This window comes from Arvicola amphibius, chromosome 4, assembly GCF_903992535.2.
Source record: "Arvicola amphibius chromosome 4, mArvAmp1.2, whole genome shotgun sequence".
Classification (NCBI taxonomy): Eukaryota; Metazoa; Chordata; class Mammalia; order Rodentia; family Cricetidae; genus Arvicola; species Arvicola amphibius.
In genome coordinates this window covers 23,730,979-24,010,663 of record NC_052050.1, presented here as the reverse complement: position 1 = coordinate 24,010,663, position 279,685 = coordinate 23,730,979, and the positions used below count along the sequence as shown (strand labels likewise).

Genomic DNA, 279,685 nt, shown 5'->3' with positions numbered 1-279,685 from the left:
CAGGAGAGGGATAGGACAGACTGGCAGGCAGAAAAAATAAAGAGGAGAAAAAAATCTAGGCTCAAGAGAGGAGGAGGAAAGAATCAGGGAGAATGAAAAAGACACCCCCAGAGCCAGAAACCAGGCAGCTACCAGTCAACCAGACATGAGAAGCAGTGAAAGTAAAATATACAGAAGGAAAGAAAGGTAAAAAGCCCCAAGGCAAGACATAGATGAAGAGAAACAGGTTAAATTATAAGAGCTACAAGAAACAAGCCTAAGCTAAGGCTGAGTGCTATGGAATAATCCTCTGTACACTATAAAGATTTGTTACTCAAATTGGTTTAATAAAATGCTGATTAGCCAGTAGCCAGGCAAGAAATATAGGTGGGGCAACCAAACTAAGGATGATGGGAAGGAGAAGGGTGGAGTCAGGAGTCACCAGCCAGACACAGAGGGAGCAGAAGATGAGCATGTCATGATAATAAAGGTACCACCATGTGGCAGAGTGTAAATAAGGAATGTGGGTTAACTTAAAATGTAAGAGCTAAGGGGCTGGAGAGATGGCTCAGTGGTTAAGAGCACTGGACCTGGGTTCAATTCCCAGCACCCACATGACAGCTAACAACTGTCTGTAACTCCAGTTTCTGGGGATCTGATACCTTCATACCAATCCACATAAAATAAAGTTAACTAAATTTAAAAAAAAAATGTAAGGGCTAGTTAGTAATAAGTCAAAGCTATTGGCTGAACATTTGTAATTCACATTCAGTCTCTTGAGTCGGTTATTTGAGACTGAGCAGTTAGGACAAGAAATTTCCACTTAAACATAGTGTCTCACATTGGGCGCCAGATGAAGCATAAATCCAATTAATCTTATCAATAAAAACCAGGAGTCAGTTATGGGGTAAAGCCTGAAAGATTAGAGAAGCAGAGGAGCAGCCACCAGTGACCTTTTTCCTCTCCTGTTGCTCCAGTCCAAAAGGGCTGAGATCAGTCTCTGCCCTGCCTTATCACTGTCTCCACCCCATGTTGTCACTTCCTGTTTCGTCTCTGTACAGACCTCCAGACCTCTATGGTTAACTAGTGGCTAGCTTTGCCCTGTGATCTCCAGGCAAGCTTTATTTTTTAGAACGCAAACAAAATATGCAACAATCAAGCATCCATTCATAACTGATGATAAATCTCTGTGTCATGATTTGGGAACTGGTTGGTGGCCCAAAAGAAAGCCTGCTACAGTAACTTGTGGTCATCTGACCCTGCTCTAACACTGTGAAGTGAAGCCTAGCATCAGTACCCATAGTTGAGCTGAGCACAAAGATCCAGGCAGCTGAGACAAGAGGATCATCAATTTGTGGCTAGCTGAGGCTACATCACAAGACTCCATCTCAAAAAGAACAACCACAACAGCCAAAAACAAAGCTAGCTAGGCTTGGTGATGCATGCCTATAATCCCAGCTTTTAAGAAGTAGAGATGGGAACATGGGGAAATTCAAGGCCAGCCTGGGCTACTTAACAAGTTTGAGGTTTGAAGTTCTGAGCTATATGAAACCCTGTCTCAAACCAACAAGAAAACACCAAATATTTAGCCTATGTTTATACTTGATTCAAGCAGGAAGGGGAAAAATCTACCTGTTACTCATCTTGGACAGAAGCAATGCCGCCTGTTAATTTTAGAGAGTGAAAGCTTTCCTTCCTGTGGGATTTCCTCACTCGGCTGTGCTCCCCTCTCACCCTGTGTAACACTGGCAATCCATCCGCACCTTGATTGCTCATTGGTTCATTTGCTTGTTTTAGATCAGGGTCTCGGGTAGCCCAAGCTGGATTCCGACTCACTCAGTAGCTGAGGATGACCTTACACCTCTGAGCCTGTCTCCACCTCCCAAGTGCTGGGATGACAGGAGAATGGGGGAAGGCCTGGGTCCTCCCCAGTCCCCTCTTCTGAGAGCTACACTGCAGAGCAGAGCACCACACTGCTGCCGAGCACTGCTGCTGAGCATTGCTGCATACCCAGTGCAGTGTGCGCTCTGCAAACGCTCACAAGACTAGGAATCTCACCAGCCGTCTTCTCAGCTTCTCTCTGGGTGATTCTTACTTTTATCTCCTCCACAGCCTTCCTACTTAATTTTAACTTCCCATTCCTTCATTTGGTTTCATTTCTAGGAGGCTCTATGCTACTCCTTACAACTCTTTTTTTTTTTTTCCTGTTTTTTGAGACAGGGTTTTTCTGTAGTCCTGACTGTCCTAGAACTTGCTCTGTAGACCAGGCTGGCCTTGAACTCACAGAGATCCACCTGCCTCTGCCTCCGGAGAGCTGGGTTCAGGCGTTTGCCACGACTGCCCGATTAACAACTTCTTTGAACTGCACTCGATCCTCTAGGTCTAGTTCCGCTTGGTTTCCCATCATAGTTTTAGAGATATTTACTATTGACTTAGCCGTTATTCCTGTGTATGCACATTTTGAAATAAGGTCTGAAGTGTGTTTGCCATGGAACACACCATGTAGCCAAAAATGACCTTGAATTTCTTTTTTCCTTTTTAGGTTTTTTTTTTTTTTTTTTTTTTTTTTGGTTCGGTTTGTTTGATTTCTGGGTTGTTTTTTTTTTTTCCCACTATTGTTTTAGGATTTTGTTTGTTTGTTTGGTTTGGTTTTTGGTTTTTAGAAACAGAGTCTCTGTACACATAACCCTGGTTGTGCTGGAACTCACTATGTTGAACAGGCTGATCTCAAACTCACAGAGATCTGCCTACCTCTGCCCCCACGCCCCAGCACTGGGATTACAGGAGTGTTACCACACCCAGTTTTTGATTTATTTTTGCTTGCTTTGTTTCTCACTTTTCCTCCTCTGTCGTAGCTTCTCAGGCCTCACTTCTACACAGTGTCACCTGGAGGAAGGTGTGGCCAGCATCTCCAGCTGCATTGGGGTCCTCTGAGCATAGAAGCTGAGGTCATGATTTCTCTCAACAACTCCAGCCAATTACTGAGCACACCAGGGGACTTGGAATGGACACCTGTGCCCAGTGCGGACTCCTACTGTGGGCAGTCTCTGTGCTGAGACTCCTGGAGCCTCATCATAGCCTGGGATTCTTCTGGAAGGTGCCCTTTCCTTTTCCTCCTCTTTGGCAGGTGTCTGAAGACTGTTGACTCCTCACGCCTCTCCTTTTTATTCCCTCAAGCATTTTTCTCAACAAGTACAAGGCATTTCTGGCTCTTCCAACTCTGTGTGGTAGCTATATCCCTCCCCTGCTCCCGCCCCACTCCAAGGCGTGCTAGTTAGTTAGCTTCCTGTCGCTATAACAAACACCTGAGTAAATCCATTTAGGGAAGGGAAGGTTCACTTTGCCTTCAGTCCATGGTCCCAGCCTGGTAGCTGCCCCAGGCTGGTAGTGGCACAGCGTGGGAGAACATGGCGGGAGAACATGGCAGAGGAACTGTCCACCTCAGTGGAGGTGCCTGGAAAGCAGAGAGAGGGGAGGAGGGAAAAGAGCCCCAGTTCCCACCACCTCCACCCTGATCACGGCCACCTGTCCAGTGAGCTAACCTCCGTTCACCTCCTGAGCATCCTACCACTGCCCAACTCTATCAGAGACTGAGGACAGAGCCTTCCGGCCCTGGCCCTGGCGGACACATCTTAACCTGAGGACAGGTACTAATGAAGGATGGGGTGGTCCTTGGTTGTCTGCTTGAACGGCAGGGAAAGGCGTTGGAAGACTAGAGGTGTGGGCTGTAGGGCAGCACAGGTGTTCCGAAAGAGAAGCTGGCTCTCTCGTGACCGGGCGTCGGGCCAGCGGTGGTTTCGCAGAGAACGTGCAAGTGTTAGTATTTGCAATTGCTTCTTGGAAGCCTTTCAGTTCCTCCAGATAAGAAAACTTCAGTCTTCAGGCCTTTTTTTTTTTTTTTTTTTTTTTTGGACAGGGTTTCTCTGTGTAGCCTTGGCTGTCCTGAAACTGGCCCTGGAGACCAACTCAGAGATCTGCCTGCCTCTGTCTCTGGAGTGCTGGGATTAAAGAAAGCCCAGCAAAATAGTTCTGCCTTTCTTTCTTTTTTCCTCCTTGGGTACCGAGGCTTGAATCCAGGTTCTTGAACATGCTAGGCACATGCTCTCTGTACTGAGATACCTATGCCTTCAGTCCCCAGCCTTCTTGTCCAGGCAGCAATGGGAAATGGGTCAACTTCTCTCCAGCACCTGCCACACCTCTGCTCCCCTGGGCACCTCCAAATCCCTTCCGTCCTCCTTTACAGTGTTTTGTTTCCAGGCAGGGTCTTGGCTAGCCCAGGCTGGTTTGTAAAGCAATGCAATGGCCAAGGATGGCTTTGCAAAGCTTTGCAATGTTGTTCTTCCTGCTTCTGCCTCCCAGTGCTGGGTGTCCACCACCGCGCCTGTTTTCTGTTGTGCTGGGGATCAAACCCAGGGTTTTCTACATGCTCTACCAACTGATCTACATCCCCAAACCTGCCCCCTCCTTTTCGTTTTTGTTATTTTAACATGGGGGTTTGCCAGTGGCCACACACCAGTGAAACTCAGGAGGCCAGCCTGATCTGCAGAGTGAATTCCAGGACAGCAAGAACTACACAGAGAAACCCTATCTCAAAACCAACAAACAAACAAAGACTGGGTCTCACTATGTAGATCAGGCTAGCCTCCAACTCACAGAGTTGTTTTTGCTTTGCCAGGGGTTTTTTGTTTTGTTTTATTTTGTTTTTGAGAGAGACACCCAGGTTGACTCAAACCCCCAATCCTGTAGCTTTAGTCTTTCAAGTGCCAGAAGTACAAGCACAGGTCACTATGCCTGACCCCTTCCCTCCTCTTTGTCCCCCAACACCATCCTGGTCACTGAATCAGTGAGACTTGCTTTATCCCTTCCAACCATGCAGGACAACGCTGGAAATCTTTCTCCCCAGAGTTACCATTTCTCTACTACCTGGGCTGGTACCTACCTTGCTGACAGAGCATCCTAGGGAGCTCATAAAAGGAGGCAGGACAAAGGCAGATACAGTTCATCACTAAGTAGAACCGTTGCCCCGAGCCACAGTAGCATCAAAGGTCATTCGATGCTTTGTAGAGAATGATTGTGTAGAGACAGAAGCGGAAGGACAGAATCCACAACAGAGGATGCCCAGAGGTCTGGTCCAGTAGTCAAGAACCTTTGCTTCTCTTTGAGAGGACCAGAATTCTATCACCAGCATCCAAAGATAGTGCATGAAGCATCTGTAGCCCCAGTTTCAGGAGATCTGACCTCTGACCTCCAAGGGCACCTGCACTCGTGCACATATCCAAACGCATACACGAATACCTCCACATGGCTAAGATAACAAAAATTTAAACTTCGTTGTGGTTTCTTGTTTGTTTTTGACACAGGGTTTCTCTCTGTAGCTCTGACTGTCCTGGAACTCACTCTGTAGACCTGGTTGGCCTCTGTCTCCCAAGCACTGGTACCAGAGGCTTGTACCACTATGGCCGGCTAAACTTCTTTTTTTTTAAGTTAGGACACCACTGCCAGCAGAGGTGAGGGAGAGTAGTAGATAGTTATGGTGGTAGCAGGCTGGAGCTAAGGAGGTAACTCAAACCAGGCAGTTTGAGGCAGAAACAGAAGGGAGAATTCAAGGGAAGCCTAGACTACATAGCAAGATTGGGTCTCAAAAAAAATAAAATATATCTTTTGATCTAGCCTCATAGGAATTCTGTGTGGTCAAAAAGTCATAATCTCCATTTCACAGGTAACTACCAATACCCCAGTGTGAGGAGTGGCCACATCAAAAGCCAGGCTTTTGACCGTGAAGGAAGGTAGGCAGAACTTAATAGGCCCACTAGTCTTTTGAGCCTGACTGTATAAAACTTTACCGAGAGTTCAGCAAGCCAGTGATTCCCAGGTGAGCAGAAGTAGGGGTGGAGTCAGATGGTTGTCCCTAAGGAAGAGAGAAAGGTGAGACAGGCCAGGAGATCCATGGCTTTTGCCTTAAAAGGAGCAACATGCAAATCTTAGGCAAAGCGATATGCAAATGAGATGCAAATTGAGTTGGGAATGAGCATCTGTTATTTCTGAGTCAACAGCTCAAGCACTTTTGGGTGAGCCCTCCCCAGCTTTCTCCCAGGGTTGCCAGGGTCAGGAACCCCTGAACAGAAATCGGCATGCCTGCCTCAAGGATAGCCTGGCTCTGCATAGGAAGGGAAGCCCCGCCCGCTGTATGGAGATGAGTCATACATCCCTCCCCCACCCTCCCCCACCTTACCTCCCCACCCTGCACATTCAAAGGTCTAGGTGCATTCCTTTGCAGTGGGAGGTGGTGGCATAAACAATGAAGACTCTGGCATCTTCTAGAGTCTCAGCCAGGCTTTCCAAACCTCAGCCTTCTGGATATTTCCCATCTTTCTTTAGCATCATGCTGGGTTTGACCCACTAGATAAATGATAATAGCAACGTTTGCCCTGTGACAAATAAAAATGTCCCCAGACGTTGCCTAATATGGAATTAAACAGAAAAAGTACGCAGGTTGAAAACCACCATCCAGGGCTGGAGAGATGGCTCAGAGGTTAAGAGCATTGCCTGCTCTTCCAAAGGTCCTGAGTTCAATTCCCAGCAACCACATGGTGGCTCACAACCACCTGTAATGAGAACTGGTGCCCTCTTCTGGCCTGCAGGCATACACACAGACAGAATACTGTATACATAATAAATAAATAAATATTTGAAAAAAAAAAAAGAAAAAGAAGGGAAGAAAAAAGAAAGGAAGAAAGAGAGAGAAAAAGAAAGAAGGAGGAGTTACGTAAAAGGCCTGAAGCCACCTTGCTACATGAGACCTTGGACTGAAAACCACCAAAAAAAAAAAAAAAAAAAAAAAAAAAAAAAAAGCCCTTTGCCTAAGTCAGTTACTCCTTGAACTAAGGGTTTATAAGGACTTAGTTTTCCATATGTTTGATCTTTAGTATTGTAGAGAGCAGGCTTTCAAATTTCTCTTCTCGATAGACAGTGGTGGTACACATCTGTAATCCCAAAACTGGGAAGGCAGAGGCAGGGGGATTGCTCCACCCCTGAGACCATCTTGACTTATGTAATAAGTTGCAACCTAGCCAGGGTTACACAGAAAGACTGTCTAAACTTAAGAAAGAAATAAGCTGGGCAGTGACGGCACACACCTTTAATCTCAGCACTCAGAGGCAGGCAGATCTCTGAGTTTGAGGTCAGCCTGGTCTACACAGTGAGTCCAGGGCAGTCAGGGCTACACAGAGAAACCCTGTCTCAATAAAAAAAAAGAAAAGAAAAGAAAAAAGAAAAAAGAAAAAGAAGGGAAGAAAAAAGAAAGGAAGAAAGAGAGAGAAAAAGAAAGAAAGGAAAGAAAGAAGAAAAAGAGTTAGGTCATCTTTGGCTGGGGATAGAGCCCAGCTGGTGGAATGCATACGCGCACAAAGCTCTGGGTGCAGTCCCAGGTTCCACATAAATCAGGTGTGGTATTACGTGGTCTAAACTCTCAGTACTTTGGAGCTACAGGCAAATTCAAGGCCTTGACTACACGGAGGTCAGCCTGGGATTCACGAAACCCTGCCTCAAAAAACCCTTTTTCCCTCTTTCAATTTCTTTCCCAGAACCAACCCTGCCTTGATTGCTAGCTCACTCTCTGAGCACCTGTTGGGCCTTGGCCCAGCCAGCAGGTTCTGGAGGAGCAATCAGAGTCACCCTAAGAAATGCCTCTACAGCTCTTCAGTTTGCATGGCTGTTTGTGGGTGCTTTCCTCTGTCCTCCTGTCTGTCTTCCCGTTGGCATCAGTGGGTCTGTGGGCATCATGCCTTCCTCCATAGGTAGCTCCCAAGAGTTCAGAAAGTCAATTTTGCCAACCGATGTTTTCCCAGTGCTGCCCTGCCAAGCCCTGGGGTCTGGAGGGAACCATCGAAGCCTCCAGAGATAACAGGAGGTACTGGCAGGACTAGAGCCAGCTCAGCAGCTGGGCGCTTCTTGGTTTTCTCTCAACTTCTGTATCATGTCCTTTGGATAAAAAGTCCCACCAGGTGGACAAAAGTCCTGAAGGGCAGTTGCCAACCACACAGTCAGCTGGGGAAGAAAAAGCAAAAAATTTCCCTTTCTTTACTTCCTTCTCCTCACCCCCAGACAGGTTTCCAGTGTAGCCCTGGCTGTCCTAGGACTCACTCTGTAGTCCTAGTTTGAGGCTGGCCTCAAACTCGGAGATCCACCTATCTCTGCCTCCCGAGCACTAGGATTAAAGGTGCGCATCACCATACAAGGCAAGATTCCCCTTCTTAACTCATCTGTTCTGGAATGCATGGTTTGGTGGCTCTGGGGTGGCTGTCTCTCAGCTTCCTGCCCAGCTCCTGCCACTGGCAGGAACAGAAAGTACACTGTACCTAAAAGCCAAGGGCTTTATGTATGTGTATAAGAGACGGACAGGATGGGAAGAGCAAGCATCCAGACATGCCTGTCAGAACGTGATTCACATAACAGAAGTGAGGGTCTTTACCCTACTGCATCCCATGCAGAACGGAGACATCACACTCTGGCGACAGCAGGAAGAACTGCCTGGGATAGGAGGGGGGGCCCTCCATCAGAACTCAACCCCAGAATTCTTCCGGCAACTCAGTAAGGGGTAGAGCCACCATACCCACCCCACTGCCTGAGAACTCTCTTCTGTCTGAGCGTTGTGAGGAACAGTGGGATGTGTGGAGATCTTGTTCCCCAGGGGCTGGGGGATGGAACGGGCTTCCCCAAACACCGCGCCCTCTGGACCCAGGCACAATCAGTTAGTTCATGTCTCCAAAGGGTCAGAATGAAAGGCCAGTGTCTGTCTGCTCCCACCCCCTTCCATCTCCAGATTTTTCCATGTGCCCCTGGGCCACAGCCTCCCCTTCCTCACTCCTTTCCCCTCCAGACCCTGTGCCGTACACAGATTGCTGGAAACAGAGGGCCTGTCTTTAGTTCTCTGTGTGGCTGGCACTGTCTCTGCTCCCCAAATTGCCAGCGAGGAAGTTAGATGTTGATGGCCCTCCCTGTCAGCCACAGGAGCCGAGAGTTCAGGGACTCTGATGTTCCCCAGCTGTCACCAGACCCTCAAATCCAGCCCTCTACTTCCCACTGTGTTTGGTGCACTTAGGACCTTGGGCAATGGGTGAATTCCCCATGGAGTCGAAGGGCTTCTTCCAATTGGAGACTTCCCCAACCTGGACTTAATGGACCAAGACCTGATTGAGCGACTGAACCCAAGAAGCCACTTTCATCATTGTTTGTGTCCCAAAGAAGTGATATTCTCTCTGCCACCTGCAAAAACCCATATCCAATATGGTCTCCCCAATGCCACCTTGCCTTGGAACCACAATGCTGAAGCCACTGACAGCCAACCAGATGCTAACGTCACTATTCTCCAGATCCGCACGTTTGCCCCCACCCCCCAACCAGCAGCCATAAGCAAGCATCCCAAGGCCTGACATTCTGTCAGCTTCACACCACCTTCCAGAACACCCAGCCAGAAGTGCTTCCTGGATGAAACATTAAGCACGCAAATCTGAGAAGAGCCGTAACCAGCGACAGACTGCAGGACCGCAGCCCGGCGAAGGAGATGCACGCCGTCCGGGGGTGGGGAGGTATATATAGACACAGACTTTGGATCTTTCTCCCCAACGTGTGCGAGGCAGAGCAGTGCCTTTGGAAAAATACTGCAGCAGCCTCCAGCTGGGGTGGCCTGAGGTTGGAGGCAGAAGGGTGACAGAAGGGGGGTTAGGGAGAGCCCCAAAGCGGAGCTCAGGGTGGGGTGACAAAAGCCCTTTGTGCTTGTGTTCTATGCTATGCAGAAGGCCCATTCAGCCAGGGAACGGGAGTTTGATTGGAGGCAAGGCCTCATGATAAAGGCCAAAAAGCAACAGAGCAGAGGGGCGATCTGTTGCACGAATCTAATTGGTCTTAATAATGAAAACCCGTGGGGGCTGGGGAATTAGCTCAGTGATAGAGCGCAAGGCCCTGGGTTCAGTCCTGAGCCTTGAAAAAAAAATAACAAAAACCTGGAGTCAGGTATTAGGGGGTGAAAGGTGAAAGATGAGAGGAGCAGAGCAGCCAGCCACTAGTTCTTGCCTCTAGGAAATTCTCTGACCGAATGCAATGAGCTTCTGTCTCCCCCTGCCTTATATTCCTCTCTCCACCCAGCCATATCCCTTCCTGTCTCCACCTCCCTAGTGTTGGGATTAAAGGCCTGTGACTCCAAATACTGGGATTAAAGGTGTGAGCCACCACTGCCTGGCTCTGTTTCTCTTAGAGACTGTATCAATCTAATGTAGCTCAGGGTGGCCTTGAACTCACAAGAGTTCTCTGTCTCTGAAGTGCTGGGATTAAAGAGGCCAGACAGTGGTGGCCTCTATGACTAACTAGTGGCTAGCTCCGCACTCTGATCTTCAGGCAAGCTTTGTTAGATCACAAACAAAATGTCGCTATCGCCGCAGGGATCTAGGGTTGCAGGAAGCACACCTCAATTTCACTGTGCCGTGCCGCAGGGCCTCTAACATGGCACTGTCATGGCTAGGGTATCATGAAGCACATGGAGATGAGTCAGTAGAGCTCACGCCTGCATCTGGGCTAACATTAACTGACAGTGAACTGTATTGACGTAGCTGGCTCTGACCCAGAGGGATTGGGGGCTAAGCCTACATTTTCAGAAACTCTATTGGCGCCATGTAAAGTCCAACCCACCCAGGGCTGGGCATTCACCAGGTTCCAGAATCCCAGAGATCCACAGGAATCCAGGTTTTTTTGGTTTGTTTGTTTGTTTGGGGGACTACATCACTCTATATAACCCTGTCTGGCTTGAGACTCATTCTGTAGCCCAGGCTGACTTGCAATTCACAGAGATCCACCCACTTCTGCCTCCTAAGTCCTGGGTTCAAAGATGTGTGACATCACTCTGGGCACAAATCCAAGAGTCTTAAAACTCAACTGCGCTAACCTAAGGAGAGGACCCCAAATATGTGTGACCTTGTGTGTGGCATCTGTCCACAGTACCCAGCAGGCCAAGGACTATAGTGCCTATGTTTTCTCACAGTGACCTAAAAACCCAGGCCAAAGCTTCAGAGCACTCATGGGGCCAGCACTCAGAAGAGGTCACAGGTCCTGTAGTGACAAAAGTGTCCGTGTGGCTTCACGGTATCACAGACCCCATGCTGGATTTAGAAGCTAGTTCACTTAGTCTCAAAATTAGTTGACCACAAGAACCTGGGCTGATAAGATTCTATAAAAGACACCCATTTATGGGCTGGAAAGATGGCTCAGTGGTGAAGAGCATTTCCTGCCCTTCCAAAGGTCTTGAGTTCAATTCCCGGCAACCACATGGTGGCTCACAACCATCTGTAATGAGGTCTGGTGCCCTCTTCTGGCCTGCAGGCATATACACAGACAGAATATTGTATGCATAATAAATAAATAAATAAATAAATAAATAAATAAATAGCACTCTTAAAAAAAATAACACCCATTTAAACTGGGTGGTGGTAGCACTAACTTTTATTCCCAGAACTTGGGAGACAGAGGCAGGCGGATCTCTGTGAGTTCGAAGTTGGCCTGGTCTACAGAGTGTCCAGGACAGTCGGGCGGTGGTGGCGCATGCCTTTAATCCCAGCACTCGGGAGGCAGAGGCAGGCAGATCTCTGTGAGTTCAAGACCAGCCTGGTCTACAAGAGCTAGCTCCAGGACAGGCTCTAAAGCTGCAGAGAAACCCTGTCTCGAAAAACCAAAAAAAAAAAAAAGTAGTGTGTCCAGGACAGAAAAACCCTATCTGGACCCCCTCCCCCCAAAGAAAAAAACACCCATTTGACCCAGAGTGGCCTAGAACTGGCTAAGACTAATGACTAATGACATACTCAAAACCAAGCCCCTAACCCAGGAAGGGTCCCAGTGCAGGTGAGCCTGGGAAGAGGGGGGCTCTCCTCAGATCCCCAGGATGTGGAAGACAGGAAGGTGGGGCTGGAGGGGGCTGGAGAGAAGAGGATCAGGCACCAGGGAGTCTGCCAGCTCCAGGCTGCTGCAAGCTGCCTGCTGCCGTGGGCTGAGTGCAGCTTGGCTGTGCCCAGTTGGAAGGTGCTAAGAAGAGGTGCTGCCACAACTGTGCCAGCTCAGACTGAGGAGGAAGTGGGAAGCAGAGGCAGGGGTGGGCACCGGGCCCTGGCACAGGAAGAGCACACTCCCCCAGGAGGCCTGGCACCTGGACAACCCACTGCCAAGGCAGGAATTCAAACAGGAAGGAACTGAGAGGCAGGACCCCATCTTCACACTCCGATCCCCATTATGACCAGAGCATGGTGCCCAGCACTGGACAGACAGCAGGCATCTCCCTAGCTGGTGAGCTCTACTCCTAGGGGTAGGAGCCCGGTCCATGCTGCAGATGCCTGGGCAAGTGATCTGATTGTGTGTCCCCCACCCACGTGGGGGTGGGGCAATAGCTGGAGAGGGAGACACAACCTTGTCTTGCCTAACTCTAGACTCCTCGATCGGTCAGGTGCCAGCTGCTGGGTCCTCTTTCTCACCCCAGGTCTACCTACCGCTCTCCCCAGGAGCAAGTGAATATGGGGGAGACTGGGGTGGGCCTTGATGTAGGGCACCAGGCAGGAGGGATACCATTTTTCCAAGAAATAAGGGATTTTCTTTAAGATATATTTTTTATTTTTTATTTTACTTTAGTACATGCATGTTTGCTTCTCTCTCTCTCTCTCTCTCTCTCTGTGTGTGTGTGTGTGTGTGTGTGTGTGTGTGTGTGTGTGTGCATGCACATGCATATGGGTGCCCTTGGAGACCAGAAGTGTGTTACAGAATATTTTTTACACTGTATGAAGATGTGTCACTGTGGTTGGTTTAATAAAGAGCTGAATGGACCAGGCGGTGATAGCTCACTCCTTTAATCCCAGCAATTAGAGGCAGGCGGATTTCTGTGAGTTCAAGGCCAGCCTGGTCTACAGAGTGAGTTTAAGGACTTGAGAAAACCTGTCTCAAAAAACAAAACAAACAAACAAAGAGCTGAATGGCCAATAACTAGTCAGGAAGAGGTTTGGCAGGACTTCCAGGGAGAGAGAGGATTCTGGGAAGAAGAGAGGCAGAGAGAAGCCAGTAAGACTCTGAAGAAGTAAGACATACAATACAGAGCAGAGATAACCAAGTCACATGGCAGAACATAGATTTAAAATATGGGTTAACTAAGTTACAAAAGTTAGTTGGGGATAAGCCGAAGCCAAAAGCCAAACTTTCATAATTAATAATAAGACTCCACCTCATTGTTTAGGAGCTGGTGATCCAAAGATAGTCTGACAAGAAAAGTTGCCATAGAAGAAGGCATTGCATCCTCTGGACCTTGAGTTGTGAGACAGCTATGGGCCATCTGAAGTGGGCACTGAACTCCTGGCCTCTGCAACTTTGTAACCAGGGGGCCATCTCTCTAGCAACATTGGTGTTTTACATTGTTTAAAGTTTCTTTTTCTTTTCTTTTCTTTTTTTTCTGAGACAGGGTTTCCCTGTAGTTTCCAGAGCTTGTCCTGGAACTAGCTCTTGTAGACCAGGCTGGCCTCTAACTCAGAGATCCGACTGCCTCTGCCTCCCAGGTGCTGGGATTAAAGGCGTGCGCCACCACCGCCCGGCGGTTTCATTTTTATATATTTGTGTAAGGGGGGTTTCCCTCCAAGACCAGAAGGGAAAGTCAGGTCCCTTGGAACTGGAGTTACAGGTGGTTGTGAGGTGGCCCCACATGAATGCTGGGAACAGAACCAGGGTCCTCTGGGAAAGCAATGCATGCTTTTAACTGCTGAGCTGTTTCTCCAGTTCCACATTGGCTTGGTTTGGTTTTGAGACAGGGTCTTGCTATGTAGCCCACACTGATCTTGAACTCACTAGCCTAGGCTAGCCTCAAACTCACTTTGAGCCTCTTCCCGCCCCAGCCTCTCAAGTCCCGGGATTCCAGGCATCCACTACACTAGCGCTTCTGTCTAGAAAGGGACATGGCTTTGCAATCAGAGTTCCAAACAGCTGTTCTAGGCAGCAGCTGACCTACCCACTCTCCCCAGACCAGGACTAGTGTAGCGGGCCATCTTCCCTATACCCACAGTCCTGGTCCCTTTCTTTGGTCACATACCTTCCAAGGCAGGTATCAGGAAGAGGCTGCAGGCCCCCAGTCTAAGGGAACTGGTACCAATTCCTCCCCCCGCCCTGAAATCTTTGCTCTGCCTGTTACTGCTAGCGAGTTCCTCTCTAACTGTATCTGCACTGGCACATCACAGGCTGACCTCTGTGTGGAGGAGACATTTTACACACTCCCGGACACACTGTGCCCAACCAGAGGCACGCTTTCGTGCATGTGGGAGAGGTGACATAGAAGCTACCCCGTGCACCACTGAGCATGCTCAGCCTCAGACCTGTGTACAAACATGGCTCCTGAACAGGCCCACAGTCCCTCACTGTGTCACACACAAGGGTCTAGCTCACAGGACACACACACATACAGGATTTCCCACAAAAGTCTAGGAAAGAGAACTCTGAAGTACAGAGGGTCCTGTCAGGGAATAGATGGCAGGCATGTGTCACGCTCAGTTTAGATATTACTTTTTAAATTTTAAATCTGTATTTGTTTATCTATTTATTTGTTGGAGACAGGGTCTCACTATGTGGTCCTAGCTGTCCTGGAATTCACTATGGAGTCCTGGCTGTCCTAGAACTGGTCTGTAGACCAGACTGGCCTCAAACTCACAGAGATCCACCTACCTCTGGCTCCTAAGGGCTTGGATTAAAAGCGTGTGCTATCACACATCACCTTATTTTTATTTATGTGCATGCATATGTGCCTGTGTATCTGAGTGAGTGCATGTTACGTGTGTGTGAGTGCCTGTGGAGACCAGAAGGAGGCAGCAGATTCCCAAGAACTGGAGAAATGGCTCAGTGGTTAAGAGCACTTGCTTAGCCAGGTGGTGGTGGTGCATGCCTTTAATTCCAGCACTTAGGAGGCAAAGGCAGGCAGATCTCTGTGAGTTCAAGGCCAGCTTGGTGTACAAAGCAAGTTCTAGGACAGCCAGGGCAACACAGGAAAACCCTATCTCGAAAAGACACACACAGAAAGAAAGAAAGAAAGAAAGAAAGAAAGAAAGAAAGAAAGAAAGAAAGAAAGAAAGAAAGAGAAAAGAAAAAAGCCAATAGAGCACATCTATAATCCCAGTTCTCCTGAAGCTAAGGAAAGTCAGAGGCCAGCCTGGGCTACATAAAAAGACCTTATATCATAAAAACAAAACAAAATAAAAACCCCATAAAACAAGCAAACAAATAAAAGAAAAAATATTTCGAAAATTAAAAATGGCCAGGTGTGGTGGTCCACATCTTTAATTTCAGCACTCAGAGAGCAAAGGAAGGTGGATCTCTGTGAGTTCAAAACCATCCTAGCCTATACAGTAATTCTAGGACAGCCAGGACTACATAGAGAGCCCCTATTTCAAAACTCCAAACAAATAAATAAAAATTAAAAATGGCAGCTGGGCGTTGGTGGCGCACACCTTAAATCCCAACACTCGGGAGGCAGAGGCAGGCTGATCTCAGTGAGTTCGAGGCCAGCCTAGTCTATAGAACAAGTTCCAGGACAGCCAGGGCTACACAGAGAAACCCTATCTCAAAATAAAATAAAATAAAATAAACAATAAAACAACAAGAGATGTGCCTGGTTTTTCTGGCAGGAGTATGGCTGTCCTTCCTAAGTGGATGAGCTGGGGAATCCAGAGAAGACATTGGGCAGAAGGAAAGATGAAGTCACATGTGTTCTGCTACCTCTGGGAGTTCCTCCCACCTCTGGATCTTCACTTCCACCGTGCCTCTCTCACTTGTCTTCCTGGGTATGGTGCAGGAAGGTTGGACAGAGTCCTGGCAGTGGGCAGCCTTCTCTGACCCCCTCCCCTGTGCCTTCCTCTACACCCTCCACTTCTCTTCTCAGGACTGGATTCATAGTGGCACCCACAAGTACCTGGTCCTTGGCTTCAGTATCCTTCCATGTCCAACCCAAACTCTCTCCTTCTCTCAAGTTCCTTAGCACTCTATGCCTAAAATAGGAAGAAGTTTCCACCCTGGGTCTGCTGCATTCCTACTCTGAAAAGGAGCCCCAGGGGAAAGCCCAGGACCCAGGAAATGAGATCCCTCTTGAAGGGATTCTGGCCAGTCTGAGCTCAGTAAACACCCTCACCCTCTCTGCCTTGCTAAAAACAGATCACATTCCTAAAGCTAGCCCCCAAGGGCCATTCCCTTATTTGACCACTTCCTCCTCTGAGGCTGGCTACCAAGGTACAGTTATCAAAGCATTGAAGCCCAGCAATCAAAAGCCCCCTTTGGCTACCCTAATTAACACGCCCAGCCAAAACAGACCACGAATCCTAGCCCATTCTAACACACCTCCCCTTTTTCCTCTCAAAATCCCACCTGCAAGAGCAGTTGCTGCTGTTTTTCTTCCCGAGTCAGAAAAGCGGCCGCTTCCACTTTTCTTCCCATCTTAATCAAGGATCTCTCTGGGGTTTGGGTGTGGATTGGACCTAAACCGGGGTCTGGGAGGGAACCTGCACAGCAAGAGGGTCCCTTCACCCCTGCTCCCAGTTTCCGGTTCTTTCTGTGTTGTTAGTAGTTTCCTTCTCAATACTTCTTCCATGCTCCTCAACCCCTCCCTTCCCTGCCTCACCCCTCCTTCAACCTCAGCTGCCAACCTACATTTTGCCAGGCACATCTGATACTCAGTCCTGGGAGTGTGTGCATGTGTGCGTGTGTGCGTGTGTGTGTGCGTGTGTGTGTATGTGTGTGTGTAAGCAAGGAGGAAACTGTTGAGGACCACAAGCCCTTCCCTGTGTGTCCTCACTCCTCAGCCCCTCACCCGCCTCACCTCACTGTGAGGTGCTGGTTTCTGTGTTCCTTTCTAGACTCGTCCCCATCTCTGCCTTCCATACTTTTCAGTTCCACAGAAAAGATGTCTGCACTGCCTGTTTGCCTTCTCTCCTGCCACCAAAGAACTCACCAGCTCCTCCAATAGCAAAGCCTGTGGTCTCTTGCTCCAATCTTCATGTGCATTCATCTGACCGGTGGCTTGCTTTCTTCTCTGCTGCTCTTTTACCCCTCAGCTCGCTCTTCCGTGCTAGGGATGGGACCCAGGGCCTTGCACTTGCTCGGCAAGCGAGGCACCACTGCGCTGGGACCCCAGCCCTCCCTTGAGTCTGACACTACCTAGGGTAAGTTGAATTGTATCAGGCTAATTTTCTATTAATTGTGGGCATTTTTGGTTTTTGCTTTGGTTTTTTGAGATGGGGGTCTCACTATATAGTGCTAGCTGGCCTGGAAATCACTCTGTAGACCAGGCTAGCCTTGAACTCATAGAGATCCACCTGCCTTTGGTTCCCAAGTGCTGGGGTTAAAAGCATTCACTATCACACCCAGGGTGTTTCAATTTCCTCTTGTGCTCCTCCTCCCCTACCCCCCATGAGACAGGGTTTCTCTGTGTAATAGTCCTAGCTGTCCTGGAACTCGCTCTGTTGACCAGGCTGGCCTCAAACTCAGAGATTCACCTGCCTCTGCTCCCCAAGTGCTGGGATTAAAGGTGTGTGCCACCACTGCCAGGCTCAAGTTTCCCTTATACTAAGCTATTTTCCCCAATGCTGGGGACTGAAGAAAGGGTTAGTGCCTCAGCACTAAGCCGCACTTCCAGTTTCGATACCCCCACGGCAAGGTTAGTGGGGAGCACATGTTCCCAATGGTTTAAACACCCTATTATGAGGCTCATAAATCAAAAAGGAACCTATTTGTTGTTGTTTTAATTAAAAAAATAATAATTTTATTGTAAATGTACATCTATGCACCATGTGCATACCTGGTGCCCACTGAGGTCAGAAGAGGGTGTCAGATTCCCTAAAACTAGAGTTACAGTCATGAGCCACCATGTGGTGCTGGGAATAGAACCCGGGTCCTCTGGAAAAACAGCCTGTGCTCTTAACTGTGGGGCCATCACTCTAGGCTTCCTATTTGTGGTTTTTATATTTAAGACTTATGTGTATGTATATATAAATACACACACACTCCCATTCACAATACACACGCAGCTCTTCTCAGAAGCATCCGTTGGGCCCCTGGTACTAGAGTCACACACAGTTGTGAGCTGCCTGATAAAGGTTCTGGGAATTGAACTCCAGTTCTCTGCAAGAGCGGTGTCCTGGTCTGTTTTCTTCGTTAATTTAAAACAAGTTAGGGTCATCCAAGAAGGATGTCAATTGAGAAAATGCCTCCCCTGCTTGCCTACAGGGTGTTTCCTTAATCAATGATTGACTTAGAAGGGCTGAATTCACTGTGGGTGGTCCCGAATGGCAGAAGAAAGCAAACAGAGCAAGCCCTGGAGAACAGGTCCCTAAGCAGCTCGCTCCTCCACACCTCTGCTGCAGCTCCTGCCTCCAGGCTCCTCTCTGAGCTCCTACCTCGGCTTCCCTCAATGGTGGAAGGAGATCACGGAAACCAAACAAACCCTTTCCTCCGCCAGCTGCTTTCAGCTATGGAATTTGTCAGAGCCAACCAGGAGTAAAGCGTTCTAACTACTGAGTCACCGTACTAGGTCCCTTCTGTTCCTGCTTCCACACCTTTTGAGACACATGTCTAACGTGAAGCTCTGGTTGGCTTAGAACTTAGAATGTAGAGCAGATCGGTCTCAAAATTAGGACAGTCTTCTGCCTCTGCCTCTCAAAAGCTGGAATTATAGGTGTGTGGGTTTGTGCACGACATACCTGGCTAATTAGACAAATTTTGCTAATTAGATGAATTAGTTATAAAGTTGGATTATGCTAAACTGCATTCGCTTAATTAGGCCAAGTGGTATTAGTTAATTAAATTACTGTAACAGAAAACAATGGCTGGGGAGACCTTTTTGGTTTTTGTTTCTTTTTGAGATAGTGTTTCTCTGTGTATGGTCTGGCTGTCTTGGAACTGCTTTGTAGACCAGACTGGCCTTGAACTCACAGAGATCCTCCTGCCTCTGCCTCCAGAGTGCTGGGATTAAAGACGTGCACCATGCCCCCAACCCCACCACCCCCGCCTTCCAGTCCTTTTCCTAAATGCTTTTCTATCTCCTAATGCTGGAACTTAAATCTCTATTATAACTGTATTTTGGCCGGGCGATGGTGGCGCACGCCTTTAATCCCAGCACTCGGGAGGCAGAGGCAGGCGGATCTCTGTGAGTTCGAGACCAGCCTGGTCTACAGAGCTAGTTCCAGGACAGGCTCCAAAGCCACAGAGAAACCCTGTCTCGAAAAACCAAAAAACAAAACAAAAAAAAAAAAAAAAAAAAAAACTGTATTTTAGCCTGGCATGGTGGCGCACACCTTTGATCCCAGCACTCGGGAGGCAGAAGCAGGTGGATCTCTGCGAGTTCTAGGACAGCCAGAGCTTTTACAGAGAAACCCTGTCTTGAAAAACAAAAACAAACCAAACAAACAAAAAAACTGTATCTTAGACAGGCGTGTATAACCTCCTAGGATTGGGAATTCAAAGTCATATTTGGTTGCATCTAGAGCTTAAGTCAGCCTAGGCTATAGAAGACCCTGTCTCAGAACAAAGTAACAACTATGGCTTATAAAACAAGCAGGTCGTGGTGGCTAATGCCTGAATCTCAGTATGTGAAAGGCACATGGATGACCACGGCAAATTCAAGGCCAGGCTGGGCTTTATATACAGTTCTAACCAAGCCAGGGTTATATATAGGGAGACACTATTTAAAATACAAATAAATAAATAAATAAATAAATAAATAAATAAATAAATAAATATGCTTAAAGAACGTGAAGTTTCTACCTCCAGTTCCAAGTGGACACAGCCAGTTGCGGCTGCGTGGTCAGGGCCATTTAGAAACCCCAGCTCTTTCCCTGTGCCCCTGTACTGCCCTCTAGGGCACCCTCCTGGTCTCATGACCAACTTTGGGTGACTGCCATCCTGGTGTATGCAAGCCAGAAGGGAAAAAAAGGCATAGCCAGGCTGGGATGGCACACAGCACTGCCCCCTGCAGCCCACTGATGAGAATGCAGCCACACGACCACATCTGACTGCAAGGGAGGCTATGAAGGAGTGACCTGGATCAAAATTGGTGGACAATTAGCAGTGACCTCCAGGGCACCTTGCATTCCTGCCTGCTCCCTGAACCCCTGATGTCATCAGGGTTCTGTCCTTGGCCCCTCCTCTCTCCCTACACATTCCTGGGATATTCTTGGCCAGTCGTGTGTTGCTGTCTCTCTTCAGCAACATTACTTAGTGGCTGACCTACCTGGACACCTGGGATAGATCCTGGGTCACAGCAGGACTTCATCAACTCCCAATCCATCCCACATGCCAATACAGGAGCTAAAATGATGAGGTAATTGACTGGCAATGGGCCCTGGGGGATGCTGTGCACCTAGCTCTTATGTGGACCAGACAGTCAAGCCAGACATACTCAACTGTGCCTTTTCAGCCTTGGCTCCTCCCCCTCCCTCCCCATCCCCCACGCCTGCCACCCCTCCTCCCACCTCCACCCCTGGTGCTGAAGACAGAAACCAGGACCTCTAGCTGGCTAAGCAGGTGCTCTACACTAACCAGCAGCCTCGGTTCCTCTTTTGGTTCTGATTTGCGATAACTCATCAGGGGAGATAGTCTAGGTTCCTGTTTGTCACGGTGATAAGCACCAGGACCAAAAGCAGCTTGGGGAGGAAAGGGTTCATTTCATCTTACACGTTCAGGTCACACTCTATCATTAAAGGAAGTCAAAACAGGAAGGGAAGCAGAAACCATGGAGGAATGCACACCGGCTCATGCTCAGCCAGCTCTTATACAGCCCAAATCCATCTACCTAAGGATGGTGCTGCCCACAGTGGGCTGGGCCCTCCCCCCTCCCATGTCAATCATCAATCAAGAAAACCTCTTGGGGGCTGGAGAGATGGCTCAGAGGTTAAGAGTATTGCCTGCTCTTCCAAAGGTCCTGAGTTCAATTCCCAGCAACCACATGGTGGCTCACAGCCATCTGTAATGGGGTCTGGTGCTCTCTTCTGACCTGCAGGCATACACACAGAGAGAATATTGTATACATAATAAATAAATAAATAAATATTTAAAAAAAAAAAAAAAAGAAAAGAAAAAAGAAAACCTCTTGGGCTGGAGAGATGGCTCAGTGGTTAAGAGCACTGGCTGCTCTTCCATAGGTCCTGAGTTCAATTCCCAGCAACCACATGGTGGCTCACAACCATCTGTACTGAGATATGGCACCCTCCTCTGGCGTGTGGGCGTACATGGAGGCAGAATGTTGTATACATAATAAATAAATCTTAAAAAAAAAAAAAAGAAAGAAAACCTCTTATAGACAAAGCCACTGGTCAGTCTGACCTGGACATTTCCTTAACTGAGGTTCTCTCTTCCCAGGTGACTCTAGATTCTGTCAAGCTGGCAAAAACCAACCAACGCAGGTAACCAACCCACACATGCCACAAATTCCACTGGTGTTAGGAGGGAATGCAGAGAGTCAGAACTGACTAGCAGATCTAAAAGGTACCCACGTCTTAAAGAAGAGATCACATGACCTTTTTGATTGTTTGTTTGTTTTGTTTGTTTGTTTTTCCAGACAGGATTTTTCTGTGTAGCTTTAGAGCCTGTTTTGGAACTTGCTCTATAGACCAGGCTGGCCTCAAACTCACAGAGATCGGCCTGTCTCTGCCTCCTAAGTGCTGGGATTAAAGGCGTGCGCCATCTGCCTTTAAGCAATGACCTGCTTTTCTTGTGCTGCCACAGGCACAGACTGACTTCTTCCACATGTCTGGGCACCGTGGCATGCATCCATGTCCCCCACACACACAGAGAGAGAGAGAAGGGGGGAGAGAGAGAGACAGAGAGAGAGAGAGAAAAAAAAACACTTAAAATAAGCCAGGTGTAGTGGCACACACCTTTAATCCCAACTCTTGAGAGACAGAGGCAGGCAGATCTGTGAGTTCCAAACCAGCCTTGTCTAACTAGTGAGTTCCTAGTTAGCTAGGGATAAATCGTGAGATGCTGTCTCAAAAAAAAAAAAAACAAAACCACTTAGAACAATGCTTGGCTCCCTGCAAGTGCCATCAAAATACTGCTATGTGGGCGGTGGTGGCGCATGCCTTTAATCCCAGCACTCGGGAGGCAGAGGCAGGCGGATCTCTGAGTTCGAGGCCAGCCTGGTCTACAAGAGCTAGCTCCAGGACAGGCTTTAGAAACTACAGGGAAACCCTGTCTCGAAAAACCAAAAAAAAAAAAAAATACTGCTATGTGACAGCAGCTATCAGGAAAAAAAACAGGCCAACTAAGACTACTAAGAATAAACGCTCCTCCACAGGCTGTGTGACCTCAGGCAAGTCAATTAGCCTCTCTGAGTCATACTGTTTATTGTTGAGAAAGCAAAATAATGGACACCAGCCTCAAGTCCTTGGGAGCAGAGGCCAGGTAAGTCATCATTATCGCTCAGGCCCTAGCCTAGGGGCCAGCTTGGCAAGACGCTCAATTGCTTATGAAAACTAATCTCTTCTTTAGCCGCTTAAACCACAGCCGGTGTCTTGCTGGTACTAGCAGACAGTGGCATCTTGTGGGGAAACTGTGGAACTGCACCCTGGTAGAGCGCCGCTCCCGACTCTGTGGTGCCGTCCTTGGGATGCCCACTCAACATCAAACAAGCATTCACTAATTGCCTTCTGTGTTCAGGGTGCTGACTCCAAGCCCTAGCATAAACAAAGCAAGAGAGACGAAATGACTACACGGGAGAGTGAGGATTATAATCTTGTTATTAATGCCCAGCTTGAGAGGCAGAGAGAGGGAGAAAGAGACTGCGCGCATGCGTACTGGCACACGTGAACACGCTTTTGCACCGCGGCCGGTGTGTGGAGGTCAGAGAACAGCCTGCAGGCATTGCCCTTTCTTCCACCACGGGTCTCTAGATTGCACTCGGGTCCTTTGGGTTTGCAGCAAGCACGTTTACCCGCCGAGCCATCTTACTTCCCAGCCTTTATCTTTATCTTTCTGTTTGTTCAAGATATGGTTTCTCTCTGTAACAGCCTTGGCTGTCCTGGAACTCTCTGTAGACCTGGCTGGCCTGAAACTCACAGAGATTCACCTGCCTCTGCCTCCCGAGTTCTGGGATTAAAGATTTGTGCTGCCACTGCCGGGCTCCAACCCTTTATACTAAAGAAAATACAAGCATTCTGTAGGGGACTTGTCAAACTGGGCAGCTCAGCTACAGGAGTGATTCTGAGGTGATGTCCTGTGTCAGCGACTGTCAGTTCAACACCAGGAAATGAAAGGTTTCCCTAGGCGTTTTAGGGGCTGACACGGAAGCCCAGGGAGGATAATCCACTCGGGTGATTACCAGGTAGAACGGCACAGCAAGGCTGTCTATGAAGCAACCTTAAGGAGAGGATCAAGTTCTGTTTCTCATCCTACCGCAGGCATTGACTGCACTGTGGACTCCTGACCCAGGTCATCCACAGGGATGAGGAGGGACATTTGACCCCAAAGCCCTGTTTTCCTCAGTGCCTCCCAGGAAATGAAGACTGGAGAGTTCAGGAGCAGAGACACGGCTCCGCCTGGAAAAGCGCTTGCCATGCAAACCTGGCTATCTGAGTTTGATCTCTGCGACCCCTGGAAAGGAAGCTGGAGAGGACCAACCCTGCAAAGTCGTCCTCTGACCTCCACAAATACTCTATGACACACATCTACCCCCATATCACTCACTCTCTCTCTCTCTCTCTCTCTCTCTCTCTCTCTCTCACACACACACACACAAGCAAATCTAGGTGTGGCATAGGTCACATTCAACTGGAGAATCAAAGATTACATGGAAAGTATGTCGTTTTCAAATGGGCCTTGGAGAATGAGTATAAGGGAGTGGGGTATATAGGGAAGGAAGGATCTTCAGCGTGGTAGATCCCACAGTGTGTAAATGAAGTAAGGCTATACAGGGGAGCCAAGGACAAACAACCCAGGGCCCCAAAGGACAGGCTACAGAGGTTACACTGAATAAAACCAGGGAGCTCACTAAGAAGGAAGCCCTGACGGAAAGAGTCAGAGAAAATACAGGCGTCCAGAAACTGGGTCCAGACAGAGCTGCTGCAGCAGCGTAGGGTGCAGGGAGTGGGCACGGGAGCAGGCTGGAGAGAAGTGTGTGCAAGAGCTACAGGAGGCACAAGCAGCGGTGGCACACCCCTGTGATCCCGGGCTTAGGAGACTGAAGCAGGAAGATTCTGTCAGAGAAGAGAAGGAAAGAAAGAGAGGGTGCCAGGTGGTGGTGCATGCCTTTCATTCCAGCACTTGGGAGGCAGAGGCAGGCGGATCTCTGTGAGTTCAAGGCCAGCTTGGTCTACAAAGTGAGTTCAAGACTGCCAGGGCTACAGAGACCTTGTCTCAAATAACCAAAAAAAAAAAAAAGAAAAGAAAAGAAAAAAAAAGAAAAAAGAAAAAAGAAAAAGAAAGGAAGGAAAGAAGGAAGGAAGGAAATGAAGAAAGGAAAAAGAAGAGAGGGTGACATAGAGCTTGGGTGGCAAGGAGGTACAATCTGGAAACGGTTGGGAGAATTGTTCTCATGAAGCTGAGATGTCAGGTCTTCTGGAGGTGATGCAGAGAAACGGAAAACAGTAACCAAGGTAGAGACTTGACCAGGACTGATGTGGGCAGAAGGACAACAGCAAGAGGAGTTGCCAGTGCCCACCTGGAGATAGGGAACCCAAGCTCAGGAGAGGGGCTCAAGGGACGGAGAGCGTCCTGGTGAATAGTTTAGCTGCTGGAAGGTGCGGCTGCCCAGCAGGAGATACCCGAGAAAGTAAGAGGAAGATAGAGGAGGGACCTTGAGAGTGGACCGGGACAGTGTCAGAAATGTCCAGCAGTGTCAGAGGCCATAGGAGCCCAGAGGTTGAGAAAGGAAGTGGTTATTGGATGTGTCAGTATGGCTGTCACACTCTGACTCTCAGGAATGGAGCCTCAGGGACAGAAGTCAGGCTGTAAATAGGTTAAGGGGCAAGGGGAAAAGGCCTTGGAGGCAGCTGAGAGAACCAGGGAAAGGGGGAAGATGAGAGGAAAGGAGGATGGTCTGGAGCCCTGCAGAGATGGGGGGGGGTACCCTGAGGCTCAGTGTGGAAACCTTTGGAGACTCAAAAGCGGCCTTAAGAGACCCAGCTAAGGAGCAGGAAATTGCAGTACACCTCCCTCTGTAACCCCAGCATTCAGGAGACAGAGGCAGGAGGATGAGCATTTCGAGGCCTGCTCTGACTACAGAGCAAGTTCATCAGCCTGGGTTATTTATTGTCTCGATAAATAGTAAATAAATAGTATCTTGGTAAGATGTCAAGACCTAGCCAGGTGGTGGTGGTACACACTTTTAATCCCAGCTCTTGGAGGCAGAGGCAGGCAGATCTCTGAGTTCCCGGCCAGCCTGGTCTACAGAGGAATTCCAGAACAGCCAGGGCTACACAGAGAAACCCTGTCTTGAAAAACCAAACCAAAAAGGGAAAAGAAGCCAAGACCTGTGATCTTGTCAACCCTGCCAAACTGGAAAGGGGTGAGCAGAGAAGAAATGTCAGGGCTCACTTCCCTGTCCCTTTCTGGGGTTCCAATGCACTGCCTCAACACCATCCTGTGGAAAGCAGGGCCTTTTCCCTGTAAGGGGTGGTAGTCCTAGTTGAGGAGGATCTGTGTGTACCCCAAACCCAGCCCATGCTGCAATCATGTTTCCTCAGCCACTTTCCTTTCTCTGGGATGGTTCTGGAGTGGACCGAAGGATAGAATCCCCAAAGAATCGTCCTAACCTTCAAGAGCCTGTGATGCAGTTAGAAAAGGGGCTCTTGCAGGGCCAATGGTACACACTTGCAGACCCTGCACTTAAGATGCAGAGGCAGGAGGACCACAGCAAGTTTCAGCTCAGCCTAGTCTACATCACAAATCCCGGGCCGTGAAGGGCTACACTGTAAGATCCTGTCTCAAAACAGTGGGAAACAATGAGTTTGAATTAAAGACAAACATCCTTAGGAGAATAGAAGCTTCCAGAACAGGAGGTAGGTAATGCCTAGGGCTGTTAAAATCTGGACAGCAGGGACTCTCCCTTAGAGCCTCGGGGGGGAAAAGCAGAGCCCCTACGCAGTCATTTTGTCCCGTTCAAGCGTGAAAAAAAAAAAACTGCTTTAAAACTTCACCCCTGTGCTCATTTGCTGTGGTGGATCGAAAACCAGACCCTGCTCCCTACTCTGTAAAATGTCTAGAAGTTTCCAGGGACGCTAGGAGCTCTAAGAGTCTTCAAGTTAAACCTTGCCCGAGGGGAGTTCTAGGTCTGGCCAAAAGGCTCAGGTGGAGAACGAGCCCTTCCAGTGGGGGGAGGGGAGCCAAGCTCGCCGGTCCTTCCTGCCCCTCCCCTCAGAGAAGGCGCTCCTAGGGCTGCGCTCTCGGCCTCCAGATCCAGGCAGGTTAAAAGGCACAAAGCCCATTACACTGCTCCACAAATAGGGACCTGCCTCACCAGCTTCTCCCTGTAATCACCCTCTTTTCAGGGTGTCTCTGCCCGCTCCCCAAACTGGCCTTTTCCTTTCCCATTTTCATTCCGGGGGAAAAGGGGGGGCAGGAGCAGACAGATATTCTGGCGCCCCAGAGGGATGGAAGGCACACTCCTACCTCTCCCCAGGCCACAGCTGGAGGGGGGAGGGGAGGTCAGCAGGGTTCATAAAGGCCAGATGTTAAAGAAAAAGGGAGGCAAAGTGTCCACCCACCCCATCCCTCCCCTCCCCACCCCCAGGGAAAGGGGACAGCTCTAAGAACACTTCTGAGGTCCAAAAGAGTTTTTCTTAAGGATTTGCACGATGCAAACCATAAACTTTCTACAGGGCGTCTTCACAGAAAAGGAGAGTGTCCTTCCCAGTGTCACATGGGAACGGTTCTTCCTTGCCCAATTTTGGGGATGAGGGGTGTTACTTGCGTAGACACAAGGGCCACTAGGACCCTCAATAACGGGCAGATCTCAAAGTCCTTCCACCCTGTGTATATCAACACAGGGTGGAGAAAGTCACTCCACTCTTCCGACTCAAGGAGCCCTCCTAACTGGGGCGGGGTCCAGGCCTAGCTCCTCTCTGCAAAACAGAACCTCTGACCCCAAACCTAATCCCCAGGCCCTGCCCCCTTCTGATCCATCAGATCCCTGACAACTCCCAAAATGCCTGAGGCTAAAAAAAAAAAACCACCATTTAAGGTAGCCCGCCCAGCCCAGGTTCCCTCCAAGCCCTCAGGCCAAGAGGCCTTCCATTTGCCTTTCAGTAACCAGTCTTACCCCACCTCGTTAAAGGGCTGAGTCAGGATGGATTCAGAGTAGCCTTCTACTCCAACCCACCCCATCCATAAACTGGGGGAGAGTACCTCGAAAGACAACTTGTTTGGTCTGATTTTATTGATTTCTTCCACCTTCCATTATCTTCCCAGGGAATTTTTGGCCAGTTCCCCAGGAAAAACCAGCCTTGGGCCACACAACTAGGCCCTCTGCCCTCCTCTTTAAGGAAGGAGGGAAGTGGGGCTGGAGGACTCTTCCAACCATCAAACCTTATGGCAAGGGAAACCCCAAGAACTGGACAAAAGGGTAAAGTTGCTCAACACTGCTGGCTGAGACTAAGGCGCTCATCAACGGGAGAATCACCTGAACTTGGGGAGAGGAAGGACTAGGAATAGAAAAGGGGGTGTAAAGGGTTAAAGGTCTGAGCCGTGGGGGGTAGAGGATGCCCCCAGGGAGCTGTCAATCATTTTCCCACCCCACTGCAACCCCACGTCCCTATACTGGCCCTCAAACGCGGAAACAACCGGTTTGTCCATCACCAAGGTCCTTCCCTCTGTCCCTTTCTTTTGGTCTCTGGGCAGTCGCCGCCTTGCTCCCCTGGGGTAAAGACCCTGGTCGCCCGCTGAGAGGGCAGGGATGAGCTGGTCACGCAGCCTTCTACAGTTAAGGCTTTTCCGGAAGCCATCCCTGGGTTCATTGGCCGAGATGAGGGACTATCACTCCGACCCCTCAGGTGCTTGAAGATCACTGTCATTTGCGGTCCCTCGGCACACAGTCCATAAAACGCAAAAAGACAGGCAAATCTGAGAATCAAGGCTCCCTCCTGGAGTCCTCAGTCTGCCCGGGGCCCCAACCCGGAGAAGAGGTCGAAAGCTCAGGGTTCTTCCAAGTTGACCCACCAGGATTTGAGGCCCGGGGGCTCAGGGACAGCGGGTCCTCCCATCTGCCACCTCCAAAGCGGGTGGGCAGGCGGAGGCTTTGCGTCTCCCTGGAGGCGAAGCGAGGAAGCCGGCCCTAAGTCTCCGTCCTCCTCCACCACCAGAGCTGGGGGACAGGGAAAGCAGTCGAGGAGGCTAAAGGTGCTCGAGGTGGGGAGCGTCGGGGCGGGCCGGCGGGGCTGCACTCCGCGCGGAGGCGGCGCTGGCCGGCGGCGTTTCTTGGCTGCTCCCCGGGCTTTGGCTGCCGGCCGCTCGGGCCCTCGGCGCAAACTTGGAGTGTCCAGGGCGAAGCCCTTCGCATAACACCAAAGTTTCGAGCGGCGGATCAGGCGATTGAAATGTTCCTGGCGGAGATCACTGGGCGCGTCCGGCGCTGCGTCTGCCGTCGAAGGGCTGAGCGCGGGTGCCTCGGGCGCGGCCGGGGCAGGGTCTCCACCCGATGCAGCCGCCGAGGCCGGCATAGGCTGCTCCGGAGACGCAGGTTCCGGGGAGAGGCCCGCAGGTGGCGGAGGAGGCTGGGAGCTGGGCTCATGAGGCGGACTGCTAGCTGCATCAGGCTGGAACTGCAGACTCGGGGCTGGCCTGGGCGGGGACCAGGCGGAGCTGGTCGGAGAATCCCGAGGACGCCGGGGAGCAGGGCAGCAACCGGGAGGTGCGCAGGAACCAGAACCGAAGTGCGGGAAGCCGCCTCCGCCCTCTTCCTCCTCTCCGCCGCCTAGGCACACCGCGATGCCTGCATCCTCGCGGGCCGCGGAGCTCACGTCGCTCGGTCGCCCGGCCTGTCCCCCGAGGTGCTTCAGGCTGTCCACGGCCTTGCCGCCGGTGCATGGCGAGGCCAGGGGTCCCAGCAGCACCGGGGTCCGCGGCGCCAGCTCTCCAGGCCCCAGGCCCAGGGCAGACGGCCGGGGTTTGGCAAGGGCGCAGAAGGCGAGGGCACGCAGGCACAGCGGGGAGAACTCCGGGGTCCCTCGACGCGGTTTCCGGGGCGTGGGCGAGCAGGGAGACCCCCGCGGGGACGCGGGCACTGCCAGGCGGGGAGGAGGACACAGAGTCTCCATGGAGCGGCCTTGGGGGTCGCCCACTGCGGGGGCCCTGGTCCCAACGGCGGGATGCCCCGGCGGCCCGAAGAGCCCGCGGGCCAGGGGAACATCGCCCCCCGTCGACGGGGAGGTCTGTGCTCACAGGCACCCCGGGCCTGCCACCGGGAGCCCGCGGCGGTGCTCCGGTTCCCTCCGCGGTCTCGTCACGCGGCCCTCGCGGCGGCCGGACTCCTGGGTCCCCGCGCGTCCCCGGCGCAATCGGTCGCGCTTCCTGCCGCCGCGTTCCTGGCGCGCCCCCCACAACGCTGAGGCCGGGGCAAACAAAGCGGCCGGCACTCACAGCCGGCGGGAAGGACCCCGGCCCGGCGCCCGGTGCCCGGGCCCAGCAGCGGGGAGGGCGCCTTCCGCCCTCTCGGCTTCTTTCTTCCCCGCTGGCTCCGGAGACCGCGTTATAGAGAACTGCCCCCTCGCTGCCCCAATACCAGCGCCGCGGCTGCGAGCCCGCCTCTGATTGGTCGCTGCCGTTGTGACGTCACGCAGACCCCACCCCTCGGGCGGCACGGCCCCCGTCCCCATTCCGCACACAGACACACACACGTGGACCCTGAGCTGCTGGACTGGAAGGCAGGGATCCGGGGCGCGTGGGTCTGGGCGCGCGCGGGTGGAAGTGCGAGGGGCCAGACGCAGAGCTCCTGGTGCCCTGCTGGCATCCTGGAATTTTACCTGGTCGCAGATCCGGCCACTCGGTAGCAGACTCGGGTTTTCCGTATCTGTAAAATGGAAAGTTTGTTTTTGCCCTTTGGCAGCTTGATGGAACTCCGTGAATTCACAGCGACAAGCTCAAAAGCAAGGTGGAAGGAAAGGATGAAACCAAGCGTCGATGGCTTACGAGCTTGGCGCAGCAAGGGATCGCCCTTAAGGGTGTCCTGTGAGCTTTGCTCTGGGCTGTGGGGGCCCCTAGAATAGGGCCTGGCATCCATTGAACTCAAACAAAAACCACTTGTAGAGTGACTGGTTAGGAATTCGCTACGTATATGCAAGATGTGTAAAGGAAAAAATTAAATTTGGAGGAGGGGAGTCTCATCAGACCCACGGAAGACATTTAATTGGCTTTCTCGGTGCCTGTTTTCTTATCTCGGTGAAGTATGGAAATATCGCCCCTCTTAACGGAATTCCAACGCGTTGGCACAGTCAAGAGCTCAATCGCAGGATTCGACCGACCCTCTGCATCCTGAGCTGCCCGAATGAGTAGAAAGGGCCAAATGAGACGCATAGACTCTTACTTTCCACCCACAAGAGAAAAGTGAATTCCCACGACATACCCTGATAATGCATACACCTCTCACCTCTCTCCTTCAGCTCCTACACAGCCTACTCAGTCTGTGGAAGAGGCTTGTTCCTTCATGCTGATCTCTCCTCAGAGTCTAGAATGAGCTAGTATCCTATCTGCACAGAAGGAGCCCAGCAGCCGGTGGAATTCAGTTTTGATCCCTGTTATATTACCACTGCCCAAACCGCACAATAAAGGCTTGTGAATAAATGGGTGTATGCAGGAGTCCTTGGGCTGTAACACCGGGTTGTTACAGTTGCTTCTCATCTACAAGAGACTGATGTAGGAGTCTGGGACAGAATGAGATTGAGGGTTACAGTATCGCTTCCTGGCCAGGGCAAAGGAATGTTCTCCTTCCCTCCCTCCTTCCCTCCCTCCCTCCCTGATAGGGTCTCACCACGTAGCCTATGCTAGCTTTCTGAGCGCATGCACAATCGGTTTTCCTGTGATAGAACAGCCAACGCAGCTTGCATCCTCATCCTCCCAGGGACAATAGGGACACTGTTTTTGTAAATCACATCTAATAACACCTGGGAGGAAAGGACTAAGGATGGATTCCCACACACACATACACACACCCTGCCCTTGGCGGAGGCCCAAGGTAAAGCCCAAAGTGGGACTTGTGGAAAGAGAGGGTTCGATGTTCTGATCCCCAACTCCCCAATCCCAAGTGTCCTCTATGAGACAGAGCCCTAGCTCTGGGACAGCTGTCATGAAGGGGGTAGGTCCCTGGGGTCCTGCCAGGTCACCTGGTTGAACTGGATCTAACCTCCAAGGTTCCTTTGCCCCTAGAGCGCTGGCCCCACCTTAAATACACACAGGCACACAGGCACACGCTGGAGGAAGGGAACGGAAGGCAAGTGATCTGCACTAGAGAGAGGGTGGGAAGCCTCAGCAGGGCTTTTCAGCCTGGTGGGAGAAGCACCTAGTTCCCTGCTCTCCTCTGGTTGCTGTGACAAACACCTGAGAGGGCCTCGGCCCACTGCGGAAGTCTGGCCTGGGAGGCTCCTTCCTTTTTCTCTGGAGTCTCTGGAATTTGCAGCCCGGCACCCAGCATGGTGTGAATCTCTGTGTGAATAAATCAGCGACTATTATGTAACAATGCAATTCACAGGCCTCCTCCATCTCTCCCACTCCAAAAACTGCCAGCTCCCCAAACCTGAGTTTCGGGCATTAATGAAAGGGGTCAGTGTAGTTAATGAGTCCTGCCCTGGAGGAGAAATCCCTTCCACCTTCCCTCCCGGAAGACATGGAAGCAGTTTAAAAAAACAAAAACAAAAACACCACACTGGAATAATGTCACAGCCCGAAAAAATCGCGTCAAGGCGCCATCTTTTTTCAGAAAGACTCGGGGCCAGTAGGCAGCTATACAGCATGAGCCAAGTATTGCCTAGATACTCTCTGTTTCACTGTCCCTCTCAGTAAAATGGGGTCAACTGTGGTTTTCTCCGAGCATCAGCAGCGAGATCTCAACACCAAGTGACCATCACCAATTCCTACGTCGGCCGCCCGGTGCTGCAACTTCCCAGAGTGAACAGTAGAGGGCACTCGACTCACCCTCCGCCTTCTATGGGAGGGGTGGCTGCTTCCCCCCGCACAGAGACAAAACTGGGTTCTGGTCCTATTTTACACCTCTCCAGAGAAGGACAAAAACAAAAAATAAGAAGAGCCCCCGGGGGCTAACCCAGAAGGCTTTCCTTCTTGGCTACCCATCTAGCTTTCTTTTTTTGAATAGTTAACTCATTTTTGTTTGGTTGTCTATGGGTGTTAACGCGCATGTGTGTTTGTGTACTACACGTATGCCTGGCGCCTTGGAGGCTAGAAGAGGAAGTTGGATCCCCTGAAACTGGAATTACACTTGATTGTGAGCCACAATACTAATGTTGGGAACAGAACCCAAGATCTTTGAAAGAGGGACAAGTACTCTTAACCTCTGAGCCATCTCTCCATCCCCCAGCCCATCCCGTTCTTCACCAAGGCAAGAAGGAGCCCTGTTAAGGTTTTGAAGGGAAGGCGTCCATGGCAAAACTATTCCTGAGAGGGAGGACATGGAGTGCCTTCCAGCCCACAGAACTTCCCAGCGTTTTGTGTTTCCTAATCTCTAAGAATTCTGCCATTTATTGCCCATAACTACCTTCTAGTTTAGATATGATTAGATGGGATTATAGATGCCCATGCTGACTATGAACTCCAGATCCTCCTGGCCTGAGCCTCCAAAATAGACAGGATTATAGTTGTCTGCCAGCAGGTACACTCTATTTTTTTTTTTAAATTGTTTTGCTGGGCGGTGGTGGTGCACACCTTTAATCCCAGTACTCTGGAGGCAGAGGCAGGTGAATCCGTGTGAGTTTGAGGCCAGCCTGGTCTACAAGAGCTAGTTCCAGGACAGGTATCAAAGCTACAGAGAAACTTTGTCTTGAAAAAACAAAAATTTTGTTTTACTTTTTGTTTGTTTTTGTTTTTTTGAGACAAGGTTTCTCTGTGTAGTTTTGGAGCCTGTAGTGGTACTCACTCTGTAGCCCAGGCTGGCCTCGAACACTCATAGAGACCTCCTACCTCTGCTCCTGAGTGCTGGGATTAAAGGCATGCACCATCACTACCTGGCTGTTGTTTTTTTGAGACAGGATTTCTCTGTGTAGCCTTGGCTGTCCTGAAACTCACTTTTTTAAAATTTTTTTTTGGTTTTTCGAGACAGGGTTTCTCTGCAGCTTTAGAGCCTGTCCTGGAGCTAGCTCTGTAGACCAGTCTGGTCTCGAACTCACAGAGATCCACCTGCCTCTGCCCTCCCAATGCTGGAATTAAAGGCATGATGCCACCATCACCGACCCTCTTACCACATTTATTTTTTGCTGTGTATGTATGGAGTGCACCTGTTCCTATATACACAAATACACTTGAATGTGTATGCAACATATTAAAGTTGGAGGTCAGCCTTCAGCATTGTTCCTCAGGCGAGGATAACTGGACAGTGAGGCCCTGAGTCAAGCCTGGTCTTTTACCTCTCTACGCAAGGAAGGCTTATAAACCCAAGCTATCATGCTCGCTCTTTACATTTTTATTTTTTATTTTTGTTGTTTTTTGGTGTTTTTTTTTTTTCTTTTCTGGTTTTTCTGAAACTGGGTCCCCTTATAAACAGTCCTAGCTGTCTGGAACTCGCCTCAGACTCAGAGATCCACCTGCCTCTGCCTCCCGAGTGCTAGAATTAAAGGCATGTGCCACTACCACCCGACTAGTCTTTATTCTTACATATTATTATTGTGTCCGTATGTGCATGCATGGCAACAGGTGCATGCGCTGAAGGCAGAGAAGAACTTTGCAGAGCTCCTCTCTGCATTGACCTTATGCGTCCCAGGAATCAACATTGGGCCCTCAGGCTTGACTGGAAAGCACTTAGCTAGCTCAACCATCTCTCCGAGCAGGTAAGATATGAGGTTTCTAATGTATAAGCCCATACTTAACCCAGCGTCTAACTGAACATTTTTTAAAAATTTTGTTTTGTTTGTTTGAAACAGGATCTCATATATAATCCTGGCTGACTTGGAACTTCCTTGTAGACCAGGTGGCCTTGAAACTCTTGGAGATCTGCCTACCTCTACCTCCTTCCTCAGTGCTGGTTTTTTAAAGGCGTTTGTTGACATACATGCTGAGCTTAATTAACACATTTTTAAAGTAAAAATTTTACATCTTCACGATCTAATTCTATGCTGAGAAGTGCTTGCCTAGCATGCAAGAGGCCCTGGGTTTGGATTCCTAGGACTTCATCAAACAAGGCACGGGGCCAGTTGAGATGTCTCGACCCCTTAGGCAAAGGCATCACCACCAAGCCCACCCCTGAGCTCAGTCCCCAGGACCCACATGAAGAAAGGAGAAAACCAGCTGCTTCACATCATTTCTATCACCCTGCAAAATAAATATCATTTTTAAAATAAAAACAAGCCAATCTGCCAAGGTGGGCCACTCCTGTAATCCTAGCACTCAGGAAGTGAGACAGGAGACTCAGAAACTCGGGGTCTCCTCAGCTTTGGGCATAGTGCAGGCCAACCTGGGCTACATGGGACCGTCTCTGGAACAAAATCCAATTTTATTAATAGGACATCACTTCTGAGAATCCTTCTCCCCACTCACAGTAACTCCATTCCCGTCCCCAAGCCTCGGAACAATCTACTCTCCAGCCGTATAGCGCCCCCTTCTGGACACTTAGAAATGGAATGGTGTGATCTTTGGCCTCTGGCTTCTTTCACTGGAGTTTAGTGTTTTTTTTTTCTTTTTTCTTTTTTTTTTCTTTTTTTTTTTTTTTGGTTTTTCAAGACAGGGTTTCTCTGCAGCTTTTGAGTTTAGTGTTTTTGAGGCTTTATCTGTACCCAGGTGTTTGGTGACAGATTAGTAGTTTATGCCTTTTAACTACTGCGTGGTATCTTCTCGGTGTGTGGGTGGGTAGACCATGCTTTGTTTATTCAACTCCATTAAGGTGGTTTTTACTTTTTTGGTTATAAATAATACAACCATGAACACTTGCTTTTAACTTTCTATCTGCATACCTCCGTGGCAGAACATTTTATTTTATTTAGCATATCCGATGGCTGGATTTCATCCCTAGTAGCACACACACCACAGTTCTGCTGAGATAGACTGCCTTGAATTCTTCATCCTCCTGCCTCTACCTCCAAAGTACGGGGATTAAAGAAATATTTTAGGTGCCAGGAGGTGGTGGCACACAACTTGAATTCTAGCGCTCAGGAGGCAGAGACAGGTGGGTCTGTGAGTATTCAAGGCCAGCATGGTTACAGAACAAGTCCAAGCACAGCCTAAAGCTAACAGAGAAACCCTGTCTTGAAAAACAAAAACAAAAATTATATATACCTATATTTGAGGGGGCTAGGGATGTAGCTCAGCATGTAAAGAAGTACTAACTGGGGCTGGAGAGATGGCTCAGAGGTTAAGAGCACTGGCTGATCTTCTGGAGGTCCTGAGTTCAATTCCCAGCAACCACATGGTGGCTCACAACCATCTGTAATGAGAACTGGTGCCCTCTTCTGGCCTGCAGGCATACAAGGAGGCTGATCACTGTGTACACAACAAATAAATAAATCTAAAAAAAAGAAGTATTAACTGTGAATGGGGGCTGAGTTTGGATTCCTAACACTCATGCACAAAGTTCGGCAAGATAGCAAGAGCCTGTAGCCCAGAGCTGCAAGCAGGGACCAGAGACAGGACCTTTGGCACCCTCTAACCAGCTAGTCTAGGCATTCCGTGAGCTCTAGGGTCAATCTCAAACAATATGAAATATCTGCAGAAGAAGATACCGACCTTGACCTCTAGACTCCAGAGGCACACGTGTGCACGCGTACTCACACACACCTGCACACGTAAGTTCTCATGCCCACCGTGTGGGGGAGGAAACACATACTCACACTCCCATGAGTCATTACACAGCTCGGAGCAGTGGTACATTTCTTTAATTCCAATGAGCCCGGGAGAATAGGAGGTCAAGGTTATCATCCCGGACCACACAACGCTTTGAAGCCAACCTGAGACATCAGAGACCCTACCACAAAATACAAACGCTGGATGTGGTGGCCCAGAACGAATTCCAGCACTCTGGAGGTACCGTCAGGAGCACAACTAAAAAAAAAAAGCCAGGCACGCCTTTAATCCCTGCAGCTGGAAGGCGAAGGCAGGTGGATCTCTGTGATTCTGAAGACAGCCTGGTAAAAGAAATACAAATTAGCAACGACAGTGCAGGCTTATTTCTCTCACACATCTAGTTCAGAGTGGAATTGCCAGATGATTAAGTGGGACATTTCCGTTCATATATTTTGGGTTTTCTAGACAAGAAACTTGCTCTGTAGACCAGGCTAGCTTCAAAATCAAAGCAGTCCACCTGCCTCTGCCGCAGAGTACAGGGATTAAAGGCTGCGCCACCACTGCCCACAGCCTTAAATTATTTATTCTAATGCTGGGATTACCCCTGAGCCCTGTATGCTAGGAAGTGTTTCACCCCTGAGCACACCACGCCAGGCTAGGTTTAACTTTGTACTTATTTATTTATTTATTTATTTATTTATTTATTTATTAAGATTTATTTATTTATTAAGCATACAATGTACTGCTGCAAAGGAAGACACCAGGTCTCATTACAGATGGCTGTGAGCCACCATGTGGTTGCTGGGAATTGAACTCGGGACCTGGAAGAACGCCAGTGCTCTTACCCTCCTGGAGCCATCTCTCCAGCCCCCTTTGTACTTATTTATTTGTGAGTGTGTGTGTGTGTGTGTGAGAGAGAGAGAGAGAGAGAGAGAGAGAGAGAGAGAGAGAGAGAGAGAGAAGAGCGCTAGCTAGCTTGAGTTCCTTGGTGTGCAAATGGAAGTCAGAGAAAACTCCCATGAGTTGCTTCTCTGCTTCTTCTACTATGTTTATCCCTCTATAGGCACTGAACTCAGATGGTCAGGCTTAGTGACTAGCAACTTTACCTACTGAGCCATTTTGCCAGCCCTGCTTTGGTTGAGACAGAGACTTATGCTGAACCAAAGGGACCAGGAACTCATGGCAATCCTCTGCCTCTGCTTCACAAATGCTGAGATTACAAGCATGAGCCACTACATCTGGTCACTAAACTGCTTTCAAACTGCCTGTCATTGTGCATTCTTTTTTCTTTTCCTTTCCTTTTCCTTTTCTTTTTTTCTTTTTCTTTTTTTTTTTTGGGGGGGGGGGTTTGAGACAGGGTTTCTCTGTAGCTTTGGAGCCTGTCCTGACCAGGAGCTCGCTCTTGTAGACCAGGATGGCCTCGAGCTCAGAGATCCACCTACCTCTGCCTCTGAGTTTAAAAGTTTAAAAATAACTGTCCGTTTTCTTTGTCATTTTTAAAGATAGGATTTCTCCTATCTTGAAAGCTTTGAAGCCTTTTCTGGAACTTGTTCTGTGCTGTAGCCAGCGCAGCTAGATGCTGAGACCTGGTGGGAAAGGGATGGGTGCTGGGATTGAGGCTTCTTTTCTTTTCTTTTCTTTTTTTTTTTTTTTTAAATATTTATTATATTTATTTATTTATTATGTATACAATATTGTGTCTGTGTGTATGTCTGAAGGCCAGAAGAGGGCACCTCATACAGAATGGTTGTGAGCCACATGTGGTGCTGGGAATTGAACTCAGGACCTTTGGAAGAGCAGGCAATGCTCTTAACCACTGAGCCATCTCTCCAGCCCCTTGAGGCTTCTTTTCATGTGGGAGAACAGCAACCTTTATTTTGCCCAGAGTGAAAGCCTTTTATACCTCTACTGTTTCTGTAGAGACCCACTGGCCAGAAAGAACACAACCTTGTCAATTACAGACCTCAAGGAAGTTTCGCTGTTGGTCAAGGGAAGTGAGGGCAGTTGGATCACAACAGCTCTGTAGACAAGGCTAGCCTCAAACTCAGAGCTCCACCTGCCTCTGCCTCCCGAATGTGTGTGCCTGGCCTCTCTTTGAGTTTTTTTGAGGCAGGTCTCATGTAATTCAGGCTCACCTTCAGCTCCCTATATAACCAAGAATGACCTTGAATTTCTCATCCTCCTGTCTTCATCATCCAAATACTGGGATTTACAAATGAAGTCCCACCATGCCTAGCAAAACACATTTATATGAGACAAATTGTCAGTGGCTGTTCTGTAATTCAGATTTAACTGTGGGTGAGTGTGGTAGCCACACCTTTAATCCCAGCACACAAGATCTGTAGGCAGAGGCAGGCCGATCTCTAGATTTAAGACCAATGGTCTACCCATCAAATTCCAGGACAGCCAGGACTACATAATAAGAGCATGTCTCAAAACAAAGAAAAAACCCACAAAAAACTTGTCATCAAACCTATGTTTTATGTCGCACTCTACCTGTGAGTATTGTTATAATATCAGAGGTACAAACAGCATACAGACAAGTTCTACCGCAGGGAGTCTCTAGTCTTGGAGACTAGGGGTCACACATGAGTGACTTTAGTGAGAAGCCCCATTTACTTAGCACCTGGCTTTCAGAAGCTCTTAATAAGAAAAAATAATTCAAATCTTTTGTAGATTTATTTATGTGTACAGATGTGTTTGCCTACATGTATGTCTATTATGTCTGTACACCGCATGTATATGTATGTATGTCTGGTGCATGCAGAGATCAGAGGAGGAAGTCGGAACCCCTGGAACTGGAGTTACTGTGAGTTACTGTGAGTGTCTGTGTGGGTGCTGGAAACAGAACCCAGATTCTCTGCAAGAGCAGGAAGTGCTCTTACCCACTGAACCTTCTCTCCAGCCCGTTACTCTTCAAATATTCATTTGTGTGTGTGTTTGTGTGTGTGTGTGCTCGCGCATGTGTATGTTTGTGTGTCTGTCTGTCTGTGGATATGTACAAGTGAGTACAGCTGGCCTATGAAGTCAGAGGCATTGGCTCCCCCTGGAGCTGGAGTTACATGTAGTTGTGAGAGGTCTCTTGTGGATGCTGAGAACTGAATTTGGGTCCTCTGCAGGAACAGTACATGCTCTTAGCCACTGAGCCATCTCTCCATTTATTTAGACAAGGTGTCAGGTAACCCAGACTAGGCTTTTTGTTTGTTTGGTTTTGGATTTTTTTGTTTTTGTTTTTGATTTTTAAGACAGAGTTTCACGCTTTAGCACTGGCTGACCTGGAACTCACTCTGTAGACCAGGCTGGCTGGCCTCAAACTCAAATCCTCCTGCTTCTGCCTCCTGAGCACTCTGACTAAAGGCATGTATTACCCATCAGGCTCCAGGCTGGTCTTGAACTCCTCAACCTCCTGCTTTTGCCTGAGTGCTGGGATTACCTCTTTGTGCAAAGCTGCCCCCCCCCCTCCACTAGCATGTCTGTCCTATTCAGAGGTCAAACCTGGAGCTGCAGCTCAGCGTTAGAGCTTGCCTGGCATAGTCAAGGCTTGGACTAAGCCCCAGCACCAAAAAGGAAAAAAGCCAACCAAATCTCCTGACCTGAAGTCTGTTCTCCCTTCCCTTCTCCTTTCACAGCCAAACTTCCCCAAGCCTGTCTGTGCGGGCTGTCTTCCTTTTTTTCTCACTTCCCACTTACTCCTCAACCCACTTCCATCTGCTTCCTCCCCCACCTGTCCCCGAAATAGCTCTTGTTGCGGTCCTAGTGGCCTCTGTCTCATCCGATCTCCATCCCATCGAAACCAGCAGGCCCTCTCCAGCCCTGCTGCCCTCTCTGCTGCAGCCAGGGCCTGGGCTTCTTCCTCTCTCTAGTAACTCCAGGCCCCACCTCCGTTCCAGCTCTCGGTTCTCCTCCTGCCTCTGAAGTCTCCATGGCAGGCGCCTCTCCTCTCTTCAGCACCAAACGCTGGTGGCTCCTGGGCCTCCAGAGAGAACTCTGGCCCTCCAGACGTGAGTCTTTGTCCATTTTGCAATCCACCATCTAGAGCCAGAACTCTCCTCTCGGATCTGACCTGCATGTCCAGCTAGCTGCCTTAGAGCCTCCTCCTGGAGCATGTCAGAAGCCAATCTGGTCAAACCTGAGCAAAACCCTCAGCGTCCACCTCTTCCCGCTGCTAAGAGCGCCACTGTGATTCCACGATCCAGTTCTACAACAGGAAATGTTGGTGACCTCCTGACCTCTGCAGTCAGTCCTGCAGCCGGACAAACCACAGATTGGATTGTGTCCACAGGCACCAACTGGATTGTGATACACCCTTCCCAGGGCAATTTTCTGTCTGGATTTTTTTTTTTTTCTAGCTAGTGTCTCATATAGCACAGGCTGGTCTCAAACTTGCTGTGTAGCTGACAGTGACCTTGAACTGATATTACTGCCTCCGCCTCCCAAGTGCTGAGGCCACAGGTGGAGACTTACCAGGGCAGGTGATGCAGTGCTGGAGACCCTGCCCACGACCTCTTGCTTGCTACACAATCACTCTAGCAACTGAGCCATAGCCTCACTCCTTACTTTCCGTTGGTTTGAGATTGCAGTTGGTTTGCAGATTAAACCCAGGGCCTCTGCCATGCTAGGCAAGCGCTCTACTGCGGCTACACCGCAACCACATCATTTCATTTACATCTATGTGTAGTCTGTTTGCCTGTATGTATGTATGTATGTATGTGCACAACATGTCATCTTGTTATCTTCTGGAAGTGGAGTTACAGATTGATGGAGGAGGGTCATCTATGTGTTAGTTTCATTAGTTAATAAAGAAACTGCTGGGCTGGAGAGATGGCTCAACGGTTAAGAGCATTGCCTGCTCTTCCAAAGGTCCTGAGTTCAATTCCCAGCGACCACATGGTGGCTCACAAGGTTCATCTATAATGAGGTCTGGTGCCCTCTTCTGGCCTTCAGGCATACACAAAGACAGAATATTGTATACATAATAAATAAATAAATGTAAAAAAAAAAGAAACTGCCTTAGCCCTTTAATAGGACAGAAAATTAGGTAGGCGGAGTAGACAGAACAGAATTGTGGGAGAAAGAAAGCAGAGTCAGGCAGACGCTTCTGGCAGTCGCCATGACTCTCCTCTCTGAGACAGATGCAGGTTAGGATCTTCCTGGTAAGCTACCACTACGTGGTGCTACACACATTAATAGAAATGGGTTAAGCAAGATGTGAGAATGAGCCAATAAGAGACTGAAACTAATGGGCCAGGCAGTGTTTAAATGAATACAGTTTCCGTGTAATTATTCTGGGGCTAAGCTAGCTGTGCAGGAGCCGGGTGGGAACGGAGCCCGCCACTCCTTCTACAACAGATGGCTGTGAGGTGCCATGTGGGTGCTGGGAATCAGACCCAGGTCCTCTGGAAGAGCATCCAGTATAAATGAAGGTTTCTCTGTTCTGTCCTGTCCCACAACCACTTCTTTTTTTTTTTTTTTTTTTTTTGGTTTTTTTCGAGACAGGGTTTCCCTGTAGTTTCTAGAGTCTGTCCTGGAACTAGCTCTTGTAGACCAGGCTGGCCTCGAACTCAGAGATTCACCTGCCTCTGCCTCCCGAGTGCTGGGATTAAAGGCGTGCGCCACCACTGCCCGGCTCCCACAACCACTTCTAAATAATTACTTAGAGGTTTCATATTAATTACAAACTGTTTGACCTATAGCTAAGGCTTATTGCTAACTAGTTCTTTTTTTTTAATTTATTTATTTATTTATTATGTATACAATACTCTGTTTGTGTCTGCAGACCAGAAGAGGGCAGCAGACCTCATTACAGATGGTTGTGAGCCACCATGTGGTTGCTGAGAATTGAACTCATGACCTTTGGAAGAGCAGGCAATGCTCTTAACCCCTGAGCCATCTCTCCAGCCCTGCTAACTAGTTCTTACATTTAAATTAACCCATTTCTATCAATCTATGTATCACCATGTGGCCATGGCGTTATTGGTCTGCTGGCATCATCTCCCCCAGACTCTGCCCTTCTCCTCTTTGTATTTTCAGCGTGGCTTTCCCTCCGAGCCTGATTCTGCCCTACTATAGGCCAAAGCAGCTTCTTTATTAACCAATGAGAGGAATACGTATTCATGGCATACAGAAGGGTTATCCCACAACAACCAGTGCTCTTAACTGCTGAGCCATCTCTCCAGCCCCAGTCATATTCTTCTGTGTCCCACTGTGTGCAGCCTGAGCATGACACTCTTACACAGAGGTCCTGCTGGAAAGAGAGGGCAGATTCTCCTTCCTCCTGCCCTGTATTGTTCTCTTTCCACTCCCAGCTCTCAGTGCCCTTGGGTGTCTAAAGCAACAGTTTCCTCCTCCACTTCCTCAACCCCATTTCTCCTGCTCTCTTCTGGGCAATGCCTATTCCTCCAAGTGTTCTAGAATCATCCATTCCTCGGGGGAAAACTGCTCCACACCTCTCCAGCATGGGTGACTTTCAACTGTGATGGCCTTTTCCATTGTGCACGATTATATGAGCACCTGGGAAGCTGAGAGAGAAGGACTGGGAGTTCTAAGCTAGCCTGGGTTACACAGTGAAACCCTGTCTCAAAACAAAAGGGCAGCCGGGCGGTGGTGGCGCACGCCTTTAATCCCAGCACTCGGGAGGCAGAGGCAGGCGGATCTCTGTGAGTTTGAGGCCAGCCTGGTCTACAAGAGCTAGTTCCAGGACAGGCTCTAAAAAAGCTGCAGAGAAACCCTGTCTCGAAAAACCAAAAAAAAAAAAAAAAAAAAAAAAAAAAAAAAAAAAAAAAGGGCAGACCAGGGTGGGTGGCACTCATCTGTAATCCCAGCCCTGCAGATGTAAAAGAAGAGGGGCACCGGCTGGAGAGATGGCTCAGTGGTTAAGAGCATTGCCTGCTCTTCCAAAGGTCCTGAGTTCAATTCCCGACAACCACATGGTGGCTCACAACCATCTGTAATGAGGTCTGGTGCCCTCTTCTGGCCTGCAGACATATACACAGACAGAATATTGTATACATAATAAACAAACAAACAAAAGAAGAAGAGAGGCAGGATCATTCTGTGCTACATAGTGAGTTTGAGGCCAGGGTGGGCTACAAGAGCCCTACCTCAAAAAACAAAGAGGTGTAGCATGGTGATTGGTGCTCTCCTTTAATCCCAGCACTCCATGGAAACAAATGTCTGAGAATTTCTCGGTGAAGTCAAGGTCCGCCTGGTCTTCTTAGCAAATTTTAGGACAGCCTGGGTTATAGAGTGGGAGCCAGTCTCAAAAAACAAAACAAAATAAAACAAACAAACAAACACATAAGGGCTCGAGAGATGGCTCAGCAGTTAAGAGCACTGGCTGCTCTTCCAGAGGTCTTAAATTCAATTTCCAGCAACCATGTAGTAGTAGCTCATGAGCGTCTATGGTGGGATCTGATGCCCTCTTCTGGCAAAAAGGTGTATATGCAGGTAGAGCACTTACATAAAATAAATAAAACAAAACAAAACACAAACAAACACATAGCCCAGTATGGTGATGCACATCTTCAATCCCAATGCTTGGAAGGCAGAGTCAGGCTGATCTCTGAATTTGGGGCTAGCCTGTTCCACAGAGTGAGTTTCAAGACATCCAGGTCTACAAAGAGAAATCCTGAGGCTGGAGGCTTATCAATTTAGGCCAACCTTGATACAGAATGAAACCTTGTCTCAAAATAAATCAATAAATCAACTTTCCTGTTTTCTAATGTTATCTTGGACCTAATTGTTTGTTTGTTCGTTTGTTTGTTTTTAAGACAGGCTTTCTCTTTAGCTTTAGGAGCCTGTCCTGGAACTCGCTCTGTAGACTAGTCTGGCCTCAAACTCACAGAGATTAGTCAATCTCTGCCTCCTGATTGCTGGAATTAAAGATGTGCACCACCACTTCCTAGTTTGAGATTTATCTTTAATTATATGTTATGCGTGATAGTCTGTCCCTGTAAATTCAAGAGCCTAGAGAGGCCACAAGAGGGCAGCAGATCCTCTGCAGACAGTGGTGCAGGAGTTTGTGAGACACCTTTTGAGTGCTAGGAACTATATTCATGGCCTCTGCAAGGGCAGCAAGTGCCCTTAACCACTAAGCAGGGTCTCCAACCCTTCCTTGTGCTTTCTGCACTCGTAGCTTCCAGGCTGTGGCAATAATCTGCAGGCCAGAATTTAACAAAGGCCTTATCAAATCAAAATGATTGTATCTAGGAGCTGGCTGCCTTGTAACGGGAGGGCTGTTAAGCATTTGAAGTTCCTCCATCCTCCCTCTCCCATGCAATCAAAACTGAAGTATGCCCATGGGGTAAGCACAAAGAACACGCAGTCACCTCAAACCAGAGAAGTCGGTATCAGTGGTCACCTGCCAATGTCATGCCACATGCCGAGGAAGTTTATATGTGTGTATGGGAACATGCAAAAAGGAATAGCCAGGATGCCAACAAATCAACAGGAAATGAAAAACAAACAAGCAAACAAGAAACAAGAAATGTCAAGCAGAGGGGCTGGAGAAATGGCTCAGTGGTTAAGAGCATTGCCTGCTCTTCCAAAGGTCCTGAGTTCAATTCCCAGCAACCACATGGTGGCTCACAACCATCTGTAATCAGGTCTGGTGCCCTGTTCTGGTCTTCAGGCAGAGAGAATATTGTATACATAATAAATAAATAAATATATTTAAAAAAAAAAAAAAAAAAAAAAAAAAAAAAAAAAAAAAATGTCAAGCAGAAACCTTGGGGACCCAGGAGGTTCCTGATAGACATTACACACCTTAGTCCTCTCATTTATGAGTGGGAATTAACTAAACATGCTGAACAGAGAGTAAGTCAACCAATCAAAGGACTGTGGCTGCCTGAAGAGTGTTCTGCACTCAGGATGGTGGGGTAATTCCCATAGAAATCACGGTTAACCTGCTCAGAAATGATCATTTTAAACAAAAAACTTTCCTGCAACCCACACTGATGAGCTTCTTAGGTGGGAAGGGATGGCCTCAGATGTTAAGTTAGTAAGGAAGGCACTTTTTTTAAAAAAAAAATTTATGTATTTATTATGTAATTATGTATACAATATTCTGTCTGTGTGTATGCCTGCAGGCCAGAAGAGGGCACCAGACCCCATTACAGATGGTTGTGAGCCACCATGTGGCTGCTGGGAATTGAACTCAGGACCTTTGGAAGAGCAGGCAATGCTCTTAACCTCTGAGCCATCTCTCCAGCCCAGGAAGGCACTTTTTTTTTGTTTGTTTGTTTGTTTTTTTGTTTTTCGAGACAGGGTTTCTCTGTAGCTTTGGAGCCTGTCCTGGAACTAGCTCTTGTAGACCAGGCTGGCCTCGAACTCACAGAGATCCGCCTGCCTCTGCCTCCCGAGTGCTGGGATTAAAGGCGTGCGCCACCACCGCCCGGCTCCAGGAAGGCACTTTTAAGACTCCTTTTAAAAGGTTATTTATTATTTTATGTGCTTGCCTGAATGTGTCTACATGTACCATGTGTGTGCAGATGCACATGGAGGCCAGAAGAGGGCACTGGCTCCCTGGAACTGGATTTACAGAGGGTTGTGAGTCACTGTGTGGGTATTGGGAACCAAATCCAGGTCCTCTGGAAAAGCAGCAAATACTCTTAGCCATTGGTTCATCTCTCCAGCCACCCACCTCCCTGTTTGAGACAAGGTCCTGGCTTGTCTTTAGTTTTGGCTAGCCTAGAACTCATTATATAGCCCAGGCTGGTCTTGTACTCACAGAGTTCCACCCATCTCTGCCTCCTAAGTGCTGGGATTAAAGGTGTTTACTACCACACCAGGCATAAAAAAGTTTAAAAACAGGGGCTGGAGAGATGGTTCAGTGGTTAAGAGCATTGACTGCTCTTTCAGAGGTCCTGAGTTCAAGTCCCAGCAACCACATGATGGCTCACAACCATCTATGAGATCTGGTTCCCTCTTCTGGCCTGCAGGTGTACATGCAGGCAGAACACTGTATACATAATAAATAAAATCTTTTTTTTTTAAAAAGTGATCACATTCCTAATCCTTAAAAACATGTAAGAACTAGCCAATAAGAAGCTAAAGCTAACAGGGCTAAGCAGATTTAAATAATATAGTTTCTGAGTGATTATTTCGGGGCTGAGCAGCTGGGAATCAACAAGCAGCCTCTCCTACAACACTCATGTGTTATAAAGAAACAGACAAAACACCCATATACATAAATAGATATTTATAAAAAAATATGTCTTATGTCTTATGCTTGGCATGGTAATGCTTGTCACCTCAACACTTGAAACCGGAAGGGCAAGCAATCCAGGATTAGTCTAGTATATGGGGGGGGAGCTTGAGTACCAACTTTAGCACCCCCTAAGGGCTCAGAATTAAATGTCTGTGGCGGGCGAGGATCTGAGGGTAAAAAAAATTAACTCAAGGGCTGGAGAGATGGCTCAGAGGTTAAGAGCATTGCCTGCTCTTCCAAAGGTCCTGAGTTCAATTCCCAGCAACCACATGGTGGCTCACAACCATCTGTAATGGGGTCTGGTGTCCTCTTCTGGCCTGCAGGCATACACGCAGACAGAATATTGTATACAAAATAAATAAATATTTTTTAAAAATAACTCAAGTACATTACCTCTGCATGTTCTTTATTTTTCGTGCGTGGGGAGTAAGTGAAGAGAAAGGGTGTGCGGAAGAAGAACAAGGGGAAGAATAAGGAGAGGAAAGGAGGAGGAAAGGGGAAGGAGCAGAAAAAGTAGCGAGGACAAGAGGAAGGGCTGATCTCCACAAGGTTTCTAGTTTTTACAGATGTAGTTGGAAAATTCCATAGACAAGGACAATGATAATATGTCTATCCAAATCACAAAAGAGGGCAGGTAGAACCACAGGTGACCCTGCCCAGGAAAGAGCCAGCATTCAAGGGGAAGTACCTGACTTTCCAAACCATTAGATAAAGTTACTAAACCTCCCTGAATCCTGGATTCAGCCATTCTCCCCCGAATCTCTTTTGTGATAACCAGCTTTGGGGGCGCCCAGATCTATTTAGCAAAGGTGGGGCATGCTGCCTTCCTGCTCAGAGCCTGTCTTCTATAGCAATTTCTCTGTGGTCGGTCAGCAGGTAATTCTGTGGGATTGACTCTAAGTAACAATGAGTGAATGTTATCTCTCTAAGGCCTCCTGGTGTGGGAAACAGGAACAAGGTCACTCTGTTGCCCCTGAAGAAGTCACACTGCTGGGGGCGGGAGAGAAGGCTCAGAGGTTAAGAACATTGCCTATTCTTCCAAAGGTCCTGAGTTCAATTCCCAGCAACCACATGATGGCTCACAACCATCTGTAATGAAATCTGGTGCCCTCTTCTGGCCTGCAGGCATACACACAGACAGAATATTGTACACATAATAAATAAATAAATATAAAAAAAGAAGTCACTCTGCTGAGGTGTTTTGGGAATGAATCCCATTTTGAAGGGAAGAATCATGGCTTCCCAAGGTTCCCACAGATATGACAGTGACTTTTCCAAAAGACAAGTGTCCCCGCAGCTCTGCAAAACGGGGTTGCCCCATAAGTGTACACTTGTGGGCCTGTCTTTATGAATCTGTCAGCTGTACGTTTACTGTATAATCTTGTGGGCTCCAACATTGCTATGTACCAAGAATGAGTCCAGCCTAGTCTACATGAGAGACTATCTCAAAAAATAAATATCACCTGGGCAGTGGTGGTGCATATCTTTAATCCCAGCACTCAAGAGGTAGAGATAGGCAAATCTCTGTAAATTTGAGGCTGGTCTGGTTTACAAAGCAAGTCCCAAGACAGGTTCCAAAGCTACACAGAGAATTCCTGTACTGAAAATACACACACACACACACACACACACACACATACACATACATACATATATACATACACATACATACATGCATGCATACATACATACCAACAAGGGGCTGGTGGATTAAGAGCTTTTCCAGAGGACCTGAGTTTGGTTTCAGTTCTTGACCCCAGACCCAACATTGGCTCGACACCAACTCCAGGGGCAGGCAACAACTCTGGCATTCTTGGGCATCTGCACTCACAGGCATAGAAACAAGCACTTAAGAATAATTTATTTATTTTTCCAGACAGGGTTTCTCTCTGTAGTCCTGGCTGTCCTGGCACTTGCTCTGTAGATCAGGCTGGCCTCGAACTCATAGAGATCTGCTTGCCTCTGCCTCCCAATTTTTTTTAAATATTTATTTATTTATTATGTATACAATATTCTGTCTGTGTGTATGCCTGAAGGCCAGAAGAGGGCACCAGACCTCATTGCAGATGGTTGTGAGCCACCATGTGGTTGCTGGGAATTGAACTCAGGACCTTTGGAAGAGCAGGCAATGCTCTTAACCACTGAGCCATCTCTCCAGCCCCCTGCCTCCCAAATTTTAAATATCTTTTTTTTGTTTGTTTGTTTGGTTTTTTTTTTTTTTTTTTTTTTTTTTTTTTTTTTTTTGGTTTTTCGAGACAGGGTTTCTCTGAAGCTTTAGAGCCTGTCCTGGAGCTAGCTCTTGTAGACCAGGTTGGTCTCGAACTCACAGAGATCTGCCTACCTCTGCCTCTGCTGGGATTAAAGGCGTGTGCCACCACCGCCCGGCCCAAATTTTAAATATCTTTAAGGGTTTTGGAGATGACTCAGAAACTAAGGATACTGGCTGCTTTTCCAGAGGACCCTGGTACAATTCCCAGCATCCACACAACAGTTAGCAGCAATCTGTAACTCCAGCAATCCCCTTTTCAGGTCGTACGTACACATGGAATGGAGGCATACACACGGGCAAAACACTCAGAGAGATAAAAACAAAAAATAAATCTTCGTTTTTTTTTTTCCCCCAAATTATTCCTGAGTAGCCCTGGCTGTCCTCCTAAAACTTGCTTGGCCATCATGCCTAGCTTAAAAAATCATTTTATTTGTTTGTTTATTTATTATTTTTTTGAGACAGGGTTTCTCTGGGTAACAGCCCTGGCTGTCCTGGAACTTGCTCTGTAGACCAGGCTGGCCTCAAACTCAGAGATCTGCCTGACACTGCCTCCTGACTGCTGGGCTTAAAGGTGTGTGTCATCATTACCCATTTTTATTTATTGATTTAATTTGCATTGGTGTTTTGTCTCTATTTATGCCTACTTAAAAGTGTTGGAGCCGGGCGGTGGTGGCGCACGCCTTTAATCCCAGCACTCGGGAGGCAGAGGCAGGCGGATCTCTGTGAGTTCGAGAGCAGCCTGGTCTACAAGAGCTAGTTCCAGGACAGGCTCTAAAGCTACAGAGAAACCCTGTCTCGAAAAACCAAAAAAAAAAAAAAAGTGTTGGGTCCTCTGAAACTGGAGTTACAGATAGTTGTGAGCTGCCATGTGGGTGCTGGGAATTGAACCTGGGTCCTCTGGAAGAGCAGCAGCATGTGCTCTTAACTGAGCTATCTTTCCAGCCAACTCCCCAAATTCTTGTGTTTATTTTTGAAGCCAGAAAGTAGCAGATAAAATGGACCTATTTATATTTATCACCTAGTTTTACTGTAATGGTTTAAATAAAATGCTACAGATCCCTGAGTGGCTGCAGTGGGCAGCAGGTCCCCAGAGCAGCCAGTCCTACGCAGGGATGGTGCAGTTCCCTGAATGGCTGCAACTGGCCATGAGTTTCAGGCAGGGAGCCACATGGTAGGTGAGAGATCTTGATGAGGAAAAACAGACAGATGGGCATGCCACGAGACCATGCCGCAGATCTCCAAAGGTGGCTGGTCCCAGGCAGGGAGTCACTTCACAGCAGGCAAGAGGCAGGTGAGAGACAGAGACATGGATAGGCACGCCATGCAGAGTGAAGTTAGATATTTATTTAGTGGGTTATGGAGGGAGAAGGGGAGAAGAGCGGAGGGAGAGATAGATGGAGAGAGAGAGAGAGAGAGAGAGAGAGAGAGAGAGAGAAGGGGGAAGGGGAAAAGAGAGACAGAAACTGCCTCTTCGAGAGGGAGATGGAAAAGAAAGGACTCAGGCTGGAAGCTGAAGATCAGCTTGCCTCAGTGGACGCGGTGGGGGTGGGTGAGAATGGCGTGGCTTGTCTCTTAAAGGGAAAGAGCAGACCATTACATTTAATTAATATAACCTTTTCTTTTCTTCTTGAGAGAGGGTCTCACTATGTAGCCCCAATGTATGTAGATTAGGCTGGTTCCAAACTCAGTGACCCCCTTGCCTCTGCCTCCCCTGGGGACTACTGGGATATATGCTCCCATGTCTAACATATTTATTATTTCTGATGAAATATTCAAGTGATTTATAATTTGTGTGGCAATTCAAAAAATTACACTTGAGGAAGTTTTCCTACTATAACACTAGGATCACACCTCACAGTCCTAACAATAATCCCTCCGTATCATATCATCTCATGTCCTACCTGTCTTCAAATTCATCTACTTTTCTCTACTGCAATGGTCTGCTCTGACCCTTTAAGAGACAAGCCACACCCACTCCCTCTCCCTTCTGCTCAGGCAAGCTGATCTTCAGCTTCTCAACTGAGTCCTTTCTTTTTTCTATCTCCCCCTTGAAGAGGCAGCTTCTGTTTCTCCCTTCTCCCCACTTCTCCCCACTTCTCCCCTTACACCCTTCTGTTTCTCTCTCTCTCTTTGCCTCTCTCTCTCTCTCTCTCTCTCTGCTCTTCTCCCCTTCCCCTCCATAACCTGCTAAATAAATATCCAACCTCACTCTGCATGGCCTTCCTATCTCTGTCTCTTGCCCGCCACATGACTCTCTGCCCTGGACCAGCTGCCTTTAGAGACCTGCAGTGTGGTCTCGTGGCATGCCCATCTGTCTGTCTCTCCTCGTGGGACTGGCTGCCCCATTGAGGTCTCTCATCAACCACGTGGCTCCTTGCCTGGGACTTGTGGCCCGCTGCAGCCACTCAGGGAACTGCACCATCCCTGCCTGGGACTGGCTGCTCTCAGGACCTGCTGCCCGCTGCCATTTTGGGGACCTGTGGCTTGGTCTCACAGCCAACTGCCCACTGCAGCCACTCAGGGATCTGCAGCATTTTACCTAATCCATTATACCTACAACATTTTTGCATTGAGTTTGCTCTAAACAAGGGTCTAAATAAGGGATGCATAAAACATTTGGGTGTTTCAGAAGCCTCATTTAAATCTAGAGCAACTTCCCCTACCATTTCACTTGTTGAGATGCTAAAACATTTTAAATAAATTACAGACATCATGCCCCCTTCCAGATTTCTCCAGTTGCATCTTCGTGGTGATGGTGTTTATCCTGTGAGCTGGAAATTTGCTTTATGGATTAGGCTTGATTAGATTCAGGTTGACTATACCCATAGAAACAACTCATGGTGACACGTCCCACTAGGTACTGTTCTGTGCCCAGGTGTCCTTGATGGTCCTGTTCTCCTGTGGGTGATGCAGTGCTGGTCACTGGCTTGGCTGAGGACTGTCTTCTAGGACCAGCGAATAACCTATGCAATCCTCTTGCTTCCCAAATTCTGGGCTTACAGGGTTGAGAAAGCAAGCCCGGCTAGGTGTGACTTTAAGAAATTTGGACCGTGCTCTCTGGATATGGCAGCACATACATGTAATCTTAGCACTTTTCAGGTAGAGGCAGGTGGATCTCTGTGAGTCTGAGGCCAGCCTGGTACTTCTTACAGGACAAGAACTGTTTTCTTTTTCTTTTTTCGAGACAGGGTTGTTTCTCTGTGTATCCCTGGCTATCCTGGAACCCACTGTGTAGACCATGCTGGCCTCAGGCTCACAGAGATCCACTTGCCTCTGCCTCCCAAGTGCTGGGATTAAAAGTATGCACCACCACCACCTGGCAGAGAATTTTGGAAAGTGTAGAGGCTGCAAGTCAGACTTGGAAGTGGTGGGGTGCAGGGACTTGTGCCATACAGGATAGCTTTAAAAGGGACCACGACTGATTTGCCCGTTGACCAGTTGAATCCTGCCCCATGTGGTGGTTTGGCAGGAGCCATCCAAATTACTTCTCCATCAGCTTTATTTTATAGATGAGAAAATTGGAGGCTCGGACTTGTTCAGTCACTCTGCTAAGTCCTGAGGGCAGTCGGGTGAGCATCAGAGGGGACTCCGTTTGACGGGAGGTCCAGTAGCTAGGAAGGAGGAGCCAGGCTGAGACAGAGCCCAGGTCCCCCACGTCTTGGGTGGGAGGAAGAGACAAAGCTGGTTGGAAGAGAAAATAATGAGTTTGTTCCCTTGCCGCTGCCCAGATGTCCCCAAGCTGCTCTCTTGAGAAATGGTGTTTCTGACAGGACAATGTCTGTAATTTGGCTTCCGGCATGTTTGGACAATTAGTTTAAGTCATCCTTCCCTGGTGTCTCATTCAGAGCAAGGACATTCTCCCATTCGTTCTAAGGAGTCCTCTGTGAGAGCCACAGAAAGGGACCCTGTGAACCTGGCGCTGTTGTTGTCTCCCCTCTCAGTGGTGGAAGTTGGTGGGAGAAAGAGGTTAGGGGCAAGGTGAGTGATCTGTCTGCCTGGCAGCTGAAGTCAGTTGGGGAGGGGAGGATGTTGGGGTGTGATTTCTCCTCAGAAGGCTGCTGCCTTGAAGAGGCTCAACATACACAGTCAATACAGGACCTTGAATAAGGATGGCCCTCCACTGGGCAGTGAATCTCTGTGAGTTTGAAGGCAGCCTGGTCTACAGAGCTAGTTCCAGGACAGCCAAAGCTACGCAGAGGAAACCTTTCATCCCAGCACTTGGGAGGCAGAGGCAGGTGGATCTCTGTGAGTTCAAGGCCAGCCTGGTCTACAAAGTGAGTTCCAGGCTGTGACACACAGAGAAACCCTGACCAGAAAACAAAACAAAAACAACAAAATACAAACAAAAAGAATGGCCCCATAAGCTTATGTATTCGAAGGCTTAGGTGAACTATTTGAAATGATTATAAGGATTACCAGGTGTGGCCTTGTTGGAGGAAGTGTGTCATTGGGGATGGGCTTTGAGGTTTCAGAAGCCCACGCCAGGTCCAATCTGTGTCTGACTGTCTGCTGTGTCTGTCTGTCTGTCTATGGACCAGGATGTAGTTCCCCAGTGCCCGCCTACACGTTGCCGTGCTCTCCACCATGCTGATAACAGACTAAAACCTCTGAAAGTGTAAGCAAACTCCCAGCTGAACGCTTTCTTTTGTAAGAGTTGCTTTGGTCATGGTGTCTCTTCACAGCCATGAACAGTGACTTAGATAGTCAGGGTTCAGAACCGTGACCCAGAGGGTCTGTCTCAAAAAATACAGGAGACAGAGACCTAGGGAAGGAAGCAGTAGGAACAAGCACTCTCACACTGAGTGAGGGGGGCACGCAGGAGAAAAAGGGACCCTTCTGCATCCAGACAGCACCTACAGGGAAGATTCTGTGGGGCCTGGTGGGCTGGTACAGAGAGAGGAAGATGGAGAGTTGGGGATGACTCCCAGAGCTCTGTCTAGGGAGGCTGGGAACCGAGGTAGGACCTGTAGGTAGGTGTCTGTGTGTAGCTCTGCTTGCTGCTGGGAGGGGGAGTCTGAAGAGGAAGGAGGCTAAAGCACAGGAGGAAATGCCACTCACTGACAGCTGGCATAAGGGCACCTCCATGGAGGACTGATCCTGACCAGTGATGCTTAGCAGGCTTTGAAAGAAGGGTTTCAGTGGGAGAGAAAGGGGTGAGAGGAGAATGGGGGAGAAGAATGATTCATGATTTACATGTGTGAAATTGTCAGAGAATAACACAACAAACGAAACAAACAGGCTGGAGAGATGGCTCACAGTCAAGAGCACTATCTGGTCTTGCAGAGGACAGGGGTTCGGTACCCAGCACCCATATGACAGCTCACAACCCTTCTGTAACTGGGATTCCTGGGGATTTGATATCTTCTGGCCTCTGCAGGCACCAGGCAAACACACAGAGCATTTAGATATATGTGTGCAAAATACTCATCCACATAAAATAAAGTCTTTAAAGAGGAAAGGGGGAGTTAAAAGTTATTGAAGGGCTGGAGAGATGGCTCAGCGGTTAAGAGCACTGCCTGCTCTTCCAAAGGTCCTGCTACCCAGCAACCACATGGTGGCTCATAGCCATCTGTAATGAGATCTGGTGCCCTCTTCTGGCCTGCAGGCATACATGTACACAGGCTATTATATACATAATAAATAAATAAATAAATATTTTTTTAAAAAGTTATTGAAGACAGGTTTCTAAGCACAGGGAATTGAGTTTCGTGGAACCAGAGCTTGGGGACCAGGAAGCCTACGGCACACTGGGGTCTCAGCAGGAATAGGGAAAGGATATCAGCTGCTGAATGGAGCTATCAGAAAAGCCATGGAGAAACAGCCACCTGAACACAAGAGGAAGGCATTCAAACCTCGACAGCTTGGGCCACATGTTCACCTCCAAGCTGCTCAGGGCATGAAGACAGAGGTTGAGAATTCCATCTTCCAGTCCTCTCTAAAACATTTACTGAGAATCTAGTACTTGTCAGGCAGTCTAGGCTTGCTGACACAGCCATACAATCTCCCAGGATCCTCTCTTCCTGGCACTCATCCTGGGAAAGGATGGGAATAGTCATAAATACATGAGCAATGAAGGTTAGGGAAAATAGTGCACAGGAGTGTGGTACAGTTTTTGTAGTTTTTATGGGCGGAGGATGTAGTTCAGTAGGTACAGGGCTTACCCAGCATACAGGAAGTCCTGGGTTCAATACCCAGCACTGCATAAAACCAAGCATGGTAGTGCATGATGATAATGACCACACCGAGGAGGAGGAGGAGGCTGGAGGATCAGAAGAAATCCAAAGTCATGCTTAGACACAGAGGGAATTCAAAACCAGCCTTGGTGACATGGGAGCCCATCTCAAACAAAAACAAAACCTAACAGAGAGGATTTCACACTATAGCCCAGGCTGGTCGGAAGCTATCAATTCTCCTGTCTCAGCCTCCCAAGTGCTAGGATTACAGGCGTCACCATATAGACTTGGGTAAATGTTAACTAGAGTCCAGGAAGGTCTCTGGAGGCAGGGGCATGTTTAGAAGTCCAGGGAAGATGAAGCAGAAGGACTAAGGTCTTCTGATTGTGACAGGGATTTTATGTTCCTATCACATATGGCAAACATTCACACAAACATACAGAAAAATCAATATTGGGGATTGGACCCCTGGAACTGGCATTAAAGATGGTCGTGATCCACGATGTGGGTGCTGGGAACCAAACACAGGTCCTCTGCAATAGCAGTACGCACACTTAACCACTGAACCATCTCTCCAGCCCATTTCATTTTTATTACATTTACTAATTTATGTATATGTGCACATGCACTTGATGGTCAGAAGATAACTTGTGGCAGTTGGTTCTATTGTTTTATCATGTGGGTTCTGGAGATTAAACTCGGGTCCTCAGGCTTGTAGCAAGAGCCTTTCCCCACCAAGCCATCTAACCAGCTCCTTTTGTGGCTAGTTTTCTTTTCTTTTGGGGCAGAATCTTATGCAGCCTGGAACTTCTGATCCTCCTGCTTCTACCTCCCAAATGATGGATTACAAAAATGTACCGGCAAGCATTTTTTTTAAAGATCTATTTATTTATTATGTATACAACATTCTGCCTTGATGTATGCCCGCACGCCAGAGGAGGGCACCAGATCTCAGTACAGATGGTTGTGAGCCACCATGTAGTTGCTGGAATTGAACTCAGGACCTCGGGAAGGCCAGTCAGTGCTCTTAACCTCTGAGCCATCTCTCTAGCCCAACCAGCAAGCCGTTTTAAGACAAGATCTCACTCCGTATTCCTGGCTGACCTAGTATTCACTGTGAAGCCCATACTGGCCTTTTCTGCTCCCTTTCTCAGCGAAAGTACTAGAACTATATCTGGCTGTTTTGTTGTTGGGTTTTTGTTTTGTTTTTTCAAGATAGGGTTTCTCTGCTTTGGAGCCTGTTTTGGCACTTGCTCGGTTGGCCAGGTTGGCCTCAAACTCACAAAAGATCCACTTGCCTCTGCCTCCCAAGTGCTGGGGTTAAAGGCTTGAGCCAACAGTACCCAGGTGATTTTTTTTTCTAGCATCCTCTTGCTGAGTAGCTTTGGATGGCCATGAATTTATGCGTTCTTTTGTTTCTGCATCCTGGATTCTGTAATTACAAGCCTACATCACCACGTCCAATACCCGCACTGCTCGAAGTGTATTGTGTATCCATTTCTGGAACATGGGAAGTGTGCTCAGTGGTAGAGCTCCTGACTAGTGTGTCAGGACCTCGGGTTCAGTCTTCAGCAGGACACAAATAAATAGATAGTTTAAATCAGTGAATTTCAGGGGAGTGAGGATATGGTTCAGTGGAAGAAAACCCATCTATTTAATGCAAGAGGCCCTGGCTTTGGTCCCTACCACTGCAAAATAAATCAAGTATGTTATAGTATATGTAAATTATGCCATACTAAATTTGATTTATTATTTATTTTTATGTTTTTATTTTATTTTATTTATATTATGTATACAACATTCTGCCTCCATGTGTGCCCACATGCCAGAAGAGGGCACCAGATCTTATTACAGATGGTTATGAGCCACCATGTGGTTGCTGGGAATTGAACTCAGGACCTCTGGAAGAGCATCCAGTGCTCTTAACCACTGAGCCATCTTTCCAGCCCCCATAAATTTGATTTTTTTAACTCAGGAAAATTGTAATTTTTACTTATTTATTTTTTGAGACAGGATTTCTCTGTAGTTTTTTTTTAAAGATTTATTTATTTATTATGTATATAACATTCTGTCTCCATGTATGCCCGCACACCAGAAGAGGGCACCAGATCTCATTATAGATGGTTGTGAGCCACCATATGATTGCTGGGAATTGAACTTAGGACTTTGGGAAGAACAGCCAGTGCTTTTTTTTTTTTTTTTTTTTTTTTTTGGTTTTTTCGAGACAGGGTTTCTCTGTGGCTTTGGAGCCTGTCCTGGAACTAGCTCTTGTAGACCAGGCTGGTCTCGAACTCACAGAGATCCGCCTGCCTCTGCCTCCCGAGTGCTGGGATTAAAGGCGTGCGCCACCACCGCCCGGCACAGCCAGTGCTTTTAACCATTGAGCCATTTTCCCCAACCCCCTTCTCTGTAATTTTGGAGCTTGTGCTGGAACTAGCTCTTGTAGACCAGGCTGGCCTTGAACTCACAGAGATCTGACTGCCTCTGCCTCCCAAATGCTGGGATTAAAGGTGTGCGCCACCACCACTCGGCATAATTTTTATTTTTATACTTATACCTAAATTTGATTTTAACAAGTGGAGAGCTTGAAGGACGATGGTGGCGCACGCCTTTAATCCCAGCACACAGGAGGCAGAGGCAGGGGATCTCTGAATTCGAGGCCAGCCTGGTCTACAGAGTTCTAGGACAGCCAGGGCCGCAAAGAGAAACCCTATCTCAAAACAAACAAAATAAGAAGTGTTGATGTACTTTAAGACAATTCTGAAGCCATTTCTGACAATTCTGAATCCTCTCAGCCTCTGTGCCATAGTGCTTCCCCTCCTCCCCTGGGAACCAAGGACCTAACAGCTACACATGCACGTACTCAGTTCCTGAACAACTACCCATATACGTATGTTTTGATTCAGTCCCCTGGGAAATGGGGTCAAAATGACCTCTTACCTCATCTGATCTGGCAACAGCTCTCCAGCCAAATATTGGTAATAGCCCTTTTAAATAAGCCAATCATAATAGTCAAAGAGCAACCCCCCTTGCTTCTATGGCCTTCTCCTTTAAAAGTAGCCTGTACTAGCTATTCGAGGTCTCTCGGCTTCCCGAATGAAGGACCCTGTAATGACAGAATTAATAAAATCCTCATGCTTTTGCATCAGCTATGGTGTGAGGGGTGGTCTCTGGGGGCGACTCCTCCTTGGTGTTTGGAGTCCAACAGAGAGTTAGGCACAGCCATGGCCACCTACAAGTCCAGACAGAATTCAGGAGGAGGCAGGAAGATGGTAGCAAGTTCTAGGCAGCGTGATCTACATAAGGAGCCACAAGCTAGGCAGGTCTCAAAAAAGCAGACAACTGGGCTGTAGAGATGGCTCAGTAAGAGCATTGCCTGCTCTTCCAAAGGTCCTGAGTTCAATTCCCAGCAACTACACGGTAGCTCACAACCATCTGTAATGAGATCTGGTGCCCTCTTCTGGCGTGTGGACATACACGCAGACAGGATATTGTATACATAATAAATAAATATTTTTTAAAAAAGGAGACAACTTTATAAGAGAATGTTTGTGCTGAGGAGAGAGTTGATGAAGTGCATGCCAGCCAGAGTTTGATATGATCCCCAGAACCCATAGTTAAAAAACAAACAAATAAAAACGACAACAAACCAGGGAGGGGCTGGAGAGATGGTTCAGAGTACTGGGTGCTCTTCCAAAGGACCAGTTTAATTCCTGGTACCCACATCAGAGGCACTCAAACACACATGCACACCCCCCCACACACACACACAGTTAGTTAAAAAAATAAATTTTTAAACAACAAAGCTGGATCTGGAGGGCAGGCACTTGTACCTCTAGGGCTGGGGAGACTAAGACAGGTGATCCCTGGGGCTCTCTGGCTGGATGGCTAGCCTAGGTGGTGAGTGTCAGCGTGCCAGTCTAACTACCTGAGTTTGAGTCCTAGAACCCACATGGTAGGAGAACGCTGACTCCTTCCACTGTTCTTTGCCCCCTACATGCTTGCCCTATGGCATTCTTGTGCGCACACGCATACTAAAATAAGTCATACACACATGCCCTTGTCTGGTGGACTGCTCCTGAGGAAAGACACTTGAGGTTGACTTTTGGCCTCTATATTTACATACACACACACAGGTACACACACACACACACACACACACACACACGATATGCTACTAAGTCAAAAATTCTTTCATTCCCCTATTTGTCTTCCCTTTTGAGAAGCTGAGCTCTCCACCCAAGCTTGCAACTACACTTCCTCTGCGTTTCATCCCCAATCTCCCTCCAGGTCACACATTACCCTGTGAAGGCTTGTCTGCTTCCCTCAGGTATGGTGACTGTGCCACACTGCAAACAACGGTGCTGCGTACTGGGTCCCCGGAACCCACTTCCTCTGGGGTCCTTCCTCCTCTCTGGTATGCCTCACGCTCCCCTCCATCTGCCCCTCGTAAATGCCATGAGCATTTGGCCTGTGCTCCTTTCTACACCATCATGACTGCGCCCCCTCCGTCTATTCCCCAAAGGCATCCATGAAGATTGTTTTTAGACCATCGAGGGTAGTGAGAGGAGGTAGACAGTTGAGATGCCTTGGAACCTTTCAACAATTTCAGTTAAACATGCAAGAAGATCCTCTTCTGGACAGTGCACTAGGCCTCAAAGTCAGCAAGTGTCAACCGGAACTATCAACCCTATCAATTCTGTCCCTCTGTTACTCCTTCTTTAGGTGGAAACCTGGGAGTCACCCCCGACTCTAGGTTCACCAACTGTTAATCATCTCCTTCCTTCCTTTCTTCCTTCCTTCCTTCCTTCCTTCCTTCCTTCCTTCCTTCCTTCCTTCCTTCCTTCCTTCCCAGGGTTTCCTTGTGTGTGTGGCCCTGTCTTGGAACTAGCTCTGTGGAGCAGGCTGGCCTTGAACTCACACAGAACCAAGTAGAATATTGACTATCTCCTTTCAATTCAACTGCCAAAGCCTGACTTGGTGGCGCATGCCTTTAGTCCCAGCACTTGGGAAGCAGAGGCAGGCTCTGTGAGTTCAAGGGCCAGCCTGGTTTACAAAAGCTAGTTCCATGGGCTGGAGAGATAGCTCAGAAGTTAAGCACACTGGCTGTTCTTCCAGAGGTCCTGAGTTCAATACCCATGGTGGCTCACAACCATCTGTACTGAGATCTGGCGCCCTCCTCTGGCATGCGGGCATACATCAAGGCAGAATGTTGTATACATAATAAATCTCTTTTTTTAAAAAAGGGCTAGTTCCAGAAGAGCACAGGGCTACAGGGCTGCAGGGCTACAGGGCTACAGTTCAATTCCCAGCAACCACATGGTGGCTCACAACCATCTGTAATGAGATCTGTGCCCTCTTCTGGCTTGCAGGCAGAGTACTGATAATATTGTATTCATAATAAATAAATCTTTAAAAAAAGAAAGAAAACGGAGGCAAGAGGATTGCTGCAAGTTTGAAACCCTGTCTCAGAAAACTAAAAAAAAAATAACTTTTGGGGGGGTTTATTCAAGACAGGGTTTCTCTGTCTAGTTTTGGAGCCTGTCCTGGAACTCGCTCTGTAGTCCAGGCTAGCCTCAAATTCACAAAAATCCCCCTGCCTCCCAAGTGCTGGGAATAAAGGTGTGTGCCACCACTGCCCAGATAAAAGAAAAAAAATAAAGATTTATTTTTCATGTGCATTGTTGTTTTGCTTGTATGTCTGTCTGCATGAGGATGTCGGATCCCCTGCAACTGGAGTTACAGTTATGAACTGCCACGTGGATACCGGGAATTGAACCTGGTCCTTCAGAAGAGGATACAGTGCTCTTACCCGCTGAGCCATCTCTCCAGCCCTAAAATAAAATTTTAAAAAAATTAAAAACCTGCATTTGAGGGACTGGAGAGATGGTTCAGTGGTTAAGGGTACTTACTGGCTGCTCTTTCAGAAATCTCGAGTTCAATTCCCAGCAACCACATGGTGGCTCACAACCATCTGTAATGAGATCTGGTGCCCTCTTCTGTCACTCACTCAGAAGTATACATAAAATACGTAAATATTTACAAAACTTTACATTTGAGGCTGGACAGTGGTGGTATATGTCTTTAACCCCAGCACTTGGGAGGCAGAGGCAGGAGGATCTGTGAGTTCGAGGCCAATCTGGTTTACAGAGTGAGTTCCAGGACAGCCAAGGCTACAGAGAAACCCTGTATTTTTGGTTTTTGAAAAAAACATTAAAAAAAATCTGCATTTAAATAAAAAAAAAAAACCCGGGAGTTCACATGGAGTCTAAGATTGAGAATGCTGTTACAGCTACCTCCCAACTTCTAGCCTCCACCCAACCCTGAGCTACTGCTTAGATACTATCTCAGCACACATGGCCAACAATATCTCATCTAAAAGGGCCAGCTCTGGGTTGGATTCCTGGATTGCACTATTACAAGGGTGACCTAATTACCTGCATTTACCGTTTTGCAAACCAAAACTATTTGCATGTATTTCCTTAAGAAACCCCAAGTGCTGTCCTTATCCCCTAGGCTTAAACCCAGACATTCTGAATAGACATTGAAGGCCCCATCATGTTTGCTGTTGCCAACTCCTCCCATCCTCTCTCCAGCTACACTCGCAAAGATGCGGGTACCACAAAACACAACTTCAGCACACCAGTTTGGGGGCTCCTGTCTCTGTAACTCTGAGCGTGCTGGGTTCTTGCCTGGAATCTCTTCAGCCTCCATCTGCCTATGAACCCTTGCTCACCCACTGGGGCCCAGCTCGGGCCTTCCCTGACCTCATAAACACTGCAGTCCATTCCCATTGCTCGACCAGGAAGGCGTGACTTCTCTATATTGCTGTCAGTCCCACCAGCCCAGGTGTTATCAATGTAGTTCCCTCTGCCAGCCCAGGATTCACTGAAATTATCTGCTGAGCTTTATCAGCTCCGTCCTGTCGGTAACTATAAGATGATGAACAGAGAATTCAGAAAGGACTGGGGTAGCACAGAGAAGCCTGCCAGGCTTCTCATGAGTCACCCCCAGGCTGCAAAGTTCCCGGGGAACAGTCACCAACCCACAGTGTTAACGCCAAGGGGACTTCCAAGATGAAACCACCCAACCACTTGTCAATCGGTAAATGCTGTGCACAAGGCTATTATAGGGATAAGAAGGGAGGCTGGGTCTAGCTTCCAAGAAGCTCTTTAGCTGATGACTCTTACCCCCCCCCCCTTCTCCCCTTCCTACCCATCTTAACTCCCTAGAGGAAGTCGCTGCTGCCCTGGTGTGGCCACGGTCCTACTGAGGCTCACCGGGTTCTTAAAGCACCTGCTAGGATCGCAGGCTGGAGAAGGGGGTTTAATTCGCTCCACCCCACAGTTTGGCCAACTAAAGCTATTTGCATCTAATTGCTTATGAACCTTCAGGGCTGTGTCTTCCTGCAAAAATGTGTGAAAAGCACACGTTCTGGGCCACTGCAACAGCGAAGACTCTGAACAGCCCAAGACCTGGGAAAACCCCCGACTCCCACGGTTCCTCTTGAGATGGGCCTCTGAGCATCTAGCACACTTGCGATTTAGGAAGGAACTTGCTGGCTCATCTCCCTTCCCCCACTAGCTAGGTCACGGACAGTCATATAACCTTTGATGGGAAATCACCCTTCCTTGCACCCTCATAAGCAATAGGCAACTTGTCCCTTTCAACCCTTGGGCGAGTACAGCCTATTTTGGAGAAGCTGAAGGTCCCAGTTATGGTGTTCTAACCAGTCACAGCCAGTAAATGGCTGGGCTGGAGGAGGCATCTGACACCAACTGGAAGGCACCCTTCTCCTAGCCCGCCTTCTCTCTACCTCATGCCAGCTTGGTCTACCCGATCATGGGCAACCTCTTCTTCACTGGCTGGGTTACCTCCAGAAAGGCACTTAACCTCTCCAAACGCGCCCCAAGGTCAGCAGCTTTGCTTTGAGGGCTGAAAACAGTTCGCAAAGAAGGCGTAAAGGAAAAGCCCGCCCGCCCGTGGGCACCCGCGCAGTCCGTTCTTCCAGCCCATGTCTGTCTACTAGCCCAGAGGAAAGGTCGCAACCTCGGCCCCGGGGACCCACGAAAGCAAACGTAGGGCAAAAACCGAAACCGCCACTCTTCTGCCTCCCCCGCTCCGTTCCGGGAACCAGCGAGCCAGACTTCGCGGAAGCGCGCCCCGCGGCAGGCGCCTGGGCCCAAGACCGCCCCGACCGCAGCCCGCAGCCTGAGCCGGGAGGTGCGGGGGCCGGCGCGGTCGGGCCCGAGCAGCAGTACGGCGCGCGCTTCCGCCCCGCTCGGCTCCGGCGGCGGCCAAGGCGGCCCCACAATCCCCTTCTGGCTCCGGGGACGGGCGGGGCGGGGCGGGGCGGGGCGGGCCGAGAGGGCGGAAATAATTTTCTGTTTCGCCCTCTCTGCCCCAGTCCCTTTGAGGCGGGACGTGCAAGGCGGGCGGAGATGCGGGAGTGGGACGCGCCGCCTGCACTGTCGCGCTTCGCCGGCGGTTGTAGAGAGAGGAAGGGCAGGGATTGAGCGCCTACTGTGTGTATTTGGTCTTCACGAAGGTATTCCCGGTCCACGCCTCAGGGTAACGCCCCACTTATGGAGGGACCTGCTGAGCCCAAGAGTTGAAAGTTGTGCGCCCAGAATATGCGTGACACCTTAAATCAGTGATAAGTCATACTACGGAGAGCACTATGAACTTGAACCACTTGTTGGTAACGAGACCTGCTCCTGTTTGCTTTTTGTGGATATGCACAAAGTGGAAGCTCAGGAAAAGGTTGGAAGTTGGAGAACGAGCCTGACAGCTCCGCGAACCCAGCCCAGCCTGCAGAGGGTTCCCCAGGACCCTTACAATAGAGCGCGTGGGGGCAAGGCGAGCAGCTCCACTCCCCACAGGCTGGAGTCACCGTAGCAGAGCCCTAGTCTTACCATTAGACAAGACTCTGTTCAAACCTTGGCTCTAGCTTTCGAGCTATGTGCCTTTGAGCAAGTTATTTAGCCCGTCGCAGTCATTCCATCCGTAAAACGGAGGACGTTTCCACCCACTTTACATTAAATAAGTTGGGGAGAATTAAACCAAACTATACCTAAAACGCTAAATGTGCGTCAAACGTTCATCCTGAAAGCTTTGGGGACATGTTGGACACGAGCCTAACTCAAGACAGGCATTCTGTTCCCTGTCCTCAAGTCACCAATTTCTGGGTAGAGGGACCAAGGGGTCGTAAAGTGACCCTCGTGTGGCGAAACCCATAACTGTGAGCATTTGACAGTAAGGGTTCCAGAGATAAATACTCCGATATTTTGGAACTGTTGCAAAGGTAGGGCAGACATTTTAGCGGTTTTCCTGCAGTTCTGTTCTTAGTAGAAATAGCTGGCTAGACACTTCAAGTAAAGTCTTAACTTTTCGCATGAGCGAAGTTCACAATCTGAGTAAAAACAGGCGAGATCTCAGCCCTCGACGTGTGCTGATTCAGAAGCCACAAAATGGACAACCTCAGATTCACCTCTCTTATTTAAGAGACTATTTAGTCTTTTAGTCCGGGCAGCATTCGGGGTTCACAGGGTCCAAGAGTGAGCCGCGTTGGGGTTCCAGCCCAGAACTCTCGCCTCACCAGGATTAAGGGAGTAAATCCCTGACGCCACAGGCCAGGTCAAGGACAAGTTTCTCCCCCGCCCTGCTCCCCCCTCCTGGGCGGGGATTCACCCCCCCCTTCCGGGATGAAAGGTACTAAAGAGACGCGGAGGGGGGAGCTGCGGGCCCTGGCCCCTTGATGTTCCGGTTGAACAGGTGCTAGTGAAAAGGAGGCGGACCCGGCGGAAGAGTCGGCCAGGGGGGCAGTGCGATGAAGGGGGAGCGGCCCCCTCCACCCTCAATCCCCCAGCCCGCCTCCTCCTCTCCGATCCTTCTGCCCCTCCCCCCCAGGAAGCGTCTCCGGCCTAGAGGTCTTTGAAGTGTGGATGAAGCCCCCAGGGCTGCCGTCTCCCCTCGGCCACCCAATCTCCCGCTGAGGGGGTATTTGACCTTTGGTCCCAGTGAGAGTGCCGTCTCCTCCTTGTCAAGAAAAAAAAGGGATCAGATCTTGTCTTTGGGCCTATATTAGTATGGAGGGGGTGAGTCTTGGGTTGCCCTCCTCCAAACCCCAGACCCAATTTCGGGGACTTTAATCCTCCGTCTAGTGGTTGTGAGCGCTATTGTGTTTGTGTGAGCGCCCAGAAGTCAGGCGTAATTCTGTTTGCTGGGGCCTCCAAGGTAGCGATTTCTTCACTCGCCTTAGATCTTTGCGCTCGCCTTGAGGCTGGAGGTGGAGTTAGTCTTTGAAAAATTAGGTGATGGGGCCAGGAAGAAGCTGTGGAACCTCGGCGTACCCCAAAAGTGTCTAGAGACCTAGAAAGTAATGACTCCAAAGAGAAGCTCCCGGAGGGCAGGAATATCTACTCTGGCGGCCAAGCGACGCCTGAGTTCAACAAATATCTCTGCGGGCGTGGCGGTTCACGCTTTTACACCAGAGCCCAGCTGGTTGAGGCGAACGAGTTCAAGGTCATCCTTTTCTACGCGGTGAGTTCGAGGCCGGCCAGAGCTACTAGAGACCGTCTCAAGAGGACAAAACCATTATTTGAAGAGCAAGTAAAAGTTTGCAGGTGACATTGTTTACCCTCCTGAGCGGCCTCCAGGGACAGCGCCCATGAATGCCATCCAAAAAAACTCCCCCGCCCCTCCAAGAACAAGCACCCAAGCACAGGCAAATGGTTCAAATCGCCCAATTTCTTTTAGAGCCCCCCCTTTTTAAGTGCCCCCTTAATTTTTCTAGGGTTGAAAAACACACTCAAGCGGGGCTGGGGGCGGGTGGTCGGAGACCCAAAGTGTGACACCGACAGCATGCATAGGGGAGGACTCGGGAACTACCCACCTAGAGTGATAAAAGGGAAAAGAAAAAACGGGAAAGCTGCACGGAGCGCACGAGCGAAAAGCTCCCTACCAAGCCAGGCTTTGTTCCCTGAACCTAAGACTTTACCCGGCGGCGGGCGGGCCGGGAGCGAGCGAGCAAGCGGAGGCGCGCGGCCATGGCTGCCGCGGCCGGGCAGGGGGGCCGGGGGGGCGGCGCGTGAGCGGGCGGCGCGGGGCGGGCGAGCGCCCGCGATGTGCCACTCCGCGCCTCCCCCGCCGGGCCCGGGTTGCACGGTGGCCGGGCGGCCCTGGTAGCCGGCGAACGGCGCGGAAGAGGAGCGCGGCGCGCGAGTCTCATTGTTGGGGGGGGGGGCCCGTCGGGGCATGAGGGCGAGAGCACGGCGGGGGGGGGCGGCCAGACAGAGCGAGCGAGGAGGAGGACGCCGAGGAGGAGGAAGGAGGAGGCAAAGAAAAGAAGCGGCGGCGGCGGCGGAGGAGGGGGCGAGGAGGCGCGCGGCCCCCGCTCCCTCCCTCCCCCCCTGACCCCCGACCCCCGCCGGCCGGCCCCCAGCCCCAGCCCCGGAGGGAGCTCATGGGAGTATGAAGGAGATGGTAGGAGGCTGCTGCGTATGTTCGGACGAGAGGGGCTGGGCCGAAAACCCGCTGGTCTACTGCGATGGGCACGCGTGCAGCGTGGCCGTCCACCAAGGTAAGGCGGAGGGGGGGGCGGCCGGCGGGGGGCTGCGGGACCCCGGGGGCGGCGCGCGCACCGGGTGCCCTCGGCCGCGCCCTCCGGAGCCCTCCTGGGGCGCGTGCCCCTCCCCCACCCACCTGAAGCGAAGAGCGGCGTGGGCTTCCCCCCCAGCCTGGTCCTCCACGACCGGGTCAGGCATTGTTTTCTTGCCTATTGTTCCAGTCCCGCGCCCCCCACCCCAAGTTGAAGGAGTTTTGGGGAGAGTCCAGGGAGCAAGGAGTGAACTCCCTGATACCCGCACCGCCGGTGTCGGGGCTGTCCCGAGAATGTTTACCTGCGAGGTATCCCCCCCCCCCGCCCGGTTTATTTTGGTTCCCGCTCCGGGAGGAAGAGGTCAAGGGGGGGTCATCCTCCTTTGCTTCCGGATGCTGGGAGAAGCGGAATTGGGAAGGGAGGAGAAGGGTCCCACGGGAGAAGGGACTCCTGAAATCCTCCGGGGAAGAGCTGAGGCTGGGAGAGCGGTGGTACAGAGGGCCGGAATGGAGGAGAGGGAGGTTTGGAGTTTTCCCCCAGCAGCACATGGATCGGGAGTTAACTCCTTAAGGAATCTTGCCGAGGGCGCAGGCTGGCATCTCTGCCTGTCTGGCACAGGCAACCAGCCCCCCCCTTCCTGAGACAGCCCTTAATGCGGTGACTGCGGGCTCTTCCCGCCAGTCTCCCCTGGTTACCTGCACCGTACCTGCTCAGCCTTGACTTTTGACCTGTACCTGTGATAGAGACAGAAAATGAGGTTCTTGGACCCCCCGACTTCCTTGCCTCATCCCTTACTGGCCCTTTAAGAAGTGCCCCCCCCCCCCATAACAACAAAACGTGTTACAATCATGACTATTTCTTGTTCTGATGTCTGGTCAGGGCAGAGGATGGAAAACAGGTCCAGGAAAAAAAAGGGGTGGTGGGGGGGATGAAGATGGAGGAGAATCTTCGGAAGTTTAAGGTCAAGGACTGTCAGTCTTGCCCCTGTTCGGAATGCTTGGTCGTGTGATTGAAGGCTGGCTCTATGCTGTTGGACATTACTTGTGGTTCTGTTTCAGAGTGACCCGGAGTCTGGGGAGCAGCCCCACCTACTGGGCTGGTTTTAGTCCACTGAGTCTCTCCCCGCCCCCAGTTATTCGGGAGGTAGGGGAAACCAGTGGCTGAGGGCTTTGCTCAGTGACTCTCCTCCCCCACTCTTAGCTTGCTATGGCATCGTCCAGGTGCCAACGGGACCCTGGTTCTGCAGGAAATGTGAATCTCAGGAGCGAGCAGCCAGGGTGGTGAGTTCATATTCTGTTCTTTTTTTTTTTTTTTCTCCTCTCCCCGTATCACAGCATCTTCTACAGGTTGAGCTAGGGCACCCTGAGGCTGGGGCAGGACGAGGCTTTGCCACTCAGGATATCCTGTTTCCTGACCCCCATCTCCAGGCCCAGCCCTCTGCTCATCACTTGCTCTGCCCCACCTCCAGCATGGGGGCTTTGATTTGTGTGTGTTTGTGGGTTTTTTTTTTTTTTTTTTTTGGTAAATGAACCTCAGGTCCTCCTTACCGGTCTTCAGCAGTTATGAGCTCTTGGCCAAGCCTCTTTCCTGCACACCCTTACCCAGATCTTATGTCATCTTGGGTCCTTTTGGATGAGTTCAGGGAGGGTCCGGATCAGCAGATCCCCCCCCAACACCTGTGCTTCTTGCATTGGCAGAGGTGTGAGCTGTGCCCACACAAAGATGGGGCGTTGAAGAGGACTGACAATGGAGGTGAGGGGACCCTGAGCCGCTGCTGAGGTCAGCCAGGCCCCCTGAGCGGGTGGGGGGGTGGGGGCTGGGGGCTGCTCTGGTTGTGGAAGCAGGGGACAGTCTACAGCTTGGTGCTGGGAGGGGTGGGGTCTTGTGCTTGCCGGCCTGCTGAGGCTGATCCCCACACTGTCCCAGGCTGGGCCCACGTGGTGTGTGCCCTCTACATCCCGGAGGTGCAGTTTGCCAACGTGCTCACCATGGAGCCCATTGTGCTGCAGTACGTCCCTCATGACCGCTTCAACAAGGTCAGTGGCCCCTCGCTAGTCCCCTTCTTGGCCTGCTGTCCCGGGGTGCCACTGTTATGCTCTCTAGCTCTCTGGGAAACTCAGGAGATGGATGCTTACTGCTGGACTACCTTCTGTGCACAGACAGGTGTATGCCTGTGCTCTGTGACTCTGGCAGATAGTAAGCCCCCCCAAAGTAGCACAGCCAGAGAACAGCTTTTAGTTAGTAGTGTGTTCTTGAGTTTTTAATAAGTGAGAGAGGTGGTGCAGCAGGCACCCAGTGCTTGCTATTAAGACAGATGGATGAACAGGCATTGAGGTAAAGGACACCCAGTGAGGCTTGCTTGGGTATAAGGTGGTTAAGTTTAGGCTGCGACTTAGGGCGTGACCAAGAACTGACTTTGAGGATGCTGGTCCCAGGTTCCATGAAAAGATACAGCGTATGCAGAGGTCCAGCAAGTGGAGCAGTGGGCATATCAAGGAGCTAGGCTAACATAGATGCCAGCCTCTCGAGCCTTACCAAGGACTGTGCATTGAAAATTGAATACTCGGGCTGGAGAGAGGGCTTGGTAGATAAAGCACTTGCTGCTTTTGCACAGAACCAGGTTCAGTACCTGGTACTCACATGAAAGCCTGCAACCATGTTTACCTCCAGTTCCAGGGAATCAATCCAGTGCGCTCGTCTGGCCTCTGAGGGCACCAGACACACAATGTGGTACACATACAGACACACTCATATATGTAAAAATAAACTCTTAAAATTTTCAGAATTCATTTCCCCAGGCATACCAGCTGCATTGATGACCTTGTGACTAGCTTTTGTTGACTTGCATTGTATAGGTTACAGACCATTTCTGTTCCTGTAGGAAATTCTGTTGGCTAGCACTGATCTGGGGTGGTGGAGGGCAGGATGGAATTGAGGGAAGGCCAGAGACTCCCCCAGCAGGCAAGGTGGGGTTCCCTGGAGGAGGGGTCCATTGTGCTGTGCCCTGCAGACCTGTTACATCTGTGAGGAACAGGGCCGGGAGAGCAAAGCCGCATCAGGAGCCTGCATGACCTGTAACCGCCACGGCTGTCGACAGGCTTTTCATGTCACCTGGTGAGATTCCCATTCCCCGCTGCTTTGGGCTTTGTGGTGGCTGTTGAGTGCTATTATCTTTTTGTTTGCTTGTTTGTTTTTTGTTTTTCTGAGACAGGGTTTTTCTGTAACCTTGAAACCTGTCCTAGAACTGGTTCTGTAAACCAGGCTGGCCTCAAACTCACAGAGATCCACTTGTCTCTGCCTCCTGAGTGCTGGGATTAAAGGCATATGCCACCACTGCCCATCTTTTTATAGATTTTTTTTGAGGGGAGGGGAGTGGGGACTCTCTTGTGAGAGCTGGTGGCAATGCCATGCTTAGAACTTGGGTTCAGGAGGAAGGAGGTGGAGGCAGCTGTGGTCTGTGGCTACACCCTGCTGACCTGCCTCTCCTCAGTGCCCAGATGGCAGGCCTGCTGTGTGAGGAAGAGGTGCTGGAGGTGGACAATGTCAAGTACTGTGGCTACTGCAAATACCACTTCAGCAAGATGGTGAGTCCTGCCTGCTAGAGGGCACATACGCTCTGGGACATGCCTGTGCCTGCTGCTGGAAGGTGGAAAGACACCCCCACCCCCCCGTTCCCCCTATTCCCTGCTTAGGAGCTCTGCCTGTGACAGGGAATGAACTGCAGCCTGCGGGGTGCAAATCAGAACTAGCTCAAGTGAGTAGTCAAGGCTAGGAGACAGAACCCTCCCCCTTGCACCTGTCAACCTGGGAAACTAAGCTAGATAGAGCTAGGAGGACAAGTAGGATAACACTGTGCTGGGACAGGGTCTTTGCTGCATTCATGAAGGCTCTTGTTGACCGTGTGTGATCCTCCCATGGCCCAAATGTGCTGCCTGTGCCCCATTTCACAGATAGGCAAATTAAGCGTCCCTGATGTTACAGCTTGTCTCCCAGCTGGTGGGTGGGAGGCAGAGCAAACAATTCCATCAGAAAGGCCCTCAGGAACCAGCCATGCCAGGGGTAGATAGAGCCCTAAGGTGAGGGGGAACCTGTGCTGGGGCCGGAGGGAAGGGTGTTTGACGGGACCAGACAGGTAGTGAGCTTGAGGGAGGAGATGAGGCTGTCATGGCTGAAGAGACAAGGAGCTTCCCCAGGCTGGGATGTATCTGCAGAAGTAGGCTGCAGCCAGGACTCTGTGCCCCAGGCCACAGCCTGGAGAGCTCCTGAGAAGCCAGAGAGTAATATGATCAGATTTGTGTTATAGGCAGATTACCCTGGCAGCAACCATGAAGCTGGGTCAGAGACAGCTGCAATAAGAGGGGCGAGTGACAGGGGCAGGGCTGGATGCTGGAGTCCCCATAGGTGGGCTTGTCTAAACATGAGAGTGGTCAAGAAGCAAGAAGGTGAATGTGAAGTAAGAGGCAGGCTGTAGCCAACCACTGGGTGGGGAGAGGCGGGTACCTGGGGGTGTTAGGAAGGGGGCAGCTGGCCTCTCGGAGTCCACACCTTGGTCCACCCAGACCATCTTGTTTTGGGCCTGTTCCCCCGTCTGATGATTAATAGATCCCCTTCTCTTTTCAGCGGTGTCCTGGTTTGCTCCTAATTACATAGTCTGGAGTTTGATGGCCACTTAGGGCAAGGTCAGGAGTTTTGATGCATTTGCAGGTGGTACTAGGTAGACACGATCGGATTTGGTGGGGGTCCCCAGGCAGGGTGGCAAGGGCAGGCAGAGGTTACAAGCCTGAAGCTGCCTCTGTGGGTGTCCAGAATAGACTGGGTCCAGATGTGAAAGAGACTTGGGAGAAAAGATCTGGAACTTGATGAAGTAGGAGCAGAGCCCAAGCTGGCGAGGCCTGAAATTAATCCTAGGCTTTGGCAACTGGGGAGTCGTTGGTGATCATAGGGAGCAGCTGCGAGCCTGGGATGGGTAAAGCTGTCAGACTAGGCACAAGGAGGGCAATCCCAGGGAGGTAGGTTGGTGTTCATTGCCAGCAGCCCCCGGCTCAGGGCAGCAGATCTTCTGTATGGACCTAGACTGCTGGGCAGAGAGGAAAAGCAGGACCAAGGAGGAGGATATCAGGGCTTGAGAGAAATGAGTTCTCAGGGAACCAGGGCTCCCGGACTGTCTGCATACCCTTTTTCTAAGGGAAGGAGGTGGCCATGGGCTGTGGTTCAGGCTGCCTGAGATGCCAGGAGAACACTGGAATATAGGAAGGCAGCAAGAGGCCTGAGTCCTGGGTCCAGGTCCACGCCCAACGCACTGTACCTCTTTGGAGGCTAAGGCTGGTCCGTGCCTCTTTCTGACCTCTGTGGTCGAATCTGTACATTGTTAAGACAGTGGCACACGCCTTTAATTCCAGCACTTGGGAGGCAGAGACTGCTGCATCTCTCTGAGTTTGAGGCCAGCCTGGTCTACAGAGTGAGTTCCAGGACAGCCAGGGCTACACAGAGAAACCCTGTCTCATAAAACAAAACAAAACAAAACAAAACAAAAGACAGCTGGGGAAGCGCTAGGATTTCTGGGTTGACCAGTGTATCACAGAAGGCAGGGGTAACCTGCAGGGGCAGAGGGACTGGCTCTGGGATCCTGCGACCTTCAGAAACCTTCCTTAAGCTAATGAAAAGAAAGGTTCGGCAGTTCCTCTCAATTTCTACCTTCAGAAGACATCCCGGCACTCCAGCGGGGGAGGAGGAGGAACAGGAGGAGGAGGCGGTGGAGGAGGTGGCAGCAGTGGTACCAGCAGTGGTGGAGGTGGTTCAGGGGGAGGCGGCGGCGGCGGCAGCGGCAGCAGCAGCAACAGCTTCCTTACTGGCAGGAGAAGCCGGTCGGCCTCACCATCCACGCAGCAGGAGAAGCACCCTACCCACCATGAGAAGGGCCAGAAGAAGGTGAAGGCCTGCTCTGTCTCACATGACTCTTTTTAGAGACTCCCACCAGGTGCCTAGGTTTCCCCCAGGAGGCCATTGAGGTTGAAGAGGTAGCTAAGGAGGTACACCTTGAGGCTCGGAGGTTGGGACCTGGCTTCTGCGTCTGCCTAATTCTCTGTTTTCCTCATGACGTGACAGTGTCCCCAACCTATGATCTTGTGATCCTACATGTTTGCACACATCTCTAGCCTATCCCCTTGTGCCCCATGCCAAGAAGTGTATGTGTGTTCCAGGGGTACACCCTTGTGAGTGCCTGCTCATGTGTGGTGCTCTGTCACTGGCACGATAATGGGACAGGCTATTTTTAGCAGGAGGGAAGATGGGGGGAGGGGCTCTTGGCTCTCAGAGGATCTTGCCTGAGCCACTCCTGTCCAGCTGGAGTCTTCCATCGCTCTGCGGAGGGAGAGGACTCACTGAGCCCCCCCCATACTCACGTGTCATGGTTAACCTCCTTCAAACTCCCCTTCCATCAATATCTGGTCCCCTTCTCCTTCCCAGAGTCGAAAGGATAAGGAACGCCTTAAACAGAAGCACAAGAAGCGGCCTGAGTCCCCCCCCAGCATCCTCACCCCGCCTGTGGTCCCCACTGCTGATAAGGTATTACTGCTTATTCTCAGGATGCCGAGTGTGCTAGTCTGGGGGTGACTGTGTATGTAGGGTGAAGGGTCAGGGTGAGCAGGGGCCTGCTTGGGCATCCTCTCACAGTTCGTGGTTAATGTCACCTATGCCCAGCAACATCCTAAGGGTGAGGTGGGGGTGCCTCCCTGCCTGCTAACTGCCATACGGGCACCTTTGTCCAAGCCGAGGCTCAGCCTTGGGCTCATTTTTGGAGAGCAGATGTGTGGCCCCCGGGCTTGTTTTCCCTGCGGGGATAGGCTGAGAACTCCTGCCACTGGGAGGATGTCTAGATCCCACTTCCTGCCTGGTGGGAGCGGCTTCTGGCAATACCCTGAAATCCCAGTCACCCCACCCTCTCAGCCGGCTTGGCTGTAGAAATGGGTAGCATCTGAAGGAGCAACAGGCAGGCCCTACCCTAGGCCAGTGAGTGCTAATCCAAGCCAGAGCAGACTCTGTGAGTCCCCTGGGGGCCTGGAGAAAGCACTCCCTCTCGTCCCATTACTGCTAGTCACCTCTGCTCCCTCACACGGCTGGCAGGGCACTGGGCATCTTAGCAGGAGGCTCAGGTATCAGGTTTCCAGGGTGATGTTGCTGTGGCAACTGTCCCAGTAACTCCCCTCCTGCTTTGCTTCCCTGGGCTCACCTGGCAAAGCTGGTCTGACCTTTCCAGGAGCCTTCAGACAGATAGAAAGACCTGTCGGGGGTCCCCTACCAATGGGGGTAACCCTTGGACAGGCTGTAGAGTTTTGTCTATTTCCTCACAACCCATCCCAACACTTAGGCCCCCTTCCCCCAGCTCCTCTCTTCCTGGTGGCTTTCCGAACCACATCTGGCTCCCTTCAGAACTCCAGCTGCTGAAAAGAACAAAGGAAGACAGAGACGGGGGCTCCGCCCAGAGAGGGTAGCAACACAGGGAGGGTAGCTCTCACTTCCCTCTCATTCGTTCCTTGAGCTCAATTTGAATACTTGGTATCCACCCTAAAGAGAGCTCACCTTCTCAGGTACTCAGGCACAACTACATAGAGGCCAGACTGTCTTTGGAACCAGGGGAGAGAGCAGGGGCACATGGGGAGGACTTAATTTATTTCTCAGAATAACCTGGTGTGGTAGGTGTCTTGCCAGGTCACTTCCACTTCCTCAGTGACGCTGAGAACACAGAGAAGTTACATAATTTGTCTAAAAGCACACAGCTAGCGGTAAAGCTTTCAACCACAGTGGTCTGGCTTGAAGGGCTGTGCTTGCACAGAACTGTCTTTACCAGGCATTAGTAACAACCACTGCCATCAGACTCCTTATTTACTGAACCCCTGCTGTGTCTCTGGCCTGGCGCTGCTCCTGACCCAGGATGGCGCTGCTGAGCCGGGTCCAGAGGCTACACAACAGAGATACCATGGCGAGGAGGGCAGAGCCTTCTAGTCTCTTGGCAGTGCTCCCCCAGTGCTCCCCAACACCCTGCCCTCCCCGAGTATCGCACCTCAGCCTGAGAGTAAGACAGAAAGGGTCATTTGCCTAGGTGTGTAGCGAGGCTTCCTAGAGTTGGGGCTTCCTCGCTGGGTGTTGGAGGAGCAAAGACAGGCTGCCCTGTGGTGGGTTGGTGTGCATGCTTAGGTATTCCAGCAAGAATTTGCAGTCCTCAGAGATGGGCCAAAGCCAGGTGGCTGTGAGTGGTAACAGCTGGAGGGCCTAAGACCAGCACCAGTCTTCAGGCCAGAGGTAGTTCCTAGTGAGCCTTCACTGAGTACGGAATGTGGACTGGTCTCTCTTGGGTCCTGGGGCAAAGACAGGGTCAGGACATTCCCTAGAATTCTGCAGCTGTCTCCTGTCTCACTGTTCTAGAGCCTTCCACAGCTCCATGCCTGGAGACAATTGAGCCCAGGTCCTGTGCCTTCACCCTCACTCCCAAATCAGACAGAGCTGGATTGTGTAGCTGGCGATGAGCCTCTGTTGTCTCTCCCTTAGGTCTCCTCAGCTCCGACTTCCTCCCACCATGAGGCCAGCACTCAGGAGACCTCTGAGGGCAGCAGGGACTCAAAGGGGAAAAAGTCTTCCAGCCATAGCCTGAGTCATAAGGGGAAGAAACTGAGCAGTGGGAAAGGTGTGAGCAGTTTTACCTCTGCTTCCTCCTCTTCCTCCTCCTCTTCCTCTTCTTCCTCCTCTGGGGGGTCTTTTCAGCCTGCAGGTGAGTATGGGTGTCCTGGAGGAGGCTGGGAAGGGGAGCCTTTTGTCATAAGCTGTTGTGGCTGGCAAGGGCCTGGTGCTTCACAGGGAATTCCCCAGTCCCCCAGTGGCTCAGTTCCCAGCTGGCTTCTCCACCCTTCCCCCTTTTTTTTAAGATTTATTTATTTTTGCATGTGGGTGCTTTGTCTGCACACCAGAAGAGGGCATAGGATCCTTAAAGATGGGTTGTGTCAGGTCCCGTTATAGGTAGTTGTGTTAGATACCTTTATAGTTAGATGGTTATGGACTACCACGGGGGTGCTGGGGCTTGAACTCAGGTCCTATAGAAGAGCAGTCAGTGCTCCTAACTGTTGAGCCATCTCTCCAGCCCTCACCTTTCCCTTCTTAAGTCAGAGCTCCTCTGTTCCTTTCAGGGACAACCCCTCCAGCTCCACAGTAATGTCCCCTACTCTTGTGTCAAAAGGGCCATTCAGAAGCACCAATATATTAGTTCCAGGCACAGAGGCCTGGAATCTCAGCATTTGGGAGCTACAGGATTTCTTGAACTTGAGGCCAGCCTGTGCTGAAGAGTGAGAACCTGTCCCCAGCCAGTGCTAATGTGACAGTAATTCACACAAGGGTGGAAGTGGCTTCCCTCCTGTGTTTCCAGCAGGTGCTGTTAACCTAGGACACACAGCTGGCCAGGACACAAGGCTTCGTTCCCTGGCTAGTGTTCTCCCTCATGCTGGTAGGGAACAAGGGAGGTAGGTGGTCCAGCAGCAGTCCCCTTCCTTTGTTGCAGGCTCATCCTTGCAAAGCTCTCCTGACTTCGCGGCATTCCCCAAGCTGGAGCAGCCCGAGGAAGACAAGTACTCCAAGCCCACGGCCCCCACTCCGCCAGCCCCTTCCTCGCCCACAGCCCCTGAGCCCCCTAAGGCTGACCTCTTCGAGCAGAAGGTGGTTTTCTCTGGCTTTGGGCCCGTCATGCGCTTCTCTGCCACCTCCTCCAGCTCCAGCCGGGCCCGAGCCCCCTCACCTGGAGACTACAAGTCTCCCCATGTTTCGGGAGCTGGGGCCTCAGCAGGTGGCACCCATAAGCGGATGCCTGCACTGAGTGCCACCCTTGGACCTGCCGAGGAGGCTCCTGAGACCGGACTGAAGGAGAAGAAGCACAAAGCCAGCAAGAGGAGCCGCCACGGGCCAGGCCGTCCTAAGGGTAGCCGAGGCAAGGAGGGTGCCACAGGCCCCACTGCCTCTCTCCCTGGGGCTCAGCTGGCTGGTTTTACTGCTACTGCTGCCTCACCCTTCTCTGGAGGCTCCCTGGTCAGCTCCGGCCTTGGGGGTCTGGCCTCCCGGACCTTCGGGCCTTCAGGAAGCTTGCCCAGCCTGAGTCTGGAATCCCCTCTGCTGGGGGCAGGTTAGTGACCCCTGTAGTTAAAGAACATCTCAAGGACTAACCAGTCCTGTGAGAAGGCAGGGACATAAATGGAAGAGTTAGAGGAAGTGTAGCTGGGTAGAAACTGCTCCAAAAGACAGAATGGAGGTGGCCATTAGCTCTAAGGTGTTCCCTTAGATGTCGTCTGCATGAAGAGGCTGGGGTAGACGCCAGCAGGATCGGGAGTGTTCTAATAGAGAAATGAAAAAAGCTCAGAATTGCCCAGACCAAGGCGGGGTAGTAGAACTGAATGCAGAGTCCCAGGCATGCTGTGTTCCCTGAAGAGGGGCTGCCTTCATCTGGGTTATAAGGGGACCTTAGGGTTTCCTGTGTGCCTTTGTATTTTTAGGAATCTACACCAGTAATAAAGACCCCATCTCTCATGGTGGAGGGATGCTGCGGGCTGTCTGTAGCACCCCACTCTCTTCCAGCCTGCTGGGGCCTCCAGGGACCTCAGCCTTGCCCCGCCTCAGCCGTTCCCCGTTCACCAGCACCCTCCCATCCTCCTCTGCTTCCATCTCCACCACTCAGGTGAGACACTGTTGCTGTGGGGACAGCACCTGCAGCGTGGCCTGTCTTCTCCAGGTGTGCCTTGTCCTGCCACACAGTCCAGCTGTGGTAGAGGACGAGCAAGCACACTGAGGCTGCAGTCTGTTCCTCCCAACAGGTCTTTTCTCTGGCTGGCTCTACCTTCAGTCTCCCTTCTTCCCACATCTTTGGAACCCCCGTGGGCACTGTTAACCCCCTCCTCACCCAAGCCGAGAATAGCCACACAGGTATGCTGGCCCCTGCTCCTGTTCCCTTTTCTTCTGGAGAACATGGCTACAGAAAGCATGAGGGTCCCCTCCCTCCGGCCATTGCCTCCTCTGCCTAAACAGATCTATCTTACACGCTTCCAGCCAGGGGACACCTTAGGGAAAGCAGTGCTGGGCCCAGCAGGGCAGTCCTGCCCCATCCACAGAAGAGAAGTGACCTGCTCAAAGCCCTAGGTAGAGAATGGCACAGCCAGCTCAAGACAAGCCAGTGCCAGCCCAGTGCACTTACCCTCTCCCTGGCCCCTCCTGTGCTGTGGTAGTCGGGGGGGGGGGGGGGGTGTCAGAGGTCCCGCCAGCTGGGCTTTCTGCTCTCCACGTGTTTAGGAGTTAAGGGGGTGGAAGGCTCCTCAACCCCTGAGAGCTGAACAGAGACGCGGGGGGGGGGGGGGGGGGGGGGAGCTGTCAGCCTGGGGGCGGGGCTTGTCTGTAAGCTGCCAGTTGAGTTAAAACCAAATCTGACTTCTGTTTCAGGACTTGGTTGGGTAAAATTGGTGTGTTTTCTATAACCCAGAGCAGGTGTGTGTGTGTGTGTGTGTGTGTGTGTGTGTCTCCTGTGGACAACAGTTTTCTCATCTGAGTTTATGAATATAAGAAGTCAAAGCTAATTATGATAATACAATGATTAAGGGCTTGTCTTGTGCTTGCTGAGCCCACCGGCTAAGCCAGCCACTCTTTCGACCTTAGCTGTACAGAGGCTGGTTACCGTTTCAAGGTCACACAGCCAGTGTTTGGTTCAGTTGCTCCAGGTTTGTTTTGACCTCAGTTTCTGTATCTGGAAGATCTAGAAACAGACAGCAGGAGCCTTATAGGAAGGGGAAGAGCTTTCCTGAGATGGGGGTGCCAAGCTCAGCTCCTTGCCAGGATGAGTTACCAGCCTAGGCTTGGGGGGTACTGAAAAACGGGGCTGTGTTGAGGTTCTAGGAGCAGCACCCACTTTCCAGGGAGGGCCCTGAGGCAGGTAGCTTCCCCTCTCACTGATCCTTGCCATCCCTTCTCCTTCCAAGAGCCAGACCTAGAAGACTGCAGCTTCCGGTGTCACGGGACCTCCCCCCAGGAGAGTCTCTCTTCCATGTGAGGGAGGGTGCACTTTGGTGGAGGGAGGACTGGGTGGGGGCAGGATTGACCTCCTGGTTGATGGGGGTGTGGCTGGAATCTGCTAGGTGAGCCTGAGTAAATGTCTCCTCTGGTCTCAGGTCTCCCATCAGCAGCCTCCCTGCGCTCTTCGACCAGACAACAGCGGTGCCCTGTGTGGGTGGCCAGCTAGACACCACAGCCCCAGGCACAACTAACATGGAGCAGCTGCTGGAGAAGCAGGGTGATGGAGAGGCTGGTGTCAACAGTGAGCGGGGCGCACAGGGACGGGAGGCCTGGCCCAGCCACTCCTTCCCCTTTCCCTAGGGACTCAAGCCTTTTGTGGCCCCAGGACTCATTTTTTTTTAAACATTTATATTTTAATTCATTTTACATTCCAACCAAGGTTCTCCTCCCCTGCCCCCTCCCCACTCCTCCCAACAGGTAAGGGCTCCCATGAAGAGTTGACACAGTTTGGCACATTAATTTGGGGCAGGACCAAGCTCCTCCCCTCCACATTAAGTCTGAGTATGGCACACACACACCTTTCACCTCCGCCCCAGGGCTCATCTTTAACCTTGCATAGGTGGTGCTCTCGGTAGTCTGTGTTAACTCTACCTTTGTTCCTCATGACCTCCTGGCACAGGTCGTAACCAAACCCGAGGTTATACCCACTCTCCTCAGTCTCAGTAGCATCAGGAGCCTCCTGCAGTCCTCAGACCTCTGTATCCCAGATCTGCCTCCCCGAAGGCATCTGTCTGGGTACCCTTTGCCCTCTAGACACAGTCCCTCCCGCTGGCCCTGCCTCCTTGATGCATGCCGCACTAACCTCAGGCTCCTCCTCTCTCTCTGAAGTTGTGGAGATGCTGAAGGCCCTGCATGCACTGCAGAAGGAAAACCAGCGGCTCCAGGAGCAGATCCTCAGCCTGACAGCCAAGAAGGAGCGACTGCAGATCCTCAATGTGCAGCTCTCTGTGCCCTTCCCTGCCCTGCCTGCTGCCCTGCCTGCCGCGAACGGCCCTGTCCCAGGGCCCTATGGGCTGCTTCCTCAAGGTGAGGGCATCCAGTCCAGTCTGTGGTGAGGAATTCCTGCCCAGTGTCTTGAACTGGCCCCATTGCATCTCCCATATTCCCTCCTTTAGCGGGCAGCAATGACTCCTTGAGCACCAGCAAGAGCCCTCCAGGGAAGAACAGCCTTGGCCTGGACAATTCCCTGTCAACGTCTTCCGAGGTGGGCACTGCAAGGAAGGAGGGGACAGGGAGGAGGAACTGGAGAGAGTCCTTTCAGCCTAGTTCTACCCAGCAGCTGTTGGAAGCTGGCCACTGAAAGGATTGGTTGTTATTTTAAATAAGTAGTATGGGTGGGTGCCTCTTTAATACAGGGTACTGACTAAGCAGTGAATGAAGTAGACTCAGGCCTCCTGAAGATGGGCTGAACCCAAGAGAACAGCAAATTGCAAAGGAGAAATAATAGAAAGATGAGCTCAATTAAGGGCTAAAGGAGCCTGAGAGAAGGCAGCCGTCTAGGGGAAGGAGTGTTGAGAAGCCTTTGTGAAGGGTTTCTCACAGTGCCTCACACACACTAATCCTTGTGTAATTGGTGGCGGTTGGAATAGCAGTTGCTATTGTTATGTTGTGGTTATTATTGGAATCCAACAAACCGGGCGCTTGGTTCTTCTCTGTCACTTACTTACTGTGACTTGGGGCAGTCATAATCATAAAAGCAACACTAGTTGCGAGCTTGCCCTGCAGAGTTTCTTAGTCTTCACAGTGACCTTGTGGAATGGATAATGCTGTCACATACAGTGCATGAATACATAAACCAAGGCAGAGGTCGAACCCAGGGCTACCTACCCAAGGCCCTGAGTTGTGTGATTTGAACCTGAGCCCCTCACTCCAGTGAGAGTTCCATTGCTCTTGGCTGCAGAGGTCCTTAACTGGTACCGTCAGTGACTTTAGCCGTGACGTGGAAATGACAGAGTAGTACAGGTCCGTACTCACCCCTGGACTTGGTTCCCTTGGAAAATCAGTTCCATTGCCATTGTTCATTATTAAGCCAGAATAGCAAAGGGTGCTGGGCCTCTGGAGGTGGCCAGTAAACATGATCTACAGCCCCTTAGCTTTCCTCACGGGCCCTGCTGTTTCTCCAGGGTGCCTGGAAGCTTAAGGGGGCTTTGCTTCAAGAGAATGCTGGTGGATACTGGGCTGGGGGCCAGAAAGGTCATGCTGGCCCCCTGCCCTCTGACTTGTCCCTTCCCCCTCCTCCCCAGGACCCACACTCAGGCTGCCCGAGCCGCAGCAGCTCATCGCTGTCCTTCCACAGCACGCCCCCACCGCTGCCCCTGCTCCAGCAGAGCCCCGCCGCTCTGCCCTTGGCCCTGCCTGGGGCCCCTGCCCCGCTCCCACCGCAGCCACAGAATGGGCTGGGCCGGGCACCCGGAGCAGCGGGGCTGGGGGCCATGCCCATGGCTGAGGGGCTATTGGGTGGGCTGGCTGGCAGCGGGAGCCTGCCCCTCAATGGGCTTCTGGGGGGGTTGAATGGGGCTGCTGCTCCCAACCCTGCGGGCTTGAGCCAGGCTGGCGGGGCCCCCACGCTTCAACTGCCAGGTTGTCTCAACAGGTGAGGGAGAGCTCAGCCCTAGGGAAGGGAATGGGAGGCTGGATGTGGGAGGGATGCCCCCCAATACTCCCTTGTCCCCCCCAAAGGAAGAAAATGCCGTTTGGCCCTATCGCATTTATAGTTCTGGCAATCTGTTGACTTTAGGGACTCCTCAGACTTTAGCTCTGGGTGTATCTGGACAGGAGTAGTTCAGGGGACAAGATCTGAATCATGTCCCTCATGCTAGTCTTCTGGACAGGTTGTCCATCTGCTTGGGCTTGAGGGAGTCTGGGAACTCGTGGGTGTGGGGTCTTCCTCTTGGTACCTTCTTATCTCTGTTATACCGGCCTCAGCCTGACAGAGCAGCAGAGACACCTCCTCCAGCAGCAAGAGCAGCAGCTCCAGCAGCTCCAGCAGCTCCTGGCCTCTCCACAGCTGACCCCAGTGAGTACCCCCTCCCTTGCTATCCCCTGCCAGCTCTACCCAAAGTGCCTACCTCTAAGAATGCAACCATGGGGAGGGTCTCCAGGCTGGTGGGCTTGTGAGCAGTTGGAAGACAAGACTGTTCTCAGGGCCTCCTGGGCACTGGACTGGGGCTGCTGGGTCACACTGCAGTGACAGAGTTTGGAGAGTGGCAGGTCCAATAAGAACTGAGTTTTGCAGTCCCAGCCCCAAGAGTCTTCAGGGATCTCGGGGAGGTTTCTATGCAGGTGACATTCTCTTGACCGAAATCTTGGATCTCTCGTAGAGAGAAGTGGTTTCACCTTTTAAAAATGAGGGATTGAAGCTAGAATGTGGCTTAGTGACGCCGCATGCATTAGGTCCTTGTCTGCATCCCCATCAAGGCAAACAAAACGAACAGATGATGGTTGCTGGGTATGGTGTGTGGTATATGACAGTAGTCCAAGCATTTTGGAGACTGAGGCTGGGGAATGGCCATGAGTTCAAGGTGGGCCTGGGCTACGTGATGAGTTGGAGTCTGCCCAGGACTTCAGAATAAGACGTGAGTCTTAAAGAAATAAAATAACCAAGAAAAAAAACCAAAACAAAACCCCCCAAACAGTAAGAAGTCTGTTAAGATGACTCCACAAAGCTGGGTGGTGGTGCACACCTTTCATCCTAGCACTTGAGCGGCAGAGGCAGGCAGATCTCTGTGTTTGAGGCCAGCCTGGTCTTCAAAGGGAGTTCCAGGGCATTCTCCAAAGCTACAGAGAAACCCTCTTTCAGAACCTCCCCCCTCAAGATGGCTCCACAGGAGCCATCACCTTGCTGTCAACTTGGTGACCTGAGTTCCATCTGTGGAACCCACATGGTGAGAGGGGAGAATAGAGTCCCTGGCCATCAGTTATACCCCCTAACACAGAAAGTAAATAAGTGTAATTTGCAAATAATTATAAAAATAAAAATGAGAAGCAGTTGAACTGATTACTTTATGGGAACAGAAATAACATGATTTCTTTGACAGAATGTTATTCTCTGTTTGTTTTTGAGACAGCTGGGTGTTTTGTTTTTGTTGTTGTTCTCACACACATACTGGGTTTCTCTGTATTCTTGGCTGTCCCATAACTTAACTTGTTTTGTAGACCAGGCTGGCCTTGAACTCACAAAGATCTATCTGCCCCTGCCTCCCAAATGCTGGAATTGAGGGCAGGCATGTGCCACCATGCCCAGCTTTATTTTGGTTTTTGAGACACTGAAAATAAATGCCTTATAAAGTTAGAGAAAAAAAAATTAGTTGGGGATGGCATTTTATGCCTATAATCTCAGTGTGCACAGGGGAGGTAGAGGCAGAAGAACTGAGAGTTCAGGGTCATTGTCAGCTCCATATCAAGTTTGAGGCCAGCCTGGGTTGAATGGGACCCTGCCTCAAAAACAAAGCAATTTTTTTTGCCTCCCCCCTTTTCCATTTATTTTTATTTTATGTATCTGCCTGTGTATTACATGTGTGCAGTGCCCACAGAGGCCTGAAGAGGGCATTGGGTGCCCTGGAACTAGGCTGTTTACAGATTGTTGAAAGCTACCTTGTAGCTGCTGGGACTTAAATCCAGGTCCCTTGGAAGGATAGCCATCGAGGAATCTTTCTTGGCCACAGACAAAATTTTTTGGTTTTTTTTTTTTTTTTTTTTTTTTTTTTTTTTTTTTTTTTTTTTAAATATTTATTTATTTATTTATTTATTTATTTATTATGGATACAATATTCTGTCTACATGTATACTTGCAGGCCAGAAGAGAGCACCAGACCCCATTACAGATGGTTGTGAGCCACCATGTGGTTGCTGGGAATTGAACTCAGGACCTTTGGAAGAGCAGGCAGTGCTCTTAACCTCTGAGCCATCTCTCCAGCCCTTTGGTTTTGTTTTTAAGGCAGTGTCTCACTAACCTCTGATTGGCCTAGAACTCCATTTACAGACTAGGCTGACCTTGAACTCACAGAGATTCTTCTGCTTCTGCATGAGTGCCACCAAGTCTTTCAAACTAGTTTTTGGAAAGAAAAAAAAAAAGAAGGGAAGAGCTTAGAGATTGTTGTTGCACTTCAGTGCCTTCTGTTTGGAGTGTGGTTGTCGTAGGGACTGAGGACCTGACATGGTGGGCAGGGCCAGAGCTGTGTGCGGCCTGCACTTTCCCAGGTGCTTAGTTGGCAGCTGCTTACCTGGCCACATGTAGTCCTTTTCATGTCCAGTTGGGGAGACAGAGGCCCAGAGTGCCAGAGTAGAGACAGACTCTTAGTCTTCCTGTCGTGGGCCTTAGGGTTCCTGTATGAGGGGCCCTGGTCTGGCAAGGCAGGTAGCCTTGGGGAGACAGCAGGGCCACTACCAATGAGCAGTCTGTCCTTGCAGGAGCACCAGACTGTGGTCTACCAGATGATCCAGCAGATTCAGCAGAAACGGGAGCTGCAACGGCTGCAGATGGCTGGGGGCTCCCAGCTGCCCATGGCCAGTCTGCTGGCTGGAAGCTCCACCCCACTGCTGTCTGCGGGCACCCCTGGCCTGCTGCCTACAGCATCAGCTCCACCCCTGCTGCCTGCTGGAGCCCTGGTGGCCCCTTCACTCGGCAGCAATACAAGTCTCATGGCTGCAGCAGCTGCGGCTGCAGCAGTAGCAGCAGCAGGTGGACCACCAGTCCTCACTGCCCAGACCAACCCCTTTCTCAGCCTGCCCGGGGCAGATGCCAGTGGGAGTGGCCCCAAAGGAGGGGTGAGTAAGGGGCCTGGGTCTTCCTTTGTCCCTTCTAAGGGACAAGCAGAGAGGGATGGTTACTGTGACATCATCAGATAGATCTGTAGTAGAAGGCAGCAACCCCTAGGTCAATCAGATAGCCGGCTGCAGACAGCAGGACCTCAGTGCCCATTGGGGTTCCCTTCTTCAGAGGCAAGAAAGGCCACTCTGAGCCATTTAGAGAAAACAGCCTTCCAGCTTGGTGAGATGGCTCAGTGTATAAAAAAAGGGTGCTTGCCGCCAAACCTGATGACCTGAATTTGATCTCAGGGACTCATGTAGCGGAGGGAGAGAGCTGACTCTGGGAATCTGTCCTGTTGTGCACACATGCATGTATACACGTGCATATACACATTGACTGATTTTTTGTTTTCTTTTAAAGTCTATTTTAAAAACCAGCTTTCCTGTGGGAGGAGTAGTTAGAAAATGCTGTTTCCCTCCTGTGTGCAGCAGTTAGAAAGAGATGCTCCTCTGGGCAGGCCTATTTCTTCCTTGGAGAACTCATTCACCTGAGCCCAGGAAGCCAGCTCTGGGCACAAGTTAGGCACTTTCTCACTCCACACACTGCGGACAGGCAGAGGCCTGGCTGCTCCATACTCTGCTCCAGCAGCCTCTGTCGTCCTTGGGAGCTGTTCTACCTGGGCATTAGGGCCAGATGCCTCCAATACTCAAAACCTCCCTTCCTGTCTTTTCAGACCACTGACAAAGGAGCCTCAGCCAGCCAGGAAAAAGGCTAACTCGACCCTGCCTCTCCTGACCCCTACATGGCTTGAGGGTCCTTGCCTGGAATGGCTACCCAGGCCCGGACTCTGGAGGGCCAGGCCCAGAATGTGTGCCTGGAGTTCCAGGTGCTGTGGAGAGAGACTGGAGGGAAGCCCTTCCCCCTGGCCTGTTCCTGCACTGCACTGGCTGCTCCAGGAGTGAGGATGGGGAGGACAGGCTCCAAGCCTGCCTAGGAGCCCCCATCCTCTGCAGATGCCTAGGGGCCCCCCAAAGAGCAAAGCAGGTCATGGCATAGGAAGTGGAGAGTTGGTTGGACCTACCACGTAAACCAGTCAGCACTTGAATGGGGAAGGAGCAGGGTAGGCCCTTGGGCCTCCCCTGTGTGGTATTCCTTACGGAAAAAGGGCTGGTCCCAGTTGACCGTTAGAGTCTTCCCAGCAGAAGGGGTCCTTTTGACTGTTTCTCATCATCCCTCCCCGCTGAGGGTCACAAGCTGAGCTTGGAAAAGCCTACAGATGTGGGGGGCTGAGGAAGGGCAGGATAGCACCTCTTAGGGCCCCGTGATGGGGCTGGGCAGGGGGTGGGGGTCGTCCCTCACTGTCCTTGGTGTCCTGCCCCTTTTTGCACTATTGGCTTGAGGAGTGCCGAGGGTGGGGAGAGGGAGCTGCCTGACTCCACAGCGCGTGAGAGTGTGTGAGTGTGAGTGTGTGTTTATGGTCAGTCTGCTTAACCTGTCTGTATGTCAGTCACCTCTTTCTCTGGACCTGGGGCACCCAAGGGCAAGGACAGGAGCAGTGGCCGGAACCGGAGCAGGACTTCCCAGCTCTTGTAGCCTGCACCCCCTTCCCAGCTCTGGTCCTTTTCCAGGGCATGAATGGTAAACTTAAAAAAATTAAAAAAAAAAAAAAAAGAACAGTACTCCAATATTGGAGAATTCCTGGGGTCTGAAGGCTCTGAATCAGGGTAATATCCTACCTTCCCTCCTCTGGACCCCACTCTGTCTCAGGGCCCCTCAGGGCCTCTTCCCCCCACTGGTAGTCTGGTCTTTGCTGGCACAAGAGATTAGGGAGGGGTAAAGCAGCACTTCTCTTAGCAGAAGTCTCCCTCCCTGAAGTAGCTAGCCTGCCTCTTCAGCCCACCCTCACCAGCCAGTAGAGCCACTTAAGCTAACCACTGTCCCTTTCACCCACCAGCTGTTTTCCAGGGTGTGGTCGTAGGCGGCAGAGTCAGTCTGCCCAAGGCCGTTGTGAAAGACATTGAGTGGGTCACGGAACTGCAGCCATGGAGGCCTGTGTGTGTCCCTTTTGGTTGCACTGGCTGGGACTGAGGGCCAGTGTTCCCTGATGTTCATGTCTGTGGGTCCCTTTGCATGTGTGCATTTTGGTGTGTTTCTGTTTGGGTTTTGTTTTTGGGTTTTTTTTTTTTGTAATAAAAAAGATGTGTATATTTTTGGCAATGACAGAAACGTAGTGCAGATATATTTTTGCCTGTGCTGCTCAACTGTTTTTTTTTCTGGTATGGAAAATAATATTCCTGTTGATAAGACTTTGTAAGATACTAGGGTGGGTTGGGACCTTCAGGAGCAAGTTCTTTGGCACTAGGAAGGATTTGTTTGAGGGGTCAGTTGTGTTGACCTCAGAAATACTTTTCTAACTGCTTAGTATCGGAAAGACATGGTCCTCATCTTTTCAGCTTTTAACTTCTAGTCTAAAAGCCAGCGATTCTTCAGATTCTTAGACGGCTTGCTTGCTCATCCAAGCCCACACCATTACCCCAGCCACCATTCAGAACCAAGTAGTCTCTGCTGTGATGTCTGGAAGGCTGTCACGTGTAGAGTAAGTAGGAGCCCTAGGTGCCCCGCCCCAGATGCTCCTTGGCCCCAGTCACTCTGATCTCTGGAACTCTGCTCTCAACTTTGCAGAGCTCTTCTTCCTGTTTTGGGCCAGGATGCTGAGAGCTCTGGGCCTCGCTTAGATTGGTGCTGCTCTTTTTTTAGTTTGTTTGGTTTTGGTTTTGGTTTTTGGTTTTTCGAGACAGGGTTTTTCTGTGTAGTGGAGCCTCTCTTGGAACTCACTCTGTAGATTAGGCTGGCCTCGAACTCACAGAGATCCGCCTGCCTCTGCCTCCCAAGTGCTGGGAGTAAAGGTGTGCACTACCCAACTACCACCTTTTTAGCTTTCAAAACAAGGTTTCTCTGTGTAGTCCTGACTGTCCTGGAAGTTGCTCTGTAGACCAGGCTGAACTCAAACTCAGACATCTGCCTGCCTTTGCCTCCTGAGTGCTGGGATTAGAGGCGTGTGCTGCCACCACTACTAGGTGGTGTTGCCCCTTGTACTGAGACAAGAGGGAAATTGTGACACTCTTGGTGAAGTGACACAGGGAAAATTAGGAATAGAGTACACGGCAGGATGGCAAGAATGACCTCACATCTTACAGTCTTAGTGGTTTTTGTTTTTGTTTTCCTGGGACAAGGTCTACTCCATTATGTAGCTCTGGCTGTCCTGGAGCATGCTATGTAGACCAGGCTGGCCTCAAACTCAGAGATCCACCTGCCTCTGCCTCCTGTGTGCTGGGATTAAAGGTGTGCACCACCATATCTGGCTTTGGTCCATTTTTTGATAAAGAGCTTTGGTGGGGTAAGGGGAAAGATGCAGAATTGGAGCCATCTCTGTCTGGGGGAAGGGGAGGATGTGGTTTGCAGAGCGGAAGTGGAGTCTGAGAACGCATGAGTGGATCTTAATGTCATCACCCTCAATGAGAAGAGATGAATGAGCAATGCATGCTGAGTCTGTCCCCTCCAAGATAGTCATGGCTGGTGGATCTCAGTGCTGAACGGGATTCCACTGTAGTTAAGTCATTGGAGCTGACTTTACAGGTGACTGCTCTAAGCCTAGGAGGGACAGCAGCAATGAGCCTCAGTACCTAGCCTGGTCATTCCTGTCCCATTGCCCAGCCTTCTAGTTGCAGCTAGTTGGCTGGCTGTCTCTGTGTGTGTGGTATGTGTGATGGTGTGGTTGCGAGTCTAGGATGGTGCCCATGGTGGGAAGGTATCTATGTAGCACTGACTGTCTTAGCTCCGAGCTGACGAATCCTCTCCATAGACAATGACACTTTAAGGGTTGCCTTTAAAAAGAATAAATTGTTATCTCCCCATCCCCTCTCCCTCATCCCGGCTTGTGGTTTCTCCCTCAGGCTCTTGGGTCTACCGCTGCCCCAGGTGCCCTGATCTTGAGGTTGGTGACCCGTTCCCTTTACTGTGTTGAGACCCAGGGAGTGCTCATCCTAGACTCCTAGGAAGGGGCTAGACAAATGAGGGGAGCCCAAAGAAGGGGCAACATTTACATTTCCCTCTCCCAAACTGGGATGCTGAAAGGTTTTCAAAGACACAGGCTCCCCTGCTGCTTTCCAACATGTTTTAAGAGTGCAGTGGGCCAAAGGGAATAGCAGGCAGCTGGTTCCTGGGGAGAGATACCCAGTGGACGGAACTTAACCCACTTGGAGGAAGGTGGGGCCAGGGAGCCCTTCTGACCCCTCTACTCACTTCCTCCTTGATTGCGGGTGTGTTTCAAATTTCCACCAGACCACCTGTCTTGACCTACTGAAGAGGTGGGGACTGAGGGCCGCCCCTGTTCTCCTGTGTTCACTTTCTCCAGACGCACTAGGGACTGAAGACCGAACTTTGGCTCCCTTCCTTCCATCCCAGCCTGTTTCCATGTAGCAGACCCTTCCTAGGGGAGCAAGGAAGGGAAGCCACAGATTGCAAACCCAGGGGCTCATTTTTCATTCTTTCTGAAACCTTTATATCCTCAGCCCAAGAGGCAGTGTTCCCTTGCGACCTCCAAGCCTGGAATTGTGCATAGCTTGGGTCTTGTATCTTTGTATAACGGATGTTATTTGTACGAAGGGCAGTTCGTAAACAGCACTTGTTCTTTTAATAAAAGAATGTTTTACTAAAAAAAAATCAAAAGAGACCTTGCTTTGTCTGGCTTCACTGAAGGGAGGGAGATGGGTGCCAACTCTGGGTGCCTGTGGGAGGAAGAAGATGGGTGTGTATGGTCAGTGACCGTTTTTTTCAAGTACTTGGGGGAATATTTTAAACCAGAAGGCACATCATATGCGGTGCAGGTGAAGATGCAGGCACCCGAGTCCTGCTGGGTGACAGATCTCCACACTGCCTGTGTTTCTAAACAAACTGCCTTCTACTCCGCAGGGCCAGGGCGGCACCTGCGGGCTCCGGGGCTGCACTGCCTGCCCCTCCAGCGCGGGGCCGGGCGGCGTCTTCCGGAAGGGGTGGGGGAGGAGGAGCGGAGAGGGTGGCGACCCGGACGCGGCCGCGGTGCGCAGAACGCCCATGCGCGGCGTGGGGACGAACTTGCACGCTGTGGTCATGCGCGGGGCCTCCGTGAGCGTCCCCTCTCTGGTGACCCCAGGCCGTTCAGCCCCGCCTCCCCGGCCAGGGCCAAGCTCCGCCTCTCGGCCGCGCGATCCCTCGGGGCAGTCTTTTCTCCAGAGGACTCTCCTAGTGGATGCCAAGACCTGCCTCTACTGCGACCCTTTCCCCAATCTTTTTGTCGCTCCCACGCCCCCTTAGGCTGTGCTCTTTTCCTTCCCAGATGGGCTTCCGGCGTCTTCCCTTCTCCACTGATTTTATTTTTCTGTTTCCAAATCACATCTGTCTGCCGGCCTTGTCGAAGCTGTGCCAGAGGCGGGAAATCTCCTCTTGGCTGGTGAGTACAAGAACGCCTTCTCTCAGGACACAAGTCCCGTCAATTTCCTGGATTTCAGGGCTACATCGAAGACAGCGACCGGGGACACCCCTGCTCCCAGTCGGCTCTAGAGAAGGTTTGGTGGACCAGAGGGCAGAAGGCAAGGAGCCAAGTCTTCTGGGCTGAGGGGAGGTCAGCCACATGATAAGCCAAGCCCCAGGGTTAGAAGGTAGCTGGGAACACGCAAACTTTCACTACTTCCAAGGTTTGGGATGACCCTGAGCCTCTTATCTTCCCTGGCCATAGGCCCGATGGTTCCCCAAAGACCCAGCCAAGCCCGTGGTGGCACAGAAAACACCCATCAAGTTGGAGCTTGTTGCAGGAAAAACCTACAGGTGGTGTGTATGTGGCCGAAGCAAGAAACAAGTGAGTTATTCCAGTTGCCTTTCACCCTGAGCAAGCCTGACCTCAGAAGCTAAGCAGGGGTGGGTCTGGTTAGTGCTTGGATGGGAGATGCGAGACACACACACACACACACACACACACACACACACACACACACGTCTCCACAGCTCCCTCTCTTGCTTGGGGTTAGCATGGGAACTTTCAGCCCATCTTTATTTCCCTTTTTTCTGTATATACCCCATACAATGCGGGGGTTGATAGCAAAAGACCAGCTCACAGTGCATCCCTCGTGTCCTTCTGAGAAGCATTCGAAGCAGAGACGCCTGTGCTGTGACTGGCTCAGTCTCCTCTCCTTCCAGTCCCTCTTCCCTGTGTGCACTTCGGGGCCAACTCCGGGGCACCAAGGACTTGAATTTCTTCCCTCTCCCTCCTCCCCGTGGGCAGCATCCCTGCCACACATCAGGCTTTGGACCTCACTGCTGGGAAGGTTCTGCCGTCTTCCCCAGGTCTCTCTGCCTGCCCTCTTTTCACCTCAGATATGACTTCTTTTGCTGTTGCCTTCTGAGGCCATCCAGCGCTGGAACGGGAGCCTCCCTCTTTCTGGAGAACTCTGCCCTGTTCCCCAACCCCTGTGATTGGCGTGAGAAGCCCAGATCCCAAGGCTTACTTTGCCACACATTAGTTGTGGCCTTTGAACAGATATTCCAGAGGGTGGGGCACTTTCAAGGGCATGCCTGCCAGAGGGCTGTGGGTGGGGTAGCTGCACACGCCTACTCTATGCCCTTTAGGAGGGTGTGGGTCTGCCTCTCCCCTTTGGGCCTGTCTTCATCATCCTCTTTGGAAGGACATGGTGCATGCATTACTAATGCTACTCCAGGCAGGCAGGTTGACACAGACACCCCTTGCTGTTTTCTGAACTCTGGAAAGGCTGCTGGGCTCTTCTCACCCTGGGGGACATTGAGAAGAATATCACTTTCATGAGTCAGTGGGGATTCACTCAGCCACTAAAAAAATAAAACAAAACTCAGGTGGGATGTAGCTCTGTGGTTAGATGTTTGTCTCAAGGGCACGGAAGCCCCTGGAGTCTCCCTGTGTGGAATAAACAGGGCAGGAGGATAAGGGTTAAGGGTCAGCCTCAGGCAGCAGAGCCTGTTCAAGGTAGGCCAGGGTTGCAAGAGAACTTACCTGAAAATGAAAGAGGGGAACTGGTAAGGTGCTCAGAGGTTCAAGGCACTTGTCAGAGCACCTGGCAGACTTGTGTGATCCCCAGCGCCGGGGTGTGTGTGTGTGTGTGCGTGTGCGTGTGTGAAAGGATAAAACCAACTCCCACATTCGCCCCATGGCTTCTGTGTGTGGGCACGAGCATGTGCTCGCATGTGCACACGTACCAAATTTGAAACACGTAAAAGCCAAACAACAAAAAACTACAGCCTTGTTTGTATTAACGTTGCCTCTACCTGAGGCCCAGTTCCCCTTGCGAATTGTTCTGACTTTCTGGCTTCCCCAAAGGCGAACAATGAGAAATACTTACACTACTGTACAGTGGCCATTATTTCCTCGTGTCAGCCTTCCTGTGACCCGGACGTTGCAGGGCTGGAAACAATTGTGGTCAACTCTTCTCCCACCCCACTCTGACTTTTCTCCCACCAGCCCTTCTGCGATGGCTCCCACTTCTTCCAGCGCACCGGCCTTTCTCCGCTCAAGTTCAAAGCTCAAGAGACCCGCACAGTGGCCCTGTGTACCTGCAAAGCCACTCAGCGTCCTCCTTACTGCGATGGTACCCACAAGAGTGAGCAGGTACAGAAAGCAGAAGTGGGCTCCCCACTCTGAGGGGTCCCGTGGCTCCTGGCCCGCTGCAAGCTTCCCCGCTGTGACGGCCACAGTGCTGAGGCATGGAGGAAGGGTACATCCAAGGACCGTGGACAAGCAACTGTCCCCTGAAAACCCTGTTATCTCCTGTTATACAATCGAGAGCAGGCCTCCTGGGTCTCCTGGCAAAGCTGTCATTAAACAGTGAGGCCACCCTCTGAGCGTCCCTGTGGTCACTGGGAATGCTCACACCACCTCTTGCAAGGGCATGGTCTGTGGAGACAGCTGGCCAAAGCGGGGCCATTCGGATCTACTCAGCATGGTAGGACTAGGGAGCACCTCCTCCCTCCTCCCTCTGCCCCAAAGAACCACAGGCACAAGAGTATGCAGCATTTATTACAAAACCAAGAGATACAAATGACCCAGGACAGGTGGGTACAGTCACAGAACCTCAGACTCAGGACATGGTGCCAAGAGACCCCACGGGCTCAGGACCTCACATACCCGATCCAATACCCTGGTCTCCCTCCACCTTCCCCCCCCATCTATGTACACTTGAGGAAACCAGGTAGGCAAGGTCAGCCCCTAGTAGGTGGTCTGCTAGGTAAAGTGGGGTCAGCTTCCATCTTATTTCCTTGTGCTTCTAATACCTCTGTCCTGTCCCCGCTTGGCCTCAGCTAGGGGAGGGGAAGTGGACTAGAAAGCTGTTGGCCTTTGGCAGATCTCAAGTCTGTGCTTGTCCGGGGTTCCACGCCCCAACCCTTCACTCTAGGCCCCCATTGAGTGTCTCCTCCAGTCTTGCTAGTAGGAGTTCCTGGGTCAGGGTAGGGCAGAAGGAAAGTCACACATAGACTTTGCAGGGCTGGGGTCTCCCCATAGCCTCAACCTTCTCCTCCATAAAGATAAGTGATGGACGCAAAGGCCACACACAGGAAAAAAGAAAAAAAAGAAGTGGGGGGTGGGGATAAAGGTAGAACCATCTATTCTTTGCACAAGGGTCCCACTGTCCAAGGAGGTGAGGGAGATGCCTTCTCCATGGCCACTTGATCCTCGCAGCCAGAGGACAAACCACACTTTTTAAAGGCACTGTCTTAGCAATTCTCTGGACATTCAACAATGGGGGGGCTTAGAGATGGACCCCATTATCTGGTCAGCTAGGAGACCCAACATGCCCTCTGCCCTGGGAAATAGAACGAATACAGGGGAGGGCTTTAATACTTCCAGTGGCTTCATAAGACCACCAGGTACCCCCCCCCCGGAGAAGAGCAGAGCAAACTACAGAAGACCCCCTAGACACAAACACACTCACACACACACACACACAGTTTGTTTCCTGTGGCATTTAAATTAATCTGGTTGGTCCATAGAAAATAAGTATGTATATTTGGTTTTTCCTATGTACATATATATATTTATATATATAGATAGATTTATTTATAAAACCCACCTCCCACTCTGAAGATGGGAGGAACCAGGAAAGTCAAAGGTGGAAAAAGGGGACCAGAAAAAGTAGAAGGGAGGGGGAGAGGTGGCTGCTGCGGGAGAGGGTCCCTTTCCTTAAGTTAAGGGGGGCAAGGAGCTCCGTTAACAGTCATCTTGCGCCCCCTGCTGGTGGAGGATGGCGTTTGCAGGCAGTTCGACGTGCCCCCGTTGGTAGCAGCTGTGGTCCCACAGGCGGTCGAAGGTGGAGTGGGGGAGGTAGGGTGGGTAGCAGGGGGGCCGTGGGAGCTGGGAGAGCCATGGGATGGGGTCGCAGGGCTGGGCAAGGAGGAGGAGGTGGCCGGAAGGGTGGCAGGGCTGGGAGCCTTGTCGCTGACAGACTCACACTCTGATGCCCCACTGGTGTTGGTCCCCTCTGAGGGAGTGGGCACTGTGGGCAGGGTGAGCCGCTTGCAGGCTGGCTGGACACGGTACTTGAGGGGGAGAGGCCCATTCTGTGGTGAAAAGGAAGAGGCCAGCAATAAGAACAGAAAATGTCAGCAGAAAGAACAATCAGGGGCCACCCATCCCTGCATCCAAACCAGGACCCAACTAGGAGCAGAGGGGAAGAGAGAGGGCCTGTAGAGTGGAGAGTCAGATGAGAGCAGACCCAGTGAAGAAAGAGTGTAAGAGACGAAGGTAGGGGTGTAAGGCCATCATTTGCCACGGTGTCCACTCTTACTGCTGACCCCAAGTCTGGATGGTAAGAGCCAGCGGAGGGCATCAGCAACAGGTGTGTGGTACTTAGCACCTGGGGGGGGGGGGGAATGAGGCAGGAGGATTGGACCTCATACCAAGTTTGAGGCTAGCCAAGGAGAGAACCTATCTCAAACAAAGAAAGAAATGGCCCAGTGCAGACCTGGTATGAGGAGGCACCAGGGCCAGGCCTGGCTCCAGGGACAAGGGATGAACTGCCTGATAGAAGAGGGTGTCTCATGTCACTGTTGCCACTGACCAGTGCCAGGCCCAGTAGGACCTCCTCCCTGGTACTGCCCCCACCTTGTACCACCTGGTCACAGGCTCACCCTCCGCCAGGGGTAGATGTAAGCAATGTCCATGAGGGTGTAATATTCCTTCAGGGGCTCATCTTCATAGAGGATCTCCACCTGGAGGGGAAAAATGACACCATGAGGCCTGGCAGCTGCACCCCTGGCTGCCAGGGTGGGAGTCCCAGGGGGTTGGACATGAGCGAATCAAAAGATGGCTTGCAGGAGGCTCCTCCTTACTGTGCATGTGACTTCCCTTCCAGACCGTCCCTCAACCTGCTGATGGGGAAGGGGAAGCTTCTCTCTAGGTCTCCTAGAGAGCCAGCAAGGCCAAAGGGACCCCCTTGATGATGGCCCCGAGCCTGCATCGCCCTAACTGGTGAATGCAACAGCACCTACTGCCTCCCTGCCCTAGGCTAAGTGAAGCCTTCACAGGAGCAGCATCTCGGAGTGTGTCAAAGAAGCAGGGTCAGCTGACTCAGAGACCTACAAGGGAGCCTGTGTTACTGTGTCTAAGAGCTCCCTGACCATCGGGTTTTTGGGTTTTGTTTTTAAAGATTTATTTATTTATTACGTATACAATGTTCTGCCTGCATGTATGACTCCAGGCCAGAGAGAGCACCAGATCTCATTACGGATGGTTGTGAGCTAACATGTAGTTACTGGGAATTGAACTCGGGACCTCTGGAAGAGCAGTCATCTCTCCAGTCCCCCCCTTTTCAATTTATTTAACTTATTTCTTTTATGTGCACTGGTGTGAGGGTGTCAGATCCCCTGCAACTAGAGTTACAGACAGTTATAAGCTGCCACGTGGATGCTGGGAATTGTACCCAGGTCCTCTGGAAGAGTATCTGGTGCTCTTAACCACTGAGCCATTTCTCCAGTCTCCCTGACCCTCTTGAAGGCCTGACATTTTTTTTGCACACACAGTTCCCTGTTCTTGGGCCTTTTGCACACCAACTACAACAATTACAGACTATCTTATCCTAAACAATTGGGCTAGCCTACCCGTTCCTGCAGGTCCAGCTATTTAACCATGTGATGATGGGATGCCCACCAACCAGACACACTGATGGACCCCCGATGTCTGAGACGGTGCAGGCATTCACCTTGTATTTGCTGGGTACGTCCATTTTGTTGCGGAGAAACTTTGCGAGGTGCATGACAGTCATGGCTGCTGGGCATCGCAGGAAGCGCACCCCTGTCTGTGGGGGAGAGGTCCCAGTGAGAAGGTCTATCCCATAGAACTCTCAGTGCGCAGCTCACTCCTGTGAAGGCCCCAACACTCACCTTCTCCTTGTCCCCATCCCCATTCTCCATGAGGCTCTTCTTCTCCTCTCGGTCCCTGGAGGAGATGGAAGGGAGCAAAAGATCGTGCACTTGCTGGGTCAAATGCACAGGTCCGATGGGGTCTTGGAGGATGGGCCAGGGTGAAAAAGGGGCTTAGGCTGAACTTGGTTGAACTTGCCTGACTCCTTCGTAGAACTCAATGGAAAGACTGACAATCTCATCATCGCCCAGCGCCCCCTTCTCCTGCTCTAGGACCTCGCCGCGGTCCTCATTGGAGCCATTGGGGACTGTAGAGGGAGACAGCTCAGAGGGGTTGGTCAAAGATAGAGCAAGGGACTGAGGACCTAGGGAATGGGAGTGGGTGGCTCAGAGGCTGAGCCCTACCCTCTCTGGACAACACTCTCTAGCAGGGATGTCTGGTGGAGATGGGAGGGCCAAAGCTGGTACCCTCAACCCTCACAGCTGGGGCGGCCCTAGGCCCTCAGGAACCAGAACATGCTCGAGCGCGAGCACACTCACCCTCCGTCAGCGGGTATGCTGCATAAAAGTCCCGACGCCGTTTCATCTCATCTAGAGGAAGGAGGCGGGCAATGAGTGGGCAACAGCTGGGAAATGGGGAAGGTGAGCAGGACAACACAGGGGCTTGGGGTACCTTTAAAAAGCCCAGGCACCAACTTGTAGACAATGTCCTGGAGGGTTTTGTCTGACCTGGGAAGGAACGTACATGAACGTTAGCAGCCACGGGACCTTCATCCCTCCAGCCAGGGATCAGCATTGTACCCCTTTAAACCCAGCACCCAGGCATGCAGGTTCTCAGTCGGGCATTTCTTAGCCTAGGTCAAGCTGGAAGCCACTGGGAGGCAGGGTAAGGGGACACAAGCCTACCTGATGCTCAGGAGTGGTCTGGTTTTATGAACCTGGACGTCACACATGGGGCAATATTTGTTGGTCTCCAAGTAGCGCACGATGCAGGTTTTACAGACTTGGGGTGTGGACAGAGAGAGGACAATCAGAACTCCTTTCTGCCCAGGCCCTCCCACCAGGACCCAGGAGCTCAGGACTGCTCCCAGACCCAACATGGCAGTGTGCTCACACATCTGGTCCATTGCGCCTTGTCTACCCTTAGGCCCAGTGTCTCTGTGAAACAGGAGGGTGTCCTTGTTCTGCCTAACATACACAGTGTACCAAGCCTTAAGGCTCCTCTTAGCCAGCCTGCTAAGACATCCCACGGGTCCTGGATCTCTTGTGAACAATCTGACAGTGCAAGTGAGTGACCCCTGAGTCTTCAGGGGTCAAACTTGAGGCAGAGCTATCAGAGAAAGGGGAGGCTTCTAACACTGTCCCTGGAATGAACTGGGTCCAGGACTACCCCCACTTTGTCCCTTCTTGGCAGCTTCTCGGTGACCCAGGGTCTGCTCTCCAGTGTCCCCAGGCAGCGTCCCCACGCTGAGCACCCCAGCACTGAACTCACAGGAATGCAAGCACTCCACAATGGTGGTGGCGTCGATGAAATAGCCCCCACAGAGGGCACACATGAGGTGAGGGTTCAGCTCCGTGATTTTAATCCGTGTGGTTCGATGCATGATGCCAGGGGTCAGAACTGAGGAGACTTGGGAAGTGTCACCCTGGGAAACAGAAATGGGATCAGAAACCCAGCCGCCCTCAGCCACTTCCCCACACTGCTTCTGTCAATATAGCTTTCCTGAGCCCCCCCACTTCTCTGTCTCAGATGTGGAACCAGGCATGTGTTTGAGGCTGGCTGTTTCTGGGCCTCCCTCTGAGTGTTCACTGGGTGTTGGGGGCTCTCGGGAAGCGTCTGTAACTTTGAGAAACAAGATTGTGGACCATCTCGAAAGCAGTAGGAAATACTGAAGCCAGACTGTAAGAAGCACTAACCAACTCTTGAGGATAGATGTGGGAGGGTGGGAAAATGAAAGGGAAGGTGCTTTAAAAGATCTTCCTGGGAGCCAGTGGGCAGTGGTGGCCACACCTTTAATCCCAGCACTTGGGAGGCAGACGGGTGGAGCGAGTTCGAGGGCAGGTTCCCAAAGCTATACAGAGAAACCCTGTCTCAACCACCAGCCCTGCAAAGATCTTCCTGGGAGTCATGGGCCTGTGATAGGGCTCACCAGGTAAAGGTAATTGCAGCCAAGCCTAGTGACCCACATGGTGGAAGGAGAGAAAAAAGCAATGGCTGCAGGTTGTCCTTTAGCTACTTGCAAATGTACACACACACACACACACACACACACACACATGCACTAAATGTAATAAAAAAAATTTAACAATATTCTGATTCCAACCATATCCATTCAAGTGGTCAAATATTTACCAAGTACTAATAGCTATGAGAAATTGTCCAGACAACTCCGTTCACAGACCAAAATGAATCGCTGCCCCAGCCATGAGAGATTTGTCATGGGGAAGCCATGAGGGACATTAGGACACAGGCCCCTCACACTCCCTCCTCTAATGTCCCTGGATACATACAGCTCCTTGCAAGGCTACCATGTGCTGACCTGGCCTTCTGGCTGGAAACCCTGAGGCTAGTTTTCATTATGTCCCAAGTTATGAAGGAGCTGCAGGCCCAGCCTGGCACTGCAGGCCCAGCCTGGCACTGGACTCTACAGGTAGTCCAAGAGCCTGGCAAGAAGACCTTTACTGCCCTGTGTGAGAACCACCCCACAGGATCCACCCCCCAGTAGCACACTGAGTGCTCTCCAGTGTGTGCGTGGTCCAGGAACCTACTTTGATGAACACAGAATTGCTTCATGTGCGGCTGGGATCCCACCACATCCTAACGTGGTGACTTCTCCCACCTATTCACAGCCTATCCACCAACAAACCACAGGCTTTCCTAGACACCTGCCAAAACTGGGCAGAGAGCATTCTCTGTCCCCAGCTCTCCAGTGCACCTGGCTAGGCCCTAGCAGGCCAAGGTCGTTTCAAAGCTGGCTCTGACTTTGGACCGGAGAAGGCTGCCTCTTTCCGTCTCTCCCACAGCAAAAGTCCAGGAGCCGGGCTTGAGAGGCTGGCTAAGCCCCAGCGACTCCTTTACAACACACATCCTTCTCTCTTTTCCAGAAAGATTTCTAAAGCCACCACGCTGGCTTTTCTAGGACAAGAAATTCACAGCCAGGATCAGCAGTTTCTATAGAGACCCCAGGATGAGCCTGGCCTGGACCCAAACAGCCAATAAGGCCCCAGGGCACCTGGCCAGAGACTGGGATAGATGGGTAGACACAAAGGCCACACTTGGGACAGACACCAAGCTGCAGAAAAGAAAGAGGGGAAGAAGCCAGCCAGAGGCGCTGAGGCAGCCACCGCTGGCCTGCAAAGTTTCTGCCCCTATAGGTGGCCCTAGCTGGTCCTCCCTGCATGGGTCCCCCTTCACAGTTTCAAAGAAGCTGTTGGCTACTCTACTGTTTAGTTGTTTCCATGGTAACATAGTCCCTGGCAAGAAGCCCAAATATTATTACAACCATCCAGAGGATAGAAGAAACTCCAAGTGGCTGTCTCTTTGAGCATGGGTAATAGCCACCGTGTGTACGTGCTGTCTGGGCTTCCAAAGGTACTTCATGTGACTGCTTGCCTTGTGTGTGTCTGCGTCCAGAGGCACACAGAGATGTAAACTGTATCAGAGTAGGATCCAGCCAGGTTGCTACGGTAAGGTCTCCCCGACACGTGCACCATGCACCACGCACCACACACACACACACACACACACACACACACACACACACACACACACACAAATATATGCGCTCCTCACAATGCCTCAGCCACTTCAGGCACACGCTCACTTCATCTGCAGATAGAGAAGCCACACAAACCCCACTCGGTTCATCTTTCTGAGGTTCACACAAGAGTAGCCCCCAGGTCCCATTTTGGGCTCAGGGTAGTTAAGGGAAGGAGATGCTATGGACTGAAAAGCTCCTTGTCTCCCCTGGGAGTAGAGAACCTCCCTGTTCCCCATCCCCATCCCTAGGGGCCTCAGAAAGCCACAAGAGGCACTGATTGGCTCCTCACCTGATTGCCATGGTTACCTACAGGGCCCTGTCAGCAGGTGCCAAGAGTGTCTGTAAACAGGAGGTCTGAGTTCCCAGAGCATCCCCTCCCCATTTCCCTGCCCAGCATCAGGACCTGTATTCCTTCCTCCCCATGCAAGGGGCCCTGGTGCTGGGGGAAGAAGAGGGAAAGGAATGACGCACTGCATCACTATGGAGGGGACAGCCTGGAGGGGACAGACGAAAGGGACAAAGGGCCCGTGAAAGGAAAAAGGAAAGGCAGAGGTCCCAAGAAGCAGAAAAGGGACAGAGGTCATTTGCAACTGGTCTCCACGAAGCTGAAGAGGCCAGTCCCAACTACATCTGTTTAACCCCTTCCCCCCCCACACACACACTCACGCCGTGCACGTGTGGCTTTATCTGAAGTCTTGGTCTCTGTTCTCTTTGGCCCTAGCTCTTGGCTCCCAGGGGCCCCAGGCAGGAAAGGGGCTTGGTCAGCACCTAGTTCACAGTTCATTGCCATCTGAGCCCATCTGTGTCTCTCCCCCATGCTCCCAGCCTCTGCTGACAGACACCTCCCATCTCTCCAGGAAACCAGACTTCCTTCTCTCCTGTAGGTAGGTGTTGGCTTCTGTCAAGGCAGAGGGAGGTCCCAGGCACACCAGCCACAGCCCTCTGCCTCACTGGTGCGCCAAAAGAAGCCCCAGGCTGTGAGAGGTCATTCAAGGTCACATCCTACCACCAGACTAGCAGAGCAGAGGTGGATGTGATCTTTGAAAGCCTCTTATGAAGTCTTCTCATTTTACAGATGTGACTTGTCCAACCAAGGTCACACAGCTAAATGGTGGGGGGGGCGGGCAATGCTCGGACAAGTATCTGCCAGCCTCCTGTTGTGATGCTCTTCCTACATTGGTACCCAGAGGGTGCTGCTTACTCTACTGAGGAACTGAGCCAGTGGTAGAAGGGTGGAGGGTAGTTACTTAATTACTTAGTGGGCAGGAAGCCCCATACACTAGGCCTGCTGAAAGGGAGGCAAAAGTTAATGCCTACACCACTCCCACAGTATGGGGGAAACTGAGGCACCATGGGAACAGAGTAAGCCAGAGTATAGTGTGTAGACATGAATTCCTAGTGTTGGTTCCTCTTCCAGCTTCATAGTCCCAGCTAAGCAGAACTCGTGTGTTCAGGTACAGACCAGCACACCCTCTCGTCTTTTCCTGCCCTTGGACACTGGAAAAAGGCTGGAAGCCTCTTCTCCCCACCACTCAGCTCCTGAAGACAATTTAAAAGAAAAAAAAAAAAAGGAAAATAATAATAGTAAAACAAAAACAAAACAAAAAACCCACCAAAAACCCAAAGAATATACGCAGGGCAACAACTGCAAGACACAAACGTATCCAGAGCCAGACACACCCCCTTCGTCTCCTGTCCACAGCACCCAGAACCAGATAAGGGCGGTCACACACAAGGCACATAGACACTTGGCCAGACACACACCACCACACACGCAGCTAGACAGGAGTCAGACTCCCACTCCACAGATGTAGAAACCATTCCCATCTACCCCATCACATGCCGCCTGAAACCGGAGCCATCAACATTAACCTTCTATGAACCCCTGGTCTTCTCAGGGTAAATTATAATTTAAGCGTTCCAGCAACAAAGGCAGTTCGACCCCCAACTCTGCTCTGGGGCCAGAGGCTGGAGGGCTGCGGTTGACATCTGACCTATACAATATGTAACCTCTTCCACTTCAGGCTCTCTCTGTTCCCATGGCAACAGCTCTATCAACCAAGATCTCTGGGAGTCATTTCCCTCCTCTCTGCTCACCTCCCAATAGTTCAACTTGAACAGAAACAAGCGACAGCCGGACTGGATCGTGGAGTCTGTTTCCTACCGCATTCCAAACACAGGTTCTAAGTGCACAAGCCCCAACCTTAAACCAGGGGAGCCCCTGGGAAAACCTCTCTACCAAAACGCTGCAACAGAGCTGGCTTTATGCTCCTCCGATTACAGTAATAACATCTTGGAGCAGGGATAGGGATGTGTGTGTGTGTGTAGGGGGGAGGTCATGAGTTTCAGGAACGCTGCAACTGCAAGAAGTCCAGAGTGGGAGGCCCAGGACTGTGTGAGCTGGCTAAGAGAAACCCCTCCCTCAGTGAGAGGGAGCCAAGAGAGACTGAGGCAGCATCGGGGGATGGCGGGAGCAAGGCTGGGGGCCAGGAGAGACAAAGAGGCAGGGAAAACTCGAGGTAACACCGGTATATACTTAAAACATTTAATATTGACACATACACACCCTCCTCACTCAAGCCAAGCACAGCAATTTTAGGTAGACCCGGGGAGTGGGGGGGGGGCCTTGACTAGAAGCCCCTAGGAGACAAGAAGGGCGCAGGGTGTCTGCAGGCCCAGGGTTCCCCAGCTTTCAGAGCTATTTACGCCAGGGCTCAGGGAAGAAAGAGTAGCCGCTTCCATTTGCTCCCGCCGCTCCATGGAAAAAGGATCAGACCCCTTGGCCACTACTGGTGAAAGGGAGAGAGCATGCTAAATCTCTCCTCTTTCCCATTCTACCCGCTCCACTCCTGTTTCCCCCAGAGCTCAGGTCAAAGGATCAGGCACCCCAGTGACCGAGTGGCCACTCCCTCCTTTCCCTAGAGCCAAACTTTGGTGGGGCCCCCAGGAGGGATGTAGGGGAAAAGCTCTGGCGAGGTGGTTCAGGGAGGGGGCGGGGCGCCTCGCACCAGGACTGGGGAAAGGGACCTCTGGGGGAGGTGCCCAAGATCCGGACCCCAGCAGTTAGGGCGCCCTCCCCCGGCCTTGCAGCCACCAGAAGGCCAAGTCCCCTTCCTCAGGGCCTCAAGTCCTCGCGCGTCTACCACGCTCACTGCCCACGCGAGAGGCGACCCTTGCCCGACTCGGAGGGGGCTGATCTGCCAGAGCCAATCTGTTCCAGCTGGTGGAGACACTGGGGTGGGGGTGAGACCCACCCTAGCGAGTGTCCCCAAAGCCCTCGTGGCCGCCCGGACCCTCCCCCTCGATACCTCGCGAGCAGGGTCTTAGCAGGGGGCTGCTGCACAAAGAGGAGGTGGTCGAGGGAGACGCCAAATCGTTAAGAGGGGGAATCCACTTCGGCCATCTTGGAAAGGAGGAAAGGGAAAAAGAGAGAGAGAGAGACCGGGAACGGGAGAAAGAAAGGCGGACGGGGCGAGCTTGGACAGCGGCTGGCGGGGCGGGAAGGGGACGCGATCGGCAGGCCAGGCCGGGGCTCCCGGCTCCCACTGGGGTCTGCGGGGAAAGGTGGACCGGCCCGAGTCGCCAGCCCCAAACGCTTACGAGGTAGCAAGGAGGCAGGCGCGAGTCGGCGTCCGCTTACCTGGCTTCGGGGTCCGGTGGGTCTCGGGGAGGGGGGGATGGGAGGGAGGGAGGGAAGGGAGGGGAGGGGGGCCACAGCCCTGTCGCTCGCTCGGTCGGCGGGAGGGGAGAAACCTATGGTAAGAAAGGAGTTTGTAAGAGCAGCTTGGGGTGGGAGGGAGAGTGGGGAGGGGAGGGGATGAGAGGGGAGGGGAGGGGCCGTGGAGGGGGGGCGACAAAATGGCTTTTTTTCCTCCAGACAAGAGTAGGTCCCGCCCACTACTCACCCACGTGACCTCATTCCTTCAGGATGTTTGCAGAGAGGGAAAGAGGAGAGGAGAGGCTAGCTTAGCTGCTCTTCACCGTGTTCCCCGTGCTCTGGGCTACCCCCAAACCCGAGACCCCCTTTTACCCAGACAGATCCCTTGAACCCGAAGGAAAGATCCTGTTGTGTTACCTCCAGTCATAATACCTCTTCCTCCTAAAATAAGTGTGTCCCCTTTCTCCCACCGACCCTGCGATCCCTACTGTAGCTGGGGAGCTTGGAAAATGGTGAGATGCAGACTGGGCGGAAATGTGTTTTGCAGTAACCGATGCCTTGCCACAACCGAAGGGCGTTTGGGCGGGGGACAGGGCGCCGGCGGCCACGCGTCCGAGCGAGGTTTACTCACTCCAGCTGATATTCTCTTGAGATTCCTAAGTGTGTATGTATGTGTGAGAGAGAGAGACCCGGAGCGTGTCCGTTCCCCCCTCCCCCGAAACAGCGGAGACTCCGCACCTCGCAGGGAGCGCACGGTGGCCGGGGGGCTTGGCTGTGGCCGAGGCTGGCGCGCTCGGCGTGCTCGGGCGGAGAAGAATGGAACGCAATCCGGGGCGGGGAGAGCAGCCCGAGACACGAACTCGGGCGCTGGGCCAGAGACACAATAACTAGCCGAATTCGAGAGGCCCGGGCTTAATAGGAAGCGAGGAGTCGGGAGAGGACGCGCGCCTTTTCGCCGCCGGCGCGCCTCCCTCGCCGCCGCGGGGGAGCCAGCGAGCGCGAAGACGGCCGGTGCCAGCCGACTCCGACGGTCACTCTCGGCTCCACCCAGCGCTTGCACTCGGGTCCCCAACGGCCCCGGCCCCAGGCAGGAGAGGAAGGAGAGCTGGAAGAGACGGCGCCGAGGAAGCGAATCGATTCTGCGTTACCACAAGAACCTTGGGCCTCATTAGGTCGCTCGATTTCGCTTATTCGTTCCTTCTGATTTATTGGGAGTAGCCACTTGACTTTCCCTCCAAAGGGCTCTATTATCCGGCCTCAAATGCCTTTAAGCGCCAGCACCGTGGATTGGCTCGAGTAGGGAACGAATCTTCGTTGAGCTTCGGAGCGCCCGCCTCCTCTCCTTGTCCCTAGCCTAAAGCAGCCCCGAAGTTGGGGTGCCTCCGGACTGTGTGCTTTTGCACGCTGGCTTACCAGGAGCCCTGTGAACCCAGTTTCAGTCCTCAGCCCGCGCTAGTTGAATGAGGGTTCAGAGGAAGGGCGGGAGAAATTTCCGCCTAGACCGGGTGATCCCAGGGCGAGTGGGAGAGTCCCCGGGAGAATCAGTCACCTGCTACCTTCTCAGTCCCTTTATCGGGTACCAGGAGCTCACAGACTCGAGTGGAAAGGGGGCTCGAATTAGACACGCCCACTGTCATCAGGACCAGTGGGTCTCCGTATCTTGGACTCTGCTATAACGAACACAAGTGTTTAGCACGAAGGGTACCGCAACAGGGACCCCGTCTCTGCCATTCTTCCACTAGAAGTTCCCGAAGAAGAGAAACCTGAAGGGGCGTTGGAAATCTCGGTTCCATCAAATACTGGCACCCGGGAAGGTCTGGCTGCCCCTGGCTGCCTTGCTTATTAAATGGGTATCCACTTACTCCTCAAACAGCTGCTAGATTCCAGTTCCGTGTAAACCGCTGGAGAGGAGGAGCATGCCCAAAGACCCACTGCCCACTAAAACGCCAGTAAATCATCGATGCTGAGACATTGTTAAGCTTCTCTGGTTTATCAGGAGAGCAGCCCTTCCCACATCCGAAGTTCTCTAGTCTTTCAGCCTTAATTCTACACGTGCCACTGTCAAGTATTGCTTTAGGCAGAGTAGGTAGGCTGGGTTTTGACTTAAATCAGGAACACTGAGGTCGAGCCTGAAAAGACCCTTCTCCTTTCGCCTTTTGAAGCGCCAGGGGTCCTCTAGGCTTGTGCATACGGGCATGCAAACACGAGAGAGTCCAGAAGAGACTTCCTTTGAGCCAAGTGTCCAGAGAACTGATTGAGAGTCCCCTGAACGTTCTCCTCAAGGAAAGCAGCGGCTTCCTGCCCACCTCCGCCAGCGCACCTCTGCAAGCATGAAGAACCCTTACTTCCCTCCATGCTGCCTGTATCCTACCGGTCCTCTAGCTGATAGCTACTCATGGGGAGGGTCACTATCAGACATATGTCCCAACGGGCAGGAACCTGGGACGTCAAGGCAAGGACTGTTTCCAGTGTGTACAGGAGATCTGCAAGGAGGAGATAGATCCCTTGTAAAATGGCGACAATGGCCACTGCTTTCCTGTGCAGCTTTACCTCTGTGTCCTTCACACCTCTCCCTCCTGCAAACAATACCCTTTGTCCATCTCTGCATCTATTTCCTCATTCTTCTCGCTCGGTGTCTCTTTTCCTGTTTAGGGGGAATCTTATCTACTCCCCTACTTATGTCCGTTTAGGTCCCCTCCTCGTATTCCTTTCTTTGTAGATCACCGCTAGATTCTTTCCCCTTTATCCCTCACTCTGTCCCCGAGGTTTCTTTCCTGATTGTTTCTTTCGGAACAGATGTCCTATTTCAAGTTTATATCGCCACTAACACAGACAATGGAAAGTTGTCCAACCTCCACAGCAAATTCATTCTCAGTCCTAGGAAAAATGCATTGCGAAACACGGCAGCGAGACAGAAACCTGTGTTTTGCTTTCCGGTAATCCAGATTGGGGAAAAGAGTGTGAGTAGTAGTGGCGAGACTCTAGTAGGGAATCCTGTCATTGACCACAACGAATTTCTAAATACAATGATTCTCGGTACAGAATTTGGCTTTTGAGCATTTGCGATTTAAAAAATAAATTTACACTCAAAAACCCAGCCGTCCCTGGGTGGGCTCGAACCACCAACCTTTCGGTTAACAGCCGAACGCGCTAACCGATTGCGCCACAGAGACGGTGACAGTTGTTAGTGAGGCAGAGAGCCGAGTCAATAGTAGCGACCGCGATATGGCGCAAGAGCGGCAATAGTGCAAGTAGTCACTGCAGCTTTTCCAGCGAAAGAACTGAGATCCCGAAGAACAGGGAGTCGTGGCCGGAGAACCAGGGGGGTTGGGCTCGGGAGGAGAAGGCGTAGGACACGCACGTCCCACCTGGGTTGCCCCGGTGCGGTTGGCCCAGGCTATTCTCGGTTAGTGACTTAGATGTGGAAGGACATGGAACGTTTCTTTATATAGTGAACAGAGACCTGCAGGGATGGGGGTGAGGGACTCCAAAAGCTGAACAACCTGTAGCTCCCCCAACCCCCAAAAATGATCCACCAACGACGAAACAAAACCCCCCTCTGCTGTTGAACCCTCGCAGCACGAAACCTCGGTCCTCTTCCCATTCTGCAATGAATGAGCGCCCGGGTACACAACAGCTGTAGGGATTTGTGAATGAATATACGAAGTCAGCTAGCTAGAGTAAAATGCCCATTTCCCACAGCGCCACAGCAAGCCCAGGGATACCCTAGGTACAGCCCAAGCTCTACAAGGCCGCGTCCCCATCCCACGTGTTGCCAGCTCCGCCCCGCTCCGGGGTGGCGGGGGTGGGAGGGGGAGTCCAAGTCCGCCAAGATCCCGACATGCCCCGGACCGCAGGCTCTTCCGCACTCACAGTGACTTTTCACTTTCCGCTTTCCATACCTCCGTTTTGGTGTCTCAACCAAACTATGCGTACTTGTGACTGACGGGATGCTTATCCAATAGAAAACTGGAGTTGTCGGGCAGAGTCGGCCTACCAGCCAATGGGGAGGCTCTGCGAAAGCGTTGACCCAGAGAAAGCCAGAGCCGGTTTACAAGAATCGCAGTGGCGATCGGAGTCCGACTAGAGCGCAATCATGGTGAGATTGGGGAGTGAAGGGAAGGAGACTGGGATGGGAATGGAAAGCGTGGACGGGAAAGGCTTGCATCCGGGACGGAGAGGGCCTGGTGGTCGGTAGAATGCGCATCCAGGACCGTGCGGATGAGTGCGGTTCCTGGGTGCCCCACCGGGCCCATCTTAGTGCCGGAGCTCCGTGCTTCCAGGGACCTCCGGAGACTGGGCTGAAGGTTATGGCAACACATAGCTCCATGAACTGAGCCTCTTGATTTGTCTGTCTCCAGTCTATTATGTCCTATAACGGAGGGGCCGTCATGGCCATGAAGGGAAAGAACTGTGTGGCCATCGCCGCGGACAGGCGTTTCGGGATCCAGGCCCAGATGGTGACCACAGACTTCCAGAAAATCTTTCCCATGGGTGACAGGCTCTACATAGGCTTGGCCGGGCTGGCCACCGACGTCCAGACAGTGTAAGTGTTCCAGGGCCCCGCCTTCACCCTGGTGTCTTCGTTGACCAACTTGTCTTGAGTATTCTGATGTGAGCCATCTGCCAGATACCACCGCAGCTGGACTCTCCAGGCAGCATCTTTTCAGGGGAGTCCTTTAATCATGGTCTTAATACTACTCGCTAGCTGTTTCATTCTGCAGATGAAGAAATTGAGAGTCTCAGCCTTTTGTTCAAGATGTACATTAATGAATGCAAGCCAGGACCCCAGTGCTGGTCTCTGAAGCCAACAAAGGCTTTGCACCCTAAAGCACTAGGTGGCAGAGCGGTAACTAATCCTGATGAGCTGGTAGGTGTTAACTGCCCACTTACCTAGCTGACAGTGGCTAAGTGCTTTGAGAGATGGAAGAGTCTAAAAGGGGAAGCCAACAGGTCGTGGTTTGTGGTGGCCCGAGCGTGCAGGTTTTGATTGCTGTGGTTGGCGATGGGGAAAGCAAGGATGGGACTTTAAAAAGTAAAATATATTTATTATTATTTTTCTTATTTTTATTTTATGTGTATGGGTGTTTTCCTACATATGTCTCTGTGCACCACATGTATGCAGTACCTGCAGAGGCCAGAAGAGGGCATTGGACAGCACCCACCACCACCACCACCAGTGGTTGTGTGAGCTGCTATGTGGATGCTGGGAATAGAAGTCAGTTCTGGAAGAGCAGTCACTGCTCTTAACTACTGAGCCGTATCTCCAGCCCCTACATTTAAAAATTGTTGTTGTTGTTGTTATTATTATTATTGTGTTTGTATGCTCAGGTGCCACATGTGTTTGGAGGTCAGGGTACCAAGTGGGTTTTAGGAACTGGACTAGGCAGTCTTGGCATTAGGTGGTTTTGCCTGTTGACCAACTCACTGCCTTCAGGGATGGTACCCTGCAGGCTGTCACTGATTGGCCTTAGTGGCTGTTGTGAGGCCAAAGAAAGAATCGTTCATTGATTCCTCGAGCACTGAGGTCGAGTCAGACCTCTTTCTCTTCCCCTCCATCCCTCTTCCCCTCCATCCCTCCTGGTACTAGAAGCTGAGACCAGAATTTTAAATGCTTAAACATGTGATGTGCTGTGGAGCACATGCCTAAGCCCCCGTGTCATTATTTATTACTATTATTATTTTTAGACTTATTTTATGTTTTGCCACATGTATGCCTGTGCACCATCTGCATGTCATGGCCCCCAGAGGCCAGAAGAGGTTGTTGGATTCCCCAGAACTGGACTTGCAGAAGGCTGTTAGCTCCTGTATAGATGCTGGGAATTGAACCTGGGTTCTCTGGAAGAACAGCCAGTGCTCTTACCCACTGCTCCATCTCCCCAAGCAACCCCTTCTTCCCCCCCACCCCGGGGCCTTTTAAATGTAATACAGCCCACCCTCTGTGTCTAAAGGTTCTGCATCAGATTGGTCTAACTTGAATGAAAATATTCTGCTGGAGTGGGGCTGTAATTCGATGGGAGAATGTATGTTTAGCAAGCACAAGGCCCCGGGTTTAATCTCTAGCATTTGCTAAAGGAAAAAAGATGATCATGGTGGTTCATGTTTATAATCCCAGCATTAGGGAGCCTGAGGAAGGAGAATGACACCTACCTCAAGGTTAGCTGGCATACCTAGTGAGCTCCAGGTTAGCCTGGGCTGCAGAGCTAGAGGAGGAAAAGATTGCATCTCTACTAAACAGGCTCAATGTTTTTCTTGTCAGTGTTCCCAGACACTGGGCTAGAAGAACCATTCTCATGGCATTTACATTATTTCAGCACATCGGAGCCCAGGGTCTTTGAAAACCCTGGGGACTGTTCCATATTAAAAAGTGATTGGAAACAATACCGTTTCATATAAGGCACATCCAGCCTAGTGCGCAGCAGGTCTGTTGTCAAGCGACATTTCAAGACAGTCCCTGCTGTGAGCAGGTGGAGACTGAGATCCAGTGGTTAGGGCTGTTACATGTTAGAGGGAAAGGTGTGATTTTTTTTTTTTTTTGAGACAGCTCTTTTTTCTTTTAATAATTATTCTTATTTTATGTGCATTAGTGTTTTGCCTGCATTTATGCTTGTGTGCGGGTGTCAGGGTGCCATGTGGGTGCTAGGAATCGAACCCTGTCATCCGGAAGAGCAGTCACTGCTCTTAGTGCTGAAAACCATCACTCCAGCCCCAACTTTTTTTTTTTTTTTTTTTTTTTGAGACAAGGTTTCTTTGTGTAGCCTTGGCTGTCCTTGGAACTCAATATGTAGATCAGGCTGGCCTCGAACTCACAGAGATCTGCCTACCTCTGCTTCCCAAGTGCTGGAATTAAAGCATGCGCTACCACTGCCAAGCCCCAACTTTTTTAATTTTTAAAAATTTTATTCATGAGTGCTTTGCCTACATGTATGTCTATGCACCACATGCTTGGTGCCAGAGGGCGTGGTGAGCCTCCATGTGGGTGCTGGGAATTGAACCTAGGTCCTTCACAAAAACAAGTGGTGTTTTTTTGTTTTGTTTTGTTTTGTTTGTTTTGTTTTTTGTTTTTTTGAGACAGGGTTTCTCTATAGTTTTGGAGCCTGTCCTGGAACTAGCTCTCGTAGACCAGGCTGGCCTCAAAAACAAGTGCTCTTAGCCACTGAAAACCTTCTCTCCAGCCCTGATGCTGATTTGTCTATTTTAATGCCACCTTTGGTGTGTTCTATGTGGGGACCATTCTGAAACTCTGAGGTGGCCTGGGGGACACAAGGTCGTCCTTTGTAGCACCTTCTCATCAGCGAACACAGCACCGGCTCCATCCTTCCTTGGTAGGGACAGAAATTGGGATGTGTCCTTGTGCTACTCCTGGCCGTGCAGGCTGAAGGCCTTTTAGCAATGAATCACTCCCTGCTTCTACCCCAGTGCCCAGCGCCTCAAGTTCCGGTTGAATCTGTATGAGCTGAAGGAAGGTCGGCAGATCAAGCCCTACACCCTCATGAGCATGGTGGCCAACCTCTTGTATGAGAAACGGTGAGTGGGAGCAAGGCTGGCAGTGGGGGGAGTGTGGAGGCGCAGAGACTTAGTGAGGCCGAGCAACGGGGGCGGGGCTGTGGGGACAGTTTCTCCCTGGCCTCCCCCTTTCCTTCATTTCTCACCTTTCTCTCCTTCCTCCCCTCCCCCATCCTTCCTGTCTGAGACAGACTCACTCTAGCCATGGCTGGCCCCGAGGCTATCTGGCTCATATGACCTGCCCTCCCATCCATTCTGACAGGCAGCAGTCTCTTAGTTTGATACTTCTGAGTTCTCTGCGTCTGTCTGACAATCAAGTAGGAACAAAAGAAGTGACCTCAAAAGCAGGGAATCGAGGTAGTCCATGAGTTTGCTTGGATCTTGCAGCAGGGAATCCAGATAACCCATGAACTTGCTCAGGGTTTTGCAACATTATTTGACCTAGGTTCTAGATTCTAGGGATTGATGGGTTTGCTTTTTTGTTTTTATGTGCATGGATGTGCACCCTGTTGTCCTGTAACTGGTGTTATGCGGTTTCTGGGAAGCAGATCCAGGTCCTCTGCAAGAGCAACAAGTGCTCTTTTTTTTGTTTTGTTTTGTTTTTTAAAGGTTTGTTTGTTTGTTTGTTTATTTATTTATTTATTTATTTATTTATTTATTTTATATATTGAGTGCTCTATCTGCATGTACATTATGCCAGAAGAGGACATCAGATCCCACTATAGATGGTTGTGAACCATCATGTGGGTGCTGGGAATTGAACTCAGGTCTTCTAGAAGAGCAGCCAGTGCTCTTAACCACGAGCCATCTGTCCAGCCCCTCAAGCTTGTGTTGTTGCTTTTTCCCCAGTCAGTGCATGGATAGAACCTAGGCCTTGCACAGACTAGGCAGGTGTTCTACTTTGTATAGCTGTTCTTGGCTGTCCTGGAACTTGCTATGTCCTGGAACTTACCATGTCCTCAGGAAAAAAAAAAAAAAGTGCCACAAACCATCAGGCAGCACTTGGAAGGAGGCAGAGGTGTAGACAGAAGTTTCTGTCCTGCCCAGTCCAGTAGCCGTTAAGTCCTGAAGAAACACAGAGGCTTACTAATTATAAGCTGTTTGGCCTGTTAGCTTAGGCTTATTATTAAGTAGCTCTTACAACTTAAATTAACCCATAATTTTTGTCTATGTTTAGCCACGTGGCTTGGTACTTTTTCTCATTAAGGCATTCTTATCTTGCTTCTGGCTAGGGATCCCCCCTCCACCTCCTAGAATTATTCCTAGTCTGGTCGCCCCACCTATACTTCCTGCCTGGCTGCTGACCAATCAGCATTTTATTAAACCAATAGGAGTGACAAGTCTTTACAGTGTACAAGACCATTACAGCACAGAGGCAGGTGGATATCTGTGAGTTTGAGGCTAGCCTTGTCTACAGAGTGAGTTCTAGAACACAGAGAAATACTATCTCAAAAAACAAAAACAAACCCCAAAAAAGTGCTACAAACCAAGGAGATACATGGGTAGTTTGTTCTGGGACTGGCCATTCAGTATTCAGCCTTCAGCCTTGTGTGTGTGTGTGTGTGTGTGTGTGTGTGTGTGTGTGTGTGTGTGTGTCTTTTGTCTGTTTACTTTTTGAGACAGGGTCTCCGTATAGCCCTGGCTGAACTCTAAATCACTATGTAGACCAGGCTGGCCTCAAACCCACAGATATGCACTTGCCTCCAAATGTTGGTATCAAAGGCATGTGTCACTATGCTCAGCTTGAACTTGCCATTAAGATCCAGAGGGTTTTGTTTATAGTGCGGGTTGTTGTCCAGCTCGGTCCTCCTGCCTCTTGAATACCAGGGTGAGGCGTGTACTACCACATCCAGCCACTTTCAATTTCTTGGTAGCCTCCCTGGTCTGAACAGACGAGTTTGAAAGCCAGTAACCCTGACCTCTGGACTCTCTCTCGCCCTGGCCACAGGTTTGGTCCCTACTACACAGAGCCTGTCATTGCCGGGTTGGACCCGAAGACCTTTAAGCCCTTCATTTGCTCTCTAGACCTCATTGGCTGCCCCATGGTGACTGACGACTTTGTAGTCAGTGGAACCTGCTCCGAACAGATGTATGGGATGTGCGAGTCTCTCTGGGAGCCCAACATGGTAAGTTAGCGCTGTCTGGCAGGGCTGGCCCCTGAACCCATGGCCTCATAGACAGTGTTTGTGCAGCAGGAAGTGGAGAGGAGGGTGTGGCAAGCGAGCAGGCCGCTGCTCCGTTTGAGGGTCTCCAGAAGTTCCGCCTGGGCCGGCTGGCCGGGAAGAACATTGCCTCTGTTGACCCATGAACCAAGCAGAGCTACTCTTCATTTTACAGTGGGGGAACTGAGGCTCTGTCAGAGGATATAATTATGACACTTGCCCAAGGTCATGCTTTCAGGGGTTTCAAAACTAAAAGGGCTGAGAAGGAACATGTCCCAGTCTGAAAGCCCTGCTCTGTTGGCAGGATCCAGAACACCTGTTTGAGACCATTTCCCAAGCCATGCTGAACGCCGTGGACCGGGATGCTGTCTCGGGCATGGGCGTCATTGTTCACATCATGTGAGTATGAGTTGGGAGGAGTCTAGAACCTCCTCACGCTTGAGCTCCTCCTTTCCCACTGGGGTACCACTGGAGGCAGAGCATGGTGAGAGGGGCAAGGTGGGGGACATTCCTATTCTTGACACCGGGGAGGCTGAGGCAGGAGGATTTTGAATTCAAGATTAGCCTGAGCTAAAAAGTTAATCCATGTCTCAAAAAAAGAAGGGGACAGAGAAGGAAGGAGTGAGCCGACAGTAGGCCCAGAACAGCAAGTGCTTTGCTATAGTAGGCAGCTAGGTGCTGCTCAGTCCCTCCAGGCCCCTGTCCGATAGCACTCTGGGACCCTGAGTCTCCTCACAGTGGGCATTTCTTTCCTTCCCTAATAGTGTCCCCACAGTATCAGGGATGACCACGGGCAGTGGCTTCCTGCCACTTGAGTGCCTGCGGCTCTGCTTCCTCCACACACCCTCCGGTCTGCAGCCCAGAGCTGTGCGCATGGTTCTCGTCCCATATCCCAGTCTTTAGCCAGACCCGAGAAGCTCTCTCCCTGTTTGTCCGAGGCTCTCACCAGGAACCTGACAGAATGGAATAGTGTATAGTGTCCTAATGTCCTGCTTGTTTACCATGAGAAGTAGAATTGAGTTCCTGTGCCCACTGCAGTGAGACACGGGTGCTCTGTAGGCCTGGGGGCTCTGCTCCTTTAGAGGGTGTCTCGGTGCAGACACCATGTCTGGTGAAAAACTCACCTGCCCCTGCCCATGCTGCCTTTATAACGGCCTGAGGGCAGCAGGTGCTGGGCAGCCTTGCCCGTTCTTACAGCTGAGGGCTGAGGGGAGGCAGGTGGGGAGAACAGTATGTCTGATTATTTGCATGTGTGATTTTTCTCCCTTGGCAGTGAAAAGGACAAGATCACCACTAGGACACTGAAGGCCCGGATGGACTAACCCTGCACTCTGGTCCCGGTTTCCTTTTGTTATTTTTCTTTTTAATAAAACTGCTTTTCTTTCACTTCTGCTCGTCTTTGTTTGGTGCCAGGAATTGAACCCAGGCCCTTGGACATGCTAAGCACACATTCTGCTACCAAGCTACACCCCAGCCCTGTTTTCTTTAGACTTGCCTTGGTTCGTTGGCACACATGGGGCTCCTTGCTAGTCCCCAGTTGACGCCTGCGCTGTGCTGGGCTGGTCACTAACACAAGTGTCCGAATCTACTTGCTAAGTGGTGTTGCAAGATTGTGAACTGGTGTTCTATTTGACCCCCAAACCTAGACCTCCTTCATGAAGCTCCGCTGGCAGTGTGACAGTAGAATCTGGCCCAGGACCCGTGAACCATCGAGGTCAGCTTTTCTCTTTGTCTTCAGTTCATCACCTGGGGTGGTGGGGCGTGGTCTCCTCCTTCACGAGGACGGTCTGGCTCACAGTAGCTTATCTTGAAACCTGTAGCAGATTTAGTGCCCCAGTAAGTGGATGTTTGCGTGGTTCCCGGGCAGCTTCTGTATTGTCTGGAGGGCCCATTCAAACTCACTCCTGTTTAAAATAATTGTTTGCAGTGCGTGGGCGGGGAAATCGAGCCCAAGGCCTTCAATATTGGGAAGTAGTCTACCACTAACCACATCCCAGGCTTGTGTCTGCCTTCCATACACACAACCATGGTGGGATCTGGCTGCCTTTTTTTTTTTTTTTTTTAACTTTTCTGAATTAGAAGGTCTGGGATGAGCTCAGAGTTTTGTTCTGAATCCCAGGTGCCACTGATCATGGCTGGTCCAGATCCACATTGAGAGCTACTAAAGTGTGTGTGTGTGTGTGTGTGTGTGCGCGCGTGTGTGCGCACATGCATGCACGTGCACTGGGAATGGAACCCAGAGCCATGCACATGCTAGGCAAGCACTGTTCACTGAGAAACACCCCAGCCCAAGTACTATAAGGTACATGTATGTAGACACGTATGTAAATGGAAAGCTGGAGGAGGATGCTGCAGTCAAAGCCACAGCCAGCTGGGAGATGGGGCTCCATAGCTGCAGTGAAGGAAGGGGCGGTCCATGGTGCTTATCTGTAGGCATCCCACCCAGTGCTGTGACCTTACCATTGCATCTCAGAGTGGGCTGTTGTCATATTGCTTCTCCAAACCATATACTGATTTTGCCCCAGCCTCTAAAACGGGGACAGGATTCTAATTTTAAAGAGGGGTGGCTTGCATCAAAGGACTCACATACCAGATGTACACAAAGCTTTTCGAGTTTTATTTTGTCCTCCAGTTGGAGATTCATTTTAACACGCATGCATTTTAAAACAGTAACAGGGGCTCGAACTGTTCAGAGCAGACATTAGACAAGCACAGGGGTGAAATTCCTATTTAAAAAAATGGAACTTGCAGCCGGAAATGGAGAAGTCACATGTGGTGGGTGGTACTTTAATCCTGGCGGTCCCAAAGGTGAATCCAGACTTCATTCACATTTTGTGTGTTCAATGTTCTGACCTGCTGCCAAGATGTGCCGAGCAGATGTCCCTCCCCAAATGTAAGGACTCCCCTTTAACAGAATTGGCTATGGGCAGGTAAGTGACAGGCTCTTCTACTATTTCCTTCCCCAGCCTCCTTCCTGGTGTCTCAACCTGCTAATGGATAGCTGAGTCTCATTCCCCTTGAGTCAGTCTTCCTAAGTGGCATATATCAGAGGAGGACTAGGCTGGCAGATTTTGAGCAGCTGTCTAAATGTGTTTCCCTTTAGACCCCAGCCCCTATTACTGCCACAAAGGTGGTCTCTAAACTCAGGAAACCACAGCCACTGTCACACTTTGGAGAAGGTCAAGTGCTAGAAACAGCTAATGTTCTTCCCTCTCAACCTGAATCCATAAAGACAATGGGGGAATTGAACTGGCTACTGAGGAAGTCCTAGGTCTTTGGTCCACCTCCCCAGGCAGGCCTGGCACACTGACAAAGGCAGGGCTTGGCAGGACTCCAGCGGCTTCTGCCCTGAACACTACCAGGGGACCTGACCTGTTCAGGGCTAAAGCCCAGGATGAAGAAAAATGATTTGGGGAGGGAGGAGGAAGAGCTGCCTGTGGGGGGAACTACAGAGCCACTGAGAAGAGCCTGGGGGCCACTCATGGCGCCAGCCACAGACCAGTAACCCCTGAGCTAGATGAGGAGAGATTGAGCGCTGCTGCAGAGCCTCACTTCTTGCCCTGCACCCCAGACACAGGCCAGGGCTTCCCGCTGGGAACACAGCCTGAGGCCATTTAGTCTGTCAGCGTCTTCCCAGTGCCCTCTCTTCAGCTGGATGTGACACATACTTCCTCAGCTTCACGCTCTCCGCTAGAGGGACGGGGACCAGAGAAGTTGTAACTGGACAGTACACAGAAAGTGGCCTGATGAGAAGAGGATTCCGTCCCCTTCCTGCATTCAGGCCTCACCCAACTGTCTGGGTCTTTATTCTTAAAGTTCTACTCCTGGAAGACCCGAAATGATTCTGGATGCCATAAGATGGTTGGGCCATTCTTCCTGGCCCTTGCTTGCTGTCCAGAAAGTGAATGGTGGGAAATCAGAAGAGGGCACAGGTTTTGTGTGTGTGTGTGTGTGTGTGTGTGTGTGTGTGTGTGTGCACATGTAAGATAGAGATCACTTTGAGACTGAAGTCAAATAGCACATCTTTGTCACAAAGAGGAAGAAAACTTGTATGAACCAAGATAAATAGCTTTTAAGCATATGAATGCCAAAGCAATCAGAGGGCCAAACCAGAGGTTTTGGAGACAGCACAGAGAATGACCTTTAAAAAAAAAACAATGCAAATAAAGTCCACCAAACCACAGTTCAAATATTTTGACCCATTCAACAATACTGTCAGGAAAACAAAGAGCATTTGAAACAGAATGCTACCTCTCAAAATTGTAAACAATATACAAAAAAAAAACACAAAAAAATAAATCCCCACAAACTCAATGTTAAACAAGTTAGATCTGATAGTTGCATGATAAGATTGTTACACTTTTCATACGCATGACAACAGGATCGGCCAGGAACCTCACCTTCCAAGCTTGGGGCTACTGGAGCGGATCCGGAGTTTTCACCCTTGATTGTTAGGTGGGAAATCACGTCCAGACATTATTCCTATATAACCCTCTCCTAAATTAAAACATTTCTCCATGAACCATGTGGTTCTGAGTACTTCCCCAGACCCTTGCGGCTCTGCTCCCCAGAACCTTATCTATACTCTTCTTGGGAAGAAGTGTGGCTCCCACCTGCCTCACCAGAAGGCCTTTGATCCACTGTGGCAGCCCTAGAGATAGAAGCGCTGGGCAGGGAGGACGCACAGTGGCTCCCGCTCCCGAAGCTGAGCTCGGCTAGTCTGGGAGGCAGTCACGGGAAGTCATCTGTTCACCCGAGATAGTTCCACAAACCCGCTTCACATCTTTGGGGTTACCTACACACTTTCCATCTCATCCTAAATTCCTGATTCCTTCTGAGGGTTGGGAGGAGGCAGGAATGTACCTCTCCCAGTGCAGCCCAACAGGGCCATTTTCCTTCCTGGCCACCAGTTACTCTGGTGGCATAAGAATGACTTGTGTAGCTCCCTTCTGAGGCCCTGGGCCCGAATCCCGAAGGAGGCTGCAGGGTGTGTCGCTCTTTCCCAAGGAGGCCTGTAGGCAGACCCCAAGTTCAGAAAGGGTGAGGGGGCAACAAGGAAAATCAGCCCTGTGGCTGGGGATGGGTCAAACCCCACATCTGGCCTCCAAATAGGCTTTCCTGGGTCACATCCTCAAATGACTCAGGCAAGCTCAGGTGGAGCACCTTGCTGGCTGAAGCTGTCCAAGTTGAGAAGTCACAGGCACGGGAGGGGGTGGGGGGGGGCAGACACCTACACGGTAGGCCAGGGCTCGGAGTGGTGTCTCTGCAGGGAGCACCCAGGTACTTAGGGCTCTGCCCCTGACTGCACACAGAGGTCAGAAGTTAGGATGTGGATGATGCACATGACCCTGTATTAGTTTCTGGGATTTTTTTTTTTCCAAAGAGAAACAGCCATTGAAACACAAGGGTCCTGATTAATGTGAAGATGCTCTCTAGTTCCCCTTGAGCCAGTGGGAAGCAGGCTTGACAGACATCAAAGTTCCAGGTCGGAGGCGCAGATGGCTGGGTTGGTGACCACCGGGTTCTTTGAGAACCAGCTGTCTGAGGGCCCAGCTGCTTTCCGGGCACTCACCATCTCATGAAGATGAACCTGTTCCCCCCTGAGGCCTCTGACTCTGGTCCGAGATGCTGGGATCAGCCTGCAATGTTCTTCCGCGAGGGCAGCATGGAGAAGTGGATGCAACATTTCACTTGAACCCAAGGTGGAAACACGGAGGGAAACTATGCACAATACTCCAGGAAATTCAAAAGTCCGTCTAGAAGAAACATGGCTGCCGGAGGCGTCTGGCCTCCTCTCGTGGGTCAGCGCACTTGCTGCTCATGGCCCCTGTGCCAGTCTTAACTGAAGGGAACCGAGAGCCGGACAGGACAGGGAGGGCGGCTAGGGTGATGACGTGGAGCAGTATAAATAGCAAACCCAGAGCGATGACAAACCCAAATAAACCCACCAAGTCATCTCTAGCCCCAAGGTATCACAAAGGTTACAAGATACCAAAGAGGGAACCCCGGAGGGGCCTATCAAGGGCGGGCAGGAAGGAAGGCTACATCCTATGGGCACACACACAAACAGCGTGTCTCCCTGTAGAGCTGCCGTGTGCCCTGTGTCACAGGCTGAGCCCCTCTACTAAGCCCTCCTGACCCCCCTCTGCCCCCTACCCTCTCTAGCCCAAACACACCCTTTCCCTCTCCCGACCCCCAACCCCTTGTCCAGCAGTCTGGCCCTGGCAGAAGGTAGAGACGACTACGTCAGGATGTTGGACATGAACTCGTTGAAGCGTTTCGAGTACTGCTCCGGGTTCACAGTGGAGATTTCAGCCCCTGCCTGGAACACACAAGATGCAGACTCGGGTCAGACAGGAAGGGCAGCTGAGGGCCGAGTCTGATGGAGCCTTTCCTACTTGTTTCCCTTTCTTTTCTTTTTAAACAAAAAGCAAACAAACAAACAAACAAAAACCACTTAATCTTAGATCAGTGGTTCTCAACCTTCCTAATGCATTCCTCGTGTTGTGGGGACCCCCAAGCATAACGTTATTTCATTGCTACTTCATGACTAAAATTTTGCTACCGTTATGAACTGTAATGTAAGCATCTGATATGCGACCCCAGTGAAAGAATCATGTGACTCTCCAAAGGGGTTGCAAACCCCAGGCTGAGAACCACTGTCTTAGACAAAAAACAACTGTTCTAAAGATAGTTTTGGATGTGTGTTTCGTGCTAATCTTGACTGACATAGTCTTCCTGCCTCAGCATCCTGAGCACCAATGTGTCATGAGGCCATGAGCCTGACCACAGGCCACCTCAGGAAGTGGCTCATGTGTCACGTCAGAGCTCTCTGACTGATGGACCACGGAAGCAGTAGAAACAAAGGCCTTGGTCTCTGTGAGGACCAGGTGTGGAGAGTAGCAGCTACCAGCCCGTGAACTGGCCTGTGGGGAGCAGTGTGAGCATGGAAACAGAGCTATTCTTGGTATCTAACAAGATGCACAACATGCCCGGCCGCCCCGGGGAAAAGGAACTGGCAGCTTGGGCCCAAAGGCCAGACAACTCCAGGGAAAAACAAGTTGTTTATTACCTGGCTAGGCAGGGAATGGAGCACAAGGCAGGCAATAGGGAGCACAGGGGAGGCAGGAGGGAGCACAGGGGAGGCAGGAGAGAGCACAGGGGAGGCAGGAGGGAGCACAGGGGAGGCAGGAGGGAGCACAGGGGAGGCAGGAGGGAGCACAGGGGAGGCAGGAGGGAGCACAGGGGAGGCAGGAGGGAGCACAGGGGAGGCAGGAGGGAGCACGGGAGACAGGAGGGAGCACGGGGGGCAGGCAGTCAGGCTGCTCTTCCTCTCTGTTGGGAAGAAGGTGCTCTGAGGAGGGTGCGGATGCTTTCCACTGGGCTGGGCCTGGAAGGAGACTGAACTCACCCCGTGCTTCACTGTTTTGGCAGCATGTGCGGCTTTCTTCTTAGCATCATACGGTGTGAGGATATCGATGATGGCCATGAAATAGACCTCTTTCTTCGGGGCACCTGGACAAAGAAGACAACAGATAAAGGCTGAAGCACCCATAACCCCTGAAGAACCCAAGGTTCAGAATTTCTCGGTCATTTGGAGTCAGGAAAGCAAGGGATCCCCTATAGTCCCATCTCCTTCGACCTTCAGCTACTCCGTGGGACCAAAGCTGCAATACAAAAAGGCCTGTCCTTCCTAGGAACTAGGTCTTATTACCCAAGACAGCCAGAGAGATGACACGAACCTGAGAGAGAAAAACAAAACCCAGGTTCCAGAAGCCTGGAGGCAGACACCCCAAACCCCAACAGTGAGTGGAAGCACTCAGGGCTGGCTGGGCAGAGTGGCACAAGCTCCTACTTACTTTCATGGCTTTTCATGGCATAGACGTCAACAGAGGGGTCGAACTCGCCTGGTCCAAAGAACCGGGGGAAGCTGAGGAGGTTGCCGGGGCTATCTGGAGGCGTGCCGTAGGAGCAGAGAAGGCTACCACCCACGCCCACCCCGTCGTTCTCGCATTCCTCGTCCTCTGCTCGCTCTTCCACCTCCATCTCCTCCTGCTCTGCCCGGTCTACATCATGGATGCCCACCAGTAGACTGTAGTCCATGATCTTTAGCTGGGCAAGGAACTATGGAGGGGGAGAACAGGAAGATGGAAGGAAGCGGTTATACGGGATGCCGCGGTGGCATCCAGAAGGAAAGAAAGCAACCCTTTCCATTCACTTCTACACAGGCTTCAAAAGTGTAGCGGGAGTAAGCCGCTGTTGTCTCTACCATGAGAATGGTGTTTAAGGGCAGGCAATCACTCAGCAGGACAAGGAGGTATAAGGCGGGCAGTGGGGCGAGAGGATTCCCTGAGGGCAGACACAAGGCTGTGGCTGCATGAGGAAGTGGAGCTCCACAGGCACAGGATGGAGGGTTAAGGTCAAAGAGCTCACTGCTGGAGGAAGATGCCACACTGTGGAGAGACTGGTGCTGGCCAGTGGTCTATCTCAGACCACAAATCTCAAGCCAATGGAGCAAGCTGGGATTCAGAATTGTTTTTATCAGCTGGGTGTGGTCACGCACAATTTCTTTCCTCCAGCAATCTGGAGGCAGAAGCACAGGCACAGAAGCACAGCTCTATGTGAATTCAAGGATAGCCAGGGCTGCATAGAGGGACCCCGTCTCAAACTCCCCCTGCCCCCGCCACACCAAAAAAAGAGACTGTCTCAAAACAAAAAAGAATTTTTAAAAATGTATTTAACACACGGGCTCAGCTAAAGAACTGGCTCAGCAGTTAAGAGCACTGGCTGTGATGAGTGGTGGTGGCGCACGCCTTTAATCCCCAGAGGCAGGCAGATCTTTGTGAGTTCAAGGCCAGCCTGGTCTACAGAGCTAGTTCCAGGGCAGCCAAGGCTACTACACAGAGAAACCCTGTCTCGGAAAAAAAAATCAAAAAAATAAAACAACTGAAGCAAAAGGCAGCTCCAGCCCAGCCCATCACTCTTCACCTAAAGTCAAAAGGAGCCGTGTGGAGCGGGGAAGAATTCTGGACCCTCCCCTGGGGACTCAGGGAGTCTGCTTGGCTTCCCAGCATCTCTGATGCTAGCCCCATGTGTGAGATGACTCATAAAGACAGGAAGCCACACCAGCTCACAAATGCCCCGCTGGTAAAATGGTATGTGTGGAGCTTAGAATGAGAACGCCCCATGGGCCCATGTGTTTGAATGCTTGGTCCCCAGTTGCTGGAACCGTTTGGGAAGGACTGGGAGGTGTGGCCTCATGAGGAGGTGTGTCACTGAAGTAGGCTTTGGGGTTTCAGAAGACCTGGGCCATTGCCACCAGTGCTCTCTGCCTCCTGCTTGTGGTTAGATGTGGGCTCTCAGCTGTTCTAGCCCATGATGGACTCCCACCCTCTGAAACCGTAAACCAATTAAATGTGTTCTTCTAAAAGTTGCCTCATGGGCTTTTGTCACAGAAAAGGAACTGATACAGTCACACCCCCGTGGAGTGCCCATCTGTACATGCTGGAGGTGCGCCTCCGCCAGCACCACTGACTGCTCACCCCACCACCCGTCCAATGGACTCCTGGGAACAATGTGGTCCATTTGCTGAAGGTTAAAGCAGGCCCTGATCTGGGAAGAGGATGCAGGCAACAGTGAGGTAGTACCTCAACGTCTCGCTTCAGTTTTTCCAGGAAGTTCTTCTTACTCTCTTCTCCCACGTGCAGCTTCTGCCCTTCATTGAGGAAGTCATTATCTTTGAATGTTGGCAAGTCCTTGGCCTGGGAGAACAACAGCACAGTCAGGTCAGGCAGGCTGACTCGCTCGCCCGGGCAGGATGGCAGCAGCGTGCAAAGAAGGGAAGGGTCTTTAGCACAAGATGCTCAGCCCAGGACAGCACAGGAGCCGACAGACTCAGGCATGAGACAGGCAGTGGCAGCAAACATGGCGTGGATTAGACAATGAGGACGGAGCAAGAAGGATCTGCTCCTGCTGAGCCGCAGGGAGCTATTAACCGACTCAGGCTGGACGATGGCCTACAAACCTTTCTTCATCCCAGCAGAACCACAAAGAACCCAGCAAAGGAAGAAGTAAAATGCTGCTTATACCAAGGACAGGCAGGTGCCGAAGGACACAGAACCCTTCATGGTGACGGACTGCATGCTTGGGAGCTGGGCTGGGGGGGGTCACAGAGGGCAGGTGGCAGATGACCAACAGAAGGTGTAACCGATTGCAAGCGACCCTTCACCCCTGCTCAGCGCCAACATACCTTTTCCTTGTCGCTGGCTTCTCGGGCAACAGTAGAACCCTGGAAGGACAAAAGCCATCAGAAATCCTGCTGAGGCAAACGCCTTCTGCAGATACACATGTGTGCAAATGGAAGTGCAACACACACGCACATGTGTTAGGGGCCAGAGTGTTTTCTGCTTTTTTTGTTTCTTTGCTTGTTTTGGCTTTTTGAGACAGGGTTTCTCTATGTACCCTGGCTGCCCTGGAACTTGCTGTGTAGACCATGCTAGCCTGCCTCTGCCTCCCCAGTGTTGGGATCTCTGCCTTTTTGTTTTGGTTTGGTTTTTTTGTTTCTTTTGGACAATTCAGTGTCTCTCACTGAATTGGAGTTCATAGAGTTAGCTGGGCTGGCCGGCAAGCAAGCCCCAGTGACCCTCCTGTTTCTGCTTCCTGGGATCGGAAGTGAACAACCCCACACTTGGCTTTCACTTGGGAAGTGGGGATTGAACTTCGGTCTTCATGCTTGACCCACTTAGCCCTTACCCTGGTCCCTGAGGCAAACTCTTTCAAACAAGCCAATGTATGTGAGACACTAGACACAGTGAGCAAGCAAGTAGACGTAGACGGGCTGGTATCTTAGAGGAGCCGGAAGGCAGCCCCGGCCCACTAGAGTGCAGCCATTTCTTGAGCTATGACTAAAAGACATGGCAGATGCTCAGTAAACGAGAATGCCCTGCCCCCGGAGACCTCAGTTCCTTATAGCAGTGGCCAAATCATTTCTCACAAGGATGCTGAGTAGTAGAGGGAGGAGATACTCCAAGCATGAAACACAGGACTGGGCCAGGACTGGAGGGCAGCAGTGGCTGGGCCTACTTCTGGCTGGGAAGCAAGAAGTGTTTAGTTAGGAGAAAGAGGAGGTGTGGGGAAATCCCTCCTGGCTAGGGGGAGGAGCAGGGCTCTGGGGACACAAAGGGAATGACTGAGGCTGCAGCAGAGGGAAGGGACCGCAATGCGAGGTGACAGAAGTCAGGAAGCCTGCTTCAAGGACAGAGTACCCCGGTTCACAGCCTTAAGTGCATCCTTCCAGTGCCTAGAAATGCATTTGTGCTGTCACTTCGTGGCTCTTGGACAAAAGCCAGAGTGTATGCAGCAGCACAGCCTGTCCCCACTCCGCTGCCCTCGGAGTGCACATCCCACAGACAGGAACTGAGGAGCACCAACTGCCACACACATATGGCCTACCTAGGGCTTAAGTAATCTCTTCATTACTATCACCTTGACTTCAAACAGCCTTTGGTCTACACATCAACTCTAGTGTCGTATATCTCGCTGACATGCGTGCACCAGCCTTCCCAATACATGAAGCTGGGAGAGCAGCCTCTCCTGGCCTCAGAGTGAGCAGTGGACGCACAGGAACCCGGAGCCCGTTACCTTGAGGTCGTATTTGCGATGTACAGTGAGCCGATGACTGAACACATTCCTGGTGACCACCATGTAGGTCTCCACGCCGTCCACAGTGAGGCGGTACATGCCCAGGAACTGTGGCAGGAGGGTATTGCCGTGACACTCCACTGTGAACTGGAACGGAAAGCAGGAAGAGAGGGAAGGCTAAGGGGCAGGAAAGCACCTGGGATGACGAGGACTCTCCCAGACCAAGATGCTCCCAGATTCTACTTTCAGACTAGTGGTTTTGACAAGAGGCTCTCTGGAGGGGCTGGAGAGAGAACTAAGTGTAAGAGCCCTGGCTGTCCTTCTAGAGGACATGAGAACAGCTAAACGGCCATATGACCTAATGACCCCGATGCTGACTATACCGCGGATTTAAAATCCAGGACTTGGGGCTGGAGAGATGGCTCAGTGGTTAAGAGTACTGAGTGCTCTTCCAGAGGTCGTGAGTTCAATTCCCAGCAACCACATGATGGCTCACAACCATCTTCAGATCAGATCAGATCTGGTGCCCTCTTCTGGTGTGTGAGTATATATTGAAGCAGAATGTTGTATACATAATAAATAAATAATTAAAAAAATTTCTCACAAGGATGCTGAGTAGTAGAGGGCTTCTGCTGTCACGTCAGAGACTGCAAATTCCTGTTATCATTTCCCACTGCCTGGTTACCAGGCATACTGGTTAACCTTGATTGTAACTGAACAGGATTAAGAAGCAGCATAGTGGTGCACGCCTGTAATCCCAGTCCTTGTGAGACAAAGGCAGGAGGATCTCTGTGAGTTTGAGGCCAGATCTAGTCTACAGAGGGAGTTCTAGGACAGCCAGGGCTACACAGAGAAACCCTATCTCAGAAAAAAAAACAAAACAAAACTCCAAACCCAAAAACCAAACCACTGTAAGTAGCACCTAAGAGGGAACTAGAGAGATGGTTAAGAGAGCTGGCTGCTCTTCCAGAGAACCTGATTAGTTTCCCAGAACACACATGGCTCACAACAAGGGTTCTGACACCTTTCTGGCCTCTCTGAGCACCAGGCACTCATATGGTACACACAACACACACACACACACACACACACACGCACACACACACACATACACACACGCGCGCACGCACGCACAAAATACCCATACACCTAAACTTACATTAATTTTTAAAAAAACACCTACGTGGCGCACACCTTTAACTCCAGCACTCGGGAGGCAGAGGCAGGTAGATCTCTGGGGTTCGAGGCCAACCTGGTCTACAGAGCCGGGTTCCAGGACAGCTAGAGCTGTTACACAGAGTAAGCCTATCTTGAAAAACCAAAACAACAACAACAACAGTACCTAAGAGATTAGTACAACATACCTCTGGGGCTATAGGTGATATTCCAGAGCCAATGGGGGGGAGAGGGGATCTAAGGAATGATTTAATCGACTGATGACATTATGACAAGTGGGAAAGGTGGAGATGGGGACAGCTGGAGAAAGTATGTAACTAGGGGCTGTCCTCAGGAGCTGAGTCCTGCTCTGCCCACTTCCTGCATGTCCTTTTCTTCCTTCCAGCCTGTCTGAAGTAAGAAGCAAGCAGCTGTCCTCAATACACACTTCCAGCGCTCTGCTGCTCTGCCCAAGTGCAGACAAGGGACCGAGCTCTCCGAAACCACAAACACATCCTTCCTCCTCCTTTCTATTTCTGTTTTGTTTCTCTGATACAGGGTTTCTCTGTAAAACAGCCCTGGCTGGCCTTGAATTCACAGAGATCCGCCCGCCTATGTCTCCTGAGTGCTGGGATTAAAGGCATGCGCTACCATGCCCATCTTGTGGTTGATTATTACATCTTCCTGACTTATTCGTGTGGCACTGCACGCTTGTGGAAGGCAGCAGACAGCCTGTGGAGACTGAACTCCTGCCGTCGGGCGTGGTGGTCTGGACGAGACTGTCCCTCACAGGCTCAAAGGTTCGCATACATGGGCCTCAGTTGGTCACACATTTGGGTAGGTTTATGGGGTATGGCCTTGCTAAAGGAAGTATGTCACTGTAGGTGGGCTATGAGGTTTCAAAGCTACACACCATTCCCAGTCTGTTCTCTCGGCTTCCTGCTGCTCCAGCTGCCAAGCCTGCCACCTCGACTCTACCATCATGAACGCTAACCATCTGGAACTGTAAGCCCAGATTAAGTCTTCTATAAGGAGCCTTGGTCCTGGTGATTACCACAGCAACAGAAAAGTAAATGATCCATCAGGCTCGATGGCAAACACTCTTACCACTGAGCCACCTCACAGGCCCCGGATCTTCTATCCTTGAGACTGTTTCTGTCAGTTATTCTGCCACAGCGATGAGAAAAGGAACTAAGGCATGAGGAAGCAGCTGCCATGGCCGGGTGGAGCAGGCCCTCCTGGCCAAGCCCCACTGGAGTGCTCTCTTTCTCTCTCCTGACCCGTCCTCCGCAGCCCAGGCTGGGACTCACCATACCTGGTGGTATTTCTTTAAGATGTTGTGCATCTCGGCCACGTCCTCACTCGACACCGTCTTGATGACAAAACGCCGGTCATAGGTGGTCAGAAAACGGGTGCCACACCTGCCTTGGCTGTCACTGTTGATGGGGGCACTGCGGGTCACTGAGTTCTGAGGAGGCAAAATGAAAGCCATTGATTTTGATGAGGAAAGTGGTATTTTTTCCCTTTTCTTTCCCACAGGGCTAAGAGGTGAACCCGGGGCCTGCACATGCTGGGCGAGCACCCTACCTCTCCATCCCTAAGATTCTGACCACAACTCTGAATCTTTTCCTACAGACTGAATCGCTTAAAGACCAACAAGCGTCCCGACAGAGGTCCTCAGGGTGGACCTCCCCTAACCCCCTTTCACTTGGAGTACTTATAGACCTCTCAAAAATTTCTCTCCCAATGATAAGAGCTGCTCCTACCCTTGACCTCAGAGTAGGCTGTGTGTATGACACTCTGTTCTGACCCAGAGAGCTGCTCTAAAAGCTAGAACTGCCTCACTGGGAGGGGACCGAGTTCCAGTCTTGACCCTCACAAGCAGTGTGGCCTCAAGTGAGCCATTTAAGTTTCCCTACTTGGAACACAGGGAGACAAACCAAGAGGACCAACTGCCTGAGTTTTGCGGATAACAAAGCATAGGAGAGTCAGAAGGCCCATCACGGGAAGCAATGGGTACTTTTCTATGTAACCATGCACTTTTCTGTGTGTTGATCCCATCGCCTGAAAACACCTAAGGAGAAGTTGATCTTCTCTCTCTCCCCATGCCTCCTGGGTATAGACCTTGCTCATCTGTGTAGGCTGGAAGGCCGTCCTAGGAGCCTCTGTGGCTCTGTCTCTGGTCCTCCTCAAGACCAGGGCCCCATTATGGTCCAGACAGAGAAGTCCAAAGAGGGTGGGGCAGGTGAGCAGACAAGAGTGTGTGGACTTTGGGAGGTAAAGGCAAGGGGAGATCCCTGCTGCCCAGGTTCCTGAAAATACACCCACTGGGACCTGCTGGCAGGAATATTCTTTGACAATCTTATGAAGCCATACTTGGACACTTAATACAACCTCACAGAACCCTCTGGAGGGGCTGGAGAGGTGGCTTGGCAGTCTGAAGAGCATGCCGGCCTCGCAGGAAACTGGAGTTTGACCCCCAGCACTCAACTGTAACTCCTACTTGAGGAGAATCCAATGCCTCTGACCTCCATGGGTACCCACACTCACAGACAGACAGACAGACAGACAGATAGACACATACACACAGACAGACACATTAAAAAAAAAAAGAGGCCAGGCATGGTGGCACACATCTTTAATCTCAGCACTTGGGAGACAGAGGCAGGCGGATCTACAAGAGCTAGCTCCAGGACAGGCTCTAAAGCTGCAGAGAAACCCTGTCTCGAAAAACCAAAAAAAAAAAAAAAAAAAAAAAACCAACAACAACAAAAAAAAAAAAAAAAAACCAAAAACCAAAAAACAACAAACAAAACAAAACAACAACAACAACAACAAAAAACGAACAAAAGAACCGTGGAGGACCAGCACTGCTTTCATAGGGGCAATATGACACGCTGGACATTCTGCAGTAATGGTGCTAAGTTAAGGAACACCCTATGAGTCCCCAATCCCAAAAAAGTGGACAGGCTTTATAAATGAGTCTCCTTTCTCCCTGCCTAGCCCTGCAGCAGCGAGCCAGGTAGAGATCCACAGCTCTGTTGCCTTGTGTCTAGCAGCACCCCAAGACGCTCCGTCCTGGAACAGCAGGCTTGAGCAGAGTCATGTGCCCGCGGGGCTGTCAGAGGCACGATGTGGATAGAGAGAAGACACGGTGAGAGGGCCCAGGGACAGCAAACAACCCGTGTAGTAAAAACAGAGCCATGTAACACAGGGTGGCAAAAATGGCAAGACCGGTTCAGAAAAGCGGACTACATTCAGGTTAAGACTTGGTTCAGGGTTTAGCCCCAGCAGAGGGGCTGAAGAAACCTCAGGACATCTTGGTCATGGACATTCCTGGGTGCTTAAGGCTGGCCTCCACTCTTCCTTTCCTCATCAGAGCACTCCTGTCGGCCTGCAAGCCCTCCAGAGCTGAGGGGGGGTGGGGGAGGGGGAGAGGAAGGGGGTCTGAGGGGAAGGAGGCACTGTCTCCAGACTCGGTCCACTCCTTGGAAATCTCCAAGGTTTACAAAATGCTTCTGGGCTTTGGCATTTGTTTTTGATCTCACTGTGGTATCAGCACAGAGGAAGGAAAGAGTCAGCCACGGTCCTACTGCTTAAGGGCAAAGACAATCTCTTCCACCTTCTCTAGCAGGTTGTGTGCCAGGAAAGAAGGGATCGGAGTGCAAGGCAGAGAAGGTGAGGAGCCATGGCCACTCAGTCAGAAGCTGCTGGCCTTCTGTGACAGGATCATGCTCTGGAGAGCGCAGTCACTCTGGCATGCCTACCTCCTCCCACCACGAGGACAGCAGACATGTTCAGGTGACGCTCGCTTGCTCATACTTGGCAGTAGGTTGCACGACCCTAGGTGTCTTTTTCCCAATCTGTTTTATCTGCTGTAACAGGCCTCACTGCTTGCTCCCTACACAACCCCCTTCCTCCCCAGAACAAGAGCCTTAGGCCCCCTCAGAAGCTCCACTGCCCCACTGGCCTTGTCTGCTAGCACTGGAGTGAGCTTGAACAGGGAGATGCTCAGGGACCACTGACACTCTGCCCCCTGCCTGTCTTGTGACTTCCTAACCCCCTCATCCCTGAACCCTCCGGCTGTGCCCAGACAGCCCCATACCTGGTAATCCTGGTCATCAATCCCAAACCTCTCCCTGAGGTTTCGGAACACCATAGGGCAGTACTCCTTGAACTTGAAGCGGCTGGGGAGGTTTTCCCTGGGGAAAGTAGATACAGGCTTGGTGAGCTGCCCTTACTCAGCCTGAGTGACACCAGAGCCCTTCAAAGTGTGACCCATAGAAACTCTGGAGCTGCAAACTCTGCATTTTCAACAAACACTGTAAGTGATTCTGGCTGGGTGGAGCTTTACACCCCATCTCTGTAAGATTTCATCAAACTTCACACTTAGAATATGTATGACTTTCTTTGTTTTGTTTTGTTTTTGTACGCAGTCCTTAAAATTGACAAAGAAAAGCGTATCCACTGGGCAGTGAGACCCAGAGTGTGCCCCTTCTCACAGCATGCTGGGTCAAGAATAACCGTCTAGGAGGATTGTCCTCATCCAGAGGCCATTCTTCTCTGGGAGCCTGCCATGGGAACATCCTGGAGATGCTCATGTCCAAGACGCCCTGCCTGCTGCATGTCCACAGATGAAGGTGAAGCTGGCGTGAGCCAAGAGCTCACCTGTGGGGCCAGCATTCAGGAGACTGAGGCAGAGGGACACTGAGAGCATCAGGCCAACATGGGCTACCTAGTTAAGTTCCAGAACAGCTTGGGCATCGCGTGAGATACCTCAGCCAAACAAGCTTGGTTTGTACTGAAGAGGTCTTGAGTCAGCTGATGAGGAACCTGTTTTTTGGGTTGTTTGTGGGTTTTGTGGTACTGGGAATCAAGCCCAGGGTCCCACACATGCAAGGCAAGTGTTCTACCATTGAGTTACAGACCCAGCCCTGGGACTACACCTTTACAAAGCCACGCCACTCCTTAGTCATCCCAGACTCCTAAAAAGAGAGAAAATGGTCTAGAAATTAGGGCTCTCCCCATCTCTTCCTTTATGGTAACTCTGTCAGGGGGCTCCCTTCTAGACTGAGGCCCTCTGGCTATTCCAGGATGCAGACTTCCTGAAAACCAAAACAAATGACTCCTCCTGAAGCCTCTCGACACATCTAGGACAGCACTGTTGCCTGATAGACATTACATCTGGGATTATTGAAATGAGCCAAAGCGGAGAGGAAAGAAAAGTTTAAGAGCTCAGTGTTCTGTCTGGACCAAGGCGTGAGTGAGACCAGAGACCTGGAATAATAGGATGTGTGTGATGTCTGCCCCTGGAGCCCAAACCTCTCAAACTGTACCATCTTGAGCTAACGGCTACCTACCATTGCTTAGGAGGCCACTTGGGAGGTGGCCGTTCTGAAGACCAATGGCTTCCAGAACGAGATGCTCTCGCCTACTGTGGCAGAGAAAGACCACTAGAAGCTGTTCTGAAAACCAAGCTTGTCCTCAGGGCTGACAGTCTGGAAATGGTGTGGTGGGGTGGCTGTGCAGCTGGAGAGGTGGTGGAGACTAAGGACAATGGACAGCAGGACCCAGGGGGACCATGCAGAATGGAGCACAGCGGGAGTGCCTCATGGTTTCTGGTGTGGCCCGTGGTGAAATGTAAAAGTAAGGCTACAAAAAAGGCTTAGAAGCCAGCAGCGGGGGTGAACACCGTAACTCCAGCCCTGGAGGTAGAGGTGAGTGGACTGTCAAAAGCTCGAGGCAGGGACTGAGATCAGACTACGCTACATGAGATGCTGTCTCAAAGCAGCAGCAGCAGCAAGAACAAGCAAAGCTTGGAAGGCAGATGTGTGACATCTGTACCTCAGGAGGTTGAGGCAGGAGGACTGCCAGAAGTTTGAGGTCAACCTTGTCTACACTGTGAGTCACACCAGCCTGGGCTAAGCCAGCATATCGGTATATACATGCATATATATATATATCGAGGGGGCAGAGGCAGTTCACTGATGTTCAAGGCTAGCTTGGTCTTCACAGTGAGCCCCATGCCAGCCAGGACTACGCAGATAAGAGCTGACGACTTGAAGGTCTCCAGAAGTGACCTGAGACAACTTCTAGACATTGGTCTGGAGGCCGAAAGGCCACAAAATCAAAAGAGAGAAGAGTTTATTTTGGGAAGTGACCTTGAGCACCAAGCTCAGCCTGTGGCTTACACACAGGTGGAGCAGGGGCATGCCTGGCAGCGGAGATGAAGATGGGTACACTAGCTACCTCAGCTCCCAGAGCTCCCTTCTCCAGAGCTGGTCCTGGGTGAATCACCTGCGGCCCAGCTACATGTCCCAAGGGACCCTGGCGGTAGCTGTTGTAGGAAGATGACACTGCGTGGGGGAAATCACGTTTTAAATGCATCTTCCAGGCCTGTTTGTCAACTCTGCCAACAAGTGTACTTGGGACACATGTCAGGTGCTTCAAGGAAATAAAAGGCTGTCCACAAAACCGAACCCTGCCCCCAGGAGCCTACTTACTTATTGAAGAGATGATTGTCCACCTTGATCTTGCTGTAAGCTTTGAAGTCATCTGGCATTAGCATGACAGGGACAGGGACATTGCTCAGCTCATTGATCTGCAAAGCAAGGCCAAAGCGAGGGTCTTAAAGAGGAGGCCACAGCCTTAGAGACAGGGATGTGCAACCCGGAATGTATCCCCCCTCCAGGTTCTCTCCCTGTCTGACTTCTGCTCTTCTTCGGAGTAATCCATTCCCAGCCACATCTCCACCTGTTGAGAGTCTCCTCTGCCTAACAAGGTGGAGTTCGATGTGGGATTCCTCTTTGTCTGCTGTAAATGTTTTATTACCACTAGTTAATAAAGAAGCTGCTTTGGCCTATGAAAAAGGCAGAATATAGCAAAGAAATCCAAGCAGAGACAGAGAAGAAAAAAGGTGGAATCAGGCAGAAGCCATGTAGCTCCCAAAGAAGGACACCAGACCCTGGCTGGTAAGCCACAGCCTTATGGAAATGCACAGATTAGTAGAAATGGGTTAATTTAAGATGTAAGAGCTAGCTAGGAACTTGCCTAATCCATTGGCCAAACAGTGTTGTAATTAATATAGATCTTATGTGGTTATTCGGGTCTGGGCAGCCAGAAAACGAAAGAACAGTCTACACAATGGTGCCCAGCTGGGGCTAGAACCCACGATCCTGAGGTAAGAGTCTCATACTCTACTGACTGAGTTAGCTGGGCACACGTTCCATGAAGCTTTCCTTGATTCCCCAAGCCTCCCAAATATTGTGGTTAATGCTGCTAAACCTCATGGCCTGCTGGACTTCAGCTAGGCAAGGCCATGACTGATCTTTCTTTTCTCTCTAGTGTTGGAGGTCAACTCCAGGACTTTCCACATGCCAGGCCACTGATTGTGTGCTAGCAGAGATCACCTAGTGGACCTCTGGAAACTCCATGATGGCACCCTTACTTGACCTGAGAGTTATTCAATAAATATTTGTCAACTGTAATAAATGCATTAATGAATGAATGCCCTACAACCTCAGTGCATACTAAATGAAGCCTTTGGTTATCTTAATACAAACTGAGGACCACTCAAGACATTAGCTCATGGCTAGAAAAAAAATGGGTGGATCTTTGTGGGTGTAATTTCTATCTCCAGAGAAAAATGGTTAAAATGAAAGGGATTGTGGTATGTGTTGCACGCCTTTAATCTCAGTACTCAAGAGGCAGCCTCAATTCAATGCCAGCCTGATCTACATAGAGTTCTAGGCTAGCCAAGGCTACATAGTAAGAACCTGTCTCAGAAAAAAAGATTAGTAAGCTGAGGAGTTAGACACTTGGCCCTGGCTCACTCTGACCTTCCTGACGAAAGCAAGACCAGTTCACCATGCAACAACCTGCTTATGCTAAATTGTTGGGGAGAAACCTTGCCCCTACTGCAAACAAGCCTTCTCAGTGTCAAACACACACACACACACACACAACCTCCAGGTAATAGAGGCCTGGACGGGAGTCAGGGAGACACAACACACACACACCCAACCTCCAGATAACAGAGGTCTGAACAGGGAGTCAGGGAGACACAACACATCCATGCACACATATACACACCACATTCAGATAATAGAGGTTTGAACGGGGAGCCAAGGAGACCCACCCCCCACACACACACATTCCACCCCAGGAAATAGAGGCCTGGATGGGGAGCCAGGGAGACACAACTTACACACACACACACACACACACACACACACCCACCCCTAGAGGCCTGGACAGGGGCCGGCTCCTCATTGGTGCAGAGCTGAGGGCAGATCCTGCACTTCCCCATCCTGTTTAGCCAATTAGTGGTCTAATTAGCCACAGATGTCCTCCTCTACCACAGCAGAGCATTTGACATTTGACCCTCAACCCAGTGGCCGCTAATGCATCTAATGCATTCAGGATTTACTGCGGAAACCTTAGTCATGACTTAATGGACTGGGGGTGAGGGGCACAGCCTGTGTCTCCCAGATACTGTCTTTGCAGAACCTCTGTTATCTACAGGAGGCCCCATGTGGCAGGAAGGGGATAACCTATAGTCATTAGGACTCCATCAGGAGTACAAATGGGGAGCTGGCATTTAATTTGCTTCTCCTTTTATAGTCTAAATCTTCTTTTACTTACAAATGTCAGATGATGGAGTAAGTTTCAAGTTAATTGGCTGGTGAGCCATTTTCCCAGAGTTGGTGAAAAGCCCGTTGCACTTACAGGTAAACTGAGGAAGATGGAGTGAGTGTGTGTGCGGGGGGGGGGGGGGGAGTATTCAACCCATGGCTGGCAAAGCCTTGACTGGAACTGACACAGAAGCACATGCCAAGTAACTCCATCTACGTGAGAAATCACACACTTCAGCCTGGGTAGGCTGGGAATTGCCAAGAGGAAATGGACATAAGAAACATGTTCCTTCTCAGGCATGGTAGCACACACCTATATAAGCACCCCAGCACTCTGGAGGCAGAGGGAGGTGGAAACTCTATGAGTTCAAGGCCAGTCTGATCTACATAGCAAGTTTCAGGACAGTCTGGGCTACAAAGAAAGACCCTGTCTCCAAATAACCAACTAAACAACCCAAAAAGCAGCAACAGCATGTTCCAGGGCGGTGAAAATCATCGAAGACCAGGAGTGGCGGCACATGTCAGTAATCCTAGCATTTGGGAAGAGAAAAATCAAGAGTGCAAAGCCAACTGAGCTACATGAGACCCTATCTAAAACAAAGCAAGGCAAAAGGCTAGTCATGTAACTCAATGGCAGAGCACCTGACCAGCATACACAAGGTCCTGGTTTCGATCCCTAGCACTGCAGAATAAATAAAAAGTAAATATAAAAAACAAACAAAAAAAAACCCAAAACAAAACTGGATCTCTGTGAGTTCCAGGCCAGTCTGGTCTATGAAGCAAGTTCCAGGACAGCCAGAGCTGTTAACATAGAGAAACCCTGTCACAAATCCCTCATTCCCTCCCCTCCTAAAAAGCCTGTTGTTTGGTCACATGAACATATCCTTTTTTGTTCAGAAGTCAGTAAACTGCACATTAAAAATTTGTGCTTTATTGTAGGCCCAGTTTTCCTTGATAAAGAGTTTTACAATTCCCACCATCTCCTTCTGTGATGACCTTTCTTGGCTACACCTCCCAGCAATCAAAAGCACAGTTGCCCTGCAAGGGTGCTCGCTCACAAGAGAACATGACCATCTAATCTGTGCCTACAGCGGAAACCAGCCCATTTCCTGGTTTTCCTGCCATCAGAGACAATTAATTCATGGTGGCTATCCCACATCCTTTTCCTGGTGTTTCAAGCCTCACTCTCAAAGTTAAAAGAGAACTAGACACTTGGGAGGCTGAAGCAGGAGGACCTCAAGTTTAAGGCCAGCCTGGGATGCACAGAAGGATTCTGTCTGAAAAATAAGTAAGAGTGGGTGTGGTGGGCATGCCTGGATCCTGGCAGCAAGAAGGCAAAGGCAGGAGAGTGAATCAGACAGGGAGACCACGAACATTAAAAACAAAGGAGCAAGCAGGCCTGCCTTTAATTCCCACACTTGGGAAACAGAGGCAGGTAGATCTGTTTGAGTTGGAGGCCAGCCTGGTCTACAAAGCCAGGTCTGGGCCATTTAGGCCTGCAAGGTGGTTAGGCTCGATCTCAAAACAAAAGGAAACCCGTAAAACAAAGGGCACTACAGAAAACGGAGTGCGGGGCTCTTAAGCAATTCTGACTTTTCTTTTCTGAGACAGTGCCTTCCTATGCAGACCAGGCTGGTCTGGCATCTGATGTGTAGAGCATGCTGGCCTCGAACACGTGACCCTACTGCCTCTGTTTCTCCCGTGCTCAGATCACCGGCATGCACATACCAAACTTCACTTCTGGCTTTTCCGGTTCATCCCTCCATTAGGAAGAACATTTCCGTGGCTCGGAGAATATGTTTACTCCCAAACATTATAGACACTGCTACAAGCTGATTCTGGATTAGTCTAAGACACAAACTTAGTGCTAAGGCCAGGGCTTGATACTTCCAGAACTTGAAAAGACTGTCTATTAACCATGACTGATTATTCTAATAGGACCAGGCTGAATTATTTTAACAGGACCTACTAGGAAATACTTTACTCATTAATTCTCTGAATCCTTTTTAAAAAAAGCTTTATTTTATGCATGTATGTGTATGTCTGTGTATAGATAGGTACACGAGTGCAGGTTCCTGAGGGGGCTAGAAGAGGGTGTCAGATCCTCTGGGGATGGAGCTACTCATCTCCAGGGTTGGAAATAGAAAGCAGACCCGGGGTCCCCTGCAAGAGCAGCCCACACTTCTTTAGCTGGAGTTATAGGAGCCGTGAGCTACCAGACACAGAAGCTAGGAACCAAACTCTAGTGCTCTGGAAAAGCAGCAAGCAAGCGCCTAACTCCTGAGCCACCTCTCGGGCCCTTCCTGGAACTCTTATTGTAAGAAAGTTTAAATGGCTGTACACTGGCAAGCTCTGGGTTCCAATTTCATCCTCGTTATCAAGTATACAACCTTGTAACAGAACTTTTAAACGCAGCTAAAAAAATGGCGAACAATCTAGATCTCACCTTTGCTTCCACGGAGCCACATATACAGGTGGTAATTCACTCTAGGGATCAGAAGTAAGAACCCAGCCCGGCGGTGGTGGCACACGCCTTTAATCCCAGCACTCGGGAGGCAGAGGCAGGCGGATCTCTGAGTTCGAGGCCAGCCTGGTCTACAAGAGCTAGTTCCAGGACAGGCTCTAGAAACTACAGGGAAACCCTGTCTCAAAAAACCAAAAAAAAAAAAAAAAAAAAAAAGTAAGAACCCCCACTTAGTTGTACTAAATTTTACATCCCTAGAGAGCTTTATTCAATTTCAATTGAACAGTACTTATCAAAATAGCCACTATATGATTTTTTCCATGTTAGATATATTTATGTGTGTGTGTGTGTGTGTGTGTGTGTGTGTGTGTGTGTGTGTCAGGAGAAAGGTAGCTAGGGGGATATTGTATACACAAAAGAGACAAGACACTATGCTCTTGGGGACATGAAACTAACCCAACACAGGGACTCCCAGAGAGTACACGATTAAGTGTGAACACCTTCAAAGAGAATGAGCAAAGGTTCTGAAGGTAGCTCTCTGGCCCTGACACATCAGGCTAGAGACGGAGCACCTAAGCCTCTCCCAGCACTGCCAAGAATATTCCACACTGGAAGAGCCTACAATAAGATTACATCACATCTCTGTTTAAAATTTTTTTTTATTATGATGGGTGACAGTTACGTGGCTTGATCTGTTTGGGGAAGGGAGCCTGGCAGTGGCACCAGGACCTATCCCAGGTGCACAAACTGGCTTTTTGAAGCCCACTCCCTATGGTGGGATACTTTGCTCAGCCTTGATATGGGGGTGAGGGGAACTTGGTCCTGCCTCAAGATGGTATGCCAAACTTTGTTGACTCCCCAAAGAAGGCCTTAAGCACTCTGAGGAGTGGAGAGGGATGGGAAGGGGGGTAGGTAGGGGGCAGGAGAAGGGGAAGGAGGGAGAACTGGAGTTGGTATGTAAAATGAAACATAAATTTTCTAATAAAAAAGAAAAGAAGGAACAAGATGTAAGATGGAGTTAATTTTTTTTTAAATCTTTCATGGCTGCCAGGGGGTGGTGAAAAACACCTTTAATCTCAGCACTCAGGAAGCAGAGGCAGGCAGATCTCTGTGAGTTCAAAGCTAGTCTGGTCTACAGAGCAAGTTCTAGGACAGCTAGAGTTAACACAGAGAAACCCTATCTCAAAAACAAAAAACAAACAAACAAACAACAAAACAAAACAAAACCTTCCATGACTCCTCATCAACTCAGGGCAAAGCTGTAACTCCTTAGCCTAGCATTCAATACCTTTCCTGGTCTGGCTTAGTCTCTGCCAAACTTCTACTCCATTGACTTGAGGCCAGAGCCCGGGATATACAAACACAAAGACATCTTTCCATTTGGCTGGGAAGACAGACAAGTAACAGAAGCAATGTGATGAGCGCTGGAACTGCGCGGAATATAAAGGGAGATGGAAAAAACAAAAAGCCAGACTAAGGGGCGGCTCTGCCCGCGAGTGGGAAAGTGAGGTCTGCCTGCTGGAGCCAGGGGCAGAGAAATGCATCTGGGTAAGGTTTAGGGTCATTCTCCAAAACAAGCCAGAGGAAGGGAATTCCAAGTGGTGGGGGCATAGTGAGCACCAAGCCTCAGGTTTGAAATAACGCACGTGTTTCTGGAGCAGTAAATGTGCAAGCACTCGCGTGTGTGTGTGTGCGTGTGTGTGTGTGTGTGTGCATGTGTGTTTTCTCCTCAATTATTACATGTGTGCCTGGATGTGCAGGAAAGTCATTGGTGGGGCCACTGCCCAGTTCAAATAGTAAGGAAGGGAGGTAAGAATGAAAAGTTGCCGGGCACGCTGGCGCGTGCTTTTAATCCCAGCATTTGGGAGGCTGGGGCAGTGTGGGGTTTCTGTGAGTTCAAGGCTGGCATGGTCTACAGAGCTAGTTCCAGGACAGCCAGGGCTACACAGAGAAACTCTGTTTTGGTAAAACAAAAGGCTAAGTAAAAAGAACGGAAAGGATAAAGACCACCAGAATAATCCAAGATCTGGCTAAAAGTCAGCCATATCCCGAAAGGCTCCCTGCTTCCCCCAGGTTTAATTAATTACCCATTCCTCTGTGCGTCTTCACGAGCTAAGTGTCACATTTAGGGTAACTTTTAAAATCGCATTTACTTATTTATTGTTTATCATGAGTGCCAAGGCGCATGTGTGTAGGTTAGAGGACAACGAATGGGGGCCGTTTTTCCCCTTTCCTCCACCATGTGAGTCCTAGGGATTGAACGCATATGGTCAGGTTTGGCAGCAGACACCTTTACCTGCTAGGCCATCTCACAGGCCAGGGTAAGTAATCGCCTTTCTTTCTTTCTTTTCTTTTCTTTTCTTTTTTTTTTTGAGGGGGGGTTTCATGACAGGATTTCCCAGTAACTATGGAGCCAGTCCAGGCTGGCCTTGAACTCACAGAGATCCACCTGCCTCTGCCTCCTGAGCGCCACCACCACCTGGCAGTAATAATTATTTCTTTACATGTCGATTTCTCTGCTTGGCTGAGAACCCTTAGCGTGTGACTGGAACTAAAAAGTTGCTTGATAAATGTTGAGCTGAGGGATGGATGAGCAGAAAAAACGAGGGAGTTGGGGTCTGAGGATAAGGGAGAGACAAGCAAGACCACTGTAAGTGCCAGTATTTGCCCATCTGGAGGAAGGGAGGGTTAGCTGCCGAGGCTATGGCCAGAGTGTGAAGCCCCAAGTAGCAGAAAGGGAAAAAGAAGCTTTACTCGGTAGACAAAGGGAACTTAAAGTTTTATAGCAGGCACGGTCCAGAAGAGGCGCACTTGCTTTCCCGTCTGCACAGTCCAGAACCTGTCTCTTCTCCTGCAGCATCAAGAGCATCACGGAACACAGACCCATCTGAATGCCAGGCTCAGCACACCGCATTGGGAGGCAAGTCTGTCGCATCTCCTCACAGAAATGGCTTTTGGATTATCCACATGATTAATTCCACGAGCCATGAGCATAAATAATGCAGAGGCTAAACAGGCTGAGTAAGAAGCAAGGCTGGGCACAGTGGTTCACGCTTCCGCAACGGAGAGGAAGAAGCAGGCAGGTTACATGCCACACAGTGAGATCCTGGCTCAAAAGAAAATAACCCCAGCTACGTAGGAAGACTGCAAATCCAAGGCCTGCCTGGAACACAGAGGAAGTTTAGGTCACCCTGTGCAACTAAGTGAGATCCCATTTAAAATAATAAGAAGAAAAATGGAAGCCGGGCGGTGGTGGCGCACGCCTTTAATCCCAGCACTCGGGAGGCAGAGGCAGGTGGATCTCTGTGAGTTCGAGGCCAGCCTGGGCTACAAGAGCTAGTTCCAGGACAGGCTCCAAAGCCACAGAGAAACTCTGTCTCGAAAAACCTAAAAAAAAAAAATAAAAAAAAAAAAAAAAAAAAAAAAGAAGAAAAATGGAAAGAGGCTAAGGGTATAACTCAGTTGGCAGAGTACTTGCCTAGCTTGTACATGGTCCTGGTTTTGGTACCCAGCCCTGCATAAAACTGAGAGTAATGATACATGTGTGTAAATCTAGCACTCAGAAGGTGCAGGCAGGAAGTTCAGAAGTTCAAGGTCATCCTGGGCTACAAAGAGAGTTTGGGGCCAGCTTGAGCCAGGGGGATGAGGGCTGCATTGCTCCTGATGGGTTGCTAGCCCTTCTTGAAGGTTCTCTTTCTTCAGAAGCCTGATGTGAGGTTATTAAAGTTTTTAAAAAAAGTGCTTCCCTGTCTAACATATACAAGTCTCTGGATTCATAACCATATTCTAGGACTGCAAAATAGATAGATAAATAAATAAATAAGCACAATTTGTTTTTAAATGCACGAAGGATTTAATAGACATTCTCCAGTGAAAGTAAACAATGGCCAGCGCATATGGAAGGATGCTTAACATCATTAGTTCCCAGAGAAATGCAAATCAAAATCATAATGAAATACTAGTTCACACCCACTAGGATGCCTGTGCTAAAAAAGACAGTAACAAGTGTTGACAAGGATCTGGAGCAATGACATCACACGCTGCTGGTGGAAAAGTACAATGGACTAGCCACTCTGGGGAAGAGCTGGCGGTTTCTCAGAGGAGTAAATACAGAGTTCCCATCTCTGCTACTATTCTTCCTGGTGAGCTCCGCGAACGTGTGGTTTCTAAGGGGCACACAAACACTGGCAGGGCGGCCCTCCTGTTTCGTGTTCCTTCAGAGAGTACCTATTCCCTCATCCCAGACCCTTGGAACGAGGTTATCATCCACTGAAACCCCAGATTTCTGTCTTTCCTCACTAGTTCCACCCTGTCCGGCCCAAAGGTTTCTACCCTCTTTTCTTCCACAGAAATTAGCAGCTGTCTGTCTTACCCAGGGACTCCCGTGACAACACTGAGTTCAAACGCCTTTCTTAACAAAACAAACCAGTTCCTTTAAAAGAAAAGGGCTTCTCCTTTCCAGGCAGAAGTAAACCAACCGACTCATGAGAGGGTAAGTGGCTTTTGCAGAGACACGTGCATTCACAGCTAATGCACCATTTTAACTCCAGACCAACATGATGAAAGGTATCAAAGGCCAATGAAGACCTGAAGAAAAAGGTGATATCTGAAGTCTGAAGGGGTGAAGAGGAGTAACAGGAAGCTTCTGAAGACAGGAAACCTTCAGGAAAGGCCAGGAACCCAGCAGGAGCAATGCAGCCCTGATCCCCTGGAGAAATGACCTTCTGGGTACCTAACTCACATGCAGCCTGTGCACCGTGCTGCAGGTCAGGATGCAGTAAGACAGGTAACTGGCCTTCAAAGCTCGCCTGTCTAGGTGATGCTCCACATCCCCCTCCCATCTCCCGGGAGCATCGTGTTCAGAAGTGTGTGGATCGTGCCTAAAGTCAATGCTTTTCCAGCTAGCCCATCACACTTTCTCAAAGTTAGCCAAGGGAAACGGTGATCACCCAGTCTACTTGCCGCTCTGAGTCTTCCATCACATGCCCACATCTCTGTCGACTTCTAACTGCCCGTGAGAAAACCAAATATTATATACACTCCCAGGAACTGGTATGCACAGCAGGAGCACCCAAGTGCACGGACACACACATATACATATCCATACAAGCATGTGCGCATACACACACACACACAAACACTTTCCCCGAGGACCATCTAACCTCGGTCATGAGAGAGTAAAAGGAACAAGAGACCTGTCACTCAAGAATAGCCAGGTGATGGTGGTGCACGCTTTTAACCCCAGCACTTGAGAGGAAGAGGCAGATCTTTGTGGGTTCCAGGCCAACCTGGTCTACAGAGTGAGTTTCAGGATAGCCAGGACTACACAGAGAAACCCTGTCTTAAAAAAAAAAGAAATGTCACTAACCAACAACGCCCCTTGGAGCTGGACAAGGAACAGGTCTTGCAGTGACCACAAGCATACTACCCTCTACCAAAGGCTTCAGTCTCACGTGTGAAATAAGGGACCCGAAGTTAACCACCTTCAGGCTTCTACCAGCTCTCTGCCCAGACAGGATGCTTTCTAGTGAGAAGCAGTATGTCAAACAAAATCAAGGACTGACCTCAAGAAAGGGATTTAGGGTTCACATTTTGCTGACCCAGTTTCCCGGGAAATGTCAGATGACCCCAGAAGCAGCAGGAAGCAAGAGAAACAAACTCTGTTCACTGTTGACCTCCAGCAGCTTTAGAGGTCCAAGCATCACACTGCCCTGCCAGGATACTCATTAACCCCAGGGAGGACAGGGAAGACCTGCAAGACCAAGAGGCGGGCAAGGACCCCTCATTTGTATGTGCTCTCTGCTGTATGGGACACAGAGATCTGACACGCTGGCTGAGGCTGCAGTTCCTCAATCTCCAGCCAAAGACCTCTCCAGGTCTTCTACCAATACAACAGAAGATGAAGTCTTGCTGATCCTGGGCCCCTGGGTCATTGTTTGGTCTTACAGACAATTTCAAGTGTCCAGAAGAGCCAGGGAGTCTCAAGAATGAGATCCACAGGAGAGCCAACACTTCATTCTGAACTTAGGGTCCTCTCACTTGTCTGTTCCCAGTGGAGGAACTTACAAAAGAACGGCCAGAAGGCAAGGAGCGAGCCCTCGGAGAGGAAGAGGACAGACCCTAAAATGAACTGCACATAAACAGAGTCAACCAGCTCAAACTGTCCACATCCAACTTCTTGGCTATACTGCACAGTCTCAGAGTACCCAGTACCTGGGAGACCACGCATCTCGGACAACAATCGCCTTTATCACATCCTGGAAAACCATGGGATAGACAAGAAAGCAACGTCTTTGAAATGAACACCACAGAAGATCGGAGTAGACATTATTATTTCTACAGTCAGGTCTACACTCTCGCAGGCCTTCTGTCCACTCTTCTCCTTCATCCAAAGGGACCCAAGTCAAGAGCCTGTGGTTCAGAGAAGCATCTGCTTCTCCAGTTGATACGTCTTCATGAAGAAGAAAAAGGAAACCCAGAGAGGAATTCCACAGCCAGAGAGAGGTAAGAAGGCCTAGAGGATGGGAAACTTTGAGCAGCCACACCAACCAAACAACCACAAACAGGAATAGTCAAGCAAGCCAGTGCCACTTGCCCTGTCAACTGGGCAATGATCTGGCAGCCAGCTCTAAGGGACAAGGGGGATAGCCATGCAACAAGCAGGCTGAGGTTAGAAGCGGCGGCGTCGCAGCACCCAGGCCTTCCCTCGGAGATCCGGGGGCTGCACAGAGCAAGCATTCGGACGCAGGAAGCCAGAAAGGCTGGAGCGAAGGGGAGACGGCGACGGTATAGCACGGGGACACCAGGCCTCGCGTGTCGAACGCGGAGTGCACGCCCGGCCGGACAGCGTGCACGGGTGGGCGGGCATGCAAGTGGCTCGGCGGAGGGGTTGCAGGCGTCACCCGCGGAGCGAGCGTGGCGAGGCCCGGGGGAGTAGGGGCGCGCGTGGGGAAGCTGGTTACCGTGTGGTTCACCCCCCACATCAGGACGCTGAGGATCGGCTCGCTGGCCCGGAATAGCTTCACTTTCTGGCACACGAAATGCTTCTTCTTGGTCTTGGTTTTGCTGGCGCTGAGCGGCGCCACCGCCACCGCCGTGGTGCTGGTGCAGTTGGACGACATGCCCGGGGCGGCGGCGGCGGCGGCGGCAGCGAAAGGGGGGGTGGCGGAGACAGCGCACCAGCGAGCGGCCCCAGGCCTCCCCCGAACCGATCCCCACCCCCGCTGCCTCACGGAGCCATGGTCGCGCCCGTCCCGTTACCTCCCCACCCCGCCCCGGTGGTTCCGTCCGCCCCACGCCCCGCCCTCGCCGCCCCGCCCCGCCCCGCCCCGGGGACCGGGCCAGCCCGTTCCTCACCCCGCCTCCGGGCGGCACCGCCCACCTACTCCCGGCACCCCTCCCCGTCGGAATGGTACCGCCCGCCCCGGGGCGCCTGCGGCTGCTCCGCCCACCCCTCCTCCTGGGTCTGCCAGGAGCCCAGCGGTGTTCATGCGCGGGAGTGAGGAAGGGGTAATGCACAGCCTTGAGGCACTCCCGAAGGCAGGCTCCTTGCTCGGGCCCTCCCAGAGCCGGGCTTCGGCCTCGCCTCAACCGGAGGCACCAAGATGGCGGCACCGCCGCAGCTCCGGGATGGGCAGAGGGGGCCGGCCTGCGAGGAGGCTGGGACATACCATCCCCACCCCGGGGGAGAGAGGAATAACGCGGCCTGGGAAAAGGAAGTCCTGCCTGGAAAACCAGGGACCGCCCCCTCGCTCCACCCAAGCGTGGCCCTTCCCACACCCCTGGGCCGACGGCGCGCTCCTCCCGCGGGCACGCCCCCTTCTCCCGAGGCCAATCAGAGAAGCCGGCCGGGAATCGTAGGTTTTATGAATGGGCCGCGCGCCCACCCACCTGCCGCCTAGCCTTCTCTGAACTGAGGGTCAAGTTTAGAGACCGCTAGCACCTGCAGACGCATAGCCTAATGATCTTCTCATTCTTGCTCTAGAAAATCTGAGTAAACCGCCCAGGGCTTATTACGTAATCCTTCTTGGACGAAGAATCTGTATTCAACACAAATCACAGGTCAACATTTGTGTGAGAATATGAAAACTCAGTACCGCACACGTGGTCGTTCGCTCTTTACAGAGTTACAAAAATAAATGTAGCCTTTATTACCAAGTAATAAAATAAAAGCCATAATTACCCATAGCACAGGGCAGCAGGATGAAGTGATTAAATGAACAGTGTTACATTCTCTGGGAGGGAAACGGTTTTAAGAATTACAGTGCCTGGCATTTTAGTGCTTGAAAATAAAAATCCAAATACGTTTTAGGCTGAACTACGAATTGGTAGAAGAAAGAAGTGGCTTGAACAATGTGTGGGCTAAGAGGGCCTCAAGGTCTGTAATCGCAGCTCCAGAGGCGAACACAGGAGGGTCTATAGTTCAAGGTCAGCCTGGACTAGGATAAATCTGGTTTTGATTTGTTTATTTTTTAAAATGAGGGAACCTAGAAGTTTCCTGGCCAAAGGAGAGCTTCTGGTGAAATAATAGAAAAAGGAATGGCAGTAAAAACACCAGGAGTGGCCCCTTGAGTCTTGTCTTAGATTTTTAGTTAGATTATTACAGGATAAAAGAGGAGCTAGGAAGGTGGGCATGTGGTTCATGCCCGGAAGCCCAGCACTCAGCAGGCAAAAGCAGGACAGTCACCACCAGTCCACTTCAGCCTGAAGGGCCCCATCTCAAAAGACAGACACTGAAGCAACCGCCACCAGCAGTGTGTGGTGCTGTAATCACCAGCACTTAGGAGGTGAGGGCAGGAGGGTCTCAAGTTCAAGGTCATCCTCAGCTATGTGGGAGGTTCAAAGCTAGCCAGAGCAAGAGACCCTGCCCCAAAACAAACAAAACCAACAACAACAACAACAACAACAACAAGTAAGTAAATAGATAGCTTCCCAGTTACTTTTAGGCCCAAGCACACTGGCAATATGGTCCTGTTCCCTGCACCACTGGGCTGCCCAATATAAAACCCTAAGGAACAAAAGGGAACACACACTTGGCAGGTGCGTCCTTCCCGAAGCCAGCATCTAGCTATGAATGCAACCTAACACATTTGTAGAGGACAAAGTTACGTCCAAATGTCAAAGATTAGCTACCCCAGCTAGATTCTGACACTAACCCCAAAGCTCCTCCCAAACCAGAAGCAGAGAGAAAAGCAAACCACGCACCTTACCATGTTACTTCCTAACAGGGTTCAAGGTGGCTTCCATATAGTAAAATCATCAAACAAAACGTTCTCACAAAGCTACCTTTTTAAAAAGCATGTATAAAATTATACATTTGTACATATACACATTATAGTATTACATCTCAAAGAGCAAATATAGGACTTTTTGGGGTACTGTTTTATCTTCCAGTTTGACACTCTCTTGGCTCTCCCTGACACTTGGCTATTCTGTCATAAAATCTACTAACTAAGGTCAATGCTCATTTATCCCAGTACACAGAGTCTATCCACTTGGGTGGCTGTGGAGAGAGGTCTCTGGAAGGTCTGATCCATTGGTTCAGGTGGGAGGGAAGAGGTGTGACAAGCAGCCAAGCTTTCCAGAGCAGCCCAGTGCCCATCCATTAAAACACAGTCAAAACCCACAGTGCAGCCAGCCAATGTTCCCGAGGGTCCCCAAATCAAGTCACATTGGTTTTTAAAGAATGTACCATATTTCAGGAGTCAATGGACAAGGGACACTTTGAACAGTGGTGGTTTTCATCTGTAGAAGAAGCTATTTGAACTCTTATAAAGAGAATTTTAGGAGTCAGCAGCCTCCCTGGAGAACTCAGGAAAACCAGTGAGAGAAACTAGTTTTCATCTCCTCATGAAGTTCTTCTCCAGAGCTATTGACGTTCGCTGCAGAGAATGGATGTTGCGCTTCACCCGGTCCTCCAGGGAGGAAGTAGATGCACTTTCCAGCTTCATGCGCCTAGGGAAGAGAAGACAGGTGAATGGGGGGAAAAGAACGTTTTTTCAAGTGGTCAACTCTGGCAGAATCAGAAGAAACAGGATTGTCGTCAGAAAGCAGCTTTAGACACACAAGTTCTTCTTAGCCCACACAGACAATTTTCAAATGACTCCATCTGGAACCAGGGTTTTTAAATGTCCATAAGGGAAAACTCATCTGTTTTTAGAAAACAAGTCAAGTCTCATTGGAAAAAGGTTTTCTGAGCCATAAATTTTTACTTAAGAGGAAAGTCAAGGAATTTCAATGATTTGGGGGAAAAAATCACTTCTTCTATTTCAAATAAAAACTTTCCTCACTGTCTGGCTAGAAACTGGAAGCAGCACCAAAACTGGCCCCAAGCAGAGTTCCAAGGTCTCTGGACAAAGATGAGAACACCACCAAGCCCCAGCAGTGGGCCCTGCTGCCACCTGGATGCCTGGAGGCTACGCAGGTGGAGCCCCAGGTAGGAGCAAGCACTTACTGGATGAACTTGCCAGAGCGAGAGTCCAGCTTCTCCAGTCTGCGTTCCCGCTCATCTTCCTTGGCGTGTTTCTTGAGGGTGTTGAGCCTCTCCTCCTCCCTCCACTTTGCATTTTCCATCATCTCCTGCCGTTTCCGCTCTAGTTCCTCTGCTGAGAGTTTTCTGTGGAACACAGAAACCATCCGATTGGCTCTACCCCTTCCCTAGCAAAACAAACAAGCAGCACAGCACGCAGGCAGGTCTGCAGGCTCGTGGCTCTCCAAAGAGAAAAGATGAATGAAGAAGAAGAAAGAAGAAAGGAGGAGGAAGAGGAGAAGGAAGAAGGAGGAGGAGAAGGAAGAAGGAGGAGGAAAAAGAAGAGGAGGAAAGAAAGAACTAGAGAGATGGCTCTTCCAGAGTACCCAGGTTCAAATCCCAAAACCCACATGGCAGCTCACAACTGTCTAACTCCAGTTCCAAGATACTTGACACCCTCGCACAGAAAAATGCCTCACACAGGCAAACAACAGTAACAAAGTCAAAAACAAAAACCCATGGATATGGGGACTGAGATGTGAGATTCTCAGTGGGTTAGAGCACTTGCTGTGCAAAAATGAGTTCCTGAGTTCAGATCCATAGCAACGCTGTAAAATCTGGGCATAACACATATGCCTGTAACCCTGGCATTAATTGAAAAAAACAGGCAAATCCCAGGAACTAGTTGGCCATTTAGCCTAGACAAATCATTGAGCTCCAGGTCCAATGAGAGACCTGGCTCTGGGAATAAGGTAGAGTGTTGTGGAATATTTGCTTAACTATGCAAAGATGTGTTGCATTTGTTTAACTATGCAAAGATGTTTTGCATTTGTTTATGTAAAGATGTGTTGCATTTGTTTATGCAAAGATGTGTTGCATTTGTTTAACTATGTAAAGATGTGTTGCATTTATGTTGCAGAATATTTGTTTCAGTAAAGATGTGTTGCACTTGTTTAATTATGTTGCTGTTTTACCTTGCCTGCCTAACATACCTGGTTGGTCTAATAAAAAGTTGAATGGCCAATAGAGAGGGAGGAGGTATAGATGGGACTTCTGGGCAAGGAGAGTAAGGAGGAGGAGGAATTTAGGCTGGGAAAATAGAAGGAAAAAGAGACACCTGGGAAACACCAGGGGCCAGACAGACAGACACAGAGGAAGCAGGAAAGTAGGACACACAGAATGAAAAAAAGGTAAAAATCCCTGAGGCAAAACATAGACGAATAGAAACAGGTTAAATTAAGTTGAAAGAGCTGGGGGGGGGGGGTGGCTAGAGAGATAGCTCAGTGGTTAAGAGCACTGCCTGCTCTTCTGGAGGATCCGGGTTCAAATTCCCAGCACCCACATGGCAGCTCACGGGAACTAACACCCATGGGAAAACACCAGTGCACATAAAATAAAAATAAATCAAATTAAAAAAAAAAAGCTAATGGGATAAGCCTAAACTAAGGCCAAGCAGTCATAATTAAAATAAGTCTCCCTGTCTTTATTTGGGAGCTGGTTGTTGGCCCAGGACCTCCCTGTGTGTGAGTAGGGGTATACACGACACACACATTCATGGATACAACCCAATAGTATACCACTTTGGGATGAAGCTAGAAGTCAGCAACCTAACTTAACGACCGGCCTCAGAATATAATAGGGGGGTCTTCTTCACGGCATTCGTCCTAAATGAAGTCAGGACAGAGGAAGTGACAAACCAGATTAGTCATCACTTCACAAGGTCAGACATCCAAAGCTGCTGCTCCTAAAAGGGCTATGTTATAGTTTGTACATTGTTTGTGATACAAGATTTTAAAGAGTTCAATTTTTTTAAAAAAGTGCCCATCTGGAGAAACAAACTAAAATACGAAAACCTGACATTTAGTACACTCCTGGCTTACCTGGTGTATCCGGAAGCATGCCGCCTCTGGTAGACCTCCTTTTTAGGTGATGGGCTATCTCTCTCTTTCCTGTTTACCTTAGAGGTATGTCTGTAACGGACACAGAGGGGACATGCCTTTTAATTTGGGGGATTATTAGTACATCCCTCAACCAATGGAGCTCCTTTAAAAGTATAATCCAGGCTGGGGCCAAAAAGACAGCTCAATAGCACTTGCTGCAAGCCTGATAACCTGAGTTCAATCTCTGGGAATCCATAAAATTATTCTCTGACCTCCAGAAGCACGCAGTAACACAAATGTGTGTACACTCACGCACAATTTTTTTAAAGATTTATTTATTTAGCTGGCCCGTGGTAGAGCATGCCTTCAATCACAACACTCGGGAGGCAGAGGCAGGCCTGGTCTACAAGAGCTAGTTCCAGGACAGGCTCCAAAGTTACACAGAGAAACCCTGTCTCAAAAAACAAAAAGTTTATTTGAGTCGGGTGGTTGTGGTGCACGCCTTTAATCCCAGCACTCGGGAGGCAGAGGCAGGCGGATCTCTGTGAGTTTAAGGACAGCCTGGTCTACAAGAGCTATTTCCAGGACAGGCTCCAAAGCTAAAGAGAAACCTTGTCTCAAAACCACCCCCACCAAAGAAAAGTTTATTTATTTTATGTATGAGTGCTCTATCTGCATATACGCCTTTATGCCAGAAGAGGGCATCGTATCCCACTAGAGATGGTTGTGAGCCATCATATTATTGCTGAGAATTGAGCTCAGGACCTCTGAAAGAAACCAGTACTCTTAACTACTGAGTCATCTCTCCAGCCCCTACACACACAATTTATTTCAAGTATAATCCAGGGTCTCGGAGGCTCAGGAGATAAATTTCTTGCTAGATAAGTACGAGGACCAGAATTGAGATCCCAGCACCCACATAACAAGCTAGACATAGTTCTCTCAGCACTGAGTGGGGATAAGACAGGATTTTTGGGAATTGAGAGCTTTCAGCCTTGCCGAGAGAGAGAGAGAGAGAGAGAGAGAGAGAGAGAGAGAGAGAGAGAGAAGAGAAGAAAAGAGTGAGCTCTGGGTTTTAGGGAGAGACTGCCTCAACAGACTAAGGTAGAGAGTGGTGGATGTGCACCACCCACACACGTGTGCATCCACCCACACACGTGTGCACACGCCACAAACATATAGCAAAAGTACAACCCAAAGAAGAGGGGACATTCCGCCAGCAATAAAGTCCTACAAATGCGATTTGTTATGATCGCATGTAATTTCAGTGCGGTGCTGAAAAGATGACGGAGAGGAGATAAAGCTGAGACTTAGGAACCTGGAAATGATGAATGTCACCCAAAACAAACACCTGCCAGGGCCAGATTATTTAGGTCACAGATTATTTCCCAGTGAACTCCCACACTCACGGTTTGCTGGGCCTTGGGGACCGTGACCTTCTGCCCAGGGATCGAGACCTCCTGTCCCGGGATCTCTCTTCCTTGGAGCTCTTCCTGCTGACATGTCTGGGGGGGGAGTGGGAGGAGCTTCTTGAGCGGGAATGGTTCTTCATCCCCCTTTGCTCGGCCATCACAGAGCCCTGCAGCCCCTGGTCACGGTCAGAGTCCCTCACCTATGTCATTAAGGAAGAGACGAGAGCATCCATAGGAAAAGCTAGCTGTTCAAACAGAGATGCAGTACAGCAAGGCAAAAAATGACCAACGAGAGTCTCTAAACCACCAAGAGTAGGCGCGATGGCTATGCAGCTGCATAAGGCGTAGGGAGGGGGCATACCTGAATCCTAGTACTCAGAATGCTAAGGGGAGAGGACTGTAAATTCAAGGCCAGCTTGTGCTACATTCTGAGACTCTGCCTTAAAAAAAAAAAAAAAGCAAGCTGGGACATAATAGTATATACATATAACCCTACCAACTTGAGAGGCAAAGGGCAAAGGCATGAAGATCAAGTTTGAGAACAATTTGAACTACATATGGAAATTCTATTCAGAAAGGCCAAGAGTTACCTTCCATGTCTGTAATCCCAGCATTCATGATACAGAAGAATTCAGAATTAAAAAAAAAATTTTTTTTTTTAATGTGCATTGGTGTTGTGCCATGGGAGTCCTCCCCTAGAACTGGCGTTACAGACAGCTGTGAGCTGCCATGTGGCTGCTGGGTATTGAACCTGGGTGGGTCCTCTGGAAGAGCAGCCAGTACTCTTATCCACTAAGCCACCTCTCCAGCCCCGAATTCAGAATTTTTGAGATTCTGTCTCAAAAAAAAATCAAACAAGCAAACAGGGGCCCAGAGCCCAGTGCTCACATCTTTAATCCCAGCACTTGGGAAGCAGAGGCAGGTAAGTTCCAGGCCAGCCAGGGCTACATAGTCTCAAAGGAAACAAAAAGTGAATGAATGAGTGAATGAATGAATGAATGAGTGAATGAGTGAGTGAATGAATGAATGAATGAATGAACCAAGAGTTGAGGCTGTAGTTCACTCATAAAGCACTTGCTTAGCATAAGCAAGGCCCAGGGTCCATCCCAAGCACCTCACAAAAATTAAAACAGTGAGGGATGTCTTTTGGTCAAAAGTCATTAAAATGTATACATTTCATGTCAACTATTTGCAGTTCTTGGCAGGAAGATTAAGTGCTCCACTAGTGATTTCTCAGAAAGAGGCGAAAGGCTCAAGGATAAGGTTAGGCTTGGTCTCCAGCAATCCCAGCCTCCACTATCCAAACTGCCCCGCTGTGTGCAGGGCTCAAGAGTGACAAACTGCAAGGTTCCATAGTCAGTCCCTTTGAAAAGCCCACATCTCTACCTGTAAGCCATATCCGGGGACTTTGGACAAAACAGGAAAGGAATTTGCCATCTTCTTTTGCAATCTAAGAGATTAAAACACATACGCATTCACTGAAACAGAAAAGGTACGAGTCCAGCCTGACCCACCTCTGAGAAGTGCAGCCCCGCCCCATCCCGGCTACTACAGTCATTGCTTGGCAGCGCCCTTCTCTATTTGGACTGTCTTCGCTGGAAGACATCAGCGCAGTCAAGTTTTTCCTGTGAAAAGCTGTGGGCAGAGCTCTCAGCCTCAGCGCCTGCACAGTCTCCTCTCACCTCATGCTGCTATTCCGAGGACTAATCGTGAGTCGGCGGCAACAGAGCCGACTGTCCCTGAGGCAAGACGCAGAATGGGCCCACACGGTCCCATTAATCCATTTTTAAAAAAAGAGGGGAAGAGAACTCCCTTCAGTTCCGAAGACTCAAACTGACACGAAACAGTCTTGTCAGGAGCCCTGACCTAAGACCTGGAAGGCGAAGGCCGGACTACCTAAGAGTGCACCAGGAGACACAGACTTAGCATCTCCAGGGGCCAGCTGGGCAGTCCAGAGCGCACAGCTGCACGTTCCTCACCGAAACCCCAGTGCCTGGCCTCAGCACCTCCCTGGGATGGATGAGTGAACGGCAAGAAGTCCTGCTGAGGGAGGCTGGCACCCATCTGCCCACCTGCCCTGGCACCACTTGCCCACCTGCCCTGGCACCACCTGCCCACCTGCCCTGGCACCACCTGCCCTGGCACCACCTGCCCACCTGCCCTGGCACCACCTGCCCACCTGCCCTGGCACCACCTGCCCACCTGCCCTGGCACCACCTGCCCACCTGCCCTGGCACCACCTGCCCACCTGCCCTGGCTGTGCTCATCCTCGCTGCTGGAGCGATCACTACTGGAGCTTCTGTGTTTGTGTTTCTTGTGCTTCTTTTTCTTCTCCTTCTTTTTCTTCTTCTCCTTTTTTTCCAGACTCATTTGCAACTGGAATGTCCAGAACACCACCACATGAGATCTGAGACCCGTTAGACCTGGTGTAGGGAAGGGCTCACACACAAACTGGTCAGGGGCATTGTCAGGGCACCCATGTTGGGCACAGATGTCCCAGACACCCTAAAAATAATTATCTGGTAAGTGAGCAAGGGATCCACATTTTTAAATTATTATTATTTTGAGACTGATGGAGGAGAGTTATCTGTCTATGTTACTTTCATTGGTTAATTAATAAAGAAAACTGCCTTGGCCCTTTAAGAGAACAGAAAATTAGGTAGGCGGAGTAGACAGAACAGAATGCTGGGTAGCAGGAGTGGGGAGACGCTTCAGTCGCCATAGTGAGTCGCCATGATTCTCCTCTCTGAGATGGACACAGGTTAAGATCTCTCCTGGTAAACCACACCTCGTGGTGCTACACAGATTACTAAATATGGGTTAAAGGAAGATGTGAGAATTAACCATTAAGAGGCTACAGATAATGGGCCAGGCAGTGTTTAAAAGAATACAGTTTCCGTGTAATTATTTTGGGTAAAGCTAGCCGGGTGGCGGGATACAGCCCGCCGCTTTTTTCCGCGCTTCCTTCTACATGAGACAAAGTCTCACTGTGTACCTCTGGCAAGCCTGTGATTCACTGATTAACTGCACTTGCCACCAAGCCTGACAAATTGAGTTCAATTCTCAGGATCACTCATATGCCACAACACAAACACCCATACACAAGTAAATGTAATAAAAGGAAAAAAAAAAAGGAACTAAAGACATGTAGTTTTTTTCCCAACCAAAAGGAAATTAATTAAGCTATTAAGTTAAGGAAGCATAAAATCATCCAGAGATAGTATGTAAAAAAACAAAAACTGATAGCCGGGCGGTGGTGGCACACGTCTTTAATCCCAGCACTTGGGAAGCAGAGGTAGGCGATCACTGTGAGTTTGAGGCCAGTCTGATTTACAAGAGCTAGTTCCAGGACAGCTAGGGGTGTTACACAGAGAAACCCTGTTGTGAAATAAATAAATAAATAAATAAATAAATAAAATTGAGCCAGGTGGTGGCGGCGCATGCCTTTAATCCCAGCAGAGGCAGAGGGAAGCATATTTCTGAGCTGGAGGCTAGCCTGGTCTACAGAGTGAATTCCAGGCTGTTAAATAGAGAAACCCTGTCTTGAAAAAAAAAATTTAACCCTTGTAATCCTACAACTCAGGTTGAGAAAAGATTATAGTTCCAGACTGGTCTGGGCTACAAAATTAAGTCCTGTCTCAAGAACACAGAAAAGTAGTCAGAAAAGCCAGGCTACTTCCGTGCCTGAGAGGAAATGGAAAGGGGGCCTGGTGCTAAGAAATTAAAGGAGGGGCTAGAGAGAAGGCTCAGCACTTAAGAGCAGGTACTGCTCTTCTAGAGACCAGGGTTCAATTCCTACCATCCAGAGAGCAAATCCCAACCATCTGTAACTCCAGTTCCAGATCTGATGCCCGTTGCCAGTTTCCTCAGGTACCACAACCTCACACAGTACAGACACCCATACAGGCAAACATACATTCCCACAGTGTAGACGCCCGTGCAGACACACACACCCCAGCACAGTGCAGACGCCCGTGCAGACACACATACATTCACACAGTGCAGACGCCCGTGCAGGCACACACACCCCAGCCCCATCTAGGCGCATATTGATGAATGACTTACCAACTCTTTGATTTTCTTCATTTTCACAGGATTGTTCAGTACCTCTCTTTTTTTCTCCTCCTCTTTCTTCCTAAATAGAAGAAAAAAATTAAGTGAATCTTTCTTTTGCAAAGGGAATTATGTTATCCTCCTCACCAAATTCTATTTAATAACCCCTTTCAAAACTCGTGCATAGACAAGCCAGGGCTACAGAGCGAGAACCTGTCTCAAATCAAACGAAACAAAAACTGCACAGAGTTTACACTGACGGTGAATTTACAGAGAACGGTGGAGAAGCCACAAAGCCCCAGCAAGTACTGAAGAACATGATGTGGGCGGGGACAGCGCAGTGCATGACAGTGAGGTCAATCTGCTTCTCATTTGGCTTTGGTGTCAAGGCTTCCCTCATGGTGAAGGAATCGGGTGTGGACCTGGAATTCACTAAGCGCAACATTTCAAAACAACCTTTACCACTTAGCCTAAAAACAGCCTCATCATCTGCGAAATAAAGACAGCAGTATGGTTCTTTTTTTGAGGAGTGTATGTGTGTGTGTGTGTGTGTGTGTACGTGCACGCACATGTGCACGTACACATATATACATAATGGTTCTTTTGTGGGGGGAGAGTGGAGGTTTGAGACAGGGTTTCTTTGTGCAACAGACAGTCCTCGCTGTCCTAGAATTTGATTTGTAGACCAGCCTGGCCTCGAACTCAGAGCTCCACCTGCCTCTGCTGGGATTAAAGGCGTGCGCCATCACTGCCTGGCTACAGCGATTCTTCTTTTGAGAAGTGAGTGTGTGACACTGTGTGTGTGTGTGTGTGTGTACACACACACATTTGTGCTGGGAACTGGAGAGATGACTCAGCAGTTAAGAGCACTGGCTCCTTTTCAAGAGGACCTGGGTTCAATTCCCAGCACCCACATAGCAGCTCACAACCGGCTGTAACTCCAGTCTTCTGGCCTCTGTAGGCACCGGGCATGCACACGGTACACAGATACACATGCCAACAAAACACTCATACACAAGCGATACCAAGCAAGTGTTCATGAGGAGCTGGGTGTGACAGCACAGAACTCAACACTCGGAGGCTGAGGGGAGAAGATGCTGAGCCAAGGCTACTGCCTCAATAAATCACAAAGCCAGGTGTAGTGACATATATTAGAGAGGAGTTCAGTCATACTTAGCTACAGGGTGGAGGCAAGCCCGAACCACATGAGACCCTGTCTCAAACAAACAGACAAACAAAAATGGGTAGCAAGATGGTTCTGTCAGCAAAGTGTTTGCCACACAAGCATAAGAACCTAAACTTCTACCTCCCAGACCCACGTGAAAAAGTTGAGCGAGTCAGGTGTGGCAGCACATGCCTTTAATCCCAGCATTTGGGCCAACCAAGGCTGCATAGTTAAAACCCTGTCTCAAAGCCAATAGCAACGCTACAGAAAGCTGAGCAGAGCGGCCATAATCTTAGTGCTCTGGAGGCAGCAACAGGATGATCCTGGGGCTTGCTGGCCAGCGTACATGAATCAGCAAGCTCCGTGTTTGGCAGAAGACCTTGTCTTGTTTCAAAAAGTAATGCAAGCCGGGCGGTGGTGGCGCACGCCTTTAATCCCAGCACTCGGGAGGCAGAGGCAGGCGGATCTCTATGAGTTCGAGACCAGCCTGGTCTACAAGAGCTAGCTCCAGGACAGGCTCTAAAGCTGCAGAGAAACCCTGTCTCAAAAAACAAAAAAACAAAAAAACAAAAAAAAAAAAAAAAAAGTAATGCAGAGAGGGCTTGGTAGAGAATTGTTAAATGAACTCACTGCCAAGCCCAGCTGCTGAGTTCAAATTCCTAAGGCCCACAGGTGGGAGAAGAGACCCAACCAACCAACATTACCCCTCCGCACATATACCAAGGCATGTATACACATGTGTGCACACACATGCACACTCGTACACATACAAATAAGGTGAGTGATTGAGAAAGGCATTAATGTTGACTTCTAGCCTCCCTAGACAGGTAAGCACACACATGCACATATATACACTAACCACACTTCACACACACACCTCCAGGAATAAACAAAAATAAAAAAGCAAGGAAACAGGCTAAAGGAAAAAGGAATGAAGAGTCATTTACTGGCTATACATTTGCAGTGGGAATGGTAAGGGAGCTGGGGGTTAAGAGGAAACATTTACCTCATACTTAACTCTACACCAATTTCCCAAATTTCCAAGGAACAAGCAAATGTTTGTCATCTTGCTTCTACTTCCTTTTTAATTTTAATAATATTTTTATTATCATTAATGTGTGTGTGTGTATGTGTGTGTATGTGTGTGTGTATGTGTGTGTGTGTGCAAACCTGCAAGTTCGAGGCAGATAAGTACTGGTGCCCATGGGTGCCAGAGGCTTTGGATCATCCTGGAGCTGGAGTTACAAACATCTCTAAGACGCCTGGTATGGGTACTGGGATCCAACCTCAGGTATTCTGCAGGAGCAATACATGCTCTCAACAGCAGAGGTATCCCCAGCCTTCTAGCTCTCTTTTTTTATTAAGGGTTAAAGAGAGATGGAGAAATCTTGTCTGTACTTTTCCATATGGCCTACATCAGGCATCTTTGCACCAGTCAGAGCACAAATGAAGACAGAGATATGGAAAATAGAGCCCCCGGGCATCTCTGCAAGAACCTCCTCAGCCCCAGTGGTACCTGATGATGAAGAGAGGATCTTCCCGGATTTTGCTGGCCATGTCAAGAAGGGAATTGGCACCCGAAGGGGCAAAGATAGAGCCTGGGAGGAGTCCTGTCTCAGAAGAACAGCCTGCTTCCTTCTCCTCCATCTTCTCAAAAACGTACTTGTCAATGGGGCGACCCAGCAGGTACTCATCACGGTTCACCATCCCACCAGGACCCTGGTACATCCAATCCAACTTTTCTTCTTTCTTCCTGGCTCAGGAAAAAAAGATATAAATGATCTATTTGGAAAAGTATTAGTCTGTAATTAAGAATTGATTGTGGGGGCTGGAGAGATGGCTCAGTGGTTAAGAGCACTGACTGCTCTTCCAGAGGTCCTGAGTTCAATTCCCAGCAACCACATGGTGGCTCACAACCATCTGTAATGAGACCTGGCGCCCCATTCTGGCTTGCGGGCACACAGGAAGGAATGCTGTACACATAATAAATAAATAAATATTAAAAAAAAAAAAAAAAGAATTGATTGTGGTTGGGCAGTGGTGGCACATGCCTTTAATCCCAGCACTCAGAAAGCAGAGACAGGAGGATCTTTGTGAGTTTGAGGCCAGCCTGGTCTACAGAGAGAATTCTATGATAGGCTCCAAAGCTACAGAGAAACCTGTCTTGAAAAACAAAATAAACAAACAAGAGAAAAGACTTTATTGTGGCTGTGAATAGCTTGCGCAGCTGCCCACACTGCTGGAGTCAAATGGAAGGTACGCTGAACGCTGCTGGGTCCTCGCAGACTGTGGGAGACTGGGAAGGAGGGTGCTTTACAATGGGTACCACAGACAGTGGCTTCCGGGTAACCAAGGCTTTGCTAATTCTCCTGTGCAGGTCAATCACAGACTAGGAGGGAGTCTGACAGCTGTGAAGACCGGGGCTCCCAGGGAGGAGCTCCAGGCTGGCTGGAGATAGTCTTAACTTCTTATCCACCTGAACACTAGGATTACACCCGGCTCATGCTGCACTAGGGATCAAACCCAGAGCTTTGGGCATGCTAGGTAAGCACTATACTGTTGCAGAGAGTCATTTGTTCAGTCACAGCTAGCTTAGACTCGAAATAATCACACAGAAACTCTATTAATTAAATCACTGCTTGACCTATTAGCTCTAGCTTCCTATTGGCTAACTCTTACATCTTAATTTAACCCATTTCTATTAATCTGTGTATCGCCACATGGCAGTTACCAAATAAGCTCCTGGGTTTTAATATGCTTTAAAATGTTTATTTACCTGGGCTGGAGAGATGGCTCAGTGGTTAAGAGCACTGGCTGCTCTTCCAGAGGTCCTGAGTTCAATTCCCAGCAACCACATGGTGGCTCACAACCATCTGTAATGAGATCTGGCGCCCTCTTCTGGCATGTGGGCATACATGGAGGCAGAATGTTGTATACATGATAAATAAAATCTTTAAAAAAAAAAGTTTATTTACCATTAATGTGTGTGTATAATGGAGAGGGTCATACATGTCACAGTGTGCATGTGAAAGTCAGAAAGGACAACTTGACTTCTGTGTGTGTGTGCACCACATGCATACCCGGTTCCTGTGGAGGTCAGAACTGGAACAGACAGTGTGAGCTGTTTAACATGGGTGCTGGGAACGGAACTCAGGTCTTCTGCAAAGGCACTACAAATTCTTAACCGCTGAGCCATTTCTCCAGTCCTTAATTTTTTTAAAAAAAGATTTATTTATTTATTTATTTATTTATTTATTTATTTATTTATTATGTATGCAGTGTTCTGCCTGCAGGCCAGAAGAGAGCACCAGATCTCGTTAGGGAGGTTGTGAGCCACCATGTGATTGCTGGGAATTGAACTCAGGACCTCTGGAAGAACAGCCTCTTAACCTCTGAGCCATCTCTCCAGCCCCAGTTCTTAATTTTTTTTTGGTTTTTGTTTTTTGGTTTTTCAAGACAGGGTTTCTCTGTAGCTTTGGAGCCTGTCCTGGAGCTAGCTCTTGTAGACCAGGCTCGTCTCGAACTCACAGAGATCCGCCTGCCTCTGCCTCCTGAGTGCTGGGATTAAAGACGTGCGCCACCACCGCCAAACTAGTCCTTAATTTTTTTAAAATTTTATTTATGGGCTGGAGAGATGGCTCAGTGGTTAAGAGCATTGCCTGCTCTTCCAAAGGTCCTGAGTTCAATTCCCAGCAACCACATGGTGGCTCACAACCATTTGTAATGAGGTACCCTCTTCTGGCCTGCAGACACACACACAGAGACAGAATATTGTATACATAATAAATAAATAAATAAATATTTTAAGAAATTTTATTTATATGTATGTGCATGAGGTGAAGGGCATGTGAATCCTTTGAACTGGAGGTGTAGGTGATTGTGAGCAAGCACACCAGTGCTGGGAACTGAACCTGGGTCCTCTGCAGGTGCTTTTAACCTTAAGCCATCTCAGCAGAACTTGTTTTGTTGTGCTGTTTGCTTTTTTTTTTTTTTTTTGGCCAGATTTCACTGTTATCTAGGTTGGCCTCAAGCCAGAGATGCTCTTGCCTAGGCCTCCAATTTGGTTTTGTTTTGGTTGGCTGCTGTTTTTGGTTTTGAGACAAGGACTCAAAACTCAGATTCCCCTTGCCACTTAAAGTCCCTTCTACTCTACAGAAGCTGGCTGAGGAAGGAATTGCCCCATCTTTATTTATTTAATGCAAGGACCCAATACCACTGTCTAGGAACTGCAACCATGTAACCATATCAGCAAATACTAAAGAGATCCTCTATTGCCTGTGGTAGACTATAACTTGCCTAGCATGTTTGAGGACTTGGGTTTGACCCCCAGTTCCGGAAGGATTTGGAGATGTACAACATTACATATATGAGACGTCCTCTCTGCTCTAAGAGCAGCGCAGAGAAGATCACTTGACCCATAATGGTGTTCAACTGGAGAAAGTCAAAGCATATCATTATACAAAGCATTCAAAGCAGTCAAATGGCCAAGTAAATCAGATACAAAGGTGGGGTGGGGTGGGGGTGGGGGTGGGGGTCCGGGTCCCTAGCAGCTGCCATGATGTACTACAGGGTTCTGAGTCCCGAGTTCTCTTTTGTCTTCTCCTCTGGATGCTGCAGACCTAAGTTTGCCTTCTCTAGCTCTCAGGGCTGCCTAACCTGTTTTCCAAAGATCCCCTCCCCACCTTAAGGCTGTGTGCAGCCATGAAGCTGACCTCCATGCTGGCTTATCCCAAACAGCATGGCCTTGCCCCCCTTCTTTTCTTCATTCTCCATCTCCAGGCAACTGGGAGATTTACAGTTTGTCTGCCTTGGTTTTAAACTTGTAATAAATTGTCTCTTCTCAAACTTTAAAAAAAAATGACAGATGACCTGCAATGCCACCAAGTAGGAGCCTGAGTCTGGGCTGCACACAATGAGATCCTCTGCACTGTTTTGCTGTTGTCTTTGTGTTTTCAAGACAGGGTTTCTCTGCATTCCTGGCCGTCCTGGAACTCACTCTGTAGATCAGGCCGACCTCAAACCCACAGAGATCCGCCTGCCTTGGCCTCCTAAGTGCTGGGATTAAAGGTGTGTGCGGCCCTGCCTGTACTTTTTAAAAAATCAAATTTTATGTAGTTTGCCTGCATGTATGTGCACCACATGTGTGTAGTACCCTCAGAGGCCGGAAGGTGTCAGATGTTCTGAACTGGAAATTATAAGTAATTACAGATAGTTGTGAGCCAGTGCGTATACTGAAAATCGAACCTGGTTTTCTACAAGATCTCTTAACCAATGAATAATTTCAACAGTCCCAAAATTAAAAAATTTTAAAAAGGTGGCCAGGTCACCAGGTGGTGGCCTGGTCTATAAGAGCTAGTTCCAGGACAGGCTCCAAAGCTCAAAAAAAAAAAAAAAAAAACAAAACAAAACAAAACAAAACAAAACAAAATTCCTTTTCTTTCTTTCTTTCTTTCTTTCTTCCTTCCTTCCTTCCTTCCTTCCTTCCTTTCTTTCTTTCTTTCTTTTTTTTCTTTTTGGTTTTTCAAGACAGGGTTTCTTTGTAGTTTTTGGAGCCTGTTCTGAAAAACTCTCTCTGTAGACCAGGCTGGTCTTGAACTCAGAGATCTGCCTGTCTCTGTCTCAGGAGTGCTAGGATTAAAGGAATGCACCACCACAACACGGTCGGTTTTGTTTTTTTCAAGACAGGGTTTCTTTGCATAGCCTTGGCTATCCTGAAACTTACTCTGTAGACCAGGCTGGCCTTAAACTCAGAGATCTGTCTGCTTCTGCCTCCCAAGCGCTGGGATTAAGGGCGTGCACCACTACCACCCTGCTACTTCATTTTCTTGTTCTATTTTTGTATTAATGCCTATCTTGTTTTATTTTTGTGTTCTTTTTTTTTTTTTCTTCCCGAGACAGGGTTTCTCTGCAGCTTTAGAGCCTGTCCTGGAGCTAGCTCTTGTAGACCAGGCTGGTCTCAAATATTTTTGTGTTCTTATGCTAAGCACTCTCATCATGGCAGGGAAATCAGGACCGCAGGGCTAACTCAGGTAGGCACACTGCATCCACAGTCAAGCACTCAGCTTACTGAATAGGATCAGCAGCGCAGGAATAATTCTGCCCACAATCAAGGTGAGTCTTCCCATCTTAACTAACATAATCAAGATAACCCCCACAGGTGTGCCCAGAGGCCCATCTTAGGGGATTCTGTATTCTGTCAAATTTCACAATTAACAGTTACCATCACCATTCCCTAAATACATTGTATTTAATTTAAAAGCTCCATAAACCTCATTCACTGTAGAACATCAGAGCCTCCCTGAAGCATTTCCTGAAAGAAATAGGACTTTCCCTCCTTAAGGGGCCATGATCTCCATGTGCTGAAACTAAGTCTCACTCACAACTGTGGATGTAACAAACCCTTCTGCCATGAAAGGAAGGCAACCCCTATGATATCCCATGGGGAAAGTAAGCCACATTTCACCCTGAAGGCTTGCCCATGAAATGTGAACAAGGGGAGCAGTAGAGGTGACCTGACTTCAATCTCTACAGTTTCTATATCATTCTGACGTAGGAACGCACTATAGAGTGCGTTTTATGCTTTTTATTTCTCGACAAATACTCCACCCTTATCTACTATTACTCCAAACTGTATAAGGAAGTGACCAAAGGTAAATTTCGGCAAGACTGTCTACAGCCACAGCAAGGCTTTATTGACAGATCCCTATCTACTTATTCCCACTAACCTCTCTGCCCCCAAGAGCATGTGCTTTCAATACACTCACAGAAGCCTCGGGCAGCATGAAGACAGCAACTCTTAGTCATAACCTCCATTATTTGTCAACGATCTAGTGGGAGCACGGCCTGCACTGAGTTGGTTACATGTTTCCGCATCTGGTCCTCAACAACCCTTACAGTCTCGAGTACCGAGATATCCAAGGCTCCCAAACCTTCTCTCAGGCACACAACTTAAGCCACGCAAAGCCAATCATAGAATCGAGTTGGTCAGGCTCCAAAACCCACATGCAGAATCACTTAACCACTCTGCAGCCCCTGCATCAGGCATGCATCGAACTCCCAGCTCCGCACTTACTTGACAGCCCCAACATCCTCAGCGTAGCGCTGCATCTCTTCCCGAGCTCTCTCCTCCCTGAGCTCCCGCTGCAGCTCCTCAATCTTCTTCCGCTCGGCCTCATGTTTTTGCTCTGCCTTCCACACTTTCTCCACATTTCGAAGGGTCTGTGGGTGCCAGCTCTTCTTCAGGTTCTGTGTGAGTGGACAGAGGGAGGAAAGGATTCAGAAGGCGGTAGGCAGAGGGGATAAGGGTCTTCCCACAATGATTAAGATGATCCCCAACAGACATATCCGCAAGCCAACCCAATGTAGACAACACTCACTGAGATCCTCTTTCCAGGTGATTTTGGATTATATCGAGAAGACAGTTAAAATTAACCATCCCACCGTGCCTCACCCACCTTCTCAGGAAGGGAAGGGAAGACGGCAGGTAGGGATGTAGCTCGATGCTGGAGTACTTGCCTAGCACACATGAGGTTGTGGGAAATGTCTTTAACTCCACTAGCCATGCTTCACATGGGAGATGACCATAGCAAGACAAGAGGACTGGGGCAAGGAGGAAGAGGTCGACTCTGAAGGGGCACACAGTTCGCTGGAGCAGAACGTTCATTCTCTTTTTTAATGTGCATTGGGTTTTGCCTACATGTATGTCTGTGTGAGGGCATCAGATCTCCCTGGAACTAGAGTTACAGACCGCTCTTAGCTGCCATGTGGGTTTTGGGAATTGAACCCGGGTCCTTTTGAAGAGCAGCCAGTGCTGAGCCATCTTTCCAGCCCCCCAGAACATACATTCTTATACAAACATCTTTCTTTCTTTCTTTTTTTCTTTTCTTTTCTTTTCTTTTGGTTTTTTGAGACAGGGTTGTGCAGCCCTGGCAGGCCTGCAACTAGTTCTATAGACCAGGCTGGCCTCGAACTCACAGAGATCTGCCTGCCTCTGCCTCCCGAGTGCTGCACCACCACAGCCAGTTCAAACATCTTTCTTTTTACTGAGTACACTTGACTCCTGTGCCTAAACTGACATGCTTACAATGCACCTGGGCCTTGTTCAACTTTCCTTCTCGGGAATTCCCCTTGTTTCTTCCCCGCCCCTTCAGTGAATGCTTCTCCCCTCTCCTCTCACTACTCTGCTTCAAGCTGTAATAATAGGAAGTTTCCCTGAGGCAGCAGCAGCTAAGGATGATTATAAAATAGCTGGTGGGGCTGGAGAGATGGCTCAGAGGTTAAGAGCATTGCCTGCTCTACCAAAGGTCCTGAGTTCAATTCCCAGCAACCAAGTGGTGGCTCACAACCCTCTGTAATGGGGTCTGGTGCCCTCTTCTGGCCTGCAAGCATACACACATACAGAATATTGTATACATAATAAATAAATATTTTAAAAAAATAAAAAATAAATAAAATAGCTGGTGACTGGGAAGCACTGTAAGAGGAAATGGCCTCACGTCTACAGTCCCAGTGATGAGATTCGCCCGTCTCTGCCTCCTAAGGGTTGGGATTAAAGGCACGCCCGATCAGACCAAATCCTTTACAGGTATGTGAAGGAACTGAACTTCCCCATCTATGGCAGGAAGCAAGAACCGAAAAGATGCAGGCAGGAGCATGTCCAGCTATCATGTGAAGGATGGATGGGAGAGACACAAAACCAAAGACTGGTTAAGACCAAATGAGACCAAATACACAAGGTAACTTGCAGGTGCAAAGCACAAAATCAGCGAGAACACAGGTGTGTGTGGGCATGCACACATACGTGCAAGCCAGGACCTTGCTGTCTAGCTCAGGCTACCCTCAAACTCGAGCTCTTACTGACTGTACCTCTCAAGCACTGGAACTAAAAGCACATACCATCTGCTTGCTTTCTTTGCCCTTAACTGCCTTTCCCCCTTTACTACGTTGTTCCTTCCTACATTCTATCCTTCAAGCAGGACTTTCTTCACCACCACCATCCACACACACACCCTTACTTTGTCCTACAAAAGTCCTCCTTTCCATCCCAGGGCACAGATGACAATCATGTCTGGAGAAATTTGTACATGTCACAACTGAGGGAGATTCGACTGCTAATGGCAGCTTGTGGCTGAATATACAATGTGCAGGACAGCCCCACCACTGCACAATTATCTAGCCCAAACTGCCAACACCTCTGAGGTTAAGAATTTCTAGATTAGGGCTAGAGAGATGGCTCAGCGGTTAAGAGCACTTACTGCTCTTTCAGAGTACTGGGGTTCAATTCCCAGCATCCATGTGGCAGCTCATAAGTATGTGTAGTCCCTGGGCAATCTGACACCTTCACACCATTGCACATAGAAACCCTGTCTCGAAAAGCCAAAAAAAGAAAAAAAGAAAGGAAGGAAGGAAGGAAGGAAGAAAAGAAAAAAAAAGAATTTCTAGATTAGCGCAGTCCTGTCAGGGATGACTAGTTTTAGTTGTCAACTTCAATAGAGGAACCACCTCCACCAGATTGTGGGAATGTTCGTGGGTGCATTTTCTGGATTGCTAATTGATGTAGGAGGGCCCAGCCCACTGTGGGTGGTGCCATCCCTGCATAGGTGGGCCTGAGCTGTTTAAGGAAGGTAGCTGAGTAAGCCAAGAGAAGCAAGCCAGTAAGCAGCACTCCTCCATGGTTTCTGCTTCAGTTCCCGCCTCCAGGTTACTACTTGCGCTCCTCCCTGGCTTCCCTTAATGATGGACTCTAACCTGTAAGATACAATAAACCCTCTCCTCTGAATGCTGCTTTTGGTTTTATCACAGCATCAGAGAAACAAGCTAATATATTGTCCATCAACACAGTTACATGAAGAATATACTAAACTAAACCAACTTTGGTGGTGTCCTGGAATTTGATCAAATTAAGGATACCTGGCAAACTCAGCCTAATGGATAGATATCTAAACTAATACACTTATTGATTCAATTAGCTTCACTTTGAGAAGATCAATAGTTTTCTAATCTAGCTCTGTGCTTCGTGGATACTTCCACTTTATTTAAGGCATTAGTTCCCCACAAATGAACTACACGACTTAAAAAGCAATTGCCACTTAGCCTTTAAATAAAATATGTAAGTACAGAAGACAGCTGCCTTGTCACTACAGATCAAAGCAAAGCACTGATGTAGGGGATGAAACAATGACGGACAAGATTTAAAATGGACTCCTCCAAACAGCACAGCTCAGAATCCGGGAGTACCGGAGCCCATCCTTCGACAGTCCAGGTCCACGATACAAGTGTAAACTCCTAGCTAAGAAGAGGGGCTATGTTCCAAGATAACATACACAAAATAAAGTCTGTGTACCAAGATCTGCCTCCTTCCGTACCATGAGTCCAACCGTCCCCCTCCCTAGCTCAGACTTCCCCGCCTGGAAGCCCCCTGTCCCCCGCCAATCATCAAACACAGACACCAGCAGACATCACTTTGAAGCACATCTTCGCAAGTCTCATCCCAGTCCTTCCGCGGTCTAAACCAATGCGTTCTGTCTCCAGGTTTACCACCCCCTTCTGTTGAAAACAAGACCTCATTACCTGGGTTACCCACTGCTACCCCCGACTTCCACCGCACCCCTGCCAGTTTCCGTCCCCGACGCCAGTGGGTCTCGGGCCTAAATCCTAACCGCCCAGGCCACCGGCACTTACCAGGTCTCCGCCTCCCATGACGGTGGAGACGTTTCCTCAGTCCGTGGACCTGAAAGATTCAGCGAAGATGGAGAGGCACGGCCTCACTTCTGAGACCGCCTCGCAGGACCTAATCCATAAAGGAACCAGCTGCCCTTTCCCCGCCCGCTCTAGACCGCACTTCCGGGAGTGGCGTCATGTATCTGCGTCGGCGTCTCGGAGCGATGACGTTCGGGTGCTAGCCTTAAATCGACGTGACTAGCTAGAGTTGCGTGTAGTATCTACCCACTCTCAGGGCTTAGGTTGTCTCACTTTGGTCGCTTCACGTAACCACCTCGTCTAAGGTCCCCCAACTGCTGAAAAGCCGCAGGAAAGGTTCTGTTGCCTTGGTAACGCATCAGGGTCCTGCTGTAGAAACGCGACTCTGCAAGACGTCGGTATCCGCCAATTTAGGCCGCCTTCCTAGAGCGCCGCTACACCAGGGTTTCGAAACTAACTTTCAAAACTGGGCTCTCGGCCAACTCCCTCAATCGCAGCTTGTTTTATAGACATAGGTACTGTCAAAAAAATTTCCAAAAGTCAGACGTGGTGGCACGCTCCCATCGTCTTCGCGCTTGGGAGATGGAGACTGGAACATCAAGAGTTGAAGGCCAGCATTGGCACCAAGTTTGAGGTTATCCTGGTCTAAAACAACCGGTTTCAAAAAGAGAAAAGGCTGCTTGGGTGTGGTGGCATGTGCCTTTAATCCAAGTTCTGGGGAAGCAGAGGCAAGCAGATCTTTATAAATTCAAGGTCAGCCTGGTCTACAGAGTGAGTTCCAGGGTTACATAGAAAAATTTCCCTGTCTTGGGGGGAAAAAAGGAAAGAGGGAAAAAAAGGCCAAGATTGTGGTGGCGTATGCCTCTTATACCAGCATTTGGGAGGCAAGGGCAGGTGGATCTCTGTGAGTTTGAGGCCAGCCTGATAAACAAAGCAAGTTCCAGGACAGGCTCCATAGCTACAGAGAAATCCTGCCTCTGCCTCTTGAGTGCTGGGATTAAAGGCCTGTGCCACCACAGCCTGGCATGCACACACGCTTAAAAAAATGGTGGTGTTGCCTGTTGCTGCCTGCTTTTAATCTCAACTTTTTTTTCTTTTTTCTTTCTTTTTTTTTGGACAGGGTTTCGCCGTAGTTTTAGAGCCTATTCTGTAATCTCAACTCTTAGGAGGCAGTTGGATTTCTCTAAATTTGAGACCGCCTGGTCTACATAGCAAATTTCAAGTAGGCAGGGCTGCAAAAATAAATAACAGAAAAATGAAATAAGGAAAGAAAGAAAAGGAGAGGAGGAGAAGAAGAGGTGTCTACAGATAGTCTTCCTTTCTTTTCAGGGTCCAGTCTTACACCAGGCTTCCAAATATTAAGCTAGTGTCCTACCCCTGAGCTAGAGCCCAGTACAGGGACCTGTGTTAACTGAAACGCAGTGGAGGGGTCTGGTGACTGTGTTTTATTGGTCCCTTGGAAAATGAGAGGACCATGTATTTCAGGGCAAGAATGGCTTGAAAGTTCTTGTCCATAGCACAGGCAGGCTCATATCCTCATTCCTTGTCCAGAAGACCAAATATACAAGTTCCTTGTTCTTTTTAATGACGCTGGCTTTTACTCCCACTTATGGGAACAAAAGAGCTAGGAGGGAAGGGGGCACCCGGATTTGAACCAGGGACCTCTTGATCTGCAGTCAAATGCTCTACCCCTGAGCTATACCCCCTCGCCTTGTCACAGTCCTCTTCCTTGTCCACTTATGGTGACTCACTATGAGCTGGTTCCACCCACACTAGTGCCCTGGAGAGCGTTGTGTTCTCAAGCCTCTCAAGCCTGTGTTTATCTTCTGCTTTGGCTTTGCTTGGCCACCAAGAATCATGGTGGGAACAACAAAGAATGACAACTGATTGAAAAGGAAATGGACATCGTGAACAGAAAATCCTGTGATTTGGGTGAATAAGCACCCCAATGTCATCTTGCTCCCTGCTACTCCCTAATGAATTGTGTATAGGAAGGAGATGTATGTATGATGTTAGGGTTTTTTTTGTTTATATTTTAGAACTAAGAATTGAACTTAAGGTTTCAAATATGCTAACTAAATTTTCTATGCTCTTACCATCTAGCTATAGTCCTATGTCCCTGGACTTTTTTTCTTTAGTCTCCCTATGTGGCCAGTTTAGACTTGACCCTGTATCCATCTGCCTCAGCCTCTTGGCTAGCTGGGATTAGAGATAAACACCCAGGCCCACTTAAAATGTTAAAATTTTGTTGCCAGGTAGTGATGGCACATGCCTTTAATCCCAACCCTTGGAGGCAGAGGCAGGTGGATCTCTGTGAGTTTGAGGCCAGCCTGGCAGTCTACAGGAGATAGTTCCAGGATAGGCCCTGTCTTGAAAATGAAACAAAACAAAAAGCTATGTATGTGTTTTGTTTGTTTTTTTAGAGGGGATAAAAATAAATCAGGGAAATCATTTATTATTTTTGAGACTTGATACAGGGTCTGTCTATAGTCCTTGTTGGTCTGGAACTCACTCCCACTATATAACCTAGCCTGGCTTCCTAGTTGTGTGGGTCTTCCCATTTCCAGCTCCTAAGTACTGGGATTACAAGTGTGTCTCACCACATCCAGCTAGGGGCCCACAGCCGATTCCTTGTGTATTTTTGCCTTTGTTTATTTGGGTTTGTTTTCTCTATGTCTCTTGTGTTTGAGCATGTGTGTGTATAGGGGCATACACCTGCCACAGAGCACAGGTAGTACCCAGAGAACAATTTGTGGCAGTCAGCATGGGGTACATTATTTGTGTTTTAATAAATAAAGCTTGCCTGAAGATCAGAGGGCACAGCAGCCACACTAGTCAGCCACATAGGCCAGGGAGTGGTAGCACACACCTTTAATCCCAGGACTCTGGAGACAGAGACAGACAGAGTTCAAGGCCACCCTGGGCTATGCAAGACTGAATTTGTCTAAGAGAAACAGAGCTCACAAAAAGGTGATTCCAGTATATGGGCTCACACACCTTTAATCCCAGCACTAGGGAGGTAGAGAGGGGAGTGATGTGGCTGAGCAGAGAGAGGAATATAAAGGGGAAGAGACAGGAACTCAGTAGAGTGTGGAGTCTGAGGATTACTGATCTGCTTCTCTGATCTTCAGCTGGAAACCCTTTATCTATCTGGATTTTTATTCTTTGTGCAACGAGTCAGCACCCTCTTTCTACTCTATAGGTGCTGGGAATCTAATTCAGGTTGTCATGCACAGCTCCCTTCCCAGCTTCTGACCTAGGAGCCTAGTGGTACCTGGAGCAGTGTTTTGTTGAGGATTGAGCTCATAGTACCCACTGCTAGCTAGAAAGGCTGGTCAGTGGCAGAATGCTGGTGTTTCCATGCACTAGACCACGGGTTTAATCCCTGTCCCTGCCAAGGGAGGATGGACAAATATGGGCCCATATCATCACCCCAGCCTGGAAGAAAACAGAGGCTCCCTTGATCCTCTCCCCTCCAAAGGTGAAGCCGAGTGTACGGAAACCAACTTGTTCACTCCTCCTACCCCAGAGAAGAACGAACACACCTGGAGACACAAATGCATGTTTAAAAAATAGAGAATAGCATCGACAGCTCATCTAAACATCTGTCTTGAGATTCATGTCCAATACTGTAAAGCAGCATCTTCAGAAGACGGGGAATGGAGTGACTTCTCCAAACACTGACGTGCGCTGACGGAGGGCTGGAGTGTTCCTGCGGTAGCCGAACTGACCGTTCAAGCCCATCGTTATGGGCTTCAGATTGGCATTGTAGGAGTCATGTCCACTCACCTGCTGGATGGAATGCCCTTGGGAAAGAGGAGAGTGGTTGAGCCTGCAGACAGTACCCTCTCCCCTTCCCCACTTAAACCCGGTGAGTCACTGCATCCCTTGCCTCTGTCCCATCTGGAGAAAACAGATGGATCCATTTGACCACATGATGCAGAGGACTTTATGGTAATCTTGAGCCCAAAAGATGAGGGAGTTGGATGGAAAGAAGATTGCCTCTGCCAGAAAAAGTTAATCTTCCTTTTCCCATAGCTGCTAAACTGAGTGTGCTCAGGGAGCCTAAGTGCCTGTAGGGGTGACCACTGCACACATGCACATGCAGACACACACATACACGCACACGCACACACATGCACACACGCACATGGAACAGGCTGTAGAGTGGATGGAGGGAAACTGCAACTCCATCTCAGCCCTTCTTAGCAAATCGGTTTAAAATCATACACGGTGTACGAATTGCATCATGGGATAAAATGAGGGTGAGGGGTACCTGACACACAGGAACTGTTCCAGAAATGAATAGTAGGTACACCAGGCACTATTTGCTCATGTACGGAGAGAAAAGCCAGGAGGATACAGTCCTTGACCCTCTTGGCCTCTCTGTACCCGCTTCTCTAACCTCTCGGGAACACATTTTCCAAGGTGGGATCATGTGAGCGTGGGCAGCGAGATGACACTTGCCTGCCCCTCCCCAGTTCCTCCTGTTCAGATATCTCTGTCCTTGACCGAAAATGTGGAAATAATCCACTATCCAGCCATCCCTTCCTGTACCGCCACGATCCTGGAAACGAAGAGGAAAGAGAAGATTGTCAACTGGGGTGTCCCATAGAGTGAGGTGCAAACTTCCTGGGGCTTCACCGGGGAAGGGCAAGTAGGGCCAGAAGGAACTGGGGACACATTAAATGTAAACGCACTAACTAACGATCTGCAGAGACAGCAGTGTAACCTACAGGGAAGGGCTCTGATGCTAGACTGTGGGTCCTAAGTCCAGCTCTGCTACTAGCAAGCTGTGTGCTCACGGGCCAATTGCTGTGCTCCTGCCCCCAGTATTTATCATTGGTGACCAACTGGAAAGCGGCCATGAGATTTCCATGACTTGCTTTAGATAAAAGGCCTACCATGATAAAGGCTAAATACACATATTTTGTTACTGTTTTGTTGCACATTGTTGTCTGTGGTCACTCCCGTAGGTCAGTGGAAGCCTTAAAGCTACATAGTTGAGGATGACCTTGACCTCCTGACCCTCACCTGAACATCTCCCAAGTACGTGTACCACCTCATCCAGTTCAAATATCTTGGTTTGTTGGTTTGTTTGTTTGGTTTTGGGTTTTTTTGTTTTTTGGTTTCTCAAGACAGGGTTTTTCTCTGTAGCTTTGGAACCTGTCCTGGGATTGGTTCTGTACACCAGGCTGGCCTTAAAACTCAGAGAGATCCGTCTGCTTCTGCCTCCTGAGTGACGGAACTAAAGGTGTGCGCCACCACCGCCTGGCTTTCTTACATCTTTATTCAAATAAAAATACCCAGCACAGATGTAACTGCAGTGATAAACAACAAAACAAAAACAGGGGCGGCATGGGCATGCGGTAACTTGGCAGCTCTTGGGAGGCTTCAAGTTTGAAGCCAGGCTTGGCTACATAGTGAATTCCAGGCCAGCCTGGCCTACTAAGTATGAGACCATCTCAAAAAACAAATGGACAAACAAACATACTTTAAAAGTTAAACAAGAGCTTGAGTATGGCAGTGCATGCACTCTGACACTTAGGAGCTAGAAACAGGAGGATCGGAAGTTCAACAGCAACTGAGCTGCAGAATGAGTTAGATACCAGTCTAATTCCATGAAACTCTGCCTCAAAGGAAAGGTGGGGGAGGTTGGAGGCAGAACTGGAGAGATGACTCAGTGGTTAAGAGCACTGAGGCACTGAGCCTCCTCCTGAAGACCCAGTTCAATTCCCAGCCCCCACACGAAGGCTCACAACTGTCAACTGTCTGTAACTCTAGTACAGGACATCCGACACCCAATTCTTTCCTTTAAGGGCACCAGGCACACTAGTGGTGCACAGACATATGTGCAGGCAAAAAAGTGTATGTCTGTCTGTGTGTGTGTGTGTGTGAGAGAGAGAGAGAGAGAGAGAGAGAGAGAGAGAGAGAGAGAGAATGTGTGTGTTTGAAGCTGAATGTAGCAGCACACCTTTCATCCCAGTACTTGGGAGGCAGAGACCACTGGATCTGTGAGTTCCAAGCCAGCCTGGTCTACATAGCTAGTTTCAGGCCAGCCAGAGACCCATAGTGAGACCCTATCTCAAAAATAAATAAATAAAAATAAAAGTAAAAAATAAACTGGTTGTTGTTGGTACACACCTTTAATCCCAACACTTAGAAGGCAGAGCCAGGTGTATCTTTGAGTTTGAGGTCAGCCTGGTCTACAGAACAAGTTCCAGGACAGCTAGGCCTACACAGAGAAACGCTGTCTTGAACCCCCACAAATAATAATAAATAAATAAAAATAAAAATTAAATAAAGAAAATTCAAGTCAGGTGCCATGGGCCTGTAGTTCCAGCACTCAGGAAACAGAGGAAAAAGGATTTCAAGTTGGAGACCAGCCTGGGCTACACAGCCAGACTGTGACTCCAAAACAACAACAACAACAACAAAAAAAACCCCAGAAAATAAAAACACTGACATTGTTAGACATACACACCTCCGGCTCCTGCTATAGAGACAAAAAGACAGATTGTGTGTCTGTGTAATGGCACTGTACACATATGGACACACACAACGCTAAGGACTACAAAAATCCCCACGATCTCTTCCAAGTGCAGCCTGGTAGGTCCTTTTTGCCTTCACACCACTGAAGTCAACACCCACACTAAGGCAACGGTGTTGTCAGGAGGCCTGCCAAGCGGTGGGGGCTCAGCCCTGCACTCCCAGCCACTGGTTTTATCTTCTATGGGGGTGGTGAATGGGATGCAGTAATGAGGTCAATCCAGGACCTCATACAAGTGAGGCAAGTACTATACCCCTAAACTACATTCTCAGCTGCACTCCCAGTTCAAGGACAGCCTGGGAGACAGGGTGACTACATAAAATAAAAACAAAGAAAAAAGGGGGCTGGAGAGATGGCTCAGTGGTTAAGAGCACAGGCTGCTCTTCCAGAGGTCCCGAGTTCAATTCCCAGCAACCACATGGTGGTTCACAATCATCTATAATGAGATCTGGTGCCCTCTTCTGGTGCGCAGGCATACATGGAGGCAGAATGTTGTATACATAATAAATAAACCTTAAAAAAAAAAAAAAGCTTAAAAAAAAAAAAAAAAAAAAACCAAAGCTTAAAAAAAAAAAAAAAAAAAAAAAAAAGAAAAAAATAAAGCATTGGGAGGAAATGGAACTGTCAGTCAACAGCCTAAGGGTCTACAATCCTGGGCAAGAAACTGCTGGAGAGGGGTGTCTGCAGAAGTGGGGCCCCAGGTGTTGTGAGCCAGCCTTAACCCTGCAACTGTGACAGTATGATACTGAGGTGCCAGGTCAAGACAATCCACTTTGTTTGGTTAACAGAGCTCTATGGAAGTTTCTTCGGGTTTTAAGGACCTAAGGTGATCACTCTAAGGCGTCCCCTGTGACATCACAAAGACAAAGATCCTGTGACATCACAAAGACACCTACTTGTTGGGAGAGACAGGCTTTCTGCCCTTGTCCCTCTTGCAGAAACAAGAAATGAGACTGTAGATGGGGCTCTGGGTGGAAAGGACCTCGTGCTCGGCACCTCCATTCCTCCGCCACAGTACCCCTCCACTCCCTAATTCACCAGCACAGCCGCTGCAGGGTGCTGACCTCAGAAGTGCCCAGGGCCCTGCAGGGCGAGGCCCAGAGTCAGGGAGGGGCGAAACCTCGAAGTCCTGGGTCACGAAAGTCAAACCCCAGAAGTCTCGGGGTCCTCCGGGATACTTCCAAACCTACCTGATCAGTTTTCCGCAAAATGGGCGGAACCACGTGGCTCCGGAAGTACCGCCGAGTGTGGTAGTCCTGTTGTGGGTTGTAAGGTGGAATCGCGGACCACACCTTGGGCCTGGAGATGCTATAAGCCTGGGCCACTGTGCTTACAGCCACGCCATCCAAAACAAAGCCTTTTTCGAGTCGCTTAGGATACTCACAAAAACGAGACATCCCAACCCCCACAGCCTCTGAATGCTTTCTGGAGCAAAGAGCACTAGATGGGTATTTCACTGCGCATTGTTACGTATGTCAAGGGCCTCCCTGAGACAAACCCTATTGTTCTACATTTCAGGTTCCCCACCACGCCCATCTTACTGTGATGCTGGGATTAACCCAAGATTTCATGCCTAATACGTTCTAGACAAGCACTCTATCAAACTGTTCTGCGTGCCCAGTCCTCTGCGCGCACACTTTACATCCATAAATGTTTTAGCATTTTATATGCATGAGTATAGGTGCGCCCGACCAGGCGGTGGTGATGCACGCCTTTCTCCCCTCTAGGGAGGTAGGTGGCAGCAGGCAGATTTCTGATTTTGAGGCCAGGCTGGTCTACAGAGCGTTCCAGGACAGCCAAGGCTACAAAGAGGAACCCTGTCTCAAAACACCAAAGCAAATTAAAAAAAAAAAGTGATAGCGGAACTTAGTCCCCCTCCAAAACAGTGTGGCTTTAATATCTCCAGCCATTGTCTCCAAGCTTTTATTTACTTTTATTTTTCGATACAGGGTTTCTCTGTAGCTTTGGAGCCTGTCCTGGAACTAGCTCTTGTAGACCAGGCTGGCCTCAAACTCAAGAGATCTGCCTGCCTTTGCCTCCCGAGTGCGGGGATTTAAATACGTGCGCAAAGATAGCCCTGGCTGTCTTCAGGCTTTATTACTCAATTCTCAGCTGAGTTTCCCCTACAAAGCTGGTATCTAGATTTGATGGCAACTCAGAACACCTTAGAACCATCACCTTCGGGGTAAGGAGCTAAGGGTTTAAAACGGATTTCCGTAAAATGCAGACCAACGTGGTGCTCATTTTTTTTTTTTTTTTTTTTTTATATTTTGGTTTTTCGAGACAAGGTTTCCCTGTAGCTTTGGAGCCTGTCCTGGAACTAGCTCTGGTAGACCAGGCTGGCCTTGAACTCAAGAGATCCACCTGCTTCTGCCTCCCAACTGCTGGAATTAAGTGAGCCCAGTGAAGCTCAATCGTAATCCTAGCGTTTGCAAGGTGCTCAAGGCCAACCTCAGCTAGACTGGGGGACTTCAGATTGTCCCTTCCCCAACCCCAAGTTCCCAAGTTAGTTGCAAAGCCAAAAACCAAGCTCACTTTTCTTAACCCTCTGTGCAGGACCCTCAGAGCCCTTGTTCCTCTCATCCCACTTCTTAAATCATTCTTAAGATACCCCAGGCTGGCCTTATTTTTTGCTAGCTCCCAAGTGTTGGGATTACAGGTATGTGTCACACTTGGAATCAATTCTTGTCTTCCAGACAAAAAAGCAAAAAAACAAATGGACATGAAATTCTTTGCCAGACATTAAGTAGTGACACATGGCCTGGCAATGCTTAAACATGCATGGGCAACCGGTTTATATTGGGTTTCATGGTTTGAGTGGAACAGGTTCCGAGTTCGGTCTGACTTCAGAGTCCAGAACGTTAACCATTCATCACACCACAGGGGCTGGTCATTTCCCCAATTCACCACCCACCCCAATAATGAAGCCCTACTACAATGGTGGCACTGCCTTGTACACATGCCTCTGCTCACTTCAACCCTGCCTACCAGATTCATTTGGGCTGAAGCAGGTTGGAATGTTTTTTGGGTGTTCCTGGGGATTGAAACCACGGTCGCAGACAGGGAAGCCCTTTATGGCACACTCCAGCCCTTTCACTTCGTACTTTTGCCTTTCCCAGATTCCAGGCACAAAACACAGCTAAGGCCGGGCGGTGGTGGCGCACGCCTTTAATCCCAGCACTCAGGAGGCGGAGGCAGGTGGAAAGAGTATTGCCTGCTCTTCCAGAGGTCCTGGCTTCAGTTTCCCAGCAACCATACTTAACTACAGTTCTGAAGACCTGACTAACCTTCAGGCCTAAGGGAAGGGCACTGCGCAAACATGGTAGATATAGTCCAGCACCAACAGACCTAAAATTAACCTGAAAAAACTTAGGCTGGACATGGTATTTAACCCCAGCAAAAACATGCTACATATACCAAGACTTTGTCGTCGTCCCCCCCCCCCCCGCCTCTGCAGTCTCACCAGGCAGTTGTAGCACATGCCTTTAATTGAAGGCCTAGTTGTTTACTATAACCTTTATTGTTTACCATGCATCTCCTTACCCACCGTGGGGATTAAGGGCAGCCGCCGCCACCACCTAGGCTACTTCCCCATTCTTAAAGAGGTCGGTGAGGTGTAGAGATAACTCAGCAGTACCTGGTCTTCCAGAGGACTCAGGATCCAATTCCAAGCACACACATGGTAGCAGTTCAAAGGAACCAGACACCCGTGGCAAAACACCAACACATATGCCTGCAGGGTGCCAGGGCACTAAGCACTAACCAGTAACTTCACCTTATTGCAAAGACTGCTCTCGAAGCGTACTCACATAGGTCATCTGTTAGAAGACAGAATGCGCCATTCTATTTTAGGGACTCAAGAGACAAAGACTTTATTGAACACACACAAGTGTTTCTGCTTGCATGTTCACCTGCACACCATGTGTGTGTCTAGTACCAGAAGGGGCCTGAAAAAAGTTAATGTTTTTTTTTAATTGGAGTTACAGCTACCATGTAGGTGCTGAGACTTGAAGCCATGTCCTCTGGAAGAGCCAGTGCTCTTTACAGCTGATCCACATCCAGCCTCTAAAGATAATCCTTACAAAAGTTAGAAAGTGAAGGTCACACCATGTGGTGGTGGCACACACCTTTAATCCCAGCACTGTGGAGGTAGAGGCAGGTGGAGCTTTGTGAGTTCGAGGCCAGCCTGGGCTATAAGAGCTAGTTCCAGGACAGGCTCCAAAGCGACAGAGAAACCCTGCCTTGAAAAACAAAAAAATAATAAAATAAAAAATAAAAAAATAAAGTGAAGGTCACACAGAGAGTTGGCATTCAGCAGTTTCCGTCTAAAAAGCTGACATTGGTGAGGGTGTCAAGAAAGCCTTTTAATGAATCTATTTTACAAATGCACTGGAGAGTCACGCAATGCTGCCTGCATTCGATGCAATCCTGGGCCACAAGTCCGCACACTCCTTTGCAACTGGACCTGTGATAGCAGAACCTGCACAGAACAGAAGACAGGTTAGACAGAGGGCTCCTTGTTGATGCTCCTAGAATAGCGCAAATCACCCAGCCCAACACACAGGCGATGCTGGCAACTGCCTCCTACCTTTCATCTCGCCTTTATTGTTTACTATGACCCCTGCGTTGTCTTCAAAATAGAGAAACACCCCATCTTTTCTCCGATATGACTTTCGTTGTCGAATTACAACAGCTGGATGGACTAAGGAGGAAAAACAGGGCAGCAGTTATTACCCGGTGAAGCCCTAGCACAGCATAAAAGCATGCAGCCCTCTCTCCACTAGGTTCCCATCACCTACCGCAAGGCGAGGATTCATGCAACCCACCACCCTTTAACAGCCATCATACTTGTGCAGAAATAGGTACTCCTTCCCAAAGATAACTCCAAAATATAAACTTAAGCACTGTCTACTACACCTTTCCCTCTTATCTAGCAAGCTAGAACCACAGGAAGTCAGTGCTCAGTTGATAGCATTTGCCTGTGTGCAAGGGTGATGCAGGACAGCGCATCACACCAACATCAGGTGTGGTGGACATGCCCACACGCCTGTAACCTAGGAGAGAATGAGGCCTTCACAACAGCCTCTTAGGGGGCTTGCCCTACAAACATTAAGTACAGCCAGTAAAAATTTATCTGTCTACACAGCTAACATACCCAAAGAGAACCCATTACTGTGTCTGATGCGTTACCCTGATCTTCCCTACTGACGCCCAGCACAGCGACAGCACACTATTCCCTACTAAGGACAGGATGTTTTTAGCCTCTACATGCACAGAAATGACACGCCATCCATTCTGTTATTTTGCCTATGGATCAAGTAGTCCTACTTACAAAGTTTAATCTTTGATTTATCCCAGGTTGTCCGTTAACCACCTCTGAAAACAATGGCATTTTTATTTTAAGAAGTATGCATTAGGGGCTTTCCCAGTATGTATTAATTGATCAAACCCTAGAACACAGCCCACAGAGCAGGTACTTTAGGAAACTGCACAACCACTCAACGATCCAAGCACCTAAATTACTTATTTATATAGAGCAGTCACCATGCGGTAATGTCCATTAGCACAGGGAAAAACCCAGATCACTTTGCGACCTTACTGACATCAGACAGGACACTAATATGAACCACCATCTATCTCTTCAAAGCCTAAAAGCTGGGTTTCTTGTACCCCCCCAACTGCTTTGTGTTAGAGAATGGTTCAAGGCCTTGCACACCAGGCCAAATGCTCTTAGCACTGAGTTGCCCACGCAAGTCTAAAACTCAGAACCATTCTGCCTAAGTCTCTAGAACAGCTGGAATGAAGTCCTCTGCCACCTAGCCTGGCTTCCATTTTTACTGTGTAATTAGAACTAAGCTCGAGGTTTTCTCTTTAAAAGCCCCCTCTCTTTCCTGCATATTCAAATCTAAGCACTATCTTTATGTGCAGCATAGGACTAAATTCCCAAAGACAGAGATTCTGACTACCTTTCTCCCACCTGACACCCACCCACAAAAGCACTGGAGATTCTTAACTCTGATGGAAACCAAGGGTGTCTCCACCAGACCAGCGGTGCAGACAACAGCACATCTGGCTGTCATCCGACCCGCCACGTAAGGGGCATGTGCTCTGCTCTTCCCTGACAGCTTCCAGAGCCACCAACCAGACCCTGGACATGTTCTGAGAAGAGGACCAACCCTTGCAGATACATCCTTGTCTAAAGTTTAGCTACACATCACCATTCCCTCAAGAAGTATGAAGGGGAACAAAGAAAGTGTCCTTTCACCTTTTTTCTGGCTGTCTTTTTTTTTTTTTTTTTTGAGACAGGGTTTCTGTGTAGCCCTGGCTGCCCTGGAACTTACTAGACCAGGCTGTCCTCAAACTCATAGATCTGCTGTCTCTGCCTTCAAGTGATTGTATTAAAGGCATGTGACACCACTGCCGCCGGCAGTAGAGTGTTGCTATGCTACAACATCACAACCCCACAGGGCACATCTGTACTATCCTGAAGAACTTCCCTGGAAAAAATAACATTAATTTGTGGCACATGCTTTTAAATCCAGCACCCGGGAAACCAAGGTGGGCGGACCTGAGAAAGCCAGCTAGGTCTAAAATGAAACCCTAGAGTTCTAAAGTCAGACCACTCAAGTGGGGGATTCGGAGGCTTGTGCTTTTAAGTCATATACCTATGGGAACACTATTTTGGGTTGTCCATGACTCCCTGTCTATTGTCACAAAAACACGCCTGTGTTGACAGGAGCCTTTAAAGCTGTGCTTGTCTCGTCCAAACACCCATCAGTATGACCATGTGCATGGATAGCTAGGAACACAGGAATGATGAGCCTTGCCAGGTGAGTGGCAGGTTAAATAGCAGACACCTGAGCCTACATAAGACCCTGCCTAGGAAATCGACAGGATGTTCCATAGACCAAAGCAGTTGGTCCTGTGCCTGTAAGCCCAATCCTGAGGCCCAGCTCAACTTTTCAAACATCATCTCAAAAGGTCCCCCAACAGCAGGAAACGAGGCACTCACTGATCAACAGCCCATGAACATAATGTTACGTAGAGGCTTTTGGCGACAAAATTTCTCTCCCTTCCCACCACACGGAGAATGCCAACTGCTTTGAGCACTCACCCTTTTTTCTCAGCTCCGGTTTGCCTTTCTTCACCGTGGCCATCACCATGTCACCCACACCAGCAGCGGGAAGTCTGTTCAGTCGTCCCTTGATTCCCTTCACAGAGATGATATACAAATTTTTGGCTCCTACGGGAAATAAAACAAATGTAAACAAAAAGACGGCAGCATTGCCAGTTTGGGGTCAGGTTGGGCCACACAGAGGGTAAGGCAGCCTCAAAGGGCCAAAAGAAACAAAAGCGAGTTCCTAAATGCTTCCCAAGCCCCTCACTCACTAAACGGCCCAGCAGTCTTTCAGAAGTATCTTGTCACAGCACCGATTGAAGTAAACAACACACCATGTTGTCCCTTCACCCAAAAGTGGTGTTTTTCACTCTGCCCCTTCTTGACGGCTCAGTGGGTCATTAGCAAAAGGCCCACTGAGTGCTTTTAAAAGGGGGGGGGGGGATCGCGACGGGCACAGCACCTGACCTCACCTGTATTGTCAGCACAGTTGATCACAGCTCCTACCGGAAGACCCAGGGATATCCGGAATTTCGCTCCGGAGGACCCACCACGTCCTGCGAGGAGGGAAAGACACAAACTTAATGGCCACTGTTTCCAGGGCTCCTAGCCCCCATCACAGCCCCAAACTATGCAAGACTAGCCTATCCCCGGCTGCCCCCCATATTACCATCCTCCTGTCGAGGACAAGGGGATGGAACGACTCCATTCTGGCCTCAACTTTTACATTCGGGAGAGGCGGGGGATCGCATTAGCCGCCCCAACCAGGCCGACGGCTACGTCACTGCTGCAGCCGTGCGCGGGGCGACCTCACGGGCTTCGTCCAGCCCCACGCTCCGCTCCTGCCAGCTCGAGGCCCCAACTCGGCTGCCCTCCTCCCGGAGCTTTCTAAAGCTTCCGCGGAGCCCATCCTCTCCCTCTCCAGCCCGAGGATGGCAAAGCACCGCCGCCGCCCGGAGTTGTCGCCACAGAAGAGACCGGGCGCCCCGTGCGGCGGATGGCGGCGGATACCCCCGAAACCCGAACGCTCACCTCGCTTGGACATCTTGAAGGCCCGGAAAGAGTCAAAAAGGAAGTTAGTACAAGGGACACTGGGATATGAACTGGAAGCCCCGCCCAGTCAGCCACGTGACCGGACCTGCTCACACACCCCCCTTTCCGCCGTGTCGCAGCTAAATGACGCACAACCCTGGGGCCTCTTCGCGGCATCCGGGAGTTGAAAGCTGTGGTTTCGTTTTGTAGGCACAAATGAGTTTGGTTCCCTTTCCAGCGGCCTCGGAAGTAACCGGAGACGTAGATACATTATTTCTTGTCTTTATTAATTGGCCTACCGCTTCTTTCGAGCTTCGTTGCTACCGGGAATTCAAAAATAATTCGTGCACCGAGCGTGGTGGTACACTCTGGTAATCCCAGGGTTGAAAAACTGAGGCAGGAGAATTTCCGCGATTTCGATGTCAGCCTGAGTTACCCAATGAGGTTCTTTTTCAGAACAAATAGCTACATAAGTAAAAATGAATTGCTCTGTTAGGGTTCCTAAAGAACAAAGCTGGAACCCGGGCGGTGGTGGCGCACGCCTTTAATCCCAGCACTCGGGAGACAGAGGCAGATGGATCTCTGTGAGTTCGAGGCCAGCCTGGTCTACAAGAGCTAGTTCCAGGACAGGCTCCAAAGCTGCAGAGAAACCCTGTCTCGAAAAAAAATAATAAAATAAAAATAAAGATAATTTTAAAAAAAGAACAGTGCTGGAGAAAGAGCGAGCTCAGAATGATTTCATTAGGTTGTGGAACAATGGCTGCGGAGCGCTTACAAATCGCTCCGTGTGTTTGGTACCATTACATTCTACCCAAACCCTGTCTCGAAAAACCAAAACAAAAATAAAAACATTCTATTTTTTTTTGTTTTGTTCTTCAAAGTGAAGAAAGAATACCCCCCCCCCCAGATACTTGAAGCAGGGTTTCTTTGCCTTAGCTGTCTTTGCTGTCCAGAAACTCGCTCTGTAGACCAGGCTGGCCTCGAACTCACCGATCAGAGATCCACCTGCCTCTGCCTCCCAAGTGCTGGGATCAAAGGCGTGCGCCACCACCACCCAGCACAATACTTTTTCTTAATGACAGTGTACCCAGCTGAAGCCAGACTATCTGTAACTCCAGTTCCAGGAGATCTGGCACCCTCACACAGACATACACCAACGTATATAAAAGAAAAAAAGAAAAAGAAAAAAGAATAGTAAGGGGTTTGGAAGGTGGACAGGCGGGTTGTAATGGAAACATTAAGGCCCGATGGTCCAGGTTTGTAATTCCACATATTCCGAAGTTATGCAAGGGGATCCTAAGTTCAAGGGCACTCTAGGAAGTGTGGAAAGACCTTGTCTGAAAATATAAAGTAAGAAAAAGGGCTAGAGGTATATCTCAGTGGTGGAACAAATGCCAAGCAAGATTTTAGGTCCAGTCCCAAATATTGAAAAAAAAGGGGGGATTCCTTTTTGCTTTTTATTTGTGTGTGTAAAATCATGGCCAGAAAGACCTCTCCATGAATAAAGGTGCTTGCCACATCAGCCAAACCACTGAGTTTGACCACTAAAACCCATGTAAAAGTGGAAGGAATGAACCAATTCCATAAAGTTTTCCTCTGACGCCCCTGTCTTAGTTACTGTCTGTTGCTATGAAGAGACAGTATGACCAAGGCGAATTATAAAAGAAAGCATTTAAGCGGGGGCTGGCTTCCCGATCAGGGTAAATCCATGACTGTCATTATAGGGAGCACGGCAGCATGAGAACCTGAGGCAGCTGAGGTTTGACATCTCACCACAAGTTGGAGGTAGACAACAAGAGACTAACTAGACCTGGTAGGAGCTTTCAGAATGTCCAAGCATACCCCTAGGGACGCACCTCCACCAACAAGGCCATGCCCCCTAATCCTTCTCCAAACAGTTCTCCACCAACTAGGAACCAAGTATTCAAATATAAAAACCTATGGGGGAAACTGGACGGTGGTGGCACGTGTCTTTAATCCCAGCATTTAGGAGGCAAGTGGATCTCTGTGAGTTCGAGGCCAGCCTGGTCTACAAGAACTAGTTCAAAAAAGACAGGGTCTTCCATAATTTGCTCCATAAATTGTCCATATAGCCTTGAGATCCCTCTGTGACCCAGGCAGGACTTGAATATGTAATCCTCCTGGTTCAGAAAGTTGGAATTATTGAACTGTGCCACAATACTCAGCTTTTTTTTTTCAAGACAGGATTTCTCCGTGTACTAGCCCCAGCTGTCCTGGAACCAGCTCTTGTAGATAAAATTGACCTTGAATTCACAGAGATCCGCCTGCCTCTGCCTCCTGAGTGCTGGGATTAAAGGTGTGCGCCACCATCACGCGGTCTCTTAATTTTTTTGAGACAGGATCTCATTGTGTATCCCTGGCTACAAGGTATTTTCTCCACAATCAGTTGAGAACCATTATGTTGGGAAGAGAGACCTTAGGAAGCAAGCACAGGGGCAACAAATGAAAAATGGGTGTGACTTGCTCCCTGAGACCAGAGAAAATTTAAACCGAAAAATAAAAATCTAAAACGGAGGCTGGAATCCACCAGTATTCTTTTGTATTAGCCATCTTCTCTTTCCTCCAGTTCTCCTTCCTCCTCCCCTTCAGCACCCCCTTCATCAATGTCCTCCAATTCTTCTCCACAATCATCATCTTCCGCTTCTCCTTCTTCATCATCTGTATCAGCAACCAAATAGTTTTGCAAGGGATTTGAACGAATGTCACATTTTTTTGAGACAGGGTCTCTTTGTGTACCTCTGGCTATGTAGACAAGGATGGCTGTCCTGGAACTTACTGTAGACCAGGCTGTCCTGGAACTCACAGAGATCCACCTGCCTCTACCTTCCGAGTGCTGGGATTAAGTGTGTTAACCACTGTCTTAGGGTTACTATGGCTGTGATGAAACAACATGACCAAAAGCAAGTTGGGGAGGACAGGGTTCCACATCACTGGAGAAAGTCAAAATAGGAACTCAAGCAGGGCAGGGACTGGAGTCAGGAGCTGATGCAGAAGTCATGGAGGGGTACTGTTTACTGGCTTGCTCTTTATGTCTGGCTCAGGCTGCTTTCTCATAGAACTAGGCCTGCCAGGACCCACTATGGGCTGGGCCATCCCCAATCAGTCACTAATTAAGAAAATGCCCGACATACTTGCCTACAGCTTGATCTTATAAAGGCATTTTCCTGGAACTCACTCTGTAGACCAGGCTGGCCTTGAATTTTCATAGATCTGCCTGATGTGATGAAGCCTTTTTCTTAATTGAGGTCCCCTCCTTTCTGGTGATTTAACTTGTGTCAAATTGACATAAAACTATCCAACACAAAACCTGTCAGTGGTGGCACACGCCTTTAATCCCAGCACTCGGGAGGCAGAGGTAGGTGGACCTCTGTGAGTCCGAGGTCAACCTGTTCTACGTAATGAAATCTAGGACAGCCAGAGCAAACAGTGAAATCCTGTCTAAACCCCCCAAAACAACAACAACAACAAACCTATCCAGCCAAGTTGTTTGACTGCCAAATATCACCTTTGATGACCTCTTCTAACTCACCTGCCCCTTCACAGAATGGCTGGTGAACCAGGTAAAGAAGTTGTCTGATGCTTCATGCTACCTACCTCTTCCTGCTGGCTTTATTCTGTGTCTGACTTGAACGTTTTGTCAAATCCTTTCCAGACTTTTATTTCCGTGCATTTTGAAGATGGACCACCACTCTCATCTGGATGAAGTTCTTTGGAGAGACTTTCTTTTTTAAAATTTCTTTTCTGTTTTTTCCAGGCAAGGTTTCAAGGCCAGCCTGATCTACTGGTCTACAAAGTGAGTTCCAGGACAGACAGAGCTGTTACAGAAAAAAGCCATGTGTCAAAAAAAAAAAAAAAAAAAAAAAAAAAGCAAAACAGGGCTGGAGAGATGGCTCAGTGGTTAAGAGCATTGCCTGCTCTTCCAAAGGTCCTGAGTTCAATTCCCAGCAACCACATGGTGGCTCACAACCATCTGAAATGAGATCTTCTGGCCTGCAGACACACACACAGACAGAATATTGTATGTATAATAAATAAATATTTTAAAAAAAAGCAAAACAAAAACAAAAAAAAACCAAAAAACAAAAACCCACCAAAAGCAACAGCAAAAACCCAAACAAACAAAAACTGTAAGTAAACTGAAAGATCAGACACCCAGGATGCTTTCAAACAGAATGAATAACTCCATCTGAAAGCAAAACAAAAGGTATGTCACACATCCACCCTAAACTACCATCTCAGAACCACCTTAGGGCTCCTCATTCAAACAACAGGATGCTGGAGCCATGGACCATTCCCCTGAGGCAGTGCCAGGCACTTGGGTACTAGGAGATCATGTTGGCACTGGATGCCGATCTGGGGGACTCCTCTGGTGAAAAGTGGACTTTCCCAGGCTGTAGTGGTGCACACCTTTAATCCCAGCGCTCGGGAGGCAGGGGAAGGAGGATCTCTGTGAGTTTGAGGCCAGCCTGGTCTACAAGAGCTAGTTCCAGGACAGGCTCCAAAGCTACAGAGAAACCTTGTCTTGAAAAAACAAAACAAAACAAAAAACAGAAAAAAAGCACAAAGAAAAAGCATAAATCAAGGCTTTTTTTGTATGTTTGTTTTGTCCTGGAATTACAGGCATGTGCCTTCATGCCTGCTCCTAATACACTTTTAAAAGGAATTGGTGAGAACACCAGGGAGGCGAGTGACCTCAAAGTGGAAAGCCCCTTGGATAGTCCTGGAATGTTTTCTGATGGCATTCTTAGCCTTTGATTGGTGTTCCTACATTCCAGAAGGATTTGCCTAATAGTCACAAGGATGTTAGGTTATTCATAGACAGCTGCAGTTAGAGGGTAATCCTCTACTTAGGGGGATGAGGTAGCCCAAAATAATCTGACTCGGGACCTGCAACATTCCTGTTCACAATCATTGAAGTCCACCCCGCCCCCAGACTGTGTTTCTTTGAAGCTTAGGCTGTCCTGATCAGGCTGTTGTCTGTTGATCAGGCTGACCTTGAACTCACAGAGATCTGCCTGCCTCTGCCTCCTGAGATTGCTGAGATTAAAGGTATACCAACCCCTTTATTTTTCCACACAGAGTCTCATGTATCCCAGGTTGGCTTTAAACTCACTGGACTTAAACTCCTGGTCCTCCTGCCTCTGATTTCCAAGTGCTGGGATTGTAGATGTGTACCACAAAGCCCAGCTTTTCAGCAATGTTTGTTTGCTTAAGACTGGAACTTACATTTCTTGCTTCCTTTCCTTCCCTCTAACCCTCCCATATACTGCTCCCTTTGGAATTCATTGTCTCTTTTTTCATTGTTATTGCATACATATGTATATTTGTATATACATTTATTTTTCTAAATATAACCTGTCTCACCCATATGATGTTATTTGTGCACATGTTTTCAGACTTACCATTTGGAACTGGACAACCAATTGTTGTACTTGTCCCTGGGAATCCAGCTCTTCTGCTTCTAGCTTTACTCAATTGCCTGTCTCACACACACACACACACACACACAGAGAGAGACACACATATATTTTTGGTTTTTAGAGGCAGGGTTTTGATGTAGCTATCAAGCCTATCCTGGAACTAGCTCTTGTAGACCAGGCTGGCCTCGAACTCACAGAGATCCGCCTGCCTCTGCCTCCCGAGTGCTGGGATTAAAGGTGTGTGTCACCACCGCCCGACTCTGACATTCTTTATGTAGGATTGAGGTCTTGTGGGGTTTTCCCTGTCCAGTTCGGCATATTCATTGGTGTTGTCCTTGTCCAGCTCACGTTTGGGTGGCCATGTTGGTGAGACTTTAGGGATGTAGCTTCTGATGTTCCCAGGTGACACAATCTCACAGCCAATTCCCTGGTCCTCTGACTCTTACAATCTCTCATCCCCTCTTCTGCAGCGTTCCCTGAGACCTAGGTGCAGGAGTTGTCTTGTAGCAAGGAAATACATCCTAAGGTTCACAGTGAGCCAGGCAGGGCGCCAAGCAAGGACTTTGGAGAACACAGAGAATGCAAAGTGATCCGGTCCTCAATAAACACACATAAATGGATTGTATCCATTAGGCTTGGGCTCCACAACTCTGCATTTTGATTGTGGTGTTTTCTGTAATGGTCTCTATTGCAAATAGAAGTTTCCTTGATTGGGGTGAAGACTACATTTACTGGGTAAAAATCGGTTAGATCACCGGCCTAGCATGACCCAAACCTCCTGCTTCTGCCTCCCGAGTGCTGGGATTATGAAGCATACATCACCACTGCCCAGCTTGGAGTACTTCTTATGTGGAACACATATCTTGTCCAATATTTTAAATTACATTTAAAACGTGCACACGTGTGTGTGTGTGTGTGTGTGTGTGTGTGTGTGTGGTGTAGGTGTGTAAGCCTGAAGGCAGCTGTGGGAACTGATTCTCTCCTCACGCTACGTGGACCTCAGGGATTGAACTCAGGTCGTCAGGTCTGGTGGTAAGCACCTTTACCTGTTGAGCTGTCTCACCCACCCCAAGTGCAGGTGGATTGTGTGTTTATTGAGTACTGGATCACTTTGCATCCTTTGTGTTCTCCAAAGTCCTTGCTTGGCGCCCTGCCTAGTTCACCGTGAACTCTAGGCTGTATTTCCTTGCCAATCTACAAGCTATGTAACTTCAATTACAGGATTGCTCTGTGACTGCCCCCAGCGGCTGAGTGTTGTTGAGAAAAAGCACATTTGTATCACTCCGCCCCCTCTCAACGATTTGTCTAGTTTTCCTAGACCTCTGCCCAAGTATGTCCATCTTGTTCCTTTCCAAAATGACCACCACATGGCTTCTCCTGTTTTGAACCTCCCAGGCTCCTCTCTCCTCTTCCTCCTGTCAGCTGAAGAGCGTGCCCGTTCCTTTCTGCAGAAAGCAGTTGCAGGGTGTGATGGTAGACAGTAACTATAGGGGACCTAAACTGGTAGGGTTGCCAACTGCCGTGCTGGAAATACACACAGTGGGGCCGGAGAGATGGCTCAGTGGCTAAGAACACTGGCTGCTCTTCTAGAGTTCAATTCCCAGCACCCACACGGCAGGTCGCGGCTGTCTGTAACTTCTGTTCTAAGGGATCCAACATCTACATGTATTGGCAAACACCAATACATGTGAACTAAAAAATAAAAGTAATTAAAAATCTTTTTAAGCCGGGCGGTGGTAGCGCACGCCTTTAATCCCAGCACTCGGGAGGCAGAGGCAGGCGGATCTCTGTGAGTTCGAGACCAGCCTGGTCTACAAGAGCTAGTTCTAGGACAGGCTCCAAAGCCACAGAGAAACCCTGTCTCGAAAAAACCAAAAAAAAAAAAAAATCTTTTTAAAGAGAATATCCTGAAGCAGGGTGGCCCTTGCCTTAAGCATCTGCCTTAAATGTCCACCCAATGTCTCTATTCTGTATATAGCTTAGTGGTAGAAAACTTATGTGACATGCTGAACTCCTGAGCTCAATCCCCGGTGTCATCAAGAGTAAAAACATTGAGTCCCTTTCACTTTCTCTCTCTCTTCCCTCCCCTTCCCCTTTCTCTCAATAAATTCTCAACTTAAAAATAAAAAAGAGTGAAAACATTGAACACACACACACAACGGGGGGCTTCTCTGTGTCGCTTTGGTTGTATATTGAGCCTGTTGACTGTGGCACCAGCATATGATCTCAAGGAGCCATGCATTTATTGCTTTCTCTTAAACGAGACTTTCATTATTGCTGTTGTTGAGACAGGGTCATACGATGTAGCCCAGACTGGACCTAGAATTGGAACTGGCCATTTTTTTCCTCAGCCTTCAAAGTGCTGGCATTACAGGTGTGACCCACCACCTCTGTAGCTGATGCTGGCCTTTCTGACGCTCACAGTGCTGGCATTACAGGTCTGTGCCATCACACCTAGACACCTTGAATTCAAGCCTCACGAGAGTGATCTTGGATTTTTCTTGTTGCAGACCCAGCAAAGGGCCTGGTGTCATCTGTCAGGCAAGCCCCCACCACTGAGCCACACCTCAGGGCTCTGGACATGGAGCTGTATAACAGTTGTCTAGAACTCATTAACCTTTTTTTTAAACGGCCTTACACATTCCCATTCATTTTATAGAAAAGCCATGTTTCTTGCTGTGGTCTCAAGGTTCTCACTCTCCACCTTCCGGGCTACTTTACCCGCCCCCACCAGTCTCACTGTGTGACCCTGGTTGACCTCAAGCTACCTATGTAGACCAGGCTGGCCTGGAATTCAGAGATCCTCCTTGTCTCTGCCTTCTGGATTCTGAGATTAAAGACGTGTACCACCTGATACTTCAGCTCTTGAATTGTTCTTCCCTGGCCCAACCTTCCCCAGCTTTAGGGGCTGCCTGGCGGTCATTTCCTCTGCCTAGCACATCCACCTCGCACAGACCACCCTTCTAATGTCATTCTGATCTTAACTATTCTGGTCTTAACTGCCAAACTGCTAGCCCAGCTTTCCACACAGCTGGGAAGGTGGCATTTTAATGGTGAAGTGCTTGCCGCCTCATGTGACACCTGGATTTGATTCCCATCACTCTAAGTAAAGGAAAGAAGAAGAAAGTCTTTCCATAGCTTTCCAGCTTGAAACAACCCTCTGGTCCTCTCCTAAGTGTTTTGATTTTACTATTATTTACTTATTGGCGGAGTTTGGCTATTCAGTCATGGCTGAACTAAGCACTAAACACACCCCGCGGCACCACCACTAGCTGGGCACGCCTTTTTAATTTTTTTTAACACTGTTTCTCCTTATCACTACTGAGGACTTTATCTTGGGGGGATGGGTTTCAAGACAGGGTTTCTCTGTGTAGTCCAGGCTGTCCGGGAACTCACTCTGTAGACCAGGCTATCCTCAAACTCAGAGATCCATCTGTCTCTGCCTCCGGAGCACGGGGAGTAAACGCATGCTCTGATGCCACCACTACCCTGGCAAGTATTTATGTTAATTCATCTGTGCATTTATTTCTAGTCTGTTTCTGGTACATTGTGAACTCAGAGAGAGCTAGGACCATTCTATATTCTAGTTCGAAGCTTGTTCTGCTTCTTGAGAGGGTGACCGACACACTGAGTGTTCTAAGACTCAAAAGAGAGCAACTGTGACACTCTGTAAACTACAGATGCCTCTCAGTGGATGGTCTGATTGCAGTGGAATTGATATTCTGGAGAGAGCAGGGGGGAGAGTCTTTCAATACTGTTTTGCAGTAGAAAGATAAATGATTGGAGATTGGATAAAGTATTAAGCCTAGCAAAAGGAGCTAGCATTCCAGGTCAGATAGAGTTACATTATGAAACACTGTTTTAAAGAAAGAAAAAAAGAAGTTTGTAACCTAAATTCATGTTTTTAAACTGCTAGTGTGCGGGGCAGTGGGGGCGCATGTCTTTAATCCCAGCACTCAGGAGGTAGAGGCAGGCGGATCTCTGTGAGTTCGAGGTCAACCTGGTCTACAGAACTAGTGTTACACAGAGAAAACCCAGTCTCTGGGGAAAAATTGTTTTTAGTTCCTTTTTAAGAAAAAAAAAAGATGTATGCCTTTTTATTGGCTGAATTCAATATTACTTAGCAAAAACATGCTACTTTTAAAAGTATAAACAAGTCTCAAAATGAAAAGTATGCAAGTTATGTAAAAAGAATTTTCTAAGCACTCACCACCAGAGGGGGTATAGCTCAGTGGTAGAGCATTTGACTGCAGATCAAGAGGTCCCCGGTTCAAATCCGGGTGCCCCCTCAAAGGTGGTACATACTTTTTCTATATAATTCCATTGCAATTCAAAAATGTCGCCTATCCTTCAAAATTTCCCCATCAGAATGTTCTTGGTACTCCAGAATCAGCAATCCTGCTGCTCGTCTAACGTGGTGGGCTAGTGCCAGCCACATCTTTCTCTTTCGTTTTTTGGGCCACAAGAGTGTTGAGGTGTGAAAGCAGTATTACTTTTACCTAATTTATCTCCTGACCCAAAAGACAAAGGATGAATCCAGATGCAGAATGTTTATATACTTATTTAAGATGTGTTACAGCCAGGTGCGGCTGTATGTGCCTGTTAATACCAGCCCTTGGTGGCAGTCAGAGACAGGAGGATCAGATTTCAAGGGAGTTTAAGATTAGCCAGGGCCTGTATATCAAAATTAAGGCCAGCCTGGGCTACATGACACTCTGTATGGAGGGGCGAAGAAAAGACACGATCAAAAGATATAAAAATGAGAACCTTCTTCACTGAGAAGTTGAGGCCTGAAAAGTACAATTTCGAGCCCAGTGCCTGGGAAGCTGGGAAGCCAGAAGCACTAGTCAGGTATTTCTCGGCTTTGACCTGCAGCTCTGTTCTATCCGCTTCTTGTTCAGCCCAGCAGAGAAACGCAGTGGGAACTGGGAGGCAAAAAATGCACGAGAGTATTCCCCTGGGGTCCTGGGATGACACAACCAGATTCTGTGTTTAAAATACCACAGCCGCACCCTGACCCAGGCAGCACGCCTCTGCACATCTCTTTTGCCTTTTTTTGGGCAAAACCTAGTCGAGGGGGCTGCCTTTGATCCCCTCTTCTCACCGAGATTTCTTCCAGCCCAGATACCTTAAGCCAAACACTCGGCGGATGAACACCTGTCCCCATTTTGAGGATTTGAAACCCGACGGCTTTGTAGGAACATTCCAGTGATCCTCAGAGTGGTCCTCGGGTCCCTGAGTGCCTCACCTGGAAGATCTGTCAAAGTTAACTGGCAAGGCCTCACTCCAGGTTTACACAATAGGAAACCGGGGATGATTTAATGAGCCCTCCAGGTCATTCTGGAGCACGCCCGAGTTTGAAAACCACCGCATTAATTCATATTTCTTGGCTTTGGGATCCTACTCCTTGGCTCTGTAGAGAGCTGATGGGTGCGCATTTGCGGGTTTCACGTTCTGGAAGCGCTTTTACACGGTCCACATCACCAAGCAACAGGGAAGCTTGAAAAGAACATAGAATAATAAAGAGCACAGGGTGAAAGAAACAGGAAAAAAGAAAGCGTAGGTTGGAGAAGGGCTGTGTCGGTGAGTTTCCCTCTTCTGACCTACCCTTACCCTCACGGGACACAGGACGCCAACCTGGGGAGTGACCTTGACTCCTGAACCCAAAGTGTGGAACCATCCAATCAAAACCCGCAAGGCTACCGTGGGTAGAAATCACCACTCTGGCGCCAGTCAAATGAGGTCGCGCAACTTTTGTTCCTGATAGCTGAACGTAAACACGCCGCATTCTTCTTCTGCGTACAAGGCAAAATGAAGGTTTTCTGCTTAGACAGTAAAATGTAATCTCTTCTTTACACATTTTAACCCAGGGTTGAATCAAGATCACAGTTGAAATGATGTTTTTATTTGGCCATTAAAGTGAGAAAAGACTCCGAGGGGGCACCCGGATTTGAACCAGGGACCTCTTGATCTGCAGTCAAATGCTCTACCACTGAGCTATACCCCCGCGCCGCAACAGAGCATGGAGCAAATTCTTTTCAGTAGTAAGATACCATTGCCGTTGCTACACGGATATTACGAGGGTAACAGAAAAGAATGAAAGAGCAAAGGGGGTCAAGCTAAAAGTAGAGAATGCCTAGATCCTAGGGACCCCAGGAATGCTGCAGTTCAGAGGCGTAGCGAGCGTGAACACCCGGACGCGCTGAGTCCAAAGGGAAAGGGGCAGGTACCAATGTAGGAGAGGACGTGGGCGGGAATGGAACTAGCTGGGGCACGGGGCGGGGCAGGTGGGGTTCCCCGCAGGTTTACCCTGGGTACCCACTGGTATAAAGAAAGTCCCCGAATCTGGAGAATCCGTATCATCCCCACCCTCGTCGGGTGCGTGGGGTCGGCTCTCTCACGGGAGATCGGGCTTTGCCGCAGTGGCGTACGTGTCTTCAACGGGGGAAGGGCCCTGGCCAGGGGCTGCCGTCAGTCAGGGAGCCTAGGGGCGCGGGAACCCGGGGACTTAGGGGCTTCAGCACCCACGTCCTGCAACCCTCCCCGGAACCCGCCCCCACGCAGCCCCACGTCGCCGGGGGAGCGCGCCTCGTCGCGCGCGCCCTTTTCCGCGCCCGAGGCGCGTCCCCGCCCCAGCCAGTGCAGCCCCTCCTCCCCACCGTGTTTATTAGGGGAAGGAGGGCGGAGGCGGAGGCCAGTTCCCCAGTTCCAGTCGCCGTCGCCTGCACAGTTGCAGCCGCCGCCTCCCAACCGCTCGCTCAAGGAAAAGGGAACGCGCGCGATCTCGGGCATCCCCGCCCCAGTCTCTCTCCAGAACCATGAACCCTAACTGCGCCCGGTGCGGCAAGATCGTGTATCCCACGGAGAAGGTGAACTGTCTGGATAAGGTGAGCTCCGGCACCCGGCGCCGCGGGCTAGGCAGTTCCAGTGCAGCTCCCAATCGGGGAAGGAAAGAGGGATGGAGTCCTTGTGGGCTCTTCCCTGTGATCCCCTGAGCAGGGAAAGAAGGCGGGAGATGACTTGGGGTGCGGGGACAGACCCCAGTCTGGAACCCGGGAAATCCAAGCGAGGCGGTGGGCAGCCACCGCTGGAGAAGGGTGGGCTCTGTGCATTGGGGCTTAGAGGGCTGGGAGGGCGGGAGGGCAACAGGGAATCAGGATCGCTGGGGTGTGTGCTGGAGGTTAGAGGTGCAGTCCCGCCCCCTCCCCCCCCCCGGGGCCGGGAGTGAGAGAGGAGACGGCCGCTCCCTTTCCCCGCGGCGCCCAGCGCCAAGTAGGCGGAAGCGCGGGGCGCTGGGGTGGGGGGGGGAGGGAGGGGGCGGCGGGGGCGGGGCGGAGGCTGGGGCCAGCGCAACCCTCCGGGCTTGGGCTTTGGTAGTCCGGCTTCCTGGCCTGGAAGCTGGGTCGGGTCCATCGGCCAACGAGTGCCAATTGTGGTGAAAGGGACTTAGGTGCAGCACTGGAATCTCATTTCGAGACCCCCCTCTTTTGAACGACCTGATGGACTGCCCCCCTTGCAGGTTCCGTGGTTGGGGAACCCGCAGACCTCCTTCGTAGCTTTCCCAATCCCCAATTCAAATTGCAAGCCACTCTGGGTGCTGGGCAGCCCAGCAGGAGCTGGGCGGGGTTGGGTGCTGGGGTTGGGAGGGTTGGGGAGGACGATTCTCCGAAATCTGAAATTGTGCTCAGCCTGGAGACCAGCTTGGAGAACAAAGAGCTAACTTTTCAGAGCTGGTTTCATCAATGGAGGGTGGGATTGGCTGACTTCTGGGGAAGCCAAGGAAAGGGGGGGTTTTTTTTTTTTTTTTTTTTAGCGTGGGGAGAGGGTAACCTTCTGCCTTCTGAAAGTTAGCTGTCTCCTAGGGGCTCTTGCACGTCCCAGCCCAGGCTGGACTCGTTCATCTGGTTACCATTACACTTTTGCAAGGGGGACTGAAGAGTAGATCTGGGTGTTCGGGTATAGTTTGAGGTGGGACACTTCTCCCTGCAGTGAACCTACGAAAGCCTAAGACAACTTGTTTCTTCTCTGTGTTCCCCTCTACAGGGATGCCTCTGTGGTTTTGGCTCCTCATAGGTACATTGTATCTAGCTTCCCAGGCTGAATTGGAGTTTACCTACTCCCACCTTTATGTCTGAACAGGCGATAGGCGGGGGCCTGAAAGAGGGGATCTAGTTTTGTTGAAAATGAATACTTCATTGGATACTTTGTCTCTCCTCTCCCGGCTAAGATTAGTTCATTCTGAGGAACCTTTGACCCCGGAGTTCAGGTTAGGAGGTGGGGACTTGTTCTGAAACATTTGAACTTTTTTTCTGGAGGAAAGTGACATGGGGTTTGCAAGACAGGAGGCTTGGAGGAGCTTATGGAAGGTGCCCACCTGCTCAGTCACTGTATTAGCCCCTGGAGGGTAGGGCTTGAGTTTGGCACTACTAGATTGAGACCCTCCCCCCAAAAAAACCCCCAAATCTCCAGAGATTAACTGTCCTTACATGAAGGTCATTTCCGTTCCTGGTCAGGTGTTTTGACCCCTCCATTTGCAGTTCCCTAGGCCATCAAGTGGGCTCCCCAGTAACGAATGGGTGCGGTGATGACTGGTGGAAGGGATTGCTAGCCTGGGAAGTGGGGGACTTAGTCTACCTCCAGGTCTGTGCCCATGAGCTTTATGAATGGTTCCAGGCCTCCGTATTCCCTGTCACCAGATGTGTATTGATGATGTCATTGCCTTGGAGGTGGGCAGTGCAGAGAGTGTGGTCAAGGCTGTTCTCTCTTCTCTTTTCTGCCCAGTACTCCAGCCCTGCTCCTAGTAAAGACCCTTGGTGCTCTGTGTCACGGGGAAGGGGGCAGGGATCCTATGAGTCCCAGCTAGAAGAGGATATTCAAGTTGGGGTTGCCCTGGGAAGTGGGAGGGGGTGATTCCTTCCCGATTTTAGAACTCCCCCTAGCGGAAGTGACCCTGGACAGGCCTCTGCCTCTCCTCTCCACCCCCCCCCCCCTGGAATATCCTGCAGTCCCTTCTCTCCCTTCCGTGCCCTCCAGGCACTAAGAACAGAAGGGAGGAGAGTGTTGAACTGAGTCCTTGGGTTTGGGGAAAGCTCAGTCCCACAGGCGGGGTCGCCACTCAGCCACTCAACTTCCCAAGGCTTCCTTCTGCTCCACAGTCGGGAGAGTCAGGTGGGCTGGCCTGATTTCCTACAGCCCCCACGGCATGCAGCCTGCTGCAGGACTGGAGCAGGGCTGTTGTGTCCTTGATGGCATTCTTTCTCTTCCCTGAGTCTTATCTCTCAAAGGCAGAAGTGGGTAAACCTTGTCACCAATGAAAGCCACTCTGTCCCCAACCCATAGTACCAGCGTGCAGAGATTGGATAGATATGTAGTGCCCATGATGGTGTTTGAGGAAGGAGGGTGTCTGGGATTAGAGCAGGAGGGAGAGCCAGGGTGACCTCATTCATTTAGCAAATATTTATTGAACACCTACTTTGTATCCAGTGACCTACACTGTTGAGAATCTGCCACATCTTTCTCTCACTTTCTGTCTCCCTCAGCTTCTGAAAACAAGCGGAGACTCTTCAGTCAGGAAGGCTAGGGAACTGGCCCACTGACAGCTGCTTTGGAATGGCCCAATAGAGAGGGCCTCCTGCTCTAAATGGCTGTCAGGCAAATAGGGGTGGGGTTCGAGGAAGGTAGCTCCCTATAGATAGGCTATGAGCCCTATGAGCAACTGTGTCCCGCCTTTTGACATTGGGGCATGACATTGTCATCTACAAAGTTCTTGATAGAGAAATATACAATCGAGTGGCTCAAATTGCAAAAAAAAAAAAAAAAACCATACTATTTTAAGTAAGTTTGCCATTTTGTGTTGTGTTGTCACATTGCTGATGACCTTCCCCACCCAGAGGGAGGAGGCTGGACAGTCAGTCTCCTTCCTTTTAGCTAAAGTTTTATCTTTTATTTTTTTTAACCCTCCTACCTCAGCTCCCTAAATGATTACAGTCATGTGTTACTATGACTTGCAAAGTTTTTTTTTAAGACGGGGTCTCATGTAGCCCAGGCTATCCTTGAACTCCCAAACCTCTTTTTGCCTCTACCTCCCAGGTACTGGATGTCATTGAGTTCCGCCACCACACACAGTTTTTGCAGTGCTGAGTTGTGAACGCAGGATTTTATCTTTGAGGCCAGTAGTCTGGACTACGTAGTGTATTCCTAGGCCAGCCAGAGCTATGCAGTGAAACCCTGTCTAGGGGAGGTGGGGGAGGAGTGGGTCCCACCCTTCCTCATCCTGTCTGGAGGATGAGCGGTGGGCCTGGGACCCTGAGGGCTGTGGCTCAGGGAGCTTCACGTTAACTAGAAAGGAATTGTAGAAGTGCGTTGGGTTTATAAGCTGGAGGCCCCGAGTTAGGCTGGAAGCCTGAGCCTGGGTGCTGCTGGGGTTGTGACCTTAAAGAAGGGCCAACCCTAACTCTAGGCTACAGGAAGGGAGGAGTCTCATACTCCAGCCCTGAGTCACTGTCACCCTAGGGAGCAGGTGACAGGCTGCAGGTACAGGGACCTGAATGAAGCTCCTCTGCCCTCCTCTATAGCCTTGGAGCCACAGGGTCTGGCTCCAGAGAGTGGGATGCTTGTGGGGGCTTCTGTCCCCACTGGCCTGTTTGTCTTTCTGTGGAGTCATTGTCCCACACAGCATTTCCGACAGGACGGGAAGGGAGGTTGTCCTGGCGCCTGGGGTCTGACTGAGCAGCATCACCTGTGATGAGGGACACCTTTGGAGCGCTATGCCCCCAGGTGTGTCGCAGATCCTGGGAGCGCATGCCCAAAGCCTGTCCCGGACCTTACAAATGGTGTCTTGCTGTGAACTAAGGCTCCTAGGCCCTCTTGGGATAGTACCATTTTCTTCTCTTAGCACCCTTCCCCCATACCCGACAAGAGACGGGATGAAGTTTCTCTCATTCTGGAGTTGGTTCATAAGCACTATTGGATGAATGGCCATTTCCTGCCTCCCCAAAGGAGTGGCCTTTTGGTTCTCCTACAGTCCCTGGGGGGAGATAATTGTTGTGTCCCTACTTTACAGATGTGGAGTTATTTCTCCCTTGGTGAGTCACCCAGCAGATCCTCAACCCATTCTGGTTTCTTTTACTCTTCTCCTGAGCAGCCCAACAAAAGGACAGATAACCACTCTCCCTTGTCCCAGACTGATTATCAGATTGAGAACACTGGATCCCTTAGGATCTCGAGGGGTGAACCACTAACGGGAGCAAACTCTTGGGGGCAGCCTGGAGTCTCCTGAGGGAACTCTAGGCCAGGTGTTGCTCTTCCTCCCAGGGCCTCTCTAGGGTGAGGGCCTGGCCATCTGCTAGAGATCTCTTTCCTGATCCAGAGTCTGACAGGAGGTGGCCTTGGAGGTCCCTAGCCCTAGGACAGTGTACTCCTGCCTACTGTGTGAAAGTGGGTCACAGTCTGGATTCTGCAGAATGTTTTTCCTGGCAGGCCCCTGCGGGGGTGGGGGAGGCAGGGGCCCAGGCAGGGGCCCAGGCAGAGGCTCAGACTGGCTGGTGACAGTGCTGGGGCCAACTGCCAAAGCCTCCCAGTCAGGGGAATCTATGGGGGAAGGACCACCCTGTTGTGATTTTTCTGGGGGTTTTTATGTTGGGGTTCTGTGACACCAACCCCCAAACAATAAAGATTCTGAAAGTTACCGAGGGTGGGGGTAGAGGCAGTGACTCTAGGGTGGACCCAGGTGGGGGGTGGGGCCAAGCTCAGACCAGCCGACGCTTTACTTCCAGACTTACAGCTGGCTTTCTTCCCAAAGAGTCGTTTCCCTCATTGCCTTGCTAACATTCTCTGTTAGATTTTTTTTCCCCTTTGGGTCCTCTTGATAGGAAAAATGTCCCAATAGAGGACGATTGCCCCCAGAAATAGCCCTGGTGTCTGGTTGAAGTGTGCTGAGGTGTAGGGGCGGAGTCCCAGCGGCTGAGCTTCCTTTCTTCTGGCCCCTCCTCCAAGTGTGTCTGAAACTCTTTTAGTTTGGGAAACGCGTTTTAAAAAAGACTTTGCTGGAGTCCTTTGACAGCTTACTGGGAGTCAGACCTACCGTTCACTCAGGCACTTTCTGAGGTCTCCCTGGCCCCTCCCTGGCCTCTGGCTACCTCCTTTGGGGGTCAGGAGTGTCTCCATTGACTGCTGAGACAGGCAAATACAAGCAGCCAGATGCCCAGCCAGCCTAGATTCTGGAATGGAGTCTCTCTGCGTGGTTTCTCTCCCCACCCCACCCCCCATCAACCACCCTGGATTAGTTTTACTGGCTCCATTCTAGAACTCTGGGTCTACCAGGCTTGCTCCTCTGTCCCATGTACACAGGAGTTCAAGTTGGGCTGTGTGAATGCCTCCTGTGTCCAGCACCTGCACGGAAGAAGGAGGTGCCAGGTGCTTTGCTGGGGGCAGGTGGTTTCTCATGAATCTTTAACAGTCCCGGGAGGGTTGGCATTATTGTATTCCACAGACAGGAAGTATAATCCGACTCGCAGGTGCAGTGTGGACCGGGGTGAGGCCAAGGTCATCCAGCTCTCTGGGTGGGGTGGTGATGTGGACACACCTGGAGTCTAGCTGCAGTACTTTAAGACAAAGCTCTCTTCTGCCCCTGCAGGTGTCTCCCACCCTTATCCAGATGGAGGTGGGAGAGGCGGCACTGGACAGGATGTGGGTGTGGCTGTGGGATCCTTTGGGAAGTGAGAGCCAGCTGAGCTAGAGCATCCTGGAGGGTAGCTCAAGAGGGTCAGCCCTTTAGCTGGAGGATAGGCGTGCCCTGGTCGGGGCTTTGTGCCACTGGCTGGGCTTTCTTCTCCTGGCTTGGTAACAGAGGACATGCTCCTTCCCAGTGTGCTGCTTAGCAACGGAGTGCCGCTTTGCATAATCAATGAGGCCCATCCAATTCTGCCTGAAGTGGTCTAGGGAAGTGGAGATGGCCTTTCTGGGGGCTGCTACCTCCTTCATGACTGGGTTTCTCCCCCCACCCCCGCCCCTTACTCTCGGATCTGATCTACTTGCTGTCCAGACAGCTAAGTAATTGCCTGGTGGGGCATGATGGGGGGGAGGGGAGTGTCAGCTGTCGGAGCCTGTGACCTGAAATGGCCCCGTTCACCAGGTGCTTTTTTTTTGTTTGTTTGCTTTTTGTTGTTGTTTTTTTAAAGGCAGGGTTTCTCTGTGTAGCCCTGACTGTTCTGGAACTTTCCACTCTGTAGACCAGGCTGGCCTGGAATTCAGAGATCCTCTGCCTCTTGAGTCCCTGGGATTAAAGATGCATACTACCACCCAGCCTTGGGCATGGGTCCTACCTGGGTGGAGAACTTGAGTGCCCGTGCCTAGGGAAGATCTGCTGTCTAATCACGTCTCCCTTCTGTTCCCGCCCAGTTCTGGCATAAAGCATGCTTTCACTGCGAGATCTGCAAGATGACCCTGAACATGAAGAACTACAAGGGCTATGAGAAGAAGCCCTACTGCAACGCGTGAGTTTCAGGGGGACACAGGAGGTTTCCAGGCACCTGACTTCCCTCCCAAGCTTTCCTTGCCTGTCTGATAGCCCAAGGTGACATTGTAGCACTTGCAAACCCTACTTGATAGATTGTGATCACATTGTTCCTTCATAGCAGAGTGTCTGTCCCCATTTTACTGATGAGAAAACAGGCGCGGGGCAGGAGGGGACTTTCCCAGGATCGCCTGGCAAGGCTAATGTGAGCCTGGCTGTAGACCGTGAGCCTTGCTTGTAGACCGTCTCGGGGCAGTAAAGCAGTGGGCTGCTTCCATTGTACCCTGTTGTGCAAAAGGCACAGCAGGGATTTAGAGGCCTGTCCTGTGCCTGCTACATTGTATCCAGGCTTGGGAGTGTGAGTCTCCCCTTGGCTTTCTCTTATTAGGTGGTTCTTTTCTCTATTTTCCCTTCTAGAAGGTTCTAGAGATCTCTTATTTCTTTTCTTTCTCTCTTTTTGAGAATACAAAAACATAAAAGATTTGTTTATTTATTTTATGTATATGAATGTTTTACCTGCATATATGTATGATGCCACTTGTGTGCCTGGTATCCATGGAGACCAGAAGAGGGCATTAGATCCTCTGGAATTGGAGTTATAGATGGTTGTGAGCCTATATGTGGGTGCTGTAAACTGAACTCAGGCCCTCTGCAAAAGCACCCAGTGCTCTTAAGCACTGAGCCATCTCTTCAGTCCCCTTATCGTAATTGAGATGGAGTAGGGTGTGGCCTGACACTGTCCTTTATTCTGAGAGTTGCTAGCTTGGGTTCTGTTCCTTATATAGAATCCTGTGTTGTGGGCCAACTGGATGCAGGGCTTGGGGAGAGAGGCCATTGTCTCCTACCCTAGAGGGACACCATCCAGGAGGAGATAGGGTTGAAACTCTGTCTCTAAGGGGACTCATGAGTAGCAAATGCAACCTCGGCATTAGGTCCAGAGTGGGTTCAGCAGCTGACCTCAGACCGCTTGTAAGGGCTGGGCTTTGAGGTGGATGGCGAGATCAGTAATCAATTAAGTTTATGACTCGTTTGTCTCATATATTCCAGGCTAGTCTAGACTCGTTACGTAGCTGAGGATAGATAACCTTAAACTCCGGTTGTCCATGCCTTCCCCTCCAGATGTGTGGGTTTCTAAATACGCTTCACCATGACCAGCTGGTCTCCTAATTGAATTCTCCTTAGCCAAAGTTTACCCAAAGGGAAACTGGAGACTTGTCTCTTTGAGGATAGACCATATGCCCCTGTCTCCTTGGCCCAAGGACCTTGGGGGCTTGAACACTCACCAGACACTTGTTGCCTGCTCTCTGCCTTATGCCAACCTGCCTCAGGTGCTGGGAACCTGATTTCTGATCAAATCTCAAACTCAAGAGGCAGCATGACCATTGTTCCTTCTAAGGGCCCAGGCCATGATGGATTTGAGTAGAGGAAGGCCCACAGCTTTTTTGGCCCCTTAGTTCTCCTGATTTCTATGGCTCCTTGGCCTACCCAGCCCCCCAGCCCTCCCAGCCCCAAGGGAAATGGGACATTCTTTGAATTCTTAAGGGCTCACACAAACCCTGATTCTCTGCCACTTCCTCCCTCCTTTGGGGAGTGGGGTGGGGTTCAGAAAAACCAGGGCACTTAACTCTTTGGGTGCTGGACTGCTTCAGACTGGTCTGCCAGCCTCCTTTGAGGGCATCTTCTGGGCGGGCCTTCACTTCCCAGAAGTCTGACTGAGCTTCAGTGAGCCCAGGTTGTAGCTCTTTGCTCTCTTCTCTAGCAAGTTTACTTGCTGCCCAGTGAGCTCTGGAGAGACAATGCTTTCTATCAGAATGCCCGTATCCCTGGTACCGGAGTTCTAGCTTAGTCTTCTTGGGGGAGACGGGCAGCAAATGGGAGAGGAGGAGAGCCTGGAGCCTTTGGGGTTCTGGGAGAAGCAGGAGCTGAAGTCTTCCCTGTTTGGGCAGTCACCAGCCCTATCCCCTTCCTGACAATCGGCTAGGGAGCAGGTTGGTGTCTCCCCTAACTTCAGCCCTATACAGGTGACCTTTGACCTCTGGCCCAGTGGGTGTTTGCTGGAAAGGACCCTCACTGAGTCATGTGTGTTGGCATGCCTGCATGCTTGTGTGCTGGCATGCCTGCATGCTTGTGTGTGTGCTGGCATGCGTGCATGCTTGTGTGTGTGCTGGCATGCCTGCATGCTTGTGTGTGTGCTGGCATGCGTGCATGCTTGTGTGTGTGCTGGCATGCCAGCATGCTTGTGTGTGTGTCTCAGCTGTGCTGCACTTCATCCCAGCTGCATCAGCCTCTTGGCTGCTGCTCCCTGCTGGCTTTGTGTCTGTGGAGCTGTCTGCTGAGCTCCTTATCCCCTGCACCTGTCTGAACTAGGGCTTTCCCGCCCTAGACCAGATTCCTGCTGTGTGCAAGGCTCTGGGTCAAATGGTCACTTTATTCTCTCCCATTTCCAGCTGTCTCTGAGCCCATGTACATTCAGGTTCCTGAATCTCAGGGCTTCTGGGGACTAGTTCCCTCCTGCACGCCAGACTCCTTTCAGTCCTGGGTGTGTTCGTGGGCCCCAGGGTAGGCCTCCTGCTGCAGGGTGCTACACCCATCCACCGGACTAAGCCTGGGTAGGGTTGGGACACATAGGACCAGGTGACATCTCTTGGCACTTTGCCAAGGCTCTAGGCCACCCAGGGAGTGTGGGCTGAATCTGGTGTGCAGGGAATTTCTGTGTGCTGCCTATTCCTGGCTAGTGTCTGAGCCTGGGGGCAGATTAGGCTCTTGTGGAAGACGAGGAAATGAGAAAAGAAAGCCAAGCTGCCTGTCCCTTCTGTCTTTCCAAAGTCTTAGACTGACCAGTGGAAAGGGCTCTGTTTCTCTCCTTGCACCGATGTGTTTGAGGCCGAGGCAGGGGCATGGACACAGGCTAGCGCTAGCAGCCAGCCTGCCTGGTGTGGCGAGCAATTACACACTGTCCTGGAGTGGCCTCTTACCCTCCGCTGGGCACCCTCTGGGCCCCCACTGAGATTCCTGCAAGTCAGCTCTTCACTGTGGGGTGGGGGTGGGGCACACTCCTACCTGTACAGCAGCTCCAGGCGCCTGCTCACCTGTTCTTTCGTGAAGCTTCCAGGTGGGTAGAGTGGGCCCGCTTAGTTGGCTACAGAAATATTTATGCCCTGGATTATTTGCTTTGTAAATTGGATCATCATCATCATTATCATCATCGGAACCTTGGCTCCTGCAACCCTTTTTCCTCCCGCTGGTTCTATGCAAAGAAGCCACAGAGTGTGGATGGAGGTCAGGGCTGGGGTTGGGGTGACAATGGGAACTAATTGCCTTGGGGACCTGCAGGCAGGCTTGTAGGCTAGGAAAGGAAGTGAGACCTCCATAGAACCTTTCCCCTCAGAGTGACTGCAGAAATCTGGGTTCCTGATTCAGTTTACCTGAACTGTGGGGTGAGGGGCTGAGTTGAGAAGAGTGGAGATGTCCTTCCTGCTAGGGACTGTGACTCTACCTGTTTCAGGGTCGAAACTGCAAGTAGGATCCAGTCACTCTATTCTAGTATCTGGATCCCAGTCCCAGTGTGTGTGAAAGAGTCTCAGGTAGCCCAGGCTGGCCTTAAGCTACATAGCCAAGAATGACCTTGAACTGTAGTGTGTGTGTGTGTGTGTGTGTGTGTGTGTGTGTGTGTGTGTGTGTGAAGAGGAGAGGTGTAGGTCTGAGTGCCAGCAATCGCACGCCAGTGCATTCGGGAAGAGCTTGATGGGTCCCGTGCAGGAGTGGGGTTCTCTCTTTCTGCCGTGGGTTTGAAGTTGTAAGGCTTGTAGAGCTGAGCTAGCTTGCTTCTTTGCCTGACCTTGAACTTCTGATCCTCCTGCCTCCACCTGTAAGTGCTGAGTGGTAGGTGTGTACCAGTACACCTGGTTTTGTTCACACCGGAGTTTGAACCTGTAGCATTATGCGTGCCAGCTAGGCCAGGCATTCTACAACTGAGCTACCTGCAGCCACAGGTTGGTTTGTTTTGAGATAGGTCTTGCTATGCATGGGGTCCTATGCCTCGCTCTGATGGTCCCGAGTGGGGGGCATCGGTGGCATCTCAGGCTTGCCTACCTCCCCTAAATTCTCTGCTTCATGCTGGGAAAATGAATCAAAGGTGTAGGGGAGCTGGGAGAAACAGGGGTGAGGGGTGTGTGTGGTATTTTGGGGGGTGAAGGAGGCCGGCAGAAACGGAGACAGAGTGTCAAATGAAGTCATCAAGCTCCTCGTCTGCCACACTCCCCCTCACGTAGACAGGTCAGGGCCTTAAGGAATCATGGGGACCACTTTCTCTCCCAAAGCCCCATTTTTATTGATAAGGAATTTGAGGCCCAATATGTCCATGCCATACTTAGCTTGGCACAGTTTTTTTCTCTTTAAGTATTGCCAACAGGAAGAAAGTATGGCCATTGTTTAAAGTTGTTAGTGAATGAGAAAAAGAATGGAAAGGATGCAGGTTTTCATTCTGTCCACAAAGCCTGAGTTCTTTCTCCAGGCTACCCTTCCTCTTCTTGATTGCTCACTTCGACCCTCTGGCCAAACAATGCCTCCTTGTTTCTTTCCTACCCCTAAGACTTTAGTCCTGTAGGCTGGGATGTGGGGATGTGGGGGTTGAGGGGTAGCTGGTAAGAATCAGGACTAATGGAACCCGCCCTCTCTGCCTGCTTATGGGCAGTGTTCCCAGCAGGGGCTTTGGGGGGAGCCAGAGGTCTGATGTTAAGGCCATTTTCTTCTCTCCTTCCTTTTGGTAAAAACCAAAAGTTCCTTGTATTTTGCTGATGTATTTTTACTACTCTTTGAACACAAAGCTGTGGTTTTTGAAGAGGTCCCAGCCTAGAAGGGATGATGTTCCCTGCAAAAATGGGGAGCTGGGCATTGAGAATCTGTGGCCTGTCCTTGTTCAGTCTCTGGGATACAACTCTTGCCCACGCTGTCCCCCCCCACCCCGTCATCTTGGAGCAGCTTCACAATGTCTTCCTGCCATGGAAGAGTGTCTTAGGTCCTCTTTGCCTGAGATGGAGGCCACTTCTGATTCCTTAGGTCATTGTCCTCTCAAGGGTTTCAAAGGTCAGACTGGGAAACAGGCTGGGCTTGAAGGGTGAAACACTGTGTTTGGCAGCCATATTGCCCATGACAGCTTTCACAGACCTCTGGGAGCTGGAGCCAGACCAGAACCATCTGCCCTAACAGGTCTGCATGCCCTCAGCTGGCCACGCAGCTGTGGGGCAGAGGACAGTACGCCAAACAAAGTCTCTCTCCTCAACTCCAAGCCTCAGTTTGTATACAAAGTTGGCATCCAGCCTCGTTGGGTGTTTGAGGAGGGTTGTGCACCTGACAGCCCGTGGAGGAGCTGAGCTGTGAACTTGTGGTGTCTGTGTCTATGCCTCCCCATTCCCGCCCCCAAGCAGCTGCCCAGCTCCCCAACTACCTTCTGTATACCACAGGCTTTTCCTGCTTTCTTCTTCCTGGATGCCAGGTAGCTTCCTTGTTCCTCCCAACCCAGCTTCCTGTACTACTGGCCTCTCTATGTGTCATTTGTCCCACCTCCCACCTCCGCCAGAGCTGTCATAGGCAAAGACAGGTCTGTGGCGAGGCCTCTAGCCAAGGCACCACAGTCTCTGGGAATGATTGATAAGGGGCTAGCCCAGGAAGGGACAAAGCAGCTGTGCTCTATGGCCTCAGCTCTGCCTCTGTTACCTTTACACTGCCTCTCATTTTGTTTCTGTTGTAGCCTGGAGATCTGGCTGGAGTGGGGTGGTCTTGTGGTCTTCCACACTGGTGTGCTCCTGTCCCACCCATACCCCCTGAATCTGAAGGTGAAAGGTGACTTCAGCCCCGGGTCTGAGAAGGAGGAGAATAGAATCCCAGCAGTGGTTTCTGGAAGGTCATTTGGAGTCCTCTTTAAAGACCACCGTGTTGGGGGAGGGGCTGCGCTGGGGCTCTGGTGTCCTGCGTTCTAGAAACCAACCTGAGCACAGCTGTCTACAAGAAACCAGCCCAGGCCCCTTGGGCATCTTCTGGGCTGAGGATACTCTTGCCGGCTGTCTTCCCCTGCCCCCATACCCCATAGACCTCTCTCTCCCTCCTTCCTCTCTCCCTTTCTCTGCTCTCCTGCCTGGAGCTGAGGATGAGGTTGCCATGGGAACCCGAAGCACAGCAGCTAGCAGGAGAAGGGAAAGGCAGGGTTGGGGGCTGTGGGGAGGGGACTGGGCTAACCCATCAGGAGGAATGCAGTGGTGCCCTTGTGGAGCCCTGGGGTTGGGTGTAGCCGCCCACTGGTCTGTCTGGAGCGCCTTAATCCCCTAGAAGTGATACAGGATTAAAGTCCTTTCCTATCCCTAGCACTCCGGAGTCCACATGTAGGCTGCCCCCCATTAATATTCCTCCTCTAGTGGGTGGCTACAAAGAGGTGATGAAGTACCCTCAATCCCATCCAGAGCAAAGCATTTGGTGCTTGTTGGAGGGGCTCCTGGGATCTTCTGATGGGGTATAGGGTGTAGCAGAGGGATAGGGTGAGTGGAGGAGCCATGTGAACATGGAGGGTCCACAGCTGCCAGCTCCATGTCCAGGAAATGCTTTTCAATTCAGAGGACACACCTATATGTTAATCACTCCCGAGGAGGATGCTGTGTGTACCGGGAGCTGCAGAACTAGGGAGAGGGTGTGACTGTCTGCACGTGTCTGGTTATCTCTGGGCCGATGGAGATGGCTTTCTGCCTTAAGTCTGTGTGTGCGGCCAAATGAGAACAATGCCCAGGGTTGTGGATGGGCTTCTGTGGCTGTGTGCTTGTTGGGTTCCTGCCTTCTCTCTCCAGGCTGCCTCCACTCTGTCCCGCAGAAAGAGAATGCTAGCTGGTTCTCAGACTTGACCCTTCACAGCTGGCCAGAGCTGCCTGGACCCTGGATCCCCCATTTCTGCTGTGTGCATCTCTACTGACAGATGCCTGGCTCCCCCTGGTTTGTGTCCCAGTTCCCTTCAGAGTGGGCCCAGCGTGTGTGGTGGGTCCTTTCTGCAGTCTCATCTCCCAGGCTCTCAGGACCTAGACAGCTCATTTCTCCTTCTCTTCACTTCGTGTCTCTAGGAACAGAATCCTGAATCCTGTTTGATCCTCCTGGCCCTGGGCAGGAGCAGGAATTTTTGGATGGGCTCTTGAGCTGTGGGTGGCCTGGCTGCAGGGCACTGGGCCAGACCTGGGGGTGGGACCTTGCCTTTGCCTGCCTTCATCCACAGCCATGCCAGCTGCCAGCTGCGGGCACCTGTGTTTGCTTTTCTCATCATCTCCCTCCTCTTGCTGGCGGAGCGCTTTATCTGGCTAACTGGGATGGATGGTTAGGACCCACATGGGCATCACCTAGGCCTAGGACAGTGACATCAGCAAGGCGGTTAAGATGGTCACTTAGAAACAGCCCGTCACTGTGTCCCTTCCAGACTGTGTCCCTTCTTTGGTTGTCCTCTCTATCCAGAGTGGCCCAGGGGTATGTCATATTTTTGGTACAGGTGACTGGAGAACATGCTGGGTTTGGCTAAAGCATACAGCATGTGGGAGTTCATGACCTGCTGTGAGCATGTCATGGGTAGGTCATATCTAGCAAAAGGCCCCACTAGGTCATCTGTCTCTTTCTTACCTGGTGCTTGGCTGCCTGTGAGTCAGGGGGTCTGGACTGGTCACTGCTGTGATACGTGTACTCACCCAGAACCAAATAAGTCCAAGTCAGACTTGTCAATACAGTTCTTGCTTGGAGCCACCACCCACCGGTCCCTGAGATGGGTGAGGTCCACGTGGACCCTCGCTATCACATTCCAGCGCCAGACACAGATCATGGCCGCTTTACCTCAGCACCTCACCGTGACACGGGAGGTTGTGGAGGAGTTCTCTGGTCCTGGCCCAGCTTCAACACCTGGCATGACACTTGTTCTTTCAAGTATTTGTTGAGCTTCAACAGCTATTCTGGAAAGCTTAGATCAATCAATAGACAAGTGATCAAAAGCCCTTTCCTCCCTTCGTGGAGAACTGGAGGAGAGAGTGGCGGTGTGATGAACTCAGACCGCTAAGTGGCAAGCGCCAGTACCACACACTGTTACCTCTGTCAGTAAGGACATTGTCCTTCGGGTCCTTGCAGGCTGGCTTCTGGGCCACCTCTAAGGGACCGTTTTCTCGGGGTCAGACTTCTGACCCATTTCTGTGTGTTTAGGCTCTACTGTTCAGCCTCTCTAGCCTCTGCTCTGTCTGTCAGAGGACGGTGACAGCAGTTCATGAAGCAACAGCGAGTTTGACGAACTAACTCACACAAGCCCTGCTGTTACCTGTCACAGCCGATCTTCCCAGCTACTCTGATTTGGATGCTATCAGCCTCTTGAAACACCATGTTGGACACGTATTCTCTTCTCTCTTTCTCTCTCTCTTGTTTTCCAGACAGGGTCTCTCTGTGTAGCCCTGGCTGTCCTGGAACTCACTCTGTAGATGAGGCTGGCCTCAAACTCACAGAGATCCTCCTGCCTCTGCCTCCCGAGTGCTGGGACTAAAAGCGTTGTGTCTCCACCGCTCGGCACTTGAGTTCTTTTAGCGCACCAGTTTAGACTTCTGACAGGGAACCTTCTGGGTATTTGGTATTCATTTTTCCTTCAGTGCTGCATCTCTCATTTTCCTGTGTGCTTGGTCTCCACTGCTAGTCTCAGTCCTGATCCTGTGCCCATCTGCACAGCTGACTAGGTTCCTCCTGAGTCATCTGTCCCTGGGATCCTCTATGGGAGACTCCAAGGCATGGATTACCTGAAACAAGGGTAATCAGAAACCCTTTAGAAGCCTCCCTGTGGCCCCAGACAGTTCAGTCTGCCAGTCACTCCGGCCTGCTGTGTCTTGCCCCCTCAGCTAGCCTAGGCCGTGTCTGGGAAGTTCCTGACTCCCTTCAGCGGGCAGGGGTTGTCCAAGGATCGGAAAACCCAGAGTGATGTCCGATCTTCTTTCTTTCCGGCAGACACTACCCCAAGCAGTCCTTCACCATGGTGGCTGACACTCCGGAAAACCTCCGCCTCAAGCAACAGAGTGAGCTGCAGAGTCAGGTGAGGGGCGGGCACTCTGTGGCTGGGGGAAGGGGAGGGCCTGTGTAACCGGATTGGGCAAGGGCTCCTGTGGTCTCTGTGAGGCCTGAGATGCTGAAATCCCAGGCCCTGCTGTCTCCCCACCCCCACCTTTCCTCAGTTACTTCACACTTCCTGACTTCTTTGGGGCAGGGAGTGGGGAGGGACGGATACTGTCTACCTACCTGAAGTTGGTTAGAGAAGTGTGGGCATCTGTTTGACTCTGCTAGGGTTCCTACAGCCTGCCTTCTCCAGGAAGCTGTCCTCTGCCTGCCTCTCCTTTTCACACCTGGCACAGAAGGGCTTGGAGCCAACCAGAAACTTGCCAGTCTGGGTTACACAGCCTGTCCTCTGTGACCAGATGTCTGGAAGCCTTTTGCATCCCTAGGAGAGAGGACAGTGTGAAGAGGCCCGTGCTCTGTAGCCTGGCTTTCCTGAGTGGCACAGGCTCCTACAGTAGAGAAGGGGACTCAGAAGATTTTGTCCTTTAGGGATACTGAGCTACAGTGAGCTGGGTGGCCTGGAGCCCTGAGACCTTATTAACAAACCCTGCCTGGAACCAGCCTGCTCTGCCTCAGCAAGGATTAAAAGATTAAATAAGAATACAAGTAAGGGAATTTGCTGGGTTGGCAAGGTGCCAACTGGTGCCAGCTGGGCCACAAGGACTCACTCCTCATCCATGAGAACTGAGGCCTCCTTTGCAGGACTGTTTTTGGTGTTTCTTTTGTTCTGGTTGTTGTTGTTTTGAGATGATTATGTCACGTAGCTCTTTTTAAAAACTTGCCTTTGGCGGGGGTGGGTGGAAAGACAGCTTAGAATCCATGTCATTACAACCTGTGGAACTCCAGCTCTGGTCTCCATAGACATCTGTATTCACATCCAGATAGCCTCATGGAGACACATACACCTACATATAATTGAATGTTAAAAAAAAAAGAAAAAGAAAGAAATTTAGCTGGGCAGTGGTGGCTCATGCCTTTAATCCCAGCGCTTGGGAGGCAGAGGCAGGCGGATCTCCGTAAGTTCGAGGCCAGCCTGGTCTAATAGAGCTAGTTCCAGGACAGGCTCCAAAACTACAGAGAAACCTGTCTTAAAAATCCAAGGCAGAGGCAGGCAAATCTCTATGAGTTCCAGGACAGCCAGGGCTACACAGAGAAACCCTGTCTTGAAAAAAAAAAAAAAAAAAAAGCAAAAGCAAATAAAAAATCATAGAGGGGCTGGAGAGATGGTTCAGTGGTTAAGAGCACTGGCTGTACTTTCAAAAGACCCGGATTCGCCGGGCGGTGGTGGCGCACGCCTTTAATCCCAGCACTCGGGAGTCAGAGGCAGACGGATCTCTGAGTTAGAGGCCAGCCTGGTCTACAAGAGCTAGTTCCAGGACAGGCTCCAAAGCCACAGAGAAACCCTGTCTTGAAAAGCCAAAAAAAAAAAAAAAAAAAGACCCGGGTTCAATTCCCAGCACCTGTGGCAGCTCACAACTGCCTGTAACTCCAGTTCCAGGGGATCTGACACCCATGGCAAAAACACCAACGCACATAACAATCTTAGGAGGGGGCAAAAGAGTGACCTTGAACTTCTTATCCTCCTGTCTCTGTCTCCCAAATTCTGGGATTGTAACTTGTAGCACACCTGCGGCTTTATGGCTTTCCATCCACTACATGAAGGGAACAGTCTCCTCCCTCTTAAAAGACACACAGCAGTCTCCACTGCTGCTGAGAACTTGTGAAACCTAACAAGTGGTGTATACTCCTTTCTTGTCCTTGGTGCAGCTCCAGGGGTAGGTGGTAGCTCCCTTCCTGTCCCTGCTTGGAAAGAGAGTCTCTAAAGAGTTCCAGGCCACACTGAGCCAGGTTGTGGGTCTGGGCTCTGGTCCTTTTCACTCACACACACAGGTGTGGCGTCTTGAGTGTGTGAGCCCTCCAGTGTGTTCCACAGGACAGGCAGCTGCTTGTCCCCCAGCAGTTCCAGGGGAAGTGACCGAGCATAGACTCCAGCTGCCTCCAGTAGGCAAAGAGAGGGGTCAGAGGGCCAGGTGCCTGGGTCAGGCAAGAGACCTTTCTTTTCCTTTCTACATCCTACTCTAAGGAGCAATTCAGCACCCTTGCCCTTGTGAGCCCAAGCTCACCCTCAGCCCTTTTTTCTCCTGGAATCTGACCCCTATGGGGTGGGGCCGATATCAGGAACCAGCCAGCCCTTCCCTTCACCCACCACTGCCTCTGTACATGAGCACCAAGGCTGGGGTTGCAGTTGGGAGGGCTGTTCTGCTCCCCACACTCAGATCTGGACGCTCTGGACTGTATCAGGGGCCTGGTGTAGGCTCCTGCGGGTAAGTAGAAACAGCGTCATTCTTTTAGGTTCTTGGTAAGGGAGAGGCCTGCACACACACACACACACACACACACAATCTGCGTGCAGCAGTGTTCACAAACATGCATGATGTCAAAAAAGGAGGGGCTCCCTCTCTGGTTGTTGGTTTTTTGTTTTGGTTTGGTTTTCCGAGCTTTGGAACCTGTCCTGGAACTAGCTCTGTAGATCAGGCTGATCTTGAACTCACAGAGATTCGCCTGCCTCTGCCTCCTCCAGTGCTGAGGTTAAAGGCGTGCGCCACCACCTGACTGTTGAGTTGGTTTTTTTTTTGGGGGGGGGAGCATGGTCTCATTTCTCTTTGACTGGTCTGGAATTACCTGTGTAGTTCAAGCTGGAATTCTCCTGCCTCAGCCTTCTGGGTGCTGAGATTTTAGATGTGAGCCACCAGTCCTAGCCTAAGAAGGGATTGTCTCTATTATAAAGAAGGGGGCCACTGAGGTTTGGGGAGGTCTTGCTGACATATCTTTGTTATCCAGTCAAGGCCCCTGCTCCCTCTCTGCCTACTGGGAAATCTAATGGCTTATCTCTCAACACCACTTGACCAGGGAGGGCCCCAAGGCAGGCAGATTTTGCGCTTAGCTGGTCGGGCTGGAACTGTTCTATAGGGCTGACTGCCCATCGCACCAGCTTACTGGAGGTTCACCCAGGCTAGCCTCAAACACCGTTAATCCTTCAAGCTCAGCCTCCTGAGGGTTATGTGCCAACATGCCCAGACTAGGGCACTCTGGAAGCTTGCTCTGCTGGGCTGCTGACTAGGTGGGAGCTGGGTAGAGCTTTGGGATGGCGCCACACTGGAGGATCTGCGTCAGTCAACAGAGTGGGAGGCGAGGGCGTTGACCTTCTCCACTGGGGGCACAGCTCTATTCCTGGACCCGGGGACCTGGAGGAGGATGCACAAAGCCAAGAGCCTGGTCCCCTTTGCAGCGTGTGTCTCTCCCACCTCCTACCATCTGTGCAGTCTGAGGCTTTTTTCCCCCCCTTTCCCCCTCATAGTTTTTTTTTCCACCTCTGTGAGTGGTGAAATGGGGACTACAGAGACCCATTTGCCGAGACGCTGGGGGAGGGGCCTGCTGTGAGGCTTGGAAGAACAGGCCTGCTTTGGCTGGCTTGGCTGGCTTGGCTGGCTTGGCTATAGGACTGTGGCTGCTGGAGGGGGTAGGGCTCGTGAGAGCTTTGTGTGGCTGGCTGGAAGAAAAGTGGGAGCCTTCTGCCCCTGTGCTGCCCCACCCCAGCAGGGTGTCATGGACTCCTTCCAGGGCTGGCTCCTTCCTGGCCTGGCTTCGTATGTCCGTTCTTCTTCCTTTGGGGAGTTGCCCCGGACCATTTCAGCTTTGTTTCCCCACGGCTATATTGGTTCCCAAAGTGGCACTTTGGCTGTTTGGGATATCTGTAACCTCTCCAGCCCCACAACTGCCTAGAAATGACACTTGTCCCCAGGTCCCCTCTTCTTACTTGCACCCCACCAAACGGAGGCAGCAGCTTTGGGGTGGGGCTGGGTAGAGGATGTGTGTGTGACTGAGTCCGGGCCCTCTCCCAGGCAGAAGTGCTGGGAGTGTCTCTCTGGGTTTTTTTCTTCCTTGTCACCTTCATAGAGTGTTTCAGGAAATGCCCTTGAGGGGCGGGAAGTGTGTGGCGGGTGCTTCCCGCCACTCTTCTTGGGTCCTATGACCAGCACTAAAGTGGCACACCCCGAAGAGTGTCCCTGTTACTAAGTGTGGTAGGCATCTATCTGTGATCCCCAACTAAAGAACTAGGGAGAAAGCTCCAGTGGCAAATACCTTGCCCCCTCAAGTAATCGGGACCCAGATAAAAAATGCCGGAGTAGTTGGTTCTTGCTTGAAATCCCTCTGCTGGGAGCCCAAGACCCATGGATTCCTGGGACTCTGTCCTGATTGGTGAGCTTTGGTCTATAAGAAGCCCTGTCTCAAAGGAGGAGGAGGGGTATCCGTGAGGAAGCATCTGAGGTTGTTCTTGTGTGCTGGATGTATGCGCGTGCGTGCGTGTGCACACTGAGCATGAACATGCACACATACGTGTACATGAATCTTCTAAAGATGCTCTACTAATAGTCTGAGCCAGTCCTGGAGGTGCACACACTGAGGATTGACAAGCCTAGGCTATGTACTGAGGCCTTACCTCATTCTCACCAGAGCCCGCAGCCTAAGGCTGAATCTTAAATTGCTACCACTAGCTGTGACTTGGGGTTAGTTATTTAACCACCCTGCCACGGGGCCGCCCTGTGTAAAGTGGGGATCATCTCCCCCGGGGTTAGCTGTGGGAATGGTAGTATGTGTTAGGTGTTTGCCACTCTTGGCGCGGTGCCAGGGCTTGATAAATGTTTTCTTTTTTTTTTTTTTTTGTTTTTTTTGTTTTTTTTGTTTTTTTGTTTTTTTCGAGACAGGGTTTCTCTGCAGCTTTTTTAGAGCCTGTCCTGGAACTAGCTCTTGTAGACCAGGCTGGTCTCGAACTCACAGAGATCCGCCTGTCTCTGCCTCCCGAGTGCTGGGATTAAAGGCGTGATAAATGTTTTCTTTTACTGTTCTCTCTGAAGGGAGAGGAAATGGATGCAATGACTGTGACCTCCCCCTCCCCCCCTAGCTCTGACCTTTTAGGAGCTCTTTGCATCTGTGGGTCTGATGTAAATAAAACGCACTTGATTTTTTGTTAGAAGGGAACTGGTTACATAGTGTGGGTCCAACACAAAAATGAGGTCATTGCATTGCAGTGCGGAGGAATGGTGGGTAGAGTGTTTCTGTGTTTTTTAAGACATTCTCAATACATATCCCCCGCTGGCCTCGGGCTTACCCAGGAGACCCTGGAACTCAGAGAACTGCTTGCCTCTGTCTGGAGTTAAAGGTGTGCACATGCCCCCATCCCCACACCCCTCTTTTTTTGAGAGAGAGACAATACAGTGTCTTGCTACATAGCTAGGCTGGCCTAGAACTTTCGGTTTGGCCCAAGCCTCTCTAGGATGACTGTGTGCTACCAGGCCTGGCTCTTTACGCTGGATCATGGTTGGATGATGTATATGGCTTACTTATCCGGTAAACACTGGTATGTTCCTGCTCTCAGCTGGGATCAATGAGAGGTAACCAAACCTGCCCGAGAAAGGTAGAGCTTCATGGACACCGGCGGTCTGGGCGTCATGCCCTGTGCTGTGGTGGGAATTTCCAGAGAGGGAGGCCCTGGCAGCACCAAGCAGGGATGGAGTCATCTGGCCAAAGTTCAGGCTCTATTGTAGCCAAACTGACAACTGGGCTGAGTGACCTGGCAGACTCTGTCCCCACTGCTTCCTTGTCACAGCTGGTGAGACATCCAGACAAATGCAGGCCCTCCTGTGTGGGTGAAGGGAAAGTCTATTCCGTTAAGGCCAGAAGCCTTAGGTAGGGCCACTCGTGCTTCAGAACGAGTGGACCTTAGAGACTGGCTAGCCAGCTTTCCTTCCCTGCATCCCAACCTCAAGAGGGGACCTGGCTTGCCTTGGGACCTGTAGCCACACTTTGTGGCACCCAGTTAGGGCGGAATGGATGATCCGTCCAGTGAGGCGGAAAGGCCATTCCTAAGCCTGGGAACCAGCTGATGTCATTGCAGTGTTGCCATGGTAATTGTTCCCTGAATTAGGGGCCTGGCCCTTGCAGAGCAGAGCCAGGAAACTGGAGGGAGCTGGATTTGGCCTTGGGTCAGCATGTTGGCGTTGGTGTTGACAGCGCCTGCACACTTGCCCTCATGCGGTGTGCGACACAGCACTTCTGCCTCAGTGCTGGCGCCACCGACGATTGCCCATTTTACAGATGTGGAACCTGAGACTTCAGGGGTTAAGCCACCGGTCCAAGATTATGCGGGAGGTTCTGGTTCTGGGCCAATATTTAGTGACAGGAAAATCTCCTGTCTTTTTTTTTTTTAAATATATTTATTATATACACAATGTTCTGCCTCCATACATGCCCACGTGCCAGAAGAGGGCACCAGATATCATTACAGATGGTTGTGAGCCACCATGTGGTTGCTGGGAATTGAACTCAGGACTTCCCGAAGAGCAGTCAGTGCTCTTAACCTCTGAGCTATCTCTCCAGCCCCAAATCTCCTGTCTTTTGACATGAAGGAGAGAGAATCTGATCTCATTGTCTAAACTGGGCTGGCCTCAAACTCATGATCTTCCTGCTTCTACCTCTATTCATAATGTTACAGGCATGCGTCCCCAAACCCAGCTGTGTGCATGCGTGTGCGTGCTTGTGTATGCATATTTTAAAACGGTCTCATATAGACCAGGCTGGCTTCAAACTGACTTTGATATGTCTCTACTATCTATCTATCTGTCTGTCTGTCTGTCTGTCTGTCTATCTATCATCTATCTATCTATCTATCTATCTATCTATCTATCTATCTATCTATCTATCTATCTTTCTATTTATCTACCTATCCACACACACATCCTAGATTGTCCTTGAACTCTTTTTTTTTTTTTTTTTTCCTCCCAGACTGTTTGTGTAACAGCCCTAGCTGTCCTGGAACTCTGTAGACCAGGCTGGCCTCAGACTCACAGAGATCCACATGCCTCTGCCTCAGGAGTGCTGGGATTAAAGTCGTGTGCTGCCACTGCCCAACGTCCTTGAACTCTTACCTTCCTCCACCTTCCAAGTGTCATGACTGTAGGCATGTATTGCCATCCCTGACATTTCTCATGTTTTAACCAGTATCTGTGACGGCTCTTTTTACAGGAATCTACGGCTAGGTGGGACCCTTCCGGGTTTCTGCACCCTTCATTTTCCATTTTTCTTCTTTTTCCAGATGTCTCTTTCTGAAGAGCTTTCTAGTGGTCATGTGATATTTCAGGCCTTCCTAGGAGGGCGAATGTTAGGCATCCACCTAACAGCCATCTGGGTGGCCTGGGCCAGAACCTTTCTCCTGTAGCTTCAGGCGTCTTTCCTAAGCCTGTCAGTCCAGGTTCATTTCCTTGTCTCATGTGAACCCACTGCACTCAAACTGCCAGATATTTTTGGTCTCTAGATACATCTTAATCTTGCTGGTTGAATGTTGGATGACAGGCCTGAGCTACCAAACCGGTTTAGGCTTTTTTTTTTTTTTTTCTGCATCAAGAGGAAGGATGCACTAAAATTGTGATCCTGACCATGGAGGACCAGACAGAGCACACAAACTGTAAATCCTTCCTGGGACAGCTCAGTGTGTGACCGGTGACTCCAGGCCTGGGAGCTGCTTGGACTTCCTGGAAACTCCCAACATCCTGGCCGCTCTGTCCTGGGCTGACCCGTTTCAGGATAGTGCATCCCCTGTAGAGGAAATCCAGGCAGCTGGTGCAGCTGGAACAGACACTGAGGTGGAACCGTGGATATTCGAAGCCAAGAAACAGTTCTCTGTCCTGCAAGTGTTTCCCAGCCTCTGTTCTGTTTTCTAAAATCCCCAGGGAAGGACAAGCTGTTCCTTCAGTGTCAGGGAAGTCCTTCCTGTAGTATATCCTGAGCGCCTCTAGTTTTCCACAGAGTTCTTAAGAGAAGGGGCAGCAGTGGCATGGTGGGCTCTCCCCAGAGCTCGTACCCCTGATCTGATCTGAGGTTCTGCCTGTGCAGCTGTCTCTCTGTCCTGTGGTTTTCTCCATTTTGGCAGGCTCCAGGAAGTTGTTCAGTCTTGTCATTGATGATGGGGTCATCACTCTCCTGCCCAGTGGTTTTGTTCTTTGGCACAACCCTTGCCTAGTTGGTTGCTGAAAAACTCCCTCACACTCTTGGTGGGTTCCGCCACATTGTGGCTGGGTTGTGGGCTGCTGAATCCTCAGATTTGGCAAGGACTTTCTTATAGTTCTAGGCAAGAGGAGTAGAATGTTAGGAGTCAGGTGTCCAGGAACCTCAGGACATTTGCTGCTAAGTCATGTGACCTCAGGCTGGAGAAGTGACTTTGTGTGTGTGTGTGTGTGTGTGTGTGTGTGTGTGTTTCGAGACAGGGTTTCTCTCTAGCTTTGGAGCCTGTTTTGGCCTCAAACTCACAGGCATCCACCTACCTCTGCCTCCTGAGTGCTGGGATTAATGGTGTGCGCCACTATTGCCCACAGAGACATGACCTTTTTTATAAAACGTGTGTGTGTGTGTGTATGTGTGTGTATGTATGCATTGCTGGGCAGTGGTGGCACACACCTTTAATCCAGCTCTCTGGAGGCCAGCCTGGTCTATAGAGTGAGTTCCAGGACAGCTAGGGCTATACAGAGTAACCCCGTTTCTAAATCAAAAACAAACAAAAAGGTATTTTATGTATCTGGGTGTTTTGCCTGCCTATTGTGTAACATGTATCTGCCCTGTTCCCTCAGAGTAGAAGGCCCCGGAGCCCTTGGAGCTGGAGTTACAGATGATTGTGAGCCACCACGTGGGTCCTAGGAATGGACCTGGGTTACATGTACCCGAGAGGCAGTCTGGTGTCTTTTTTGAATGAATGGTTTATTGGTCACATGTCACACTTTAGGGAAAGTGAGTAACTCCCAGCGAATGAATCTAACTCTCTAGTTCTAGGTTGATGCCACGACTATCTGGATAGCCACTCACAGCGAGTAGATCCATGGCTATCTGGATAGCCACTCACAGTGAGTAGATCCACGGCTATCTGGATAGCCACTCACAGTGAGTAGATCCACGGCTATCTGGATAGCCACTCACAGCGAGTAGATCCATGGCTATCTGGATAGCCACTCACAGTGAGTAGATCCACAGTTATCTGGATAGCCACTCACAGCGAGTAGATCCATGGCTATCTGGATAGCCACTCACAGTGAGTAGATCCACGGCTATCTGGATAGCCACTCACAGTGAGTAGATCCACGGCTATCTGGATAGCCACTCACAGCGAGTAGATCCATGGCTATCTGGATAGCCACTCACAGTGAGTAGATCCACAGTTATCTGGATAGCCACTCACAGCGAGTAGATCCATGACTATCTGGATAGCCACTCACAGTGAGTAGATCCACGGCTATCTGGATAGCCACTCACAGCGAGTAGATCCACGGTTATCTGGATAGCCACTCACAGTGAGCAGAGTTGGTATAAGCAGGTTGCAAGTCCTATGCAAGCCCATTGCATAACAGGCCACCATGTCCCCTGCTGGGGAAAGGACAGCTGCTCAGGGCATCAATTATACTTAGCCAGGTCAACCAGGATGTCTGGCACTCAGGGGTCACCAAATTCACTAAGGTCAGAGCCAGGCAGAGGCATGGGATCCTGGTGGAAAATCCATCCGTTCATTAGAAAGGGTCCCTTGTCATTAGAGTTCACGGCTTGTGTACACTGAGGTACACTGGAGACCAGAGTCTCCCAAGCTGCCCGGAGTTCATCTTTACAGACTTCTGGGTTTGTTTGTATGTGGGTTTTTTTCCCCCTTTTTTTCTTTGGTCTTTGTTTTTTTGTTCTTTTCAAGACAGGCTTTTTCTATAGCTTTTGAGCCTGTCCTGGAACTCTCTCTGTAGACCAGGCTGGCCTCAAACTCACAGAGATCCACCTGCCTCTGCCTCCCGAGTGCTGGACTGCCCGGTAAGATAGGGTCCCCCTTATGAAGCCCTGGCTGTCCTGGAGATCACTATGTTGACTAGACTGGCCTTAAACTCACAGAGATCTCCCTCCTCTGACTCTGAAGGGCTGGGATCAAAGGCATGGACTACCGTGCCCAGATGTTTTCTGGTGTCAGCATGTTCTGATGGCAGGACTTTGAGCAGAAATGCCTCCATCTTTACTTTGTGTTCTAAGTGCTCACTGCAGGTCCTCTGGAAGAGCTGATAGTACTCATAGCGAACAAGCCATCTCTCAGGCCCCAAGAAGTTGCTGCTTTATGGGCATTCAGTGTGTGACCTTCCCTCAGAGCCTTCTAAATATGTGGTTGTTATTGCTCTGACCCTTTCTGCCTCAAGCTTCTGCTTTCTATGGGGGTTTCTGCCTCAGGCTGGGCATTGCTTAGCCTCACATTCCACCTGACCCCAGGCTTTTCTCTGCCCTCTTGGCCTCCAGGTGCGCTACAAGGAAGAGTTTGAGAAGAACAAGGGCAAAGGCTTCAGCGTGGTGGCAGACACACCCGAGCTGCAGAGAATCAAGAAGACCCAGGACCAGATCAGCAATGTGAGCTTCTGCCCCCTGTTACCCAAGCTGCCCTCCTCTCTCATCTGCTGCCCAGGAAAGCCTGTGCCATGGTGGCTTGAATAGAGGAAGGGAGAAGTGCAGGCTCCCAAGTGCCTTTTCTTTGCTCCCCCTCTTTGCTAGGCATTCTGCCCAAGTGGCATTTCCTCCTTAAAGAGACTGGCCTTTTAGTGTGTGTGTGTGAGTGTGTGTGTGAGTGTGTGTGTGTGTGTGAGATCTCCCACTCTCTAGAGCAGGCGCGCGCCCCCCCCCCTCCCGCTCAGCGCTCAGCGCCTGGGCATGGTGGGGATCAGAATGCAGATCAGATGTTTGCTTTAGCACCAGGGTCAAAGCTGGGGTTGGGGGGTTGAGCCTCCCGTCTGCCTCTGGTGCTAACACTGCAGTCATTTCCGCCCTCCCTCGCCAGCCTCCCACCTCAGCTTGCTCTTCCTTCCTGTGTGAAAACCCAACTGGCGCTGCCCTCCGGCCCTACACCCCCCTCCAAGCCTTTTCAGGCCGGAGCTGGGGCTGGTCACCAGTGTCTGTTGGGTGTCAGCTGTTAGATGGGCGGGCGTGGAGAGTGGGTGGTGTGGTGACAGTCTCTGGTGGTCCCTCAGAGCATCTGGGGCTAGAGAACGGGCCTCAGTTTCCTCCTTTGCATAGCCACAGACTAGCAGCTGGGGTGGCTCTGGGCTTGCAGAGGCCTGACTTGGTGTACGTGGGAGTCGGGTGCTGCCGTGAGTGACGTCACAGAGTACGGGCACGTGCCTGGGCACAGAACTTTAGAACGTGCCCAGTCAGCTGCAGCAAGACTCTATAAATGAAGGACGAGGCAGGCCGTTGTCCTTCTGTCTGTAACAGGAAAGGGTCCACCAGGTGCCCCTGTCACTCTGGGCCGAGGGACTGGGGATGGGTGGATAGGATCCAGATTCAGCCCGCCTAAACTCCCACCCTCTAGGTTCTACAACCCTCTCCATCCTGCCACCCTCATAAGCTAGCTGGGCTGTGCCCCTGGTGAGCTACAGTGGAGGGTCAGGGAGATTCCATAAACACGGGGCCGAGGCAGAACTACCTCTGCCCAGGGTAATAGCTTTCAAATTCTGCCCTCTGACTAGAAAAAAACATTTCCTTTGTTTAGTGGTACATGCCTGTAATCTCCGCTCTTGGGAGGCTGAGGCAGGAGAGTCATGGATTTAAAGCCTCTCTGGAGGTTGAGGCACAGATCAAGAGGCTGAAGCCATGCCTGTATGAAACAAAGAAAACTTCCTGAAGGAGTACTGAGGATGTAGTTTCGTGGTGAAACATTCACCCAGCATGCATCGGGCCCAGAGTGCCCTCCTAGCACCAAAAAGAGGAAAAAAGGAAACCACTGTCTTGAATAAGTGCTTTGTACTTGGAGTGCTCATTCAGATACTTTCTGTTCTTGTTTCATAAAACAAAAACGCTAGGGACAGTCTAGCCAAAAGTGAGTTTTACAACCCAGTTGTAGAGCTGAACTCTAAAATGAATGGCCTGAGGACATGGACTGCTTCTCCTGGGCTGGACAGTGAGCCTCAGATTGTTTCAGGCCCCGTCTGGTCCCCAAGAAACCCTCTTACGTTGCTCTCTTCCAGCCTGAGCCAGACTCACAAGCCCTGGAGTTTCCTTTCTGGCTCAGACCACACAAAGGGCCAAAGGGTGTGTCAGGGAGCTCTCCCTAGATGGAAGGAAGGGAAGTGGTCTAGTCTTGGGTGATTGGGAAACCGTGGAATGGCTCACGGGGCTGGAATCTGTAGCTTTGTGTCCTGAGATACCTCCAGGCGATGCTGCCAACTTCTGGGGCATTCTTTCCTGTGAGTTTGGAGACTCAGGTGAGACCAGTGAAGCCCTGGTCTTCCCTGCATCCCATGCTGGGAGGTTTCTGACACCCAGTCTGTTTCACCTGCCCTCCTGCACCCTGCTGTCGCACATTGGAGGCATTAATACCTGAGGAGTTCTGGTAACCTGCCCTCCTGCACCCTGCTATCGCACATTGAATGCATTAATGCCTGAGAAGCTCTGGTAACAAAAAACTGGCTGTGTCCAAGATATCCACACGGGAGCTAGATAGCATCTTATCAGCCACCTCAGGGCTGCAATTAGCTGATTGTCCTGGTTCTGAACTGGGGGAGGTACCTTGAACCTGACCTGGGCTTTCAGGGCCACCAGACGGAGCCTGAGCTGGGAGGACATTAGAAGCCTTTGCTTAAAGTCTGTCTCTGTCAGAGCCCCCACAGTCAGCTGGGCTGTAGCTCGGTGGTAGAGCACTTAGCATGCACAAGGACCCGTGGGTTCAGTTTCCTCCCTGTACGCACAAAGGGTCCCCGGCTATCATAGGGCACTTGGTGAAAATGTAGGCTTTCTGTTTCCCCAGCATTCTGGTTTGGCACCCCTGGCCTGGAGCCGGAGATTCAGCATTGTAAAACACATCCCCTGGCTTACTGTGAGCCTTACTGAGAGAGAGTTGTCACTTCAACTCAAAAGGTTTCACCAGCCCCTCAGTCAGAGAACGCCAGGCCTGGCTGTGTCCCAGAACCCTGAGGGAACTTTAAACCGCAAGCAGAACTGTGACTAAGCTGTGCCAACCTCCAGCAGAACTCTGGGAAGGCTGCTGCTCAGAGCCACCCTGGAGTGTGGTTCGAAAATAACATCCCTGTGTGTGGCTTGTCCTTCCCAGATTAGCACCTAATGACAGGTTCCCAAAGGTCAGACTGTCCTATGGATGGAGCAGTTAAAAACCAAGTGTCTGTTCTCCTGGGATGGTGAATTTGCTGTGTAAGGCGAGAGGGTGAGGGAGACGTGGGCATGCCGGCTGGCGTGAGGGCTCCCGTCTTGCCCGTTCACAGTTGCTGGACTGCTCTGAGCTTTAGTTTACTCCTCTGTAAAAGTAAGAGTAGTCATGTGACTGCAGGGGGCATGCGGAGGGCATGCTCAGGGAGCTATATCAGTGATGTTCAGAGGCAGAGCTAGCTCCTCTACACTGAGAAAATGTGGTCCGCTCTGTGGCAGACTGGAGTTAGCATGGATGAGGCCAGGAGCGCATCTCCAGGAGAGAGGGGGAGAGGAGGGAGGGAACTGTAGATCTCTTACAATTCTGTCTTCCTGGACGTGTGCCCTGGCCTTGTGCTGTGTACAGAAGCTTAAAGTTCACATACGTGTTTGCTCCAGATTGCTCAGGACTTTATTAATTTTAAAAAATAGTTTATTATAAATTTGATCAATAAACAAGATCCTAATCAATTTTTGGAGGTCCTGTGTCGGCTCCACAGGACCAAAAAAAAATATAGTTTATTTATTCTTATTTTATGTGCATTGGTGCTTTTCCTGCCTATATGTCTGTGTGAGGGTGTCATATCTTGGAGTTACAGACAGTTGTGAGCTGCCATGTGGGTGCTGGGAATTAAACCCGAGTCCTCTGGAAGAGCACTCAGTGCTCCTAACCACTGAGCCATCTCTCCACTCTTGCTGAGGACTTTAATGAATGAGAAATGGCTTTTTGCTGAAGCCTTTTGTGGGAGCCTTGTTTCCCTTGTTCACACGCCTGTACCTCCAGCCCCGATTTTGTGTATTTATTTCTCCCCGTTGTGAGCCGAGCCACATTGTCACAATGACAGAAACAGCTCCTTCTCTCACTGTGCACATCAAGGCTAGGGGTGTCGAGCCATGGTAGAACACTTGCCTTCCGTGCGTGAGCTCTTGGGCCTAATCTTCAGTGCCACTTAAAGAAAAAGAAAAAAGCCAGGCGGTGATGGTGCACGCCTTTAATCCCAGCACTCAGGAAGCAGAGGTGGGTGGGTCTCTGAGTTTGAGACCAGCTGTCTCAGGTGGGGTGGGACATGAGTCTCTGATTGGAAGCCATATTACATGGTGGTTCAGAACTAAGGTTCTTAGGTTAGTAGTAGGTTCTGTTGTAGCCTGTTTATCTTCCCTGTCTCTTCAGGAATGAAGACAGTGATAAAATGCTATTCTTGGGCTAGGGGAGAAAAGTAAAGGAGTAATATATTAGGGGGCAAACTAGGACTTCACCCCGCCTCCCTCACAAAAGGGCAGGCTTATGAGAGCAAGCCGATTATTCCATTTACAGTGTGATGTTATGGCTAAGCCATGACGCGGCGTCATGTGGGGGACAGACATGTGGCCAGTCAGACTTTTCCACCGCAGCCAGGAAGCAGGTGCTTCAGAAAGCAGAACATAAGCCAGCGAGCCTTGGAGGGGACCCTACCTAGTCACACAAGGGCTTGACCAATAAGAGTCGTTCAGCCCTAGTCAATAAACCCACATGCGTGGAGACCTCATGGGACAATAGATGACTGCTTCCTTCCCTAGAGGCCCTGGACCTCGCCTGTCCTCATTTGCTCTTTCTCTGAGTTTGAGGCCAGTCTGGTCCATAGAGAGTTCCAGAACAGCCAGGGTTAAAAACCAAAAAAAAAAAAAAAAAAAAAAAAAAAAAAAAAGAACTGTGGGGAGCACTTACTGCTCTTGCAGAGAATCTAATTTGGTTCCCAGCACCCACATGCTGGCTCACAATCACCTGTAACTCCAGTTGCAGGAGATCCAATGCCCTCTTCTGAGGCACCAAGCATGTGGCATGTGACAAAACACTCAAACACTCACACACATAAACTAATAGAGTTAGAGGAAAGCGAAAGGGATCGGAGCCACAAGTGAGTCACTGTCACCGGCCCCTCTGGAGGATGCTGCTTTGCCTGTTTGCTTAAGAAACTTCTAGGTGGGCCAGGAGCAGTCACGCAGCTTCCCTGTTTTGCCGGAGAGGAAGTAGAGGTAGTGGCCAGCCTGAGCAGGGTCTCGCTTTTCAGCCATTATGCCCCATGCTTCCCCTTCTTGTTTGCAGGTCTAGGTCCTCCCATGGGGAGGGTAATCCTCTGATCATCCCCCATTTTGAGGGGGCTGGAGGTACCCTCAGTGTTTGGGCAGAAGAGAGGTGTGCAGTCAGCTCTGCCCCGCGCTTGTTCTCAGGCCAAGTCCTGTCTGTCTACCTGGGACTTTGTCCCCGGTGTCCGCTGTCCCAGTGAGATCCCATCATAGAGATCTCCAAGCCCTCCTCCCTCCCCTCCTCTCTGAAATGAAAATGAAAGTGTGTCTCCGTCTTGAATTATCGCTTACTTAGCTTGTGTGTTGTGGAGGTCAGAGGACACCTTGAGAAGCCAGCCCCCTGCTTATAGTTTAGGGTGACTGTTGTCCGGGCCAGGGAGATAATGCGTGGGATGCTTTTATGACCTTGGTGTGAAGAGCTGTGCAGATGTTAAGGTTGTCAATATTTCTGTTTTTCGCTTTTTCAAGACAGGGTCTCTCTGTGTAGCCCTGACTGTCCTGGAACTCGCTCTGTAGACCAGGCTGGCCTCACAGAGATTCACCTGCCTCTGCTTCCAGTGTGTGCCACCACTGCCTGATTTGCCAATATTTATTGACAGTGGCAAATGGCATCTGTGGGTCAAGGAAGGATGAAGACGTCTTGTCCTCAGGCTGCTACTGTTCACCATGCCTGAGCCTTTGGGATCTAATCTTATACACATCTTCCCTGTTGGGTCCAGAGCTCACTGTTTAGACCAGACTGGTCTTCAAAGTTTGTGGCATCCTCCTGCATTCACCTCCTGAGTGTTAGGTTTGTAAGCGTATGTCACCATGCCTAGCAGCACGGAATGACTTCTAAGGAGTACGGTGGGTGGAGCTAACGTGGAAATACAGGTGTCCACGCACCTGCCTAAGGAACTGATGGGCATCCCCAGGACTACATGGGAGTAGGTGGTACTGCTGCCTCCCTTATGAATGAAGACACGAGGCAGTAGTAAACAGTGCAGGTTGCCTGTCTTTCAAGAATGAGTTATGGGCGGGGCCTACTACCATGTGAGCCTATAGGACAGTGATGGGTCCCTGTGTTCCCCAAGAGCCCTTGTTGTGGAGGAGGAGCTGTGGGCCCAAATGCATTTTTTTCTTTCCTTTTTTTTGGTTTATTATTTTTTGTTTGTTTGTTTGTTTGTTTGTTTTTTTCAAGACAGGGTTTCTCTGTGTAACAGCCCCTGGCTGTCCTGGAACTTGCTCTGTAGACCAGGCTGGCCTCGAATTCACAGAGATCCGCCTGCCTCTGCCTCCCAAGTGCTGGGACTAAAGGCCTGCACAACCACTGCCCAGCTTCCACACGCATTTTTAAAGCTCCCTTTCACCCCATTGATAACACAGAACCCCACTCAGGGAAAAACTTTCATGCACGGCCATCTGCTTTGCAGCCACCAGCTGGAACCCAGGGCTTAGATGCAGACCTGTTCCCTCCTTGGCCATGGAGCAATAAGGAACTGGAGCTGAAAGGATTCCCCCTTTACCCTGCTTCTGTGCATGCCTCAGGCTAGGTGGTATTAGGGGTTTACCCCGTGGAGTTTGAATCCAGCCAGAGCCGGCTGCCTTATCCACCTCTCACCATCTGGGCGTGAAAGGGAGAGGTCTTAGTCTCCACCCAAACTGAGAGTGAGCAGCTCCCTGCCTCTAGCTGACACTCCTCCCACACTCCATGCCAGCTGTGCCCTGGCCAGCCCGGACTACAGTAATAACCATTATATTTAGCCAGTGGTGGTGATCCAGGTGATCCCAGTTGGCCACAGCTCCGTGCCTCTTGCCAACTGTGCACAGAGAATGCTAGGAGAGGGGGCAGTAGAGAAGGTGAGGGGAGTGGATAGTCACAGCCCTCACCAGGACTCCAGAGCCAGGGCTCCGCGTCTTCCTTTTCTTTTTTCTTTTTTAGAGGTTTATTTATTATGTGTACAGTGTTCTGCCTGCAGGCCAGAATGAGGGCACCAGATCTCATTACAGATGGTTGTGAGCCACCGTGTGGTTGCTGGAAACTGAGCTCAGAACCTCTGGAAGAGCAGTCGGTGATTTTAACCTCTGAGCCATCTCTCTGGCCCCACTTCTTTCTTTTCTGTCTTAAGAAAATAAGCGGGCTTTGCCCAGCTCCCTTACTCCTCTCCACTGTCATTCTCCAGAGTCAGGAAAGGGCAGGGCAGGGACCTGGTAAACAAGCAAGGAATAGCCTCCTAGGCAGGGCTGAGGCCTCTAGGACACAACAGTCACCGCACTCCAACCCTGGGGCCTTCTGTCCCCTTGCTTGGTCTCCCCACCAGAGAGAGCGGGAGGTGAGGGTGTGTCCCCGAGGGTGCGGGAAGCACACTTAGAACCTTTGTACCTGCCTGCCGCGTCGATAGTTTGCGTGTGCACATTTTCCAGGATACACTCTATCAGTACAGTGCTGTTTCGGTGTCATCCTTAAAGGAGTACGCGCTCTGTGAGGACTGGCTAACGTCGCTCGAGGGAGTATTCTGCCAGTCTTTTGTCAAGCACAGGGGCTGGCACAACTGTTGTGTCACATTCCGATCCTGTAAAATGAGCAGGCTGTGATAGTAACCCACGTGTGCCACAGGGCTTGACCATAGGGAGAACCTAAGGTGTGACTCCGGTGGTTAGGATTGACCATAGCGGGAGCTAGAAAGGTTCAGCCCCTCCTACACGCTCCCTCCTCCCTCACCTTCTTGCTCTCTCTGTGTAGCCAAGGATGGTCTTGAACTTTTGCTCGTTTTGAGATCGGGTCTCACTGTGCAGTCTTAGTTATCCCGGAACTGGCTATGTAGACCAGGCTGGCCTCACACTCAGATCCACCTGGCCCTGCCTGCCAGGTGCTGCTGTTAAAGGCATAGACCATGGCTGATTTGGTGCAGAATGTGGGGCTTTGTGCATGCTGTAATAGACCAAGCACTTCATCAACTAAAATATAGAACCAGCCCTCAAGAGACAAAGCCGGTCCTTGCATGAACTTGGCTCTTACCTCATTACCCCTGTAGTAACTTGTAGCATACACCTCCGCAATCCATTTTAAGGAGGTTTAGCTGAGCCAGGAAGCAGGTGAACATCTGTTGAGTTCAAGGGCAGCCTGGTCTATGTGCTGAAACCTTGTCTCAAAAGAAAAAGAAAGGAGGGAAGGAAGGAAGGAAGGAAGGAAGGAAAACAAGAGAAGTTTACCTGAGGCTTTTAAGTTACTTGGTTACTAAGACAGCTGTCTGTAGCTCTTTAGGAGTCTCTTACATTCTGTGTGTGTGTGTGTGTGTGTGTGTGTGTGTGTGTAAGGGTCTCACTGTGTTGCTCAGACTGGCCTTTAGTTCCCAGCTCCTCCCTCCTGCCTCAGTTGCTAGGATGATGGATAGCATACCTAGCTTGAGTGGCAATGGGAGAGGACTGGTTGGCTGGCAATGGAGCCCTTTATCCGTTCCTTCTGCACTGCAGATCAAATACCATGAGGAGTTTGAAAAGAGCCGCATGGGGCCGAGTGGAGGTGAAGGGGTGGAGTCAGAGCGCCGAGAACCCCAGGACAGCAGCAGCTACCGGAGGCCAGCGGAACAGCAACAGCCACATCACATCCCAACCAGTGCCCCAGGTGAGTGCTAGCCTGGGACCTGAGCCCGAGGGAGCTCTGGGCAGGGGAGTGGGGCAGTGAGAAAGTGGCTGCACACACACAGGCATCCGTGTGTGCCTGTAGAACTGTTCCCCAGAATCACATTGCCGTCTCTGCTCAGGGTGTGAGTGCAGGGGATCTGGGAAAGTGGTCCCAGTATGAGGGGCGTACAGCTCTCATGAAGGTCCAAGACCCTAATGAACGTGCACGCCTAGGCATCAAGCCTTTGTGGGGGGTTGCTGAACAAGGCTGGTGTGGGATTGAAAAGTCATGCCTTTGGCTTCCTAGGGCCTGGGGGATGGACTTGGGAAGACACAGAATTCCTGAGTCCTCTCTCTTCCATCTTCTAGCTTATCAGCAGCCCCAGCAGCAGCAGCTGACTCAGTCCTATGGGGGCTACAAGGAGCCTGCAGCCCCTGTCTCCATACCGCGTTGTGCCCCAGGTGGCGGCGGGGTGAGTATCTGTCTGGACTGGGGAGACCCTGGGCTAAGAGAGTTCATCACAGCTGTATGCATCTGTGTGTGGGCTCACACACAGACACACACACACACACACACACACACACACACACAAGGATAAAAGTGTAGAGCACTTGCCCAGTATGCAAGTTAGGGTTCTGTTCCCAGTACCGCGTCCCTTTCCCCTAGAAATGTACTTCCAACTTTTGTGTCCCTGCGTGGGCGGGAGGTCCCCTTGTTGAGCCAGGCCTATCGTAGGACCCATCAGTTTTTTTTCTGGATGAGAAAATGAGCAACAGAAAGACGCTGGCAGTCCTGGGTGTGAACTTGCTTGCCTTGATGTTCTAGGGTACCTCCCACTAGGGTGCTCTAGGCTGATCTCCCTGCTGGGCGCCTGGGCATTCAGAGCAGTTCATGTCAGAGTGGAAGCCAAATAAACTAGCCTGGGATGGGTGGCACCGAGAGGCTGGGTGAAAGCTCAGATAGGGAGTGGACTCTACTGCACACACAGCATGGCAAGGGCTCTCGAACAGCAGAGTCAAGCTGTAGCATTTCCTGACAGTCCTTATTAGAGCAAGAAAGGAAATGGTACAGGGGAGCAGCAGGTACAAAGGCCCTGTGGCAGAGCATCCTTGAAAAGTCCAGTATCCTTTGGGAAGGTCCAGGTTCCTGGAGACTGGAAAAGGAAGCAGATGAGGTCAGGCCCTTTGGGGACTTGGAAGCCAGGGGGACGGAAGCCTTTGTGACCAGTGCGCTTGACTCTTGCTTCATGAAAATCACCCTGGGAGTTGGATAGGGGTGTAATCTCAGCACTTGGGACTATGAGGCAGGAGACTTACTGTAAGTTCAAGGCTAGCCTGGTTATATAGCTAGGTATTATTTCAAAATTTGGGGTTTTTTTTTTTGGGAGGATTTTTGTTTTTTGGTTTTGGTTTTTTTGAGACAGGGTTTCTCTCTGTATCCCTGACTGTTCTGGCACTTGCTTGGTAGACCAGGCTGGCTTTGAACTCACAGAGATCCTTCTGGCTCTGCTTCCCAAGTACTGGGATTAAATTAAAGGCATGTTTAGTTTTTTTGTTTTGTTTTGTTTTTGTTTTTTTAAAGACAGAAAAGAGAAAGTTCTCCCTGGTGCCTGTGTGGGGAAAGATGTGGTAGCAGCCTGAGGGGGCTGGTGTGTTGAAGCATAGCCATAGGCTGTAACAGGCAGCTCCACTGGAGAGAAGGACACAGTCAATAGACGGACAGGATCTGTTGGCATGTCGTGATAGATTTAGAAGGCAGAATCTCTGAGATGCTTTTGTCCCCTACTTGGGACTGAAGTCAGACTAATAATTGTTTTGAAAAGAAAACATTAGCCAGACGGTGGTGGCGCACGCCTTTAATCCCAGCACTCGGGAGGCAGAGGCAGGCGGATCTCTGTGAGTTCGAGACCAGCCTGGTCTACAAGAGCTAGTTCCAGGACAGGCTCTAAAGCTGCAGAAAAACCCTGTCTTGAGAATCAAACCCAAGACCCGAGCATACCAGGGGTTTTATTTCAGACAGCTATGTAGCCCAGGCTGGCCTTGAACTCAGGATCCTCCTGTCTCAGTCTCCTGAATACTGAGATTAAAAATTCTGATACCACGTCCAGTGTAGCATATCACGTTTTATTTGATTTTTGTATTTTGGATACAAGGTTTCTCTGTGTAACTTTGGCTGTCCTGGAACTTGCTCTGTAGACTCAGACTCACAGAGATCTGCCTGCCCCTGCCTCCCGATTGCTGGGATTAAAGGTGTGCGCTACCACCGCCTGAGGTCCCTGAGGGGTAGAGAGAGACACGGGGTCTGGGAGCCACTTGATCGAGCACTTATCTGGCACCCGTGAAGGTCTGAGTATGGGAGAGCCCCCACCCAATCCCCAGGCTGACTGTTGACTGTGCTCCCCAGAAACGGTACCGAGCCGTGTACGACTACAGTGCTGCTGACGAGGACGAGGTCTCCTTCCAGGACGGGGACACCATCGTCAACGTGCAGCAGATCGATGACGGCTGGATGTACGGGACCGTGGAGCGCACCGGCGACACAGGGATGCTGCCAGCCAACTACGTGGAGGCCATCTGAGCCCTGCCTGTGCTACCCCATCCTCTGTCTTCAATGCATTCCATGGCATCACATCTGTCCTGGAGCCTGACCCACCCACCCTTCAGTGTCTCTGTCTTAAGACCTGCGACTGCTTCCTCATTCCCACCCTCCTTCCAGCTTCATTTGCCAACCCAAGCCTTGCTCTGCCACTCTGTCTCGGGCTCCTTCCTCTGGCAGATTTTCCCTTGGACCAACCGACTGATTGATTTTTCTCTCTGGATGGAATAGGCTGGGCACTCTGGGGAGGGAAGGATTGTTCTGGGGAGGGTGGGCTCATAGGGCTGGACTGAAATGGGAGACCCATTAAAGAGATCGAATAGGCTAGGCAGGCATAGTGGCACATAGCTTTAGTCCCAGCACTTGGGAGACAGAGACAGCCAGATCTCTGAATTCAAGGCCAGCCTGGTCTACATCGTGAGTTCCAGGACGACCTGAGCTATGTGGTGGGACCCTGTTTGGGGGAGGGGAGGATTGGTTACCTTCCAGCTTCACTTCCTGCCTTAGGCCCTTCAGAACCCCTGGCCTAGCTCCCTTGACACCCTACATCCTAGGGCTGGGATGAGCCCCATACTCCTCATACCTCCAGATGGGGTTCTGCACATTCCCTGAGGGTAGGTATTAGGCCTCATTTATGTTGGGACCAATGTGGTGAGTTTACCTTTCGGCTAGTCCGCCCTCCTGACCCTGTATGTGTTCCTTCACACACTGAGTGTGCTGTCCTGCCCACACAAACCTAGGGTGGCCAAAGAGCTCCTCCGGAAACACAGCTTGGGTCCAGTTCTTGCCTTAGTTCTAGGGGCAGCAGCAGGAAGGAGGGAACAGGGTGTTCTCCCGGGCCTGTTTGCTTACCACCTCCCCCAGCCTCCAGGAACTCTCTTTATCTCCCTGGCTGGGAGCCTGCTGTGAAGGGTAGAGCAAGGGAAGCCTTTGGGACTTGAGTTAACTGAGCTGTTCCTTCCTGCTCCCCTGGGAAGAGGTCCCTGAGTCTCCTGTGGCCTTCCATCCCTGGAACAAGGCTGGGCTTGTAGCTCTGCAAAGCCAGAAAGTGAAAACAGTCTCCCGGCCACACTGGAGGCCCCTTCCTTTCTCTCACTCACTGGGGAGGTGTGAGAAGGCTTTCCTGTCCTTGTGTCTGAGGCTACAGAGCACAATAGGACCAAGTCACCCACACTGTAGCATCTCCCTCCTGTCCTTGGAGCCAGGGGGAGAGAGTCCAGGGCTCCACAACTGGCAGGCAGCACCATCTCTGGACCGGTGCTAAACTCAGGTTCCTCCTTTGCACCTGGGGCCTGGGACAGTCCTCATGTGGCTTCGTTCATCTCTCCTGGGTCTCCTGACTCATCTTCCCTTGCAGTCTCCTATCAGGTCCCTTTGCACACAGACCGTGCTACAGATGAGGTTTGAACCTGAAGGCACTGGTCAGGTCAGCGATGTCATGGTCAGGACAACCTGTGAGGGCTTGCTAGATGAGCTAGTGACCACCCTCCTTCCTGGTCACCTTTCCTTCTGACCCTAACCTGGGTGACCCCAGGCATGGGGAGAGTCCTGCCGAAGCATCAGGAGCCCCCGGGGAGGCGTCAGCCAGTCCATTCCATTTCTTTTTGATCTCAAAGCACAATGCGGTTCCAGGGACCAGAGGTCAGGGACTTGCTCTCGAAGGGCCTGTGCTTGGGAGGTGCCCCAAGCTTGGTTCCAGTCAGCTGAGCCTCCTTCCCAACATGTCAAGCTAGCTGCTCTTCTATTGCCCTAGAAATGGGGGAGACTCTCACACGCCCGCCCGCAGAGGGAAGAGGAACTATCTATTGGTGCTGAGGGCCCCAGCTGGAGTCCATATTCTTTTCCAGAAGCATCCACCCCCAGAAGAGCACAGGATCCCCAAACCCACGTCTCTTCCTTCAGAAAGGTCCTTCAGCCAATCAAAACCCAGGAAAAGAAAGGCACCTTGGCTAGACTGTGAACTTAACTTTTGTGGGCCAATCCTGCAATGCAAGAAGCCCCGTGGTGAGGGACGTGAACTCTCCCCACACCGCTTCCTGTTTTCCGCCCTCACGTTCCTCCAGGGAACATTTTCTTTGTTAATAGCTGGACACAAGATAAAAAGTACCACCCCACAAAGCCTGTATTTAAAAGGAAACAGAAGTGACCCTGTGAAATTTGCCTCTGTCCAACATTTCATCTGTGTGTGTGCGCGTGCGTGCGTGTGTGTGGTGTGTGTGTGAAGCCACCCACTCATCTTTTATATGGGGTTGTCATCTTTGGTCTGTTTGGTCCCCTTCCTCCTGGCCTTGTGCTCGGGATCAGTTCTTTCTGGCCTGTTATGAATCTGAACATTGACTTGAACCACAAAGGGAATCTTTATCCTGGTGACGCAAATAAAAATCTAATTTTTACCTGCGACTGGGCTTCCTCTTTGGCTCTAAAAGTAACTTCTGTGTGTGTCCTGTCTGCTCCCCCACAGTGAGCCCAGGTACCCCTCAAAGAGGATTGACCCAGAAACCAAAGGATGGCTGGCTCTTCATCAGGCCTGCCCCGCCCTGAGGATGTGGCCCCGCCCTCCATGCCCCGCCTTGAGGATATGGTTCCGCCCTCCAGTGTTTTCCACCAGTGATGCCCTGGGATACCGTTCAATTGCACGCAAGGTTGGCGCACGCAAGGCCAGCTTTCCCTGTGTTCTGAGATCCCTCATTCTGTCCCCCCGTTAAGCATCTTCCTCCCTCCTAGCCAGGCTACTCAGGGTCTGTTGTTGGGCTCATTCAAGTTCCTGGTGTCTGGCTATGGGAAGGAGCATTCGAGGCAGCCAGTGAGCTCAGCCCAGCTAGGCACAGTCTAGCCCAGTGTGTCCCACCACGTTTGAAGTGTAAAATGCTAGCAACTAGGACACTACACAGTGCAGCAGAGCCTGGATAAACCCTCCATCAGGTGGCCTGGCAGGCAACACAAGGCAGTCTTCGCGCTTTTCTATTTCCTCTCAGCGGTGTGATGGATGGGCTGTCCCCAGCCAGCTTGACCACAGGCACTATAACCAACCTCTTCCTTCAGTGGGTCTGGGAAGGGACCTGTGGTAGGCGATACAGCTCTCCTGGACCCTGGCTCCTGGTCATCAGCTGCCTGTCTGGAGACTTCGTGGGGAGGGGCATTTTCCACTAGGGCCACACACGAAAGGGTTTTCTGGCCCCAGGGGAGCAGTAGATGAGAGGCAAAGAGCTAAATGTCATCAGGAGAATGGCCAGGCTGAACCCAGCAGAACAGGAGTCTGGGGAGTGCTCCAGGCGCAGGGAGTGCTCCAGGTGTAGGGAGTGCTCCACGCTGGGGAGTGCTCCAGGCAGTGCTGAGCTAGCTCTGTAGGAGCTGTCAGCTTGTGGTTCCAAACAGCAGTAGAATAGCCTGCTCCCCTGGCGTCTATGTGCCTGTCTCCCTGCTCCAGGTCCCTTCCTGGAAGCTTGACTTGTTACCTGCTGGACTGCCTGCTCAAGGAAGGCTCCTTTGCTGGGAGTGGCTTATGTTCCCGAGGCCTCCTGTTAAAAAGGATAATTAATATCTCAAGGCTTGTGCTCTACAAATAAAATATTTGGGGTGAGGCTAAGGCCACTAGCCCTTAGAGGTGGCCTACAGGAAAATTTCCCTTTTATAATAAATAATAAACAGTTGGTGCACACAGCAGAAGTCAACAAAATATATCACTGAGGTGTGGGTTTTTGTGGGTTTTTTTAGTGTGCCTGTGTGTGTAAATGTGTGTGTTTATACCACAGGGTGACATCACAGGACGGTTGACAGGAGTCGGTTCTGTGTTTTCCACCATGTGGGGCACAGGGATCGACCTCAGGCCGTCAGACTTTGTGCAAGGCACCTTTGCTCTCTGAGCCCTATTGTTGGTCCAGATGCTACTGATTTTTAATAAGACACCATCTTTTCTCCCTTAGAAAAAGATACTTGAAAGCTGGCTGTAATCTAACACTCAGGAGATCGAGAGGTGGAGGCTGGCAAATCCAACCAAGGCCAGCCTGGGCTACATGAGACTTTCTCAAAACAAAACAATAAAAAAAAGGAACAAAACTCCACTTAACTGTGCATTTCTGGATACTCACTACCCAGAAGTGGATGTGTGGGTTTCTCAGGGTCTTCTCTGAGGATGACCCTGGACTAGCCTCTCTGAAGAAACAAAGAAAGCAAATACAGGTAATGACAGAACAGAAAAGGTGGAGGAGAGACCGCATGTAACAAAGGAGCCTAGGCTCTCGGCTCTCCCAGACCAACAGTGCAAGCCATTATGAAGTGACTACAGATCTAGGCCAGGCGGTGGTGGCACATACCTCTAATTAATACCAGCACTCAGGAGGATCTGTAAGTCAAGTTCTGGGACAGCCAAGGACTGTTACACAGAGAAACCCTGTCTCGAAAAACCATAAATAAATAAATAATAATAAATAAATTTAGAAATGAGAGCCCTGCTTTGAGTCCTGCCCCCTGTTGACAAACTGTGAACTATCTTAAGCTCCTGACCACCTCTGAGCCCAGGCTCTACAGACTTCAGACAGGTTGAAATTACCCGATGTGTGCAATACCGGGCACAGTGTAAAACTTGTGTCCTTGCCAGGGATGTCCCCTGAGATCACATGAGTCCTTTGAACTAGCCGATGGCCCACACAACTGGTAACAATTCCTTTTTGAAATAAATTGCCAGAGGTGGGAGAGGGAGAGGGAAGGGCTGGCAGGAGAATCCGATCCTCAAAGGTCTGTAGAGATTCTCCACTCGGCTCCCCGAGCTGCCCACTCAGTGCGGAAACTCTATCTAAATACAGATAGCGGTTTCACGCAAAGGGGCGGGGCTGGCTTCCTGGGAAAAAAACTGAACCTCTCCGTTTTTGCCTGGTCTAAAAGTAGCTGTTCCCTGGATACCCACCGTGGGCTTTGTGATTGGCTGACTGTGATGATGGAGGTGGAGAGTAGCTGCTGATGGAGTTGCTGCATCCCTTAACCTCAGGTCCCCGGGAGGTGGGGGAGGGAACAGGAAGGGGGAGGGAATAGGAGCCATTTCTCTGCGCTGACCGACCTCCACGCTTGCAGCTCCCGTTTTCCCGGAACCCGGGCGGCTCCTTTGCTCAGTATTGCGCCATGCTGGATATTTTCATCCTCATGTTTTTTGCCATCATAGGCCTGGTGGTTCTGTCCTACATTATTTATCTGCTCTAGTGGCCTGGAGCTGCAGGGGCTGCGAGGGGAAGGATGGAGCCGAAGCGCCGAGCATCCTGCTTGCTGACGCACCGGTGGAGTTTTGCTTCTGGGCGTTATTCGGGTATTGATTCAAAACCAAAATGAAGAGAGAGCTTGTCTTTGTATCTATTTCTCAGACACATTGAGGTAGCATTTCTTGGATCAATCTGAAAAGAACAAGAAAGGCAAGGTTCCTTTGGGAACCAATTTAAACTGTGATTTAAAATAAACTTCACAATGCCCTGGGTTTTAGGTAGGGTGGGAGGGAGGGAGGTATATGGTAGAGCGGGACTAGCATTTCCTAAGTTCCTCTTCCATTTGGATATTTTCTACTGGCAGTGACTACAGTACATCCTTATGGATGGGGCGCGGTGGTTTCCAAATCTGCCGGCATAACTGCATTCATTAATTATTAACTCACTAGTGATCCATGCCCAGTTGAGAAACAATAGCTAATGAAATTTACTTGGGGTAAGGCCTGGGGGAGGTGCCCACTTTGCCCAGCTATGGAATTTGATGTGGAGGAGTGGGAAGGACTCTCAGCTCTCTCCAGAGTTCCTGACCAGCTGAGCACTTTCTTTCTGGGTTTCCCACAGCTCCGGTGTTCCGGCCAGCCAGAGGGCTCTGCCCAATAGCAGGACTCCTGAGGTCCTGGCTTCTTCCAGTGTGTCCGGATCCGGCTTAACCCTTGGCCAGCAGGGGCTCTGTGAGGCAGAGGGGCTCCTGGGGACATCAGGAGTTCAAGGACGCCACTGGCAGCTGCTGCGTGTGTTTACGCTGTAGACAGAGTGTACTGAAAATGTGGAAGGTTGAAACGCAGAATCAGTAAAGTCAGTGGAGAACTGCCCAACATTCCATGTGGGCAGCCTTTCCTTAGGTCTAAACGCAGTAACTGCACACAATGCCAAAATTTTCTGTCCTTTCTATTTTTACAAGCAGGCGTTCCCTTGTAAACTCAAGGGCAAATTCAGCTTGTCTGTTATCAGCGTCTTTATAGATTGTACAGTCTGAGGTTGTGTGGTTTCCCTCGATCTCCAGCCTTCCCCCAAAAAACCTCCTATCATTTGCAGTTTTTAAGATTTATCATTTCCTCCCTCCTGACCCCATATGTCCCCAGCTTCTTATTTGATGAGAGACATGGTTGTGAAGTTCTTATTCTTTGTGGTTCCCTGTAAAGTATTGAAACAAAATGTCTATGCTAGTTCAGGAAACGAAGTTTTACCTCTAAGGAAGGGGTTTTAAAACTTTTTTGATTGTTAAATGTTCTTTTGGTTTAAAAACAAAACAAAACTGTTTTCATAGTTCCTTGTCCAGTTAGGGTTGGAAAAAAAACCCATGTTTTAGGAAACAGAGTGGATTTGGCCCCCATCTGTGGTGTCTGTTATTCCCTTGGAGACCCCATCGTAATTGTTCCACATTGGTTTTCTTCTCTAGTGTAAGAATAAACAAGGAAAAAGGATTAATTAAGAATTTCTTGTGATAGTATTTTGTTCAGTTGCTGAATTTATTTATTTGGGTTTTTGAGACAGGGTTTCTCTGTATAGCTCTGGATGTCCTAGAACTGGCTCTGTAGACCAGGCTGGCCTCAAACCCACAGTTGGAGAGATGACTCACTGGTTAAGAGCACTGGCTGCCCTTCCAGAGGACTGGGGTTCAATTCCCAGCACCCACATGGCAGCTCACAACTGTCTGTAACTCTAAGATCTGACACCCACATGCAGACATATATGCAGGCAAAACACCAATGCACATAAAATTTAAAAGTGTCTCACACCTTTAACCCCATTTCTCAGGAGGCAGAGGTGGGCAGGTCTTTGTGAGTTCAAAGCCAGCCTGGTTTACAGAGTGAGTTCCAGGACAGCCAGGAAAACCCTGTCTCAAAATAAATAAATAAACTGAGAAGGAAAGCGAGATTGAGATTTGTGTAATTTTTTTTTTTTTTTTTTTGCTTTTGTTTTCGAGACAGGGTTTCTCTGTGCCTTTGGAGCCTGTCCTGGAACTAGCTCTTGTAGACCAGGCTGGTTTCGAACTCACAGAGATCCGCCTGCCTCTGCCTCCCAAGTGCTAGGGATTAAAGGCGTGCGCCACCACCGCCCGGCTTGAGATTTGTGTAATTTGTGTCACAAGTTTGTATCTTAAATGATTTTCTGGACAAGACTGCCTGAGGTGGAGAGTGAGCCTGTGGTCCTCCAGATGAGACAGGAGGACCGCTTACGCAGCAAAAGAAGACCTCACCTCTTCCCACTTTTTATTTTTGCAGTGCTCAGGACTGACCCCAGGGCTTCGTCCATTCTAGTCAAGCACTCTACCACTCCCCCAACTTCAACCCAAGATCCTGACATCTTACAAATAATGATGATAAAATGCAGGCAAGAAACGCTGCTGTCTTGTAACAGAATGAATGACCTTCGATATGACATTTAAACTTTAGGACTTTAGTTCACTCCTAGACTGGAAAAGATTTTCTATCCTTTCTCATGTTAAAATTCTAAAACTCACAGACATGGTGCTGCATGGCTCTAGTCCCAGCACTCGGGAGGCAGAGAAGGCAGATCTCTGAGTTGAGGCCAGCCTGGTCTATGGGGTGAGTCACAGGATAGCCAAGGCTACTATCTTGAATTTTAATACTTGGGAGGCAGAGGTAGGTGGATCTCTATGATCAAAACTAGCCTGGTCTACAAAGCAAGTTCCAGGACAGTCAGGACTGTTACATAAAAAAACCCTGTTTCAAAGAACGAAAAATAGCTGGGCGGTGGTGGCACACGCATTTAATCCCAGCACTCAGGGAGGCAGAGACAGGCGGATCTCTGTGAGTTCAAGGCCAGCCTGGTCTACAAGAGCTAGTTCCAGGACAGGCTCTAAAACTGCAGTGAAACCCTGTCTCGAAAAAACAAACAAACAAACAAACAAATAAATAAATAAATCCCCAAAAACAAATCTAAAACTCTTGGCTACATAATCTTCAGAAATGAGATCACTTAGTGCAGAGTCCCTAGACGATTTACCACATTCTCATCCTTCCCCAAATGGTTTTGTTCCAGGCTGGCCTCAAACTCAGTCCTCGTGCCTCAGACTCCCGGGTGCTGGAAGGACAAGATGTGTGCCCACCTTAACGCAGTACCTTATAATGAAAATGCAACTGCAAGATAAATTTGAGGAAATCTACTTATTCATTGCAAATATTATGTTGTTGGACTCTAGCATCCAAACACCGAGGAGGAGTCGCCCCCAGAGACCACCTCTCACACCACAGCCGATGCAAAAGCATGAGGATTTTATTAATTCTGTCATCACAGGGTCCCCCAGCATTCGGGAAGCCAAGAGACCCCGACTAGCTGGTAAGGCTACTTTTAAAGGAGAAGGCCATAGAAGCAAGGGGGATTGATTGTGATTGGCTTATTCGAAAGGGCTATTACCAATAATTGGCTGGAGAGCTGTTGCCAGATCAGATGAGGTAAGAGATCATTTTGACCCCGTTTCCCAGGGGACTGAATCCAAACATACGTATATGGGTAGTTGTTCAGGAACTGAGTACGTGCATGTGTAGCTGTTAGGTCCTTGGTTCCCAGGGGAGAAGGGGAAGCATTAAGGCACGGAGGCTGAGAGGATTCAGAATTGTCAGAAATGGCTTCAGAATTGTCTTAAAGTCTTACAATGTCGGATAATTTATCTGTGGTGTTAGCACATTACCAAATACAATCCTACGTGACCATGTGGATCTAAGATAAGAAACCCACAGATTCACCAATATAATAAGCATGGCCTTAAACACTGATATATTTAGGGTGATCTTCAGGGGCACCTTGACTTTCCCCTTTCAAGTATTTCTCTGATTTTAGCATAATTTTATTATTTCAAGCTCCAATTCCTTCCTTCCTCCTTCTCCTTCCTTACCTAACCTTTTTCTTGAGACAGGAGTGTGTGTGGGGGGTCTTCTTAGGTAGCCCAGGCTGGCTTCAAACTTGAAATCCCAACAGCCTCCACTCCCGAGAGCTGGGATTACAGGCCTGTACCACCACGCCCGGCCCAAACTACAGTTTTCTACCAAGACAGCAGTTCTGTATCCTTACCTAAGCAAGTATCAAGACTGGAAGGAATCCAAAGTCCAGAGTTAATTACGGTGGTTAAATCTTTATGCTGTGGTCTCTAATCAAGCTCACTCTGAAGTTTTATGAAACCGAAGTTCTGCAGTCGGTATCAATATGAAACTGAAACAGTTTGTCAGTAACTCAGGGGGAGGGCAGGGCTGATCTCTGTTATACACAAGGTACCATAAGTCTCTGGACATGGGCCCAACATAAGAACAGAAAGATTATCCTCTAATTATTTTTTTTTAAAATTTAACTTGTATGTAAGTGTTGCATGCCTGCGTGTATGTCTATGCACAATGTTCCTGCTGGAGCCAGGAAGGTCAGAAGAGGGTGTCAGATCCCCTGGAACTGGAGTACAGATGGTTGTGAGCCACCACCATGGGGGTGGGGGTGCTGGGAACTGACTGAATCTGGGTCCTCTGCGTGAGCAGTAAATGCCCTTAACCATTGGACCATCTGTCCAGTCCCAGACTAGCCTTTTTTTCCAAAATGCTGTATATAAAATAAAACATCATAGTTGAAAAAAATAGTGTGTGTGTACATGGGTACCACGGTCTGTATGTGGGAGTCTGTCCTCTCCTTACAGTATGTGTGTCTGTCTGTGTGTACATGGGTACCACAGTCTGTATGTGGGAGTCTGTCCTCTCCTTAAAGTATGTGGGTTCAGAAAATCAAACAGGTCGTCGGGTGTGACAGACGGGCACCTTTACCACTGAGACGTCTCATCAGTCTACTCCATAGTTTTAAGAAATAAACTTCGGGGGCTGGAGAGATGGCTCAGAGGTTAAGAGCATTGCCTGCTCTTCCAAAGGTCCTGAGTTCAATTCCCAGCCACCACATGGTGGCTCACAACCATCTGTAATGGCGTATGATGCCCTCTTCTGGCCAGCACGCATATACACAGACAGAATATTGTATACATAATAAAAATAAATATTTAAAAAAAAAAAAAAAAAAAAGAAATAAACTTCGGCCATGCATGGTGGTGCACACCTTTAATCCCAGCTCTCAGGAGGCCGAGGCAATCAGATTTTTGTGAGTTGGAGGACATCCTGGTCTACAAAGTGAGTTCCAAGACAGCCAAGACTACACAGAGAAACCATATCTAGAAAAGCCTAGAGAGAGAGAGAGAGGGAGGGAGGGAGGGAGGGAGGGAGGGAGAGAAACCCTGTCTCTAACCCCCCCCCCAAAAAAAAAGAGACAAAAAAGAATTGCTACTTTGTGCCTACTCATGCATTAGTACACTCAAGAATAACAATAGGTTTCTGTTGTGTTGCTTTCTTTCTTTTCTTTTTTTAGACAAGGTCTCACTAAATAGCCCAGGCTAGCTTCATCTTCTTCATCTTCCTGTTTCAACCTCTCCAGTGCTAAAATTGTTTTGTTATGATAAATTTACTTAGCTTTAAAATTTCTTATATTGTTATCTTATGTATACAGGTGTTTTGCCTGCGTGTGTCTGTGTACCATACGTGTGCCTAGTGCCCGTGGAGCAGAGGTCAGAAGATAGTGTCGGATCTCCTAGAAATATAGCTACGGACAATTGTGAGCCGACAAGCAGTATTAGGAATTGAACTCTGTCTTCTGCAAGAGCAGCTATTGCTTTTAATTGCTGAGCCAGCTCTCCAGTCCTGATAAATTTATTTTGCTCATAGTGGCACATACCTTTAATCAGCAGGAAGCAGAGGCAGGTGGATGGTCTGTGAGTTTGAGGCCAGTCTGGTCTACAGAGTGAATTCCCAGGCCACAGAGTAAGACCCTTATCTCAAAAAACCAAATCAAAACAACATTTTATTTATATATATTTATGTATATTATTTATATGTAACATTTATTTATATATAAATAAAATATATTTTATAGAATAATAAAATATATAATAAATATATTATAATATATTATACATAATAATATATTGTGTATATATATTTTGAGACAGGGTCTCTCTACCTGAAACTCGTTTTGTATACCAGGCTGGCCTCAAACTCACAGACTATCCACCTGCCTCTGCCTCCCTGAGTGCTGGGATTAAAGGCATGCACCACTACTGCCTGACTATTCAACTTTATTTTATGTGCACTTGTGTGAAGGGTATCAGATCCCCTGGAATGCCGGGCGGTGGTGGCGCACGCCTTTAATCCCAGCACTCGGGAGGCAGAGGCAGGCGGATCTCTGAGTTCGAGGCCAGCCTGGTCTACAAGAGCTAGTTCCAGGACAGGCTCTAGAAACTACAGGGAAACCCTGTCTCGAAAAACCAAAAAAAAAAAAAAAAAAAAAAAAAAAGATACAGATCCCCTGGAACTGGAGTTACAGACAGTTGTGAACTGCCATGTGGGTGCTGGGAACTGAACCCAGGTCCTCTGGAAGAGCAGCCAGTGCTCCTAACAGCTGAGTCATCTCTCCAGCTCCTAACACTAAAGTTTTTATTTGTGTAATATAAAATTTTGTATACATTTTACAGATTTCTGTTCCAGTGCCATCATGTCCAGAAAGATGGGAGTTAAATCTGGCTCATGCCGATGCAATAAAACGGATCTAAATCACTAGAAATTATGCTGAAGAAATTAAGATGAGCCGGACGGTGGTGGCGCACGCCTTTAATCCCAGCACTCGGGAGGCAGAGGCAGGCGGATTTCTGTGAGTTTGATGCCAGCCTTGTCTACAAGAGCGAGTTCCAGGTCAGGCTCCAAAGCTACAGAGAAACCCTGTCTTGGAAAAAAAAAGAAATTAAGATGACATAATCCTAAGAAATATTACACTACTAATTTTTTAATGTGTGTGTGTGTGTGTGTGTGTGTGTGTGTGTTTTGAGGCAGGATTTCTCTGTAGCTTTGGAGCCTGTCCTGGGACTTGCGCTATAGACCAGGCTGGGTTCGAACTCACTGGGCTCAAACTCGCAAAGATCCGCCTGTCTCTGCTTCCCGAGTGCTGGGATTAAAGGCATGTGCCATCATCACCTGGCTCTACACTAATATTTTTTGATGAAAGTCTAGAAAGTGATATAATTTATTTTAGGAAAATTATTAAAAGAGTAAATTCTAAGAAAGTTAAATAAAGGAGTGAAACGCTGCAAAGCCAGACCCTTCAATGTATTTTTCTGAGTGTGTAAATTCAAACTGGAAGTTTATCCTTGAAATGGGGCTGAAAACATCTATTAAATTTCAGAAGAGACCTTGCTTTTCAAAAAAAGGTGTTTAAATTTAGCATTATTCAAAATTTAAAATCCTTTAACATATCATTTAAACTTGAAATTATAAACAACATTTCCCTTAGAAACTTTAGCATAGCTGAGGTGGATTTTAAGGTCAATTTTGTTATATGTATATGTATTTCTGATCTTGATTAAGCTATTGTGATCGTGTAGTTCATTTTAAAAATGCAATGTATAATTAGAAAATATAGGTTAATGGATAATCATTGATAATAGTCAAGCTTATAGTCATGTTAGTTAGATTTTCTAGATATATAGAGATATATTTTAGTTAAATAGGCATTCTTCATATCGTTCAAAGGCTACAGAATATGGCATTTTAAATGTTTTAATAACTTTGGGTTTTTCATGACAATGAGACACGTCTGCTCCTGGCAGCACCAATCTACTTCAAGAGGAAGATGGGCATCGAAGAGGCTCCTTATGGAGTTTGATAGCCATTTGGGCAACAAACTGCTCTTGCCTGGACTGTTGCATAAACTGGACACAAAGAACCCGCAGAGAGAGGACTGCTGAACTTGCCTAAGGGTGAGATGGTCTTTCGGGGTTCCTGATTTGTGAGGGAGTCTGCGAGACATTCTACAGGACACAGCAGAAAGTGACTGAACTGTCTTTGGAATTTCCTGCTTCATGGAAATGTCTGCTGGATACTATGGGCCCGAAGGCCAAAGATGGATGCCCCAACAATACAGAGGAACTTTGGGTGACTGTCCAGGCAGCGAGTTGTCTCTGTCATTTCTAGAGTTTAAAAGTTGCATATTTCTTGTTTACTTAGGTAGTATTATATCCTTCTGGAGTCTTTGATGGAGTTAAAAAATAAAGATAGTTATAGCTTTCCTTAGTTATGATAAAAGATAAAATAGATCTAAATATTGTAACTGTAATTCTTGCTTGTTAACTGTTTTGTTATATGTAATTTTGCTATGTTAAAGTTAAAGCCTTCTTTTTTGTTTAAACAGAAAAAGGGGAAATGATGGAGGACTTCTGTTGGTTAATTAATAAAGAAACTGCTTGGCCCAATAGGACAAAAAATTAGGTAGGCGGAGTAAACAAAACAGAATGCTGGTTAGAAGGCAGTGGGGAGACGCTTCAGGCAGTCGCCATAGTGAGTCGCCATGCCTCTCCTCTCCAAGATGGACATAGGTTAAGATCTCTCCTGGTAAGCGACCACCTCGTGGTGCTACACAGATTACTAAATATGGGTTAAAACAAGATGTAAAAATTAGATAATAAGAGGCTAAAACAAATGGGCCAGACAGTGTTTAAAAGAATATAGTTCCGTGTAATTATTTTGGGTAAAGCTAGCTGGGTGGCAGGACACAGCCCGCCGCTCATTCTACAACGACTAGAATAATAACAAACTCTGAACATAATCAAAATACTTCCAGTTTAAACTTAATTTTATTAAAATGAATAAGGAATTAAATAAAGTTTAGCAAATACAATATTAGGTATCAAAAACATTTAGCACAACACAGTTCTTTTGAGATAACAGTGCACACTGCTAATGGACTGCTAATAAGGTTTCCAGAACACATGAAGGCTGTCAAAGGCATGTTCAAACCTGCAATCATTTGATTGAGTACTATTTACATAAGGATGCTGACCTTGAGAATAATCCCACAAAGACGGTAGTGTTTATTTCTTAGACATAAAATGCTTCTGCCATTACACCTTCTCCTGGGCACCTCGTGCTGGCTCTGCTCTCCAAACGTGAGCAGTTACCCTAGCAACAAAGTCCTGAAAGTGCCAGAGTCAGCCCAGGATAAGAAACTCACAAGCAGCTGCTGAGGAGCAGCGCTGAGCTTTGCCGCTGGATCCCTCCAACTGCCACGTACTGACTGAGGGGACAGATGGTGTCATCCACAACAGTGTGAGAGGAATCTATGGGTTCACATGGTTAAAAGAGTCATCACAAGATATAAACTTCAGTTCTAAAACAAGTAGTTATGTTGTGTGTACACCACCAACAACAAGGAGCAGTGTTGTGATGGAAAAAGAAAACCCACCCTAGAAACCAAAGCCAAAGGAGGCCAAGGGGAGCACTAGGAAAAGGAAAGGCGTGCTGGGACCCTGGGTCTCCAGTGATCGTGGAGACTGATGTGGTTTGGGAGAGACGGGAGACTTTGTGTCTCTGGTGGAAAATGGGCACAGTGTTTTGTGGCCGTCCTAGACTAGTCAGTCCTAGTGCTCTGGACTCTTCATTCTCAAAGGCTCCATTATCTTGTGGTTAATTAGACAGCCTGTTACTTATCCCCCTGTACAAATGCTTCCTTCAGTTAATGTCCTCTTTAAAACTCAAAATCACTTTAGTTCTGATGATAAATGTACTCAGCAAAATCAACTGGATCACAATTGTGGAAATCACAAATTTGTTTCCAAATTTATTTTATCTATTAACAATTAAATGAAAAACTTGTCAATTTACTTTTTAGAGAGAGAAAAAAAGGAGCCAGGCAGTGGTGGCGCACACCTTTAATCCCAGCACTCGGGAGGCAGAGGCAGGTGGATCTCTGTGAGTTTGAGGCCAGCCTGGTCTACAAGAGCTAGTTCCAGGATAGGATCCAAAGCTACAGAGAAACCCTGTCTCAAAAAACCAAAAAACAAAACAAAACAAAACAAAACAAAACAAAACAAAAAAAGACCCCCCCACCCCCAAAAAAGGTTCTTTGATAAAATTTCTAAAAACGACTTTGGTGGAAACTTATATGTCATTCAAGGAATTAAAGCAAACTTCATAATTACACATTTCTGTCTCTAAGAAAATAAAATTATCTTTTAGGAAAAGATTTATATTTATCCGATGTGTACAGGTGTTTTGCCTAGACGGATGGATAGGTGGATGTGCACCATGTGTGTCTGCAGAGGCCAGAAGAAGGCATGGATCCCCTGGAACAGGAGTTACAGATGGTTTTAAGCTAAGTGGGTGCTGGGGACTGAACCCAAGTTCTCTGTAAGAACAGTCAGTTCTTATCCTCAGAAAATGAAATTATCTATTTATCAAAATCTTTAGAGGCGGATGTGGTGGCATAAACCTTTAATCCCAGTATGCAAGAGGCAAAGGCAGGTGGATCTCTGTTTGAGATGAGCCTGGTCTACAGAGTGAGTTTCAAGACAACTAGTGGTATGTAGAGAAACTCTTGAGTCAAAAAACAAAATCAAAAATAAATAAAAATAAATAAGTATAATCTTTAAAATACTGTTCATAGTAACATTTGATTTTTTTCTTTTCAAGATAAGTTCACATTGAAATCACTAGTGCTTCAGAAGTAAAAATAGTTATCTTTCCAAAGTGGTTATGGAAATATCACAGACAGAGGAAATATCAAGGGCTCTGAGGTGTTACTTTGTATTCTAGTAGTTGCTGTTACCAGGGCTGTCCAGGCTAATTGTTACAGATCATTTCTTCAACTGAGCAGAAGAAAATGAATGAGGTTTATCAAAGCAAGACTCTTCCCCCACCCCCAAATCTTCAAATAAACTCTGGAGAAAAAAATTCTTCCTACTAGTAGAATTATAATTGGACAGCACAAAGGCAATTAATTTTGATCCTTTGTATTGACGGTATTATCACAATTTTTATTTCTCCACAATTTTCACTGCTCCTCAGTCCTATCAAATTTTCTCAGCCCTTTTGTTAAAATTCATGAATTTTCTTTACACCTTGCTGTTGAAGACAATTTCCTTATCTCCCAGTGTTCTGGGGAAAAGAAGTCCAGCGGGAAGTGTCAGTGGCCTGGGGACCCAGTTCAGAGGGAGAGTGCTCCTTTAGCTCATACAAAGCATTGCATTTGACTGAGGCCAGGGCGGGAAGAGAAGGCGAGAGCTCTAGAGTCCCTGGTTACAGGTCCCTTCCTAGGAAGTGGAGGTGAAGGGAGGTGGTAGGTCTACTCAATGGGCCTGGAGTTCTTTCTTCCTGTCTCCGCTCTCTGGCTACTCTGAGCATGTATGCTTTCAGCTCCCATCATCAAACTCTCCTTTCCGGGTTAGGGAGGACAGGCTTACCAAGAAGGGGAGTTACTTGTGAAGATGTTCTGGCAATTTACTTTCATTATGTTTATCTCCTTCTTGCAATTCTCTGCTCTAATCCCCAGGGAAGTTGCAAGATGATTCCATTATCTGAAGATCCCCTCTTTGTAGACCTTTTGTATGATTGTCTTGCAGAAAATATATGTATATGTGTCTATATGTATAAAATATACATATATGTATACATTCTGTTAATTCATACAAAATATAAATGAAATATAAGATTTATTTTGTAACCATATGCTGAGAAGGTGGTAAAGAATGTGACTTACATAAAACACATTCTAAAACAGTATTACAGATCCTCACAAACATTTGGGCCATATTTGCTCAACCTAAGCAAAGTGGACAGACAGCACTAGTTAGCAAATGTGAATCTGTTCTGAATAAAGCAGAATTAGCTCCTGCTTCAAAGAGTCACACAAATAGGTTGAGCAGGCTGCAGATTCTGGACAGCTTAACATTCTGTTTTGAGTTTACCAAGACCTGGAGGGGCAGAGCTTATTTTCTAGAAAAGTAACAACACATTCTTGGGTTTGCTTGTTATTTAACATTAATCAGAGTAAAGCAGTTACAGCTAAAATCCTGTGCAGCTGGAGTTTCTGGTTAATTAGATTATCAAAAGTCCAACAGGTGCTGCCCTTGGATGTGAAAAATCGTCACTTTCCTAAGCAGTAGTCTGGTGACACAGTCTTTAAGTGACAAGGGTCTTGACTTAGGAAGAGGAAGTATTCATGGACAAGTACAGCACCTCCTTATGGAAGTTCGCCTGAGCGTGCAGAAGATGGAACAAATTCAGGAAGCCTCTCTCATCCTCATCGCGCTCTCCTGTGACACATACGCAGGAACAGACAGCAGGGAGAGGAAAGAGTTAAACATCTGAGCACGTGGCTTAGGAATGTAAGTTGTTCTAAGTGTTTCTAATAATATTTAAAGAGAAGAATTTTTGTTGATGGTCTTTACTAAGCCAGGCTTTCACCACTAAAGCTATGAAATTAGACACTAGATAGAAAACAGGAAAGGACACCGGTCTAAGCTTTATCATCTTTTAATTTATGACCTTGGGAAAGTCAGGTTATTTCTGTTTCCTTTTCCTCATCTATAACACAGGGCTAATTAGGAGCTGGAGAGATGGCTTATTGGTTAAGAGCACCAGCCAGAGCCAGGTGGGGGTGATGCACATCTTTAATCCCAGCACTTGGGTGGCAGAGGCAGGTGGATCTCTTTGAGTTCAAGGCCAGCCTGGTCTACAAGAGCTAGTTCCAGGACAGGCTCCAAAGCTACAGAGAAACCCTGTCTCAAAAAATAAAAACAAACAAACAAAAAAAAAACTGACAAAAAACAACCAACCAAACAAACAAAAAACAGGGTTGTCATGTTGGTCCCCTAGTAAACTAAATTAGTATCTATTAAAACCTATAAAAGGTCCAGTGTGGTAGTCTCATGCCTCTAGTCTCAGAATCTGGAAGGCAGAGGCAGTTACCTATCTGTGAGTTCAAGGCTAGCTTGGTCTACATAGTGAATTCCTGCCAGCCAGGACGAGCGAGAGAGAGAGAGCAAGAGAGAGAGAGAGAGAGAGAGAGAGAGAGAGAGAGAGAGAGAGAGAGAGAGAGAGAGAGAGAGAGAGAGAGAGAGAGAGAGACCCTATCTCACAAAACCAAAATCAATCTCCCAGGCACGGTTTTACTATGTAGCCCAGGCTGGCTCAAACTTCAGATCTTTTGCTCAGCCTCGGGTAGATGGACCATAGGTGTGCACAACCAAGCCCCACTAGTTGCATCTGATGCTGAGACCTGAAGAGATTATCACTCACTCCTATGTAATGTCTACACTCTCACTTACCAGACATGATAGGCTGCAGCATTTCCATGGTGACACAGGCAAAGGCGTTGGCCACGCTCTGCAGGAAGTTCTTCCTCTCTGCTGCAGTGTTGAAGACCTTGCAGACCTTCTGCATCATCCTCACTGTCCAGTCCATGCAGTACAGCTCCTTCTCACACACCTGAGTCAGAGGCACAAAGCACTGCTATCGGTCTTCATGTGAAAAAAGCTGTAAAGCTTAAAGTGGCGGTGACAATAGGGCAGGCTTACAAGGTAGCAGTTTATTCACTAAGATACCCCACTGAGTCTGCATGGGAAATGCTCAGTAAGTGCATAAGACGGAGTGTGATGGCCCGTGCCTGTAATCCCAGCACTCAAATTCAAGGTCACCTTTGCTTACACAGTGAGTTTGGGGCCAGCCTGGGCGATATAATACTGTCTCAAAAACCAAAAACAAACAAATAAAATATGTACTTTAATATGTAATATTTTAATTTTATTTTTATTTTCTTTAGTTTTTTTGAGACAGGGTTTTCGAGTTTCTTTCTTTCTTCCTTTTCTTTTCTTCTTTTTTTTTGTTTTTGTTTTTCAAGACAGGGTTTCTCTGTAGCTTTGGAGCCTGTCCTGGAAGTAGATCTTGTAGACCAGGCTGACCTCAAACTCACAGAGATCCACCTGCCTCTGCTTCCTGAGTGCTGGGATTAAAGGTGTATGCCACAACTGCCCAGCAATACTTAATTTTTTAATAATTTTTTTCTCTAAATCTCAGTTCCCGGTAGACTCTGTGTGTGTGTGTGTGTATGGGGGGTCCTGGGGCTTTGTAAGCACTAGGGAAGCAGCTCCATTGCTGGGTCAAATGAATGCTAAATAACTTGTCAGAGAAAACCTTAGTTTTTACTTACCAAAGCCAAAAAGACTATGAGCCTTGCCAGCTCAATGGCCCTTCCGTTCACAGCTTTACTAGCCATGAAAGTGAAGCAGATGTTGTTCCCACTCAGGATTAGGAGGCGTGCATTATTCTCTAGAAGCCACTCCCTGGGAACCACTTTTATCAGAGGAAGAACAGTTATTTAATGAGAAATTACACAATTGCTGTAGTAAACATCTTTAAACACATTCAATATTATATTACTTATTGGAAATGTAATTAGTGCCAAGGGAAATACTCAGAAACAATGATTTAGGTTTGTTCTTTCTTTCCTTTTTGAGACAGGGTTTCTGTGTGTCTTCCTGGCTGCTCTGGAACATACTCTGTAGATCAGGCTGGCTTCAGAGATGTGCCTGTCTCTGCCTCATGAGTGCTGGATTAAAGGTGTGCGCCACCATGTCTGTCATATTTTAGTTTTTCAATTACAGCATTCAGCCAGAGACAGGGATCACCCCATGTCATGGTGTTTACCACTGTGCTGCCATAGCTGAGTCAAAGCAGTTTTTCTACACATTCTTCAGCAGGCAAAGTGACATGATATGTAAGGATAAAGCCTTTGTAAATGTCAGAGTAACTACTTAACCCCTCCCATACAGCATCAGAGGGCTTTTATATAATCTAGAAGGTATGTATTGTGAGAACTTGTAAATGAGAGCAAGTAAACTCATGAAACTATGAAGTGACCTAATTATATTATATATAAAATTGGGAATTGAATCCCTCCTGGGGAACTGTTGGCTTTGATGGATGTTATGGTAATGGGAGACATTGTTTCAGTTGTGTACCCACTGGGAAGTCTACCAGGCTACAAGTGACAGTTCCATACCTGTGGTCATGTGAACAGACCTGGTTAAACTTAGTGAGTCACAAAACAAAAAGACATGATAGAAATAAAGTCTTATAGGGAGGAGGAAGGGAGTCTATGAGGGGAGGGAGCTAAAGGAGGGTGAGGAGCAAGAGTAATCAGAATATATAAATGCATGAAGTTGCCAAAGAACAAATTTAATTTAAAAAATTGGAAATTGAAATAAACATATTCTTAAACCACATGTATTTACATACCACACACACACACACACACAAACATAACATAAAACTAAAAATATTTCAGAACAGTAAGTAACAAAACATACTTAAAACTACATATTGAGCAATTAGTGATTTCTAATACTCTTTTAATTGTTACCTAGGGAATCTTCTATATAATTTTATAGCTGTATTCTAAGCATAAATTTCTATTACTCTATATTAGTAAATACACATTTTACCTGATAGTTCATCTACAAGACTGATAACATCATCTGCTGTCCACTCTTTGGTACTTGTGTCATACAGCAGCTTAATGGCATTAGCCAAACCTTTCAGACTGGATTCATCTGTGGGCCCTTCCACCATTTCCTGCCAAATCACCTGCCCTGGATTGAAACAATAAGTAGGCTATGACAGAATAGATAGTTCTGTGAAAAAGACTTCAGGATTTGTTTAGAAAGGAAAGGATTACACAATCCTATTACTTATATAAACTACATCCATCATTAAAATGTAAATTCTAATATCATTATAAATTTGAGTTTCTCATTAACTGTGATGAAACACAGCAACAATTTCTTTTAAAGATTTATTTATTATGTATACAACATTCCTTCCATGTATGCTTGCATGCCAGAAGAGGGCACCAGATCTCATTACATATGACTCTGAGCCACCATGTGGGTGCTGGGAATTGAACTCAGGACCTCTGGAAGAGCAGTCAGTGCTCTTAGCCTCTGAGCCATCTCTCCAGCCCGCACAGCAACAATTTCTAAACCAAGCAACTAAAGCAGCTTGAACCTGAAGAACAGTGTGTTATGCCTCTCCGAGGAGCTTGTACCCATGCTCTGGTAAGTCTTCCTCTCAACAATTCTCTGAGAAACCCACACCCATGTTGCCATGTTACTTTCTTCTAAGAAAGAGTTCTCTTAAGTCTCTGCTTAAGCCTATATTAACATATATTTTTAATTTAAATTTTTGTTACTGGGGATTATAGAGGTTTTGCTTTATATTATTTTATGTGTATGAATGTTTGCCTGCATATATGTCTAAGTAACATGTGTACACCTAGTGTCAGCAGAAGTCAGAATCCCCTGGTATGGAAGTTACAGATAGTTTTGAACTACCATGTGGGTGCTGGGAATCAAGTTAGGTCCTCTGGAAGAGCAGTCAGTGCTCTTAGCCACTGAGTCATCTCTCCAACCCTTTATATTAACATTTATTTATTTACTTACTTATCTACTTATTTATTTATTTATTTATTTATTTATTTATTTATTTATTTGATTTGAGACAGGGTTCTTTGTAGCTTTGGAGCCTGTCCTGTAACTAGCTCAAATTCACAGAGATCCACCTGCCTCTGCCTCCCGAGTACCGGGATTAAAGGAGTGTGCCATCATTTCTCGGCTTAACATATCTTTATTAAGCCCCAATTCTGCTTCAAAACAAAACAAAATAAAAGAACAGTGCTTTTATCTGTTTATTACTTGTTTTGTCCTTTTTCATGTGTGAGTGTCCATGCACATGAAGGCCGGGGTGTCATTCCTTAAGAATCATTCACTTTATTTATTTATTTTTTTTGAGACAGAGTCTTGCACTGGAACCTGGGGCTCACTTCTCAGGTTAATATGGCTGGGAGGCCCCGGGATATGCCCATTGCTGCATCCTCAGTGCTGGGATTACTAGTGCAAGCCATTGCACCTAGATTTTTTTTAATAACTTATTTTTATTTTATGTGCACTGGTGTTTTGCCTTCATGTTTATCTGTGTGAGGATGCTGGATCCCCTGAAACTGGAGTCACAGACAGTTGTGAGCTGCCATGTGGGTTCTGGGAATTAAACCCAGGTCCTCTGGACAAGCAGCCAGTAGTACTCTTAACTGCTGAGCCATCTTGCCAGCCCCTACACCCAGATTTTTACCTGGGGTACTGGGGTACAGTTCTTCATGTTTGCACAGAAAGCACATTACCTACTGAACTATCTCCCAGCCTCAAAGAATAGTGTTTTTAGTTCAAAGATACTACCCTATAATACAGATTAGAATATCAACTGCTATAATTTTACTAAAATCAAGTAAAATCTATTGGTATCCTTCTAGAAAGGAGCTTGCTTCTATTAGTATCTTTCAAACATTTACATCACAACAGAGCAGCTCAGTCATCTTCTACTTATTTATCTCTCACAATCTTCTCTGCAGCTTATATACAACAACATTTTAATTTTAAAAGTCCTGGCTGCTAACCAATATGCATTAAAACTGGTTATCTACTGATAAAAGTGGAATAAGGAAATGTAAGATAATTTTTGGCACTAATGTTAGCACAACCTAGGTAATAAACTTTTTAAAAAGTTATGAATCTGAAAACCTAAAACTAAGTAAATTATCAATTTGGACCACTGTTTTGATTTTTAGTATCATTAGCCCCCTCAAGTTGCAAATATAACCTTGAGTTACATTAATGTTTAAGATGGAAAAGCAGTCAGGTATGGTGGCCCACACCTTTAATCTCAGCACTTGGAAGGCAGAGGCAGGCAGATCTGTGAGTCTAAGGCCAGCCTTGTCTGCAGAGTGAGTTCCAGGACAGCCAGGGCTACAGAGAAACCCTCTCTCAAAAAAAGAAAGAGGGGGCAGGAATATACCTGGTTTTGACTCAGAGAAGAACAATTCCTGTCTTGAAGCTCGGGGTATGCACAAGTTAATGCAGTATGTTTTGAAACTGTGAAGTACATTTCAAACTAGCACTGACGAAGCTGAGTAAAGACAAAAGACCTTCCCAGGGTCTGCAATGTGTCCCAGTGGGTAAAGGTGTAAAGATGCTTGCTGTCAACCTGATGACCTGATGGCCATCCCAGAATCCCACAGTAAAAGTGAGAAGTGATGCCTGTAAGTTGTCCTCTGATCTCCACAGACATGCACATTACACACATACAAAATATATAATAAATATATGGTAATTATTTATTTTTGATAAAAAGTCTTACTGTGGTGGTTTGAGTAGGTATGACCCCCAGAGATGCATGGGTTTGAATGCCCATGGGGAATGGCACTATTAAGAGGTGTGGCCTTGTTGGAGAAAGTGTGCAACTGTGGAGGCAGGCTTTGAGGTCTTATATGCTCAAGCTATGCCCACGTGCGACACAGTTCACATCCTACTGTCTGAGGATCAAGATGGAGAACTCTCAGTTCCTTCTCCAGCACTGTGTCTGCCTGTATGCCACCTACCATGATGATAACGGACTAAATCTCTGAGCCTGTAAGCCAGCCCCAATGAACTGCGTTCCTTTATAAGAGTTGCTGTGGCCATGGTGTCCCTACACAGCTATGGACCCTAAGACACTATGCACCTCTGACTGGTCTGGAACTCTACGTGTCGGAATACAGTCCAAGAATGGAGTCATGTGAGAAGAGTTCTGAGAGATTGTGAGAAAACTCCAATAAAACAAGCTGAGTGACTCAGTCTCTTCAAAAGTATGAAAATTTTCTTGGGATATGTCTTCATGTTTTTCCCAGGTGTAGCGACAGAAGTGAGTTTATTCAGATTACTCATTACAAATAGCATCTGTTATTTGTTTATACGCCTCTGTGGAAAAACATGTTTTTACCATGTACGACTTGTCCTTGTGATACAACACTTTACTAATGTAAATCTTCTTCTTTTCGAGACAGGGTTTCTCTGTGTAACAGCCCTGGCTGTCCTGGAACTCACTTTGTAGACCAGGCTGTCCTTAAATTTACAGAGATCTGCCTGCCTCTGCCTCCTGAGTTCTGGGATTAAAACCATGTACCACCACCACCTGGCTTCATGTGACTCTTCTTAACCCTCAGAGTTAGAAATTGTCTGATGTTCTCAATAAAGTTGGCTATTGTGTGAGATTTTAGTCTGCCTCACTTTTAGGTTCCATTCTTCCAGGTCCCACTGCCTCTAGAGTGGTAAAAAGATGTGTAGGATAGCCTGGCCTTGAACTCACAGAGACCTGCTGCCTCTACCTCTTGAGGAGTGCTGGGAATAAATGTGTGCATCAACCAGTAGAGTTTTTAAAAGCCTTCCTAAAGTAAAAGTAATTAACCAGGTATATAACATACATCCCTGAAAAAAAAAATGGTGCTTACCATCCTGAGGAGATATTGGTCCAAAGATAATATATAGCAATCTTGCCTGATTCACCATTGGCCATGGTTTTAATATTCGAGTCAACCAAAATGCAGAATCACTTTGTTGTGTCCAGTGATCAAGGAGGACATTTCTACAGAACAGTCTAATCCTTAACTCCAGCTTTCGGGAACTTCCTATAGATAAAAAGTTGTAAATCATTTTTTTTTAGAAAGGTAAGTTCCATAGTGGATAGTGATCAGAGCCAGGTGTTAACTACTGTGGTTAAAAGAGAGATCATAAACTGAGTGTGTAAACAGGAAGTCACCAAGAAGTAAAAGGTACTCTAACTTTAGAGTTTGTCTTTCTTCTTGTGCTTACTTTCCTTATTTATTTTCAATACTTTGAATAATGATTAAGTCAAATCCATACTCAATTTTACCAGAATCTTATATAGTTTTAGATTTATGTATTTAGACAGGGTCTCCTGTATCCCAGGCTGGCCTTGGACTCAGTATATAGCTAAGGATGACTGAGTTTCTAGCCCGCCTGGTGCCCATTCCAAAGTGCTGGGGTGATAGGCATGTATCACCACGATCAGTTTTATTCAGTGTTGGGGCAGGCTAGGAAAGCATTCTACCACCACCTGAACTGTATGTCCAGACCCCAAATTGACTCTTAAAGCATGAGACAGAAAAATAGTATTAGGAAAATGAGAAAATGAAAAAGGTTCCCAGTGAGATACGACAAAGGCATCAAGGGAATTGGAGACACAGTGAACAGAAAGAACAATATGCTCAAGTCAGACTAAAACAATGGACAGGAAGTCTGATTATTTTTGACACAGAATCTCTCTGTGTAGTTCTGGTTATCCTGGAACTCAGTACATAGACCAGCCAGGCCTCAAACTCACAGAGATTCACTGAGTCTGCCTCTTGAATGCTGGGATTAAAGGTCTGTGCAATGAGTTTGAGAAAGAAGGTGGGGACCATAATCTGAAGGCTAGTTTACATAGCTTAGATTTTATTTTGAATATGTTAGGAAGAAGTTTTTTATCAGAGGAAATGCATGTTAAATTGTGTTATCATCAGGCAGTGGTGGCACATGCCTTTAATCCCAGCACTCAGGAAGCAGAGACAGGCGGATCTCTGTGAGTTTGAGGCCAGCCAGATCTATAAGAGTTAGTTCTAAGACAGGTTCCAAAGCGACAGAGAAACCCTGTCTCAAAAAACCAAAACAAAACAAAACAAAAAACTTCCCCCATAAAACCCCCAAACAAACAAACAAACAAACAAAACCCAAAAATGTGTTATCAAGTCAAGGCAGGAGGATTGTAAATTTGAGGCTATAATGGCCTACATATCAAGGTGGAGGACAGCCTGTGCTACATAGTGAGACTCTTGGTGCTCGGGAAGTAGCCTAATGGTAGACCCCACCACATTCATTACCCTAGGAAAACTCTTAGTGCTAAGAATGTTGCCCAATGGTAGACTCTACCACATTCAATATCCTAGGTTCAATCCTCAGCAGGAAAGAAACATAATGAGACATAACAGGCAAAGACATAAATAAATCTGCTTTTTTATCCATCACCTTTTCTTTGGGGGGGGGGTTCAAGACAGGGTTTCTCTCTATGTAGCCTCAGCTGTTCTGGAACTCCCTCTGTAGACTAGGCTGGCCTTGAATTCACAGACATTTGCCTGCCTCTGCCGCCCAAGTGTTGAGATTAAAGATGTGCACCAACATGGCCTGAGTCATCACTTTTTTAAAAAGTGAAATGTTTCAAGTTGACAGAAAAGTAAAAATAGAATGAAAAATATAGTATACAAATCAAGTAATTTAGTCAAAGTTTTATATCTATGTTTGCTTTGGGGTTTTAAAATAAATAAATATTAGAGATGTTGAGCTTTTAGTTTATCAATTCCAATCACTTTCCCCAGAAGAATCACCATCTTGGATTTAGAGTTTGTCCCTGTCCCTTCTATGTTGTCAGAGAAATAACCAATAGGAAGTAGATTATCCTAGTTTCTGTGGTGCTGGGGATCGGATCGAACTCACTACCAGCTGAGCTACATCCCACCCCTCCACGACTTGTTTTATGTATACTTTTGAACGCTACCTCTTCTTAACATTTCATTTCTATACAATATTATCTTTGAAGTGAAGGTCTTTACCTGCTTTGTTACAGACAACAGTCTGCATCTTACGGGAGAGATTAGTCAACTCACATAAGAAGTTATAAACACGGTGGCACTCGAGTTCATCCCAACCTGCTGTTAAGGTCTGAGGAAAACAGAAGAAACATTGCACAAGTTCAGACACAGATTGGAAGGGTAAGCCACTACTTCCTAGGAAAAACAGGCTGTTTGTAGTACACGACCTATGTGATGTGCAATTTTTGCTCTCAGTTCACAAGAAATCTATATAGTCACAACCTAGAAATTCTCCAAAATCTTGCTTCTTTTTGATTAGAAGAAAGTCTTATTTACTTACTTACTTATTTACTTATTTATTTATTTATTTATTATTTTTTTTTCAATATAGGGTTTCTTTGTGTAGCCCTGGCTGTCCTGGAACTCACCATGTAGACCAGGCTGGCCTTGAACTCAGAGATCTGCCTGCCTCTCCTGAGTTCGTGTGCCACAAATACCCAGAAAATTTTAAAGTTTCTATAATTTATTTTTATTGATGTGTATGTGTCTCTGTGAGGTTATGTCGCAGGAGTGAAGGTGCTTGTGGAAGCGAGGAGAGTGGAGCTACAGACAATTGTGAGCTGCCCTGATGTGCTGCTGGGAACCAAACTTTGGTGTTCTGCAAGAACATCAAGTATTCTTAGCTGATCTCTATAGCTTTCTCAGTTTCTATCTCTCTCAGCACTGTGCTATGAGTGGCCTCAAACCCTAGCTCTGCCTGTAGAAGTTTGAGTAATGGGCTCTAGTCCTGGTTTTGTCAATCAGTTTTTAAACTTAAATTAAATCAAACTCTAAACTAATTATTAATTATTTTTTGTGTATATGTGTGTGTGTGTGACCAAAGAGCCCACACATACAGCACAGAAGGATGTCAGGTGTCTTCCTCTACATGCTCCTATTTTTTTGGGACACTCCCTCACCAAACTTAGAACTTGTAGTTTTGGGTTATGCTATCAGCCAGTAAGCCTCATGGATGAGATTACAGGTCACTATGACAATGGGAGCTTTTTACTTGGGAGTGCTGGGGATTTGAACTTACAAATCAATTACTTTCACCTACTGGACCATCTTTCAGCTTCTGTGGCTTCGTTTTACAGTAGACTGTCTAAGACTTTTACACCTGCCATTTCGATATTGCTTACAACTGATAATGCTATTATTTTAATATGGCAATTGATTATAACTTGCTTGTTTTTTAATAAGTGAAATAAAAACAGACAAAATTTAATAACTGTCTGGAACATATAAAAATATACAAACATATAAAAAGTAGATTTAAAAAGCATACAATTATATAAATTCATTAATCATGTACTTTATTAATTTGTTTACTTACTTTTTACTATTTATTTACAAGGTCTCACTATGCAACCCTGACTGACCTAGAAGTCATTAGGTAGACTGGGCTGGCCTCTGCCTCTGCCTCCAGAGCACTGGGATTAAAGGTGTTCGCCACCACGCTTAGCCTCCCATATAAATCCTTAAGATAACTGGATTTCAGTGGTTTAAAAAATAATCTTCTGGGACAGTGAGATGGCTCATCAGGTACAGTGCACTTGAGGGAGCACAGCTCCTACAAGTTGTCACTTTTACAGTGACACAAATACAAACTTTTAAAAAATTTAGATTTTACTTTATGTGTATAAATGTTTTGCTTGCATATATGTATATGTACCGTGTGTGTGCCTGATGCCCGAGAAGGTCAGAAGAGGGCTGTAGGACCTCCTTCAACTGGAGTTGGGATGGTTATCGGTCACTGTACGCATACTGTGAACTGAACCTGGGTCCTCTGGAAGAACAGCCAGCCCGTATCTGCTGATCATCTCTCCAGACCTACACACATCAAAAATAGTCTTCAATCCCAGCACCCCACGATTTAACTTTATTCCTTCTAGAATGAGAGAAATTGCTAAGCAGTGATTATTTCTGGTGACAGGAAATCAGAGGATGGGAGACAGGCCTGGGAGGAAGACTTTTTACTTTAAATATTTTGTTCCTTTTGAATTTTACATGAATGCATATCTTAATACTTAATCCAAAGATAGATAGTACAACACAAATGGAAAGGTAAAAAAGTGTTTTGTAAGATTGTCAGTAGGGTCCTAGACTCAGCTGGTGGCTGGCAGCCTGGGCTACAGCATAAGATTTTCAGGTACAGTCCTGAGGGATGTGGTAAGAGCCTAAGGTGGCTATAAATTTTAATTAGATAATTCATGAAGACTGCTTAGGACAGTGTCTGGCACATAGTATAAAGCTTAAAATGACACTTTTAACTTTTATCTGTTTAAAAGAGATTAGTAAATATTACTGAAATAATAATCTGATTTCTAAAGTCACATTCCAGGAAACTAGTCCATAAATTTAAACTGAAAATACTCATAAAAAAGCTGGGTGTAATGATGCACTCCTCTAATCCCAGCACTTGGGAGGCAGAGGCAGCAAATCTCTGAGTTTGAGGCCATTTTGATTTACATAATGAGTTACAGGACAGCCAAGGCCACATAGTGAGGCCAAGGCCACATAGTGAGACCATGACTAAGGAAATAAATTACAAACACATGCACACATCTGTGCCTTTAGTCTCCTCTATGGCTAGTGGCTTGGGTTGTAGGTCAGAGATAAAGTGCTTACCTAGTATGCCTAAGGACCTACGCTCAATCCCCAGGTCTCTCTCTCTCTCTCTCTCTCTCTCTCTCTCTCTCTCTCAAAAGATTTAAGTATATTTGTATAAAGTAAATAAATGCTAAACATTCTCACTGTTAAAAAAAAGTCAAATATACTCGTAACAATATTTTACAATGTTATTTTGCTTTAAGATTGCTAGAGCTTCTATTAATGTACGTAGGAATTCCATACTCTTCTTGTTAACAGTTCAAAATCATTCTTTCATTAAACAATGTACCTGTAAAAATATGCCATAACATGGTAATCCTAAACATTGCAAAGGAGCTGAACAGCCGCTGAATTTAAAACAGGAAACCTATAAAGAGAGCAACTGTTAGTGAATCTATACAATAACTTCACACTTGGTTTACTGGAGATATCTTTTTGTTGTTTGTTTTTATTTTTTGAGACAGGGTTTCTCTGCGTAGCCCTGGATGTCCAGGCTGACCTTGAACTCAAAGATCCACCTGCTTCTACTTCCCTCTGCTGAGATTATAGGCCTGTGCTACCATGCCTGGCAATGGGCGGTACCTTGAGACAGGGTCTAGCTTTTATTATAAAAAGAAACTTTGCAGCATTGCAGAAAATCTCAACAAATCAAAATGCAGAGGAACAAGGAATTCTGTGGTATCCAGCCCCAAATGATGTATCTCCAACACAATTCCTGCACCAAATCTGAAATCACCTAGGGAGAAGGGATGGAAAGACTGCGAGAGTCAAGGAAACAGAAACTCTGCTGTGTTTCCTAGAAATATCAGGGAAGCCACACCCATGAAGTCTCATCAGCATGACTCTCTAAGTAAGACCTGAACAAGGAAGACACTAATAGACAGGCTGACAGGGAAAGGGGAAATCGCATGGGACCCCAAACCTAGACAAAAAAGGCAACTAAGGAATGCTAATAGCAAGAGAAATAGCCTTCCCCAGGGAAGAGGCATCCAACTGGTTATCCAATAATGAGTGGTCAGCCCTAAAATAATGTATATACAAATAAATAACAGTATATGGACTGAGAAGGCTATATTTATATATTTAAGAGTGTGTGTATGTGTATATACAACAGAAGAAAAAGAAGGCATGAATTTGAGATAAAGAAGGGGGTATATGAGAGGGATTGGAGGAAAAAGGGGGAAATGACATTATATTTTAACTTATTAATAAAATTATTAATAAAAAAATTAGTGCTGGGCATGGTGGGCACAACCTTTGTCCCAGATCTTGTGAGGCAGAGGAAGGCAGAATTCCCTACATCCATGTAATAACAGCTGAGGGTGGTAATGCGAGCCTGTAAACCCAGTTTGGGGATGGGTTTGGAGAGAGACAGGTGGACCCCAGGGCTTTCAGGTCTGCCAGACTAGTGAGACAGCAAGCTGGAGCTCCAGGTTCAGCAACAAGTGTTCCCAGAACATAAACTGAAGTCAAGTGTGGTTGCACACACCTTTAATCCCAGCACTCGAGATGCAGAGACAGCCTGATCTCCATAAGTTTGATGCTAGCCTGGTCTACATAGAGTTCCAGGCTCCCCAAGGCTACATAATAAAACCCTGTCTCAGAAATAAAAATACCCAAACCAAAAAAAAAAAAAAAAAAAAAAAACCCAAAAAACCCAAAAAACAAAAAAACCTCCCCTCCCAAAACAATAAAAAAAAACCCTATAAAGTTGAGAGGCTGGAAGAATGGCTCAGCAGATTAGAGCACTTGCCACTCTTTTTTTTTTGTTTGTTTGTTTGTTTTTTTTGTTTTTCGAGACAGGGTTTCTCTGTGGCTTTGGAGCCTGTCCTGGAACTAGCTCTTGTAGACCAGGCTGGCCTCGAACTCACAGAGATCTGCCTGCCTCTGCCTCCCAAGTGCTGGGATTAAAGGCGTGCGCCACCACCGCCTGGCACTTGCCGCTCTTGTAGAGGACCTGTACTCAGATCTCAGAATTCACATGATGACTCAACCATCCATAAACTCCAGTTCCAGGGAAACCTTTGCCTTCTTCTGACTTTTGCATGCACCAGGCATGTGCATAGTACACACATATACACTCAGGCAAAATATTCATATGGATAAAAAAATCTTATTAAAAGATGTAAAGTGGTGCACCAAGTTTGGTGGCACATACCTTTAGTCCCAGCATTTGGGAGGCAGAGGCAGGTAGAGCTCTGTGTTTGAGGTCAGTCTCAATAACAAGAATAAAAATGTCGAGTTTTCTGACACCAGCTGTGGTCATGACATTAATATACAGGCATGTATACACACAACAACAACAACAAGAAACACTACACACACACACAATTTCAGCCTCAGGGTATAATTCAGTTATAGTTATATAGCATACAAGAGTACAAGAGGTCCAAGGTTCAATCTCAGCACAGCAAAACGAAACAAAATCCCAAATCTTTATTGTTTAGTACACTTACATAAAGATTTTAACATTTAGAAATTATTTCATTTTAATAAAATACCTAAATCTTTAGTTTATTTTTCCTTTTAAATCTTAATAAAGTTTAAAAGAAAATCTCCCAGAGCAGGCAAGCTATAAATCTCAGCAGCTGAGGAGGAGAGGAGAGAAGGAAGAAAAGTCATGCCATTTAAGTTGGCATGGAGGTCAGCTACATGCGGACAAACAACCAATGGAGGGCAGCCAGCTTCAGAGAAAAAGGAAGCCCACAGGATTCAAAAAGCCTGCTGAGGCTCTGCCCCACATCTGGGAGAGAGAGACAGAAGAGGAAAAGCTGTACCTATCTGATTCCTCAGCCAACTCCATGGTGGCTCATAAGGACTGCTTTGCTTTACTTTTAAGACAAGGTTTCTAGTAGTCTAGCCTGGCCTTGAACTGTGATTTCCAGATCCTCAGCACTGCCTCCTGATTGCTGGGATTATAGGCCTGTGCCACTGTGCCTAGTTTAAGAGGTGCTAGGGACCAAATTATAAGCAAACAATCTATGAACTGAGCTGTTTTACCAGCCCCTATGTCACCCTTTTTGTTTTGTTTTGTTTGAGGCAGGGTTTCTCTGTGTAGCCCTGGCTGTCCTGGGACTTTTTCTGTAGACCAGGCTGGCCCCACACTCATTCACAGAGATCCTCCTGCTGGGGTTAAAGGTGTGAGTCGCCACCAGCCAGCTTCATTTTAATTTCTCTCTCTCTCTCTCTCTCTCTCTCTCTCTCTCTCTCTCTCTCTCTCTCTCTCTCTCTCTCTCTCTCTCCTCTCCTCTCTCATCTCCGGTCTTCTCCTCGTCTCTCTCTCTCTCTCTCTCTCTCTCTCTCTGTGTGTGTGTGTGTGTGTGTGTGTAGATGTGCAGAGGTGCCTGAATAGACCAAAGGTGTCTGATCACCTGCCAGTAGAGTTACAGAAGGTTGAGAGTTACCCCACTAAGGTACTGGGAATCAAAGTTAAGTCCTCTTCAAGAGTAGTATGCACTCTTAACCACTGAGTCATCTCTCCATATGCTTTCCCTAAATGTACAAAGTTATGATAAGCTTTAATTTATAAATCTGACATTTTTTAGCTGGGTAGTGGTGGCACACTCCTTTAATCCAAGCACTCAGGAGGCAGAGGCAGGAGATTCTCTGTGAGTTCCAGACCAGCCTGGTCTACAGAGTGAGTTCAAGGACAGCCAGGGCTACACAGAGAAATCCTGTCTTAAAACAAAAACAAAAACAAAAGAAAAAACAAACAAAAAATATGACATCTTTTGGCTTCCATTGGCACACATAAATAGAAACACACACTTACATGTAGTTAAAAAATAAAATAAATCCTGTTTTTAAAAGATAGGTTTGGAGCTGGAGAGATGGCTCAGTTAACAGCACTTGCTTTTCTTGCAGAGGATCCAGGTTTGATTCCCAGCATCGACATGGTGACTCACAACTGCCTGTAGATCCAATTTCAGGGGATATGATGCATTCTTTTGGCTTCCATGGGCACCAGGTACACACATGATGCATATGCAAAACATTTATACATATAATAATTTTAAAAAATAGGCTTATAAATAACATATGACATTAGTGATAAGTTATCTTTACTGGAAATCAAGAATGTGAACTAATTCTGATATATAATCTTACTTCTGAGAGTATCTTGTGAATGTATTTTAGTCTGTCCTTCGTGGGAAGCAGCAAGGTGCATCTTTTAAATAGTAGACCTGAGAAAGGAAAGAGACATAAGAAAAAAATGAAATTAATTAAATTTATCAACAGCATAGTGTAGCAGGCTTTCTTGGACTGCCAGCCCCCAAATCATGACACTGTGACCTATTATTAGTTATGAATGTTTGGCCTTATCTTATGCTTGTCCCACTACCTCTTAAAGCTTATTTTAACTTGTTTCTCTTCATCTACATTTTGCCTCAGGGCTTTTTACCTTTCTTTCATTATGTTTTTCTTACTTTCCTGCTTCTTCCTGTCTGTCTGACTTCTGGTAGCTAGCTAGCTGCCTGACTGGTCCTGGGCATCTCCCTCTCTTTCTCTCTCATGTGCACTCTCTATCTCTCTCTCCCTTAGATTCCTCCTCCTACTTTTCTCTCTGCCGGTCAGCCCTGCCTATTCCTCTACTGCCTAGTTGTTGGCCATTCAGCTTTTTATTAAACCAATCAGGTACCTTAGGCAGGCAAAGTGAAATAGCAACACATCTTTACATAGTTAAACAAAGGCAGCATAAACAAATGTAACACACCTTTAGATAGTTAAAGTAATATTCTGCAACAACCTAGTACAATGTTTCCTTAAAATTAAGTATGTTGGCCAGGTAGTGGTGGTGCATACCCTTAATTCCAGCACTTGGGAGGCAGAGGCAGGAGGATCTCTGTGAGTTCAAGGCCAGCCTGGTCTACATAGTGAGTTCCAGGACAGCCATGGCTGTTACACAGAAAGACTCTGTCTCAAAATACCAAAACAAAAAAGTTAAGTATGCTGTATCACTGTGGACTATGATTTAGTTTTTACACAAATATTTTGGAGGAAGGATTGAAAAAAATATATAATCCATGACAACCACCAAGTGATGCTGATGTTCTTCTGTTGTTGGCAAAAGTAAAAAACTTGTGATACAAATAATAAGACACATGTCAGAGTATTTGATTTAAAAAGAGACAATAATAAGGCATAAGGATATACAGGAAAAAGATTCTAGTGTCTCTTGAGATTAACCTAATGTCAGCAAAGGAAAACATTATAAAAATTGTGTAAAATACAGGAAGAATAGGAAGTTTTTGTATTTCTTTATTCAAATATAAAAATTTAAAGCCAGCCACACTGAATCTCATAGAAGAGAAAGTGGGAAGCACACTTGAACGCATTGGCACAGAGAACCACATCCTAAATATAACCCCAGCAGCACAGACACTGAGAGAAACAATTAACAAATGGGACCTCCTGAAACTGAAAAACTTCGGTAAAGCAAAAGACATGGTCAACAAGATAAAACGACAGCCTACAGAATGGGAAAAGATCTTCACTAACCCCACATCAGACAGAGTTCTGATCTCCAAAATATACAAAGAACTCAAGAAATTGGACACCAAAAGATCACATAACCCAATTTAAAAAAATGGAGTACAGACCTAAACAGAGAACTTTCAACAGAAAAATCTAAAATGGCTGAAAGGCACTTAAGGAAATATTCATCATCCTTAGTCATCAAAGAAATGCAAATCAAAACAACTCTGAGATTCTATCTTACACCTGTAAGAATGACCAAGATCAAAAACACTGATGACAACTTATGCTGGAGAGGTTGTGGGGAAAAGGGAACAGTTCTGCATTGCTGGTGGGAATGCAAGCTGATACAACCCCTCTGGATGTCAGTATGGCGATTTCTCAGAAAATTAGGAAACAACCTTCCTCAAGACCCAGTAATACCACTTTTGGGTATATATCCAAAGGATGCTCAATCGTACCACAAGGACATGTGCTCAACTATGTTCATAGCAGCTTTGTTTGTCATAACCAGAACCTGGAAACAACCTAAATACCCCTTGACTGAAGAATGGATAAGGAAAATGTGGTACATTTACACAATGGAGTACTACACAGCAGAAAAAAATAACGACAGTTTGAATTTTGCAGGAAAATGGATGGAGCTAGAAAACATTATTTTGAGTGAGGTAAGACAATTATCACATGTACTCACTCATAGGTGGTTTTTAAACATAAAGCAAAGAAAGCCAGCCTACAAACCTCAATTCCAGAGAATTTAGACAACAATGTGGACACTAAGAGAGACTTATATAGATCTAATCTACATGGGAAGTAGAAAATAGAAAAAGACAAGATCTCCTGAATAAATTGGGAGAATGGGGACCTTAGGGGAGGACTGAAGGGGGGAGGGGAGAGGCAGGGAGGGGAGCAGAAAATGTAGAGCTTGATAAATATCAATAAAAAATGTAAAAAAAATTAGGTGGGTTGTGGTGACATACACCTTAATCCCGGCACTCAGGAGGGAGGCAGAGGCAGGCAGATCTCTGAGTACAAGGCCAGCCTGGTCTATAAAGCTAGTTCCAGGACAGCCAAGGTTACACAGAAAAACCCTGTTTTGTAAAACCAAAAGAAGGAAAAAGATAATAAAAAATAAAAATGTACGATCATAGGACTGGAGTTACTGCTCAGTGGTTAAGAGCCTGCCTGTTTTCTCAAAGGACCACACGGTGCTCACAAACTGTAATGCCAGTTCCAGTGGATATGATGCCTTCTTGTGGTCTCCAGGAACATGTCATGAATGTGGTACATGGCCACATATTCTGGCAGAAATACCCATACACACAAAAAATAACAAAATAATTTAAAAAATCATCCAGGAATAGTGGTGCACGCTTTTCATCCCAGTACTTCGGAGGCAGAGGCAGAGGCAGATTGATCTCTGTTCGAGGCCAGCCTGGTCTACATACTGAGTTCCAGGCCAGCTAGGGCTATATATTTTCTGTCTCAAAATTTTTTTCTCTTAAATGTCATTAAGTATTTAAAATTTCAGAGGTCAGAAGTCAGTTTCAGTTTTGCTAACATAAATAATACAGATTGGATTAAATACTTATCTCTCCCCAAAGATCCACAGAGTTATACTTTTTTTTTGACAGAGTTTCTCATACCTTTTTTTTTTTTGACAGAATTTCTCTATGTAACCTTGTTTGTCCTGAAACTAGCAGTGTAGATCAGGTTAGCCTTAAACTCATAGAGATTTGCCTACCTTTGAATCCGGGTACTGGAATTGAAAGTATGCACCACCACACTTGGCTTTATTTATCTTTTCTATGTATGAGTGTTTCTTTGACACACGCTATGTTCACAGGGCATTGGATCACCTGGAACTGGAATTACAAACTGTTGCAAACCACCATGTGGGTGCTGGGAACCAAACCCAGGTCCTCTGCAAGAGCAACCAGTGCTCTTAGTCACTGAACTATCTCTCCTTCTCTAAGATTTTTCACAGGGCATGTATGTTAATAAGGTGTAGGATTCTGTTTCATGACATTGAAAACAATTAAAAAAAACTTCTAATTCTCAGTAAGATGCTGTTTGAACTATAGTGACAAGAAGTGTATAATTTATTTCCCCTAAATAGTTTGTTTTCTTAAAATGGCAATACATTGTTAACATTTCTGTAAGGACAAATGGCATTCACTAAAAATGGTATGTGTGGTAGGGGAAGATACTCTTGAATATCACCACTTTCTCCAGTTTTACTCCTTACATAATATAACCACCACTTCTCTACATTTACTCTTTACATAATAAAAAGCTTATATAATCCTGAAAATCTATAGGAATCATTTAATTTTAGAAGTTGCTATGTTTGCGTAACACATGACCAGAATTGAACTTTAAACATAAACCCTCTTGCTTATAGGAAGTATTTTCAGTGTTTGGCTTTAGTCTGCATTCTTTTCCCTTCGTGTTTTGGCATTGTGTCTCATGCTATATCATAGCTGGGACTGCAAGCTAAAACTGCATAGTGCTTGCCTTTTCTACTGCAGATTTCCTATTTTTAAGGATTGCAGTTTACCATAAAACCTTACTGTTTATCTGACTTTTTTTTTTCTAAACACAGGTACTCTTTTTCAGAGACAAATTTCTTTTAAGTTCTCCTAGTAAAATAATGTCAGATGCACCATTCTTTCCATATTGGCCATCTGCTCTGTTCAGTAGAAAATGCAAATTAAATTTATAATCCTCATAGTTAAGATTCTGAAAAATGTTATTTTAATATCTAAAAACAGGAACAGATCAAATAAGAAGGAAAGCATGGGAAAATGCTGAGTGAGTCAAACATTTACCAAAAGAACCAGTCATAAAGCAGGTATCTACAAAAACCTGAACAGAAAATTAAAGCTAATATATTGATCAAACCTTTATTGGAGATTTGGTATTAAGGTCAATATTTATATATTTTTAATTGAATTAACCATGTAATTATTTTTTGTTTTCAATGTGGTGCTGAAGATAGAACCTGGGGCCTTATTTATTTATTTGAGACTATCTCAGGTAGCCCAGGCTGGCCACATATTCACTATGTAGCTAAAACTGGCCTTGAATTTCTCACTCTATTGCCTTCACTTCCACAGTGTTATGATTAATAAGCTTGAGCTAAAAGTTAGGCAAGTACTCTGCCACTGGATTCAATTCCCAGACAATATCATTGGGTTTGATAAAGCAGTTAAGACTTGGTCAGTAAAAAAAAAAATTCCTTTAGACCAAACCTAAAAAACAAAACAATCATCAAGTACTTGCCATATTCAATTCCAGGCTTTACCAAATCTACTTCTAAACACTGAACCAACAACACTGTATTCAGACGATTTTCTTAAAAAAATTTACTTATTTGTCTATGTTTTCCCTGTATATGTATGTATATATGCACGTGCGTGCGCGCGCGCGCGCGCACACACACACACACACACACACACACACACACACACACACACACACACACACACCTGAGGCAATCAGAAGAGGGTGGTGGATCCCCTGGAACTGGAGCTACAGACAGTTGTGAGCTGCCATGTGGGTGCTGAGAACTGAACCCAAGTCCTCCAGAATAACAGTCAGTGTTCTTAACTTCTGAGCCATCATCTCTCCAGCCCAGACTATTTTCTTTCCCTCTTTTTTCCTTCCTTCCTTCCTTCTTTTCTATTTATTTATTTATTATTTATTTATTATTATTATTTATTTATTATTTATTTATTTATTATTTATTATGTATATACAATACTCTGTCTGTGTGTATGTCTGCAGGCCAGAAGAGGGCACCAGACCTCATTACAGATGGTTGTGAGCCACCATGTGGTTGCTGGGAATTGAACTCAGGACCTTTGGAAGAGCAGGCAATGCTCTTAACCACTGAGCCATCTCTCCAGCCCCCCTTCCTTCTTTTCGTTGGTGCAGTTGGAGACTGACTTTAGGTTCCCATTCCATGCATGCTAGAGCATGCTCTGCCACTGAGTCTCTCTAAATTGCTCAGGTTGGCTTTGAACTTTATAGTACAGGCAGTGCTCAAATTTACAATTCTCCTGCTTTAGCCTCTCAAACAGCTGATATTACAGGCCTATACCACAAGCCATATTTGAGGAATTTGCATATTATAATTTTTGTTGCAGTTTGCATTTCATAAATTACCTAGAGCTCTGTAGTGCTCCCGTAGATGAGTATCTTCTGTGCCAGACAGATCAAGGTTATGAAAGTTCTGGATTAAAAGTCTTCTACTTCCAGATGAGGTTGAGATATAATTAATTATGTGCTGGCTGACTGTTTTGGACACCATGCTTAACATGCCAATATCCTTCACTATCAAAAAAATAAATAAATTTAAAACAAAACCAAAGAGAAAAACAAATAAATGTATATAAAATATGGGTGCAAATGATTTAATTCACTGTTAGTATACTCTATTAATACTCTATTAACTTAGGTTAACTCACTAATAATACAAATGACTTAAATACAGAAGATCACCATTACTACAGTCTATTAACTTACAAATTAACTTATCAAATAATGACCCTAGCCAGGTGTTGACTCTCAGCTGTAATTTCAGCACCGGGGAGGCTGAGGGAGACAAACTGTCAGGTGTCTGAAGCCAGCCTGAGCTGTAGAATAAGTTCCAGGATAAGCCTGGGCTATGAGTGGAAAGCCTGTTTCAAAAAAAATAAAAAAATAAGGAAACCCAGTGCTTAAAACAGTCTTAACATTGTCTTAAACCTCGTTCTCATTAGAAACACTGGGAACAACAACCGAGCTACCTCATTATTACTATTCAGATAATTTAGAGGCGGTGGTAGTTGTTTGGGTTTTGGCGGGTTTTTGTTGTTTTGTCATTTTTTTACTCTGTGCAGCCCTGGCTGTCCTGGAACTCACTCTGTAGACCAGGCTGGCCTCTGCCCTTAAGTGCTTCATTTAAGGATGTGCGCCACTATTTGCTGGGTGTCGATTTTTTTTTTTTGAGGCTGGGTAAGTCTTGTCTGTCCTGAAGCTTTCTATATAGACCAGGAGGGCCTGACACTCAAAGAGATACTCCTGCTTCTGCCTCCCAAGTTCTGGGATTTCAGGCATGTGCCACCATGCCTGGCAAGGCTTTTGTTTATTGACAGGATTTTGTTATGTAACCCAGGCTGGCCTGATAGTGTGATCTTGCCTTAGCATCCTTGGTGCTGAAACTACAGATGAGGGTTGTATCCTGCCTACAATTTTTTTTTTTTACAAAATTTGAATAGTATCACCACGCCGCTGGCTGTGTCTTGTAGTCTCCTAAGTAAACTTTTCTGTAGAAAAAAAGTGACAGAGAGGAGAGAGACAGAGGAGAGGGAGCAAGAATGGTGGAACTTTACACGTAAACTTAGCTAAAAGACAGAGAAGTGGGTGGTGGACCCTTAGAAAAATAAAATCATTATGAATGTTATCAGCATTCTCAAATGGTATTAACATAGCTGAAATAAAGAGGAAATTATAATATTCTAATAGCTTATATAACATATTTTTATTCCCCAAATCTCACCTGACAAATATCTTAAAATTATGTGGAATATTTCCAATGGTAAGACTTTAAAATTTCCAAGCGTAGATAAGAGTTGAGGGTCTAAATCAGGGGTGTTGAAAAAATATCTGGATTGGTGGTTAGTACGTTTACATTTCTGGTTGGGTATCAAAGTTAAACTGGTATTTACTCTAGACGCCATCTTTTCTTATTCCATGAATTTATCCTGGTTAGAAAAATAAAGTACAAGACACAAAGAAAAAAAATTAAGACAATGAAGTAGTTTCTTTTTAGGTTGGGAGTCACACTTTCTCTTCTCCCCCTCCCCGCTTGTGTTGCTGATCAAACCCAGAGCCCTAGGCAGGCCAGACAAGCACTCTACCAAGTGAGGTCCAGCTCCAGTCTAAGGTGCACACTGTGATGGGCACACCTGCCTGTCCACATTAGAAAATACTATGATGTGTAACTGTGGTACACCTATCAGGAATCTACTTATCTATCTTGGCATTACTTGATAAAACTTTTAAATCCTTAGCATCTTTTGGTATCCTATCTATTTTTTGATAGAATAAGACTTTTAGTAAGAAATTAAACATTTAGTCAGTCGGTGATGGTGCACATCTTTAATCCCAGCACTGGGGAGGCAGAGGCAGGTGGATCTCTGTGAGTTCAAGGCCAGCCTGGTCTACAGAGCAAGTTCCAGAAGACTTCAAAACTACACAGAGAAACCCTGTCTCGAAAAAACAAAACCAAAACAAAACTAGGTGTGGAGTCACAGAGTCACATGTTTGTAACTTCAGAGGTGGAAGCTAACGGATCACAAATTCAAGGCGAGGCAGGGTTGTTGAGACCCTAAGTGTAAAACAAACAAAAAAGACCTTTCGCAACCTGAATTCACTGTCCAATATGAATTTTGTTAAGTATGAAGAAACATGGTGGGAGAGGAAAAAGAAAAAAATTGACATAAAATATATTACAGCAAAAATATAGTCAATAACTATAGGGGATGGAGTATAGCTCAGTGACTGAGTAATCACCAAGTATTTCAGCCCCTAGGTTAATCTCAGCCTTACAAAATTAAAGCAACAAAGCCCAATAATGTAACATCTATCATCAATATATTTCGATTACTCTCTTTTTGTTTTGTTTTTGAGACCAGTTCTCTCCCTTAGCACTGGTTGTCTTGGAACCTCTGTGTAGATCAGGTTGACCTCGAACTCACAGAGATTCACCCGCTTTTCCTTCCTGAGTGTTGGAATTAAAGGCATGCGCCATCAGGCCTGGTTTACTTTTACAGTTTTTTTTTTCCCTCCTCAGACAGAGTTTTTCTGCGTAGCCCTGAAACTCACTCTGTACACCAGGCTGGCCTTGAACTCAGAGATCTGCCTATTTCTGTCTCCTGAATGTTGGGATTAAAGGCCTCTGCCATTAGGCTGGTTTACTTTTACAACTTTTATAAACAAAAAATTAAAATATTAATGTAGCTTTAAATATTTTAAGAAATATTTTTATGCTTCATTAAAATTGTGTACTGACAGTCTTCTGTTACAAACAGTAAAAACAAAACAAAAAAGAGACATTTTAATTTTAGAGCAATTTGAACGTACCCCCTTTAACAAATTAAAGCTGGGAGTAATACTATTACCAACTGTGTACTGAATAATACACAAATAAACAGTGACATTGAAGTTTTGGAAATATCCATTCAGATCAATTATCATTATTATTGTTTTGGTTTTTCGAGACAGGGTTTATCTGTATAGCTCTGGATCCTATCCTGGAACTTGTTCTGTAGACGAGGTTGGACTCGAACTCACAGAGATCCACCTGTCTCTGTCTCCTGAGTGCTGGTATTAAAGGCCAATACGGGACAGATCAATTACTTTTTAAGGAGATTTGAGAATAGAGTCTAACTATGTGGCTCAGGTTGTTCTCAAATTTGATAAATTCCTGCTTTTGTCTTCCAAGAACTGGGATAAAAGGTGTATTACCACTGCAAGCATCTTGCGTAAAATTAAAGTTAAAAGTGTAGAGGATCTCTAGCTAGTAGGGTGGGGATGGAAAACATCCCAAATGCTGCCCTCAGCAGCGCCAAGCTCTCCAGACCCCGCCCAAAGACAGCCCACCAAAGGTTAGCTCCTCCCCAGGGGCTGTGCATGACCACGTCTACAGGGTATTTAAGACCTGGTTGCCAGTCCCCACATGTGATTTTTCTCCCGTCTTTCTGAGGGTTACCTGGGAGTTGCTTTGCTCTGTTTATTAAATTCAGCTTGATTAAAAAAATGGCTTGATTGGTTTATTGCATCAGTGGAGGATACCCAATTACTATAGACGCAATACTTAAAAATAAGGTTACACAGGAGGAGAACAATACATTTTCCTCCTTTCTAGAATTTGTTAGTAACAGTATAATCGTGTGCCAATACATCTTTTTCTATAAGAATATGTATTTTAGTATTTTCATATAATTCCAAGTGGAAGAATTTTGACTGAATTAATCAGCAATATTGTTTTTAAATTTTAACTTTTTGTTTTGTTTTATTTTTTGAGAAGGGCTTCTTTACGTAGCCCTAGCTTACCTTGAATTCGCTCTGTAGACCAGGCTGGCCTCAAATTCACCAAGATCTGTCAGCCTCTGCTTCCCCAGTGCTGGAATTAAAGGTGTGTACCACCCCCCCCCCGGCTTAATTTTGACTTTTAACAGAATTTTAAAGTATTTTCACTATAACAAAATATAAATTTGACTTACTTTCTGATTTGTGCCTCTTCCAGGAACTCTACCCTAGTAAGGTTAGGGTGGGATTTATGGGCCCTTCAAAGGGTCATTGACCGCCTCCTCCCAGGGGGCTTTATCATCTGCTAATGGTGTAGACATATGTGTATGTATAATTTTTCATTTAAATCTTTGAAAGACTAAAAATAACGGCCCCAGTTATTTCAAAACTTAAGTCTCGATCAGGCGGTGATGGCTTATCTTTGATCCCAGCACTCATGGATCTCTGTGAGTTCAAAGCCAGCCTGGTCTACACAGTGAGTTCGAGGCCAGCCAGGGTTACACAGAGAAACATTGCCTCGAAAAATCCCCAAAGGTTTAAGTCTCTTATTTTCCTCACTCAGACCTATTTTAGAGGTGGAGGAGGGCAGGTTTTTCTGAAACACTAACGGTATCCACCAAACTATTTCTCATTTCCTCTTAGCCTTCTAGGGTATGGAGCTCATAAACCCAAACGACAAAGGGTATTTTTTCCCCCTTTTGGATGGCTGGCGTCGAACTCTTGAATCTCCTGTCTGCCTCACTCAGCCTTCGGCAGAGCTAGGTGACAGGCCAGCTCGTCCCACCCACTAAGGGGCGCGCGCGGGGGGGGGGGGGGGGGGTGTCTAGGGCCTGGACTTCGTTCCTGTCCCCCCCCCCATTCCCTTCCGGAGGGGGGGGGTAAAGAACCCAGCAAAATACCGGGATTTGTCTGAACGTTCCGATGTCAACCCTAAACGTCTGTCTCTAAAGAGGTCTTCTAGGGGACCACAGAGGAAACTGGCCAATACGAAAGCCAAAGAGGAGGCGCTGAAGAACACGGAACTATTTCCACAGGAAAGTATCGGGGAAGATAAAACACTCTTTACCACAGGTCTTGACAGTTTTCCGGCTACAGTATCACAGGAAAGTGGGATTTAGTCGTCTGCACTCTCCATCCTCAGACTTCACAAAACTTAAAAAAAAAAGAAAAAAAAAGAAAAGAAAAAAGAAAATCTCCTCAGGGTTTTCCCGCCAGACAACAGGGGAGGATCCCGCTCCGCTCCGCTCCGCCCCGCTCCCGAGCTGCGTTCTCAGCTCTCGGGCGCCCCCGGCGCCTCAAGTATGTTTTAGAATTCTCCCAGGAGCCCCCGCGGGCGGAGGCCCCGCCCCCTCGCCAACAGCGGGGACCTCGGCCGGGCCCGCCTTCCCAGGAAACCCCCGGAGGCCCCGCCCTGCAGGAACGCTCACCGGAGGCTCCCATGATGCCCTCCGCCGCCGCCTGGCGCGCTGGCCTCGCCGCCTCGGTTCAGCGCCCAGCTGCGGACCGTTATGGAGGAGCGAAGGTGTCGAACAGGAGTTCAAACGTGGGAGCGGCACATGCCTACCGCTCCACTTCGTTGTTCTACTTCCTTCTGCCCCCGCCCCGCGATAGACAGGGTTTCCCTGTGTAGCTGAATGTTCTGGAACTCCCTCTGTAGACCAGGCTGGTCTCGAACTCACAGAGATCCGCCTGCCTCCCGAGGCTTGCGCCACCAACGCCCGGCCTCCGTTTCGTTCTTTCCACTCGGTTTTAGGGCGGTTTTCGATTTCTTCTGCCCTCAAGTCAACAGGGTTTGTCACAGAGCTTTTCTCAAAGGTTGTTGGATGCCAGGTGTGATGGCACATCCCTATAATCCCTGCACAGAGAAGATGGAGGCAGGAGGACTAAACCAGCCTGAGCTATCTGAGAGCCTGTTTCAACCCCTGTACCCCCCAAACATTGTTAAGTTCTCATGTATTTACAGATCCTGTGGCGGCTTCTTTCTTTATCTTTCTTTCTTTCTTCCTTTCTTTCTTCCTTTCTTTCTTTCTTTCTTTCTTTCTTTCTTTCTTTCTTTCTTTCTTTCTTTCTTTCCTTCCTTCCTGTCCCGCCCCTCTCTCTTCTTTCTTTTCCTCCTCCTCTTCTTTCTTTTCCTCCTCCTCCTTATTTATTTATTTATTTATTTATTTATTTATTTATTTATTTATTGAGACAAAAATCTCCTTTGGTAGCCTAGGTTAGCCTGAACCCTGACTCTAGCCATTTAGAGTACTGAGATTATAGGCCCACACCAACACTCTGGATTGATTCATTGTCCGTGGAAGCCTTAGACACAACAGAGAATGATACATATGTTTCCTGCCATAAGGGAGTTTACTAAAAAACTATCTCAGTAAAAAGAATGAACAAAGTAGCTGGGTTACAGAGGAAATAAGGCAACAGAGGTGGGCATGTGTTGGAGGATGAGCTAGGAGAGATGGACTGGATTATAAAGGTCTCTTTGAGGAGGGTGATAATTTGAGAAATTGATGGAGAAGGCACCCATTGGGGACAGGCTGAAGGAAGATTGAAAAGAGTCTCCTATTTCAGAGTGATCAGTTTTATATTAAAGCCAAAAGTTCTTAATGTATAAACAAAATACACACACATGTGCTTATACACACACGCACATGCACACTGTGACTGAACCTGGGTTGCATGAGACTCTCACAAACCTGGGTTGATTTGACATGCTGTCATACATATCATTAGTACAAACATCTATCTGTGATTTCCTATTAGCTCTTCTTCCCCCACCCCAGGGTTTCTGTGTTGTGGTAGTTTGAATATAACTGGCCCCCATGAGCCCAAAGGGGGTGGCAGTGTTAGGAGGTGTGGCTTTGTTGGAGTAGGTCTGGTCTTATTGGAGGAAGTGTGTCACTATGGAGGTGAGCTTTGAGATCTCATATATGCTCAAGATACCACCCAGTGCCTCAGTGTACTTCCTGCTGCCTGCTGATCAACATGTAGTTTGATCTCTCCAGCACCATGTCTGCCTGCACGCTGCCATGTCCCACCATGAGAATGGACTGAATCTCTGAACTGCAAGCAGTCACCCCAATTAAATATTTCCCTTTATAAGAGTTGCCATGGTCATGGTGTCTCTTCATAGCAACAGAAATCCTAGGACAAACCAGGCAATGGTGGCACATGCCTTTAATACCAGCACTTGGGAGGCAGAAGTAGGCGGATCTCAGTGGGTTTGAGGCCAGTCTGGTCTAAAAAGTGAGTTCCAGGACAGCCAAGACTGTTACACAGAGAAACCTTGTCTCAAAAAACAAAACAACAACAAAAAGAAATCCTAAGATATCTGTGTCTTTGTAGCTCTGTCTGTCCTGGAACTTGTTCTGTAGACCAGACTGGCCTGAAATTCCCAGGGATCTTCCTGTCTCTGCCTCCTGCGAGCCGAGAGTGCTAGGACCCTAGGAATGCGCTATCATGATCTGCCCATTTCTTTTCTATCATGTGGTTTCTTGCAATCAAACACAAGTCATCAGGCTTGGCAGAGAGAAGATGGAGAAGACAGGAATGAATTCCAGGCAAGTCAGTAGAGATGAATTAAGTTTACTGACATATGCAGAGGAAGGAACTTTTCTAATGCAGACTTTATTTGTTTGTTTGTTTGTTTGTTTGTTTTTACAGATAAAGGGCTTATTACTTTGGCTTATAGTTCCAGAGGACAAGAGTTCATCGTGGCAGGGAAGCCATGGCAACAGCGTGGCGAGGCAGGAACCGGTCGCTGGCTGATCATACTGCATCCACACTCAGGAAGCAGATCTAGTCATAGTTGGGGACAGGGGCTCTCTATGTAACCCAGGCTAGCTTCTAGCTTGTGGTCCTTCTGCCTCAGCGTCCCAAGTGCTGAGATTACAGGTGTGCATCACCATGTCTAACATCACCATGTTGAGTTTTTGTCTCTGGTTCGGAGTTTCTCTCCCAACATTCAGATCTTAAAACCAACTGCCCCTTGACAGTTCTACTCAAGTGTGAAATTTATTAAACCAATCAGTAGGTGCCTTGGCAAAGACACATCTTCACAGTGTACAAAAAGATCATTCCACAGCATGTGTGTGCTCTTAGATCATCCCCCAGGTGCCATCTACCTTGTTTTTTTTGACACAGGTCTCCCACTGACGGTTAACTCAGCAAGTAGGTTAGGCTGGCTACCAGTGACTGCATCCTTGGCATTGGGATTACAAGTGCACAGCACACAGCGAGGTGTGGTGGGATCCCACTCTCAGCCTTATGCTTGCCTGGCAAACATTTTACTCACTGAGCATCTCTTCAGCCCTTGAAATCAACTTTGAACTTACATTTTCTTTTTTAAAATTTTGATTTATCTATTTTATGTGTATAGGTGTTTTGCCTGCATGTATGCCTGTGCACCACATGGGCCAAAGCTGATGTTGGATCCCTTGGGACTGGAGTTATGGACAGCTGTGAGCTGCCAGGTGAGTGTGGGAATTGAACCCAGGTCCTCTGGAAGGGTAGCCAGTGCTCCAAACTACTGAGCCATTTCTCTAGCCCTGCAGTTATGTTTTTGGTTTGCAGTGGGTTTAACAATATATAGCACCATTGTAGTCAATAAGATCTTATACAAACAACAATAACAACAGTGAAAATATAAACATATACAAGCTAAGAGTGTGTGGAATCAGGGACTGTTGCAGACAGAGCCTTAGAGTATATCGTGTTGACTAGATTTCATCCCTAAATAGACTTTGGTATAAAAATAGCTTTATGGGGGAGCTGGGGAGATGGCTCGGTGATTAAGAGCACTAACCTCTCTTCCAGAGGACCTGAGTTCAATACCCAGCAACCACATAGTGGGTTACTACTATCTATCACGGGATCTGGTGCTCACTTCCAGCATGCAGGCTTACATACATACAGACAGAGCTCTCATACCAAGAAAAAATGACTTTATGATTAGAAAGTCTTTTTTTTAGATGAGATCACCAAATTCCAAGAAGGTCAATGTCTTTCCAAAAACTTTCAACAGTTTCATTCGTTATATGTGGGGCACATAAATTTGGATGGAAAGTGGTATTTTAAAAAGACAATTATAAAATAATATGTATAGTGTTATCCCATGCAGTAGAATACTGTACATATTATTTTATAGTTGTAATGTGCTGGTAATCCTGGTACTCGAGAGGCAGAGGCAGTGGGGGATCTCTGTGAGTTCAAAGCCAGCCTGGCCTATAGAGTGAGGTGCAGGACAGCCAGAGCTACACAGAGAAACCCTGTCCCAGGAAGCAAAAACAAAAAAGATTAAGAGAGATTTACATTTTTCTATATTTCATGTCTGAGTTTTCTAAACTCGCTCCCAAGCCCATAGTGTTTTATCTATTAGGAAAAATATTTAAACTATGTTCTGCTGTACATTACCACAAATGGAAGAGAGGAGGAAAATATTTGGGGATATTTTTAAATGAATGTCATCATAAACTGCAATAAATGGAAGGATTAAAATTTGCAGGCCAATGACAGCTGTCTGGGAATTCACAGGGCAGTGGGGCAAATAGCACAGCATTGAGTGGGCAGTGAGCGTTGTCTGCTTTCCCAAGGTCTTTTCCTGACTCCCTCTCAGAAGAGCTCCCTTCCCAACACACACTTTTAGAAAAATATAGGATTTGGATCCTGAGATAATGGGAATCAGGAAATCCATTCAGAAAGTCCATTCATTCATGCATGCATTCATTCAGCTTCTATCTTAACATTATGGTGGGTGGGAATTCTGGAAAGAATGTGTTTTTGTTTGTTGGTTAGTTTGTATACTCTTGGAGAGAGGATCTCATCATGCAGCCTTAGCTGGCCTGGAACTCACTGTGTAATCTGTGCTGGCTCACAAGGTCCACCTGCCTCTGTCTCAAAAGCGTTGGGAGTACAGGCAGGTGCCACGGGAGTTTTATTTTTAAATTTAGGGGCAATAGGAACTGGCTGTGGTATATAGAGAGACTATGTCTCAAAAAACAAAACAACAAAATGAAACAAAACAAAAAGCCTTAGGGACAACTAGCTGCGTGTGGTGGCGCCTGCCTATAATCTCAGCATTCGGAAGGCAGAGGCAGGAGTGTCAGGAGTTCGAGACCGTTCTTACTCTACAGTGAATCTAAAGTCAGAGTGGGATGCATACAAGACCCATCTAAAAACAACAACAAAGACAAAACAATCCCTCTACAATAAGAAAATTGGCCTCTTTCAGGGAAAGTTGGTCAATACCTGTCGAAAGTTCGGGACCAGATTCTGTTACTTAATGAGTTCAAGGACAGTTGGACTCAGAAGATTGTCCCAAAACAAACAAACAAGCAACGCCCAAGAGTCTGGAGAGCTGGCTGAAAGGGTAAAGCACTTTCCGTACAAGCAAGAGAACCTGAGTTTGGGTCCCTAACATCCATGTAAGTAGTCAGTTGTGTGCTGATGACAACTTATGCTGGAGAGGTTGTGGGGAAAAGGGAACAGTTCTGCATTGCTGGTGGGAATGCAAGCTGATACAACCCCTTTGGATGTCAGTGTGGC

General features: G+C 48.8%; 11 protein-coding genes, 1 long non-coding RNA gene and 5 other non-coding genes across 29 annotated transcripts; 6 read left to right on the top strand and 11 right to left on the bottom strand.

Moving 5' to 3' along the window:
* Positions 1-27,419: 27,419 nt before the first annotated feature.
* On the bottom strand, positions 27,420-29,578 carry LOC119813172 (elongin BC and polycomb repressive complex 2 associated protein). Its single transcript, XM_038328335.1, has one exon. It carries the CDS (start codon positions 29,268-29,270, stop codon positions 28,149-28,151), a length of 1,122 nt encoding a protein of 373 aa, XP_038184263.1. The 5' UTR covers positions 29,271-29,578; the 3' UTR covers positions 27,420-28,148.
* A 36,447-nt stretch (positions 29,579-66,025) lies between these two features.
* Positions 66,026-88,749, top strand: Mllt6 (MLLT6, PHD finger containing). 3 transcript variants are annotated; one of them, XM_038326239.2, is made up of 20 exons: positions 66,026-66,176; positions 67,395-67,474; positions 67,892-67,946; positions 68,121-68,230; positions 69,229-69,308; positions 69,685-69,778; positions 71,895-72,122; positions 72,660-72,758; positions 74,739-74,958; positions 75,739-76,353; positions 76,721-76,902; positions 77,039-77,147; positions 78,191-78,257; positions 78,380-78,525; positions 79,113-79,310; positions 79,400-79,488; positions 80,528-80,877; positions 81,210-81,300; positions 83,694-84,050; positions 84,767-88,749. In XM_038326239.2, exons 1-20 carry the CDS (start codon positions 66,068-66,070, stop codon positions 84,806-84,808), a joined length of 3,321 nt encoding a protein of 1,106 aa, XP_038182167.1. In that variant the 5' UTR covers positions 66,026-66,067; the 3' UTR covers positions 84,809-88,749. The 3 variants fall into 3 exon arrangements, with proteins under 3 accessions (XP_038182167.1, XP_038182168.1, XP_038182166.1); XM_038326240.2 differs by having other exon boundaries at positions 69,205-69,308; positions 74,739-74,874; XM_038326238.2 differs by having other exon boundaries at positions 69,205-69,308.
* A 636-nt stretch (positions 88,750-89,385) lies between these two features.
* On the top strand, positions 89,386-91,935 carry Cisd3 (CDGSH iron sulfur domain 3). The gene is made up of 3 exons (XM_038327508.1): positions 89,386-89,521; positions 89,807-89,926; positions 91,556-91,935. The coding sequence occupies exons 1-3, from the start codon at positions 89,408-89,410 to the stop codon at positions 91,733-91,735; spliced, it is 414 nt and encodes a 137-aa protein (XP_038183436.1). The 5' UTR covers positions 89,386-89,407; the 3' UTR covers positions 91,736-91,935.
* Positions 91,936-92,091: 156 nt separating this feature from the next.
* Positions 92,092-102,922, bottom strand: Pcgf2 (polycomb group ring finger 2). 4 transcript variants are annotated; one of them, XM_038328659.2, is made up of 12 exons: positions 102,850-102,876; positions 100,672-100,748; positions 96,941-97,094; positions 96,355-96,451; positions 96,122-96,177; positions 95,989-96,039; positions 95,648-95,756; positions 95,470-95,524; positions 95,289-95,384; positions 94,219-94,299; positions 93,883-93,944; positions 92,092-93,648 (listed from the first exon to the last, which is right to left on the bottom strand). In XM_038328659.2, exons 3-12 carry the CDS (start codon positions 97,050-97,052, stop codon positions 93,306-93,308), a joined length of 1,062 nt encoding a protein of 353 aa, XP_038184587.1. In that variant the 5' UTR covers positions 97,053-97,094; positions 100,672-100,748; positions 102,850-102,876; the 3' UTR covers positions 92,092-93,305. The 4 variants fall into 4 exon arrangements, with proteins under 4 accessions (XP_038184587.1, XP_038184588.1, XP_041910951.1 ...); XM_038328660.2 differs by lacking the exon at positions 100,672-100,748 and having other exon boundaries at positions 102,850-102,922; XM_042055017.1 differs by lacking the exon at positions 93,883-93,944.
* A 3,044-nt stretch (positions 102,923-105,966) lies between these two features.
* Positions 105,967-106,040, bottom strand: Trnan-guu. Its single transcript has one exon. It is a non-coding gene; the product is annotated as a tRNA-Asn (tRNA).
* An 805-nt stretch (positions 106,041-106,845) lies between these two features.
* Positions 106,846-113,921, top strand: Psmb3 (proteasome 20S subunit beta 3). The gene is made up of 6 exons (XM_038326930.1): positions 106,846-106,966; positions 107,229-107,413; positions 110,287-110,394; positions 112,322-112,499; positions 112,840-112,934; positions 113,809-113,921. The coding sequence occupies exons 1-6, from the start codon at positions 106,964-106,966 to the stop codon at positions 113,855-113,857; spliced, it is 618 nt and encodes a 205-aa protein (XP_038182858.1). The 5' UTR covers positions 106,846-106,963; the 3' UTR covers positions 113,858-113,921.
* Positions 113,922-115,131: 1,210 nt separating this feature from the next.
* Positions 115,132-143,655, bottom strand: Pip4k2b (phosphatidylinositol-5-phosphate 4-kinase type 2 beta). The gene is made up of 10 exons (XM_038328166.1): positions 143,390-143,655; positions 131,834-131,931; positions 129,436-129,532; positions 126,646-126,798; positions 124,176-124,322; positions 122,785-122,823; positions 122,183-122,296; positions 120,395-120,659; positions 119,947-120,050; positions 115,132-118,857 (listed from the first exon to the last, which is right to left on the bottom strand). The coding sequence occupies exons 1-10, from the start codon at positions 143,546-143,548 to the stop codon at positions 118,777-118,779; spliced, it is 1,257 nt and encodes a 418-aa protein (XP_038184094.1). The 5' UTR covers positions 143,549-143,655; the 3' UTR covers positions 115,132-118,776.
* An 882-nt stretch (positions 143,656-144,537) lies between these two features.
* Cwc25 (CWC25 spliceosome associated protein homolog) lies at positions 144,538-166,224 on the bottom strand. 2 transcript variants are annotated; one of them, XM_038328552.1, is made up of 10 exons: positions 166,086-166,224; positions 162,478-162,650; positions 156,922-157,158; positions 154,253-154,322; positions 152,436-152,563; positions 151,574-151,637; positions 150,185-150,387; positions 148,776-148,865; positions 146,881-147,042; positions 144,538-146,381 (listed from the first exon to the last, which is right to left on the bottom strand). In XM_038328552.1, the coding sequence occupies exons 1-10, from the start codon at positions 166,101-166,103 to the stop codon at positions 146,267-146,269; spliced, it is 1,260 nt and encodes a 419-aa protein (XP_038184480.1). In that variant the 5' UTR covers positions 166,104-166,224; the 3' UTR covers positions 144,538-146,266. The 2 variants fall into 2 exon arrangements, with proteins under 2 accessions (XP_038184480.1, XP_038184481.1); XM_038328553.2 differs by lacking the exon at positions 148,776-148,865.
* A 1,513-nt stretch (positions 166,225-167,737) lies between these two features.
* Positions 167,738-167,809, bottom strand: Trnac-gca. The gene has a single exon. It is a non-coding gene; the product is annotated as a tRNA-Cys (tRNA).
* Positions 167,810-169,661: 1,852 nt separating this feature from the next.
* C4H17orf98 (chromosome 4 C17orf98 homolog) lies at positions 169,662-174,050 on the bottom strand. The gene is made up of 3 exons (XM_038325356.1): positions 173,844-174,050; positions 170,571-170,670; positions 169,662-169,909 (listed from the first exon to the last, which is right to left on the bottom strand). The coding sequence occupies exons 1-3, from the start codon at positions 174,048-174,050 to the stop codon at positions 169,749-169,751; spliced, it is 468 nt and encodes a 155-aa protein (XP_038181284.1). The 3' UTR covers positions 169,662-169,748.
* Positions 174,051-176,996: 2,946 nt separating this feature from the next.
* On the bottom strand, positions 176,997-180,879 carry Rpl23 (ribosomal protein L23). Its single transcript, XM_038326827.2, has 5 exons — positions 180,803-180,879; positions 180,244-180,327; positions 179,768-179,896; positions 177,242-177,355; positions 176,997-177,133 (listed from the first exon to the last, which is right to left on the bottom strand). Exons 1-5 carry the CDS (start codon positions 180,813-180,815, stop codon positions 177,051-177,053), a joined length of 423 nt encoding a protein of 140 aa, XP_038182755.1. The 5' UTR covers positions 180,816-180,879; the 3' UTR covers positions 176,997-177,050.
* LOC119813841 lies at positions 180,071-180,206 on the bottom strand. The gene has a single exon (XR_005285287.1). It is a non-coding gene; the product is annotated as a small nucleolar RNA SNORA21 (small nucleolar RNA).
* Positions 180,880-190,460: 9,581 nt separating the features above from the next.
* On the top strand, positions 190,461-190,532 carry Trnac-gca. The gene has a single exon. It is a non-coding gene; the product is annotated as a tRNA-Cys (tRNA).
* Positions 190,533-192,178: 1,646 nt separating this feature from the next.
* Trnac-gca lies at positions 192,179-192,250 on the bottom strand. The gene has a single exon. It is a non-coding gene; the product is annotated as a tRNA-Cys (tRNA).
* A 670-nt stretch (positions 192,251-192,920) lies between these two features.
* Lasp1 (LIM and SH3 protein 1) lies at positions 192,921-232,773 on the top strand. Of its 3 annotated transcripts, none has more exons than XM_038326356.1 (7): positions 192,921-193,130; positions 199,642-199,736; positions 208,751-208,835; positions 219,221-219,328; positions 227,630-227,780; positions 228,149-228,330; positions 228,379-228,426. In XM_038326356.1, the coding sequence occupies exons 1-7, from the start codon at positions 193,062-193,064 to the stop codon at positions 228,409-228,411; spliced, it is 723 nt and encodes a 240-aa protein (XP_038182284.1). In that variant the 5' UTR covers positions 192,921-193,061; the 3' UTR covers positions 228,412-228,426. The 3 variants fall into 3 exon arrangements, with proteins under 3 accessions (XP_038182284.1, XP_038182283.1, XP_038182285.1); XM_038326355.2 differs by lacking the exon at positions 228,379-228,426 and adding an exon at positions 230,184-232,773 and having other exon boundaries at positions 192,922-193,130; positions 228,149-228,252; XM_038326357.2 differs by lacking the exons at positions 192,921-193,130; positions 228,379-228,426 and adding exons at positions 193,634-193,762; positions 230,184-232,773 and having other exon boundaries at positions 228,149-228,252.
* Positions 232,774-235,420: 2,647 nt separating this feature from the next.
* LOC119813169 lies at positions 235,421-237,052 on the top strand. The gene is made up of 2 exons (XR_005285153.1): positions 235,421-235,671; positions 236,186-237,052. It is a non-coding gene; the product is annotated as an uncharacterized LOC119813169 (long non-coding RNA).
* An 8,705-nt stretch (positions 237,053-245,757) lies between these two features.
* On the bottom strand, positions 245,758-274,685 carry Fbxo47 (F-box protein 47). Of its 5 annotated transcripts, XM_038328237.1 has the most exons (12): positions 274,573-274,685; positions 274,212-274,297; positions 270,612-270,816; positions 269,237-269,404; positions 263,699-263,775; positions 259,881-259,958; positions 256,961-257,069; positions 254,807-254,983; positions 250,935-251,081; positions 249,641-249,783; positions 248,760-248,919; positions 245,758-247,745 (listed from the first exon to the last, which is right to left on the bottom strand). In XM_038328237.1, the coding sequence occupies exons 3-12, from the start codon at positions 270,790-270,792 to the stop codon at positions 247,633-247,635; spliced, it is 1,353 nt and encodes a 450-aa protein (XP_038184165.1). In that variant the 5' UTR covers positions 270,793-270,816; positions 274,212-274,297; positions 274,573-274,685; the 3' UTR covers positions 245,758-247,632. The 5 variants fall into 5 exon arrangements, with proteins under 5 accessions (XP_038184165.1, XP_038184168.1, XP_041910933.1 ...); XM_038328240.1 differs by lacking the exon at positions 270,612-270,816 and having other exon boundaries at positions 274,573-274,682; XM_042054999.1 differs by lacking the exon at positions 274,573-274,685 and having other exon boundaries at positions 274,212-274,309.
* Between the last annotated feature and the right edge of the window lie 5,000 nt (positions 274,686-279,685).

Coding starts and splice junctions, on each gene's coding strand:
- Lasp1 (XM_038326355.2), top strand. CDS start 193,062: ATGAACCCTAACTGCGCCCGGTGCGGCAAGATCGTGTATCCCACGGAG. Junction 199,737..208,750: donor AAGAAGCCCTACTGCAACGC/GTGAGTTTCAGG, acceptor TCTTTCCGGCAG/ACACTACCCCAAGCAGTCCT. Junction 208,836..219,220: donor AGAGTGAGCTGCAGAGTCAG/GTGAGGGGCGGG, acceptor CTTGGCCTCCAG/GTGCGCTACAAGGAAGAGTT.
- Rpl23 (XM_038326827.2), bottom strand. Junction 177,356..179,767: donor ACCGGAGCTGAGAAAAAAGG/GTGAGTGCTCAA, acceptor TTTCCTCCTTAG/TCCATCCAGCTGTTGTAATT. Junction 177,134..177,241: donor CAATAAAGGCGAGATGAAAG/GTAGGAGGCAGT, acceptor TGTTCTGTGCAG/GTTCTGCTATCACAGGTCCA.
- C4H17orf98 (XM_038325356.1), bottom strand. CDS start 174,050: ATGTCTCGTTTTTGTGAGTATCCTAAGCGACTCGAAAAAGGCTTTGTT. Junction 170,671..173,843: donor TTTTGCGGAAAACTGATCAG/GTAGGTTTGGAA, acceptor CTTCGTTTCCAG/GATCGTGGCGGTACAGGAAG. Junction 169,910..170,570: donor GAGGAACTGGGGAGGGGCAG/GCAAGTGTCATC, acceptor CTCTTTCCCAAG/GGCATTCCATCCAGCAGGTG.
- LOC119813172 (XM_038328335.1), bottom strand. CDS start 29,270: ATGGAGACTCTGTGTCCTCCTCCCCGCCTGGCAGTGCCCGCGTCCCCG.
- Pip4k2b (XM_038328166.1), bottom strand. CDS start 143,548: ATGTCGTCCAACTGCACCAGCACCACGGCGGTGGCGGTGGCGCCGCTC. Junction 124,323..126,645: donor TCTTAAAGAAATACCACCAG/GTATGGTGAGTC, acceptor TTTCCGTTCCAG/TTCACAGTGGAGTGTCACGG. Junction 122,824..124,175: donor ATCGCAAATACGACCTCAAG/GTAACGGGCTCC, acceptor TTGTCCTTCCAG/GGTTCTACTGTTGCCCGAGA.
- Fbxo47 (XM_038328237.1), bottom strand. CDS start 270,792: ATGGCGTCTAGAGTAAATACCAGTTTAACTTTGATACCCAACCAGAAA. Junction 269,405..270,611: donor AATTTTAAGATATTTGTCAG/GTGAGATTTGGG, acceptor TTTTTTTGATAG/TGAAGGATATTGGCATGTTA. Junction 248,920..249,640: donor TCATAGTCTTTTTGGCTTTG/GTAAGTAAAAAC, acceptor CCTCTGACTCAG/GTGTGTGAGAAGGAGCTGTA.
- Cisd3 (XM_038327508.1), top strand. CDS start 89,408: ATGGGCTTCCGGCGTCTTCCCTTCTCCACTGATTTTATTTTTCTGTTT. Junction 89,522..89,806: donor GGGAAATCTCCTCTTGGCTG/GTGAGTACAAGA, acceptor CCCTGGCCATAG/GCCCGATGGTTCCCCAAAGA. Junction 89,927..91,555: donor GTGGCCGAAGCAAGAAACAA/GTGAGTTATTCC, acceptor TTCTCCCACCAG/CCCTTCTGCGATGGCTCCCA.
- Mllt6 (XM_038326238.2), top strand. CDS start 66,068: ATGAAGGAGATGGTAGGAGGCTGCTGCGTATGTTCGGACGAGAGGGGC. Junction 66,177..67,394: donor CAGCGTGGCCGTCCACCAAG/GTAAGGCGGAGG, acceptor CCCCACTCTTAG/CTTGCTATGGCATCGTCCAG. Junction 78,258..78,379: donor CAGGAGAGTCTCTCTTCCAT/GTGAGGGAGGGT, acceptor CTCTGGTCTCAG/GTCTCCCATCAGCAGCCTCC.
- Cwc25 (XM_038328552.1), bottom strand. Junction 157,159..162,477: donor GAGGATGTTGGGGCTGTCAA/GTAAGTGCGGAG, acceptor TTCCTGAGCCAG/GAAGAAAGAAGAAAAGTTGG. Junction 146,382..146,880: donor CGCTCTGGCAAGTTCATCCA/GTAAGTGCTTGC, acceptor TCTCTTCCCTAG/GCGCATGAAGCTGGAAAGTG.
- Pcgf2 (XM_038328660.2), bottom strand. CDS start 97,052: ATGCATCGAACCACACGGATTAAAATCACGGAGCTGAACCCTCACCTC. Junction 93,945..94,218: donor ACATCTACCCCTGGCGGAGG/GTGAGCCTGTGA, acceptor CCCCCCCCCCAG/GTGCTAAGTACCACACACCT. Junction 93,649..93,882: donor TCTTACCATCCAGACTTGGG/GTCAGCAGTAAG, acceptor TTTTCACCACAG/AATGGGCCTCTCCCCCTCAA.
- Psmb3 (XM_038326930.1), top strand. Junction 107,414..110,286: donor GCCACCGACGTCCAGACAGT/GTAAGTGTTCCA, acceptor CTTCTACCCCAG/TGCCCAGCGCCTCAAGTTCC. Junction 112,500..112,839: donor CTCTCTGGGAGCCCAACATG/GTAAGTTAGCGC, acceptor CTCTGTTGGCAG/GATCCAGAACACCTGTTTGA.